The following is a 288358-nucleotide window of genomic DNA, read 5'->3' as shown; positions in this document are numbered from 1 at the left end:
AGTAGATGTTCAATAATCATTTCACGTTGGTCATTCAATCTTCTTTATGAGTAGTTTCCTCAGGGGGTGTTCCCATTCTATAGTTGAAGCTGTGTGCTTCAGAGGCTCTTCAGTCTGTACTTTGGGAAGAAATTCTTCAGACAGCATAGAATGTAACGGTAGGTAGGGGTTGTCATTACTACGTCCGTCCTGCACGTAGGGTAGTGAAGTCTTCGAAGAAAGGGGGCGTTAATCACTCCAGGGAGTGATGTTTAAGTTGGTATATAAAACAGCCCTGTAGATGGTGAATGCGTTACCCATAACCTTATTCATCGCGTTACCCATTATTCGACTGCCAGGAATCTGTTTATGTACGTCGGGACAGAAGACCAAATTGGTGATGCATATAGTACAAAAGGTAAGGTGTATTTAGTGTCACAGCACCAGGGGTTTTCCCCATCTCCACGTAGTTCATTGTAGGTGTACCAGTTCGCTGGAAATGCCAGAGATTTAAAGTGCGTGGATTTTGTATGTCTCGTGTACAGTTGTTCATCTGGACATTTAGCCACTGAACCCCTGCTGTGGCCCAACGTTGCCCCACCTTCGACCGTGGAAGCAGACCAGGAACCTTGTAGTTTTAGTTTCACACTGGCAGGTCCTGCCATCTAATTTCCTGAAATGTCAATGGCTAGGACCTGGAAAAAATATTTTTGGGAAATCGCTGGATAAAATGGAAGCCAAAAGGTTAATATCAACGCAGTTAGATTTGTATGAATTGAATTTTGATAGCTGTGTGGGGTGTATGCTGTTTAGGTGGAGTAGAGGAGGGAGACTGAACGCTGGGGGAAAGACAGAAATATGGGGTCATTAGGAAAGGTGACCCCAGAGTTGGCAGTGGGCAGGAATCTCCCCACCAGGGAGTGTGGAAGGAAAGGCACCATGCGCTGGAGTGGTACAGGTCGTCATATGGTGCCTTTGCAGCATACTGCATTTGTCTAGTCCAGTGTAGTGTTTCTTGATGGCTTCATTCCTGGAGTAGAGCTCAGTCCAGTGGGTGTGACAAGTTTTGTTACGTGACGGCAGTGTCTCTGCTGACTTGTTGGGTTCAGCTTACCACAACATGCACAGCTCAGGTCCCCTCCAAGTGTGGTTTGTCTTTTCCTTCGTAATATGGCTTTATGATGTCAGTCTGGTGTCCCTTTCTTGTGTGGAGATGGGGATCCTCTGGTGCTGTCAGACAACTAACACACTTGTCCCTTTCTTGTGGGAGTTTGTCCCATCTTTGGTCATTGAGTTCGTGTTGTACTTGGCTGGATATGTCTCCACTATCTGTCATTTTAGCCTGGGGTTTTTCAGTTTGGTCCATTTTGTTAGATGGCTATTAGTCTTCCTTCTGGTGAATTCTTGTACATAGCGGCTGAAGGCTGTGAACTCCTCAGAAGTGTATTAGGTGATATTCCTCATTGTTTGGTACATATTGTATCCTTGTGATTAGGAGGCTTCTAAGGTCCTCATACGAACTCGTTCGTGCATAATATGCTGCCATGTTTCCTGTTCTCTGCAGGTACATCATCATATTTCAAGCTATTCCTAACTGGTCACCTGGGCCGAAGCCCATCTACCAATATTTCATAACTGTTTATTTGTTACAATTCTTAGGTCAATTAACCTTAACAAAAACAACAATTACAAAGTCTAACTTGACTTATGATAACAAATTAAAGAGAGCACAACCTTTAGCCTCGCGGGGGAGACGGCGTCTCCGCCCCCCTCACGAGTTTCCGTCCCCACCGCGAGGAGGTAGTTTGCCCTATCTAGCAAACATTGTCTGACACCTCTCAGACTAAATAATAATACAAATTGATCTTACAAAATTATCTCACAATCAATGCAAACACACACCTGCCCGGTTCCTGCAGACCCCAACACTGACGCCACTGTGACTGACGACCCCAGTCACTGCTGGGAGAAGTCTTTTTCAATCACTGGAAGAGGAGAAACCCCCCGCATGACACCACTAATCCTGTTCTGTACGTCTCTTTAGGGTATCAACCGCTTTTAAGTATTCTGGACATATTCGGTTATTAGCATCATGCTCAGAAGGCATCCTCCTCCGCCAACAATTTACACACTTTGGAGCTTCTGCTCTTTGCGTACAAGACTTGAATGTATGTCCACTCCCAGCACAGTGACTGCAGAACTCGCCCGCGTCACAGTACCGGGCCACATGGCCATACGCCATACATTTGTAACATTGTGTTGGAGTCCACAATTCCCGGACACGGTGTGAACTCCAATTTAAAAATACTCTAGAACATTTCAACAAGTATCTTCGTATACGTGGGGAAACCTCCACCACTACATTGTATCCTGAGGAATTCCTTGCTTTATTCTTTGCTAGTATTTTTATTTCAGAGAGCACTTGGTCCTTATTGTCAAATCCATCCACCAAATTCCTTTCCCATAGTTCGTTATTAAAGGACTCACGACCTACATCCGAACTAACGTCAAAAATAACCAATCTGGGAAGTCGGCAAAGGGGCCTTTCTACCTCCATTCCGAACTTTTGCACTTCCGTGCATTCTTCAATTTTCTTAACGTCCAGCTCAGATGCAGTTTCGATCATGACCCTCTTGTTTCGTATGGGACGAACTGATACAACCTTGCCATTAGTTAAAACCGGTGCAACTCGTGCCATTAACTCGGTCTTTACTTGGTCACTGGTGTTATATCTATCCGCATTAGCCTTCACTATAACTGATTTATTCTTGGATCTCATCTCACTCGCACTTGCCACCTCAACATATGATCTTAGTTCAGGAACTTGTTCTGCTTTACCTTTTTCCATTAAAGTATTCAACTTGGTCTCTAAACTCGCACTAACCACCTCTGCATATGATCTTAATTCAGGGACTTGTCCTGCTTTACTTTTTTGTTCCTTTAAAGTATTCAGCTTCGTCTCTAACCGTACATTCCGTATAGTCAAAGACTCCACATACAGTACCATCTTGTCCCAATATCCCATTACTACATTCAAGTCGTGTGCACTCGGCTTATTCAAAGCCGACACAAAAAGCCGTAACTTAGTTCTATAAGACTAATTCCTGCAAGGTAATAGGTTCTAGGTTACACTGTATCTGTTTCGAAATCTTCTTCGTAACTGTACGTGTCTTTTCCTGTGAACGTTTCCCCTCTGGAATCCTTTTCTTTTCAGACGGTCGACTCATGACCTTTTCTGATTCTTCTTCACTCGAAGATTCGGAGCTTCCCTCCAAAGACTCTACCGAAGATTCTTTTCCTGACTCCTCCACCGGAGGAACAGGGATCTTCCTTCTCGTTTTTGGCATATATCACAATAATTTAGATCTCGCGAAATTACAAAAAGAACCAACCAAAATAGGCTCAATCTGCCAGCTGAGGAATCACCTCAGCTGCCCAGCCCAGACCACTAGGAGGAAGAGCCTCTTCAAAATAATTTATTGCACAGGGATCAAACAAACAGCCGCACTATCAATTGACAAATCAAGTCGCAATGATAAAGTTCTGACCAAGTATTCAATAAATCATTTGGCACCTGGGCCTCTCTGCAGGTACAGTCAGCTTTCTGTGATGCCCAATGCATTCAGTTTGGCTTTGAATGGCCCATGGCACATAGGAAGGTTGTCTAATCCCAGGTATAGCCACGCTGGGGCCTTTGGGTATGATTTGGTGAGGTACTGGATGAATTTGCATGTTATCACTCCCTTTGCTGGTTTTACTCCACCTGTTTTGCCATATGCATCAAGGGATCTACTATTCTTTCTTTCTCTTCCGATTGTTGGTAATGTTGATGGTAAAGTCATTTATTGTGGTTGGCGTTCCCTTGGATAGATGATACATAAGTCTGCAGCAGGTCACTTCCAGGTCCAGAGGTAGGACCTCTGCCAGGACCTGCAGTGCACTTGTGCTTGCTGTACAGTCGTCTTTGAAGACTTGGGTCTAGACTTCTCCCAGGTTCGTAGCTCATGGAATACCATATTCCACAAGAGCAGCCCAGGACAGATCCCTGAGGACAGCCCCTGCACTGGCCTGTTTAAGCTTTGCAAGGGTGTCACTACCTGTACCCATCTGTCTGAGGTAAGCTTTAATGCTGTTTAAATTCAATTGGTACTTTCGCTGCCCTGAGCCTGGCCAGGACACTTGGCCACCAAAGCGTGTTGAATGCCCTGGAAAAGTCCACCACTATAAAAAGGAAGTACTTAGTGCATTGAGCTGCTTTTGTGACCAGACTCTGGATAGCTTCAATTGTCGATGATCCTGGTGTGAATCCATACTGCTTGGATGCATTTAGATTTGCTTCGTGGTAATGCTGTTGTAACCTATTGTGCAGTAGTCCCTCATAGTTTGCTTAGTGTTGAGTAGAGCCATTGGCTGATAAGAATTTGGCAATTCCTTGGTTTGGTTGGCTTCTTCAGTATCAGCTTTATATTGGCTGATCTCCATCTAGATGGGAACTGGCCTGTCCTTAGGCAGCAGCTGAATAGCTCTGGTAGAAGTTCTGGGATGGTTTCTGTGGCTTTTTTTTATCATCTCTGATTCTATTAGATCCAGGCTGGCACATTTTGTTCTTGCAGTTCATCTATTGTGCAAGGAGGCTCTATTTGGTGTCATTTATTCCTCATTCTGGCAAATTGCCTGCTGTTTTTCCATTAATAGTTCAAGCAGATCTTGTATTATGGCAATTAGTATGTTGGTAACTGATTCCTCCCAGGCTGTAATTAGGTCTTCCTGTGGCATTTTTGTTGCAGTTATCACTTCTCTCCTGTGTTTATTTTGTATATCCCCAGGGGTCAGTTTCCTGTTATTTGGACAAGTCTTTCCCAGGATGTTCTTATTCTTGTCTCTGTATATAGGTTCCTGATTTGCCTATATTGTCATAGTTCTGCTACTTTGTCAGGAGGGCCATGTTGCTCAGGCCCTCTGGTACTGTTTTTGCTTGTTTTGCTCCAGGGTCCACCAGGGCATAGTCCTGGATGTGGGGGTTTCCTCTTCATGGCTGCTTCGGCAGCACTGGTGATATAGTGGGTTCTTTCTTGCTGTAGCTGGTCCAGATTTTCGCTTCCACTGCCTTTCTTATACAGCCAGTTTCTCCAAATGTTCTCTGGTGAGGTATTCTCAGAATGTCAGTTTTCCTTGCCTATTGTAAACCTGTACTGAATGTCTGATAACTGCTGTTCTGGTTGGAGTTTCTTTCTATACAACAGGTGATAGTCAGGGGTCCAAGTGTTTGCATGGTCCAGTTTGTGACATGGCTTGATGTTTCTGGAGGTTAAGGTTATTGTTGAATTCCATAGTGTATTGCAGTATGTTGGGAGGAAGAAGGGCTGATTCTTGCCCATGAAAACTGAATTTGCAAGAAATTCTAATTGCTGTCGATTCATTGTACCCCAGTGGTCTGGTGTTGCATTAGTAGAGGCATTTGATGCAAGAAAGCAAGCTTATGCAGCATCAGCCAAAAAAATTAAAGTTAAATAAATAAAAAATAACCACTTCCACTTCACTCCTCTGTTCGTTCAAAATACGTGTCCAGCCAAGCCTTAAACTTATTTAGGCTATCAACTTCCACAAGGGATGGAAGTCTGTTCCACCTACCAACCACCTGCTGGCTAAAAGCAAATTTCTGCACATCTATCCTACATCTGCCTTTCCTCAATTTGAATTTATGCCCTCTCAGGTGATTCTTCTGAGCAAGAGGAAGAATCCCATCAGCATTGAGCATGCTCAAACCATTCAAGGCTTTGTACACCTCTATCAGATCACCTCACTGCTGCCTAGTCTCCAGACACTGTAATTCGCAATTTGTTCCATCCACTCCCCCTTTGTTCCATTCACTAATCTTGTTGCCCTTCTCTGTACTTGTTCCAGCAGCTCTACATCCTTCTTGAAATGAGGTCTCCAGGCCTGTATACAGAACTCTAGGTGTGGCCTGACCATTGCCTTATACAAGGGAATAATCACCTCCTTATCCCTACTAGAAAAATTCCTATATATCATTGACAATACACCATGAGCTACTCTTGCAGCCCGTCTGCACTGCTCAGAGAACTTCATATCTGCCTGCACAACCACCCCCAGGTCCCTTTCATTCTCTACCACTGTCAGTGTAGTACAACAGAATTGATACATTGCTCTGGGGTTGCTGTTTCCCATATGTAGTACTTTACACTGTCAATGTTAAACTTCATTTGCCACCTCTCAGCCCATCTGCTCAACCTTTCCAGATCCTGTTGCAGCAGCATAGTGTCAGTAGTGTCCTTGACAACCCTGCCAACCTTTGTATCATCTGCATACTTGGACATTAAGCTTGATATACCATCATCAATATCATTTATAAATACAGAAAACAAAGGACCCAATACTGAACCCTGAGGGACTCCACTAATAACATTAGTCCACAATGAGCAGTGTCCATTGATTACCATTCTGTCTTCTCCCTCAACCACCCCTTTATCCATAGCAGCAATTTGCCTCCAATGCCACACTGCTCCAATTTGTGCAGCAGTCTTCCATGTGCAACAGTATCAAAAGCTTTTCTAAGATCCAAGTATATAGTATCAAAGTTATTCCCTGCATCCAGTTCTTTTGTGACTGCATCATAGTATCCAATCAAAATTGGTCAGGCAAGACTTCCCCTTAACAAAACCATGCTGTGTCTGAGCTATAACTGAAGTCTGTCTAGATGATCCTGCAGCGCTTCTTTAACCAGTGCCTCCATTAATTTTCCAGGAACAGAAGTTAAACTCACAGGTCTATAATTACTTGTGTCAGCCTTTGATCCTCCTTTGTGAATTGGGGTCACATTTGCACATCTCCAGTCCATGGGTACTTCCCCTGCGTCCAAGGAAGCTCTCATAATTATGGCTAAGGGTTTTCTTACTTCCATTTCTGCCTCCTTTAATATAACTGGATAGATTCCATCCATCCCAGGTGCCTTTCTTTTTATCTTCAGCAATTTCTCCTCCACTTTACTCTCAGTTATTACAAGATTCTCTAGCTTACTAATACACCTCTGGCATTCCCCTCACTGAATAACTCATGTGTGAATGTCAATGCAAAATATTCATTTAGTTTGTTAGCTACCTGAGCAGGATCATCAACAGTTGACCCATCGATATCAAGTGGACCAACCTGATTCATCCCCTTCCTTTTAGTTTACATAAGTAAAGAACTCTTTGCTGTTTTTCTTTGCATCCTTTGCCAAGGATTTCTCATCTGCCTTCACCTGCCTAACCTCCTTTGTAACTTGGTTACAGATCAACTTGTAGGCTTCTGTGTCACATGTTAATTTGTATGTATCCCATGCATTTTTCTTCTCTGCCATATGCCTCATTAGTTTATCTGACATCCATTTAGGCCTAAACCTTCAACAATATTTCTTAGTTGGTATGTAAAGCCTAGTAGCTTCCAAGATAAGTTCTTTGAATGCTTCCCATTTTGAATTTGCTGTTGGTAACATCAGTTGATCCCAATGTAGAGAATTTAAATACTGTCTCGGTCCACCATAGTCACCTTTACGAAAGCAATACCCCTTCCCTTTACCCCTAATGGTAGTTACCTCTTTGAGTAAATCCCACTTCAGAACACTGATCACTGCCGCCTAGTGGTTCATTTATCTGCAGATTCTTAATGCATGAAGAATCACTACTGATAATCAAATCAAGAGTAGTACTCCCTCTAGTTGCCTCCTGAACATGCTGATGTAGAAAACAATCATCCAATAAATCCACAAAAGCCTTGCTAGTGTGTGAGTGAACAGCCCCCAAATTCCAGTCACTAAAATCCCCCATAATAAGTTCTGATTTACTGGCCCACTCTATTTCTCTGTACAGTTTCTTATTATACTCATCAGTCATTAGGCCTATAGCACACTCCTACTCAATTTTGATCTCCCAATGCTTATGTCACACCAAACTGACTCAACACTGCACTGTCCAGTGATGTCGACTGGCTTCACTTCCTTAGATTTGTGTATTTTTAACTAATAGCATAACCCCTCCTTCCTTCCTATCCTTTCTGTAGACATTGTACTCCCCAAATTCCAGTTCTGCATTCCTTATCTGTGTGACACCACATCTCTGAAATCCCAACAATATCTGCCTTTGATGTTTTGAGCAATACCTCAAATTCATCAAATTTATTTACTAGACTCCTAGCATTGGTGTACACGCAAGTATACATGCACCTGCTCTTCTGCTTAGCCACCCTAACACAATCCATGTGTTTACTTGTACCCCAATGATTCCCAGCAGTCTGAAATATCCTGCATCTTATTTTCCAGGCTGCTGCTCATTCCAATAGAAGCAGTACAAGAATCACTTTCTCCTCTGCCAGTGGCTACTGTTAATCTATTAGTCCTTGTATCCCCCAATCTGGCAATTTTCCAACCCTCCTAACACTGCCTCAATAGCATCAGCAAATATTCTTGCACCCTTTCTATTTAAGTGTATCCCATCCCTGTAAAAGCAGTCTCTCCTGTTAACAAGTACAGACCAGGCTGAAAAAAATTCTACCCCTTGAGCCTTGCACAAACTTTCCAGGGCCAAATTGATCGACAGGGCTCTCATCATATACTCCCTACTATCGTGTCTGGGCAGAATTGCACACACTTTCAAATTCAACCCTAATTCACGGCTTTTTCATCAGTGACCTGTACTTGTTAAGTAATTCCACCAGTCTCCTACTCTTAATATCATTAGTGCCAACATGTACAACTATATCACCTTTTGTGCCCTTAAAAGATGATATCCGCTCTATGTCATCAGCCTTTGCCCCTGGCAGACATACCCTGGTCCTGTTTCACCTATCCTTTTTACAAAGCATGTTTCCTGTTTCCCTGACAATAGTCACCAACAACTACTGGTTCCTTTGGGACCAGTGCATTCTGCCTTGGGGGCTGCCACTGTGTTGCACGATGACCAAGTGCAAGCTCTGGCATTGGTGTGGGCAGCTGAGAGCTTGATGGGCCCCTCACTTGTAATCCTTCAAGGGCATCCACGCTGTCCTTCAAGCTCTCATATAGGCCCATATTTGCAACTATGTTGCACTATGCCAAAGTTGATTGGCAGATGACATCTGCCCCTATAAGGATTGATTGTATGGTCTGTAAGTAGGCTGTGGCAAAGTCAATTTCAGTTCCTGGTCTGCAGTAGAGCAATTGCATAAAAGCTTCCCTATAGAACTCATGGGTGCAATCACCCATTAATTAATTCACTGGTAGGGCATTATTTTTTTTCCATTTTAAAGAGATGTATTACAGCTGTATTCCCACACTTGTAGTACAATAGGTTGTAGGCACTGCTGAATGTATCCTCACTACATCAACGTTGAGTAACCCCATCAGCTCTTGTTGAATTGCCCACACGAGAAAGTCTCCCTTTTCATGGTCAAAAATGGTTCTGAAAACTGAGGCCCTCAGGCTGAAGTTTGTGAGACTTCACTTTCCTTATCTGCAATCCCTTGTGATAGGATGTCATTTTTTTGTAAAGGTAATTTGAGCTGATTTAGATATGTTTGGCTCAAGACCCATTTGCAGTAGATGGGCAACAAAGATGTTGATCACTTCAAGTTCACTTGCAGGCCTGGTTGACAGGGTATGATGAACTCCAACAGTGGAGTTTTTTGGATTTATTAATTAAATAAATGCAGAGTGCAGATTGATAGTACAAGAAAAAACTATTAGGTCACCTGAATATTTAAATTCATCTGCCATGCATGTGTATTGTCTGTAAATTGCATGTTCTATGGTCAATTTGCCTGTTTTGCTGGATGAAAAACCAGAGTTGCTGGGGGAAAACCCTGCTATCTTCACCTGAGACTGACTAACTCAGCCACAGAGTGGAAAAATCCCATTAAAGTTTCTCCTGTCAGTTACAGAATTTGATCCTGGGCCTTTTCCACCCAGTGTGGTGGGCAGGAGGGTGATGATACCACTGTGCACAGACTAGATGGATTGTACAACTGGGTTGTATCCATTTCTGATCTTCAGACAAAACTAATTGCATTACTAGAAATGGCTTGTGTAATTTACTGGTTGTGCTAATGCTGCATTTTATGCACTCAGTCTATATTGCATTGTAATTAAACTTTTGCAGGAGATCCACCACAGGAAAGAGCTAGTCTAAAAGATCCCTGAAGTGCACTTTCCCTTTCAAGATTTGAAAGGTCTCTGAAAATTTGATCTCTATATCCCACCTGAAGGAATTAAGATAATCAGATGCATTACCACCTAACCTATTCTCACTTGTAGAAATAAATTTAAGATTCTTAGTTGCTATGAGTACCCATAAACTGCCTAAAAGAGAAGCAGAAACCAAGTGATTACTCATTTCAGCACTTTGGCTGAGACATGCTAGTAAAACTACAGTGGCTTGGCATATGTTTTATTTATTGAGTTTTTTTATTTCTGAATAAACATGTGTTTAATTAAATTTTTTTTATTCACAGATATCCAAAATATGAAGATGACAAGTTGGTTTATGGCTCTCCTAATGATAATCTTAACTGAGATATATTCTGATGTCTGAAGTACAAAACCATCTAGGAACAAATCATGAAACTTTACTATTAAATTTTCAGCCCAATAAAAGGAAGTGTAAATAAAAAATGGGGAACAAGTCTCCAATTGTTAAGAGACTTGAATAAAAGACTTATGTATGGTTATTAACCATTAAAGTGTTTTTATTCACTTTAGTTAAGTTTTCAATAAGACTTAACATGAAACATTTTTATATACTGTATTGAGATGTGACATTCATAATTAACCTGAAGCAGAGGGAAGCAACTAATATGGTAACTTAACTGATTACACAACATTATGCAATCATAAAAAGATGTGTTCCATGCTGTGGTGTGAGCAGTTGTTCAAGAAGTCAGATACTAGTCACTCAGCAGGAAGGAGTTATGTTTTATTGGACTCTAGATTCAAGTATTATGTTAAATGTACTTTCAATATATTTAAGTGAGTCTTTGCAAAGCTTGCAATCATTTCAAATTCAAGGCAGGTTTAACAAACACTTAATATAATTTTTCTGGTGTTTTTTAGATCTGAAGATATGGATTGATAAAGTGACAGCCATTTCCAGCAAGAGTGTGATGGAATTCCTCTTCAAATCAGGTGATCAGTCAACCATATCTATCCATCAGACTTAGAATAGTCTATGGGGATGACAATTGATTGAAGTAATATCTGGAGGTGGCTCTGTTTCAAGGTGACTTTGGCACAAGGACAAACAAAAAGCTGGAATCTGTCACAAACAGTGAAAACAAAGAACTTATTGACCAGCTCATTTAAAATGACAGGTGCATAACCACCACCCAAGTGATAGATGCTGCAAAAATGTCAAAGGGCAAAGTGTTTTGACCAACAGACTGGGGTACAAGAAACCCTGTTCTTGGTGGGTGCCTAGGCTGCTTGCACAAGACAATGGCTGAAGACCTGGATAGGTTTAGTGATGAAACATGACTCTTCCATTATGACCAAACAATCCATGTAATGGGCACTCATCACCTGTAAACAAAACACCAAAAGTTTCCAAGTTTTGGCCTTTTGTCTTTTCATCAAACTCTGAAAACCAAAGACTTGAACTGAGTTGGCAGTACAAGTTTTATCAGGATAACACAAGGCAGCAAAGAGAACACTTAAGTATCACCCAGCTGGGGTGGGGCATAATGCCTCACCCACCATATAGACCTGATCTAACCCCACCAGATTCTTTGTTTGTTTGTCAGCCTCCTGATTTTTATCAAAGTACATTCACTGCCTGGAAAGAATGCTGAGTGTAGTAGTTCTTACACTGAGTGATATTTTCACAAACTTGAAAGATTGTACTTTATGCATGTAAGGTATGATTACAATATCTCAGATATTACAGCTTGGTTGTTGTTTAATAGCACAAGGGCTGCTAAGGTCATTATGCCTTACAGCTTAGTATGTACTTGATCTGCCCTTTAAATTTTTTTTTTAAATTAAAAAAAACATGCATTCTATACTATTAGTTACTTCCATTTTCAGATTTATTTTAAAACTCATTTCTATTGACACTGTTGCTACCACAGAATAACCAAATACACATATCACATTCTGTGATATATGCATATTCAACATGTATTCCTGTGAATATCATATTCTGCATTTTTGGCTGTGAAAACAATAACAAATCTTTCAAAAACAATATAAGATTGCAAATATTCACAGAATTGGTAAGACAGGAAAAGCAAGTGAATCATAACTATAAACAAACAACTCAAAACTTTACAGCAGTATCAGCACATGTCACATCCCAAGCTACTATTCAAGCAAAATCACAAAAGCAGTGGTGGGGCATGACAGACCTTGAGTGCAATTACTCTGAGAAAACTAAATTGCTTCAGCAACTACTGCAGTAAAATATCATAACCCATGTTCCTGTCTTTATTAAATAAATCTTTCAAAAATAAAGTGACTGTAGATATTCAAATAAAAATTTAAAGCATTGTGTACTTCAATCTGTTCTCCTCACTAATGCCTAGGTTTTGGATTCTGAAATTTACAAAACCCAAATCTTACACTAATACAGTCATTCTTATACAAATCTGTCACCCCCCTCCCCAAAAAAAAAACCAAGTTGGTTGGTTTTGTTTTAGGATTTTATGGTGCATTAGCATCTAAGGCTATAATGTGCCAAGTCAACCCTTCCAAGTAATTGGATTTTTGTCTAGCTGTGGCTGCATAATTCTAAAGAAACATTCCTCTCTCAATCATGTTATGTTTGGCTAATGCTTGGTGAAGGTTGGCAGGGTTGTCAAGGACACTACTGATGCTATGCTGCTGCAACAAGATCTGGAAAGGTTGAGCAGATGGGCTGAGAGGTGGCAAATGAAGTTTAACATTGACAAACAAAGTACTGCATATGGGAAATGGTAACCCCCAGATCAATGTATAAACTCTGTGGTACTACACTGACAGTGGTAGAGAATGAAAAGGATCTGGGGGTAATTGTGCAGGCAGATATGAAGTTCTCTGAGCAGTGCAGACAAGCTGCAAGAGTAGCTCATGGTGTCTTGTCAATGATATACAGGAATTTTTCTAGCAGGGATAGGGATGTGATTATTCCCTTGTATAAGGCATTGGTCAGGCCACACCTTGAGTACTGTACAGGTCTGGAGGTCTAATTTCAAGAAGGACATAGAGCTGCTGGAACGAGTACAGAGAAGGCAACAAGATTAGTGAATGGAACAAAGGGTTGCTCTTAGGAAGAAAGGCTTAAATTTTGCAAATTAGTCTGGAGACTAGGCATTGGCAAGGTGATCTGATAGAAGTGTATAAGGCTTTGAATGGCTTGAGCATGCTCAATGCCAATGGGATTCTTGCTCAGAATAATCACCTGAGAGGGCATAAATTCAAATTGAGGAAGGACGGATGTGCAGAAATTTGCCTTTAGCCAGCAGACGGTTGGTTTGTGGAATAGACTTCCATCACTTTTTGTTGAAGTTGATAGCCTAAACAAATTTAAGGCTCAGCTGGACAGGTATTTTGAATGAACAGAGGGGTGAAATGGGAGTAGTGGTTTTTTTTTTTTTTTTGGCTGATGCTGAATAAGCTTGCTTTCTTGAATCACATGCCTCTACTAATGCTAACTATTTGTTTCCTCGTTTTTCTTAAGATTACCAGTCTGCCTTAACATACCTCAGGAAATTCTCCAGTCTGGTTCTAAATTGTTTTTTTTTTTTTTTTTTAGGATTAGTCAAAGTGCATGATGCAAGAAAGCTTAACACATTTCACTCATTCATTCCAAATGTTTGTCTAGTTCTGACTTGAATTTATTTAAGCTATCAACTTCCACAACAGATGGAAGTTTGTTCCAACAATCAATTACCCACTGGCTAAAGGCAAACTTCCACATATCTATTCTACAACTGTCTTTCCTCAATTTGAATCTGTTCCTTCAGGTTTGTAATCTGAGCAAACAGGAAGAATCCCATCAGCAATGAGCCTACTCAATCCATTCAAGGCCTTATACACCTCACAGGTGCCTAGCCTCCAGAAGCTGCAATTTGCATACCATACATTTAATGCTAACTTAGTATAAATTTAGATATAATTACCATATGTCATTGCTGAAAAGAGCTGAAGTCATATTTTGGGTGGGAAATTATTTTTTTTTAGGATGATGCACTACATCTCAACTAATCTTGAAGGATACAATGAAAAACACTAAGATTAGTAGCTTTTCATTAAAGCTAATCAAATGCTATTATATTTAATTAAAGTTGATCAATGCTATAAGGGATGATCAAAGCTCAAGAAAAATCATATCATTGACCTACTTCAATACATTTGTTCCATTGCTACCCCATTTTCTAATTACTTTAGAGCATGGGTGGAAAGCTGTATAGGAGAAAATGTAAGATACCCAGTGATGTTCATTTAGCTTGGTGTCCAATATAATTGTTGGTGCATCTGTGGCTATAATGCACTGATTTCTGACTAGTATATCTTTCTTGTTTGTTTTGATTCTGGTAAAAGTTCAGATAAGGTGATATTCATCAATTGATTTTAGGGAAAAAAAAACTTCATCCATATTCTGATGATCTCCTAGAACATTCTGTAGTGTTAACTGACTAATTTTTGAAATATGAGAAAGCAGTTTTCCATTCTTAGATATAGTGGTCATTCTATGATGATATGCTTTACGGCAAGTGCATGAACAATACTACATTGTGGGGCATCTTCCTTTCTTAACAGGTAACTGAGTGAGGTATGTATGACCAATGTGCAGTCACGCTAGTACAGTTTCTTCTTTTCTATTTCCTTTCATACTGGATTGCCATTGTTTGGGTTCCTCTATTTCAAGAAGTTTTTTTTTCCCCATATATGTTTCCACTGTTCTTTAGAGGTCTGCTGTATAATGGATTTATAGTCAACATAAGCTGTCCTAAAATTGGGTGAGATTGGATTTGAAGCACTTTTGACAGCTAAATCTGCCTGTTAATTTCCTGGGATTCCAGCAATCCAACAAAAAATTATGCAGTGATGACCACGCATATGAATTTCCATTAACCGAGCCAGATTTTATACATCAGAGGATGATTGCTGGAGCATTTACATTGTATACAATTCACAGCTCTTAATGAATCAGTATGTATATATTATGGATTCAGTGTATGAGGCTTCTTTTATGTTTTCCAGGGCGAATAGGATACCATACAGCTCTGCAGTATAAGTACTACATTCTGAGGGAAGCTGATTGGCAATGACAGCATCTGGCAGGACTACAGGTGTACTAACTTTATTGGCAGTCTTGGATCCATCTGTATATAGCTGTACATAACTTCTGAACTGAGTGGAGTGGGCCAGATGTAATTGTCTGATGATAATATCTGGAAGATTACTCTTCCCCATTTCTGAAAATATCTGTCAATATGTATCATGGGTATTTGCCACGGCTGAGTTTCCATGTTAGTATCCTGAAGTATGTTATTCATATTGAGTCCCCAGCTAGTGTTTAGAGCTTGAAGCCTAATGCCAGATGGTTTGCTGAGACATGGTTTAGTTCGATAACGGCCTCCATAGCTGAGTGGGCAGGAGCGGGAGTGCAGTAGCACACGCTCTTTGAGTAGACCGGGGTTCAAGCCCTGACTGCTGAATACGGTCGAACTGCCAACCCGCACTGGACCAGCATGGTAGATTATGGTCCATTTCCCTCAGCATGAATTGTTGAGGCTTCCATCCTGCAGTGGGTTGATAATGGCTGCACTTTACTTTTTTTTTTTTTTTTTAGTTCGATAGAGGTTTTCTCATTTTGGTCTGAAGAGATATTGCCATATGGGATAATGTGGAAGGCTGATGATTTTAGCAGCATAATTTAGGAGAAGAATTTGTCGTCACAGGTCTAGCAGCGGTTCATGGGTATATAGCTTCGGTATATAGACTTAAAATTTGAGATGTACAAAAGACCACCAGTGCAACTCTTAGTGCATTATGATTATGGGATAGAGCCATTTCAGTACACTTGGCCTGGCTGATGTGTATGCAGGAGACATAGTCTAAGTGGGATCTAATTAATGAGCAGTATGTAACGATCTGCACCCCATGACATAGAGGAGATTACTCTGACAATATTTGAATATTTAGTTTAATACAGCTGGTACAAATATATTTTATACAATCAAGGAAGTTTAGTTTATCAAGTATTATACCAAGAAATCGAGTACTGGGCTGAAATGTAATACAATGAGAGTCTAGCCGAAAGTCTGGATCAGGATGTAATGTACGTTTACGACAGAAGTGTACTGCAGATGTTTTCGATTTAGAAATTCTGTAACCATTGTTTTTGGCCCAAGACACTATTCTATTAATGATGCCTTGTAGTTGTCTTTCAAATAAATTGCATATTTTGAGAATGACATGAAATGGCAAGATCGTCAGCATGCATCAACTGTGTCAGATATACACCTGGTTATAGAATCAATCCTGATGGCAAAAACTGTGGCATTCAGCACTGAGCCCTGGGGAACTCTCTCTTCTTGTATATATGTTCTAGAAAGTGACGAAAGGAATCTGACTTGAAAGGACCTGTTAACTAAAAAGTTCTGAATAAATTTCGGTAGATGACCTTGAAGGCCAGATTTATGTGTCACAAAGAATCCCATGTCGCCAAGTTGTATCAAATGCTTTTTCAATGTCAATGCATATCATAACAAAGTGCTCATTTTTTAGAAAAGCATTCTGAATATTTGCTTCCACTTTGATAATGAGATCAGTTTAATCTACTTCTCTGAAAACCATACTGACTTGGATGCAGCATGTGTTGATTCTCCAAAAACCATGTTAGTTGGGTGTTAACTATTTTCCCAAAGCAACTGGTTAGGGAGATAAGCCGATAGTTTGTTGGATCCGTGTGGTCTTTTCCTGGTTTCGGGAAGGCTAGCACGTAAGAATGGCACCAGCTTAGTGGGATAATATTCTTCTAAGAAAATTCTATTATAGAGTCGTAAGAGAGCACTTGACAATCTTTCACTTAAATGGGAAATCTTTGTGTAATAAATTCCGTCAGGACCCAGAGCATTGTTCTTCACCCGTGTGAACGCATTGAGCAATTCAGTCATGGTCAATGGCAGATTGTATGAATGTTGCGAGAGCAGTATTGAAATTCAGTTTATACTTTTCTATTCTGGATTTTAGAGACTGAAAGGCTGGTTCATAGGTGGAAATAGCTGAGTGTGTTTCAAAAGATGAGCCAAATGCATTAGCAATTTCTATATGATCAGAAATTTCCCTCCCATTCAGAAAAAGAATCGGAGAAGTTGCGAGTATTTGCCATTAATTCTTTTGATTTTTTTTCCTCACTGTAGCAGTATTTTTGGATCTGTTTATGGTGGCAGCGTACTGTGCCCATGCTTCTTTTTTACTCATTCATCTTACATGACGAGCCTCAGCCCTTGCTCTCTTAAACTGTAGGAGGTTGGCTGTGGTTGTGTTTTTTGAAACTGATTCTGGTATTTATTTATATCTCTTTTAGCAATGCTACATGCTTTATTCCACCACATTTTTGGATGGTGCCAGATTTTAAATGATGATTTTGGAATAGCAGATTCAGTTACTACCATTATTTGTTGTGTAATATAGATCACTGCAGAATCAATCTTGTCAGTTACAATGATCGAGGAATTTAAATGAGCTATTTCTTGATATTTAGTCCAGTTGGCCTTGTCAAATTTCCAAACTGTTCTAATGTTACTCTACGGAGAACTTGTATAGAAACTACAGATAATTGGAAAGTGGTTACTACCATGCAGGTTGTCGGTAACTGTCCAGTCTATGAGAGGAAATATTGTTGGAGAGCATACTGACAGATCAATAGCAGAGCCTGAGCCAGATGGTAAATGCACATGTGTGATTGCCAGTATTTAAAATAGTTAGGTTGTGTTTATCTAATTTTTCAATTATTTTTCCTCTGCAGTCAACACATTGAGCCCCCATAGGGAGTGATGGCCATTCCAATCACCCAGAATACAGAAAGGAGTGGGTATTTGTTTTACTAAGTCATCTAAATCAGCAAGGTATAATTGTGGTTTGGTGACAGATACAATGAGACTAATGTTATCGTTATGCCAATGATGTAGGTGCAACTGCCTCCAATGGTGTTTGTAGGAGAACAAGTCTAGAGGAAATTAGAGTTTACTAACAGCGCTACTCCTCCATGGGCTGCATTAGAGCAGTTTCTATCTCTTCTATATGTGGTGAAGTGTTTTATTTTTATAGAAATTGCATTCATCAGGTTTGATTCTTATATGCATGCTGCAGCACGCTTATATGTGATGAACTTGTCCACGCAATTCGTGGACAAGTTCATCCTCTGATATGTTTAACAGATCCCATTTTGACATTATCCCTTTAGAGGAGTTTAAGATGGCATATGGGGTAACCTTTGTGGGAATTCCACCAAAGGCAGATTACTTTTAATAGTCTTTCAGCATGTCTATGTTCGGTCACTTTTGGAGGGCCAGCCACATTTTCAAGACATTTTTGTATCAAAAATGGGGAAATATTAAAAAGAGAGGTGCGGTATTATCCGTTCCTTCTTTTTTTTTGTCTCTTAGCATGGCATGTGTCATCATGATCTGGATCATGTTTATCTAGTCTGGATCAAAAGATCCATAAGTGTACTGTTTAGTTCTGTCCATCTTTGCTCCTTTTAGCACTGGGAGGGTGGCTTTCTTCTCCCAAGTTTCCAGCCCTGCCACGTGAAGGTAGGAGCGGTGCCACCAGTGACCAAGCGATAAAGGAAGATTAGTAGTTAGTGTGTTAGTAAGTTAGTTCTATGTTCAAGAAGAAAGGTGTCTTTCATTTCTGTTAGGTATGCTAACTTCTCTTTAGAAGAGCAAAATTAAATAATTCTGGGAAAATGAAGAATATCACTACAATTATCAGCTGCTCTTTAAGAAAATCGCTTGGAAATCACTGGGAAATCATTATAGTCACTCGCTTGGCACTTGGGGCCATCCAATATAGAAAAAAAGCAACCACCAGTGAGGTTTGTAAATAGAAAAGTCATAAGGGGAAAGGAAAGATCTGAACTATAGGGAATGCAGAGAAGTGTTCTGATGTAGTATTTTTTTCATCAGTAGCATATCAAACTATTGTGTCTGCAAAATTCAGTTTTTGGGCCTCTGTCATTCATTTTATTGGTTCAGTATAAGAATGTAAGGGCTGGGAGACCAGACCCAGTGAATTGCACTGGTTTTCTCCATATACGCTATGCCACTTTTTCATGATGCAGTAGTCACCTGGATATTTTCAAATCAGCTATTTTCTGGCCAACTTTCTAATTCAATTTTTTTTAGAACTTCATTTGTATTGTCCAGACATAGTACAAATTTTTTTTTTTTTACACAGCATGAGTGTAAATAATGGCTTTCACATAAAAAGAGATGATCATGCATTTACCAGCAAACTTCATGGACGGTGGTTTCTTTAGAGGTGTGATGTCATATGCTGCTTCTCCTGTGAGCTTTGTTGTTTTGATTCAGGTTTATAGTGGTAGATCCACAACTCAGCTTTAGCAATTATGCTTCTCAAAAAAATTATTTTTCTGGTGTTGATAAGTATTTTTTTAGACAGACAGATGCCAATTCTGACCTAGTCTAACTCTTGTCTTTGCTCAGGAATAAGGAGTCAAGGAACTCAATTCAAACAAACATATGATTCTTTCAAAATGATTTTTACAGCCTCATAACTAATACCTAAGGTCACTTGAAATTTTCTGCCTATGATTTGTTTTCAAGGACAATAGGATGTAATTTTCACATCAGTTATTGATATTGACAGACATCCTGGGACAGGTTCATGTTCGGTGCCAGTTCTTCCATCTCTGAATTTCTCATGCCATCTAAATACAGTGGATCAGGGGTGTAGCAGATTCCTTATAGGCTTTCTGCAAAACTTCTAATGATGCTATTACTGTTTCATTCTGTAAGAGACAGAATTTCATAGACTTGCTGTTTATTCATTATTTTCCTTGTGATTATGTTCCTGGTTTTATGAGTTTCCAGAAATTATTGCAGATGTGTAGAGACAAAAAAAAAAAAAAAAAAAAAGTGAGTATATTTGATATGGTGTTTGGATTTTTTTTTTTTCAATCAGCCCTTGTAAATTCTCAAACTGATTTAAAATTTTGATCAAACCATTCAAATTAATAGCCACGTTAACTACAGAAATCACGGGCAACACAAACCTGTGAATCAAGTGCAAACAGCATGCAAAATGAAGGATGCTTATATCTTTAAAATGACATATCTATTTCACAGAAAATATATGCTTATTGTATTTTTTTTTTGTCAGAAAAAAAAATTGTAATATATGAAAAATATAACTTTCTCACTGAATGCAAACATTTTTATGTTTAAATTTTATACATGAGAACAAAACATGTAATTTTACTGCCCAAAATTTTTCTAAAAAATATACTTCTCTACAAAAAAGTTCTAAATTGTAATTTTCTATCATTTGTATTGATGTCATGCAGGTTCTTGAGTAAAGCCACCTCTATTTAGCATATCCTTCATCCTCTTCATCATGGAAGGTATTAAATTAACATTTGTGTCAGCACATTTAACAACACAAGTTTCAAACTGTCCCTTATATGTCTGAACTTCAGTTTCTGTAGTTTCTGGATGTATTTTATCTCGAACTGTGTCTTGGCATTCCATAACACACCTCTGGATTCTATCCTAAAAATATCAATATGGATATAAGACTGTAATATAAGACTGAATACAGAGGTACAGTAAAGTTTCACTAATTCACTCTCCTTAATTTGGGCTTTCTTTTTTTTATAGCTACCTGTTTTATTTATGCAGAACAGATTTTCTCCAAACAAGAATTAATGATACAATTCCAAGTTTCATATTCAAAAGAAGTAAAACCATTAAGAAAAATAATAAAATGCACATTAAGCCACTATTAGTGTTAGTTACACTTGCACATACTTCTAATACAATTTTATCATGCATCAATGGCAATATCAAGTACAATAATTTTTTCATACCTTCCAGTACTACAGTCCACGTACCACCTATGCATCAGGGGGTAATACTTAGCTATAAATATTAATAGCAAAAGAAACAACTGAGCTAAGTGTTTTGATGATTCTGACAGGAGGAGAAAAGATGATGGCCAATATTAAACATTATAATACAAAATATGCTATTTGCAACTTTGCTACAATTTAAAATGAAGTAATGCAGGGTGAAATATTATATGGCTGGAAAAGAATATTAAATGACAACAATATATTTTTTATTTAAATGGAAGCAATCAAAAGGCTTAATACAATAGTGGTGAAAAGCTATTAATTAAAGTGATGTAAGAACATGGCTATAATAGGATGAAATAGCAAAACAGCAACAGCATTCCAAGAAGAAAAAAGATTGTTCAAGGTTTAGACCTAAATATGTATCAGCTGAGTTGAGGATTAGCGGCAGAAAATAAAACTGCACAGGATGATTATAAACTACCAGGGTACATGGAAATCTACATTAAGTAAAAACTAGTCTGAAATCAAGTCACTAAGGAGGTTAAGACAAGCTACACAGACCGCAAGAGGCCTTTAGCTAAGACTTCTCATATTGCAGCACTCAGAAACCAGGCACTTAAAAGGAGGCCTAACTGAAGTGTTTAACTTTTTCCTGGGCAAGTAAAGGGTTAAACACTTCAATCAGATCTCCTTGCAAGTGTTTAACTCTTTACTGGGAAAGTGAAAAATATATCACTAGCAGGCACATGGTGGACTTTTCAGCATTAAATAGTTCAAAACTGTTCACTTTTATGAGGCATTTTAATTTTGAACCTTTTATGAGCACAACTGTGAAAAATCCATTTTTTATATTGAAAAAATATTTTTAAAAATTTTTTTTAAGGTAAACCATCTCTGATGTGGTTTCACACATGCACTTTTTCATAACATGTTTTTAATGCCCACATTTGAGCATTATCTTCACTGTCAGTAAGTAAAACCTTGAAAGAAAGAAATATTGAAAAACTGCACTCTACATTAATTGGTGTCTTACTGCAGACATAAACAACTTTTGATGCCAGCAAGCATTTCTGTTTGCTTCTTTCTTTAAATTCCAATTAGAATTTAATTAGATTTAATCAGGTGTCTCTAATTTTAAATTCTTGCTTTGGTGATGCTTGATAATTATATGCAAGAACTGACTCCACAAAGCCTAACAGAAAACTTTCCTTTTATTATTTTTATGGCAAAACTTCTATAACACAAGAATTAATGATACAGATCCTAAAGTCAAACCAATAATGAAGGAATATTAATACTGATGTCACTTTAACAGATATTTTTATTTTCAAATTTAAGTTGCTTTGGTGGTCTTTTACTATCAATGTGCATAATAACAGGTTAAGACTTTAAATGGATTGAGTAAACTAAACACTGATGGTATCCTTACTCTTCCTTGGGCAACATGCATAAGAAGAAAGAAACATAAATTGAAAAAGGATGTTTGTAAGACAGATGTTTGAAAATTTGCTTTCAGCTAAAGCAGGGGTCCCCAGCCCGCCAGATGATTTCATCCGGCCCGAAAGACTATTTCATCTGCCTCGTGAAATTTATTCTATAGAAATCTTTTTTGGCTGCTACATATCGTATATAAGGATATTTTTAATCAAAATATAATGTAAATGCATCCAAATATAATTTTGTAACATTGTTGCAACTCTGTGCACTTCCACTTGGCAGCAGTGTTTCTTGCGATGTCGGAAATCCCAACAATGCGAGTGCCCAAGGCTATAAGTTTATAGCCTCGAGTATTTCCGGCGAACACGAGTTGTCAAAAAGTGAAATAGTAAAGTTAAAATAAGCAACTGTTAAAACAATTGCTAAACACTAATCTAAATATTAATCAAGTAAGTATTAGTGAAAGAATTGTATGCAATGCATTCTTTGCAGTTTGCAATGTAAAGACGAGTACACGTATTAATCTTTCTCCTGGTCAGCTATTCTCATTCAGACCGTAGTTGTCGGGCCACTGCACCGATTATCATGCGCAACAATTTATTAGTGCTATTTGTATAAATGCATATTATTTTTAATTTTATTTAACTTTGAATTTTTAATTTTAGCGAATCAAGATGTCAAGGAAAAGAAAAATTGATTCCGAATGTCGTGTCTTCAATGAACTTTGGTCGATTAATTATTTTTTATAAGGGACAATAACTGATGTACCTGCCTTATATGTAAGGAAGCAGTTTCTGTGTTGAAAGAATATAATTTGAAACGGCATTATACAACAAAACATGCCTCAACTTACGATAAACTTCAAGGAGAGTTGCGAAACAAGAAATTACAAGAGGCAACAGATACATGTTTCACCAATCAGAATTTAAATTTAATTAGAGCTAGTTTGCGAGCATCTCAAATCACTGCTGAAGATGGGAGGGCTTTTACTGATGGCGAGTTTGTGAAAAGAGTGTCTATCAATTGCAGAAGAAATATGCCCTGATCAAGTTAAGTACCTCGCTGCTATAAGTTTATCAGTGTCAACTTTAGCAAGAAGAATCGAGGACTTCTCTGCTAATGTTAAAGATCAACTAAAACAAAAAGTTACAGATTTTATAAATTTTTCAATTGCAACTGATGAAAGTGAAGATATTACCAACACAGCACAGTTACTCATTTACATAAGCGGTATAAATCAAAATTTTGAAGTCACAGAAGAACTGTCTGCACTTGAAAGCTTGAAGAATAGAACCTCTGGTGAAAACATATTTTATAGCATATCAAAAGTGTTTGAAGACCTGCAGCTTGACTGGGAATTGTTGACAGCAATTACGACCAATGGTGCAAAGAATATGGTTGGAAAAAATATTGGTTTCATCGGCCATGTTAATAAATATTTTGATTCCAAAAACATCGAAAGACCTATGCAATTTCATTGTTGTTCACCAGCAATCGTTGTGCGGTAAATTTTTGTCTTCTAACTCAATCATGTCAACTATAATTAGCATTGTGAATTTTATACACAAAAATGGCCTGAACCATCGTCAGTTTAAAATTTTCTTGGAGGAAAGTGAAAGCAAATATGGTGATTTGTTGTATCATACAGAGGTACGATGGTTGAGTCGCATTAATGTATTAAAAAGATTTTATCAACTCAGAACCAAAATAGACATATTCATGAACGAAAAATTAAAACCAGTCCAAGAATTAAGACTCTAAATGGTTATGGGAACTTGTGCATTTTTAACAGATATCTGTGAACATTTGAATACATTGAATAAAAAACTTCAAAGTCACAATCTACTTGTAAATGACTTGTTCTACAATATTAAAGCATTTCAGACAAAATTAGAATTATTTAAAAATCAAATTGAACAAAATAATTTTTCCCATTTTGTGTTGTAAAAGTTTATATAACAATATGCCCAATTGTGATTTTTCTACCAACAATTTTGTCAGAAATCTTGAATTATTGACGGAAGCATTTGTTGATTTCGAAAACAAAAGAAAATTATTTACGTTATTTCAGAATCCATTTGATGTAAATGTTTCACAAATAGATAAAGATCTACAATTAGAAATCACAGATCTTCAAAGCAACGATAACCTGAAAACATTATTGAAAAATGAAACATTAATTAACTTTTATAAAACTTTGACAGAAAATGAATTTCCAGAATTAAAAAAATTAGCAAGAAGAATAATTTCTATTTTTGGTAGCACTTGTTTTGTTTTTGTTTGTTGTTTGGTTTTTAGGAGCATTAGCAACTAAGGCCATATTGCTCCGGGATATGCGATGGTCATTCCCTGACCTTTCCGCATCCTCCGTATTTGGTAGTGACGGGCTCGAACCCCAGTCTAATCAAGAAGCGTGTGTTACGCCCTGCTGCTCCTTCCCACCTTTCTGGCTATGGAGGCGCCTGGTAGCACTTACCTATGTGAATAAACATATTCAAAAATGAAATATATAAAATCCAAACATCAATAAAGAATGACGGATGAACATTTGCAAGACTTTTTAAGATTGGAAACTTCTACTATTAAACCTAACATTTTAATTATTGCTAAATCAAAACAACTACAAACATCTCATTAATTTGTTATTTCTGTAATATCAAATGTGATTATAATAATAAAAATTGTGATCTTTAATATGATGACTATGTCTTCATTTATAATAAATATCCCTTGTTCATAATTTTTTATAGTTTTTCTATCTTGTACACCCCGTTTGACCTGGTGAAGTCGCTAAAATTGCATTTTTTGGTTTACAGTGTTTTTAGTCATCAAAATTGCACCGACTCCGGCCTGCCACTTGTTATGAATTTTCTATGTGGCCCTCCGATGAAAAAGGTTGGGGACCCCTGAGCTAGAGAGTAAATGACTGCTGGAACAAACTTCCATTTGATGTTCTGTGGAAATTGCATCATTTGCCACTACTAATATGCAAAGGTAGAAGCTACATTGACACTCATTAAATATTCTAATTCTGACAAGGGATTCAAAAGATTTATATGCTCTAAGAGAAATGAACGATGTTATGAAATGATAGAACATTTATAATTTCTTCAAAAGAAACAATAAGATTGGAGAAGGTCCATGCACATTTTATTAAATGTACAGCTATTTAACGTTTACCATAATTAAAATTTATTTGTAAAATCAAAAAGAACACGGATCTTATCATTTGAATTCAAATTTTTTTTAACATAACCCTTTCATAAAATATTCTTTTTGCCAAATATGTGTCCTAAATGCAATCTAAATTGATATATATTTGTTGGATTGTGAATAAATTTTCTTGTTTTTATGAATTACAATTTTGGCTTTGACAAGTAATCACACCAGACTGATATTAGGATGTCTTTTGTTTTTGCATTATGGCATAAGTCCAAATCTGACCATCATCTGTAATTTGGCCCAGGCTTCCACAGAAGGCCATTCTGAATGTGTGTTGTCAAAATTATCTGGTGTAACTTCTTTAATCATAGAGTGCTAGGTCATCTGGTTTTATCATGCATTATTCTGTGTGTGTGTGTGTGTGTGTTCATGAGCCAATCTGCATATTGTTTAAGATTAAAACCTTGATTAACTCATGAGACAAAAACTATACTGTCTGCTTGAGATTGGCTAACTACATTTCTGACTGAACAGGCCTTTATGACTTCCTCCAATTGCTGGCAGGATCTGAACCAAGACATTTGGATCTCTTGTCACCAAACAAGTGACAACAGATGAATTTGGAACAGTTTGAAAACCGTGGTTGTGATATCTTAGCCTTATGAACAGGAACTGAACCTTCAATTACCTTTTATAATGCCTGAAAAATATACTTTTGGGAGAGTTTTATGCCAGCTTTGTTCACAAAAATGTAGGTCTATAATACCTCTGTAGCACACATCCACTAAACCATCACTGACCAGGGATGATGTACTTTTTTTGCATCTTATGACTAATTCCTTGCAACCTTAGAAACAAATCTTACTATTTTGATAATCAAATTTTCCTTTGATAGTGAAGAGGATAATCTAATTTTTATTGAATATTGCAGCATTAATAGTCTGTATCACAACATTGTGATTTCCTTTAGATCAGTGGTTCCCAACCTGTGCTCTGCGGAGACCTAAGAGCTCTGCGTACACTTCCCAGGGGCTCCGCGGCCACTCCAGCAAAATAAAATAGCTAAAAATTGAATGAAATTAAAGAATTAGAAACATAAATTAGAAAACTAGAAATCACATTTTGAATAAAAGTTTGCCAAGTTGAATTTTGTGCATTCTCTAGCAGACGACGTTCTTAGCTGACATTTTTAGCAAAATGAACGAAGGAATCGCATTGAACCTTGGTAAGACAAGTCGCAATCACCGCAAGAAATGTTGTATACCAGATGTTGTATTAATTTGTGTTGTGAACCCGGAAAGAACCGAGCGATTGTTCAGTATAGTGTGTAATTTCCGTATCGGACTGGCCACAATTTTAAATTCAGTATCTTTAAAGAATCTATTAAGATGTTTGTGCCACTGTTCAACATATGGGACAGAAACAAAGTATTTTTGATAATACCATTGTTGGTTGGTTAGTATTTTGTATCCTATCCTTAGCCTGTACCCTAATTCAGTTTATTGTAGCAAGGGGATAACCCCTGTTTAAGAACCTGCTAGTTAACATTTGTATTTCTGAGCCCAAAGCAAATTCCTTCTTGAATATTTATAGGCATAAATATTCCAAGGTTCAACGCAATTTTCTCTGAATATTTGTGTAAATCGACACGAAGCCTCAGTTTAGTTCGTGCTTCTCGTTCAGCAGCGTCAGAATTAGCCTTTCATGCCATTAACGAAAAACATATTTTTTTATTTAACGAGGCCAAAATACTTAATAGTCACATATAATTACGTTGAACGTAATTATACGCGACTATTAATCACAGAAACCGTAGAAATTAAATTACACAAGAATTCTGTTAATGTTCGGCAGCCATATTTGATCTCTGATGCGTGGACCTTTATGCACATGCGCAAAGACAAATAATCACTATTTAAGTTTCAGGTTCAATCCTATTCGGTAATTTTCATTCCTGTGATCACAACACTGTCGAAAAGCGTTGTCAGCTTCAGGAAAGAAAATTGTTTTGAATATTTTCATTAGATTCTTTTTAATTTTTAATGCATTAAACTGATTTTTAATTGTGTTAAATTGATTTGAATTGTGTTAAATTGGTTTTTAATTATTTATTTTTTACTCTAATGTAAGTTTTCGATTTTTTTGTTTTAATTTCTGGAGAGTATCATACGGAAGTGTTCTACGTACTATATTGAGGTAAACTCCTCTTATTATTTTACAAATATTAATATCAACTTAGAAAGTATTGAGTATTACAGCTCTGATTCATACTATCTAATTCATTTTTTAAACTCTTATTGACTATTTCATTCACTTCCTGGCTCTCCAGGTGTAACCAATCGATACACACAATTATGGGGGATTTTTTGAATGGCTTGGTGCAAAATTACATTAAATCAACACTAAGATACTCAGCCCAAAGCTACCATATTTCTTTTCTAAAATATTGCCTTCAAAACAACATCGTTCCGAAGTTTGTCAGGGTTACTTTAAATCAAAAAAATTCAGACATAAAACAACTAACACTGGCCACATCGTGTAATATTGTTAAGCTTGCCTTAAAATCTCGATATTCGAATAAACAAAAATACCTTTCCCAGGTTAAGAAGCTTTGCGATAAATTAAAAAAATTATCTACATCTGAACGATTGGTCTGTATTGAAGACCTCCATAGATTTGCGACGGGAAGCACAGGCCTCAGAAATAAAAAAAACAGACATATTAATAAATTGCAAACATTATCGGATAGGTCAAGACATGCTCATGCGAATTCTAACACACTGTCGCAGGCTTGCGACGAAGTACATACAAGTTGGGTGACAACCCCCCACACACAACGTACTACCACAGAATACGTCAGCTAGTTCACGAACACCCCCCCCCTCACCCAGTATTCAACGGATCGACACATCAACAGGTTACAAATCTTTCCTCGTGTACACTATCGCAGGACCAGATTTCACTTTTATCCAAAGGACTAAATTATAATTTACCACCTAAGAAACAATGCATAATTGATATTGAAGTTGGACTTCGTAATGTTCCACAAAAAGATTTATTTATTCAACAAATTAACCAAGTAGTGAATAACATAAAAGAAATGTGACTTCCTAAATTAAATACACATGACAGCTCAGCTTTTCGAGAACTTCGGGGAAATAAGGACATTTTTATACGGAGGGCAGATAAAGGAGATACAGTGGTAATACTAGATAAACCTGATTATATTAATAAGAAAGATTCAGTTGTTTCAGATACCTCCACTTATCTTGAAGTAGACCTGGCACTGTTTACCAACTTGGTCAATCAATACAATAAAACGTTAACCACGTATCGAAAAAACGACTACATTACTATGGCCCAGTTGAAAGCCAGAACATACAATATTCCTGCACTTTTCGGTCAGGTAAAATTACACAAGACTGGATTTCCTATTTGACCTATTGTTTCCTACAGGAACTCGGCATTTTCATCCTAAGCCACACGTGTATATAGCATTATAAAACCCTTTAGACAGGTAATACAATTTGGGATTAAGAACTACGATACATTATTTAATAATCTTAAAGACTGTAGACTTGGCGACAGTGAAAATTTATTCTCACTAGATGTTACCTCATTATATACGAATGTAAACATTGAATACACATTAGATATTATTTGGGATATGTTAAATAAAAACTCAATACCGATTAATTATACGAAGCTACCTATTAAGGAAAATTTTCACTTAATTAAACTGTTCGTTGAGGCCAACTATATCACCTTTTGAGACAAGGTGTACAAACAAATTTTTGGATTGCCAATGGGTTTGAGCCTGAGCAGCTTAATGTCAGAGATCTATCTCTCAACAATTGAGCATATACACTTGACACCTTTTCGACCCCGTATCACATACTATGGGAGGTATTTAGACGATGTTTTAGTTATTACTGATAGTAGTACTATCCAAGACATTTTACATTTGTTTAATAATATTCATTCTAGACTCAAATTTACATTGGAAAGGGAGGATACGAATACAAAGTCATTAAACTTTCTAAATTTCACGCATACTCGGGACTCGAATAAAATCCAATTTAGCATCTATTGAAAACCTACAAACACCGGTATGCTTCTACTTTATAATAGCTATCACCCGTTCACCTACAAAGGAGCGATTATCTTTAATCAATTTCTAAATGCCTATAAATATTCAACGACGGAATCTGCTTTGGGCTCAGAAATACAAATATTAACTAGAAGGTTCTTAAACAGGGGTTATCCCCTTGCCACAATAAACCGAATTAGGGTACAGGCTAAGGATAGGATACAAAATACTACACCAACCAACAATAGTAATATCAAAAATACTTTATTTCTGTCCCATATGTTGAACAGTGGCACAAACAGCTTAATAGATTCTTTAAAGATACCGAATTTAAAATCGTGGCCAGACCAATACGGAAATTACACACTATACTGAACAATCGCTCGGTTCTTTCCACGTTCGCAACACAAATTAATGATCTGGTATACAACATTTCTTGCGGTGATTGCGACTCGTCTTACCAAGGTTCGACGCGATTTTCTATGAATATTTGTGTAAATCAACATGAAGCCTCAGTTCGTGCTTCTCGTTCAGCAGCGTCAGAATTAGCCTTTCATGCCATTAACGAAAAACATACTTTTTTATTTAACGAGGCCAAAATACTTAGTCACGTATAATTACGTTCAACGTTATACGTGACTATTAATTGCAGAAACCGTACAAATTAAATTACACAAGAATTCTGTTAATGTTCGGTGGCCATATTTGATCTCTGATGCGTGGACCTTTACGCGCATGCGCGAAGACAAATAACCACTATTTAAGTTTCGGGTTCAACCCTATTCGGTAATTTTCATTCCTGTGATCACGACATATGGTCGAAAAGCGTTGTCAGCTTCTGGAAGGAAAATCGTTTTGAATATTTTTGTTAGATTCTTTTTAATTGCGTTACATAGATTTGAATTGTATTAAATTGGTTTTTAATTATTTATTTTTTACTCTAATGTAAGTTTTTGATTTTTTCGTTTTAATTTCGGAGAGTATCATACGGAAGTGTTCTATGTACTATGTAAACTCCTCTTATTATTTTACAAATAATCAATTTTGAATGCCCTTGTGATATTTCTCTAAGGCACATTTCTGGAGGTCGCAACCATAAAACATTTTGCAGTTTCCGGTTTATTTGGCTTTTCTGTTAGTGCAGTCTATTATAAATGGGTAGTAAACTCGATCTTATCGTATATGCAATAATATTAATAGCTGGAATTCTGTGGATTTTTACATTATTATAGTAAAATGTGTTTCCCCTTCACTGAAATCTTCAATCATATAAAAACATAAATAAAATTTCAGAATTTTGTCTTCAATTCACTTTTTTAAGCTTCGTAAACTTGCTACTCAGTATCTCACCTGATAATATCATGTTAATTATAGGTTGTGCTCACCGTATTCTTTGTTCCTGATTGCTGCTTATCATCTTTGTTTTAAATTTTAGAACAACAAAAAAAAAAAAGAAAAAAAAAAAAGAAAAAAAAGTCAGTGAACAGAAATATCAATTAGTATGTACATATTACAGTATTAATTAAGCTATGTACATAAGTGTAAATTTATTTTTATTTTGCTAACCTGTAGAAAATATTCCTCCAATTTTCACATATCATTTAATATATCTTTATTTTTATAGCCTATGGATAACATTCCTCATATTTTTGCTTATGAGAATCACAGTTTAATAGAATTAAAATTCAATCCAGAAATGTGATCACAACGATCAGCGCTTACTACATATATAGTGAACGGTATTTTATTATGGAGAGTTCATTGTAACATGATTTGATCATACAGTGGACCAACTGTAAAGCGAGAGTCCACTGTATTTTTAAATTTTTACGTGTAAACTTGCATAACTGATGCAGCCGCTTAATTGGACTGAAGTGCACTAGTCCCAAACAACCGAAATCCACTGTACATTTCAACTGCAGTAGTTGATAAGGCTAAAAATATTCTTTTTATTATTGTATATTTATGTATTTTTTCTGTATTTTGTAAATAAATATGATTTTCAACTGAAATAAAAAAATAAAATAACTCACACAATCAGATGAAAAATAAAATAACTGAAACAATCAGATGAAAAATAAAATAAAAACACATCTACCTGAGAGACAGAAGTAGTTTTTACCTTATTTTTTATTTTATTGTTTTCATTACTTTGTTCAAAGCTCTTGAATACCAGCAGCTCTGGCATCCAAGAGCTTTTTGTGCTTCATCCTTTCATTTCTCAGGACATCAAACTGTCCAAGAAACGAAATGCCAACAGATGCCAACGTAGCATCCGTCAGATGCCACACAAACATCTGTTTGTGTGGCATCTGACGGATGATCTTGTAAATTTTAAAGAATATTATGAAATTCATTCTTTATTATTAAAAAAATAATAATTTATTGTAATTCATATTCATACCAAGCAAGTATTTTTGTTAAACTAAGGGTGATGAAAGATTAACTAAATTTATTGTAATTAATATTCATACCAAGCAAGTATTTTTGCTAAACTAAGAGTGAGGAAAGATTAACTAAATTTACTATTCAATAATTAACAGTAAATTTGACTACCTATCTGAATGAACGAAATCTTTTGTGGTTTGTATATCTTCATTATCTGAGCTATTGGATATCTGCTTATGCAGCTGCATCATTGATTATTTTCTTTCCTCTTTAAACCAGTCAAAAGCTCTTCTACACAAAGACATCCCAATAAAATTGGTTTAACATTTACAAATTTCACTTCACAGATTTCCCCTTCAAGCAAAATTTAATATCAACCTTGTTCTAAAAGATCACATTATGGGGCAAAAATATACACGAACTACTGGCAAAAGAGTAATTCAATTCTTGAAAAAATACTGATAGTGCACAATAACTATATCAGAACATTAAACAGAGAGGCCTATGAAAGTCAGGCAAAGCAACTATAACAAATCATTAGCTTTGACTTATGTAGTTTAATTAAAAATAAAATGTATGGGCAAAAATACACATAAGATACAGATTAAGACTGGTTGTTAAGAACTAATAAAAATGTATAAATAATACAGTGCTAAAACTAGGAAGCCTTCAAATAAGTTTCCTTTCCTAATCTAAAATTTTTAAAATTAGGGCTACAAATGCTAATAAAATTCAGAATAGAACAGTAAAAGAACCAACAGATAAGCACATGCAAATAATGCAGGTAGAAACAATAAAAAGGGGAGAAGGGAATAAAAGTAACAGAAAGAAGTGGACAGAAACAGTTATGAATATTAAATGAAAATAAAACCAATACAGCTGTCTCCTGCTATAGTGCAATTCATTCAGCAATTGTTCACTATAGAGCACTGTATTTTTGATACCCTTCTCCAGAGTTGTGCTCCGTTCCTTCCTCCTTCACCCCAGAATAGTGCTATCCCCTCAAAATGTCCTAGGAGTTACTCATTGGCAGTGTTTGGATGACTGGCAGGCCGTTTAAAAAAAATTATTCAATGCTTTTCAATTTGATTTTCCAATCAACTAGAATTCATAATGCTTGGCTTCAAAGGGATATTCTTTGATTTAAATTGAATTATAAGTGATACAACAATATAAATTACCCCTTAAAGACAAAATAAAAATAACTGCAGAGACAATAACAAGCAAAATTGCCAAATAATGTTAATTTATAACAACTGCATTTCTAAAGAGTTAGGTTTAGTATCTTTCCCAGCATGGCCTGCAAATTAGATGTTTATTTAGTTAAATAGCTCAAGTGTAGGCCAGCTGCTTGGTAGCTAAATTTCAGTTATTGAATTTATTAACAAAGAAATCACTGGAAGATACTGTCAGTTATAATGGGGGGGGACTATCTGGGCAATGAGCAGTAAGCAGGTGAGAATTTTTCATTCAATGCAAGAACTGAATGAAAAACTCTCACTCATTTATGGGTTTAAATTTTAATTAATTTAAATTTCCTATTTATGAAAATCTCAAACCTGACAATTAGATAATTCATCCTGTACATATTTTTGTGCTTTGGTCATATTTGAACTGCAAGATTCAATGCAGTTGTGGACTTCTTCCATGGTTGCAGTTGTTTTATCACAACACTTAGCAGCACATCGATGCATATCACCCTGTAGAAATGGAAACATGTGATATATAATTAAAATATTACTGAATATAAATAAAACATTAAAATCAATTATTTTTCAAAAAAAAGTTTATAATAACATTAAATAGTAATCACAGTGAGAAAGGTAAGGTGACACAAAGTTTAAAAATAAAATAAATTTTCTGTATATATACCTCAGGACAGCCACATGCAGAGAAGTTTAAAAGATTAAGATTACAAGAATATTACTGTATTTTTTGGTATCACACAGATCTGAATAAACAATATATGTAACTATGTACTTTAACTTGACCATTCGGCTATATTTATGCTTTTCTAGTAAAACAATTGCTTTATTAGTTTACATAAACTAGTAAAGTATACTTACAAAGTTATATATACTTATTTCATAAAAAGTTATAAGAAAACCTATTTAAATAAACTGCAACATCTTATTAATTTAAAGGATAATGTAATCAATGCCTGCACAGAGGGCAGAATTAGAATGTGAGAGTACACTTTTGTTGAGTATATGGCCTTGTGAGTGGTTACATGTGTCAGCTGGAAAGAGGAAGACACCAAGTACAAAACTATCAAGTTATAAGTGTAATCACCTTTTTAAAGATGATATATTTTCTCACTAAAGCTAGCAATAGTCTACGATGAATTGATGGATTAAACAGTCTTTAATAATCATGTAAATTACACAAAAAATGCTAATGCTAAAACTGAACAACTCTACAACCTCTTATCGGGCCTTTGTATATTTTTAATAAAAAAAGAATCTGACTCAGGAAACTATCAAAAACAAAAATTTAAGAAAGGATTAAATAACTGGATAATTATTACTCTATCTTGCCAGCAACAAAGTTGTATGTATATTCCCCCACCACATTCAGATTTTTTCATTCCATAAATACCAACTTTAGAAACATGGACTATTTGCAGGCATGGTCTAATGGCTCCATCATGAGTTGATTTCTTAACATCTTATTAATTACAACATTAATAAGATGTAACAAACAGAAGTAATAAACTTCATATAGAAAGCTGAATTTAATAATTATAAGTAATAGCTATGAATCACTATTTAATTCCTGAATATGACTCTCTAACCCAAACAGAGTACATAAAAATTAAAAATAGAAGAAATTCCAGAAAACAATTCCTAAATTTAAAATTAACAAAGTGCTAAAAATTTTGTTTTCACATATAGATTATTAAACTACTTCTTTGGTAAAAGAGGTAGCAAACAACAAAAATAAAATTTAACCTGTCAGGAAGTGTGCTGATATTCATAATGAGAGTGGATACATGGGTATATTCTTAAATTAGGAATAATACTATTCCTAATTTAAGAATAAAATATTTCATTCAAGTCACAGATATATATTTTTTAACCAGGTAGTGGTATTGCAGAGCCTGACAGGATCTAAAGAAAAACATTTAATACTTGTAAGTCACTGATTTGGAATTAGGGTACACCCGATTAGGGAATTACGGTGGTTGTTATTCTTAATAACAACCACCCTCACCAGCATTCCAATTACCGGCTAGTTGCGTCATTGTCACCCTTCTGTTGCCACATACCATCCAGGAGAGCTTTTGCTCACCTCAAGCATCGATGAGCCGTGGTCATCCAACACCTCGCCAACAGTTTGTGAGTTTTCCCTCCTCAAACCACTTTCGGTAGGTACTAATCATGGCTGACGGTGAGCATAACACCGGCTGTGCATTTCGGATATGTTCGGACCCAGTCACCTGGCCATTACAATTTGGCCTTTGTAAAATTCGCTTAAATCGGTTGCCTTTCCCATCTGAAGAACAAGAGTAACACTGACTAATGGAGCTCGGTATCAGGTGTTTTTTATACTGTGTCCCGACCCTACCGTAGTTCACCTGCAGTTGCTTCGATCTGCATAACGACTCACTAGTCATGATGTTTTAGTTCATCATTGTATGCGCATGCTTGATTTTAAAAATTTGTAAAATTTTTAAATTGAACTATGCAAAAATCCTCTAGAGTTAAAATAAAATAATATGACCTAATTGAGTATAATATTAGTATTAGTATTAGTAACGGCCGCATGGTGCAAGAAAGCCTATGGCCTATGCTGCACCAGCCAAAAAAAAAAAAAATCCGAACAAAACAATGATAAAAACAAAAAATAAATAGATAAATAAAATAAATAACTAATTAATAATAATTAATAAATAAAAAAAATAAAATAAAAAATAAATAAAAAGGAAATTAAACCTATCATCCTATGCGCTTCCCTTCCCCGAAAGTACTATCCAGATGACCTTTGAATTTCCCCAAACTGTCGGCCTCTACCACCCATGAAGGCAACTTATTCCAGTAATTTATAACTCGCTGGCTAAAATAAAACTTCCTGCAGTCCAATCTAAACATTTCCCCCCTGTAACTTGAATTTATGTCCCCTAGTTCTATCATCATTCATAATCTTGAAAATTTTGTCCTCATTCATTTTACTGATGCCTCTCAGAGCCTTAAACACCTCAATCAAATCTCCTCTAAGGTGTCTAGTTTCCAAACTCTGCAACCCACATATTCGATGTCTTTCATCATAAGGACGCCCTTTTGCCGATCTCACCAGGCGAGTTACCCTTCTTTGCACCCTTTCAAGAAGCTCAATGTCTTTCTTTAGGTGCAGTCTCCATACTTGAACACAGTATTCCAAGTGTGGTCTAACATAAGCCTTATATAATGGGATTATCACGTCCCTATCTCTACTTGCAAAAGTTCGATAGATCATCGATAGGACACCATGGGCCTTCCTTGCAACCTGTTTACAATGATCAGAGAATTTCATGTCTGACCGTATCTTAACACCCAAGTCCCTTTCCTCCAGTACTGGGTTTAGTTGAACTCCACCAAGTGCATAAGTTATTTTGGGATTACTGTTTCCCAGGTGTAATACCTTACACTTTGTTGGATTAAAGCACAGCTGCCATTTTTCTGACCATTCCTGAAGTCTATTTAGGTCTCTCTGAAGAAGCTCAGCTTGACAGTGATCATTAACTACTCTACCAATTTTAACATCATCTGCAAATTTAGACATCATGCCCTCTATCCCTTCATCAATGTCGTTATGAAAATTAAAAACAACAGTGGTCCTAATACTGATCCTTGGGGAACCCCACTTCTTACATCAACCCAATCTGAGGAATAGCCATTTATCACAACCCTCTGCCTCCTGCCCTGAAGCCATCCTTCTATCCATCTAAGGATTTTCCCAGTGATTCCAACCTGTTCCACCTTATAAAGCAACCGCTCATGTGGGACTGAGTCAAAAGCTTTGCTGAAATCTAAATAAACAATGTCGAAATTATTCCCTAAATCCAGCTCGTGAGTGACCCTTTCGAAATAGCAAACCAGATTTGTTAAACATGATTTTCCCTTTACAAAACCATGCTGAGTATCCTTGAGAATTTCAATTCGATCCAAATGATCCTGAATTCCACCCTTGATCATTGCCTCCATGATTTTCCCTACTACTGAAGTCAGACTGACAGGTCGATAATTTCCAACTTCACTTTTAGAGCCACCCTTATGTATGGGAGATACATTTGCACTTTTCCAATCCAAGGGAATCTCCCCAGAGTCTAGTGATGCTCGCATAATTAGCCTCAATGGTTCAATGCACTCGCTTGCCGCCTCTCTTAAGATTATAGGGTATATTCCATCAACTCCAGGAGCCTTACTGGTCTGTAGGCTCAAAAATTTTTCATTAAATAATCTTGCGAAATTTCAATATCATTAATTACATATTTTTTAACTTCGCTCCCACAATTTCCCATTGCCACAAAAGGCTTTTCATTTGTAAATATCGATGCAAAATAACTGTTGAGTTCATCTGCAACGGCAGCTGGTGTATTTATTACTATCCCATTTCCCTTACGTAAAGGTCCGATCTGGTTTGTCCTGCTCTTCTTGGCATTTATATATGTGAAGAATTCTTTATCCCCCCTCTTTGATCTGTTTGCTAGTGATTTCTCATAAACTGCCTTTGCCTGTCGAACCTTTTCTGTGGCTCTATTACACATCACCTTGCTGTTATAGGCTTCAGTACTTTTTATTGCTCTGTAACCTTTCCATGCCACCTTTCTCTGCTCAAGTAATGCGGCAACTTCACTATTCATCCAACTTGGAACCCTTCTCGTGGAGTATTTTTTTAATGGTATATACGCATTCAAGGCATCTGTGATTAATGTTTTAAAAGCGTACCACAATTCAATTGTATTCATTCTCTGCGCGATATCTACCCAGTTAATAGAGGCCATGTAGTACCTTAAGGCATCGTAATTTCCTTTTCTGAAATTAAAACCCATTCCTTTGCCTTTAACTACTGCTACTTCTCTCGTCATCATCCACCGTAGAACTCCATGATCACTTCCTTCTACTGGTTCCTCTACTGTCAGCCCTGTTATGTCATCTGATTCATGTGTGATGATGAGGGCTAGGATATTCTTTTCTCTAGTACTTTCCCAGACATGTTGATACAAATAACAGTCATCTAGTTGATTTAAAAATTTTGTTCCCCATGTCGAGTTTCCTTTCCATTTACTCCAATCAATTAGAGGCAAATTGAAATCACCTATAATAAGACATTGACACTTACTTGCCCATTCCATTTGCATGTAGAGGCTTTTGTCATAATCTTCACAATCACCTGGTCTGTAGATTACTCCTATTCGCATTATACCTTTGTTTCCAACTATCTCACACCATACAGACTCTATACTAGCATGTGAAATGTCTGAATCCGGGAAAGCTATCGTCACACTCAGGCTGCTTCTGATAAGAAGCATTAGCATTAGTAGAGGCATATGATGCAAGAAAGCAAGCTTATTCAGCATCAGCCAAAAAAAAAAAAAAAAAAAAAACCACTACTCCCATTTCACCCCTCCGTTCGTTCGAAATACCTGTCCAGCTGAGCCTTAAATTTGTTTAGGCTATCAACTTCAACAACAAGCGATGGGAGTCTATTCCACAAACCAACTGCCCGCTGGCTAAAGGCAAATTTCCGCACATCTATCCGACATCCGTCCTTCCTCAATTTGAATTTATGCCCTCTCAGGTGATTATTCTGAGCAAGAGGAAGAATCCCATCGGCATTCAGCATGCTCAAGCCATTCAAAGCCTTATACACCTCTATCAGATCACCTCGCCGATGCCTAGTCTCCAGGCTCTGTAGTTTGCAAAACTTAAGCCTTTCTTCATAAGAGCAACCCTTTGTTCCATTCACTAATCTTGTTGCCCTTCTCTGTACTCGTTCCAGCAGCTCTACATCCTTCTTGAAATGAGGCCTCCAGACCTGTATACAGTACTCAAGGTGTGGCCTGACCAATGCCTTATACAAGGGAATAATGACATACCTGTCCCTGCTAGAAAAATTCCTGTATATCATTGACAAGACACCATGAGCTACTCTTGCAGCTCATCTGCACTGCTCAGAGAACTTCATATCTGCCTGCACAATTACCCCCAGGTCCTTTTCATTCTCTACCACTGTCAGCGTAGTACCACAGAGTTGATATGTTGATCTGGGGTTACTGTTTCCCATATGTAGTACTTTACATTTGTCAATGTTAAACTTCATTTGCCACCTCCCAGCCCATCTGCTCAACCTTTCCAGATCCTGTTGCAGCAGCATAGTATCAGTAGTGTCCTTAACAACCCTGCCAACCTTTGTATCGTCTGCAAACTTGGACATTAAGCCTGATACACCATCATCAATATCATTTATAAATACAGAAAACAACAATGGACCCAACACTGAACCCTGAGGAACTCCACTAATACCCCCACCATTACCCCCAGCATTACCCCACCACCCCTTCTATCTATCCTATCCTTCCTAAATATGGACAAGAACTAGTTCATACTGATGTACGTATTACTACAATGTCCTCACATGTTGATGATGTTCTATATCTATTGTGTCGGATCAAGAGATGTCAAAATTTTAAGACGTTCTGGTTTTTCACCTTTACAAAGATATCTGGCGTTAAGTATATGAGTCAATAAGCCTTTTTAATCTCAGCATATATACACACAATGTTTATTACTTCATTCCATTTCGGGTTGTTGTTATTTGGTTTTTAGGAGCATTAGCAACTAAGGCCATATTGCTCCGGGGTTATGCGGTGGTCATTCCCTGATCTTTCCGCATCCTCCGGATTTGGTCGTCACGGGCTAGAACCCCGGTCTAATCAAGAAGCGTGTGCTACGCACTGCCGCTCCTGCCCACCTAGCATTCCCTCTTTGGGACGAATAGGGTTTGTTTGAAATCATTCCCTTCATTTTAGCACTTTGACCAGACCAGGCGGGAACAATACATGGTTTTAAATTTACAAACGAGTCGAATTTCTCCAACAAACGGGCTCTCGGCGATATCAATAACACACGTGTTGGAGTATCTGAAACTGCAACACTCTCAAGCAAACAGAAAATAAACAATCCAAGTTGTAATTTTGAGAAATGACTAGTGGAATTAAGAGAGTAGAAATAACTCATAATAAAGTTTTACCTGCATCTTCCGTAAACACGTTTTATCTAATTCTTGAATCATATTATTCACAGCTTCTTGAACACGTGCTTGGGCTACCTGCGCCATCTTTCGCAATAAGCGCCACCTACGAACAGATGTGGAATTTCCAAAGATTACCATGGTAGCACAAAAAATAAATAAATAAATAAAAATTTCAGCACCCGCCAAGGATATAAGCGTACCTCAGCCCTTCCAGTTAATGGTTTCGCCCTCACCGCTTAAAATCAAGGTAAATTCTGGTAAATTAAAATCAAGGTAAATTCTGGTTGAGTGGCAGAAGACAGAGAGTGGTAATCAATGGACACTGCTCAACGTGGACTAATGTTATTAGTGGAGTTCCTCAAGGTTCAGTGTTGGGTCCGTTGTTGTTTTCGGTGTTTATGAATGATATTGATGATGGGACATCAACTTTAATGTCCAAGTTTGCAGATGATACAAAGGTTGGCAGGGTCGTTAAGGACAATACTGACGCTATGCTGCTGCAACAGGATCTGGAAAGGTTGAACAGATGGGTTGAGAGGTGGCAAATGAGGTTTAACATCGACAAATGTAAAGTGCTGCATATGGGAAACAGTAACCCCAGAGCAACGTATCAACTCTGCGGTACTACACTGACAGTGGTGGAGAATGAAAAGGACCTGGGGGTAATTGTGCAGGCAGATATGAAGTTCTCTGAGCAGTGCAGACGAGCTGCAAGAGTAGCTCATGGTGTCTTGTCAATGATATACAGGAATTTTTCTAGCAGGGATAAGGAGGTGATTATTCCCTTGTATAAGGCAATGGTAAGGCCACATCTTGAGTACTGTATACAGGTCTGGAGGCCTCATTTCAAGAAGGATGTAGAGCTGCTGGAACGGGTACAGAGAAGGGCAACAAGATTAGTAAATGGAACAAAGGGTTGCTCTTACGAAGAAAGGCTTAAGTTTTGCAAATTACAGAGTCTGGAGACTAGGCACCGGCGAGGTGATCTGATAGAGGTGTATAAGGCTTTGAATGTTTTGAGCATGCTCAATGCCAATGGGATTCTTCATCTTTCTCAGAATAATCACCTCAGAGGGCATAAATTCAAATTGAGGAAGGACGGATGTCGGATAGATGTGCGGAAATTTGCCTTTGGCCAGCGGGTGGTTGGTTGGTGGAACCGACTTCCATCACTTGTTGTTGAAGTTGATAGCCTAAACAAATTTAAAGCTCAACTGGACAGGTATTTCGAACGAACGGAGGGGTGAAATGGGAGTGGGTTTTTTTTTTTTTTGGCTGATGCTGAATAAGCCTGCTTTCTTGCATCATATGCCTCTGCTAATGCTAAATAAAAATGTTAATTGCTAAATTGCTACTTATTAGTTGAAATCTAAATTACTTTTTAAAAATACTACTGAAAATACAGGAAGTGATTATCCCTCTGTATAAGGCAATGGTCAGGCCACGCCTTGAGTACTGCGTACAGGTCTGGAGACCTCATTTTAGGAAGGAAGTAGATTTATACTGTAGTTTTTAGTGTTTTGCACCAACCTTGCGTAGAAATAAAAATAAAAACACCAAGGAAACTGAACTTTTGATAACTGTGTTTATAATAAATTACAATAACCTGTATTTACAATAAATTTAACTTTACAATAAACTATACATATGAATTATTAAAATCTGCTACATTACAATCAATAAAATGCATTAAAATATACTAGATTAAAAGCGATAAAAATCGTAGCTTTCAAAGGCTCCAGCCTTCTTCTTCAGCGGTGTTTTCTTGTTCTGCAGTACATCTTTAAATATCAGTAGGTTAATGGTACTCCTCACGTGTTTTCATTCACATGTGTTCCGTTCTCTTGCGTTGTGGAACCGGAAGTGGCTCGAGCGGAAGTCATACGGAACCGTTCATCCCTTCTGAGGATAGTGGTCTCAAAGATGGGATGAATCCGCGTACCTCTATCTCTATTAATGTTAATTGTAGAACAAATCCGCAAACTCTCGAGCCACTTACGGTCCCAGAACTTATGCGCCCGATCGGTGATGATAGCATCGTCCGGGGAGATCTGGTGTTCCTTCTCCCAAAAATGCTCGGCCACGGCGGACTTGCCATATTCCGCATTTCTTATTGCCTTAGTGTGTTCCCCCAGACGATCTTTAAGACGGCGTTTTGTTTCCCCACAATCCGGGCATCTAATGCTATATACGACCCCACTTGTGTTCTCTTTTTGAATGGGGTCTTTAACCTGAGACACGATTGTGTGCAGCCTCCGCCCTGGAAGCTGCACACAACGTGTCTGGTACTTTCTTAGTATTCTAGCTATATGATCAGTCAAACCCGGATATTAGGGAATGTATGCAGTGGCTATTGGTGTAAAAGGCTCGCCTCTCCTCTGATTTCCTTTAACACATTTCTCTATAATCCTCTGGGGGTAACCACATTTTGCAAGATCCGTCGTGACCCGTTCATACTCTAACTTTCTATCATCGGAGGTACTGCAATGTGATTTTGCTCTATCAACTAAAGTTCTTATCCCACTGTTCCTATGATGGTTGGTCTGAGCTGAGCTGTAATGCGAATACTGCCCTTTACACATGGACTTCCTATATACCCTAGTCTTTAGCTGTCGATCTTCCCTACAGACCAACACATCTAGGAACGGCAAAACCCCTCCTTCTTCCACCTCCGATGTAAATTGTATGAATGGGGAGAAGTCATTTAAGATGTTCAACACCTGATCTTCACTCCCCTTCCGAATAATTGAAAACGTATCATCCACATACCTTTTCCAGGGGCGCATAGGGAGAATACTAGCATTAAATATTCTGGCCTCGAGCTCCTCCATAGCTAAATTAGCTATAATTGCGCTAATGGGGGAGCCCATGGCTGTACCATTAACCTGCTTATACATAGTATTGTCAAACACCATAGTGGTGCTTGAGAGGCATAACTCTATTCCTTTCTCAATATCCTCCAGCTTTAGCTGCGTTCTAGTATTTAGGGTGGTGTCCCTCTGTAACGTCATGTGTGCACACCACACCCCATGCTCAATCGGAATACATGTAAATAGCGATTTCACGTCGAAAGAGATCATGATTTCATTCTCTTCTATGGGTTGGCTTCTAATAAACTGCACAAATTCTTTACTATCTTTAATACTGTATTCTGAAAGTCCCACTAGTGGGGATAATAATTTGGCTAAGAAACCAGAAAGTGCATAGGTTGGACTGCCTATAAATGAGACTATGGGTCTAAGTGGCACATCTACTTTGTGAATTTTAGGCAAGCCATAAAATCTCGGCATTTGGCTACCTGTAGCGTGCAACATCCAATATTGTTCCTTAGAAATTTTGTTAGACTTAAGCCAACCCTGCACCATTCTGTTCACTTGCCGTTCCAAACTAAGAAGTGGACTTTTCTGAATAACTTTATAAGTCATCTGATCTTCCAATAAACCCAACGCTTTAATTCTATATGCTTCCTTATCAAGAACCACAGTTGCTCTGCCCTTGTCCGCGGGTAGGACTACGATGCTATCATCTTGTTTAAGGCTTCTTAGCGCTAATTTTTGCTTCACATTAAGATTGGAGGGGGCATCTTTAGCTTGACTTAGGATCGCTGCTACTTTTACTCGAACTTCATTAGCTGTAGTTTCGGGAAGTTTGTTTATAGCCCTTTCCACGCCCATTGCTACTTCTGCAACGGGTAATCTGGGCGGTACCATGGCAAATTTCGGTCCTAAATTTAGAACCTCCAATTGCTCTTTAGTTAATTGTTTATTGCTCATATTCGTTAAATTTATTGTAAATGCAGGTTATTGTAATTTATTATAAACACAGTTATCAAAAGTTCAGTTTCCTTGGTGTTTTTATTTTTATTTCTACGCAAGGTTGGTGCAAAACACTAAAAACTACAGTATGAATATACCCAACCTCAGAGGCCTGTTTGAAGAAGTAGATTTACTTGAGCGTGTACAGAGAAGGGCAACAAGATTGGTGAGGGGAATGAAGGGATCCTCTTATCAAGAGAAACTTAAGTTCTGCAAATTGCAGTGGCTGGAGACTAGGCACCTGCGCGGTGATCTGATTGAGGTGTATAAGGCCTTGAATGGGTTCAGCACGCTGAATTCTGATGGGATCCTTCCACTTGTTCAGATTACGAACCTAAGGGGGCATAAATTCAAATTAAGAAAAGACAGATGTAGATTGGATGTGCGGAAATTTGCCTTTAGCCAGCGGGTGGTTAATAGTAGTAGTAGTAGTAGTAGTAGTAGTAGTGGCACATGATGCAAGAAAGCAAGTGTAGGAGCTTATGCAGCATCAGCCAAAAAAAAAAAAAAAAAAATCACACCATTCCCTCCAAATGCCTGTCCAGTTCCTCCTTAAATTTATTTAACCTATCAACTTCCACAACGAGAGATGGAAGTTTGTTCCAGCAATTAACCACCCGCTGGCTAAAGGCAAATTTCCGCACATCTATTCTACATCTGTCCTTTCTTAATTTGAACTTATGTCCCCGTAGGTTCGTAATCTGAACAAGTGGAAGGATCCCATCAGAATTCAGCGTGCTCAACCCATTCAAGGCCTTATACACCTCAATCAGATCACCGCGAAGGTGCCTAGTCTCCAGCCACTGCAATTTGCAGAACTTAGGCCTCTCTTGGTAAGAGTGTCCCTTCATTCCCCTCACCAATCGTGTTGCTCTTCTCTGTACACGCTCAAGCAAATCTACATCCTTCCTAAAATGAGGCCTCCAGACCTGTACGCAGTACTCAAGGCGTGGCCTGACCATAGCCTTATACAGAGGGACAATCACCTCCTTTTCCCTGCTAGCAAAATTCCTATATATCATTGACAAAACCCCATGATTTGCCCTAGCTGCCTGTCTGCATTGCTCAGAAAACTTCATATCTGACTGCACAATTACTCCCAGGTCTTTTTCATTTTCTACCATCTTAAGTGTCGTACCACACAGTTGGTACGTTTCTCTGGGGTTACTTCTACCCATATGCAGTACTTTGCATTTGTCAAGGTTGAACTTCAGTTGCCACTTCTTAGCCCATCTGCCCAATTTATCTAGATCCTGTTGCAGTAGCACACTGCCATTACTGTCATTAACAACCCTGCCAACCTTTGTGTCATCTGCAAACTTCGACATTAAGCCTGATATACCTTCATCAATATCATTGATAAATACACAAAACAACAGTGGACCCAACACCGAACCCTGTGGGACTCCACTAATAACATTAGTCCACGAAGAGCAGCACCCATTGATTACCACCTTCTGTCTTCTCCCACTTAACCATCCTTTTATCCATTGTAGTAACTTACCCTTAATACCATTCTGCTCCAATTTGTACAGTAGTCTTCCATGCGCAACAGTGTCAAAAGCTTTCCTGAAATCCAAGTATATGATATCAAAATTATTTTTTGCATCCAGTTCCTTTGTGACCACATCATAATAACCAATCAAATTTGTCAGACAAGACTTTCCCTTAACAAACCCATGCTGTGTTTGAATTATTGCTGCAGTCTTGTCTAGATGATCCTGCAATGCATCTTTAACCAGTGACTCCATTATTTTACCCGGAACAGAAGTTAAACTAACTGGTCTGTAATTACTCGTGTCACCCTTCGATCCACCTTTGTGAATTGGGGACACATTTGCACATCTCCAGTCCGTGGGAACCTCCCCTGAGTCCAAGGATGCTCTCATAATTATGGCTAAGGGTTTGCGTAGTTGCTTTGCCGCCTCCTTTAAAATAACTGGATAGATCCCATCCACCCCAGGTGCCTTTCTTATGTTTAACTTCAACAATTTCTCCTCCAATTTGCTCTCAGTTATTACAAAATCATTAAGCACACTGCTACAATTTGATAACCTTCTTCCATTTTCAAATTGTAATAATTCCTCACGTGTGAATGTAGATGCAAAATACTCATTCAGTTTGTTTGCTATCTGAGCAGGATCATCAACAGTCGAACCATCGATGTCAAGTGGACCAATCATATTCATCCCCTTCCTTTTAGAGTTTATATAAGTAAAGAAATCCTTGCTGTTTTTCTTAGCATCTTTTGCCAAAGATTTCTCGTAAACCGCCTTCGCCTGCCGAACCTCCTTTGTGGCCTGATCACAGACTAGCTTATATCTGCCACAGGCTTCTGCGTCACCTGATAATTTATATGCATCCCATGCATTTTTCTTCTCTGTCACGAGTCTCATTAGTTCATTTGATAACCATTTAGTCCTAAACCTTGAATGATATTTCTTAATCGGTATATAAAGTCTAGTAGCTTCCACGATTAATTCCTTGAATGCTTCCCACTTAGAATTTACTGTTGGTAACATCGTCAGTTGATCCCACTGTACAGAATTTAAAAACTGTCTGAGACCACTGTACTCCCCTTTACGGAAGCAAAAACCCTTTCCTTTACCCCTGACGGTAGTTACCTCTTTGAGTAAATCCCACTTCAGCACACTGTGATCACTGCCACCTAGTGGTTCCTTTATCTGCAAATTCTTAATACACGAATGATCACTGCTGATAACCAGATCAAGAGTGTTACTTTCTCTGGTTGCCTCTCGAACATGCTGCTGCAGAAAACAATCATCCAATAAATCCACAAAAGTCTGACTAGTGTGTGAGTGACCAACATTGGTATACATGCAAGCATACATGCTCCTATGCCTATGCCTATGCCTTGCTCCTTGCTCCTATACATGCTCCTATGCCTATTCCTTGTTACCCTAACACATCCCATATACCCAACTATTCCATGATGACTGCCATCCGTCCCTGAAACCCCCAACACCCCTCGCTCCAGGTCGCTTCTTATTCTAATAGAAGTTGTGCAAGAATCACCTTCACCTCTGCCTGCGGTTACTGTTAAACTATTAGTCTTTGTATCCCCCCAAACTAGCAGTTTTCCGACCCACCTAACACTGCCTCGATAGCATCAGCAAATATTCTTGCACCCTTTCTATTTAAGTGTATCCCATCCCTGTAGAAGCAATCTCTCCTGTTAACAAGTACAGTCCAGGCTGAAAAAAATTCTACCCCTTGAGCCTTGCACAATCTTTCCAGGGCCGAATTGATCGACAAGGCTCACATCATGTACTCCCTCCTATCGTGTCTGGGCAGAATTGCAGACACTTTCAAATTCAACCCTATTTCACGGGTTTTTTTCAACAGTGACCTGTACTTGTTGAGTAATTCCGCCGGTCTCCTACTCTTAATATCATTAGTGCCAACGTGTACAACTATTGCTAAAATGCTAATGCTAATATCACCTTTTGTGCCCTTGAAAGATGATATCCGCTCTACAACGTCATCAATCTTTGCCCCTGGCAGACATACCCTGGTCCTGTTCCACCTATCCTTTTTACAAAGCATGTTCCCCGTTTCCCTGACAATAGAGTCACCAACAACAACTAGTTCCTGTGGGACCAGCGCATTCTGCCTTAGGGGTTGCCGCTGTGTTGCGTGATGACCAAGTGCAAGCTCTGACGTTGATGTGGGCAGCTGAGAGCCTGATGGGCCCCTCAATTTAGATCTTTCGAGGGCATCCACCCTGTCCTTCAAACTCTCATATAGGCCCATAACAACGCTGAGTTGTCGCCTGATTTCCTTACACTCCTTACATCGCGCACACACAAAGACATCCCCCATGGCAATATCATGTTCCGTTCCAGATAGTTCGGCAAACATTTCACAAGTTGCACATTTTTTTAGGCTGTGATGCGTTGGAGAACTGCCCCCCTCAGTTCTCCCCCGAGTCACAGCACTCCTGCCACTTTATGCCCGTTGCTTTGCTGCTCTAGTTTGGGGCATGGTAGTTTAAATTAATAAAATCAATAAATTAAATGTCAATAGTATTTGAATAGAAACTATTAAATAGAAACAGTGAAGCGTATTACTATATAATTATGCGTTAGAGCTACCTAGCTACCTCAATTAAAAAATTCCCTACCACTATATCCAAAAACAATGGCTACAAAAATGGAACGAAATAACGGTTTTACCTATCGTAAGTTATCTCTTTATCTATCTCTTTATCTAAATTAAAAATAAAAATAACCAGCGTAACTATAACTATATGACTACGTATTAAGTACAATATAAAATAACAATCATGTAAATAAAAGGCAAACACTTATCGTTTTTGCGGAGCCTGTAACTGACAGCTGTAACTTTTAAAGAGATTCAGCGCCCTCTCCAATTGCTGGAACAAACGTCCATCTGTCGTTGTGGAAGTTGATAGGTTGAATAAATTAAAGGAGGAACTGGACAGGCATTTGGAGGGAATGGTGTCATTTTTTTTTTTTTTTGGCTGATGCTCCATAAGTTCATACATTTTCTTTCTTGCATCACATGCCACTACTACTACTACTATAGCTAAAATATCTGTTTTAGTGTTTAACTCAAAAATATCTGTTCCCTGAGGCATTTTATATAGCCTGCTTCAAGATAACAGATTAATTGCTAAATCCAATATAAAAACAAACAAACAAACTGAATTACGTTATTATTGTGTTTACACCGTTAATAATAATTTCTTAGTTAATAAGTTTGTTGTTGTTGTTGTTGATTTGAAAGTTTTAACACAATGGCTACAGGGGATATATTGTGCTTTCAAGTTATATAATAATTTCAAGTTTGTAAGTCTAGGTTTGCTTCATTCCCAAGATGTGCTATAGGCTCCTGTAAATTTCAGTGAGATGGGAATGTTTCTGGCCTTTCCTACTAATAAATCTCCTGAGTTGAAGACCAGCGAAATTACTTAACAAGTACAGGTCAATGTGAAAAAAAGCCGTGAGTTAGGGTTGAATTTGAAAGTGTCTACAATTCTACCCAGACAAGATAGGAGGGAGTATATGATGAGAGCCGTGTGGATCGATTCGGCCCTGGAGAGTTTGTGCAAGGCTCAAGAGGTAGAATTTTTCCTCAGCCTGCTCTGTGTTTGTTAACAGGAGAGACTGCTTCTACAGGGATGGGACACACTTAAATAGAAAGGGTGCAAGAATATTTGCTGATGCTATCGAGGAAGTGTTAGGTGTTAGGTGCGGAAAACTCCTAGCTTGGGGGGATACACGAACTAACAGACTAACAGTAGCCACTGGCTTAGGTAAAAGCGATTCTCGCACTGCTTCTATTGGAATGAGCGACAGGCCTGGAAAACAAGGTGCAGAGGATTTTATAGAGTGCTGGGAGTCATTGCGGAAAAAAAATACATGGGCTGTGTTCAAGTAGCTAGGAATAGGAACAGGTGCATGTATACTTATGTACACCAATGCTAGGAGTTTGGTAAATAAATTTGATGAATTTGAGGTGTTGGTCAAAATATCAAAGGCAGATATTGTTGGGATATCAGAGATGTGTTGTCACACAGATATCAAGAATGCAGAAATGAAATTTGTGGAGTGCAATGTGTACAGGAAGGATAGACAGGATAGAAAGGGAGCAGAGGTTATGCTATTGGTTAAGAAATCCATAAAATCCAAGGAAGTACATCCAGTCGACATGGCTGGACCGAGTAGTGTCGAGTCAGTTTGGTGTGACATAAGCACTGGGAAATCAAAATTGAGAGTAGGAGTGTATTAGAGGCCTAATGACTTTGATGAGTATAATAAACAACTGTACAGAGAAGAGAAACAGAGTGGGCCAGTAAATCAGAGTGTCATATAATGGGGGATTTTAATTTCGCAGATATTGACTGAAGCTGTTTCATAGACTGAAGAGCCATAGTCAAGACGCGATCTGATTAAAGCTCGATAGAGATTGAGAAGGCTAGCACGATCACCTCAGTTATGGCAGACATTGCTCTATGAATAGTTATTTTTTTCTCAGCAGTTGGTTCGATTTTGCTTTCTATTTGGGAAGAAGTTAAGTTTTTTCACTAGTATTGATTCAATGAAGTGCATGGTATTTGTGAACGGGATGAGATGATGTGGTCCTGTAAATACAACTGAGATTCTGGAGGTGGATTTTGTATTTTACAGAAATGTATGGCTAGTCTTGATTTGATAGATGACATCCATTGAAGTAATTTCACTGATTGTGATTTGCAGTTATCTTCCTATATATAACGTATCTTGAGAGTGACATGGTATCGATAGGTTGTCTGCAAAAAAGAGTGGGGCGTAGTATCAATCCCTGTGGTACTTCTTTTTATGTATACTGTAATTCTTGGAAAGAATATTTTGATATCGTACTTGCAGGTACCGATGTTGTAGAAAGTTTCGAAAAATCAAGGGGAAGGTTACCTCGAAGTCCTAGTTCATAAAGATCGTGCAGGTTTCCATGACGCCAAATGGTATCAAATGTTTTTCATTACCAGACTCACCATAGCCATATGTTCTTTATTAATTAATGCAGTGTGGATATTATATTGTATTTTGATTATAAGGTCAAGGTAGAATTTGTGCTTGCGAAAGCCAAATTCATTAGTATTTAACAAATTTTGGGATTCTAATAGCCAAGTTAAGAGGTTACGAATCATTCTTTCAAGCGTTTTCGCAAAACAGCTGGAAAGCGATAGTTCCGAGGATTTGAATGGTCTTTCACTGGTTTTCAAAAAGGTTATAATTATTGAATGGCTCCTAGACCTCAGATACTAAACGATTTTGTAATAACTGAGAGCAAAGTGGAGGAGAAATGATTGAAGATGCCATCTACCACTTGTGGTAGATGGCATCTATCCAGTTATATTAAAGGAGGCAGCACAGGAAGTAACCACATCCTTAGCCATAATTACGAGAGTATCCTTGGATTCTGAGGGATTTCCCACGGACTGGAGATGTGCAAATATATCCCCAATTCACAAAGGGGGATCGAAGAGTGACACGACTAATTACAGACCAGTTAGTTTAACTTCTGTTCCGTAAGTGCCTAATACTGGAGTCTAGAATAGAGTCACTCTTTAAGATGCATTGCAGGATCATCTAGACAAGACTGCAGCAATAATTCACAAACAGCATCGGTTTGTTAAGTGAAAGTCTTGTCTGACAATTTGAGTGGTTACTATGATGTGGTTAAAAAGGAACTGGATGCAAAAAATAATTTTGATATCATATACTTGGATTTCAGGAAAGCTTTTGAAAGTGTTACACATGGAAGACTACTGTACAAATGGAAGCAGAATGGTATTAAGGGTAAGTTGCTACAATGGATAAAAGGTGATTGAGTGGGAGAAGACAGAGGGTGGTAATCAATGGGTGCTGCTCTTCCTGGAATAATGTTATTAGTGAAGTCCCACAGGATCTGGCGTCGGGTCCGCTGTTTTGTATATTTACCAATGATATTGATGAATGTATATCAGGCCTAGTGTCGAAATTTGCAGTTGATACAAAGGTTGGCAGGGTTGTTAATGACAGTGTGCTACTGCAACAGAATCTAAGAATTTGGGCAGATGGGGTGAGAAGTTGCAGCTCAAGTTTAACACTCACGAATGCAAAAGTACTACATATGTGTAGAAGTAACCCCAGAGGAACGTAAAACTGTGTGATGCTATACTTAAGGTGGTAGAAAATGAAAAAGACCTGGGAATAATTGTGCAGTCAGATATGAAGTTTTCTGAGCAATGCAGACAGGCTGCCAGGGCAGGTCATGGGGTTTTGTCAATGATATATAGGAATTTTGTTAGCAGGGAGAAGGAGATGATTGTCCGGCTGTATAAGGCAATGGTCAGGCCGCGCCTTAAGTACTGCGTACAGGTCTAGAAGCCTCATATTAGGAAGGATGTAGATTTGCTTGAGCGTGTACAGAGAAGGGCAACAAGATTGATGAGGGGAATGAAGGGATCCTCTTACCAAGAGAGGCTTAAGTTCTGAAAATTCCAGCGGCTGGAGAGTAGGCACCTGCGAGGTGGTCTGATTGAGGTGTATAAGGCCTTGAATGGGTTCACCAAGCTGAATTCTGATGGGATTCTTCCACTTGCTCAGATTACGAACCTAAGAGGCATAAATTCAAATTGAGAAAAGACAGTTGTAGAATAGATGAGCAGAAATTTTCCTTTACCCAGCGGGTGGTTAATTGCTGGAACAAACTTCCACCTGTCGTTGTGGGAAGTGATTGTTTAAATAAATTCAAGGAGGAACTTAACAATCATTTAGCGGGAATGGTTGTGTGAATTTTTTATTTTTTTTTGACTGATGTTACATAAGCTCATACGCTTGCTTTCTTGTATTACATTCCTCTATTACTATAAACATTTTTTAGAAAAATATGGTTGCAGTAATTTAGTAGGTCTTCCAAATCTACTTCATTCAAGTTTCGTAGCATTGAAAATTCCACGAGGACTAGCTGAATAATCGTGAGTTTGGCTATGGACTGTTTCAGTATAGCTAACCGAAACGGCTTGTTTATAGGGGAAAGAGATACTTGTATGGAAATTAATTTTGCATTGCTAAGCTTGAGATTTTATTTTCTTAAAGGTTGGCTGCATGTTACTACTGCTGATACATGCAATTGTTGTTGTTGTAGGGTTTAGGAGCATCAGCGACTAATGGCACATTGCCCGTATATACTGTCTGTAAATTGCGACAGAACTTTGCTGTTCTGTGGTCGACTGTCTTTTCCACTCAGTGTGACTAGAACGACGATTCTACCAACTGTGGTACCCATGAGGGCGATACATGAGCAAATATTTCTCCTAGGATGTTCTCCAATATCTTGTGGAGAAGATAATTCATTTCCATTCCCTGGATGATTGGAGAGTGAGCTGCTGGAAACTTGTTATTGAGCAGTCTGATTTTTTTCCAAATTTGTCTGTTGGCCTCTTTGTTAACTGATGATGCGAATATGATCCAGAAATCTTCTTTGCTTTTCGAATAACTTGTCGAGCTTTTGCTCTAAGTTGTTGATACGTTGAGGATGTCATCTTTACGAAGACTTGCGATGCAGACTCATCGCGGACATCCACTTCTTGCCACAAGCACTAGCACTATCTTCTTAATGAGGAGGCAACTCATGGCTTTCACCTGCTTTGCCCAAGATCTTTTCGTAAGACGCCGGATATACCCCGAACCTCAACCGCTTCCTGACCATAACTGACTGCCAAACGTCTACATGGCATTCACCTGCTCTGCCCCGGATCATTTCGCGGGACGCCAGTCGTGTTCCGAACCTCAACCGCTTCAAGACCAACACTCAGTGCCAAACTCCACCACCAAGGAAAGAAAATGCAGCCAACTCATGCATGGAGGGGTAACTGCAACACTCTGACTCCACAATCAATGGACCACACCAGACGTACTTGGATCTGACTCTGTGCTAGGATGGGATTCCAGCCCTACAAGAAAAAACCTTGGTGGGGTCTGATCCCAAGAACAATGACTCCTAAAGTGGACATACTACTGACTACGACTAGTCACCTAAGACTTCGATCAAATAACCTGCTCCAAACAGACAAAACTTACTAGAGTCAACTCAACTACGTTGGGACGCTGTCCCATGATCAAACAATGCAATTGACTAAATTGAAAAGCCATAATAGATATCGGAATGACCAACCTCGGACGGAACCCTTTCCCATGAACGACCATCAGACCGGACACTTAGAAACCATGGACGGGCCAGTCTCAGGAATGACCTACTGTTACACTACACATACGCCTTTGTCGATCTGGGCCGGCGCTTTTGCTTGGCCCACCTTTCTTTCCTTTCCCTTGGCAGGGGGGCAACAGCCTCCTATCTCTGCCCTCCCCACCATCCCACACTTTTCCTCCTCGTGGGGCATGCCCCAATGACTTTCCCTGGGGTCGACTTCCTTATTGACCACATATTTCTGTCTTTTCCCCCAGTCTTCAGTCTCCCTACTCTCACCATATTTGGCCTTTCCGACTTTAGCGTTCCTCCCCCCCCCATTTTTTTTTTACATAGGCACTATCACTGAAAACTCAGGAAACTAGCTGGCAGGGCCTGCGAGATTAAAAATTTCAAACTACTCGGTACCTGGTCTGAATCCACAGGGCCAAGTGTGGGCAGCGTTGGGCCTCAGCAGGACCCAGTGCTTAATAGCCAGATGAACAACGATGCACAGCACTACACGTAATCAAAATCCATACACTTTTAAATCTCTGGCCTTCCCAGAGAAATGATATACCTACAATGAAAGCAACGCGGAGTTGGGGAACCCCCCCCCCCCCGTTGACGTTCGACACTAAACACACTTTAGACTTTCACTTTATACACTGTACGTTAGGAAGTTAATAGTAGTAGGATATCTTAGGAATTGGTTCCATGCTTAATTTTTCTTCTTCTTAGCTTTTGTACATTCTTTATTCCACCAATGAGTAGTCCGTCTTCGGCTTGATGATTTTTGTCGAATGGAGGCGCTTGGTGCCTCTATTATTTTCTTTGTTATGTAATCAATTACTGCATCGATCGGTCGAGACTGGATAAAATTCTGCCTATTTTCACATGAGAACTAAAGGGTGACCAGTTTATCTTTGTAAACTGTCACTTCCTGCAAGGTTCATCGTATTCGCATTTTGCTATTTGCTTGCAGATTATTAGCATTAGTATTAGCATTAGCATTAGTAGAGGCATTTGATGCAAGAAAGCAAGCTTATTCAGCATTAGCCAAAAAAAAAAAAAAAAAAAACCACTACTCCCATTTCACCCCTCCGTTCGTTCGAAATACCTGTCCAGCTGAGCCTTAAATTTGTTTAGGCTATCAACTTCAACAACAAGCGATGGGAGTCTATTCCACAAACCAACTGCCCGCTGGCTAAAGGCAAATTTCCGCACATCTATCCGACATCCGTCCTTCCTCAATTTGAATTTATGCCCTCTCAGGTGATTATTCTGAGCAAGAGGAAGAATCCCATCGGCATTCAGCATGCTCAAGCCATTCAAAGCCTTATACACCTCTATCAGATCACCTCGCCGATGCCTAGTCTCCAGGCTCTGTAGTTTGCAAAACTTAAGCCTTTCTTCGTAAGAGCAACCCTTTGTTCCATTCACTAATCTTGTTGCCCTTCTCTGTACTCGTTCCAGCAGCTCTACATCCTTCTTGAAATGAGGCCTCCAGACCTGTATACAGTACTCAAGGTGTGGCCTGACCAATGCCTTATACAAGGGAATAATGACATACCTGTCCCTGCTAGAAAAATTCCTGTATATCATTGACAAGACACCATGAGCTACTCTTGCAGCTCGTCTGCACTGCTCAGAGAACTTCATATCTGCCTGCACAATTACCCCCAGGTCCTTTTCATTCTCTACCACTGTCAGCGTAGTACCACAGAGTTGATACGTTGATCTGGGGTTACTGTTTCCCATATGTAGTACTTTACATTTGTCAATGTTAAACTTCATTTGCCACCTCTCAGCCCATCTGCTCAACCTTTCCAGATCCTGTTGCAGCAGCATAGTATCAGTAGTGTCCTTAACAACCCTGCCAACCTTGGTATCGTCTGCAAACTTGGACATTAAGCCTGATACACCATCATCAATATCATTTATAAATACAGATTGGGAATGGAACAGATTATTGGGAATTGAACACTGTTTAGTGGATCCTGATAGGCAAATTGGAGTGGTAAGTGTCTCAGGAAATCACGGAAGTTCTTTTTGGACAAAGAGGTATTCAGCGGAAAGTAAATCGAAACCAAAGTTAGAGTTATTCCAATGACAGCATTAGTGCAATTGCTTCCAACGAGGTATGTTTAAAAATTGTTTAAAGAGGGAAAGTTGGAATTAATATGGAAACGCCGCCGTGTAATTTGTGAATCGTTTGTCTCTTCTATATATCATCATTCTTCTCTTTCTTGGTGATTTCTTTCTACTTCTCTCTCTCTCTCTCAGGGTAATTCAGAAATTTTTTTTTTTTGGCCGGTGCAGCATAAGCCTTAGGCTTCCTTGCACCACATGGCTAATAATAATAATACTCTGATAATATGTATTATTTCTCCCTGATTGGGGAGGAGATGAAATCCCCCAAACTGGTACTCTACGCCATGCTTTTCGGGAGTGACGTGCAGCAACTTAGTCGGTTAGGAATAAAAGGACGTACTCTGCAATTAAATAGACAGCTTTTACTGAGCTTGATAGAGTTGTTGTTAAATGTTAGAATAATGTTTCACGTGGGTACTAGGATGCCATCTTTCTTTATCCGAATTCGTTTAGCTTCCGTTACCTGCCGATCACTTAATTCTTGAAAAAGAAGTTCTGTCATTCATGAGGTTGTATTCCGTAATATCTTCAGGGTGGTGTAACTTGTATGTTTACTCCACCGAAAGATTCAAAAATGCAGCAGTATGTTTCTGATTGTTTCCACCAAGAAATCTCCAGATTTAAGCTTCCTACTATTTTTGGTGAGCAGCAGCATTCTCCAGGTATCGCTAGATAAAAAATGGGAGTGATTTTACTTAGTGGCTCATCGGTGAAGGAAGGTAATAAGTAGGGTAATTTTGATTCGCTGACTGTACTTTGTCTTTTTGAACTTGTAAGTGAAAGGGCATCATTATCATTTGGATAGATCTTTGAATGCTGGACTAAGCTTTTTGTGTGGAAAGCTTTCAGTCCATGTTTCTTCTGTAGCCCTAGTGAATGAGATATTTTTCTCCGGGCTTCGGCAGAGTCTCATAACGAGATAGATAAGCAACTTCAACTTGTTAAGCCGAAGTAAACAAGAAAAGTAAGGAAATATATTCTGTGGATTTTTCGTTTGATAATAACGGATTATACGTTTTTAAATATGATTTACAAACACTATTCCTGATAAAATTGCTTATTATACTGAAATAAAAATTACACCAGAATAAATTCACTAAGAGTTGATCATAGCACTTGCAAAGCCACCCCACCCCCTAATAAGTTTGCAGACTGCTTGAAAACAACATAAAGCTATTTATTTCAGCTTGATTTGTTTCTGATATTATGTTTTATTCATTAAGAAAACAAAGTTCTCAGCAGTTAATAGAAAAATTTCAAATTAATTAAACTTTTTCAATCAATATATAAAAATATTCAAAATCCTCTAAATTACTTTGAAAAAACAATTAACTTCTCAGGATTGAACTGGCAGGTAGTGGCCCAGTTTCTCTCTCAAAAGGAAAGAAAAGGCATTAACAGTAACCGTAAGCAGAACTGAAAATAATTCTTACACTGCTTCTGCTAGGACATATATTTGCCCTGAAAGAGACGTATCACACCCTATGAGGCTGCTGGATTTCGACATGAAAAAAAGCAATTACATGAATTGTTTCACAGTTACTAATAGAAAAACACAGGTGCATGTATGCTTGCTTATACACTAATTCCAGCAATATAGTAAACAAATTTGAAGTACTGGTTAAGTTTCCATTGCAGAAATAACAGAGACATGGTTCTACTCAAACATAGGGAAGGTTGAATCTGAAAATGGTGAGCAGAACGTGTACAGAAAAACTGTAAAATTAGGGTCACTTGAGAGAATTACAACTACCTCTGTGTATTCGTCTGTAAATTGCAAGTGCTGCCTTAGTTGGTCTGCCTGTTTTAGTAGGCGAAAAACCCGAATTTCCGAGAGGAGGCTAACGAGCTATAGGGTGAAAAAAATGACGTCAAAGTTCCTCACGCTATGGAATGGATCCAAACCTGTCTTTTCTACACGGCGTGGAAAGGTGTGACAAATTCGGGTAGGTTTATTATTATCATTAGCCATATGGTGCTAGGAAGCCTGAGGCTTATGCTGCACCAGCAAAAAAAAAAACCCACGATACCCTGAGAGAGAGAGAGAGGGGGGGGGGGATCCCCAAGAAAGAGAAGAATTATATCCAGCTCAGGACCCTAGATTTGCCAAGCCCATACTTATCAGTGTAAGCCCCTGTTTTATTTGGAACCGCATTATATTAAAGCGAGAAACCACTGGAAATGATTATAATAAAAGTAATTGAGAAGTGCTGAGTTAAGATAAATTCCAGTTAAGTTAAATTAATGCTTGAAATGTTTAAAAACATTTCAAGCATTAATTTATCTTAACTGGAACGTGAAAAAATGCACCTGTACATTCCTCTCAGTTCACAGATAAAGACAGCCTATTTTTTTTTTTAATGTAATGCGTTTCCAAATAAAATCTATCGAAATGTGTGTTCCACGTAGGTGCAATACCGTGTACGTGTGATGGTTAACTGCGTTAAGCACATTAACGCATGTTCGCATCTGGACAATGGTTGCGGATGAGTTACTGTAAAATCCATTTCTGTTCGAGGTGGTTTTTAACGAAACATCAAGGGATGATACATAATACCACGTGCGTTAGTGTGGACGACTTTTCCGGTGTTGAGTCAAACACTACTCTTTAAAGAGAAACGAACAGCTGCTGGTTATAAGTGCTCCCATTTCTTCGAATTCTTGCGAGGTTACACACTTTATTCCTGATCCATAATGTAATACAGCATTAGCATTAGTAGAGGCATTTGATGCAAGAAAGCAAGCTTATGCCGCACCAGCCAAAAATAAATAAATAAAATAAATAAAAATAAAAAAAATAAATAAATAAAAAATAATAATAATAAAAAAAGAAACCAGTTCCACTTCACCCCTCTGTTCGTTCAAAATACCTGTCCAGCTGAGCCTTCAACTTTTTTAGGCTATCAACTTCCACGACAAGGGATGGAAGTCTGTTCCACCAACCAACCAACCACCTGCTGGCTAAAGGCAAATTTCCGCACGTCTATCCTACATCTGTCTTTCCTCAATTTGAATTTATGCCCTCTCAGGTGATTATCCTGAGCTAGAGGAAGAATCCCATCAGCATTGAGCATGCTCAAACCATTCAAGGCTTTATACACCTCTATCAGATCACCTCGCTGGTGCCTAGTCTCCAGACACTGTAATTTGCAAAACTTAAGCCTTTCTTCGTAAGAGCACCCCTTTGTTCCATTCACTAATCTTGTTGCCCTTCTCTGTACTTGTTCCAGCAGCTCTACATCCTTCTTGAAATGAGGCCTCCAGACCTGTATACAGTACTCTAGGTGTGGCCTGACCATTGCCTTATACAAGGGAATAATCACCTCCTTATCCCTGCTAGGAAAATTCCTATATATCATTGACAATACACCATGAGCTACTCTTGCAGCCCGTCTGCACTGCTCAGAGAACTTCATGTCTGCCTGAACAACCACCCCCAGGTCCCTTTCATTCTCTACCACTGTCAGTGTAGTACCACAGAGTTGATACGTTGCTCTGGGGTTGCTGTTTCCCATGTGTAGTACTTTAAATTTGTCAATGTTAAACTTCATTTGCCACCTCTCAGCCCATCTGGTTACTCACACACTAGCAGGGCTTTTGTGGATTTATTGGATGATTGTTTTCTACATCAGCATGTTCGGGAGGCAACTAGAGGGAGTAATACTCTTGATTTCATTATCAGCAGCGATTCTTCATGCATTAAGAATCTGCAGATAAATGAACCACTAGGTGGCAGTGATTACATTGTGCTGAAAGTCGGATTTACTCAAAGAGGTGACTACCATTAGGGGTAAAGGGAAGGGTTATTGCTTCCGTAAAAGGCGACTACGATGGACTGAGACAGTATTTAAAATTCTATAACAGTGGGACCAACTGATGATGTTACCAACAGCAATTTTAAAAAATGGGAAGCATTCAAAGAACTTATCTTGGAAGCTACTAGGCTTTACATACCAACTAAGAAATATTGTTCAAGGTTTAGGCCAAAATAGATGTCAGATGAACTATGAGGCATATGGTAGAGAAGGAAAAAATGCATGGGATACTTTACAAATTAACACATGACACAGAAGCCTATGATAGATACAAGTTGACATGCAACCAAGTTACAAAGGAGGTTAGGCAGGCGAAGGCAGATTACGAGAAATCCTTGGCAAGGGATGCAAAGAAAAACAGCAAAGAGTTCTTTACTTATGTAAACTCTAGAAGGAGGGGTTGAATCAGATTGGTGCACTTGACATTGATGGGTCAACTGTTGATGATCCTGCTCAGGTAGCTAACAAACTAAATGAATATTTTGCATCGACATTCACACATGAGGAGTTATTCAGCGAGGGGGAATGCCAGAGGTGTATTCAACTCTAGGAGTAAGCTGCAGATTCTTGAAATAAACTGGGAGTAAAGTGGAAAAAGAAACTGTTGAAGATAAACCACAACAAAGGCACACGGGGGTGGATGGGATCTATCCAGTTATATTCGAGGAAGCAGCAAAGGAAGTAAGCAAACCCTTAGCCATAATTATGAGAGCTTCCTTGGACTCAGGGGAGGTAGCCATAGACTGGATATGTGCAAATGTGACCCCAATTCACAAAGGACAATCAAAGGCTGACACAAGTAATTATAGACCTGTGAGCTTAACTTCTGTTCCAGGAAAATTAATGGAGGCACTGGTTAAAGAAGCACTGCAGGATCATTTAGACAAGACTTCAGTTATAGCTCAGACACAGCATGGTTTTGTTAAGGGGAAGTCTTGCCTGACCAATTTGATTGGATACTATGATGCAGTCACAAAAGAACTGGATGCAGGGAATAACTTTGATATTATATACTTGGATCTTAGAAAGGCTTTTGATACTGTTGCACATGGAAGACTGCTACACAAATTGGAGCAGTGTGACATTGGAGGCAAATTGCTGCTATGGATCAAGGGGTGGTTGAGGGGGAGAAGACAGAGAGTGGTAATCAATGGACACTGCTCATCGTGGACTAATGTTATTAGTGGAGTCCCTCAGGGCTCAGTGTTGGGTCCATTATTGTTTTCTGTATTTATAAATGATATTGATGATGGTATATCAAGCTTAATGTCCAAGTTTGCAGATGATACAAAGGTTGGCAGGGTTGTCAAGGACACTACTGACACTATGCTGCTGCTGCAACAGGATCTGGAAAGGTTGAACAGATGGGCTGAGAGGTGGCAAATGAAGTTTAACATTGACAAATGTAAAGTACTACACATGGGAAACAGCAACCCCAGAGCAACGTATCAACTCTGTGGTACTACACTGACAGTGGTAGAGAATGAAAGGGACTTGTGGGTGGTTGTGCAGGCAGATATGAAGTTCTCTGCGCAGTGCAGACGGGCTGCAAGAGTAGCTCATGGAGTATTGTCAATGATATAGAGGAATTTTTTCAGCAGGGATAAGGAGGTGATTATTCCATTGTATAAGGCAATGGTCAGGCCACACCTAGAGTACTGTATACAGGTCTGGAGGTCTCATTTCAATTAGGATGTAGAGCTGCTGGAACGAGTACAGAGAAGGGCAACAAGATTAGTGAATGGAACAAAGGGGTGCTCTTACGAAGAAAGGCTTAAGTTTTGCAAAGACTAGGCACCAGCGAGGTGATCTGATAGAGGTGTATAAAGTATTGAATGGTTTAAGCATGCTCAATGCTGATGGGATTCTTCCTCTAGCTCAGAAAAATCACCTGAGAGGGCATAAATTCAAATTGAGGAAAGACAGATGTAGGATAGACGTGCGGAAATTTGCCTTTAGCCAGCGGGTGGTTGGTTGGTGGAACAGACTTCCATCCCTTGTAGTGGCGGTTGATAGCCTAAATAAGTTTAAGGCTCAGCTGGACAGGTATTTTGAACGAACAGAGGGGTGAAGTGGAGGTGGGTTTTTTTTTTTTTTTTTGGCTGATGCTGCATAAGCTTGCTTTCTTGCATCAAATGCCTCTACTAATGCTAAAGTGTTACTCATCTGCTCAACCTTTCCAGATCCTGTTGCAGCAGCATAGTGTCAGTAGTGTCCTTGACAACCCTACCTAGCTTTGTATCGTCTGCAAACTTTGACATTAAGTTTGATATACCATCATCAATATCATTTATAAATACAGAAAACAATAATGGGCCCAACACTGCGCCCTGAGGGACTCTACTAATAACATTAGTCCACGATGAGCAGTGTCCATTGATTACCACTATCTGTCTTCTCCCCCTCAGCCACACCTTTATCCACAGCAGCAATTTGCCTCCAATGTCACACTGCTCCAATTTGTGCAACAGTCTTCCAGTGCAACAGTATCAAAAGCCTTTCTAAGATCCAAGTATATAATATCAAAGTTATTCCCTGCATCCAGCTCCTTTGTGACTGCATCATAGTATCCAATCAAATTGGTCAGGCAAGACTTCCCCTTAACAAAACCATGCTGTGTCCGAGCTATAACTGAAGTCTTGTCTAAATGATCCTGCAGTGCTTCTTTAACTTGTGCCTCCATTAATTTTCCTGGAACAGAAGTTAAACTCACAGGTCTATAATTACTTGTGTCAGCCTTTGATCCTCCTTTATGAATTAGAGTCACATTTCCATATCTCCAGTCTGTGGGTACCTCTCCTGAGTCCGAGGAAGCTCTCATAATTATGGCTAAGGGTTTGCTTACTTCCTCTGCTGCCTCCTTTAATATAACTGGATAGATCCCATCCACCCCTACTGCCTTTCTTGTGTTTATCTTCAACAATTTCTCCTCCACTTTACTCTCGGTTATTACAAGATTCTCTAGCTTACTGCTAGAGTTGAATACAAATCTGGCTTTCCCCTCGCTAAATAACTCCTCATGTGTGAATGTCGATGCAAAATATTCATTTAGTTTGTTAGCTACCTGAGCAGGATCAACAGTTGACCCATCGATATCAAGTGGTCCAATCTGATTCATCCCCATCCTTGTAGAGTTTACATAAGTAAAGAACTCTTTGCTGTTTTTCTTTGCATCCCTTGCCAAGGATTTCTCGTAATCTGCCTTCGCCTGCTTAACCTCCTTTGTAACTTGGTTACAGATCAACTTGTATCTATCATAGGATTCTCTGTTATGTGTTAATTTGTATGTATCCCATGCATGTTTCTTCTCTGCCACATGCCTCATCAGTTCATCTGACATCCATTTAGGCCTAAACCTTGAACAATATTTCTTGGTTGGTATGTAAAGCCCAGTAACTTCCAATATAAGTTCTTTGAATGCTTCCCATTTTGCATTTGCTGTTGGTAACATCATCTGTTGGTCCCACTGTATAGAATTTAAATACTGTCTCAGTCCATCGTAGTCGCCTTTACGAAAGCAATAACCCTTCCCTTTACCCCTAATGGTAGTTACCTCTTTGAGTAAATCCCACTTCAGCACACTGTAATCACTGCCACCTAGTGGTTCATTTATCTGCAGATTCTTAATGCATGAAGAATCACTGCTGATAATCAAATCAAGAGTATTCCTCCCTCTAGTTGCCTCCCGAACATGCTGATGCAGAAAACAGTCATCCAATAAATCCACAAAAGCCTTGCTAGTGTGTGAGTGACCAGCCCCCAAATTCCAGTCAATATCTGGGAAATTAAAATCTCCCATTATAAGACTCTCTGATTTACTGGTCCACTCTATTTCCCTGTACAGTTTCTTATTATACTCATATAATAAGAAACTCCTGCTCTCAATTTTGATCTCCCAATGCTTATGTCACACCAAACTGACTCGACACTGCACTGTCCACTGGCTTCACTTCCTTGGATTTTATGTATTTCTTAACTAATAACATAACCCCTCCTCCCTTTCTATCCAGTCTATCCTTTCTGTAGACGGTGTACTCCCCAAATTCCAGTTCTGCATCCCTTTTATCTGTGTGACACCACGTCTCTGATATCCCAACAATATCTGCCTTGGATGTTTTGAGCAATACTTCAAATTCATCCAATTTATTTACTAAACTCTTAGCATTAGTGTACATGCAAGTATACCTGCACCTATTCCTATTCTTAGCTACACTAACACAACCCATGTGTTTACTTGTACCGCAATGGCTCCCAGCAGTCTCTGAAATATCCTGCATCTTGTTTTTCAGGCTTCTGCTCATTCCAATAGAAGCAGTGCAAGAATCTCTTTCACCTCTGCCAGTGGCTACTGTTAATCTATTCGTCTTTGTCTGCCCCCAAGCTAGCAGTTTTCCGACCCACTTAACACTGCGTCGATAGCATATGCAAATATTCTTGCACCCTTTCTATTTAAGTGTATCCCATCCCTGTAGAAGCAATCTCTCCTGTGAACAAGTACAGTCCAGGCTGAAAAAAATTCTACCCCTTGAGCCTTGCACAATCTTTCCAGGGCTGAATTGATCGACAAGGCTCTCATCATATACTCCCTCCTATCGTGTCTGGGCAGAATTGCAGACACTTTCAAATTCAACCCTATTTAACGGCTTTTTTTCAACAGCGACCGGTACTTGTTAAGCAATTCTGCCGGTCTCCTACTCTTGATATCATTAGTGCCAACGTGTACAACTATATCACCTTTTGTGCCCTTAAAAGATATCTGCTCTACAACGTCATCAACCTTTGCTCCTGGCAGACATACCCTGGTCCTGTTCCGCCTATCCTTTTTAAAAAGCATGTTCCCCGTTTCCCTGACAATAGAGTCACCAACAACTACTAGTTCCTTCGGGACCAGCGCATTCTGCCTTGGGGGTTGCCGCTGTGTTGCGCGATGACCAAGTGCAAGCTCTGGCGTTGATGTGGGCAGCTGAGAGCTTGATGGGCCCCTCAATTTAGTTCCTTCGAGGGCATCCACCCTGTCCTTCAAGCTCATATAGGCCCATAAGAACGCTGAGTTGTTGCCTGATTTCGATACACTCCTTTCATCGCGCACACACAAAGACATCCCCTATGGCAATATCATGTCCCGCACCTGAATGTCCAGATACATCATGCAAGCTGTGCATTTTAGAAGGCTGTGATTCAGAAGGCAACTGCCCCCCTCAGTTCTCCTCTGAGCCACAGCACTTCCATTAGCTTGAGCCTTTTGTTTTGCTGCTCTGGTCTGAGTCATGATTTCTTTTAATTTAAATAAAATTTCAATTTCAGTTTATAACCCTAACTTATCTCCCAACACAGTTATAACGGAATATATATATTTTTAGTGTCAAGTATTAATTATTTTATTTATTTTTTTTTTTTTTTGTTTTGGTAGTTGTTGGCGCATCGGCTTCTGTGGCCATATTGCACCTCCCAAGGTTTTTGCAGTACTCTGATCCAAGCCCGAGGCGGGAATCGAACCCGCGACCTTTGGGTTGCCGGGCAGGTACTTTACCCACTCGGCTAGCCCGGTCGGCCAGTATTAATTATCTCCGAGTTCCCTTTATATAACTTCCGTATCAGTTATGCATTAATAAATTATGTTACGTTTGTAATCTAAGTCGGTATATGTATTTAGTTAAAGTACAATTTAAATGACAACGAAGTTCAACAATTTAATAGATTTTACCGATCACTGAAAATATTATAACCTATACTATACTAACGCTATCTAGGTTCGATATATACCGATCGTATGACAAAGACAAGGGCGAGAAATTACGAACTGTATATCTATTGACACTTAAGTATTATTTAACTTTCAAATCTCGCTGTCTCAATTCAGAATAAACTAACGATCCTTACTAGGTCTATAAGCTACTTACAAAAAATAATTTGATGTAAAAAATATTCAATAAGCGGCTAAATATGATTAAAAAAACTTCAGCGGAGTTACGACTTGTAACACGTGGATACCCTTACCGATACTTTTATGCAATTGCAAGGCCGAGTAAAGAATAAATACGCCAAATTAATCAGAAAATCCTAAAATAATGCTATACTACTAAATTTAAATCAAAAGTTTTAGAAAAACAATAATTTCAAATCAATAAATAAGAAAAATCCACTTAGCGGCTTTGAACACGTCTGGCCCCTATTAGCCTAGTCAGCAGAATTATGTTGTGGCAGAATGCTCAAGCCTATAAACAACTTAATAGAAGATCTAGGCTTCTCGATCGTATTCATTTTTTGCTTTAATATGTTCAAAGGTTTTCGGCAAGCCACCAATAAAGTTCCATCACCTAACAGAGAATGGCACTTGATACAGGGAAGCCCAAAGAAATTCTAGACTCCTGCAGACTAGTCTGTCTTAATTCCAATAAAAAAAAAAACCCCAAAAAAAACTCACCAGTATTATTTATATTATCCCTATAGTGCAAGGAAGCCTGAGGCTTATGCTGCACCAGCCAACAGGGAAAAAAAAAAAAAAAAAAAAATTCTGAATTACCCTGAGACAGAGAGAGAAGTACCTGGGGTTATTTGACATATCGTAAAATTAAAAATTTTTTAATTGTTTTGGACACCAAATATGGTATCCGTCAGTCAAAACAAAAGCAGCCACATTATAGGGTCTTTTCAAATATTGTATTGTAGATGGATGTGTGCGTGCATAATGCTTGTATATTTATGTCAAGCAGGAATGGGCCATCCTGAGAGTGCACTGCACCCAGGCACCAATGTTCAAGGGATGCACCAGATTTCAATTAGCACTCGAGCACCACATACCCCAGGAATGCCCTTGATGTCAAGTTAATATACTGTATATGCTGTGGCAGTCCCCAGTAGGGACTAAGGAGTATAGCTCCAGTAATAACTGTATTTACTATTCACAATCTAAACAAAAGCAGCTATACTATACGTCTTTTCAAAATACTGTATATTTGCATGTGCATGCATAATGCTTGTATATACACCAATGAGCCAAAACATTATGTCCATCTGCCTAATATGATGGTCCTCCACATGCAGCCAAAACAGCCTGTACCTGGCAAGGCAAGGACATTACAAGATTTCTAAATGTCTTGTGGTATCTGGTATCAACACACAACCAGCAGATCCATTGTAAGGTCCGTGGTGGTTGGCACAGATTGGAGTTGCTGTTCCAACACAAATCACAGATGCTTGGGATTGATGTCTGGGAAATTTGGAAGCCAGGACAATACCCGGAAGTCTTCCTCATGTTCCACAAACGAGTCTCGAACAATCTGGGCGGTGTTGCATGGTGCAGAGGGGAAGACCATTGCCATGAAAGGGTGTACCTGGTCAGCAATGATGTTTAGGTGGGTGGTAGACGTCAGAGTACCCAGCACATGGATGACTGGACCCAGGTTAACCCAGCAGAACATCGTCCAAAGCATGACACCACTGCCACTGGCTTGTTTTTATTCCATGGTGCATCCCGGTGCCATCACTTCCTCAGGTAAATGGCGCACACATACACAGCCATCCACATGGCGCAACAGGAAATATGATTCATCAGACCAGATGACCTTCTTCCAATCACTCAAGGTCCAGTTTCGATGTTCGCATGCCCATTGTAGGCGCTGTCGCTGGTGAACCATCATTAGCATGGGCACTCAGAGCAGCCTGTGGCTATGCAGCCCTATTTTCAGCAGGGTTCAATGTACTGTGTAGTGACACATTACTCCCATCACCAGCATTCCAATTACTGGCAAGTTGCATCACTCTCACTCTTCTGTTGCCACATACCATCCAGGAGAGCTTTTGCTCACCTTGAGCTGTGCTCATCCAACACCTCGGCGGTGGTTTGTGGGTTTCCCCTCCTCAGACCATTTTCGGTAGGTACTAACCACAGCTGGCTGTGAGCATCCCACCAGCTGTGTTTCGGATATGCTCTGACCCAGTCATCTGACCATTACAAGTTGGCCTTTGTCAAACACGCTTAAGTCCGCTGCCTTTCCCATCTGAAACACATGAGTAACACTGATTAACGGAACTCGGTATCAGGTGTTTTTTTTTACCATGTCCCAAACCGTGCCGTAGTTCACCTGCAATTGCTTCGATTTGCATAACGACTTGCTGGTCATGTTTTGGCTCATTAATGTATAGATGTGTAATATGATATACTGTACTATATAATATACTGTACGTACCCAGCGATCACTGATTTATAACTACCCAATTAGTAATGGACTTATATCGCATGGCTCCCAGTATAAAATGTTGAACAGCTCTGTAAAGTAGCAGTTATGGGGCGTAGTAGAGAATCGCTGAGTTTCAAGAGGGTATATGACTGTGGGAGTTCGTGCGACTAACTTTTTACTTCCTTATTGCAGATCATTTTTACATTATCCATGGCATGCAGCATACGGGGGAGGGTAGGTAGTTATGGCAATAATGTACAGTACAATATTTTGCTGTTGTAGCAGTTTAACATTAGTGTACATGTGATAATTATTATTATAAATATTATTTAAGCGTTTTCATGTCAAACTTTAAAATGTAAGGATTAGAAATATTAAGAAAACAAAAAGTAAAAGTATAAAATTTTTATTTAATCAAAAATACAGATAATTATACGCATAAAAGTGAAGTATTCTTTCATTTTATGAATAATTAAACTTTTACAAACAAAAGTAACTGTGCAACTTTTGGAAGTCCACTGTCTGCTGTCAGAACTATCTTACACCATTTGTCACTAACAGAAAGAGTTAGCTTGGATTCATCGTCCAGATAACAATGCAAATGTAGACTTTATTATACAAGATTCTTCGTATACAGTAATTCATCCAAGTTGATAGACATCTTCAAGTTCAAAACAACAGCTTCTTCAAAGTCAGAATATGTCGGTTTCTTTTTAACAAAAACTGGATTTTAGAGAGGTAGTTGTTATCAGAGAAATCAAATCAATTTTCCAAATATTTGAGAGATTGGTCATAAAAGCAAAGAAAGCCTTTCTAAATAGAAACAGAACTTTTTTCATTAAGTTTTAGCAATATCTTTCATTTCTTTCCCAATAAACATGTCTACTTTTCTTTGGTAATTTTGTTTCTCAATTTTATCATCAGGCGATACAACTCCGGTACAGTAATATTGTTACATTTTCTTTCTTTTATGGTCCATTGGAAAGTTAAAAGTGCGTTTTTTGATGAAGGTTCAGTATGCTGGTATCACACAGTTCCTCTCCGGCTGCCTCACCACTCTCACGCAATCTTCTCCTTCTAATGATAGGAAACACGCTTTAACAGCAGGCCAACATTTAGCAAGTCTATCAATTTCAGGGTATAAAGTTAGCCATCTGGTTCCCACGTGATGCAATATTTTCATAGTCTTCAATCAATGAAACCGAATTGAATGTGTATTTTTCATAATGAATGGTTAGCAAAATAGGTTATACTCCAAAACATGGGTCCAATCCCGTATTTCGGAGGAAGAAGGCATGATAGGCCAGTGAAGGCATCTCTGACTCACTGCTTTCCTCCTCTCCTCGCCCGCAACATTACTGAGGGGGTGTCGTGTGACATCACAATATGTCGGAACTGAAATGAAGAAAAAAAATGCCAATTTTTTTTAAAAATTACTAACAAAAATTAATGCCACATACTGATCTTCTTGCCCATACATTACTAGACTATTTCATGTGCACTAACAATGAGAATTGCTCAAGCCCTTAAACAGAGATTCCTTTTTCTTTTTTTCTTCTGGAAAATTCATTAAGTGTTGATAATATTTCATATTACTCTGGAGACAATGCTAGTGTTAAGTTTAGAAAGCGCGATTCCAGAAATTAGAACTACTAAACCCAAATATTTAACATGCTATTTATTTTTGCTCTTCAACGTGCTTTACAGAAGTAAAGTGATTAAATATCTTTGCAGTACTTTCAATATCAATATTTATTATGTTATTGGCTTGTCTGGCACAGTTGATCAAAATATGTGCAAGATGATTAGCATGTTAAATATTTGGGTTTAGTAGTTCTAATTTCTGGAATCATGCTTTCCAAACTTAACACTAGCATTGTCTCCAGAGTAATATGAAATATTATCAACACTTAATGAATTTTCCAGAAGAAAAAAAGAAAAAAGAATCTGTTTAAGGGCTTGAGCAATTCTCATTGTTAGTGCACATGAAATAGTCTAGTAATGTATGGGCAAGAAGATCAGTATGTGCCATTAATTTTTGTTAGTAATTTAAAAAAAAAAAAAAAAAAAAAAGGCATTTTTTTCTTCATTTCAGCTCCGACATATTGTGATTCACGTGACACCCCCCCCCCCCCAGTAATGTGCGGGCAAGGAGAGGAGGAAAGCAGTGAGTCAGATGCCTTCACTGGCCTATCACGCCTTCTTCCTCCGAAATACGGGGTTGGACCCATGTTTTGGAGTATAACCTATTTTACTAACCATTCATTACGAAAAATACACATTCAATTTGGTTTCATTGAAAGAATCATGTCCTGTAAGCACTACCACAATGGTAAAAACTTAAATGTAAGATGATTACACAACTAACAAACACACTTGCAAAATCTAGCTTAAAACTACATGATAATTTTAGTTTGCTCACTAACAGCAAACACAGAGTAATAAGTAACAACAGCAACCGAATGAGTACATGCAGTGGGGAGAGGGCAGATCTCAGTGTGTAGAAAGTGGCAGCTAAACAGTGTTGCCATTTGGCTTTTATGGAGAAAGAATTTGTTAGGCTGATTGCAGGACATTTCAACCCAATTCGGGAATGCAAGATTCTAAGTGTTTTCAGGACTACCCTATGAAAATTGATATGAGTGGTCACCCTAGTCAGGTGTTTATATGGAAGCATGTCGTTCCCAATATGCTTCCATATCGGAAGTGGCATGTCATTTCAGTTGCTCATGGTCACCGTTAAGTTGAAAAAAAGAGTGGTCTCGAATGAGTCAAACCACCTCCTGCCGATAAAGAATTACTCAAGGTAAATGTTCATGGCAAGCAGAGGGTGCAATGCATTGTACAGGTGCAACAGTTGACATCCCAATACAATATGGGGAATACAAGAACAATATCCCAAATGACAATGTGCCACACACTGCACACTTGGACGTATGGAGTTCCACAGCAAATGACCCAAGGGCCACCCTCTCCTCGCTGCTGATTGGACACTGGAGAATGGAAAACAAGTGTATTGGTCAGACGAGTTGAAATACCTACTGAAACATGCTGATGGAAGCCTTCAAGTGTGGTGACCGATGGATCCATTGCCAATTCTGTTCACTATCCAGGAAGGTGGCAGTGGTTGCTTAATATGGAGCATGTTACATTGATAAGAACTAGGATGCCCAGTGTGTAAAACCCTTTCACCGGTGAGATCTATTGGCAGCTCTAAGACCATGTGCACCCTGCCAGGTTGAATTTTTCCTAGACAAAAATGGGATCTTGTTCGCTGCAAACTGCTAATATTCGAAATACATAGCTTTACTTAGAGGTAAATCCAGTGAAGTTCACTAATGTAGATTTAAAATGCATGAAAGTTTTAGTTTCAGGTATTCAGTGCTAGTTCTGTTCACGGATAAAATAAGCTGTCATTTCACACTCAAGTAAAGATTCATCCAAAATTTGACTGGCACAGTCTAAACAGGATAAAACCACTCACATATGGATCCTTAATGGGCAAACCATCTGAAAATCTGAAAATTTATTTATAAGTTGGCCAATTGTTGTATCAGTAGGTCTCAGATGATTGTATAGGGTAGACATTTCACTTCAGAGCCATAAAAGGCCTTATTGCACTTTTTAGCATTAGCAAGGGTTATTGTTCTCATTGTTATTTGGTTTTTGGAAAAACCAAATAACAATGAGAACATTAGCAACTAAGGCCATATTGCTCCGTGGATATGCAGTGGTCATTCCCTGATCTTTCCGCAACCTCCGTATTTGGTCACGGGCTCGAACCCCGCTCTAATCAAGAAGCGTGTGCTACGCACTGCTGCTCCTGCCCACCTGCCTACGGAGGCACCATTAGCAAGGGCACATGATGCAAGAAAGCAAGCTTATATAGCATCAGCCAAAAAACACACACACACCCTTCTCATTTCATCCATCCACTCACTCCAAATGTCTGTCTAGTTCTGCCTCGAATCTGTTTAAGTTATTAACTTCTACAACAGATGGAAGTTTGTTCCAGCAATCAACCACCCACTGGCGAAAGGAAAACTTCCATACATCTATCCTACAACTGTCTTTCTTCAATTTGAATTTATGCCCTCTCAGGCAATTATTCTGAGCAAGAGGAAGAATCCCATCAGCATTGAGCATGCTCAAACCATTCAAGGCTTTATACACCTCTATCAGATCACCTTGCAGGTGCCTAGTCTCCAGACACTGTAATTTGCAAAACTTAAGCACCTCTTTGTAAGAGCAACCCTTTGTTCCATTCACTAATCTTGTTGCCCTTCCCTGTACTTGTTCCAACAGCTCTACATCCTTCTTAAAATGAGGCCTCCAGATCTATATACAGTATTCAAGGTGTGGCCTGACCATTGCCTTATACACGGGGATAGTATATCATTGACAAGACAATATGAGCTACTCTTGCAGACTGTCTGCACTGCTCAGAAAACTTCATATCTGCCTGCACAATTACCCCAAGTCCTTTTCACTCTCTACCACTGTCAGTGTAGTACCACACAGTTGATACATTACTCTGGGGTTACTGCTTCCCATATGCAGTACTTTACATTTGTCAATGTTAAACTTCAGTTGCCACCTCTCAGCCCATCTGCTCAACTTTTCTAGATCCTGTTGCAGCAGTGTACTGTCATTAACAACCCTGCCGACCTTCGTATGGTCTGCAAACCTGAACATTAAACCTGATATACCATCATCAATATTATTGATGAATACAGAAAACAACAATGGACCCAACACTGAATCCTGGGGGGACTCCACTAATAACATTAGTCCACAAAGAGCAGTGTCCGTTCATTACCACTCTGTTTCTTCTGCCACTCAACCATTCTTTTATCCATAGCACCAATTTGCCTCCAATCCCACACTGCTCCAATTTGTGCAGCAGTCTTCTACATGCAACAGTATCAAAAGCCTTTCTAAGATCCAAACATATATCAAAATTATTCTTTGCATCCAGTTCCTTTGTGACTACATCATAGTATCCAACCAAATTGGTCAGACAACACTTCCCCTTAACAGACCCATGCTGTGTCTGAGCTATAACTGAAGTCTTGTCTAGATGATCCTGCAATGGTTCTTTAACCAGTGCCTCCATTAATTTCCCTGGAACAGAAGTTAAACTAAAAAATGTGGCCTCCATAGCCAAGTGGTCAGGAGCAGGAGTGCAGTAGCACACACTCCTTGAGTAGACTGGCGGGTTAGAGCCCCCGACTGCTAAATACGGTCAATCTGCCAACCCACACTGGACCAGCGTGGAAGATTATGGTCCATTTCCCTCAACATGAATTGTTGGAGGGAAATTAACTAACAGTAACAATTAACTAAACTAACAGGTCTGTAATTACCTGTGACTCCCTTTGATCCTCTTTTGTGAATTGGGGTCACATTTGCACATCTCCAGTCTATGGGTACTTCTCCTGAGACTGAGGAAGCTCTCATAATTATGGCTAAGGGTTTGCTTACTTTCTTTGCTCCCTGTTTTAATATAACTGGATAGATTCCATCCACCCCAGGTGCCTTTCTTACGTTTATCTTCAACAATTTCTCCTCCACTTTACTCTCAGTTATTACAAGATTATCTAGCTTACTGCCAGAGTTTAATACATCTCTGGCATTCCCCTTCCTGAATAACTATAAATTCCCCTCCCCGAATAACTCATGTGTGAATGTAGATGGAAAATATTCATTTATTTTGTTAGCTACCTGAGCAGGATCATCACTTGAACAACATCAAGAAATTTTTAAGTCATGGAATTGCCTACAACTATTCACAAACAATACTTGCAATTTATTAGTAATTGGCAATGAATTACTCCGAGGTCCTATGCATCTCTATTAATTTATAAAGTATTAGGCTGTGTAATGAATTAACTCTTAGGGTTATCCTGCTTGTAAATAACATCGATGTAGAAACTTTCATCCATTTTTATTTGCCCATGCGCAGCTTAAAACAAAGAATTTTTAGTTTATATTCTGGTACAACTACATAAGGTCAGGGGAGTTCACAAGTAAAAGTAAAGTGCAGCCATTATCAACCCACTGCAGGATGGAAGCCTCCTCAACAATTCATGCTGAGGGAAATGGACCATAATCTGCCACGCTGGTCCAGTGCGGGTTGGCAGATCGACCGTATTCAGTGGCTTGAACCCCGGTCTACGCAAAGAACGTGTGCTTCTGCACTCCCGCTCCTGCCCACTGGGTCTAGTAGGCTCGTTCACAAGAGAGATACACAAATATTACTGCATTTAATAGCCTCATGGGATTGAATCACTTTCACTCAGAGAATGTGTACTTCTGTAACTTGACCCCTGACTATTCATAAATGGTGATGGTGCAGAGGAATGGGTTTGCAAAAATACAAAATAGGCCATATCTATTATAATTAGCCATATTAGCCTGGTGCAGCATAAGCCACAAGGAAGCCTGATGCTTATGCTGCACCAGGCAAAAATTGTGAGAATTTAAGGGGAAATAATTTTATTTTTTATTGTACTAGATATCATTATACTCTTTGTATTGTATGTTACTTTTCTCTCAATGTAGGATACACTTTAAATGCAGAAATACAGAATTTTTCTCTCGCTTTTCTTATGCTTGTCTATTATATGACCAACAAAAATACAGCAAATTACAAGACCCAGAAAAGGTCAGGTCCCAAGTGTACCATTGGAAGGTTCCACTACTTTCTTCTCCTTGAAGCTGTCTTAAAAATACAGAACTGCTAAAAACACCTGCTATTCAAACATCTTTTGGTTCAAGTAAAACAGTTTAAAGAACATTAACTATATACACTAATGACATGAACTTGAACAATTGATCAATTAACTTTCTGCTACTCATGCCCTCAAATGAATCAAGATACTCATGTGGCATCTGTGAGACACCCCTTTTTCTTTAATTATAAATTTAATTTTTAGCTTTTTTTTTTGACTGAACTGAACTGAAAGCCGACCGGGCTAGCCGAGTGGGTAAAGTACCTGCCCGGCAACCCAAAGGTCGCGGGTTCGTTCCCGCCTCGGGCTTGGATCAAAGTACTGCAAAAAACCTTGGGAGGTGCAATATGGCCACAGAAGCCGATGCGCCAACAACTACCAAATCAAAAAAAAAAAAAAAAAAAACTGAACTGAAATGACCTATTAATTATGCTCTGTTCAACTAAATAAAAACAAACTAGAGAAATGAAGAATAAAAGAATGTTTGGCGAAGGTAAAGAAAGCCTGCACGAGAACGACGAGAAACGTCGGATAACTTACGCGGAAAATTAGTTTGCCGATACGGCACTCTAGCGCAGCTCACTCGGTAAACAGACGGTAGGTGTTAACGGTCTGGAGCAAAGTCGAGAACGATATACTGATTGACAGGTAGGCGTGGCAAACGACGTGCTGATTGGTGCGCGAACGCAACACACGATAACATCGGTTTAGTATCACTGTAGCAGCACTATTGGTAACTTGTCCTAATCGTACATGCCCTAACATTTACTGTAACGGTGAAAAAAGATCAGGTTACCTCGACTTGAATCCCATGGGAGCTTGAACCCCTCCCGAAGTGGAGGGGGTAACCTAACCTTTTTTCTTTAGAATCAGTCATATTTAGAAATACATTCATAAAAAAATAAATTTTTTTATGACCGTATTTTTATTTTCTTGTTCAATAATATGCCCTAATGGTGAAAATAGGTCAGGTTACCTCCATTTGAATCCCATGGGAGCTTGAACCTCTCCCGAAATGGAGGGGGTAACCTAACCTTTTTTCTTTAGAATCATGAGTGGACTAGCACATAAATTGTTTATTAATAAATCATTTCATTGTTTGCCACGCCTACCTGTCAATCAGTATATCGTTCTCGACTTTGCTCCAGTCCGATAACATCTACCGTCTGTTTACCGAGTGAGCAGCGCTAGAGTGCCGTATCGGCAAACTAATTTACCGCGTAAGTTATCCGACGTTTGTCGTCGTTCTCGTGCAGGCTTTCTTTACCCAAGCCGAATGTTTTTATAATCTTTTTTAGAATTTAAGGTCACTCATATCCTGAATTGAAAGACAAACATTTGCATGATATCTGGCAGACACCACAGAACATTGCATTTTTGCCAGCTGCTCACATTGATATGGTGAAACCAAAGCTCTATGGCAAGATTAGACACCTGTCGCTGGAATCTCACCGACACCATGTGGAAATGCCTAAAAGAAAGATGCTTTTGCTTACCTGATGTCAATTAAATGGCAAACAAAAATTTAATGTCTTGTAATCCATAGTATATCGAAAATGTTACATTACCAGTTAAAGAATATTGGTGGGAAAAGGTTCATGGAAGGATTTGATTTCAATTACAAATTAAAAAACAACAACAAATGTTTAAAAAGAACCATTTGTCAGACTGCAATCTGACAACTGCAATAAGTAAATGCACACATACACGGTCTTACTCATGAAAGACAGTCTGCTGGCCACCACACGAAGCTGCATATAAACAGCTATAACTTTTCTCTATGCAAAAACACAGGGTAAAATTTGCAATTAATCTTTATTGATATTCTTTTATTAATTTCTATATTATTTAAATCTTTACTGTTTTCTAAATTGAAGGTGCATATAATCACTGCCCTGGAAATAAAAAACACCTGCTGAATAAAACTTGCATCATAGCTCATGGCAAGTTTTTCTCAGTTGTTAATTATGTCCATACTTGGTCACCCTTGCCTTCCTAATCATGTTCTGCATAGCTGTTTAATATTTTCTAAGTAAAAGACATACATATACTGTATTAAAAGTATTATTGCATTTAGGTATCTATTAGTTTAGTGTAGTATTCTCAAGTTAAAATGAATTTAAATGTAAATCATGCCTCACACTACAGTAACAAAGCAAAGGGTTCAGAGTAGCATGAGTGCTGTGGCTTGGGGAAAGAACTGAAGTGGCAGTTCTCCTACAAATCATGGTCTTACAAAATGTGCTACTTGTGCAATGTTTGTGCATCCTTCAGGAATGGGACATGCATGATACAGCCAAGGGTATGCCCTCATGAATGTTTGGTGCAAAGATTGTGAAGCAATTAGGTGAGAGCTCAGCGTTCTGAAGGGTGTTTATGAAAGCTTGAAGAATAGGTTGGTACCCTCAAAGGAATTAAAAGGGGAACCCCTCAAACTTTCAGCTGCCAAATTCAGTGTTAGAGCTTATACTTGTGCATAAGGAAACTCAGTGGCAAAATGAAAGCAGAATGCACTGTTCCACAGGAGGTAGTTTTCGTAAATGACTCTATTGTTAGGAAACTGGGGAATATATTGTGCAAAAAGATAGATGAAGTAGAACTAGGGTATGTCTGCCAGGACAAACGTTACATGACTTTATAGACCAGATATCATCTTTTAAGGGCACAAAAGGTGATACTGTTGTACGCATTGGGACTAATGATATATAAAGAGTAGGTGATCTGAGGCCTTATCACAGGGCAATGTTGGGAAAAAGTCATGTTGGGACTAAATTTGAAAATATCTGCAATTCTGCTCAGATACAATGGAGAGAGTACACAGAGTTATCAATCAATTTGGCCCTGGAGAGATTAAATCTGATGGGGGTAGAATTTTTCTCAGCATGGTCTGTGCTTGTTAACAGGGGAGACTGTTTTCACAGAGATAGGATACACACTTGAATAGAAGGGGTGCAAGAATATTTGCTAATGCTATCGGGCACTGTTAGTGGGTTGGAAAACTGCTAACTTGGGGTGGAGATACATAGACTAATAAATTAGCTATAGTTTAAAGTAGAGCTGAAAGTGATTCTTATACTGCTTATAGTGGAACATGCAGCAGCCTGGAAAGCAAGGCATTGGAGATTTCAAGCCCTGTTATAGGTCACCATGGAACAAATAAATACACAGGCCATGTAAGAACAGGTGCATGTGTACTTGTATGTACACTAATGCTAGGAGCATAGTAAATAATTTTGATGAATCTGAAGTTTTTTTTTGTAGTTGTTGGTGCATAGGCTTCTGTGGCCATAATGCACCTTCCAAGGTTTTTGCAGTACTTTGATCCAAGCCCAAGGCGGGATTCGAACCCACGACCTTTGGGTTGCCAGGCAGGCACTTTACCCACCCGGCTAGCCCGGTCGGTATGAATCTGAAGTCCCGATTAAGTCATAACATAAACATTGTAGGGATAGGGGAAACAAGATGTAGGGGAGATATAAGGGATGCAGAATTTGAATATGGGGAGGTTTTTTTTTTTTTTTTTTTTTTATGAGAACCCCAAACACAAGAGATATTAGCACCTATAGTACTTAGTACCGTGCTTGGGTTGGAGGTTGAGAAGACGAAAGAATATATTTGTTGACATTGGACTTGAACTTCTGTAGATTGTAATTTTCAGGAAATATGTATAAAGGAAGGTTGTTCCAGAAAACGGCAGCTGAATGAATAAATGAGGAAGATGAAAAGTTGGTTCTGTGGGTTTGAAGTTGGACAGTAAATGGATGTTGGCTGGTGGCGGCAAGTGTTCGGACTGTTTTGAAAGAGAGAGAGCGGGAATTATAGAAGCCAATTCAGAAGAACAGTGCCCATGGAAGTATCTGTAGAAGAGGCATGCAGCAGAAACAGTACGTCTATGAGAAAGCAAGTCGAGAGACTCTGTTAGAGATGAATCATTAATTAACCTAACTGCCCTCTTCTGAATGGAATCAAGAAGCCTGAGAGAAGTTTTGGGGGCACCACCCCAGATGTGGGAACAATATTCCATGGCAGGGCGGATTTGCGATTTATACAGAGTGAGCAGCTGTTTGGAAGAAAAGTAATGCCGACAGCGAAAGAGAAAACCAAGTTTTTTAGATGCAGAGGAAGCAATATTTGTAATGTGCTTGTGCCAAGAGAGATTAGAAGTCAGGGTAATCCCCAAAAGAGATATATCATTTTGCCTAGAAATCGGAGTGTCACTAAAGATAAGCATAGGAGCCGAAGAATCCTTTTTGCGAGATATAAGACAAGACTGAGTTTTAGAAGAATTGAAATCAACTAAGTTGTCTTTGCCCCACTGGAGAATTACCTGGAGATCGGCATTTAAGGAATTGATAGCAGATTTTCGAGAAGTTGAATCTGATTGAACAGGGCAAGATTTCTCAAAGTGGAAAGTGAAATGCAATGTGCTATCATCGGCAAAACTATGGATAGGATTTCCAGTCAATGGAAGAAGGTCATTAATATACAAGAAGAAAAGAGTGGGAGAAAGAACTGAACCTTGCGCGACATCGGCATTAGTGGAGAAGTTAGAAGACAGAGAGCCATCTACCATCACCCTCAGTGAGCGATCAGAGAGAAAACTGGATAACCAATTACTAAAAACAGTTGACAAACCATAAGATGGAAGCTTGTTTAGAAGACCTTTATGCCAAACACGATCAAAAGCCTTTGAGATGTCAAGAGCAACTACTTGTGTTTCACCGAACCTTTCCATTGAATTAATCCATAAATGGGTAACATAAGCCAGAATATCACCAGTGGATTGACACTGACGGAATCCATACTGGCGATCGTTGGTCAGACAGAAGGTTTCTAGGTAGTTTAAGAGTTGGCGGTTAATTGATTTCTCCATTACTTTAGAAAGAGTAGAAGTAATTGCAATGGGACGATAATTGGATGGGAGGGATTTGTCACCCTTTTTAGGAACTGGCTGGATATGAGCAAATTTACAAGCAGAAGGAAAAACACCTTTGGAATAAGAAAGTGAAAAAAGGCGGAAAAAAGTGAAAAATACCATCAGGACCTGGAGCTTTCTTAGCATCAAGATTCATCAAAATCCTTCTGATATCCTTTTGACGGAAGACCACAGGAGGCATTGAATGGAGCGTGTCGGGAATAGCTGGAGGGGTTTTACCAAGATCATTAATACATGAGCTGGAAGAAAAATGGGATGCTAGCAGGTCAGCTTTATCCTTGGCTGAAGTGACAACAGAACCATCTGGTTTGGACAGAGGTGGGAGCAGAGATGGGCAAAAGTTGCGGCCAATAGCTTTGGCAAGAGACCAGAATGCTCGGTTACCATTAGGGCAAGAAGCAAGTTTTCTACTCTTAGCCTGTTCAAACTCTAGTTTGGACTGATTAATAACTGCTTTACAATTGTTGCGAGCTTTGGTGTAGGCAGAAAATGAAACTGAAGAATTAGAAACAAGCCAATTACGATATGCAACATTCTTCTCTTGAACAGCCTTAGCACATTTATTGGAAAACCAAGGTTTAGATAAAGGACGAGATTTTAAAGTGGAGTGTGGGATAAAGGATTCCATTCCTGCAAGAATAATTTCACTGACATGATCTGAGCAAACGTTGACATCAGAAGTTCTGAAACAGTAATCCGACCAAGGAAAAGAAGTAAAGAAGTCTCGCAGGTCATCCCATTTTGCATTCTTGTAATGCCAAACAACACGAGGTTGGGAATAGCCATGGGATAAAGGTTCCATTGGAGAAGAGACAATCACCAAGTTGTGATCTGAAGTGCCTAAAGGACCTCTCACTTCGACCGTGTACTTAGAAAGGGTCGTTTGTGAGAAAAAGATCAAGCGTATTCGCTGTATGATTAGGATTGTCCAGTATTCTTGTAAGTAAATGAACAATCTGTGCTAGGTCATTAGTAATTGCAAAAGCCTCAGCATCTCGACCTGCTGGGCCAGTGTGACTAGAAAACGGAAGCCAGCTGGAGTTGTGAACATTAAAATCACCAACGAAAATTACCTCACTGTTAGGAATGTTGGACTGGAGAAAGTCAAGTTGCAAATAGAGGAAGTCAAAGAGCTCCAAGTGATTAGTGGAGTTGGGAGAACGTAGAGGCAACAGATGAATCTGACGCAATGAGGTAGAGAGATTTTAAGCCAGAGAAGATCAAAGAGAGGAGATTCCAAATTGCCAAGTCTCTGACAGGGAATATCAGAACGGACATATGCACAAGTACCACCTTTGAGGCGAAAGGAATCATACAGCGAATAATTTGGGTATCTGAGATGAGCGGTAGTTGAATCAACCGATAACTGAGATTCTGTCAGAAAAAGTACATGGGGTTTGGCAGACTGTAAGTGGAAATGGACATCGTTGAGATTAGAATTGAGACCACGTATATTTGTGAAATGAATTAGGAAGTGCTTAAGAGGTTTAGATCTTTGCGCAGATAAGCTTGTTCTATTAGTTTGACAATTCATGGTGTATTCAGTAGTAAGAAAAAGTGGGTGGGACATGCTGTATGAAATAATGAGATTTTTGGTTATGGCGTACACGTGGTAAGAATATACCCAGATACTTGACATAACGTGGCCTCGACAATGCTCCTCGCATACACACTACTCGGACTCCCTCCAGTCACTATCTGGCAGAGTAGAGGTAGCAAGATTATACACTAGCTGATCCGGAAGCCTCCTAAAGAGTTACCAATAGGTTCGGTCCGGTGTACTAACTAGCGGCCGGCCTGCGAACACCGTTTTAGAGCTGTACCCTCGAAATGTAAGGAATATTGGATCTCGCCACGATGTTCATCATAACCTCAAAAGTCATCAATCATACTGCATGATGGAAGAGATGGGGAAGGGATGACCGGAACTTAGCTCTAGAGACTAAACATGGGTTCCACCACTTCAAGCCTCCAATAAGCAAAGTGGTGGTATTTCACTGGTTGATGAGAGTCATCTACCACCTAGTACTGCCTGGTAACATAGAGGGGCGGCGATCCTCCATGTGGTGTGGGTGCCACACCTTGACCCCTGCTTACGTTGGTTCACACCTGGGTGGTCACCCAACATGTACTTGTGCATGGAGGTTATACCCAGGATTACTAACAGTCCCACCATCATGAAGGTGCAAGCAGAGGATTTGGCTGTCACAGACCATCCGGACTTCGCCGAAATTGGGTCCACTTGACTTGAGTGTCACCCGAATATCAGTTCCATCAGCGTTTTAGACTCCCAGGTAGCAAGTACAGCTTATCTGGCATATCTGAGAGAATGTCTGTGGCAACCGACAATAGGGGGGAGGGTTATGCTTTTAAATCTAAGGCAGTGCATCCAGCAGATATGGATGGCCAGTGTAATGCTGAGTTACTTTTGTGTGACATAAGCACTGAAAAAACAAAAATGAGAGTAAGAGTTTGCTATAGGCCTAATGACTGTGATGAATATAACAAACAACTATACCAAGAAATGGAGTGGGCCAGTAAATCAGAATGTCTTATAATGGGGGATTTTAACTTTCCAGATATTGACTGGAACTTGTGGACTGGTCACTCACACAGCAGCAAGCTTTTTATAAATATATTGGATAACTGTTTTCTATAGCAGCATGTTAGGGAAGTAACAAGAGGAAGCAATAAGTTTGATTTGTGATTCTTCATGAACTAAGAATCTGCAGAAAAAGAGCCAACTAGGTGACTGTGAACAAAGCTTACTGATGTGGGATTTATTTAAAGACATAATTACTCAATGGTAAAGGGATTAGCTTTTGATTTTGTAAGGATGACTACAGTGGTCTCGGACAGCTTTTAAATTCTGTGCAGTGGGACCAACTGATGATGTTACCAATAGCAAATTTTAAATGGGAAGCACTCAGATAAGTAAACATAACAACTACTAGGCTATTCATACCAATTAAGAAATACTGTTCAAGGTGTAGCCCTAAATGAATGTCAGATGAACTGATGAAACTTGTGGAAAATGAAAAAAATATTTGCATGGGATGCATATAAATTATCAAGTGGGTGATACAGAAGCCTGTGGGAGATATAAACTAGTGGGTAATAAAATAACAAAAGAGCGTGTACAAGCTAAGCCAGAAGAGGAGACGTCTCTGGCAAAGAAATGCAGTAAAGACTACTTCACTTATAATAACAATAAAAGGAAGTGGTTTAATTACATTGGTCCACTTGATGTCGATGGTTCAACTGTCATTAACCTGCTCAAGTTGCAGAAAAACTGAACAGGCATTTTGTATCTACCTTCACACATGAGGAATTCTTTAGGGAAAGGTATGGCAGAAGTTTTTCAAACTCTAAAGGAAGCTAAAATGATTGATATAACTGAGAGGAATATGGAAAAGAAATTGTGAAAGATAAACATAAAAAAGGCACCTGAGTTGGAAGAAATCTATCCAATTATATTAAAGGCAGCAGCAAACCTTTAGCATAATGATTAGAGCATCTTTGGATTCAGGGGAGGCCTCTATTGACTGGAAGGGGCGAATGCATTTCCAATTCACAAGGTGGATCAAAAGGTGACAAGTAATTACAGACCTGTTAGATTAATTTCTGTTCCAGGGAATGTAACAAAGTCACCGGTTAAAGAATAATGTAGGACTGCCTAGACAGGAATGCAGTTATACTGGTCACATCATGGATTTGTTAAGAAGCAACCTTGGCTGACCAATCTGGTTGGATACTGTGATGCAGATACAAAGGAACTAGATGCAAAAAATAAGCAAACAATAAAAAAAAATGGCACAATAAGAAAATCTATCTTAATTTTTTATAGATCAATATCAATGCAATAAATCACTGGATAAACAATTTTCATTTTTTTATTGTATATAATACACAAAAACCTTAAAAAATAAATGAATAAAAAAATGTACTGAAAATATATTCATAGCATAATGTATTAGAAGACAAAATGCATAATGTATTAGAAGACATAACTATATAATATCGGTGTAGATACACCATAGTTACCCATAAATTTGAACTATGTATGTAGTGTACAGGCAACATTTTAATTATATCTCACATTGTGAGTGCCTTCACAACGAGATAGTTGATATTGCACTACTTCGAATAAATAACACTTCTCTAATAGAGAAGACTACTGTTATTTATTTTCAGTGGATACCACCACCCAGACGATCATTTCGAAGCTAGTTGGCTTCATCATCAGTGGATGGGCAGGTACCCTGGTAATGCAACATGCCATATGAGAGATCGAAATGATTGTCTGGGTGGTGGTATCCACTGAAAATAAATAACAGTAGTCTTCTCTACTAGAGAAGACTTATTTATTCAAAGTAGTGCAATACCAGCTATCTTGTTGTGAAGGCACCCACAATATGAGATACAATTAAAATGATGCCTTTACACTACATACGTAGTTCAAATTTTTGGGTAAACTATTACACTGATATCATATAGATAATTCATGGCATAATATATAGGTAATATATTAAATTTTCAAAATTATTACAATAAATTACATTCAATAACTGAAAATGCAACCCCTGCAAACTGCAAAATTACTTGAGACCTGACCTTCAATCCAATTTTCTCGTGGGTAACTCAAGGGTTTTTCTGTGGGTACCCGACCTGATGCTGGAGTGTATATTGGAGTCCCTCAGGGTTCTGTGCTCGGCTCATTATTTTAATATATTTATTAATGATATTGATGAAATATATGGCTTAAAATGTCTAAGTTTTCAGATAACAGTAGTCTTCTCAACTAGAGAAGCGTTATTTATTCAAAGTAGTGCAATACCAGCTATCTCTTGTGAAGGCACCCACAATATGAGATACAATTAAAACAATGCCAATTGGAAGGGTGGTAAATGACGGTATAGAGGCAAGCTACTGCAACAAGATCTAGAAAAATTAGGCAAATAGGGTGAGAAATGGCAGTTGAAGTTTAATACTGACAAATGCAAAGTACTGCATATGGGAACAGTAATCCCAGATTAACATACCAACTGTGTGTTATTACACTTAGGTTAGTGGAAAATGAAAAAGACCTGGGGGGGGGGTTTAACTGTGCAGTCAGATACAAGCAGTGCAGACAGGCAAAGAGGGCAGCTCATTGGGTTTTTAAATGATACACAGGAATTTTTCTAGCAGGGATAAGGAGGTGATTATCACATTGTACAAGGCAATGGTTAGGCCACATCTTGAGTACTGCACATATGTCTTGAGGCCTCACTTTAGGAGGGCTGTAGATCTGCTGGAACGAGTTCAGAAAAGGTAACAAGATTGGTGAATGAAACAAAAAGATGCTCTTACCAAGAAAGGCTTCAGTTCTGCAAATTGCAGCATCTGGAGCCCAGATACTTGTGGACAGATCTGATTGAGGTGGTTAAGGCCTGGAATGAATTGAGTAAGCTAAATATTGATGGCATTCTCCTTGCTGAGACTACACACAAGGTGGTATCAATTCAAGTTGAGGAAGGATGGCTGCACAGATGTGCGGAAGTTTGCCTTCAAGCAGTGGGTGATTAATAGGTAGAACTACTGTTGTGGAAGTGGGTGGTCTGAATAAATTCAAGGGAGAACTAGAAAATTCTTGAAGTACATAGATGGGTGAAGTGCACTGTTTTTTTGTTTTTTCCCCCTCTCTCTTTTGGGTGATGCTTTATAAGCTCTGCTTGCATCATTTGCCACTACTAATACTATTCAAACATAGCTACAGAGGATTTCATTCACAACAACCAATGTTCAAGGTCATAATCTAGCAGGTATGTGTATTGTTCAGAAAACCAAAAATTCTGAAGATTGGCCTATCTCCTATTTCAAGCTTATTGAACAAATTAAGACCTTACATATCAAAAGATTATTAACGAGATTGCATTCTAAATAAAGCATGTCTCTTCTCTGAAGTGTGTGTGTGTGTGTGTGTGTGTGTGTGTTAACATGAATTTGAAGGCAACAGTTGTCTTCCCATGGCTACCACCAAGAGGGAAAAGCACCCTTAGCATTAGTAGAGGCATTTGATGCAAGAAAGCAAGCTTATGCAGCATCAGCCAAAAAAAAAAAAAAAAAACCCACTTCCACTTCACCCCTCTGTTCGTTCAAAATACCTGTCCAGTTGAGCCTTACACTTATTTAGGCTATCAACCTCCACGACAAGGGATGGAAGTCTGTTCCACCAACCAACCAACCACCTGCTGGCTAAAGGCAAATTTCCGCACGTCTATCCTACATCTGTCTTTCCTCAATTTGAATTTATGCCCTCTCAGGTGATTATTCTGAGCAAGAGGAAGAATCCCATCAGCATTGAGCATGCTCAAACCATTCAAGGCTTTATACACCTCTATCAGATCACCTCGCTGGTGCCTAGTCTCCAGACACTATAATTTGCAAAACTTAAGCCTTTCTTCGTAAGAGCACCCCTTTGTTCCATTCACTAATCTTGTTGCCCTTCTCTGTACTTGTTCCAGCAGCTCTACATCCTTCTTGAAATGAGGCCTCCAGACCTGTATACAGTACTCTAGGTGTGGCCTGACCATTGCCTTATACAAGGGAATAATCACCTCCTTATCCCTGCTGGAAAAATTCCTGTATATCATTGACAATACTCCATGAGCTACTCTTGCAGCCCGTCTGCACTGTCAGAGAACTTCATATCTGCCTGCACAACCACCCCAAGTCCCTTTCATTCTCTACCACTGTCAGTGTAGTACCACAGAGTTGATACGCTGCTCTGGGGTTGCTGTTTCCCATGTGTAATACTTTACATTTGTCAATGTTAAACTTCATTTGCCACCTCTCAGCCCATCTGCTCAACCTTTCCAGATCCTGTTGCAGCAGCATAGTGTGTCAGTAGTGTCCTTGATAACCCTGCCAACCTTTGTATCGTCTGCAAACTTGGACATTAAGCTTGATATACCATCATCAATATCATTTATAAATACAGAAAACAATAATGGACCCAATACTGAGCGACTCCACTAATAACATTAGTCCACGATGAGCAGTGTCCATTGATTACCACTCTCTGTCTTCTCCCCCTCAACCACCCCTTTATCCATAGCAGCAATTTGCCTCCAATGTCACACTGCTCCAATTTGTGTAGCAGTCTTCCATGTGCAACAGTATCAAAAGCCTTTCTAAGATCCAAGTATATAATATCAAAGCTATTCCCTACATCCAGTTCTTTTGTGTCTGCATCATAGTATCCAATCAAATTGGTCAGGCAAGACTTCACCTTAACAAAACCATGCTGTGTCCAAGCTATAACTGAGGTCTTGTCTAAATGATCCTGCAGTGCTTCTTTAACCAGTGCCTCCATTAATTTTCCTGGAACAGAAGTTAAGCTCACAGGTCTATAATTACTTGTGTCAGCCTTTGATCCTCCTTTGTGAATTGGGGTCACATTTGCACATTTCCAGTCTATGGGTACCTCCCCTGAGTCCAAGGAAGCTCCCATAATTATGGCTAAGGGTTTGCTTACTTCTTTTGCTGCCTCATTTAATATAACTGGATAGATCCCATCCACCCCGGGTGCCTTTCTTGTGTTTATCTTCAACAGTTTCTCCTCCACTTTACTCCCAGTTATTTCAAGATTCTGTAGCTTACTTTGTTAGCCACCTGAGCAGGATCCTCAACAGCTGACCCATCAATATCAAGTGGACCAATCTGATTCATCCCCTTCCTTCTAGAGTTTACATAAGTAAAGAACTCTTTGCTGTTTTTCTTTGCATCCCTTGCCAAGGATTTCTCGTAATCTGCCTTCGCCTGCCTAACCTCCTTTGTAACTTGGTTGCATATCAACTTGTATCTATCATAGGCTTCTGTGTCATGTATTAATTTGTAAGTATCACATGCATTTTTCTTCTCTGCCATATGCCTCATTAGTTCATCTGACATCCATTTTGGCCTAAACCTTGAACAATATTTCTTAGTTGGTATGTAAAGCCTAGTAGCTTCCAAGATAAGTTCTTTGAATGCTTCCCATTTTGAATTTGCTGTTGGTAACATCATCAGTTGGTCCCACTGTATAGAATTTAAATACTGTCTCAGTCCATCGTAGTCGCCTTTACGGAAGCAATAACCCTTCCCTTTACCCCTAATGGTAGTTACCTCTTTGAGTAAATCCCACTTCAGCACACTGTGATCACTGCCACCTAGTGGTTCATTTATCTGCAGATTCTTAATGCATGAAGAATCACTGCTGATAATCAAATCAAGAGTATTACTCCCTCTAGTTGCCTCCTGAACATGCTGATGTAGAAAACAATCATCCAATAAATCCACAAAAGCCCTGCTAGTGTGTGAGTGACTAGCCCCCAAATTCCAGTCAATATCTGGGAAATTAAAATCTCCCATTATAAGACTCTTTGATTTACTGGCCCACTCTATATCCCTGTACAGTTTCTTATTATACTCATCAGAGTCATTAGGCCTATAGCACACTCCTACTCCTACTCTCAATTTTGATCTCCCAATGCTTATGTCACACCAAACTGACTCGACACGGCGATGTCGACTGGCTTCACTTCCTTGGGTTTTATGTGTTTCTTAACTAATAGCATAACCCCTCCCCCCTTCCTATCCTGTCTATCCTTTCTGTAGACGTTGTACTCCCCAAATTCCAGTTCTGCATCCCTTATATCTGTGTGACACCACGTCTCTGATATCCCAACAATATCTGCCTTTGATGTTTTGAGCAATACCTCAAATTCATCAAATTTATTTACTAAACTCCTAGCATTGGTGTACACGCAAGTATACCTGCACCTGTTTCTATTTTTAGCTACCCTAACACAATCACTTGGGGGGGGGGGGAATCAAAAGCATTTACTTTTGTTCCTAAACATGTATAGAAAATCATTCTGCAAAAAAAAAAAAAAAAAATCCTGTATGTTACTTTGCTTTTTATAATGAAATATTAAAAATGCAATTGTCTTCAAAATTTCTTTGGTAATTTCATGATGCCAAGTATCTTGTTTCCAAATTTTGATCAACTTCCCAAGGGATAAAAGAATAAACAAAAAAAAAAAAAATAATAATAAAATGTAGTTAATAAAAATAAATTAACATGTAGAAAAATTATCAAAAAGTATTTGGCCATGTTGCTGATGTGGTCTCCCTTAATCTATGCTTGAATATTAACATTTTACTTTTGGTTAGATTTATTATCCAAAAAAACAGAAAAGTCTAAAAAATAGCAATCTCCAATTCAAAACAGCAGTCGGAATGTTACCAGAATTCAAATATTGCACTGTACTGCAAAACACGAGCATGGGTTTTCATGAATTTAAATTTCAAATGATTTAGATGAATTATTCCACAATAACATGATGTCAGATTTTTTATTTGTTAAATGATACAAAAGTTAAAAGTTTATTGTCATAAAAATTAATTTCCCTTTTCTCCCCCCTAACCCCTTATAAAAGACATTCTGGGAATTACAATAATGTTATACACATATACTGGAATCAAACATTTTATTAAACAATATGAAATGGTAGATTTTCATGGGGGAATATTTATCCATCATTTTCAGAAATGCTAAATTAAAATTATCATCATACTTTTAAGTTTATAAAACTTTCTTAATTTTCATTAAAAGGAATGGCATAAAAATAATATATCACAAAGTATACCCCTTAAATGTTACTGTTTATCATGATAGATGATTAATGTGGCATCTTGAATTATTTAATTACCTAATCAGAATATTCTACCACTCCTTTTCTAAGAATTATATTCCCATAATGTGCTGTTTCTCTGAAAAACAAACAACTGTTGTCAAAACTAGAACTATCATAGCAGAAAAAATTCCATAAAAACTCTCCTATTTCAATAGATGCATACTGCAATACATACATTAATTTACTACATTATATCTCATTAAAAGCTTCATCCATTAACAACCTAGTAACCCTAAAACATTTCATACACAATACTGAACTAATCATGGAAAGTCCATTATTCATATTGTTACTAAGATTTGAAAAATACGTATTGATCCATTTGGTCAACCAAAGGAATTTAAACAGCAAACTGAAAAAGTATTCTTAGAGTTTTTAGTAATACTAGTTTTATATTTTATGAAATTTTATGATTGTGTATTATCTAAATTGTTACTGTTAACAATTCATTGAAAGGTACATAATTTTTCTCACACATTGTAAGTGCATCATCCTCATAGGCTATACCTGTTTTATGTGAAAATAAATAACAACGCTTATAAATGCCAAAAGCAGTCGTTTGTGGAATGTATCTCTCCCTTCTTCTTCTGGCATACATCACTTATAAGAATTATAAACAACCCATATCATTAACCCAGTGGTGGTGGTGGATCACCTACCTGGTGACTTTCAAAAATAATGTTCCCACATTAGCCATTAATCAATGATTAAAAATCTGATATTTTTTCAACTTTCCCAAATATAGTCAACCTTTTACTGCAACAAGTTTCTGAAGTGATGGTCTTACTGGTTTCATAAAGAAACTGTGTGCAAGAACCTGTAAAGTGACCTGCCACTGTCTTTCCAACTATCTGGTGTTTTGCTTGAAGTGTGGCATGATTTTCACACAAGTAAAGACAGGAACACAAAACTATATTCTCTCAAGATGGCCACTATACTGTGGAAAGCAAGATGTATTTATGTGAGAAGCAAACAGGTCATCTTAGTCTGTGTTAAAAATTTGTAAATTTAATTTACTACATCTGCAAGAATCAAGGTGCTTCCTTCCTTGGCATTCAAACACAGTTGACACTGACATCAAATCACAAAAAAAAAAAAAAAAAAAAAAAAAAAACACACATTTGGGCAGAATTTCCATCTCAATTTGGCAGGTCCACTGGCCAACTGATGATGGAGGTCTTATTGCCATAAGAAGCACCTTCAATGTTTATTACCAAACCTAGAGACCTCATTTCTGTTGCGTAGACACATCAAGAAAGAGCTGCATAATCTTGGTCTTTCTGTAAATGCTATATGTTGCTGTGGGGGTAAAATGAAGACTTTTTCACCATCTATCTTGACCTCCAGCAGTTACATACTACACATGGCTCTTAACTTGACTTGCTATACAGCCTGTTAGTGTACTTATCAATTCCAGACATGCTTTCACAGCTTTATCTACATTTTATACTCTCTCTTCAAGCAAATAAACCACACCTTGGCATCAACTCCTCCATCAACTATCCCATAACCAGCCTAGACTTGGCCACAGTGTCTCAACCTGCTGCTCTATTTCTTACTTTTCACCACTTCTGCAGGTCACCTCTTCAACACTGGATTCTCTCTTTTCCAAACTACAGGCAACCCCCAGTACTTCTACAACAGTTTCACTCTAACATGGTTTGAGAATTGTGGCAATCCTTGCACAGCACAGCACAGCACGGTACTTATATAGTAATAGTAATCATGACATGTGATGCAAGAAAGCAAGTGTATGAGCTTAGGTAGCATCAGCCAAAAAAAAAAAAAAAAAATTCACACAAACATTCCCTCTAAATGTTTGTCCAGTTACTCCTCAAATTTATTTAACCTATCAACTTCCACAACAACAGATGGAAGTTTGTTCCAGCTATTAACTACTCGCTGGCCAAATGCAAATTTCTGCACATCTATTCTACATCTGTCTTTCCTCAATTTGAATTTATGCCCACTTAGGTTCGTAATCTGAACAAATGGAAGAATCCCATCAGAATTCAGCGTGCTCAACCCATTCAAGGCCTTATACACCTCAATTAGATCACCTAACAGATGCCCAGTCTCCAGCCGCTGCAATTTGCGGAACTTAAGCCTCTCTTGGTAAGAGGATCCCTTCATTCCCCACACCAATCTTGTTGCCCTTCTCTGTACACGCTCAAGCAAATCTACAACCTTCCTAAAATGAGGCCTCCAGACCTGTACGAAGTACTCAAGGCGTGGCCTGACCATTGCCTTATACAGAGGGACAATCATATCCTTTTCCCTTGTAGAAAAATTCCATGATCTGTTCTGGAAGCCTGTCTGCATTGCTCAGAAAACTTCATATCTGACTGCACAATTACTCCCAGGGCTTTTTCATTTTCTACCACCCTAACTGTAGTAACACACAGTTGGTACGTTCCTCTGGGGTTACCTCTACCCATATGCAGTACTTTGCATTTGTCAATGTTAAAACTTCAGTTGCCACTTCTCAGCCCATCTGCCCAAATTTTTAGTTCCTGTTGCAGTAGCACACTGCCATTACTGCCATTAACAACCTTGCCAACCTTTGTATCATCTGCAAACTCTGATACTAAGCCTGATATACTTCATAAATATCATTGATAAATATACAAAAAAGTGAACCCAACACAGAACACTGTGGGACTCCACTAATAATATTAGTCCAGGAAGAGCAGCACCCATTGATTACCACCCTCTGTCTTCTCCCACTCAATCATCCTTTTATCCATTGTAGCAACTTACCCTTAATACCATTCTGCTCCAATTTGTACAGTAGTCTTCCATGCACAAGTGTCAAAAGCTTTCCTGAAATCCAAGAATATGATATCAAAATTATTTTTTGCATCCAATTCCTTTGAAACCACATCATAATATTCAATCAAATTTGTCAGACAAGACTTTCCCTTAACAAACCCATGCTGTGTCTTAATTATTGCCGCAGTCTTGTATAGATGATCCTGCAATGCATCTTTAACCAATGACTCCATTATTTTACTTGGAACAGAAGTTAATCTAACTGGTTAAACTAATTACCATACTCGTGTCACCCTTAGATCCACCTTTGTGAATTGGGGACACATTTGCACATCCCCTGAGTCCAAGGATGCTCTCATAATTATGGCTAAGGGTTTGCTTAGTTCATTTGCCACCTCCTTTAATATAACTGGATAGATCCAATTCACCCCAGGTGCCTTTCTTACGTTTAACTTCAATAATTTCTTCTCCACTTAGCTCTCAGTTACTGTATATTAGACGGTTTCGCTCTAACACAGTATTTTTGAGCTTTTGTGCTGGGAAAATCCTGTTATTATGTTAGATATAATTTTCAACGTTTCCATTCCTTTTTGTGAATCCCTGCTGTTGACTTGCTAGTCATTATCGCCTTCATGATATTTTTCTAAAGCACGTTTCTGGAGATCACTGTCATAAAACAATAAAAACAATTTGCAGTTTCCGGTTTATTGGTCTTTTCTGTTAGTGTAATAATTTATAAATGGGTAGTAAACTCGATCTTCTTGCATTTGCTATAGTACAGATAGCGGTGGGTTTCACATTATTATGGTGAAATGTGGTTCCCTTTCCATGAAGTATTCAATCATAAAAAACATAAATAAATTTTCAGAAACTCATTTCTCTGTATCATGTTTGTTGCAACTTGTACATGACAGTGTTCTTTGTTATTAATCACTTATCACTTTTACTGTTTTAAATTTCACAACAAAAAAAAAAAAAAAAAGAGGCAACGAACAGAAATAGCAATTAGTTAGTATGTACACATTACAGTATGTATTAATTACGTTATATAAGTAAGCATAAATTTACTTTTATTTTACTAACTGGAAAATATTCTTCCACTTTTCACGCATCATTTAACTAATTGGTAAGGTAATAAAGTAAAATTTGTGCTTTATATCTTTAAAGCAGGGGTCCACTGTATTTTGTTGGGAGATCCCTGGGTTAAGTTCTGTACTGTTGAACTTGTGCTTGTTTGAGACAATAAAAAATTGTGACTTTGATTGTGACAGAGAGCGGAAGGGTACACGAAATCTAGATGCTGCAGAAGAGATTGTGCTTAGCAGGGATGAAGAGGAAGAAAATTAAATGAACATACATTATCTGACATATAAGTATCAGTTTGTAAGGCAAGATGTTTGTTCAGTTATTATTATAAATAACTTTATAATAATAACTGTTAAGTTACTACTATTATAAAAATAAAGTTAAAATATTAAGTTATTACTACTATAAAAATTATAGTTTCCGATAGTTATTAAAAATAAAAAAGGTGTATTTTTGTTAGCGTTTGGAAGGTAACCCTCCCCCACCTTTTGTACTGGTTCTTAGTCCTGTATAACAAGGTTTTGCATTACACGAGATTTTGTAGGAACCAAACTACCGTGTTATACGAGGGTTACCTGTATATAAATTGTCTGCTTCTGTTAACCTAAATGCTACTTGCCTTCTGGATAGGATTGTGCTGACAATGGCTCCTTCCACAGATTTTTGCCTTTCAGGATGGAACTTTCACCTTTGCTGCTGGAGCATTTCTCCTCCATTGTTCCCTGCAAAAATTTCTTTTTCTTGCTGACCTTGATAGATTTGTATCATCTAAATGTGGACCCTTGCACAATGCAAACTCTGTTTCTATCAAGTAAGATCTGCTAATGGCAAACTATCCATTGTGAGATTTATATGCTAGCAGGGATAAGGAGGTGATTATCCCTTTGTATAAGGCCATGGTTGGCTGCATCTTGAACACCGCATACAGGTCTGGTTTGGTTTGGTTTGGTTTTATTGGCGCATTAGCTACTCAGGCTATAATGGGCCATAGAGGTCAGGAGGCCTCACTTTAGGAAGGATGTAGATCTGCTGGAATGGGTGCAGAGAAGGGCAACCAGATTGGTGAAGGGAACAAAAGGGTGCCTTACCTAGAAAGACTTCAATTCTGCATATTGCAGTATTTTGAGACTAGGCACTTGCAAAGAGATCTGACTGAGGTGTTTAAAGCCTTGAATGGATTGAGTAAGCTGAATGTTAATGGTATGCTTCCACTTGCTGAGACTACACACATGAGGGGGCATAAATTGAAGTTGAGGATGGTTGCAGGACAGATGTGCAGAAATTTGCTTTCAACCAGCAGGTTGTTGATTGTTGGAACAGGCTTCCAGCTGTTGTTGTGGAAGTGGATGGGTTGAATAAATTCAAGGGAGAACCTAGCCAAATTCTTGGAGGGTATGGATGGGTGAACTATTTTTTTTATATATATATATATATATATATATATATATATATATATATATATATATATTTTTTTTTTTTTTTTTTTTTGGCTGATGCTATATAAGCTTGTTTTCTTGCAACATTTGCCATTACTACTACTACTATTACTATTTGTTATCAGCAAGCTTTCATACTGTTGACTCTAGAACCTCCTCTTGAGTAGGATTTTCTTTTTACTGCCTCCTGCTGGACTGGGCTGTCTTCTAACTCAGGTGATATCTTCCTTGCTTATGATGGCTCTACTTCTCTGCTGATGACAGGGTGCTCTTTATTTTTATGGAATCTGAAGGTCTTTGGCCTCCTTATGTTCTTCCTGAACTCTTCAACCTTAACCTAAAAGGAGTCTTATTTGCTGTCTCCTGGGTATCTCAGGAGTCGAAATATTATACAAACACCAAGGACCCCTTCCTTGGTGCAGGATCTTTTCCTCAATAGCTCTTCTGTAGGCCAACCTCTGACCACATGCTTTTGCACTCTATGTCTTTACTATAATCCACTTGTGGATTTCTTAAGCCCTTCTCCAGGGTTCCCCCACTATAGGCTTCTATGCTGCTTTACTTGTGGTTGGGGATGCCTCTCCTTATATGCCCTATATGCTTTCCTCTTTTATCCAACCTATTCTTACTATTAACCTCTGCTTCTTTCTCAAGGGCTAGCCTGCACTCTCATCAAGGCAAGAATGCAGGCAGTCCAGCCAGCAGTTGTTCACAACAGTAGACTGGACAGCCCACTTCCTTAAGAAGGTGACTGCAGGAATGGGGGAATTAGCCAGCAACTCTTCTGGTGACTGCTGTTGGATTGTTGCTAAGAGGCCAGTCATGCAACACAAACACAAACCCTACATAATGCTTGACTCGGTTAACAGTATTTAGGCTTCTTTATAGTGTCCTTTGGTGGGTTTGTGTGGAACCCCTGACACTGCCCAGACAAGTAACACTATGTCCTTCCCATCTTTACTGCATGAAAACAATAATAAATCTTTCAAAACTAGCTAGACTGTAGTGAGAAACCTAATGAGAAAGAAAAAACAAGTAATCTAAAACTATAAACAAACAGCATTGGTGCTTATCAGTACCATACCACACTTAATCAAAAAACCACATAGCTGCAAAGATGATGGGCGGGGCGTCACCTGACAGGTCCTTGTATGCAATTTCTGTATGAAAACAGTAAAAAAAAAATCACTGATTTTTAATGATCAATTAACAATTAACACAGCATTGTTATTTTCTAGGCTCACCTGTCAGATGATCTACCACTACTGCTGGGTTAAGTGTTTGTAATGAACCCTGATTTGGGAAGCAACTGGTGATTTTTTTTTGAAGATAATAAAGCACTCAAAATCTATGTTGATATTATTATGTTTATTTCCAAAATGGAAATATGTACATAATGGGGTCAAACGTTTTGTTGTATTTTCTTACCACTTCTTCAGTGACAGCTGTCTTTGCACTATCATCATCACAAAATATCACTTTGATCACAAGAACATATAGAAAGTTCTTGTGACCAAAGTGATATTTTGCGACATGAATATATCTCATAACTTGTATTTTAATGGATGGTAAGGGAATTTAGTGTTTTCATTGTGGTAAATATGTATCTCAAAAGTTCAAATCTCATAGTTGACAATACTAGATAATTTTATTATCTACTGTAATTAACTTATAACTTTACAAGCGTAATGGTATAGCATTATACATATAGCATAAACTTGATATTATATATACAGGGTGTCCAAAAAAAATGTATACACACTTTATCAGCCCATAACTAAGTAACTTTTTTTATTTTTCAGTTGCAATGGAAAAGACCAGGCTTACATCTGAACAGTGTGTTAGTTGTCTGATGGCACCAGGGGCTCCCCCCATCTTGGAAGCTACTAGGCTTTACATACCAACTAAGAAATATTATTTGAGGTTTAGGCCTAAATGAATGTCAGATGAACTAATGAGACACATGGCAGAGAAAAAAATGCATGGGATACATATAAATTAACACGTGACACAGAAGCCTATGATAGATATAAGCTGGTCTGTAACCAAGTCACAAAGGAGTTAGGCGGGCAAAGGCAGATTATGAGACATTTTTGGCAAAGGATGCAAAGAAAAACAGCAAAGAGTTCTTTACTTATTTAAACTCTAGAAGGAAGGGGATGAATCGGATTGGGCCACTTGATATCGATGGTTCAACTGTTGATGATCCTGCTCAGATAGCTAACAAACTAAATGAATATTTTGCATCGACATTCACACACATGAGGAGTTATTCAGTGAGGGGAATGCCAGAGGTGTATTAAACTCTGGCAGTATGCTAGATAATCTTGTAATAACTGAGAGTAAAGTAGAGGAGAAATTGTTGAAGATAAACACAAGAAAGGCACCTGGGGTGGATGGGATCTATCTAGTTATATTAAGGGAGGCAGCAAAGGAGGTAAGCAAACCCTTAGCTATAATTATGAGAGCTTCCTTGGACTGAGGGGAGGTACCCATGGACTGGAGATGTGCAAATGTGACCCCAATTCACAAAGGAGGATCAAAGGCTGACAAGTAATTATAGACCTGTGAGTTTAATTTCTGTTCCAGGAAAATTAATGGAGGCACTAGTTAAAGAAGTACTGCAGGATCATCTACACAAGACTTCAGTTATAGCTCAGACACAGCATGGTTTTGTTAAGGGGAAGTCTTGCCTGACCAATTTGATTGGATACTATGATGCAGTCACAAAAGAGCTGGATGCAGGGAATAACTTTGATATTATATACTTGGATCTTAGAAAGGCTTTTGATACTGTTGCAAATGGAAGACTGCTGCACAAACTGGAGCAGTGTGGCATTGGAGGCAAATTGCTTCTATGGATAAAGGGATGGTTGAATGGGAGAAGACAGAGAGTGGTAATCAGTGGACACTGCTCATCGTGGACTAATGTTATTAGTGGAGTCCCTCAGGGTTCAGTGTTGGGTCCATTATTGTTTTCTGTATTTATAAATAATATTGATGATGGTATACCAAGCTTAATGTCCAAGTTTGCAGACGATACAAAGGTTGGCAGGGTTGTTAAGGATACTACTGAGGCTATGCTGCTGCGACAGGATCTGGAAAGGTTGAGCAGATGGGCTGAGAGGTGGAAAATGAAGTTTAACATTGACAAATGTAAAATACTACATATGGGAAACAGCAACTCCAGAGCAATGTTTCAACTCTGTGGTACTACACTGACAGTGGTAGAGAATGAAAAGGACCTGGGGCTAATTGTGCAGGCAGATATGAAGTTCTCTGAGCAGTGCAGACGGGCTGCAAGAGTAGCTCACGGTGTCTTGTTAATGATATACAGGAATTTTTCTAGCAGGAATAAGGAGGTGATTATTCCCTTGTATAAGGCAATAGTCAGGACACACCTTGAGTACTGTATGCAGGTCTGGAGGCCTGATTTCAAGAAGGATGTAGAGCTGCTGGAACAAGTACAGAGAATGGCAACAAGATTAGTGAATGGAACAAAGGGTTGCTCTTACGAAGAAGGGCTTAAGTTTTGCAAATTACAGTGTCTGGAGACTAGGCACCGGCGAGGTGATCTGATAGAGGTGTATAAAGCCCTGAATGGTTTGAGCATGCTCAATGCTGATGGGATTCTTCCTCTTGCTCGGAATAATCACCTGAGAGGACATGAATTCCAATTGAGGAAAGACAGATATGCAGAAATTTGCCTTTAGCCAGCGGGTAGTTGGTTGGTGGAACAGACTTCCATCCCTTGTTGTGGAGGTTGATAGCCTAAATAAATTTAAGGCTCGGCTGGACAGGTATTTCGAATGATCGGAGGGGTGAAGTGGAAGTTTTTTTTTTTTTTATTTTTATTTGGCTGATGCTGCATAAGCTTGCTTTCTTGCAGCATATGCCTCTACTAATGCTAATGTCTGCACTTACATTTGAACAGTGTAAATTTGTGTTGAAGCCGTATTTGGAAGTCGGAAAATATCAACGAAGTCCAGAGACAGTTTAGGAGTGAATACCACACTGAACCACCAACAGATCTCACAATTTTGCATATTTGTGATAAGTTTGAAGCGAATGACACTGTGCAAAATGTACACATGCAATGATCAGGAAGACCCTGCACATCTACGAGTCCCACGAGATCACAAGAGCTGCTGGAACTTTTCTGACAAACACCAAGGAAATCAGTCTGACAAGCTTCTCATGAAACAGCAATCCCCAAATCCAGTATGCATAACAGTTTAAAGCATGCAAAATGGAAAAGGTAAAGTTACATTACAAGATTAGTGCAGGCCCTGAACGAAGACAATCCTGATCATAAGGTTGAATTTTCTGAATGGTTTTTAAGAAAATCTGCAGAGGATGCTCTGTTTGCCAATAAGATCGTTCGGAGTGATGAGACAACATTCAAGTTGAATGGTACAATTAATCGTGAAAATTGTTTTTACTGGGCAACCGAGAATCTACACATTACTGAGAAATAACATGCGAATTTACCAGGCATTAAGTGTGGTGCAGATTATCATCCTTGAGTTTGACTGGACCATTTTTTTTTGATGCAAATGTTACTGGTGCTGTTTATCTCAACTTGCTTCAAGAATCAATCATCCCACACATTTGTGAGCTATTTGAGGATGATGATGATGAATTTTATTTTCAACACGATGGGGCACCTCCCCATTTTCATCGCGATGTTAGGGCTTATCTGGACAAAACTTTCCCAAACAGATGGACTGGACGAAGAGGCAGTGTTGAGTTCCCTCCACATTCTCCAGAACGGCACTTGATTTTTATTTATGGAAATACCTCAAAGATTAAGTTTATGCCACAACACCAGCAACAATCACTAAATTAAGACAGTGTTGCAGTATTGAAGTAGAATGTGCAGCAATATCAAGAGATATATTAGATGATGTATGAAATTCAGTTTCTTGACGATGTCAACAATGCACGGATGAGAACGGAGGACAATTTGAACACTTCCGTTAATGCATATTTTTTTCTCACGTTTTTTCCTCTTTATAAAATTATAAAATTGAATTTATGAAAATAAACTAGAAGTTATTAACAATCAAAGTGTGTATACATTTTTTCTGGATACCCTGTACACTTAATAATGCAACCTTCATAGCATAACATATTATGGCTGCATAACCAGTGCATTTAAGTATATTGATTTAGTATTGTATTCTCACTTAAACTGAATTTGAACAGAAATCATACCTCAGACCAGAGCAGCAAAGCAAAGCTCAAAGTAACAGGCATGCCATGGCTTGGGGGGAGAACTGAGGGGATAGCTGTCCTCGGAATCATGGACTTACAAAAGATACTACTTGTTTGACTTTTGCAGATCTATCTGGAATGGAACATTATACAGCCAAGGGGGATGTCTTTGTATGTTCGATGTAAAGAATGTGAGGATATCAGGGTCAACTCAGTGTTCTGATGGGTGTTTATGACAGTTTGAAGAAGTGGATGCCTCAAAGGAATTAAATTGAGGGCCCATCAGGCAAACAGTAGCAGCCCCCAAAGCAGAATGCACTGGTCCCACAGGTAGTAGTTATTATTGTGACTTTATTAACAGGGAAATGGGAAATATATTCTGCAAAAAGGTTAGGTGGAACAGGATCAGGGTATGTCTGCCAGGAGCATAAGTTGTACATGTTGACACTAATGACATTAAGAATAAGAGATCTGAAGACTTACTTAGTTGAGAAAAAGTTGTGTTAGGGTTAAATTTGAAAGTGTCTGCAATTCTGCTCACACACAATAGAATCAATTCAGCCCTGGAGAGTTTAAGTCTAATGGGGTAGAATTTTTCTCACCGAGGTCTGTGTTTGTTAAAAGGAGAGATTTCTACAGGGATGAGATACATTTAAATAGAAAGTGTGCAAGAATATTTGATGATGCTATCAAGGCAGTGCTAGGTGGATCTGTAAACTGCTAATTGGGGCCGGGGGTATTAATAAATTAACAATAGCTAATTCACACTAATAAATTTATAATAGCTGCAGCCAGATGTGAAAGTGATCCTTGCAAGAGCCTGGAAAGCAAGGTACCAGAGATTTCAAGAACTGCTGTGGGTCATCATGAAACAAGGAGAAACATGGGCTGTGTTAGGATAACTATGAGTATGAACAGGTGCATGTATATTTGTATGACCACCAATACTAGGAGCATAGTAAATAAATTTGAAGTATTGGTTAAATATCAAATGCAGACACTGTAGGGATATCAGAGATGCATTGTCACTGAGACATCAGGGATGCAGATTTTGAAAATGGGGAGTACAACGTATACGGAAAGGATAGGATGGGGGGGGTTTGCTCTTAGTTAAGAAGCACATAAAACCTAAGGCTGTCCATCCAGTTGACATGGGTAGCTAGTGCAATGTTGAGTCAGTTTGGTGTGATATAAGCATCTTGAAAGCAAAAATACACTGGTGCTTGAAAAAAATTGCATCACCTCATTTTTTAGATTGTTTATCCTTATACTGGCAGCCAATCTTTTTAGAAATAGCTGAAGGAACAAAAATAATAATAACAATCATTATCATCACCAGCCATTTTCAATCCACTGCAGGATGAACTGGAAAGTTGTTGCTTCTCCAACAACTTTCCAGTTCCTTCTAATTTTGTGCAATGGCCATCCATTTACTGCCTACGAACCTTGAATTTCATCTGTCCATCTCCGTTGTTGTCTTCCAGGTTTTCTTTTAGCTCCTCTTGTGTACCATTCTGTTATTTTCTTAGTCCATCATTCATCATGTCTTCCAGCTCTGTGTGCTGTCCAAGTACATTTCAGTTCTTTAACAATATCCTTTACTTGAGTTTGCTGCCCAATCCATGTGCTTCTCCTTCTTATCCAACAGTCTGATTCCTAATATAATTCGTTCCATTCTTCTATATGTAGTTTTCAGCTTCTCCTCCATTCTTTTGGTAAGTGCCCAAGTTTCACTTCCATAAGTCATGGTGGGGAGTATACATTGGTTTATTATTTTAAGTTTCAGACAAACTGGGATATTGCTACTCAGTATGTGACTGTATTTCCTGAATGCTATCCATCCGAAATTTATTCTTCTCTTGACTTGCAACCATTTATCGTTATTACAGCTAATTACTTGTCCAAGGTAAGTATATAACTTCCTCCTATATGTCACTTCCTTCTAATTTTAACAACTGTGCAACTTCATCTTCGGGTTTTTGATCCTTCATTTTCTTCAATGCATGTCCTACTTCATCAGAAAGGATATCGGATATGTTGTATGTGTTGCTAATTTGTGATCCGTCTTCCCCACTGCTGGCAGCATTCCCTTGCTCCTTATATAATACTTTATTGTAGTCTTCTGCTATTTGAATTATGCCTTCTCTGCTATTCAATAATGTCTTCTCTGCTATTCAATAATGTCTTCTCTGCTACCTAAAGAATAGTGATGGTGCACTTATAATTTTATTATAAGTACACTATTCTTCAGATTTGGTATCATTTGTCTTTCTGTATTACTGCTCATAACTGCTGATTTAAATTCTTTGTTTTCTCTTAATGTTTGCTCTACTTTTCTTGTGCTAAATCTTATTTCCTCTCTGAGTCTCTTTCCAATGGTTTTGCATAACTCGGCATACTCTAATTTGTCCTTGTGTTTATCTTGCTCTTCATTTGTTCTCTTCAGTTTGTCATGACTTCAGTGTTTCTTGACTAATTTTTTCTTCTTTGTATTTATTTTTATCTATAGGTTTTTTTTGGACTTTATCACTTTCAGAAAGTTGTTGTATTCCTCGTCGATATCTTGGTCCTGATAGGTCTAAAAATAATAACAATACAATAACAATGCAGAAGATCAAACTTGTTCCTAAGTTCCAGTACATACTGCTTTTTCTCCTCTTCTGTTATCTCAAAGACCTTGTATTATTTACTTGAGTCAGTTTTTTTCCCCCTTTCTTTTATCTATATCAAGCATGCATCTTACCATTTTGTGATCACTTCCAACATTTACCTTGTTCAGGACGGTAACATCGTTCGCAATATATCTTCTGTTAATGAGGATGAAGTCAATTTCATTAGTTGCACCTGTGGATATTTGGGCTCTTCCATGTCCATTTTCTGTTCCCCCTTTTCTTGAAAAAAAGTGTTCATTATTGACATTCCTTGTGATTCTGCAAATTCCACAAGCCTTTCACCTCTTTCATTTCTTTCACTAATTCCAAAATTTCCTATAGTTTCCATTTCTGTGCTGTTTTGTCTCTTTTCAACATTAGCATTGAAGTCCCCCATAATGATAGTGTAGTGAGTTTTCTGTTCATCTAGAAGTCTCTCAATTTCAGTGTACATTTCTTTAACCTCTTCATCGTCATGGCTTTATGTTGGTGCATATATCATTATAACCTTTAGTTTGTACCTCTTAGAAAAAAACCTAAGTAGTAGTTGTAATCTTGACATCCTTGGTTATATACTTTTGAATTCCAAAATGTTGTTTTTAATATCTTTATGGACCAGAAAGCCAACTCTACCTTCACTCTTTTCACTGTTTCCATTGGTGTACAGCAGATTTACACTTGATAAACTTGTAAATGATTCATTTCTTCCTGTTTCAGCCAAGCCAATCATATTCCAATTCATATTTTCTAATTCCTTTTCCAGCTCTAATATCCTATCTTCAGCAATGAGTGGTGAAGTAGTGAAATAATAACAATACACATATGAAATTATTAATTGCAGAAAAATTTACTTTTATGCCTTATGGGTGATATAAGTACTTTACTTCAACATAACAGCATGTTACTCATGGTTCGTATAATAACAAAAAATTCTATGAAGCAATGATTTTTTCATTACTTTGTTCATACAAGGACAACAGCTATATAACATAAAAAGAACACAAGATTTCCCATGGTACCATATGTAAATTAATTAATGGCTCTAAGTGTTTTTTGTCTCTTTTGTATTTCTGAAACACCCATTTTGTTCCAACAATTTTCAAATGGATTGAAGTCTGGACTGTTCCCAGGCCATGTTGTTGTTCAAATTGATTTATCCTTCAACCATTTTGCACCTGTAGATAGTAAAGATGGCAAATAAATTACATTTATTTGCTGTGCAACATTTCATAAATTTGAAACTTTTGTAATTTTATGAAGTATTGTGTTGAATTTCACAAATTCAACATGACCAACTCCACTATGTGAAATACAGCCCTATACAATTTCGAGATGCAGAATGTTTTGCTTGGAGACAGATGAAATTCAGGATCAAATTCTGCTCCACTTCTTCATCTAATAGTCTGCTAGCCATCCAAACTATGCAAGTTGAATTTTGATTCATCAGAGAAAATAACACATTTCCACTGATCCTCTTTTGCCCACTTTAGATGCTGGGCTTTCATTTTTTTGCAAGTGGCTTTTTTTCTGAGCAACATGCTACTAATCCCGATGAGAAAAGCAGTCTATGTAGTTAGCAGTACTTGCCTTTATTTCTGTATCCTCCTCCCAAGCTGTTTTGAGATTTGTTGATGACAATCTTCTGTTTCAGACACAGATCCAGAAATCTGTCCTTCACTGTAGAAGATATTCCAAGATGTTCTTGGAATCTACCGAATTGCTGGTTTGTCGATTTCAGTGTGTGCTGTTTATTTCCCTCCACCAGTTTCTGAGGTTTCCATCCTTAATCTGACAGCATGACAGCATCCACAATCAATCATCGGCTAAAGCTCATCATCCTTGGAGACTTTAACCTTCCACTGCCAGCCACAAAGAAGCTCCTAGATACCCTGTCATCGAACATGTCAGAAATGGGCATTGGTCTTATTCGTGTTCATTCCTCACACGGTGATGCCACCCTGCAGCACATCTTCTCAAACTGTTTAGTAAAGGAAACCCTGACCATAACTGAGAACTTCCTCCCATCTGATCACGTTCCGACTGCTGCGATGATATCTCTGCAGGCACCTAAGGATGAACGTACACAAATACAAACTACAAACACTGTCAGGAGAGTATACAATCCAAAATACATCAACATTGGAAAAGTTACTACCCTTTTCCAACTTTACCCATGGCTTTACCCAGAGCTTAACATAAATGAGGCTGCCTACTGGCTTTTGAGATGGATGGAATTCATTGCAAGGTCTGCAATGTCCAAAACTTGCATCCTTAGTCCCCACTCAAAGCCATGGTGGAATGACCTCCTGACCAAGGCCTTTAGGGAAAAAACAGGCAGCCCATGCCTCTTACAAGAAGTCGCCTTCACAAGAGTCTTATGCCAAATTTTCCAAAGCAAGGATGGATTTCCAGAAGAATAAACAATTTTCTATTGACAATTTCATGAACAGCTGGCTATCCAGGGGAAAACGTGTGTGGTCCACTAGTCATACTTACACCCCCCCTATCTTTAGATGTCCAGGAATGGTGTGAGCATGTGCTGCGTTTTAAGCGAGATCACCGGGTGTCCGAAGCATATCCTTGGAACGAAGCGTTTAACGTTTCTTCACCTTCTAATAATACAGAAATTTCCGAAGAACAGCTAATAAAAATAATAAATTCACTACCTGACAAGTCCACCATAGGAATTGACGAAATACCTCTTTTTAGTCTAAAAATTGCTTCTTATTTCATCAGCAAAGAGCTCACTCAACTCTACAACAAAGTACTCAAATTTGCACAGGTGCCTTCAAGCTGGTTATCATGCAGAGTTGTGGCAGTTCCGAAAAAGCCTCATGTGAAAACGCCGGCCGACTTCAGGCCAATATCGATTGCCTCTCCCTTACTGAAATGCCTCGAGAAGTGCATCTATAATGATGTAGCACTCGCAATCTTTGCGCATAGGCCAGAACATAGCCATTATGTCATGCCTAATAGATCTACTGTAACCTGCCTACAGTCATTATCACAGAAAATACTTCACGCCTGGAATGACAATGAAGATCTTCACACCATTTTTCTGGGCATGAAATCTGCTTTCGACTCAGTCCAAATAACACCCCTTCTTGCCTTGCTTGAGAGATTCTACGGGATATCTGGAAATATGCTTGAGATCCTCAATAATTTGCTATCTAGGAGACTGCTTCACTTCAAAGGCGATGGCATTACAGTCACTAAAAGCGTCAAAGTAGGGATCCCACAAAGTGGTTCTCTCTCAGCCTTGTTATTTGCAGCAATATTCGTTCCACTAATGGATCAAATTCCAGCTTTCCTATCGTATGCTGATGATATTGTATGCTACTTGCAATGCAAACGCATGGTGACTGATGTTGGTGACTCACAAGAAAGACAAACCTCCTCTGAATCTGTAAACAGCTACCTAAATACATTCTGTAAGTATGCTAAATTTTTTGGCCTGTCAGTCAATCCAGAGAAGTCAAACTATCTCATCTTTACGCCAAGTCGGATGACTTCTACTGATACTGCATCTTCTCTACTTCCGGAATTGGCAGGAAATGTTCTGACTCCCACAGACAGTGTCAAATTCCTAGGAGCAATCCTTGATGCCAACCTCACCTATAAAAAACAAATCCAAGCTCAGTATTCCAAAGCCATGAGTGCGTTCTGTGGAATGAAAATTGATTTGTGCAAAACGCACAATAAGCAAATAATCAAGAAATACAGTAAACCCCCGCTATTCGCGGTATCTGTATTCGCGGTTTCGCGATCGCCGATTTAATATAAAATGAAACCTAAAAAAATGTGAATTTTAAAGCGCCGTGAATATTTTCCGCCATAAAAAACATGGGCGTGGCTAAAATTATCTTTCCCGGTAAAAACAGCGCTCAGTGGGTGGGGGGGAGAGGAGTGACAAAATCGCGAGCATGGATCTTTCTCGCTAATCCTTGTTCAGTATGTGTTATGCGCTTGTCATGGAAGGTTTCGTCGTTTGCTTTTAATTTATATGCTTATAAATTGAATAAATTTATCAATTTATAAATTGATATGCTTACAAAAATGATAAATCTACCGTTTTGCAGTGTAAAACGGACTTTTTCGAGTGTGTTAACGGAAGAAAGTGACTTTATTGTGGACAAGTTCTTTCTAACTCCTACAAAAATATGGCTACAAATAACAAGAGAAATGTGAAAATATCAAAGGAGGTGATGACATTAGCGAATAAAATTGAGTTATTAGATAAAATTTCTAATGGTGAAAGTGTCTCCTCAGTGGCAAAACATTATAAAATTAATGAGTCAACGGTACGATAAATCAAAAAATCGGAAGGAAAAATCCGCCGTAGTGTCTGTGAAAACGCGCTAATTGCTTCAAAAATTTGCTCTGTAACTCGTGATGTTAAATTAGAAAAAATGGAAAAGGCTTTAAACCTGTGGATAGAAGACCGAACTCAAAATAAAATTCCGTTAAGTTCACTCATCATTCGTGAAAAGGCAAAACTCCTTTATCAACACTTTAGCGAAACTGGTGATAGCACTGGCGGGATAAGATTTTTTGCTAGCAAAGGCATATTACATTTAATATTAAATTGTTTCTTATTTTCATTTCGATGCCATATGCTTGCATTTCACTATGTAATGTCTATGTACATAGTCATATTATGAAGGTACATATAATACATACATAGACAAAATTTTAGACTAGTTTTTCTTATATATTTCATACTTTGGAACGGAACCCCTTTATTACTATGGGAGCCATAACTCAGTATTCGCGTTTTCGGTATTCGCGACATTTCTCAGGAACGTAACCCCCGCGAATAGCGAGGGTTTACTGTACCTCGCAACTTACTTCTGTAGTGTACTCTCCTATGCCGTGGAAGTTTGGTCGGCGGCACCACTCACCAGCCTCAGGAAACTATGGGGCCTCTAATTCTGGGTGCTGAAGTGGGCCAACTTGTGGTTGCACCAGATCTACACAACATCTAAATCTACTCTCTGCTGCAACCTGCAATATATACCCATAGTCCACAGAGCACATGTGCTAAAAATAAAGTCATTCCTTCATCTGTGCTCAGCTAAGCAGGATCACATCAACGTCTGGAACACGGTTGGTTGGCGTTTGCCAGGCAGACATCTCCGTAGTACCCCTCCTTGTGCTCAAGGTTCCAGCAGTTACAGAATTTCAAGAGACACTTCCCTAATGTGACTCTGGACATTCTCAACTCGCTCAACATCGACCTGTGGACTATAGACAAGGCATATCGCGATGGCATCTTGTCTTATCTTGCTGTTTGTAAAGGACATTTATGTAAGTGCCGATCTTAGTTAACTGATGTTATTTCATGTTCTGCTCAACTTGTAGTCCTTTTTCGCTGTAATTACTACTTCATTCTTTTTTACATTTTGATTATCATCTTTGCTTTGATCTATTAATTTTTTTTTTTTTTATAAAACCAAATCACTTGTATAAACAACAAATTGTAAGATTCCTCTGGCTTTCTGTGTAAGGAATCACTATTGTATACATTTTATAAAGAATCTTATTATTATTATTATTTATGGGCGTTCACTTCTCTTCTGTCTATTAAAATTGGCAGTTTCTGATAATTTTCATAATAAATGTGCCACTGTTGACTGATTACAGTGAATCCTGTTAGCTATTTCATGCGCAACATTCAACGCAGCAGCAACACTTTTCCTACATGGTGTTAATTGTGAAAACTTAGCTATTGCAATAGCACAGAATACTGGGCTTGTGGCATATGCACTGTTTTCATACTGCCACTAGGGAGATGCAATCATGTATGGCACATGGCATAATCAAAGCTTGTTAGAAATGGATGATGCAATAGGGTAATACTATTACAACACATATATGATATATTGCCAAATTTCATGGTAAGTCAGTGAACTTTGCAATTGATGCAATTTTTTTGAGCACACAGTAGTAGGAGTGTGTTATAGGCCTAATGACTGTGATCAATACATCAAATGACTGTACAGAGAAATAAAGCGGGACAGTAAATCAGAATCTTATGAGGGATTTTAACTTTCCAGATATTGACCGCAACTTTTGGGTTGATCACTCACACATTAGCAGGAGTTTTGTAGATTTATTGGCTGACTGTTGACTGTGTTCTACAGGAGCATGTTAGAGAGGAAACAAGAGACAGCAATACTCTTAACCTGATCATCATCATCATTCTTCATGCATTAAGAATCTGCAGATAAAAGAACCACTAGGTGACAGTGATCGCAGTGTATTGATGTGGGATTTACTTAAAGGTGTAACTACCATCAAGGGTAAAGGGAACAGTTTTTGCTTTTGTAAAGCAGACTACAGTGATCTCAGGCAGTTTTTAAATTCTATAGAGTGGGAGCAGATGTTACCAACAAAAAATTTTAAATGGGAAGCATTCAAGAAAATAATCATAGAAACTACCAAGCTATTTATACCAACTAAGAAATACTGTTCAAGACTTACATCTAAGTGGATGGGATGCACATAAATCATCAGGTGATACAGAAGACTATAGTACATATAAACTAGTTAGTCTGCAAATCAAGTCACAAAGGAAGGTAGGCAAGTTAACATCCTTTGCTAATAAAGAATGTAAAGAAAAACAGCAAAGGCTTCTTTACTTAAGTACACAGTAGTCGGAAGGGAATGAATCATATTGGTCAACTTCATATCAATGGTTTAACTGTTGATCATCCTGCTCAGGTTACTAACACTTAAATAGGTATTTTGCATCTACAACACACATAAGGAATTCTTTAGGGAAGTTATTTGTTATTTGGTTTTTAGGAGCATTAGCAACTAAGGCCATATTGCTATGGGGACATGCGGTGGTCATTCCCTGACCTTTCCGTATCTTCCGTATTTGGTGGTCACGGACTCGAACCCCGGTCTAACCAAGAAGCATGTGCTATGTACTGCTGCTCCTGCCCACCTGGCTACAGAGGCACTCTAGGGAAGTAGATACCAAAAGTTTATCAAACCCTACCAGGGAGTTAAATGATTTTGTAACAGCTGAGAGAAAAGTGAAAGAGAAATTGTTGAAGTTAAACATGGAAAAAGGCACCTGGGGTGGATGGAATCTATCCAATTATATTAAGGGAGGCAGCAAATGAGATAAGCAAACCCTTAGCCATAATTATGAGGGCATCTTTTTTTTATTATTATTATTATTATTAGCCATATGGTGCAAGGAAGCCTGAGGCTTATGCTGCACCGGCCAAAAAAAAAAAAAAAAAAAAATTTTCCCTATTACCCTGAGAGAGAAAGAGAGAGAAGTAGAAAGGAATCACCAAGAAAGAGAAGAATAATGATATCCAGCTCAGGACCCTGGGTGTGGCAAGCCCATACTCACCAGATGTGAGCCCCTTTGATTCAGGGGAGGTTCATAAGACTGGATTGTGCCTATGTATTCCCAGTTCACAAAGGCGGATCAAAGGTTAGTGTGAGTAAATACTAATCTATTAGCTAACTTCTGTTCCAGTAAAAATAATGTTGTTGTTGTTATTTGGTTTTTAGGAGCATTAGCAACTAAGGCCATATTGCTCCGGGGATATGCGGTGGTCATTCCCTGACCTTTCCGCATCCTCCATATTTGGTGGTCATGGGCTCGAACCCCGGTCTAATCGAGAAGCGTGTGCTATGCACTGCTGCTCCTGCCCACCTGGCTACAGAGGCGCCCCAGTGAAAATAATGAAGTCACTGGAGTGCAGCTATACTTCAGTCACAACATGAGTTTGTTATGGGGAAATCTTGTCTAACCAATTTGACTAGATAATATTATGCAGTAGCAAAGGAACTGAATGCAAAATATAATTTTTTGATATCATTCCAGGAAAGCTTTTGATACTGTTGCACATAAAAGACTGCTATACAAATTGAAGCAGTGTGGCATTAAGGGTAAGTTGCTGCTATGGATAAAGGGATAGTTGAGTGGAAGACATAGTGGTTATTAATGGACACTGCTCTTTATGGGCTAATGTTATTAGAGGAGTCTCACAGGATTCAGTGCAGGACCTATTGTTGGTCCCTGTATTTATTAATGATACTGATGAAGATATATCAAGCTTAATATTTAAGTTTGCAGATGGCACAAAGGTTGGCAGGGTGGTTAATGACAGTAATAAAGGTAACTGCTGCAACAAAATCTAGAAAAATTAGGCAGATGAGTTGAGAAATGGTAATTGAAGTTTAACATTGTCAAATGCAAGGTACTACATACTCCTCGTTTTAGGAAGATGTAGAGATGCTGGAATGGGCCCTGAGAATCAATAAGATTAGTGAGGGGAACAAATTGCAGCGTCTGAAAGACTAGGCACCTGCAAGGCGATCTAACTGAAGTTTTTAAGGCACTGAATGGCATGAGCAAACTCATAGCTGATGGGATTCTTCCTCCTACTCAAGCATAAATTCAAACCGAGGAAAGATGCTTGCAGATTAGATGTATAGAAGTTTCCTTTGGTCAATGTGTGGTTGATTGCTGGAACAAGCTTCCATCCATTGTTGTGTAAGTGAATATTTTAAATAAATTTAAGGGAGGACTAGACAAACTACTGGAGGGGATATATAGGTGAAATGAATTTTTTTTTTATTTTTTTTTTTATGAGTAAACATCTTTGGTGGTACCTATTAAATTTCGGACAGTAGTAAAATTAATTTGTCGCAATTTTGTGATGCAGAAATGACATAATTTGACGCCATTTCATTACAAAGAAAAATGGAGTCGGGAGAGGAGATCAAGCAAAGGATCATGGGAGGTGATCTCGGATGTGCTTGGGTCAAAGGATCTTGGATGTGCTTAGAGCTGGCATAAACTAGTTCTGAGCTAACCATTGCCACCCATGGCAGAAACCTTTTGGTAACCAGAGAAATGGATATCTTGCAAAATTTAAAGTAAAGTAAAGCATTTAAAGCAAAGGATCATGGGAGGTGATCTTGGATGTGCTGAGAGCTGCCATAAACCAGCTGGTTGTGGAAAAATGTTTATGATTCAGGGCATACCACTTAAGTGGCTTTGGGCTAACCATTGCCACCTGTGGCAAAAACATTTGGGTAACCACAGAAATGGATATCTTGAGGGCAGTGATCTTCAATGTGTTCAGAGCTAACACATTCAAGATCATTACATTACAAGCTCTGAGCACATTCAAGATCATTACATTACATGCGCTTCAGCCTTACCAGTTAAAGTGCATGTAATGTAAGTGTTACAGTACCCATCTGTATTACTGAAGCAGCAGTATATTTCCATAAAGAGGCGAATCATAAAACGTTTTTCCCGCAACCAACTGGGCCAGTCAAGAATATGTGAATCGGTTTGTAATTGAGAAATAACAGACTCCAAATTACATGTATGAGTAGAATCTTTTACTTGTCATTGGCCATTCTCATTAAGTTGCAGAAGTCCTCGTTGGTCATCAAGTTTTAGCGTTTCTTTGCAATTGTGCTGAGTCAGTTCAGCATGGTGAGTTTTAGATCCTCATTCATCTCGTTGTTTGAATAATTGTAAAAGTTTCGAAAGGGGGTCTTCTTCTCACAGTTGCGTTACAAGGTTATGCAGGTTATTACCACATGCTTCATCAGGGTCAACATCGTTGATGTCTTGACACATCGTCTTACATATTTCAATCATTTTGCAAATATCCAAGACCGATTCACACAATTTATGATCTAGTATGAGCTTTTCATTGTTAGCATTAGTAGAGGCATATGATGCAAGAAAGCAAGCTTATGCAGTATCAGCCAAAAAAAAAAAAAAACTTCCACTTCACCCCTCCATTCGTTCGAAATACGTGTCCAGCTGCGCCTTAAATTTATTTAAGCTATCAACTTCTACAACAAGGGATGGTCTGTTCCACCAACCACTGGCTAAAGGCAAATTTCCGCACATCTATCCTACATCTGTCTTCCCTCAATTTGAATTTATGCCCTCTCAGGTGATTATTCTGAGCAAGAGGAAGAATCCCATCAGCACTGAGCATGCTCAAACCATTCAAGGCTTTATACACCTCTATCAGATCACCTCGCCGGTGCCTTGTCTCCAGACACTGTAATTTGCAAAACTTAAGCCTTTCTTCGTAAGAGCAACCCTTTGTTCCATTCACTAATCTTGTTGCCCTTCTCTGTACTCATTTCAGCAGCTCTACATCCTTCTTGAAATGAGGCCTCCAGACCTGTATACGGTACTAAAGGTGTGGGCTGACTATTGCCTTATACAAGGGAATAATCACCTCCTTATCCTTGCTAGAAAAATTTCTGTATATCATTGACAAGACACCATGAGCTACTCTTGCAGCCCGTCTGTACTGCTGAGAGAACTTCACATCTGCCTGCACAATTACCCCAGGTCCTTTTCATTCTCTACCACTGTCAGTGTAGTACCACAGAGTTGATACGTTGCTCTGGGGTTGCTGTTTCCCAAATGTAGTACTTTACATTTGTCAATGTTAAACTTCATTTACCACCTCTCAGCCCATCTGCTCAACCTTTCCAGATCCTGTTGCAGCAGCATAGCGTCAGTAGTGTCCTTAACAACCCTGCCAACCTTTGTATCGTCTGCAAACTTGGACATTAAGCTTGATATACCATCATCAATATTATTTATAAATACAGAAAACAATAATGGACCCAACACTGAACCCTGAGGGACTCCACTAATAACATTAGTCCATGAAGAGTAGTGTCCATTGATTACCACTCTCTGTCTTCTCCCCCTCAACTGCCCCTTTATCCATAGAAGCAATTTGCCTCCAATGCCACACTGGTCCAATTTGTGCAGCTTGATTGATTTGGTAGTTGTTGGCGCATCGGCTTCTGTGGCCATATTGCACCTCCCAAGGTTTTTGCAGTACTTTGATCCAAGCCCGAGGCGGGAATCGAACCCGCGACCTTTGGGTTGTCGGGCAGGTACTTTACCCACTCGGCCAATTTGTGCAGCAGTCTTCCATGTGCAACAGTATCAAAAGCCTTTCTAAGATCCAAGTATATAATATCAAAGTTATTCCCTGCATTCAGCTCTTTTGTAACTGCATCATAGTATCCAATCAAATTGATCAGGCAAGACTTCCCCTTAACAAAACCATGCTGTAACCATGGTTGTTAGATCTTGACATATTTCATCTCTGACAGTATCTGTTTCCTCATTGTGAAATGGAATGTGTAGCATTACCATCTTACACTTGCACTCATTAAGATCCTGAGCTAAGTCATAATTTTGACAGCGTATTATGCGTGGATACTGTCATTTCTTGAAGATCTCATAGTGCTGCATATGTAATTTGGAACAAAACACGACAGAATAACATGATCCGACATGATAGTATGATTGTAACAATACAAATACTTGTATTGTTGCAATCATACTATTCAACAAATGGCTACAATCAAATAGGTAATTAGGCTATTAGCCTAACCTCTTCCAAATGTTGTTTCAGTAGAATAAGCAGCAGGGTTGTGTATCCTATTTATCAATAACATTGATTTGGTAGAGTAAGTAGCAGGCATGAGCATAAATTACATAGTTCATGATTTTGGTTCTAGCTGTTCGAAATTTAGTAGGTGTAATCAAAGATGTTTACACATAAAACATCTTTCGTGCATACAGAGTACACATGCAATTTTTTTTTTTTTTTTTTTTTTTGGCTGCTATATAAGTTTGCATTCTTGCATTATTTACCACTACTAATACTAATTTCTAAAATTAACAAGGCATTAGCATACAGTAGGAGACTGCAGGTTATTCAATATATAAAGAGTTGAAGTCTAAGCAGATGATCAAGAGAAGGGGGATAAAAATTTATAAATATTAAATAGTGGATGGTAAGGGGAGATAGTGATAAGGAGTTGTAGGTGGAATGAGCAAATGGTGTAGAGATGGTGAATGAGGGTCGGAACTGTGGTGTTGGAGTGAAATGTTCTAAAAAGTTGAATAATGGATGGAGATGAAAATGAGGGAATGAGAAAGGGTAGAGTAACATAAAGAAGAATCACTGACTGTGAGCACTAGGGGAAGCGAATCAGAAACCACATTGCCAGTTCTCATATTACTAATATAATATGTGAATTATTAGTTTCACTGGGATCTGCTAAAACTATTTTTTCCTCTATGTATGTTTATGAGCCAGAAAAAAGATGTTAAACTTTTTTGCAGATGGGTTTGTAAGTTTAAACGAAAATAGAGGTGAAGAAAAGCTTTCCCATCCTACTGCATGCACACACACAGCTTAAATACAGGATATTGAAGAGAATAATCTATAACTTATGGTAGTTGTCATTGTTTTAATGTACAGTCAAAAACAGGCTAAGTAAAGAAGACTAGTTAATTTCATTACAAAGATCCAACATACATATTAAAAAAGGAAGTTTAACTTACCCTGTATGCACCACTGCAAATGATTCTTTAGCTTGTTTATAGAACTCAAACCTCTCTACTTCTTGAAAAGGAACCTGAGAAAAGTTCATTCACAGTCCATTAGTTAAGGTTAATAATATTTGAGAGAGAGAGAGAGAGAGAGAGAGAGAGAGAGAGAGAGAGAGAGAGAGAGAGAGAGAGATATGGTGTGTAATCAAATTACAGGGTTGTGCACCATAAACAATTTTGTAATTTTAAAGTTTAGATATATCTGAAACAAAAAAATAAATAAATAAATAAATAAAAAGTAAAAAAAATAGTTCTAAATTGATTAGAAATATTTTTTTTGAGATAGTATTTTAAAAATTTATTAGTATTGTATTTTGTACACAAAACAACCTCCATGTTAAGCAATAACAATGGTTCTCAACAGCACAACAACAGCTAAGTTGGCTGGCTATGTAATGGTAGCATACAAAAAGGCAGTCCAAAAGAGGAAAGTTGACAGAGTTGGCAGGAGCAGTGTCACAAAAGTTTGCCTCAAGTAACAAAATGTAATTTAGGCTAACTCAAATACATCTGTATACTTTCTGGCAGTGGTTTTGAAACAAATTTTTTTACTGTGGAGTAAAAATTTAGTTGAAGTTATGATTGTAATACGTATGGTACATATTACAACCCATTTTTAAGCTTTGGGAAGGGTCTTAAACCCTAAATTGCTGTACAATAAATCCATTACAGTAATTAAATCCATTATGGCTAATAGGAGAATGAGAGTGTTAATGGCAAATGTACTTAAAAAAAATAATAATCATCATCATGCAAAAATAAAATGGTAGTTTTAAAGTGAAAATATGTAGCCCCCTTAAGAAGAAATAAAAAAATAAAAAAAAGAGAAAGTATTCATCAATGAGTTTCAGCTATTAACCAGCTACAGCCTAGCTCTGTTTATTTGTACTTGGAAACAATAATTAATTATTACTACTGCAACTACTATTACAATCATTACTATTCCAACTTCAAAATACATATACTGTACTTTCAATAATCAAAAATTAAAATTATTACAATCAAATTTTCCTCTATAATCTATCATTGGTAAACAAACATCTTACACTACCTCTCTTCCTTCAATTTCCTCAATAATTTTGGTATAAACATTCCAAATAGGAGTTTCGACTTTCTTCAGTCTATCCATTTGTGTTACCTCCATTACCTTTACCTTAAAGGAAAAATATACCAGTATCAAATAAAAGCATAATATTGTATAATACAGAAAATTTAGAGAAAAATTAATGCAGTAATTATACTATACAAAAACTGTAATTTAGTGAACACACACACAGTCCATATTCTTCGGACAGTGTGTTTATGTTATATTAGAAAGGATACAGTTTGTATTCTGTATAGAGTGCTAAATAAATATAAACAATGTAGTTGTTAGTTTCTGGCATCCCCCCCCACTGAAAATAATGTAGTGTGGTGTAAAAATATTGGAAAACACACAACTGTTGATAGTATAGTATTATAGGTGGTTCATTCTTAAACTTAATCCTGCCTTTTCTCTTGTATGAAGTAATTTATTTTACTGTTGTTTAATTTTAATAACTCTACTAAAAGGTCTTGGAAATTGGCAATTAATTTCATATTAAAATGATTCAAACACTGATATATATTAAATAGATTAATAATCAAAAGTGCTAAAATCTTTTGCATTAAAAATATAAATTTCCTGTACAATAAAATAACATAATAAAAAGACCTAAACTCTCCTCTAATTTTCAAGAACCATCTGGGAGGCATTAATTATGTAGGCATAACAGTTCAGCATAGTAAAGAATTGGGGAATGTGATAATGCTTCCCAGTTCTTTAATATACCAAATTATCTGTAGTCAAGGAGGGTGATTATGGATGATCTGGCACAGCTGATTGCTTCTGGAAAGTGCCAAATATCTTCGCTTGATGCAACATAGGTTCTTATAGTTTTTGCACCATAATTGGCTGGAGAGCTTGTGATTGCAAACTATGAACTGTAATATTAATCAGAATAGAGGTGACTGCATTTACTCAGTCCTTGAATCAGTGGTACTCAAACAAGATGAGCAATTGCAATGTAGAGGTTTGTTACACATTTGTAGTTCATGGACACATGGGCAAATATTAAAAATACTTTTATTGTGCTCTAGTACATTAGAGGCAGATCTTGTGTATCATTTGAGGTTATTCTGTAGTGCTTAAGTGTTCACTGTGCCACACTTAAAGTATGCTGATGATGAAGAAAACGGGGGGGGGGGGGGGTTGAAAGCTATGGCAAATTTTCTTTTAATTATTTTACTGTACAGGACGTTTATTATTAGCAGTAACTTTTATCAGTTTTTATATACAGGTTTGAGTCTGAATAATTACATTATGATACTTTCAATAGTAGCCAGTTTCCAGAAGTAAAATTCGCTACTTGAAATACCCTTAATTACTTTTTAGGCATAAACATATCATACCTATTATAGCATTATGTTTATTCTTGAAAAAACATATTTATTTTCATATAAATGCAAGTGGCTAAGGTAAAGAAAGCCCACACGAGAAGCATGCAAAAGTTCGATGAAATTTACCGGTAAAAGTACTTTGCTGTAATGACATTTGTATCGTTGCTCGCTCGGTAAACAGACAGTAGGTGTTATTGGTCTAGAGTAGAAGTTGAATCCCACGGGAGCTTGAAACCCTCCTGAAGTGGACGGGGGGGGGGGGGGGGTAACCTGACCTTTAGAATCACTAATTGAATTAACTAACTGAATCACGAACAGAGTCATATTGGAAGTTCTGGCGTCGTAAAAAATGTTCGTAATGTAGTTTCACTGGTAAATTTTTTCGAAGTTTGCTGTGTTTCTCGTGTAGACTCCCTTTGCCTTTTTTTTCTTAATAAAGAATTTATTCACTAGACCACCAGTGATTCTAAAGAAAAAGGTCAGGTTACCCCCCCTCCACTCCAGGAGGGTTTCAACCTCCCATGGGATTCAATTTCTACTCCTGAAGGATAACACCCACTGTATGTTTACTAAGCGAGAAACAACACAAATGCTGTTACGACAAAGTACTTTGTACCGGTAAATTTATCACACTTTTGCATGCTTCTCGTGTGGGCCTTCTTTACCTTCACCATACAAATAAAAAGTTGAACAGTACTTCTAATGCATTATAAAAATGAGAATTTGCACCAAAATTTGTTAATCACAATTTAGAAGCTTGGTTTAAGATATTAGTGAGGTAATTATCCAGATAACCTAAGCTGTCAGCCTGAACTGCCCACTGAGGTGACTTATTCCAGTGATTAAAAATTCACTGGCTAAAGGAAAACTTCCTGCAATCCAGTCTAAATTTTCTTTCCTGTAATTTGAACTTACGGCTCCTAGATCTGGATCATTATAACAGTGAAAATTTTCCTTCAATCATTTTATTATCCCCTCTCAGAGCCTATAGACCTCAATCAGATTCCTTTAAAGTGGCGATTGCCATTTTCAGTAGCACACATGTTCAAAAACTTTCCTCATACGGGTACCCTTTTGCAGATCTCACTAAGTGGGTTGCCTGTCATTTGGACCCTTTCAAGAAACTCAGTATCTTTTTTAAGGTGCAGTCTCCATACTTGGTCATAGTATTCCAAGTTAGTCAAGTATTTAACAATCAAACATCCTTTGTTGGGATGGGACAAAATATATTATGTCTCATATTTATCCAATAATGTATCATTTGAAACCTCTGTAGTCTCGAATTTATCTCATTTCTTCAAAAACAAAATACTTTTTTTCTTTTATACATAAGCTAGGCAAAAATTGGAATCTCAAATTTTGTTGATTTAAGGATTAAACAATGAAAAAGGGCTTATGAAAGTGAGTTAGATTTTAAAACCTGAGTGGATCACCCCTTAAAATTCTTAGAGGTATAGTGATGACAATATTCAATTTCCATACATATTGTATTTTGATTAATGCAGATAAAAAATCTGGAACTGAACTGAAACCTTTATTCTGTTTAAAAGCAGCCAGCTGCACCAAAAATTTATTCGTTGAAATTTAAATATAAAATATAAAATACATATAATTATAGAACTATTGTCTTTGCTATTCCGTATTCATGTTACAGCATTATGATCACTCCTATTCCAAAATCAAATAATCTTCAAGGCTTTTAAGATCAATATCCTAACAAAATCAATTTTCAAAGTTGTCTTTCATTTTTTCAGAATTATCCCTCCATCCAGCAGTCTTGCAATAAGAAATATTGCCTTTATGCCATATTTTTAGATCTAACCTGCTTTTGTTTTAATCTTAATTCTATCATTTCTATTTAATTTGAATTTTATTTGATAAGTGATCCAGTATTTGATTTTTTTAAAGTCAGATACTTTTGACTTTTTATATTAACTACAATGGTGAGAGCCTCTACATGCAAATGGAATGGGCAAGTAAACATCAATGTCTTATTATGGATGATTTTAATTTGCCTCAATGATTGGAGCAAATGGGAAGGAAACTCCACATTGTGGACAAAATTTTTAAACCAACTAGATGATTGCTATTTGTATCAACATGTCAGGGTATGTACTAGGGAAAAGAATACTCTAGACCTGATGATCACCTATGAACCAGATGACATAATAGGGCTGACAGTATAGGAACCAGTAGCAGGAAGTGATCTCGGAGTTATGGTGGACGATGAAGAGAGAGAGAGGTAGCAGTAGTTAAAAGCAAAGGAATGGGTTATAATTTCAGGAAAGGAAAAAGGAAATTACGACAGCTTAAGATGCTAAATGGCCTCTATTAACTGGGTAGATATCTCACAGAGAGCGAATACAATTGAATTATGGTATACCTTTAAAACATTAATCACAGAAGCCTTGAATGTTTAAATACCATTAAAAAATACTCCACGAGGAGGATTCCAAGTTGGATGAATAATGAAGTTGCCGGATTACTTGAGCAGAAAAAGATGGCATGGAAAAGTCATAGAGCAATAAAAAGTACTGATGCCTATAACAGCTACAAATTGATCTATAATAGTGCCACAGAAAAGGCTAGGCTGGCCAAGGCAGATTATGAGAAATTGCTGGCAAAGAAGGGGGGGGGGGGATAAGGAGTTCTTCACATATATAAATGCAAAGAAGAGAAGGACAAACCAGATTGGACCCTTATGTAATGGACATGGGATAGCATTACATATTTTATTTTATTTTATTATTATTTTTTTTTTTGGCAGGTGCAGCATAAGCCATAGGTTTCTTTGCTCCATGTGGCCATTACTAATACAAATATTATTTTTTTTTAAATTATTTTTATGCTGTTTAAAAACACATATCATATAAGATGTTTTACGAGATATATAAAAATGCATTTCCATTTCAATGAATAACAACGTTGATATAAAAATGAGAATTAACTGAATAACATTTGTTTTATATTAAAAATAAAATATGTTAATTTATTCCCTGGTTTGCTTCCAAATTTTAAAATAAACAGAATATATGGCTTTTCAGTACACAGTACTGAAAAGTGACAAAATTCAATTACATCAGGCTTCCAATGTGTATTAATGTTATAAGACACTTGAATGGCATACAAAATAAAAATGGGATCAACAGAGATCTAATAAGAAAATTTATTAAATCCAGAAGTGAATACTCAAAATGTAATGATACACCATAGCTGCAAAAAAACATTTCCTACGCAAAAGCAACGTTCAGTTGCACTGTGACCTTCATGGATGTGAAGAATAGAAATAATATAATCAACCTCTTCGCTAAACCTAATGAAAACCAGGAAATGTAGTTTCTGATTTTTTTAATAGCATAAAGGCTGTTCAAATAAAAATAGTAAAACTTAAATAAAAATTATATTTCACAGACAAGGAAACTATTTGAGCAGCAGCAGCACCACCTTTTCATCTGAAAAGAAGTGACAGCCTTTTAGTGCATCTTTTCATGGTTAAAAAAGATAATACTATGTAACAAATTTTCAAAAAAAAAATTTATTACATAGTAACATGTTTCTGTTTATCTGCATTTCAGGTTTTCTTTATGAATTTGGGTATGCTGATTCTGAACACAACTTTGGTTTGCACATAGCATCAATGGTTTGACTAGAAATTAATGAAAAGTAAATCTGCAATAATACATATCAGATTTACTAAATATTGTTAACTTATGTGCAAAATAGAGTATTAATCTTTGCTACAAGTAAACCACAGCTAAAATTACAAATTAAAAAGTGTAAATGCATCCTGGATTAATCAAAAAAAATTTCTTAAAAATGTACTAAGTGCAAAGTGTGTTAGTTGTCTGGTGGCACTAGGGGTTTGCCCATCTCCACATTGTATACGCTGTTTGTGTAGCACAGAACTCTGAAGGCCAGAGATTTAAAAAGTGTGGGAAGCGGAATGATGTGCAGTGTTGTGTACTGTTGTTAATTATGTACATTTGAGTATCTTTATTTTTTTTTACCAGTATGATCACAGCAAACCAAGAACCACAAATAGGTGCCCATTATAGATTCATCCCAAGCCCATTGCTAACATCACTCAGATCTCTTCTAAAATAATCCAGGTGAAAGTGCAAGTAATGTAGCTTGACTGACATGTCATTATTCCATAATTTTCAATCAATGAGTCCTTTGTAATTGTCACCCTTAATGACACCTAGAAACCTATTCACTACAAGGCAAAACAACTGCTAGGAATTTCACTCAGCAAGCATTTTGTCTTCCAGTTCTTTTTAAAACCAATACCTGCTTAACTTGTGGACCAATAGATATGTCACCTTTCATCTTGGATCTGAAATTTTGGAAACACAGACTGCATATGCTTGAAAGTGTCACATCAAGGATCCAATGCTTTTACAAATTCTTTGACCAGTCTCAAGCTTGATATGAAGCAGTGGAAGCAAGACTGTTTCTTGGAGTCTAGGTATTATTTACTACATTGTGTGTATGTGTTTGTGTGCGGGGTTGCAACTCAATTCTGGCAGAGCATTCTCTTATCGTGTGGTGATCTACTGTCCTGCTGTCTCCCAAAAGCAGATAAAGCAAGGGAACTTGTGAATACACCTTGCAAACCCAGACGGAACTCTAGCTGGATCTTGAAGGCAGATCCAACTCCTAATGATTAAACTACATAACAAAATAAGTGTTTTTAATATTTAATTGTTTCTTATATGTAGTCTCTGTGCTGAATCAAATGATATCATTGTTTTACTATGATATATATGAGGCTATAATATTCATATATATATATTTTTTTATTATTTTTTTTTTTGCAGTTTGCAATGGCTAACAAGCAAAGGTGTAAATTATCTCCAGACTTCTTTTTTTTTTTTTGTTTTCCAAAGTCCAAAGCATAACATCATTGATGGAACTAAGTTTTGCAGTGTATATGAAGCCCATTTTGGAATACCAGTTGGTGATCAAGACAAGCTGTGAGTCTCATTTCTTCTGATAGTTTAAGGTCAATATCAGAGAGGGATGATTTGATTAACAATATCAGAGAGGGAAGATTAGCAACTCTTGTAATTTCATTGCAGACTTACAAGCAGTGATGAGCTATAGTGGGCTCGTGAGAGGCCACTGTTATTTTTTTTTTTTAAATTTGCAAGCCCATTGTTGAGACAATCATTTATTTTACAAATGAAATCCTGAATGCAATTATTGAGTATACAGAGCCGAAATTATGGTGGGGCGAGTGGGATCCCATTCCCAGCATTTTAACGGTGCAATCGATCAGTTATGTATTTTGAAAATGTTGCTTCATTTTTGATTAATTGCAGTCGGACCTCTGTTTAATGAACTTCTTTATAGCGAATTTTTTTGATTCCCCTTGGTAATTAAATTTAAATAGTTTCCATTGAACAAAGAAAATTTACATATAACGAATGGATTAGGAGAGACAACTGTGTATGCATTGTTCTCACCTCTAGCCTTTAGGCAATTTAGGTAATTAGAAAGTGTGAATTAAGGGTGAAAGGGATTACCATTTCACAATGTTAGTAGTGTCTGTAAAACCTCTGCAGTCATATACCGAGAAGTCATGCTAGTCAATATGCTTTCCATAGCCAGTTAGAGGATTAAGAAGATTCTCGACACGGATTATAGCCTCTGGTCAACATGTGTTGTGGTTCCCCTTTACTCCGACAAACGGGCATATGTTTTTCGGAGAAGTGAGTAATTCTTGCCTTCCAGTAAATTTCTCCTGTCTATGTTTACATGGTCACACAGTAGCTGAATATCCGTATGATTCCGACATTTTGCACTGTATTCAAAGAACTAGTGAGAGTAGCAACGTAAAGCGGGGGGATCGAGGCAACTAAGATATTATATAGACTTTACGAAGGTGAAATGTTGGCAGATTTTAGCATTAGTAGAGGCATATGATGCAAGAAAGCAAGCTTATGCAGCATCAGCCAAAAAAAAAAAAAAAACGCGCTCCCATTTCAACCCTCCGTTCATTCCAAGTACCTGTCCAGCTCAGCCTTAAATATATTTAGGCTATCAACTTCCACAACAAAGGATGGAAGTCTGTTCCACCAACCAACCATACGCTGGCTAAAGGCAAACTTCTGCACACCTGTCCTACATCTGTCTTTACTCAATTTGAATTTATGCCCTCTAAAATGATTATTCTGAGCAAGAGGAAGAATTTCATGAGCATTGAGCATGCTCAAGGCTTTATACACCTCAATCAGATCACCTCGCAGGTGCCTAGTCTCCACACACTGTAATTTGCAAAATTTAAGCCTTTCTTCATAAGAGCAACCCTTCTCTGTACTCGTTCCAACAGCTCTACATCCTTCTTAAAATGAGGCCTCCAGACCTGTATACAGTACTCAAGGTGTGGCCTGACCATTGCCTTATATAAGGGGATAATAACCACCTTATCCCTAGTAGAAAAATTCCTGTATATCATTGACAAGACACCATGAGCTACTCTTGCAGACCGTCTGCACTGCTCAGAAAACTTCATATCTGTCTGCACAATTACCCCCAGGTCCTTTTTGTTCTCTACCAATGTCAGTGTAGTACCACAGAGTTAATACGTCACTCTGGGGTTGCTGCTTCCCATATGTAGTACTTTACATTTGTCAATGTTAAACTTCATTTGCCACCTCTCAGCCTATCTGCTCAACTTTCCTAGATCCTGTTGCAGCAGCGTACTGTCATTAGTGTAACAACCCTGCCAACCTTCGTATCGTCTGCAAACTTAGACATTAAGCTTGATATACCATCATCAATATAATTTATAAATACAGAAAACAACAATGGACCCAATATTGAACCCTGAGAGACTCCACTAATAACATTAGTCCATGATGAGCAGTGTCCATTGATTACCACTCTCTGTCTTCTCCCACTCAACCATCCCTTTATCCATAGAAGCAATTTGCCTCCAATTTGTGCAGCAGTCTTCCATGTGCAACAGTATTAAAAGCCTTTTTAAGATCCAAATATGATATCAAAGTTATTCCCTGCATCCAGTTCCTTTGTGACCACAACACAGTATCCAATCAAACTGGTCAGGCAAGACTTTCCCTTAACAAAACCATGCTGTGTTCGAGCTATAACCGAAGTCTTGACTAGATGACCCTGCAGTGCTTCTTTAACCATTGCCTCCATTAATTTTCCTCGAACAGAAGTTAAACTAACAGGTCTATAATTAGTTGTGTTGCCCTTTGATCCTCCTTTGTGAATTGGGGTCACATTTGCACATCTCCAGTCCATGGGTGCCTCCCTGAGTCCAAAGAAAATCTCATAATTATGACTTAGGGTTTGCTTACTTCCTTTGCTGCCACCTTTAATATAACTGGATAGATCCCGTCCACCCCGAGTGCCTTTTTTATGTTTATCTTCAACAATTTCTCCTTCACTTTCCTCTCAGTTATTACAAAATCATCCAGTTCACTGCCAGAGTTTAACTCATCTCTGGCATTCCCTTCCCTGAATAACTCCTCATGGGTGAATTTAGATGCAAATACTCATTTAGTTTGTTAGCCACCTGAGCAGGATCATCAACAGTTGAAGTATCAATATCCAGTGGACCAATCTGATTCATCCCTTTCCTTTTAGAGTTTACACAGGTAAAGAACTGTTTTTCTTTGCATCCTTTGCCAAGGATTTCTCATAATCTGCCTTTGCCTGCCTAATTTCCTTTGTGACTTGGTTACAGACCAGCTTATATCTATCATACGCTTCCATGTCACCCATTAATTTATATGTATCCCATTAATTTTTCTTCTCTGCCACATATCTCATTAGTTCATATGACATCCATTTAGGTCTAAACCGTGAACAATATTTCTTAGTTGGTATGTAGAGCCTAGCAGCTTCCAAGATAAATTCTTTGAATGCTTCCCATTTTGAATTTGCTGTTGGTAACATCTTCAGTTGGTCCCACCGTATAGAATTTAAATACTGTCTCAGACCACCCTTGTCACCTTTACGAAAGCAGAAATCCTTCCCTTTACCCCTGATGATAGTTATCTCTTTGAGTAAATCCCACTTCAGCACATGTGATCGCTGCCACCTAGTGGTTCCTTTATCTGCAGATTCTTAATGCATGAAGAATCACTACTGATAATCAGATCAAGAGTATTACTCCCTCTAGTTGCTTCCCGAACATGCTGATGTAGAAAACAATCATCCAATAAATCCACAAAAGCCTTGCTAGTGTGTGAGTGACCAACCCACAAATTCCAGTCAATATCTGGAAAATTAAAATCCCCCATTATAAGACTCTCTGATTTACTCTATTTCCCTGTACAGTTCCTTATTATACTCATCAGTCATTAGATCTATAACACACACCTACTCTCAATTTTTATCTCCTAGTGCTTATGTCACACCAAACTGACTGGACACTGCACTGTCCAGCGATGTCAACTGGCTTCACTTCCTTGGATTTTATGTGTTTCTTAACTAATAGTATAACTCTCCTCCCTTCCTATCTTATCTATCCTTTCTTTACACATTGTACTCCCCAAATTCCAGTTCTGCATTCCTTATATCTGTGTGACACGTCTCTGATATCTCAACAATATCTGCCTTTGATGTTCTGAGCAATACCTCAAATTCATCAAATTTATTTACCAAACTCTTAGCATTAGTGTACATGCAAGTATACCTGCACCTATTCCTATTCTTAGCTACCCTAACACAACCCATGTGTTTACTTGTACCACAATGACTCCCAGCAGTCTCTGAAATACCCTGCATCTTATTTTCCAGGCTGCTGCTCATTCCAATAGAAGCAGTGCAATAATCACTTTCACCTCTGTCAGTGGCTACTATTAATCTATTAGTCCATGTATCCCCCCAAGCTAGCAGTTTTCCGACCCACCTAACACTGCCTCGATAGCATCAGCAAATATTCTTGCACCATTTCTATTTAAGTATATCCCATCCCTGTAAAAGCAGTCTCTCCTGTTAACAAGTACAGACCAGGCTGAAAAAAATTCTACCCCTTGAGCCTTGCACAAACTTTCCAGGGCCAAATTGATCAACAAGGCTCTCATCATATACTCCCTCCTATCGTGTCTGGGCAGATTGCAGACACTTTCAAATTCAACCCTAATTCACGGCTTTTTTAAGAAGTGACCTGTACTTGTTAAGTAATTCTGCCGTTCTCCTACTCTTAATATCATTAGTGCCAACGTGTACAACAATGTCACCCTTTGTGCCCTTAAAAGATGATATCAGCTCTACAACGTCATCAACCATTGCCCCTGGCAGACATACTCTGGTCTTGTTCCACCTATCCTTTTTACATAGCATGTTCCCCGTTTCCCTGACAATAGTCATCAACAACTACTAGTTCCTGTTGGACCAGTGCATTCTGCCTTGGGGGTTGCCGCTGTGTTGCGTGATGGTCAAGTGTAAGCTCTGGCATTGATGTGGGCAGCTGAGAGCTTGATGGGCCCCTCAATTTAGATCCTTTGAGGGCATCCACCCTGTCCTTCAAGCTCTCATTGAAACTTTGAACCTTTCACTGAGTAGAAAATGTTCCAAAATATAATTGCATACAGTCAATAATTAAAAAAAAAAAAAAAAACTTTATCACCAATCTCCAAAAAACTAGTGTGAATTAAGGATGATTGCTAAAGAACTTGATGTGGAGACTATACAGATCGGTCATGTGTTCGGGCCATGATGAGCAGCTTGTAGCTTGCGGATGGCAATTGTGGGTTGGAGGAATTATCCCAACATTTTGAATCAGAAGTTAAATATTCCGGATTATTAAATCGACTTTTAAATTTGGAATTTCTTAACCATTTAGCACTATGACTGACACCCTGCAGGAGCTCTCTTACCTTTCAGAAACTTTACAGAATCACAATGGTAAAAGCATATAAATTAATTATTCGAACTATCAATGCTATTGCTAATTTGTCAAATTCTGAAGGAAATTATAAAGCTAAAATTGAGAGCATGTTGAAGTTGAAAGAATTTGAATGAATCAAAATCAAAAGTAAAAAAATTACCTCATGACAAGTTATTAAATGCATTGTTTTATCCTTTATCCTTTAAGGATACTTAAAGGATAAGTTATTAATGCAACAGGGTGATTTTAAATGAAATAAAGAAAATAATGATACCATTGAAAGAAATTTTAAACATATGCTACCCGAAATCATGGAATGTGAAAGAACTTTCGTCTTAGTTACAAGACAGTGAAAACCAAATAAGAAATTTAAGCTTTCTGATAAAATATGAAATAAAATTAATGATTTTAGAGATTTTGTGGAAGACAGTTTATCTTTAAAAGCGAGTGAAGTTCACTTTCAATTAAGAAAGCCAGAAATATATTTGAAGCCATTGCGATTAGCAGTGCTGAAGCTAGGGAGCTTTCAGCATAATGAATAATATTGTGACAATTAACAGATTATGATGACCATACGTCTAAATGGAAAACCATTGCTTCAATTTGATCCGGATCGTTACGTGGAAAATTCCTCTGTAATCGTCACTCAGCTATTGAGAAAAGCAAAAGATCGACAACACACATACAGATGACAATAAAGAAGTAAATTCTATATGGCAATTTTTAGAATAAATTTTTCTTTAATATTTGTGAAATAATTTTTTTTCATGTAATCTGTGATTTTTTGTGTACTTTTTCTTAGAAAGTTTGTTTTTTGTAATATTTGTTTTTATATTGTGGAATTCTTTGTGATAATTTTTATGTTATTTGTGATATGGGAAATATTTCATGTTATTTTTATTCGCAATATTAAAATTTTATTATGAAAAAAAAAAAAAAATGTATCGATTATATTTCCCTAGTTGTTAAAAAATGACGAATAAAAAAGTTGCACGTGTGATGAGCACGTGCGGTAGATTGTTTATGCGAAACATCCTTCATGTTTCTTTTAGGTATTTTGTTTTGTATATATCAATTACGAAATAAAAGAGCTTTTTTATTGTAAATATTTTATTGATCATTCAAAGAGTGTCATAATTTCTGGAAGACAAGATACAATAGATATATGGTAACTAAAGTAAGAGATGTATACTTGAGAGTGCAACGTATCTAAATATCTCTGTAAAACAGCACCAATTAATGTACCGATCTTGTAGTTGAAGCAACATATGCAGCTGTTAGGAGCACCTAACAATGGAATGTAACTAAAATGCGAGACGAAAAAAGAAATTGTTGACAAATATTTGTATTGTTGCAATCATACTTACTGCAGTAGTAACTTCAGGAAGCATGATTGTGACATCATACTATTCAAAAATTCTAAAAAGTTAGAACTCCAGACACTGTCTTATCCAGTTATCATCGTAAGGCGAAGCATGATGACCAGGTTTTTAAGTTTTTTTTTTTTTTTAGATAGACCTAGGATCATTTTACACATTCACTTATATGCATGGTTAAGTGAAATCATCAGTGCATGACGTCACTTCCATGACCGATCAAATTTACTTGGTAGAAAGTCAGGAAAAACTGCGAGCCCATTGTTAAAATATTCACAGCTCACCACTGCTTACAAGCCTTGCCAGTGCATGATGTAAGTCTACACCAACAAGCTTATGTTATGTATTTGCTCATACTGTAAGCAAGGGCAAAAACTGATACTTTTTAAGTACAATACCTTTATGTAATCATACAATTACTACAGTATTTTACCATTAATACCTGAAAAAGAAAATAAAATTAATGAGAAATATTCCCATTTATACCTGTTATAAGCATCTTATGTTTGTGTATTGTGAATACCCATTGAAATGGATCAGATTATTAAATTAAAAGAAAAATGCATAAACAAACAGCCATGATGATTTATTGGGATTCTGCATGAATACCTGTATTATAAAATGGTGTATGAGTGCTGCCAGATTACCAAACAATTAGTCATTCAGTTTCTTCATTATCATTTTTTTTTTTTGATGTGACACATCAAACAGAAGACTGATAAAGAAAAAAATGGTTGATTAAATATGTTTTTCAAGCCTCAACAAACTTACCGGAGCATAAACATATGTGTCTAGAGGAAAGAACTTCAAAATAGCTTTAAGCAGATCAGGCAGTGAGTGGCCTAGAAGGATATTTAAATGTGTTTAATATACAGTGACAAAATTTTCTTAAATGAACACACTTAAAACTGCATTGTCTTGATCACTTATCATAAATTTTTTGGTCAGCACAGAATTAATAAATTTGCAATAAAACAGACTGTAGCCCTGATCTTAAGTCACCTTTACTTAATAAAGAATTAGCAAAAAAAAAAGTCAGTTCAATCTGCATTAAAGAGAGAGATTGTTATAATAATGTAATTTACTATGTGCTTACATCAATGATTCTGACCTCAAGTTGGAAACCTGATGTGGGTTGTTTAGCAGTGGGGATTTCTGAATATGATCGCAAAAGGTCATTAGAAAGAAATTTCTTTGTATTTTTATTATTTTTTTGCATGTTTTGATTAAATGAACATTCCCTTCCTCTCTCTCAGATTCACATGTGATCTCTAGGATAGTCAATTATTTAATTTTTTTTTTTTGGTAGTTGTTGGCGCATCGGCTTCTGTGGCCATAATGCACCTCCCAAGGTTTTTGCAGTACTTTGATCCAAGCCCGAGGCAGGATTCGAACTCGCGACCTTTGGGTTGCCAGGCAGGCACTTTACCCACCCGGCTAGCCCGGTCGGCAATTATTTAATAATCAAAGATGACCGAGTTGGGATTAGGAGCCAAGTGGCCTTCAGGTCATCTTTGCACAAGTCATTATCTGTTTGGCATCACATTCCATGGCTGCTTATAATGCATTGGTTTGTAATTGGACAAATCCACTCTGGTTTCATTCAAAACTGGCTGTACAATTTTGAAAAGCTCTTGTTTATCATCCTCACTTGAAGTATGTTTATCAGACACAGCCTTCAATGATCACAGGCTTAAGCTTCACAGGTTTCTCCTGACTCGCAGACTGAACAACATTGGCACAAGTCCTCCACCGGGGTGAAGCTGAATTGGAAGAGTGGTGTGACAGTTCTGCCTCAACACTTTATTTTCAGTCTGTACCTTGAGCACTACTGCCTCAAGTCTGTCCCATAAGCATAATAAAACCACCAATTTTGACATTGGCAACCAAAGTTCTTCATCCATGATTATAGATCTAAATTGGTGGCATACATCTTGCAACTCACCAATACCATTAGAATCAGAAACGACATTGTACTATACAATCTGCCTTTAATGTACTAGTGACTTGTGAGCCCACTTTGACATCAGAAACCTTGTCAGAATTTTTCTTGATTTCTTCAAGGGATAATTCAGCACCAATGTTAGAGATTTCCACATCACTCAATACCACAAATTCCCAGTGGGACTCCAGAGTGCAGAGACAGAGCTAGATCTAGTGCATGCTAATATTCTCACACCAAGTCTCTCGATATAGAGCTCTAGAGTATTTTCCTCACATTCATTTTCAGAGATCTTTTCTGACTCATGTCGAGATTTTTGAAACCTTATTCATCTCTTAGTTTTTGTTATAGTCTCTCTTAGCATAGGTTTATGCCTTTCCACATCTTTTTTCTTTTTCATTAATTGTTTAGCTGTCTGGAAAATCTTCTGGACAAACACAACTCTTTCTTCCTCAGAAAAAGCAATGCATCTTTCTAGTACCTTAGGACTGGCATTTAACTCCAACAGTTCTTTTTCCATTGGACTCAAAGGAGGAACTTGCTTTGATCTTGAAGCCATACTATAAATTAATAAACTACAATAACACTAAACTAAACTAGTATTATTAATATAAGATGATATATCAGCTAAGACAATCTCTGAACCAAATTCAAAACAGTCAACAAACACCATGGAATTTAGAAAAAGGACCAAAATAAAGTTCACTCAGTCAGCTGGAGAAGAACCTTCAGCTGTGCAGCCCAGACCACTTGGAGGTGAAACTTTCTTCAGCAGTTTGATAGTGGAGAAAAATCACACACCAGTACTCAAATAGCTGCAAAAAACTAACCACAATATCAAACTCATTGGCACCTGGGCCACATAGAAAGGACAGACAAAAGGTAGGAGAGAGGTTATGCTCTTAGTTAAGAAGCATATTAAATCTAAGGCAGTACATACAGTTAACATGGGTGGCCAGTGCAATGCTGAGTAAGTTTGGTGCAACATAAGCACTGGAAAAATGAAAATGAGAGTAAGAGTGTACTATAGGCCTAATGACTGATGAGTATAACAAACAACTATAAAGAGAAAAAAAGATGGGCCAGTAAATCAGAATGTCCAATAAATCCACAAAAGTGGATTTATTGGATAACTGTTTTCTATAGCAACATGTTGGAGAAGTGACAAGAGGAAGCAATACTGATGATCTTATTATCAGTAGTGATCCTTCATGCATTAAGAATCTGCAGGTAAAAGACCTAGGGGTGGCAGCAATCACTGTGTTGTGATGTGGGATTTACTTAAACATAACTATTGTCAAGGGTAAAGGGAAAGGCTTTTTTTTCATATGGGTAACTAGAGTAAACTCAGATTATTTTTAAATTCTATAAAGTGGGACTATATGATGATGTTACCAACAGCAAAGTCTAAATGAGAAGATTGAGAGAAGAAAACAGAGAAGCTACTAGGTGTTTCATACCAACTAAGAAATACTAATCCAGACTTATACTCAAATAGATGTCAGATGAACTGATGAGAACATGGCAGAGAAGAAAAAGGCATAGTATGCTTATAAATTATCAGGTGATATAGAAGCCTAAGGAAGATATAAACTAGTCTAATCAAGTCACAAACATGGTTAGGCAAGACAAGGTGGATTCATGAGAAGTCTCTGGCAAAGAATGCAAATAAAAGCAGCCAAGACATCTATATTTATATTAACAATAGAAGGCAGGGGTGGAATCATATTGGTTACACCTGATGTCGATGTTTTAACTGCTGATCATCCTGAATAGGTATTTTGCATCTACATTCAACATATGAGGAATTCTTTAGGGAAGCAGATGAGAGAATTTAATCAAACTCTAACAGGCAGCGGAATGATTTTGTAATAACAAAGTGAAAGAGAAATTGTTGAAGTTTAACACAAAAAATGTGGATGGAACCTATCCAATTATATTAAGAGAGGCAGCAAAGGAAGTAAGAAAAGCTCAGTCATAATTATGAGAACATCTTTGGATTCAGGGGAGATATGTATGGGACTGGAGATATGCAAATATGTTCCCAATTCACAAACAGGAATCAAAAGATGGCATGAGTAATTACAGACCTGTCAGCTTAACTTTTGTTCCAGCAAAAATAATCATGGCCATCTAGACAGGAATGCAATAATACTGCAGTCACAGCATGGATCTGGATCTGTTAAGGGGCAACCTTGTCTGAACCATCTGATTGGATACTATGATGCAGTAAAAAGAAACTATATGCATAAAAATAATTTTAATATTATATACTTGGATTTCAGGAAAGCTTTTGATATTTCTGCACATAAAAATCTGGTGTACAAATTGGAGCAGTGTTAATGGTTGAGCAGGAGAAGACAAAGAATATTTATCAATGGGCATTGCTCTTTGTGGTTTAATGTTATTAGCGGAATCCAACAGGGTTCAGTTCTGGTGCCATTGTTGTTTTCTGGGTTTATTAATGATACTGATGAAGGTATATCAGGCTTAATGTATAAGTTTTCAGTGATAAAGGTTGGCAGGGTGGTAAATGGCAGTAATGAAGGTATGTTGCTGCAACAAGGTCTAGAAAAATTAGGCAGATGGACTAAGAAATGGCAATTGAAGTTTAATATTGACAATTAAAAACGTACAAGGCAGTAACTCCCGGGGTAACGTACCTACTATGTGGTACTACACTCAAGGTAGTAGAAAATGAAAAGGACTTGGGAGGGTGGAAGTAAATGTGCAATCAGATATGAAGTTCTTTCCTCATCATCAGGGTTTGTCAATGATATACAGGAACTTTTCTAACAGGGATAAGGAGATGATTATCTTATTGTTAAAGGCTCATTGTTAAATGGTTGGGGCACATGTTATGTTTAGGACTGCATACAGGTCTGGAGGCCTGATTTTAGGAAAGATGTGGATCTGCCAGAATTGTTGCAGAGAAGAGCAACAAGATTAGTGAATGGTACAAAAGGGTGGCCTTATCAAGAAAGGCTTCAGTTCTGCAAACTGCAGTGTCTGGAGACTAGGCACATGTGATGTGATCTGATTGACATGTTTAAGGATTTAAATGCTGAAACTACACATGTGAGGGGGGCATAAATTCAAATTGAGGAAGGATGGTGGCAGGATAGGTGTCTGGAAGTTTATGTTCAGCCAAAGGCTGGTTGATTGTTGGAATAAACTTTCATCTATTGTTGTGGAGGGTGGGTAGTGTGAATAAATTCAAGGAAGAACTAAACAAATTATTGGAGGGGATGGACAGCTGATGTGGGAAGGGGTTTTTTTTTGGCTGATGCTTTATAAGCTTGCTTTCTTGCATCATTTGCCACAACTAATACTAAATTTAATTTATATCCCCTCATATATGTAGTCCGAGCAAGAGGGAGGATTTTTTCAGCATTAGGCTTATTCAATCAATGAATGCCTTAAACACCTCAATCAGATCTCCTCACATATGTCTAATCTCCAGACACTGCAGTTTACAAAGCTACAGGCACCTCCGTAGCCAGGTGGGTAGGAGCAGTAGTGTGTAGCACACGCTTCTTGATTAGACTGGGGTTCGAGCCCGTGACCACCAAATACGGAGGATGCAGAAAGGTTAGGGAATGACCACCGCATATCCCCGGAGCAATATGGCCTTAGTTGCTAATGCTCCTAAAAACCAAATAACAAACAAAACTACAGCCATTTCCAATAAGGGCACCCTTATCAGAAATTGCACTTCTCTGCACCTGTTGCAACAGTCTACATCGTTCCTAAAATGAGGTTTCCAGACCTGTAAGCAGTACTCAAGATGTGCCCTAATCATTGCCTTATACAATGAGATAATCATCTCCTTTTCACTGATGAAAAATTCCTGTATATCACTGACAAAACCCCATGAGCTATCCCCTAGCAACCTGCCTGCACTGCTCAGAGAATTTAATATCTGACTGCAGAATTACACTCTGGTCTTTTTTTCATTCTCCTCTGTTCTGAGTGCAGTACCACACAGCTTTTATGTTAATCTGATATGACTGCTACCCATATGAAGTACCTTGCATTTGTCAACATTGAACTTAAACTGCTACTTTTCAGCCCATCTGTCTAATTGTCTAGATCTTGGTGCAATAGCATACTCCAATTAATGTACTAGTGATTGACTACCCTGTCAATATTCGTATCATCATCAAATTTAGACATTAAGCTTAATATGCCTTAATCAATATCATTAACACATTCCCTGCCAGAATGCACACATGCATCAAAACAAACCAGAAGTTCTGTGCCATAGTGCAATATGCAGCGATTCAAAAGAGGTAAATGAATGAGCGCTATTAAAGGAAAGGTACACGAAATGAACCACTGATCAATATCAGCACAATGATTGGACTATGGGCTATTTGCATTATGGCTTACGTTTTATTTATTGTCAATTGCACTGTCTATAAAAGCTGTATACTTGGTTCACAGTTTCACATGTTTTCTACTTGTGTCATTTTATCTAGTTTAGTATTTCCCACAAGAAAAAAAGGCAAACTTTTTTGAAGATTATGCTTAGTGAAGTTTAATTCTTTAGTCTGTGAAAAACAAAACATCATTCTTAGTGTGTGTCTAATATAATATTTTGGGTAAAAAGTTTACTATAAAATTTTACTCTAAAGAGTTGTTACAATGGATCCACAGCCCTGGGCATCAGGACTGAAAAGTAACTGGGATGGACAGCATGCTGAAGCCGATGACATTGAATCAGCTCTTTATAATGTCATCTGATACTGAAATAGAATTCAATTCAAATAATGAGGATTCTGAACCTAGTTCGAATGCACTCGTTGAAATATCACACTACAAACAATAGATGCCAGTGTACTTTGAGTGATGAAATCACTCCAAATACATTAGCATCATATGAAATCCCTTCCATTTACTAAAAAGCAGTGCTTATTTGTTCCAGAGCCACAGAGAAATATCCAATTAGTATTGTTGAGCTACTTGCAATTGATGAATTTTTTCAGTAGCTTGTGAATGAAACCAATTCTTATGCATTCACTATATGTGAAGCAAGTGTGAAAACTTGCTCACAAATGAAGGAATGTAAAGATATTAGCATGGAAGAGATGAAAATTTTCTTGGGATTAGTTTACACATGGGGACAATTCATGCACCAAGAATCCAAGATTACTGGAAAAAAAGACCCACTATTTATAATGAGGCACTTTTCCCCATTCATGAGCAGAAAAAGATTTTTAATAATAATGAGATTCCTGCACTTTGCCAAAATCTCAAACTGACTACAGATTATCTTTATAAAATCCAGCCATATCAGACAGTCATTAACGGCACAATGCTAAAAATTTATTATCTAAGAAAACAGCTATCACTAGACAAGTCCATGATCCTCTGGAGAGGAAGTCTACATTTTAGACAAAAAATTCGAAATCCAAGACACAAGTATGGCATGAAACTGTATAAGCTGTCTAGGCCAAATTCAAATAGTCTCGTATTGAAGTGTGTAGTATACACAGGAGCACTGGATGAGATGGGAGGAAATAGGCATGCCACAAATGTAGTTCTGAAATTTTGGAATAAAAAACGCACACTGGACATTCTTTGTATATGGATAATTTTTACAATTCCTATACTCCTGCAATACAATTACTTGAGGTCAACACATACTGTACTGGTGCATTACATACTCACTGAAAAGATGTCAAAATGGGTGAAAGTATAAGTAGGTATGCCGAAGGTGTGGCTGTTTCAATATGGAAAGAAAAGAGAGACGTTAGGCCATTCATATATGGCAATGATAAGTGATTGGAGATTATGGAAGACAAAAAAACAACAGCAGCATGATAGTCAGTTTGGAGCCATCTGCATATATCCAAGAATAAATTCATATTTTGCAATTAATGATTTATGAAGCTGTTTTATATTCTGTTCAGAAACTAGTTTTTCCCATTCTTGAAGGGACAGAAAGCCCACTGAGAAAAGGTGGAACTAGTGGTGGGTATTTTAAAAAAAACCTATGTGCCAATGATGAAGTAATGAGAAAAACCATATGCCAGCTAGCCGAATTTTTTAAAAATGGATTACTATAACTACGAGTAAGACAATTCATTATTTAAAGTAGTTATAATATTGACAAAAGCCCCAGGGGGCTCACATCTGGTGAGTATGGGCTTGGCACATTCGGGGTCCTGAGTTTGTTCTTCTCTTTCTTGGCGATTCCCTTTTTATCTCTCTCTCTCTCTCTCTCTCTCTCTCTCTCTCTCTCTCTCTCTCTCTCTCTCTCTCCTTGCACCATATGGCTAATTATAATAATAATACATCAGAAGCTAGCAAGGAATTACTAGTTGATTGAAGAAAGTGTACTATACTACAAGTACAAACTCCCAGGCAGTACTAGAGACCACAACACACAAAAGCTGTACTGGGACCATGCCATAATAACGGATAGGATAATTCCACACAACAGACTGGACATAGCCCTTGTGGACAAAAAGGAAAAGGCTACCTATCTGATTGACATAGCAGTACCCAACACTGGCAACCTGCAGAAAACCCATGGGGAAAAAAATCAGGAAGTATACGAACCTAAGACAGGAGATCAAAGAGATGTGGCATATGCAACAGGTAATGACCATCCCGATCATCATGTCAATCACAGGTATGGTGCCAAAGACCCTACATAACAGCCCAGCAGCAATAGTTCTCCCAGCTAACACCTACAACGAACTCCAGAAACTCGCAATCCTAAACACCTCTGTAGGACAGTCAGAGTTTCTCGGCCAACAGTAACACCAGACATAACAACAACCACCCTGTGTACTTGGTAGCAATACTGGTCACAAGGTGGGACCTCCAATCAGGGAGAAATAATATAAGAGCAATAATAATAATAATAAACTATAAAAAATTCACTCAAACACATTCACATTTTCCACATTCAGAAACATTCACCAGTCCACACTGTTTGCTATGTGTGAAGAGGTGTCCAAATACCTTTGAAAAGACAGTATGTTTTAGTTAAAAAAAAATATTTACCATCTGCACGAATTTCACGAGCTCCATCACTGCAAATTGACGATGAAGGAAAGTGTACGTCAGCCAAAACTGTAAATGAAAAAAAAAAAAAAAAAAAACACATAATGAATAAATAAATTAAATTAAACTATAAAAACAAATACAAGATAACTATTCTCACATAGTGAAGTACAGTTAAACATCATTATCCACACCCTTGTTATGGGTGTGGATAAACCAAAAAGTTAAGTAGTAATTGCAGATAATGATAATGTAAAAGAATGTTAATAATGGAAACACAATACATACTTAAGAATATTATCATGTAAATACTGCACCATAATATATAATTGGAACTTTTTGTCATTCAACTTCAGCTCTTATGCTGATAGCAATTTTCTAGCCTTACCAATCTCCTCTGATAATGTCTAATGTGTTAATGTGTATGACTCAGCAACTTATTGTTGACTTCCTGAGTTATACTGAACCTTTTAATTTGTATGCAAACACCACAAAGGACTCAATACTTACCATTTGCTCATTTGACAACCTATTTTTTGCAACAAATTAAAATTCTGGAGTAATTCCTCTGTAAACTGTAATAAATTCGTAGGTATGCACACTTGTATTCTACATATCTCTTCGCAGTCCACTGCACAACGTGTTGTTCCATCATCCTCACAGTCTTTCGGTTTATAGAATGGCCTTGCTTTCACTGATGATCTGGACATAGTCAAGGTGTATTTGTTTAATTGCACTCTCCAGGGGTTACTCCTATATACCACTGTAGCATCTCAAAACGCCAAGGCCAGTAAGTGTAGGTATGTAGGTGTGTAAGTAGGTGTATTGTTATGTTGAGCATTGAGTACTGGCACCTGGCGACTTAATGATCTGGTCATCATTCAGTTTAATGTTTCATCTCAAAATCTACCCTTCAGCCTATCGGGTCAGCTGAAGATTTTCCCATTAGGGGGTTAAATGCCAAGCTTGGACTTCCTATTGTGTAATATGGACATCAATTTTATGAACAAATCAAAAACCATGCCAGTTAACAGTGACCTCCCAACATACAAACACCAAGAATTCTGCAGAAACAGTTCACAAATCAGGAGTAATTTTCCCCCTGAAACAGTTCACAAATCAGGAGTAATTTTCCCCCTGATATAATGGGAGTATGCATACCAAAAAATTTCTTTCACATCTTTGTTCCATTACAGTTCATATTATAATGGCCTAATGATGCAAGGAAGCTACTCTTAATTCTTTATTTAATGCATATTGCACTTTATTTTCTGTATACAGTACACATTCATATCAGCAAAATCAAAGTGCAGAATACTGATATATTACATACTGATATACAGGCAACCCCTATATAACACGGTACTTCTACAACACAGTTTTGCTCTAACACGATTGATAAATTGAGACAATCTTCGCACACAGCATGGTACTTATATAACACGGTTTCGCTCTAACACAGTTAGAGTATTACGGCAAACCTCGCATAACATGGTATTTTTGGGCTTTGTGCGGGGGGAACTCTGCTTTTATGTTGAATGTAATTTTTCAACGTTTCCGTTCTTTTTTTGTGAATCCTGCTGTTGATTAGCTAGTAATTATGCAAAAAAAAAAAAAAAAAAAAAAAAAAATTGAGAAATCCCCATATTTTATTTTGTTGGGAAATCCCCGTGTTGGTTTTTAGCATTAGCATTAGTAGAGGCATATGATGCAAGAAAGCAAGCTTATTCAGCATCAGCCAAAAAAAAAAAAAAAAAAAAAAAAACCACTCCCATTTCACCCCTCCGTTCGTTCAAAATACCTGTCCAGTTGAGCTTTAAATTTGTTTAGGCTATCAACTTCAACAACAAGTGATGGAAGTCGGTTCCACCAACCAACCACCCGCTGGCCAAAGGCAAATTTCCGCACATCTATCCGACGTCCGTCCTTCCTCAATTTGAATTTATGCCCTCTGAGGTGATTATTCTGAGCAAGATGAAGAATCCCATTGGCATTGAGCATGCTCAAACCATTCAAAGCCTTATACACCTCTATCAGATCACCTCGCCGGTGCCTAGTCTCCAGACTCTGTAATTTGCAAAACTTAAGCCTTTCTTCGTAAGAGCAACCCTTTGTTCCATTCACTAATCTTGTTGCTCTTCTCTGTACCCGTTCCAGCAGCTCTACATCCTTCTTGAAATGAGGCCTCCAGACCTGTATACAGTACTCAAGATGTGGCCTAACCATTGCCTTATACAAGGGAATAATCACCTCCTTATCCCTGCTAGAAAAATTCCTGTATATCATTCCTGTTTTCTGGCTATTGAACTTTTGCTTGTTTGAGACCATAAAATATTGAGACCAAAGCATGCAGTTTGTGATTTTTTAGGTTTTTGTAAAGTTATTTTGGTATTTATTTGATTGTTCATAAATTTTTCTGGGAATGTATTACTAAACTTTGTTCTTAAGAACCATATTGGAATAATTTTTTTGTTGTGAATTACATTCCAGCTCTAAATTATGCCTAAGGAAATTAAAAAAAAAAAAAAAACACTGCACAAAGAAAATCGTTACAATGGATTTAGAAAAAAATTTCTCTAGAATCAAAGATACAAATTTTGGATCATCTTTAAAAGGGTGGATAGGTATCATTCTTTGCAAAAAGTTTAAATTTAAATGAAGCAACAATTTGACCCATAAAGAAAAATGTACAGAAAATTAGAACTGCTGTTCCTGCACGAGCTTTCAATTCTGCAAATATGACAGCTCGTCTCCGAGCACCAATAATGGAGAAAATGGAAAAAGCGTTCCATATTTGGATTGATAGCTTTTAAAAAACAGATCCATTAGACAGCAATGTAATTAAACAAAAGGCAAAAACAATTTTAACCATTTAAAAGAAAACGTAGAATCTTCTGTAAACCCAGAGTTTGTTGCCAATTTAAAAGCCGCTTCTCGTTACATAACATAAGAATTCAAGGGGAAAGTGCATCGGCTGATAAATGAAGCTGCCAAGCTTCAACATTATTGAAGAGCACAGATACATACCACATCAAGTTATCAATGCCGATGAGACAGGTCTTTGGTGGGGAAAAAGTGCCCAACAGAATTTTTTTTTTTGAAATAAACAAAGGAGAAAACTGCACCAGGTCTTAGGGCATCAAAAGATCGTGTAACATTACATATGTGCAGTTACATATGTGAAACTGTATCAGGAGATTACGTGATAAAACCTATGCTAGTTTATAGATCTTCTAATCCTCATGCAATGAAAAGGTGTTACCAGTATATTACCGGAGAGCAAATAAAAAAGCTTGGGTAACTGCAGATTTATTTAAATGTTTTCTAAATTTTTGTGGCAGCCATGGAAAGCATCTAGATTTCAAAGTTTTATTACTATTGGATAGCACACCATGCCATCCAAAAGATTTAAGTCATCCAAAATGTTGAAGTAATGTTCCTACCACCTAATACAACTTAATTGATTCAGCCATTAGATCAAGGCATTATATCTACTTTTAAAACTCACTGTATCAGAAAATCATTACAATGGATTTTGGAAAAAATTGATTCCAAATCTATTGAAGTTCTGGAGGCATGGAAACATTTTTCAATTGTGGGCTGTATTGGAATCATAGCTTTATCGCTGAAAGAAGTAAAACAGTCAACATTAACTAATAATAATAATAAAAAATGCGTGTTGGAAAATTGAATGGCAGAGTCAGTTCATTCAGGAAACATGGATGAACCGGAAGAAAATAGAATCTGTGCGATAGTAAAATTGCTAAGTCCATGGAGGATATGGTTTTGATGATATGACTACTGAAGGCTTTCAAGAATTACTGGTAGAAAAAGAGGGTGGCAAGCGAATTTGGTGGAAATGGCATCGGAGGTAAACCAAATCAATTCAGAAGATGATAGCACAGATGAAAATTCTGAACTTTCAAATTTTACACTAAAAACCATACGGGAAGGAATAAAACTTAGCAGAGCAATTAAAATCTTATTTTTTGAATACAGATCCTTCGACTGAAGGGAGCACAGAGTTCATAGGGTAGCTTCAAAAATGCTTAGCTCCAAACAAAAAATTTACAAAGATCTATCAAAGCAAAAGCAAACAAACCCAGATTACTGATTTTTAAAGAGAGCAGAAGATACACGAAATCTAGATACTGCAGAAGAAAGTTCAAAAGGTGAAGATATTCTGCAACAGAGAAAACATTTTTGTTTGATTGTCCTTAGCAGCAATGAACAGGAAGAAAATTAAATGGACATATTTTTTTTTTTTTTTTTATATGTATCACAGTGTTTAAGAAGTTTGTTAATTTATTATTATTTTTAATAAAAAAAAAGTTTCCAATAGTTAAAAAAAATGGTGTATTTCTGTTGGCTTTTGGAACATGCTCCCCCCCCCCCTTTTTGTACTGGTTCTTAATCCCATATAACATGGTTTCACACAACATGAGATTTTATAGAAACCTAACTAATGGGTTACGCGTATATGGGTTATCGGTACTGTATATTAAGCACCGATATATCAGCCAGGGCAATATAAGTGCACCATGTTATCTATTGTATATAAGCAAATTTTGGGGCCTAACTATTGTCTGATTCTGAATTCATCCCAAAATCTCACAATGGTCAGACTCCAAAATTGTTGGATTTGAGAATCTGTACTGTATTTATTTTAAATTTCCTTCTTTCTGAAAGTTCTTAGATAATAATGGTATACTTTTATTTCAGAAAAAGTATTTTCTCTACCAGATAGAGTCAGCAGAATAACAAACAAACCTTGTACTAAAACAACTATATATACATTGTTATATATACTGGTATAAATCACTGGTAAAGCCCAGAAGCTCAGACGCTTTAAAGGTTTGAAGATTATGTATCGGAGGAATCGAACAGCTTGGATCTCATAAAAATCTATGAATAATGGATCACAAGACGAGCAAGGAGAATAGAAAACTTTTGCTGTTTGTGGATAACTGCAAGGTGAATGGCCTATGTGCAATAACTGTGGAGTCTGTCATCTAAGACGACATTGGGTCTTCAGCCACTTGATCAAAGTATAATCCAGTGATTTAAGAAAACTATTGAAAAATGCTCTCTCTCTCTCTCTCTCTCTCTCTCTCTCTCTCACACACACACACACACACACAGCAAAAACCAATTTTCTGTATTGGTGTTTCAGCATGGGATGAGGTTGAAGAAAAGGTGACTGCAAACTGCTTCACAAACATACTGATTTTTTGTCTTGAATGATGCAGCAAAATGAAACTATGCATGCTTCTCCCTCTATTAATTGCAAAGAACAGTCTGATAATGGGGAAGAACCTTTTGAGGATGTGCATCATTGCCTAACTTAGAGGGAAATGTTTTAAAGACTGTACAAAATGGATGACAATATAGAGTGCTTCCAGATATGCACAATTTGACAAATTATTTTAAATTCTGAACCAATTCCTATTTATAGTTAGGCCTTGATATACTGTATATATATAAGTATATATAGGGAGGTGATCAAAATAACAGAAACACTTGATATGATATTACCAGTTTCTGTAATGGCTGCATGATGCATTTAGGAACATGCACTGATGATTTTCTTTTTTTTGTTTTTTGCTGGTAGTAGTACTGTGAAGGAAAAACAATAAAAGCAGATGTTTATTTAAAGGTGATATAAAAAGGTACACGAAGAAAATATTATCCAACCTCTCTAAATTCCAAAGATGTCAAACTGTTGATGCAAAATTAGCAAGAGCATCAGCGACTCAAACCTGATTTATTTAATGTATCCAGAGCTACTATATTAAAAGTGACATCTACATTCACCAAGTATGTAAAAACAAAATCTGATAGGATGAGTTGTGGCAAAAAATTAAAGTTGACTGAAAGACATCAATTGCCAGACACTGAAAAGGACTGTAGTCTGAAAAAATAACTGCAGAGCTTAATGCGAGTCTGAGCATTCCAGTTTCTAGCAAAATAATTCAGCAAGAACTTCATAAAGTTGAAATTTAAGGACGAGCTGCTATTTCCAAACCACTCATTATGCCAAAGTGGCTGATAGTAATGCTAGACAGAGGATGCATGGTGTAAGGAGCACAAAAACTGGACACTTGATGATTGGAAACAATTTCCGATGAATCACCATTCACTTTTTTTAACATCGTGTTTGGCAAATGACAATGGAAGCACATCATCCTAACTGTCTTATGCCAATTGTCAAACATGGGGGAAGGACCAATGATGGTTTGGGAAACAATACCTTGGTATTCTTTAGCGCCTATCATTGCCTTGAATGGGCAAATTGCTGTCACTGATTACCTTGATATTCTGAGTTACTAGGGCCAACCCTTTCTGCAAACATTGTTCCCCACAAATGCCATGTTTCAAGATGATAATCCTCCAATACTCACAAGGTATAAGGTATGTTCGTGTCAGATGGCACCTGGGATTTCTCCCATCTCCGCGTGTGTTTCGCTGTATCAAGGACAGTACACTGTCAAGCCAGAGACTTGAAAGTATGTGGGCTGTGTCTGTGCAGTGTGATATGTTGTGCCCATTGTTTATCCGGCTTATTGGCCGCCAGGCCCCTAGTGGAGCCCGACGTCGCCCATACCCTGCCACATGGAGGCTATCCGGGTGTATCCAGTATCACAACGAATTGCTCTGGCAGGTTCTGCCACCTAGTTTCCTGGGATTTCAGTGGCTAGGACCTATTAAAAAAAAAAAAAAAAAAAAAAATTGCGTTTGACATTAATGCTTAATGGGATTGCTGTTAGGAAATCGCTGGTTAGGATTGAACGCTAAAGAGATGTGTTAAAGGCCAAATAGGTCAGGCAAAATTTTGATGTTATTAAATTTAGACATGTGAGGCTATACGCTAGATAAAAGCTAATAGTGTTAGTTGTCTTAGAGATTTACACAAAACAGGTAGAATTTAGACGTTGATTATAATTTGGCAGCATTGTTAAGGGTGTACTCGGTCGATTTAGTGAGATGGGGAGACTGAAGACGGGGGGGAAAACAGATAGAAGAATAGGGACGATAGAGTAGGCATCCCCAACGAGGTCAGTGGAGACGAGCTCCACCAGGCGAAGTATGGGGGGAGGCAGGGAGGAGAGGAGACAGAGATCCATCTCCCTCCCTCCCCTGCCTGGGGATGGGGTTTTAAAGGGAACCAGGTTAGAGTACCCAGTTCAGATCGCCAGTGGCATGTTGGCAGCAAAGCCGCAGAATGTCTTCGTCGGTGTCATGTCCAAGCAGTGTCAAATCCGGTATGAAGGTCAAGTTGCCCATCCTGCTACGGGGGTGGGATATGTTAGCTGGCAGTGGGGAACCCAACAGGCAAGGGGTTGGGAGAGACACACATTTACTTCATTCATAATCTGCATTCTCACTCTACTTGCATTCTTTTTTTTTTTTCCTTTTCATTATTATTTTATTTATTTTTTCCACTCAACTCATTCATCTTTTTCTCACACACCAGGAGGGAATGCAACAATGTGTAGTGTAAATTTAAATACTAATTAAAACTAGGGTTAGTGTGTACTTAACTGTAGCATTTATGATTTGTGTTCTTTTTCTCACACGCTTACACTTTTTCATTCTTCTAGCTCTCATCTCATTTATTTGACTCTTACTTTCTGCACTGCACTCTCTGGGCACCGCAACTTACTGTTATTCTTCAGTTGTGGTGCAAGCCTAGCCACAAGGGTTTTTTTTTTTTTTTTTTTTGCAGGCCAGGGGAGAATGCAGTGATAGTGTTTATGTGGTTAGTAAATGTTTGTTGGTACAGTATATATAAAGTAATGTAAGTTATTTTTAACTTTGTATTCTTTCAGCCAATTACATTTGCTCTTACACTCATTCCCATTCACTCTCTCTTTCCCTCATGCTAGGTCACTTTTTCTTTCACCAAAACTGCCATTTATTCCCTTTTACCATAATTCCTAGTTCACTCAGTGCCCAGCCTATTTATTCTATCTTTCATTTTCATTCATTCTATCTTTCATCCTCATTCATTCATTCTTCTTATCCACTTGCTACTAGCTTACTGATATTTTTCAGTTAATCTGCTTCCCTGGCTGGCTGTACATCTCCCTTCCATACATGGTTACTTATTTGGTGCTATTAGCTCTGTTCTGGGGATGTCATATATTATACATTCATATAGAATGTGTGCCCAGTCTTCACTTTCGCCACAGGTGCAGTTTGGGTCATCAGTCAGGCCTAGGAAGGTTAGTTTCGCCTTTAGGGAGCCGTGACCTGTCAATATAAAATGTTGTAAAAAGTCCAGGGGCATACCACTTAGGGGCTTTGGGCTAACCAATGACACCCGTGGCAGAAACCGTTTGGTAACCAGACCTCTGGTTTCCTACTCCCACTTTGTTTGCCATAGCTCGTGGAGCTTTGTGGCTATTCTTTTTCTTTCATCATTGAAGGTGTTGGTTGTATCAAGGGCTATAGCCAGAAATTCTGTGGGTATGCCCTTTTTAAATCTATAATATAAGCCTCTTTTGGCTACTTCCAGGTAAAGGGGGAGAGTTCCAGCCAGCAACTGTAGTGCAGGTGTGCTTACTGTGCGACATGCTCTGGTAATAGTGAGTAGTATTGTCCTTTGTATCGATTCTAATTTATTCCTATTTCTTACGATAGCCGAGCAGATGAACCACACACCGGCTCCATAGGTGATAACAGGTAGGAACATTGCATGGTATATGATTGCCAGGGTTTTTCTTTTGAGTCTCCAGTCTGCTCGACTGATCCTGGCAATCATACCTGCATAATTTCTCACTTTCTTCGCCAAGTAGATCAAATGGGGGTAAAAAGTTAATTTTGAATCAAAGACCACTCCAAGATATGTTAGTTCTGTTACCATTTTTATAGTGGTTGTGTTAATTTTGATTTGTGAACATCTTCTTATGTCCAAATTGCCTTTTAGAAGTATTTGTTTGGTTTTTTCAGGTGATATTTTGAGCATGTGCATTTGTGCCCACTCCTGCAGCTGCAAGAGGGCGGCATTTGATCTTTGCTCTACAACCACTCTTGAGTTAACTTTTACAAGGAAAATCACGTCATCTGCAAAGGCCAGGCTTTCCACGGGGCCCAGATCCAAGGCCAGAAATTCATCCAGAACAATGTTCCAAAAGAAAGAGCCAAGGATTGAACCCTGCGGGCAGCCTTTATTCACAGGGCGTGTCAATTCCTGGAACCTTGTGCGTATTGAGACACTTCTGTCTGTAAGGTAGCTGTTTATTACCAATACACATGTTTATGTTTATGTCCAATGTATTCATGTATTGGACATAAACACATGTTTATGTCCAATACTCACAGCCAGATGTGTCCAATAGTAGTTGCCACCTCTATGCAGCAACTGAGAATCAACTCCAACAGCTACTCCAGATCACCAGAGTTCAGCATTAACATCAAGATACAATGCAGCTTAGACAAATGCAAAACTTGTGGACTGCATCAGAGAAATCCCACTGGCCGAAATTATTAGCTGAAGACTGGTGAAGAGATTGAAGCTATTATAGTGCAGTCTCAACAGTTAGAACACAAAGCGATAGAGGCCTGTCTGACTGAAAAATACCATTAGAAACTGTGGAGCCTGCTAAAAACAAAGCCGAATGAATAGCAGGAACATGGTCAGAGCCATAAACACCTATGCAACCCCAGGATTAGCATACTTCTTTGGGATCACAGATTGGACCAACACCAAGCTGGAGAAGATTGAGATCAACCAGGATAATAATGACCAAGACAGCCTGACCATAGCCCAGAAAGGAGGGAGGGGGTTTGGCTGACCTCACTGGTTTATAAGAGATGGTGATTAAGAACCTATGTGTGCCAATCTACCAAGCCACAAGAAAGACAGACAAATGGCACACAGTGCTCAACCTCAACAAGACTACTCCTACTCACACAGACAGAAGGAACAAAGACAGAAAATTGAGAGAAGAAGGCACTCCATGGCAAACATTAGAATAACCCTCTACCCTCATCAAAAACTCATGGCTCATGAGAGGGAAGGTCTTCCGAGACCGAAGGAGTCATGCTCATTATCCAAGACCAGGCAATCAACAACAGGAACTACATCATCAACAGCCTGCAGTGACAGATAGGACATGTCGACGATGCTTCCTGGCCCAGAAACAATCCAACATCACCACAGGATGCAGGGTGGTCACCCAGATGGAGTACGTGCATAGACATCTGATGCATTATCCAGTCTATGCACGTACTCCAGTATTAACATACTGGATGATATATGCATGTACTCCATCAGAAGCTAGTGCAAAAACACCAGGTGATCAAAGAAAGTGCATCATATTACAAATATGAATTCCAGGCCGTAGTATTGACCACTACTCACAAACTGTACTGAGACCCCTCACAACAGACCAGACATAACCCCTTTCGACAAGATGTAAATTGATACCTACCTGATCAACAAAGAAATGGCAAATGCCAGCAATCTTTAAAAAAACCACTTATTATGAGTGTTTTTTTTAAGATTGTGGCAAATGGAACAAATAATGACTATTCCTGCCCCCTTGCTGACTACCAATGTTGTTCCAAAGAACCTCCATAAGAATCTAGCATTAATATGACTCTCACAGAACACATACATTGTTCTCCAGAAAGCTGCTATCCTGAAAACCTGTAGAACAAAGAGTTCCTCGGCCAACAGTAATAATAATAATACACTGTTCGACAAAATTAACAGAACATGTAGAAAACTTGGTGTAACTTGTGCAGCTTGTAATTAAGTGGGACAAAATTTGGTATGGTGGTGTACCATAGAATAATGGTGAAATGAGGAGACAGCCAAAAAACTTTGGACAGGTATAGGGGATATTTATAGTGGGTTGTGTAAGGATTACCAACAGGGTCGCATTATACAAGCCAATACAAATACTCAAAAATATGGTCACATGACATCAGTACAGCATAAGATCCCTCTAATGACTAAACAGGCCAGACAGTGGTGATGCAAGCTCAATATAAGGGTGTCTATAAGATTCTGTGGCAACAAACCCTATTCTTCCACCAGCAGCAGCAGACCTTAGCTCGGCAAGTGACCGAGGAGTTGGCTACCGGCATGTAATGTGACACCCGAGGGCATCCCACACATGTTCAGTCAGGTTTAAGTCTGGTGATGAAGATATTCCTCCACCACTTGAGCCCTGTATGTAGTCACACTGTCATGCACGAAAATAAAATCTGTGCCAACCACACCCCTATTAAGTTGCACATGGGATTTGTGGACCTATTCTCGGTATATTTCAGATGGAGACGAGGGATGTGTTACCACATCCCTCATCTCCACATGAAATAATGTCTAGAATCTGCTTGTAGGCTAAAACGGGACTCATCAGAGAACAGAACTGTACTCCATTTGTTAGAGCTCCAAGTCACATGTTCACAGGACCAGTTTCAACAAACTGTGCATTGATTTAGAGTTAATGGGATACAAACCACTGGCTTCCTTGCATAGAGTCCACTTGAATTGAGCCTTCTTAATACAGTATGGTTGTAAATGTTTTCACCTGTGGCCACAGCAACCTCAAGAGACAGTTGATGACATTGTAAGGTTCCATCTTGCTATTAGAGCCAGATAGCAGTCTGGTCTGGTTGATCTAGTCCTCAGGTGACCTTAGTCAACTGTTCTTCATGGTGCCTGTCTTCTGAAACTGCTTCAAGATGTCACCATGTGATACATTAAGCCAACGTGCCACCGCTGCTTGTGACTGCCCAGCTTCAATTTGTCCAGCAGCTGGACAAATTTAATTTTATAAAATTTTTATAGTTATAAAAAATCAAATCCAATTTGTACAACCATTCGAAATTTTATTGGTTTGTAATTTTATTATACGAAAAGATATAAGAGCCTAATTAGAATGAACTGTAATATCGCTAACCGGTTGATGCCACAATTCATTCTACTGAACGTGATTTCCACCAGCCACTGATTTTAGTTTATAAGCACTTCAGTTGGACCTTTGTTGGAAGTATAAAAATCACGTTTTCTTTCTTTTTTTTTTTTTAAATTAAATTTGAAAATATCTTTTTAATGTAAGGCTAAAAACGATTTAAATCATTTCTTATGCAAGAAAAATTTCTATATAAAAATAATCAAAAAACCAGCGGAACACTTGAAATATATGTTTTTTCTCCTATCTTTGATAAAAATCCGTTTTTTTTTTTTTAATGAAAACTGAGTCCAATATCACCACTTAAACGCAAAAAAAAATGAGATTTTACTTACTTTAGTCACAATTTGTTTTTTGTTTTGCCTATTGGTTTTTTGCGAATTATTTTGGACCAGCACTCATATTTTTCTACTGAAAAGGTATACGTATAATAAGTTATTGCTTACTTTTAGAAATAAAAATCAATGTTTATATCTAAAAACAAATAATTATTCAAAATATATTTATTAAATTGCTTCATTAAGTACAGTACTTTATATTTAACCAAATTTAATTTTTGTAGATATTTATTTCCCATCCATAATGGAAAACTTTTTGAAGAGAGCTAGAAAGTCATCAAATTCAGGGGATAAACAAAGTAGTCAAAAAAAAAAAAAAAAAAAGGATAAAGCTGGTACTTAATGAGGAATATTTGTATGCTCCAATAATTCTTCTCTTGCTTGACCTATATGTCTTACTTGCCTAGAAGAGTTATCAAATGAAGCAATGGTACCAAGTAAACTACACCAGCATCTTACCACAAAACATCCATCACATGCAGAAAAAGATTTGAATTTTTTTTAAGCGTCTTCAAACACAAAATAGGAAGCAAAGTTCTTTTATGAATTTGATTAAAACAGTATCAAATCAAGCTCAAGAGGCTAGTTATAAGGTCACCCAATTGGTGGCCAAATCCAAAATGCCACATACAATTGCAGAACTGCTTATTTTACGGGCCTGCATTGAAATTGTTAACACACTATGCTTGGGGCAAAGAAAAGAAGCAAAAAAGCAAAAGAAGCAAAGAAAATTGAAAAAAGTGTCACTTTCGAATAACACTATTAGTAGACGCATTGAAGACATATCAAATGACATAGAAACAAAATTAATTCAGAAAATTATCAAATCTAAAAAAATTTCACTGCAAATCGATGAATCTACAGATGTTGGTAACTGTGCTCAATTAATAGCATTAATTAGAATCATTGAAGGGAAATGCTTCAAAGAACATTACTTATTTTGCAAAGAACTGCTACACACTACTGGGGATGAAATATTCAAAGTGGTAAATGAATACTTTGAAACAAATAAGATATCATGAAAAGATTGCTTAAGCTGATGGTGCAGCAATAATGACCAGAAGAGTTGTTGGAATCAAAGAAAAAATTCAACTTTAGAAAAATGAGGTTAAAAATGGATCACTAATGATGTTTAACCAGTGTTATAATTTAAATCCAAAGAATTATTGGGATTAGTAGAGCAACATTTGTGTTTGCTTGAAGAAAAATTTCGCTATTTCGAAATACTTGATGTAAAAAAATTTGAATGGATTTGAAATCCATTTGCATTATCCCTAGAAATTCGAGCATAACATTTATCAATGAAAGAAAAAGAAGAGCAGTTAGATTTAAGAAATTATTGCACCCTTCAAGTATAATTTAAAGAAATAGAGTTATCCTTATTTTGGTTAATGGTGAGAAAGGAGTTTCTTTCAATCAGAGAAAAAACAACTGACACTCTTCTTCCATTTTGCTACAACCTATTTGTGCGAACAAAGTTTCTCGTCGATGGTGATTATCAAGAATTCGAAGAAATCATCATTAAAAAGTCTGAATCGAAGTTATGCATAGCCATTTCAAAAATAAAACCCGATATAAAAATGTTATGTTCACAAAAGCAAATTTAAGCTTGCTTTTGTGAACATAAATTTTTTCTTCAAAAATTCATACAAAACTTCAAAATAAAATCTTTTCAAATTTTGTAAAAATATGAAAAGATTTTATTTTGAAGGTTTTGTATGAATTTGGTATTAAATATTTAATATCTTCCATAGTATTTATATTTTACTTTTCTTATCATAATTACATATATAATAATGTAATAAATTTATTTGTAATAAATATGCAAATGTAATAAATTTTGTCACAAGTCCTTATAGACACCCCAAATCTGCCCCAGTTATTTCTCTGTGCTGTACAAAAATTATAATTTTCCAAGTGTGCCCTAGCATGAAAAAAAGTTGGGAAGCACTTGCTTTAAACGACAATTAAATGTGGCTATCTCACTGGGCAATAAAGTAGCGTGGTCACAACCTGTGTTTTCATAGCATGAATAATTTGCATAATGTGCATAAGGTAGTAGATTGTTTTCTATTGGATACTTGAAATTTGCATGCCAGGATGCCTATTACATCAAATATTTGCCTTTGGCAAGTCCAGGGTGTTTAGTGTCAAAAAATGTTAACTATAAAATTTAATTTTTGTTCTGTGATAACTTCAGTTTTACTTTATACAAATAACAATGCATATCATGTCATAGAACTGTATCTCTCTAATACCTTACGAGTTAGCTTAGGCTGTAAGTACATTTCTGGTAAACCAAGATAATGTCAAATGACTTTTTTTTTTGGTTAATTACAAAAACATCAACTACAAAAATGATCTGCTCTGTTAATTTTGTCAAGCAGTGTAGTAAAAAGACACCATCAACCACCTCCTTTCACTTGGTGCTAGTACCTGTCATGGGTGAAAAAAAATTCCATAAAGAGAAAAATTTAATAATAATAATAAGCAGAATCCGAGGGAATGAACCCCACAAAGATCCACACCATACTGAAGCAGAGACCCAACAGAATCCTTTAGCAATTCGCAGACCACCTCACAATACGTGAATAATACTGGATTATCTCAACAATGATGTATACTAGACACTATCTGCACAGTCAATTACTGTGCTGCTTTAGCAGCTACTAGGATGAATGGAAGGGAAACCAGAGAGCAACATAACAGAAAATGCAAATACCAGGAACCACCAGCCTAGGAAAGAAGGCTACAGCAGAAGATAGAAGAGATAAGTGAAGATAGGTCAACTGATCCAGTACCAACAGGGTAACAGAAGTAAGAAGCTGATCATAAAAGTGAAGGTCATCCTCAAGAAAGTATTTAAGTGTAGTTGTTGTGGACCCCAGGGTTTCCCCCATAACTGGTCATGTGTGTGTATAGTGTTTTGTGTGTAAATTTTGTGCTCTCTTCTGTTATGTTGTGTGATGGACACCTGGCATTTTACCAAAAGTCCTATGAGGATCAGCAAACAAAGGAAGCTCCTCAAGGACATTCCTGTCTTCTTTGAGGAGAGTCCAAATATCATGGACCAAATTTCATCCCACCAAACTCCATTAATAGGGGAAAGGTTCATCATTAACAAATATGTACTATGTACAATCAGTAGCAAGTCCAAGTTGGCTTCAACAGTTCCCCAAACAATACAAGTCCAAAAGGATAATCCATTGGAGTAGCATTCCATCCTCAAGAAAGACAACATCCACAGCAAAAACTAGACATAATCAGAGAATCAAAGAATACCTGATACCCTCAAGCAGAAACTCCTGGCATTCAGCAAGCCACTTCACTGTTACAGGGTGAGTGCCAAGAGGAAAACAGACAACAGGATATTTCGTGAAAATGAGAGAACCTTGTACAGAAAAATCAGACAAGAGGTGAAGGAAGGCAAGAGACCCACCAACCAGAAGATACTCAAGGAGTTCTGGGGAAACCTGTGGAGCAGCAAAGTTACCATAATGGCTATGGCCCCCTGGATAGATCTAGAAAGGAAGGAAGAAAACCAAGAACGTACAAGAGATGACAGATGGAAGATTCAGAAGGAAGAAGTACAACAGTCAATCAGAAAAGCCTCACAACTGGCGAACCCAGGGAATAGATGACATTCACAATGACTGGTACAAGAAATTTGGTTGCACACACAAAAACACGTAGCAGGGCAGTTCACCCAGATAATAAAGCACCCTGACACAATCCCAGAGTCTCTGACTTAAGTAATCACCTACCTGAAGGTTAAAGACAAAGACATCACAAACATGGCAAAGTACAGCCCAATCACTTGTCTCTCAACAATATACAAGATCCTGACAAGCTGCATAATTAAGAAGATATCAGATCACTTGGAGAGCCAGAACAGTGGCTAAGCAGCAGAAGGGATGTAGGAAGATGAGCAGAGAATGCAAGGAACAATGGGCCATTGATGCTGCAGTTATTGAGGAAGCCCACATGAAGCACTGCAACCTATACACGGCCTACATCAACTACTGCAAGGCCTTTGACTCTGTGCCCCACAGCTGGCTGACAGAGACGCTGATGATCTGCAAAATCAACCCAACCTTGACACACTTCCTAGAAGCAACCATGGCAAAATGGAGTACCGCCATCAAGGTCGAGAATATCGCGACCAGACTGATATCCATCAGAAGAGGAATCTTCCAGGGTGAGCCCACTATGGTTCTGTCTAGCACTGAACTCACTGTCCACAATGCTCAATAACAGCAAGTACAGTTATACCCTAAAAGAAGGGTGGAATAACCTGTACACCCTCTCTCACCTGATGTACTGGTTGGTTATAAAATAACCAACCAGTTATTTTCCCAATTCAGAAGACCCTAGTGTCAAAACAGTTAGAGACAGTGCTGTGAAAATCAGTGGGTATGTCATTTAGGGTATGGGGAAGCAATTTGTAGAAAAAGAAAAAAATTGGTTCAAATTTCTGCCACCAGGGGGGAAATTGGCACTGTAAACATGAGATGGAATACTTAACTTAGGATCAGATTTTAATATCAGAACTTAGAAATCTACAGATATCGTTATATGTGCAACACTGTTTTGCATAACATCTACATGCTGTTTAATGCTTGCTTTCAAATCGACAAGTGCCTGTATGCCACTACTGTAAACTCTGTCTTTCAGGTGTCCCCACAGCCAGAAATTACAGGGATTGAAATCTACTGATCGGGCTGGTCAGAACTGTGAAAAGTCTCTAGAAATGATTTCAAATGTTGAACGGAGCAGTTCCTTCACTTCTCGACCAATGTGGGGAGGAGACACCATCTTGCATGAACACTATGGTCTCCAAGCATTGCCTTTCTTGCAGAACAGGAATCTTTTAGAAGAGTGCAGTACCGTGCACTAGTTACCATACACTTACGCGCGGGGGGGGGCATGAGGTGTAAACTCTTCAAAGAAAAATGGTCCAATTATAAACTCTGCTGTGAACCCACACCTTACTGTATGGACTTTGTAGGTCTTTCATGTGGACTTTGTAGGTCTTTCATGCACAGCAGATGGACATTGAGTTCCCCATATTCAGCAGTTTTGTGCATTTACAGCACCATGAAGAGTGAAATGTGCCTCATCAGACCACACGATCAATCGAGCCCATTATCATCAAGTTCCATATGAGCCAGAAATCGTAGAACAAAGTCTATTCGTTGTTGCTGATCACAAGGCTTTAGTTCTTGCACTACGTGAATCTTGTACAGGAACCAGCGTAAAATTATTTGAAGAACTTTACGTACAGTAGATCAAGGAAGGTTCAAGTCCCTTGAACCACCTCTGGCGCTACTAACTGGTAGTGTTCCGCATTCTGACCTGGAGGCCATTGCAACCACCACTTCATCCACTACTTCCATTCCAATATGTGGTCATCCCCTGCCTGGAATTACACCTAACTCCCCGGTACCTTAATTTCTTTATTAGTTTTTGAAGCTCTACTGACGTCAAAGGTCCTTTACGCAAACCTTTAAGTTTCCGATATTCATGCAATGCTGAAACTGTTCTACCAAAATAATAGTAATGCTAATGCGTTACTATTATTTTGGTAGAACAGTTTTACTAAAAGAGCATGTTTTTTTTTTCGTAAGAGCCATAATGATTATTGACGGTGGCGTTGGCCTTTCTGCTTTTATCTAACAGGATGTCATTTGCATAAGCAGTGTGTCTTGAAGTAAATGACAACTTTTACATATGCCGATTTTCACCTGATGGCAAAAATTTGAACTATTTTTTTTTTTTTTCTTTCACAAATCGCTTCCCCATACTCCAAATGATATATCCACCGATTTTCACTGCGCTACCTCTAACCGTTTTGAACTAGGGTCTCCTGAATAGGGAAACTTATTTTATAACAATCTGGTACATGGACGACATCAAACTCTATGTCGAAACTGAGAATCAACTACAACAGCTACCCCAGATCACGGACGGGCCCAGGATTGACATCAGGTTGCGATGTGGCCTAGACAAATGCAAGACCCATGGGCAGCATCAAGGACATCCAGTTGGATAAAACTACCAGCTGACGACCTGTGAAGAGATTGAAACCATGACAGATGATGAAGGTCAACCAGTTAGAACACAAGGAGATCAAGGCCTGCCTGACTGAGAAGCCTGCTTAAAATCAAAGCTGAATGGTGGGAACATGATCACAGCAATAATCACTTACACAGTCCCAGTACTTACTCTGGGATCACAGACTGACCAACGTTGAGCTGGAAGAGATTTTGAAATCGACCAATATAATGATGACCAAGAGCTGCCAAAATACCACCCGAAGTCTGCCATCGAGAGAGTGACCACAGCCCGGAAAGAAGGTAGGAACGGATTGTCTGAGCTCACAGAACAAAAGAAGGTGATTAAGAACCTGCATGATTATTTCCAGGAAAACAGCGCCACTCCAAGCCACAGGAAAGATTGACAAACGGCATACAACACTCAACTTCGACAAGGAGACCATACTGACACAGACAGAAGAAATAGAAATATCGGCGATGAACACCTCCATGGCAGACACTACCATGACCTCCGTCAAGATTACATAAATAAGATGGCTTCCAACACTTGGCTCGAACGGAAAGCTCTTCTCCGAGACCGAAGTAATCAAGCTCCCCATGCAAGACTAGGTAAATCAACCCTAAGAACTACAGGAAATACGTAGCTAAGGACCCCAGAATATCAGATGACACCATCTGTCACCAGAAACAATCATCCAACACGTCACCGCAGGATGATCACCCAGATGGATTACCTTCACAGACACGACTAGGTGCTGATCAAAGAAAGTTTACCGTATTACAAGTACGAGCCTCAGGCCGTACTAGAGACGGACAAGACGATCCCGTCCACACAAAAAACCACACATAATCCTCATCGACAAGAAGGAAATGACTACCTACCTGATCGACATACCAATGCCCAACACCAACAATACCCAGAAAACATACGAGGAAAAGATCAGAAAGTCAAAAGGTAAGTGGATCATTGTGTCAACCGCCGACATGGTGCCAAAGAGCTTCTATAAGAACCTAGCAACAATAGGCCTCCCAAAGAACACTTACATGGAACTCAAGAAAGCCGCAATCCTGAACACCTGCCGGAGAGTACGACCAACGATAACAATAGTAACCGGACACAACCAACCCATGCACTTGGTACTAGTACCCGTCACGTGGCGGGAAAAAAAAAATCCCATAAAAGAGAAATGTTTTTGTAATAATAATAATAACACAGACAGTTAAATCAATAAATGAAAATAATAATACACATGTACATTGGTAAATGAGATCGTAAATATCATTTTGAAATACAGAAGAAAATTAAATAGCAGACCAGGTCTCGTAAATTATGCTTTCCCACCGTTACAAAAGTTTAGATATTAAACCCGGAAGTTGTTATACACCGAACATACAGAACTTTCAAAGTGTTTAAAGAAATAGCCTGGCACGTTACATGTTTTGCGCCCTCGCAGACGTAATTCGTGACCCACTCACTGAAATCAGGTAAAATAAAACATCAATAATGACCACAAAGCGCACCTCTTTACCGGGTGGTATTTCTGAAAAGTACAGACATTTAAGTTATTCTCTACTCCGTAAGCAATATATTGTAAAGTTAAAACTAATCCTATATACACATAATGATACCCCCCCCCCTCTTGTTTAAAAGAATCAGGGGTGTGGAGGAATGGAAACATTTCGCACAAGTGTTTAAGGGAATAAAATCGACGAACGAACGTGAACACAAGTTTTCTAAGAATTTGAGCGTGGGGACGCAATAAAAAATAAAATGTACATTGGAAATGTGACTCAAGTTTATGTGGGAAGAAAATTCTTTATCGCTACGTTTTTCTCAGAATTTTTGTTTTCAAGATCAGAGAAAATTGGCAATCACCATGTACAGTTATTCATATAAGCTTATATTTGCAAATTACTCCAAACATTTCCCATTATAAAGAAAATACATTTCAAATAACAATGATCATCCTACACATATCCCGTTTCTCAATTAACCATTTGGTAATTAATTTGAAAAGTTTGGCAAGTTCAGAACAGTTTCATGACAGTGGGAATACAGAAAAATATTTCAGCAGTGAACACAAATAAATGAAAGAACATCATAACTACTGACTAGTTAGCAGATCATTTCTGATCTAAACGTTCGACGAGTACCATATACACATCAGAAAACTGCTTTCGGCCTTTTGTCACTTTCTGAAGTATACGATAACAGAGATGTTAAAAGATCGACAACAGTGAAATAATTTGTGGTAATAGGAAGTTCCGTTAATCGCACCAATGAAATTTGGATATTTATGATTTTTTTTAATACGGAGATCAAACAAATGAGCCAAGTTTCCAGTAAGTATTGCTTTTTATTCCTTTTCATTAGAGTGAACTTTAATACAATGAGAAAAAAACAGTGTTGCAGAAAAGGAAACTTTCTTAAACTTAAGTTCACAATTACCGGATACTTATTGATCGCAAAGAGACCCACTCAATCAGAACTAAATTTCATTTGCCTCAATATGTTGCATTTGCCTTAATGGAAGAGCATTACTTATTCGCAGTATAAGAGACAGGCAAATTGTCGTGAAGGATTTTACGGTATGAAGCAATTGATTTATTCACATCAACAATTGATGATTTATTCAAAAATTTTAATTTTCTCTAAAGTTCGGCTAGGTATTAATGATTCATTTGCACAACCATGTAATTGTCTGAATTTCTTCACATCTCGACACTTCATAGCCTTTACTTTTATTAGTTTAGTTTATCGATTAATTTCTGCTACTTTCATTGTATTTGTTATTTCTTCTGTGGGGCGGTTTTCAGATTTACAAACTGCTGAAATTAATTTCCAAAAACCGTACTGTTTGGTTTTGAATACAATAGTTCATCAAGTTCGCATAAGGAAATTTTACCTTTGTAAAAATCAATCTTTCCTGCATAACAAGCACGCATCAAGGGAAACCGCCTTGAAGGGGTATGGATTTTTGATTCTTAAACTATAGAGATATACTTTTTTTCGAACTGGAGTAAAGGAGAAAAATGCTTCTAATGGAACCTAACGCTTCTAACATTTTCGCTTTTTTTGCCATACACGACTTAAAATGTTGCGGTAACTGTTCTATTTGAGCACAACAGTTGACAATTGGATGTGCATTTATCGCAGCAATGTATGGGCTCGATCTCACAATATGCGTGTCAGCGACTTAGTATCTCACCCCGGGACCACAGCCAGCCTTTTGTAAATATTGCATGCGATTTCTCTATCTACCTTGAATACGGCATTTTCCAAACTGTTTATGTAGTCCTAAAATTCTTCATAACAGTCACGATGTTGTCTTTACTGCCATGAATACAACTCTTGAAGAATCACACAAAGTGTAGAAACTGGCATCTATCGGTCAACGACCGTAGCCGAGTGATCAATAGGTTAAAATATAGTTTTGCACGCGACACGCGGCATGCAAACATGCGGCTAAGAAAAATTCACTAGATAGATTACAATCTTGTAATAAATGTAATCTCTATCCAGTAAATTTCTCTGATCATACGATCGATGATATGAACATTGATAATAAAATCGTCTTCATAACTGACTATATCAGTAAATATAGTAATTTTTACTATATTTACTAATATAGTAAAAATTCCTACATATCAGTGGTTTTCGGCCTTTTTTTTTTTTTTTTTTTTTTTTAATAACGGCACCCTTAAGTAATTTAATTTTCTGCAGCAGCATGTTCGAGAAGCAACCAGAGAGGGCGATACTCTTGATCTGGTTATCAGCAGTAATCATTCGTGTATTAAGAATTTGCAGATAAAGGAACCACTACGTGGCAATGATCACAGTGTACTGATGTGGGATTTACTTAAAGATATAATTACCATCAGCGGTAAAGGAAAGAGTTTTTGCTTCTGTAAAGGTGACTACAGTGGAACCAACTGATGATGCTACCAACAGCAAATTCTAAGTGGCAAGCATTCATGGAATTAATCGTGGAAGCTACTAGACTTTTCATACCTATTAAAAAATATTGTTCAAGGTTTAGGCCTAAACTGCTGTCGAATGAGACTCGTGGTAGAGAAGAAAAATGCATGTAAATTGTCAGACGACACATAAGCCTATGGCAGACATAAGCTAGTCTGTAATCAGGTCACAAAGGAGATTAGGCAAGCGAAGGCAGATTACGAGAAATCTTTAGCAAAGAATGCTAAGAAAAACAGCAAGGATTTCTTTACTTATATAAACTCTAAAAGGAAGTGGATGAATCAGATTTGTCCCCTTGATATCGATGGTTCGACTGTTGATGATCCTGCTCAGATAACAAACAAACAATGAGTATTTTGCATCTGCATTCACACATGAGGTATTATTAAGGATGGAAAATGCCAGACGTTTATCAAATTGTAACAGAGTGCTTAATGATTTTGTAATAACTGATAGCAAAGTGTAGGAGAAATTGTTGAAATGAAACATAAGAAAGGCACCAGGGGAGGATGGGATCTATCCAGTTATATTAAAGGAGACGGCAAAAGAAGTAAGCAAACCCTTAGCCATAATTACTAGAGCAAGTTCCCACGGACTGGAGATGTGCAAATGTATCACCAGTTCACAAAGGTGGATCAAAGGGTGACACGAGTAATTATAGACCAGTTAGTTTAATTTGTTCCCGTTAAAGTATGGAGTCACTGGTTAAAGATGCATTGCAGGATCATCTAGACAAGACTGCAGCAATAATTCAGACACAGCATAGGTGTGTTAAGGGAAAGTCATGTCTGACAAATTTGACTTGTCATGTTTGACAGTTTTTGACACTGTTGCGCATGGAAGACTACTGTACAAATTGGAGCAGAATGGAATTAAGGGTAAGCTGTTACAATGGATAAAAGGGTGGTTGAGGGGGAGAAGACAGAGGGTGGTAATCAATGGACGCTATCGTCGTGGACTAATGTTATTAGTGGAGTCGCACGGGGTTCGGTGTTGGGCCCACTGTTGTTTTGTATATTTATCAATAATATTGATGAAGTTATATCTGGTGTTTGCAGATGATACAAGGTTGTTAGGGTTGTTAATGACAGTAATCAGTAATGGCAGTGTGCTACTGCAACACAACAGGATTTAGAAAATTTGGGCAGATGGGCTGAGAAGGGGCAACCGAAGCTGAACATTGACAAATGCAAATAACTGCATATGGGTAGAAGCAACCCCAGAGGAACGTACCAACGGTGTGGTACTGCACTTAGGGTGGTAGAAAATGAAAAAGACCTGGGAGTAATTGTGCAGTCAGATATGAAGTTTTCTGAGCAATGTAGACAGGCTGTCAGGGCAGGTCATGTGGTTTTGTCAATGATATACACGAATTTTGCTAGAAGGGAAAAGGAGGTGATTATCCCTTTGTATAAGGCAATGGTCAGGCCACGCTTGAGTACTGCGTACAGGGTCTGGAGGCCTCATTTTAGGAAGGATGTAGATTTGCTTGAGCGTGTACAGAGAAGAGCAACAAGATTGGCGAGGGGAATGAAGGGATCCTCTTAACAAGAGAGGCTTCAGTTCTGCAAATTGCAGCGGCTGAAGACTGGGCACTGCGAGGTGATCTGATTGAGGTGAACAAGGCCTTGAATAGGTTGAGCACTCTGAATTCTGATGGGATTCTTCCACTTGCTCAGATTTCGAACCTAAGTGGGTATAAATTCAAATTGAGGAAAGACAGATGTAGAATAGATGTGCGGAAATTTGCCTTAGCCAGCGAATAGTTAATAGCTGGAACAAACTTCCATCTGTCGTTGTGGAAGTTGATAGCTCAAATAAGTTCAAGGAGGAATTGGACAAACCTTTAGAGGGAATGGTTGTGTGAATTTTTTTTATTTATTTATTATTATTATTATTTTTTTTTTTTGACTGATGCTACATAAGCTCATACGCTTGCTTTCTTGCATCACATACCTCCATTACCATTACCCTTACTATAATATTATTTTGTTGTGCCCCTACTCAATTTTCTGCCTGTCAGATCCGATTCTCTCTCTCTCTCTCTCTCTCTCTATATATATATATATATATAAAATATTAAAAATGTTATATGATAGTTATTATAATAATAACTATATACAAAATTACAATTCGTAATACAAATTATATATACTTATATAATAATTTTATTCTTTTCATAGCGGTACTAAATAAACATTAATTATAGATCACCACAAGATTAAAAAGATACAGTACCGCTATGTAAAGAATAAAATTACGCTTTTAAATTTTTAAAAATACAGTATATAAGTTTAAGTAACTTAAACACAAATTACGTGGCACCCCTGGAATATTGTTGCGGCACCCCAGTTGGAAACCACTGCTATATATAGTAGTAATATAGTGTGGTTCTGATATAGTAAATATTTAAGAAATAAGATAAGGTAAATATGAATTCAACCATTAATTTCATCTAGAAGCTGCTTGAATATCCATCAACCGTTTGGAATTACCCACCGTATGTCAACTGCTATAGACCTGGCTTCCAAATTATGCCTTTACCAGCCAGACAAAAAAAATAAAAATAATAAATTAGCATATAGGACTGGTTAATACAATGAAATACCACATGTCTAAATGTATAGGCGAAAATAACTTGTACTCTACAGACCAATCCGATCAGCAGCAAACGCCGCTATTAATAAAGTACAATAAAAATATTTTGTCAAACTTCTATTTCAAGGTAAGGATCTTGTTATTTAGATGTTGTTAACAAAGTGTGCAATTACCTACCGTGGGAACGTTGCATACTTGGAAAAAAAAAAAAAAAAAAGCAGTGTCAAATGTCTTTACCATTCACTGTGTCAACAAACAGTGAACGCCTGCACAAGCCATTACTCATTGTTATTACTGCATTGAATAAAATTAAACCCACGTTCTCAATAATCGACTATTCCTGGAGCTATGTGTTTGCAATGATGAAGATTTTAAACATTTGCTGCTTCATACTGAAATTCGTTGCTATCAAAAGGCAGCTGTGTGAGATGCTTGTAAGATCTTTTTGACATGTTGTGGAGTTTGTTGAAGACATGAATGCTTTGCTCAGTGATGAACTCCAAGAGATCAAGCATAACATTCTTATTTATCTGAATTACAGTGTGTATTTGCAAAGTTCAATGAAGTGAATTTGCAGTTGCAAGGAAATAAGGCCAATCTTATCTCCAAATTTGTCGTCTCCACTAAGTTTATTTAAAAGTTAACTCTATTCAAGCGCAATATAAGCAGTCGCAAGCTATACCAATTTTCGAGTCTGTCTGAGTTGGAAGAGAAAAGTGGGATACAAGATGATGATCTCAAGTTTTTTGTTACCATTTCGATATGCTGCATAAAGATACGTCTGAGCGACTTAAAGACATTCTTTTGAAGGAAATTCCAGATTGGGTGATAAATCCATTTTCAGTTGTTGTTGTTGTTGTTTTGGTTTTTAGGACCATTAGCAACTAAGGCCATATTGCTCCGGGGATATGCGGTGGTCATTCCCTGACCTTTCCACATCCTCCGTATTTGGTGGTGACGGGCTCGAACCCCGGTCTAATCAAGAAGCGTGTGCTATGCACTGCTGCTCCTGCCCACCTGGCTACGGAGGCGCCTCCATTTTCAGATACTGAGGAATTTGGGGTAGTGGAGGAAGAACTAATTGAGCTACAAAATGACATTAAGTTGAAGACAAAGTTTAAGAAATCGTATCAAGAGTTCTGGTTGCTGAAGAAAATAATCGCTGTCCTGCACTGTACATAGCGTTTGGGGAGGAGACGCCATCAGTGGTTTCCCACAACTGCACCTGCACCATAAGTACTCTTGTGAAGTATACAGTACTCTGTAAAACCCAGACAAAAGTATTGTGTGTGGTATGTGAGAAGTACTATGTTGGGCTCTGTTGTTGTGGTCTGGCTTTTGGCCGAAGGATCCTGCACTATGTAAAGTATATTGATGTCAAACGGCACCAGGGGTTCCCCCCATCTCCGCGTTGCTTTCATTGTGAGTGTAACAGTTCACTGTAAAAGGCCATACATTATACATTCAGAATACCAAGTAAGCCTCCGATCACCTAAGCTGTAGCTTATATGTGGTTCATGACTTATCTTTTTCTAACTTTTGCTGTGCTTAAAACAAACAATTTATTATTTAAAAAGAAGAAAAGGAAAAAAAATGAATTTCAAATTAAACGCAACTCAAATTGGAGAGTGCAATGTCACTTGGCCCTAGCCAAGAGGAAAAAAACTTTGAATTCATTGTTCATCCAGCCTATCCCAATGGGCTAGGTTTCCATCCTTGCGGGCTCTACTATCTAGCTTTAATTGCGCTCTCCTTTTAAATACAGAGTAAACAAAATTAATTAAAGTAGGTGAATTTCTATTTATCCACAAACATGTTCCAAATTTCCTAGTGCTAACCCTAGTCGACTTCTAATGTCAACATAGTTCTCACAATGAAACATAATACGGGCTGATATTTACTCCTCACAACATATACATTTATCATTTTCCTACAGACCTAGCTGAAATAGTCTCTTGGCTAATCCATGACCTCTTATCAGAAAGCCAGAACTAACTCCGAATTGCCGCCAAGGATTCTTCCTTACCTGTAATATATCCACTCTAGGCAAAAACATGAGTTACACGACCTTTTTCTGAGGTTTCCCACCTCCTTTGACATACGGTAGTTGTATTAATTCACTCTGAATCCTTTTCTTCTCTAACATCCTGCATTGTATATAACCTCTCTAAGTCTGAACAGAAACTCACATTCAAGATGTTATTTCTTGTACAATACATTAATGCTATAAGCACTATTTGTAAATCAGTTGGTAATTCGCTAGACACCACATGCAAAGCATCAGTTGATACCGTTCGACATACTCTGGTAACAGACAAGGGAGCGAATCTCTGAGCCTACATTATATATATATATATATTTTTAATCAGAGTTTGTTATCTTATGAAGCCATGCTATAGATGCATGTTATAATAAGAACAAATAGGCAATTGTACAGTAAATTTAGAGCTCGGCCCCTTATGCCCCAATCAACTCTTATTACTCTTCTTAACTTGGCGTAAAGAGTACGCACTTTATTTTTAAATATTTAGCATGTGGGACAAAGTTTATTCCCAAGCATTTAAAAACAGCATCATATCTTATTGATATTCCTGATGCTCTTACAAGTGGATGCCTATTCATGCTCAAATAACCTTTCAGCCGAATTTGCACTGTTTTAGCTTCTGAGATCTGAAGTATATTTACTCCAGCCCATTCCACCAAATCACCTAAAATTTGAGCAGCACGCTCCCCAATTTGTGATAGTGCATTGCCATATGCCAATAAACTGTAAAAGGCCAGAGATTTAAAAGTGTATGAATTTTGTAAGTATAGTGTTATGTATCATTGTTCATCTGGCCATTTAGCCGCTAGACCCCTGCTGGGACCCAATGTTGCCCACACTTGGCCTCGTGGAGGCAGAACAGGTACACAGTAGTTTTAAATTTTTACTCTGGCAGGCCCTGCCACCTAGTTTCCTGGGATTTCTGTGGCTAGGGCCTATGTAAAAAAAAAGGTCAAGAGCACTAGAAGTAGGAAAGTCGAAAGTTGCAGCTAGACCCCTGCTGGGGCCCAACATTGTCCACATTATGCCTCGTGGAGGCAGACCAGGTACCCAGTAATTTTAAATTTTCACTTCTCTGGCAGGTCCTGCCACCTAATTTCCTGAGATTTCAGTGGCTAGGACCTAAAAAAAAAAAAAAATAAATAAATAAATAAATAAAGGGGGTGGCAAAATACACTGGAAAAGTAAGACTGAAAGAAGTTTATATTAATGTGGTTTAATTTTGGACGTTGTTGAATTTTGACATTGTGTGGGATGTACGCTGACAGTTTAGGCAGAGTGAGGAAGGGAGGCTGAAGACTGGGAGGAAAAAGACAGAAGTATGGGGACGATAGAGAAGGCGACCCCAAAAAAGTCAGTGGGGGCAAGCCCAGGCCCCACCAGGAGAAGAAGGGGTAAGCAAGGGAGGGGGAGAGACAGAAACCCGTATCCCCCGGACTAGGAAAGGAGATTTATAGGGAACTAGGCTAGGCACCTAGTTCGAATCGCCAGATGGCACTTGATGGGATTTGAGTGTGTCAGTTTCCTTATCTTCTGCTGTGCGTTAATGGAACTTCTCTCACAATCAAGGCTTCAGTCAGTGATTGAAAGCTGCGTCGTGAGTTGTGGGTGGTACTGTACAGTTTTCAAGTTTGTGTCCGTGGAAGTGCCCTACGTCAGGTGAACAATTCTTGAGCATATTCATAATAATTACACAATACACCAACCGATGTTATAAATAGTGGTATGTTTATTAAAATAATGTTGTAAATAAAATAAAATAAAATAAAATAAAATAAAATAAAATTCCAATAAAAACTGACTGTACAATATAATATGAATTCCAATAAAAACTGACTGTACAATATAATATAAACTGCAACGAATTATTTACAATAAAAATCAGAGGCATCCGCCTCCTTTATCAACAGTGTTGAAAAAGGAGGCGGATGCCTCTGAAAGCTACGGTATTTTAGCGTTTTTATCATCCTGTGTTTCATCTACATTGTTTTATTGCAAATAATTCTATGCAGTTTAAATTCATATTATATTGTACAGTCAGTTTTTATTGGAATTTTATTTTATTTACAACATTATTTTAATAAACATAACACTATAACATCGGTTGGTGTACTGTGTAATTATTATGAATATTCCCAACCACAGAGGCCTATTTGAAAAAAAAAAAAAAATTCTTGAGCAAAGTGAGTGAAGGCAATGTAGTCTTTGGAGTTATCAAGGACGTGCTGTTACTGGTCTTTTGGAGGATAGTGGATTTTGGTGAAGAGAGTACATCTTAAGTCCTCATAGAGTTTGCAGTCATACATTAAGTGGCTCCAGCTTTCCGAGGAACCACAGTGGCATAGGGGTCATCAATAATGCCTAGTGCTTGTAATTTCTCTTTGATGGGCCAATGGCCAGTTAAGAAGAACGTGGCGTGGAGGCCGGGGGAGAACCATTTCGGCATTTCCGGATAAACCCCAGTAGTGTCGGGAATGAACTTTTTCGTAATCTCTCCTTTAGAGGAGTTGGTCCACCTGGATTGCCAGGTTCGTTGTAGGTAGTGGGCTAGGCGTTTTTTCTCTGCTTTAGTTGTGTTAGCTGGGTCTGTTGTGTAATCAATGATTCTTACTGCTTTGCCCTTAGAGAGGTGATATAGCAACCCGCATCTGACGACATCAAGGTCCAGGGGTTGCACACCGGCCAGCACCTGAATGGCATGCGTGAAAGCGCATGCACACCGACCTGGTGATGGTCAGTAGCATTGCTCGTTGTGTTGTTTCAAGTTTTCTGTAATTGACTGCTGTTATGGCCTTCGTGTACCAGATTCCTGCTGCGTATGTGATTATTGGTACGAAGATGGCTCTGTAGTATATGGAAAGAGTTCGTTTCTTCAATCCCCAGTCGCGGCGAGAGACTCTGTTTACTAGTGAGGTGTAATTACGGATCTTTTTACGTAGATACGTCAGATGACGGGTAAAGGATAGGTTCTTGTCCAGGATTATGCCTAGATACTTCATTTCGGTGGCAAGCTTGACAGTTCTGCCCTGTATTTTTAGTTGTGGAGGTCTCCGGATGTCCAGCGTTCCTTTAAAAAGTATGGAGCAGGTTTTGTCCGGTGAGATCTGGAGGTTGTGCTCATTAGCCCAGTTCTGTAGGGTAGCAAGTGCTCTGTTTCCTATATCTTCCAGCTGTGCTCTGTTATCGGCTTCCAGGATAAGGACCAGGTCATCTGCATATGCCTAAGAATTGACGTTTGCTAGGTTGGTAGAAAGGAATTGGTCCAGGATGATGTTCCAGAAGAGGGTCCCCAGCATGGACCCCTGTAGATTGGTCGGGTGATCTGGTTGTATGGTGTTCTGACAGTTATGCTGCAGTTCGAGACATAGCTATAGATGCAAAGATATAGGTTTTGGGGCAGGTTTGTGGCTCGAAGTCTACCCAGGACGCTTGACGACCAGAGTGAGTCAAACGCCCCGGCGAAATCAATTGAGATTGCAAGGAAATGTTTCTTGGTAGAGCTTTTGGCGGGGTGCCTCCGTAGCCAGGTGGGAAGGAGCAGCAGTGCGTAACACACGCGTCTTGATTAGACCGGGGTTCGATCCCGTTACCATCAAATACGGAGGATGCCGAAAGATCAAGGAATGACCACCACATATTCCGGGAGCAATATGACCTTAGTTGCTAATGCTCCTAAAAACCAAATAACAAACAAACAAGCTTTTGGCGGTTGTGACGAGGTTATCCAGGGCGTCCACAGCTGACCGTCCCTTCCTGAAGCTATACTGGTTTTGTGACTGGAGATTGGCGTTGACATAATGAGTTGTTATTCTGCTATGTAGGAAATGTTCAAAAAGTTCAACTGGGCGGTAGGAGTCTGGTCTATCTGGCGGCTTGTTTGGATTTTTCAGGATCGAGCGTACACTTGCTACTTTCCATGCACTTGGGAAATATCCTACTTGGAGACAGTGGTTGAAGAGGTCCAAGATAGGGTGTAGGGTATATTCAATTAGTTTCTTAACAATTTCTGGCTCGAGTTTGTCCACACCAGGTGACTTATGTGTCCTAATTCTTGCTGCTGCTAAGTTAAGTTCTTCCAAAGTAAATAGTGGTTCCGTTGTTTCCGTGCTGCAGTCATAATTTTCTCTGCATAGCAATATCTGCTGTGGGATTGTTACCATTGCCGGCTACTTAAAGATTGCATCAAGAATATTATTTATCGAGCTGGTCCAGGTGTTTGTCATACTTCCCGTTGGTGTTATGGTTGACGGGATAACTTCTCCTCTGGGGAGTTTGTTGGTGGTAATCTTATATACCCTCTCCCCCAGGGGTTTTGTTTTCCAACTGAGGTGACAAGATTCTTGTTTTCGCCGGGGAGGGGAGACTGTCTCCTCCCCCCCCCCGCCAGGGATATGGAATAAAAGTGATTAGGGCTAGGGTGCCCTATTCAGAGCTCCAAATAGCGTTTAGCAGCAGAGCTACGGTTTGGTGGTCTCAGTCCAATCCCAGCAGCAATCTCGCCAGTTGTGGGTTGATTCATGGGATGAAATCCTGTACAGTATTTAGTGTTCCATTTCCTAATCTGGATCGGTCCAGTCTCAATTTGGCCTGCACTATGGACAGTAGTTAAGAAGCTCCCTATTGAATTTCCAACATTATATTTGGTGGAACGTGGTTTTATTGTGGTCATCCAACTTCTCACCAAACAAAGAAATCAACTCCAGATTACTAAATGTGGTGATTTAAGACTTCGGCTAAGTGACTTTAAACCAGATATAGAGAAACTGATATCATTTCGTAAAGCAAATCCATTGCATTAAGAATTTACTGAACAGTCAAGTTGTTACGAAATGTAGTATCTAAGCCTCTTGCTAAATGACTACCAGACTGTGAAAATCTGGTATCACCGGATCAAGTTCATCAATTTTGTTGCATTAATTAAACTTAAAAAGTTTTAATTTGATTTTGAAAAAATGTGCAATTAATTGTTACTGTTTTGAATTTTATTGTGTTATCTTCCTTAGGGAGGTTGCAAACCGCCAGTATGAATAATGCTGGGATGAGTTTATGGAACCAAGGGAACGGTGGCCTCAAAAAATTTGAGAACCATTGATTTAGACCATCACTACAAGCGTGAAGATTAATGGATGTTGTTCTTATTGTAGTAGGGGTTTTAGGAGCATCAGCGACTAAGATCATATTGTTCCGTGTATGTTGCATGTGTTGTGAGATCGATTTTCTGTTTGCTGGAAGAAAAACGATGCTACCGTCGCCTGAGGCCGACTAACCAAGCCACGTTGTGAAAAAGGCCCATAAAAATTCCTCTCGTCATTGACGGAACTCGTAATCAGGTCTTTTCCACCCGGTGTGGGGAGGACGGCGATCCTATCAACTGTGCTACTCGCGAGGACAACATTAATGGCAAGTATCTCGCCAAGTTTGTAGGTCTGCGAGAGCGGAGACACGTGACTGAGATTCTTCCCATCATAACTTTAGGCGAAGGCCGTTTTTCTCGTTTTTGAGATTTACTTCATTTGTGGGTCGAGTAGTATTTGAATTTTCACTCTAACAAATATTTAAAGTTACTACAAGGAAATAAATTTCTCTAAATTTATAACTTTACTAAAATTTACGTTATTTAAATAAAATGTAAAAAGTATAAATTCTGAACAAAAGCTTATTCTACAAGATTTAATGAAATGCTTGTGCTTATTTTGCAAAAATACTCCTTGTTTTTACAGTAGGGCAAAACTTAAATTTCTTGTTTATACTTCGGCGCGACCACCAGGTCAGAGGAGTTTACAATAAATTCTCAATACAAACAATAATCATATTTAGCAGTCAGGAGCTTGAACTACGGTCCGCTCAATGAGCGCGTGCTACTGCACTCTCTCTCTCTCTCTGACCACTCGGCTACTCTTCAATATGCAGATTTTAATAATGTCAACTGTATAGTTAAAAACCAAATATTGAACAAATAATAATAACAATAATTTTATTTATTCCTATTTTCTGTTACAATTGTTGGGAGATAACATCAAAAAGGGCCGACCTGGCTAGCCGGGTGGGTAAAGTGCCTGCCTGCCAACCCAAAAGGTCGCGGGTTCGATTCCCGCCTCGGGCTTGGATCAAAGTACTGCAAAAAACTTGGGAGGTGCATTATGGCCACAGAAGCCTATGCGCCAACAACTACCAAAAAAAAAAAAAGGAGGAAGACACATAAGCCAAAGGCTTTTTAGGGTTGTGAGGAGGTGTTCCCTCAGAAAAAAATAAATATGAATAACAATAAAAATATACAGTTCTGAAGTTGTACAGATATTATTCAACAGATAAATTATAAATAAGTTGGAATTTTTTCGTATATTTCATTATCAACTTTCAAAACCACCACTACTTATAATTTCATTGTGAACATTTTTACGATTAGGATTATGAAAGGAAAAAAAATTATGAAATGTATTACTAGAATATTACAAATTTTTTAAACTGTTCCTTTAACTATTTACATTATTTCCATATTGATGATGCATTTCCTCTAAGTTTTTAGAGTCCAGCGGAAGGTAAATTGAATCAGACATCCCTGGTGATGTGTTTAATTAGTAGTTTCTTGAACCGGTTTAGTGAATTGGCATTTTTAATATTTGCAGGAAGATTATGTTTTAGCGCCTCTGTATTTTATATTTTTCTGTTCTATGGCTTTTCTGAAAAGCAGAAACTTCAGGTTTGCTTAAACTCTTAAACTGTACATATTTCTTCTTCTATTGTTACGAAAAAGGATCTAAAGAGAGAGGAGGAAAGTCTGGTGTCTTCAAAGCATTGTAAAGAAAGAGTCTCAGCTTTCTGTAGCAGTTGATAGATGCTTAGGAGTCTCACTTCCTCGCATCTCAAACATACCGATGCATTCCAGGGAATGCCCTAAGACTGAACGAATGCACCGATTGAGAATGGAGTTGATAAAGCACGAAGATTTAGAAAAAAAATTATTTTGTAAAATACGAGCGGCAGCAAAAAGTGTTTATAATCTCATCTAGAAATATTTGAATTTGGGATTTGATATTATGTATATACACAATCCAGTCAAAATTATGACATATACATATTAATCTCGCCTACTTAATAGTGAGTGTGTCCTCCTCTTGCAGCAAGTATGCCGCCACACAGCAAGTCATGGGCTCTATAAGGCCTCTGAACACTGTTAGAGACGGTAGGTAGTTTTTTAGCATTCAGGGTGCGTTCTGGGGGTATAAGGGCTCCAAAAGACATCAGGAAAACATTCCCCATACTAAAACATTGCCTCCACCTGCCTGTTTCCGTTAAACCAGAACACAAGAGTCATTCTTCTCAAAAGAAAAGAAAAAAAAAAAAAAGAGGCATAACAAGAAACGTTATTCACGGAAAAGACAACTTCCACTCGCCAACGGTCCAATTACGCAGTTTAGATGCAAACTTTGGCAGTCACAACTAAAGATAAACACAGAAGAGAAAAGAGCCAAAATTTCAAGAATTAAAAACAAAACAAAACAGACAACTGTTGGCGTAAAACAAGGAAAACAGGAACTACAAAAAACCCTAATGTAAATAAAATACTTCATTTAACTTATCTTTAATTAAATATCAAAACTATGAGGTACTACATAACAAAGTTCGTTATGTAGTTCCGCAGTTACCCGTGGAGTTCAAGTAGGCTGACAACCTTCCCAATTACGGAGGTCGTCATCCTACGCACCTTCCTAGTGAAATGGGTTAACCATGTTAGTAGTATAATAAGAACACTAGAACGTCAAGGCCAACCTCAAAGTTTACAACAGAAACAAGATTTAATTATTTAGCAGTAAAATGTGTTTGGTTTGTTTTGTTTTCTTTTTTTTTTTCCACGGTGTGAACTTGTACTATACTGTTAATAATTTACGACTTGATTAATATAGAGAAAACGATCTGATAACGTTAATATCCATTTATTTTCATAAATAGTTAGAGATAACTTAGTCTGATGAACTTAAATGGAGTAATTTGATATTCAATTTGATTATCTTTAATGGACGGATTAAATGTTTTATTTATTTATTTTTTAATGAAAACCCCAAACACGAGAGGTAGTAGAACCTATAGTACTTAGTACCGTGCATTGGTTGAAGGTTGAGAGGATATAAAGGTAAACTGCAGCATTATTAATCCAGTGCAGGATAGAAGCCTCCTCAACCGTTCATGTTGAGGGAAATGAACCATAATCCAGCACAGGTTGGCAGATCGACTGTATTTAGTAGTCAGCGGCTCGGCTAGAACCCCAGTCTATCCAAAGAGCGTGTGTTGCTGTACTCCCGCTCTTGACCACTCGGCTACGGGGGACTTGAGTATACTAGATTTGAATTTCTGTAGGTTGCAATTTTCAGGAAATACCTATGAAGGAAGTATATAGTAATAATCGTATGAAGGAAGGTTGTTCCAGAAAACGAAAGCAGAATGAATAAATAAGGAAGATAAAAAGGTGGTTCTGTGAGTTGAAGTCGCACAGCTTGAAGTGGAAGAAAGAGCGGGAATTATAGAAGCCAATTCAGAACAGCGCCCGGGGAATATTTATAGAAGTTATGTTGTTATTTGGTTTTTAGGAGCATTAGCAACTAAGGCCATATTGCTCCTGGGATATGCGGTGGTCATTCCCTGACCTTGCCGCATCCTCCGTATTTGGTGGTCACTCCCTGACCTTTCCGCCTCCTCCGTATTTGGTGGTCACAGGAATATTTATAGAAAAGGCATGCAGCAGAAACAGAACGTCTATGGGACAGAGACTGTTAGAGATGAGTCATTAATTAATTAACCTAACTACCCACTTTTGAATGGAACCTAGAAGCCAGAGATAGGTTTGGGGGGCAGCGCCCGAAGACGTGGGAACAAAGTTCCATCTGCATAGAAAAGTAACGCCGAGTGCGTAAGAGGAAACCCAGTTTTTTCGATGCATAGGAAGCAATATTTGTAACGTGCTTATGAAAACAGGGAAATTGTGCAGCTAGATATAAAATTATTTGAGCAATGCAGAAATGCTTCCAGGACAGCTCATAGGCTTTTGCCAATAATATACAGAAACTTTGCTAGTACGGATAGGGTGGTGATTATCACTTTGTATGAGGCCATGGTTAGGCGGCATCTTGCGTACTGTATATAGGTCTGGAGGCCTCACTTTAGAAGGATGTAATCTGCTGGAATTTCTGCAGAGGACATCCAGATTGGTGAAGGGAACAAAAGGGTGCCCTTACCTGTAAAGGCTTCGGTTCTGCAAATTGCAGCATCTCACCAGAAGAGGCACTGCAGGGAGATCTGACTGAAGTTTTTAAAGCCTTGAATGGATTGAGTAAGCTGAATACTAATGGTATTCTTCCACTTGCTGAGACCACACAAGAGGGAGCATAAATTAAAGTTGAGGACGAATGATTGTATATATGTGCGGAGGTTTGCCTTTAGCCAGTGAGTGGCTGATTGTTGGAACAGACTTCCATCTGTTGTGGAGGTGGATGAGTTGAATAAATTCAAGGAAGAACTGGTCAAATTCCTGGAGGATACAGATGGGTGAACTATTATTATTTATTTTATTTTTGGCTATATAAGCTTGCTTTCTTGCATTATTTGCCATTGCAGTTTAAATATCTAGGAGCTATTGTGCAGATGGATGGTTCATCTGATGATGAGATTACAAGGAGAATTAATGAGGGAAGAGAAAGGTCTTGGGAATGTTGAATCCAATATTATGGAGCAACAACATTCTCCTCAAAACCAAACGATTACTATATAATGTAATTTTTCAGAGTATCTTACTATATGGATATGAGATTTGGACTATAAAGGAAACGCAAAGGAAGAAATTGTTAGCTGTCGGGATGGATTTTTGGAGAAGATCAGCCCGAAGATCTAAACTAGAAAGAGTTAGGATAAAGACATAAGAAAAGCAATGGACGCTCAAATAAACATCATCGACAAAATAGAACAAAAAAAAGATTAGAATGGTATGGACATGTTATGAGAAGAGAGAGAGAGAAAGAGAGATTACCTAACAAAGCAATGGAATGGACACCCCCTAGAAGGAAAAGGAAAGGAAGACCTAGAAGCACATGGATGGAGGGAGTGAGGGCGGCTATGGAAAAGAAGAAATTGAAGAATGGTTATACCTACTAGGTTATACCATGGACCAAAGTCAGCTAGGATTGATATCACATCCCTTAGTTACCACCTACTCGTTCATACTATGTTCATAGTTATTAAGACTGATGTAATGTTTTATCTAGACATTGATGGCATTAATCAGCTCTTCTCACCTTTATTAGGTCTTTGATTTAATTTTTGGTTTTTGCTATAGTTTTCACTGTTTGCATCACCTTCACAATTGAATATTTTACCTTTCAACTGTTAACCATTTGCCATATCTACTATATATATATATATATATAAATATATATATATAAATATATATATATATAAATAAATATATATAAATAAATATATATATATATATATATATATATATAAAAGAGTTAGGTCGAGGATAACTGTTGATACAACGGAGAAATCCAAGTAGAAGATTTGCCATTGCTACTACATCCCTAAAAATTACGATTTCTTGACCGTGGACAGTTAAGTAATTAGAATAGAACTATTTTCTGAATTCCTGTTTGAATTCTGTTAGGCTGAAGGTGAGCATTTTGGTGCTGATGCAGTTAATCTTCCTAAGTAAACAGATGGTATTTAATTGCTGTTTATACACAGTGTGCCAATTAAATAACGAGACTGAAGCTACTACAAAAAAGAAAGAAAATAAATAACACTTACTGCAAAGTAAGGTTATACATATATTTTCGAAGTAATCGCCTCCGATATGTACACACTGTTTACATCTTTTATACAAGTTTTGAAAACACTTCTGAAACTTCTCTTCTGGTACCGCTTTCAGCTGGTCGGTCACTACAGCCTGGATGTCCTCTACTGTCATGTATCGCGTTCCTTTCATGGCTGTTTTCATTTTGGGGAACAAAAAGTAATCTGCGGAGCCAAATTCGGTGAAATGGGGGGTTTCGGTGACTGGAATCGATTTTTTTTTTTTTTGCTAAAAACACTCGGTGCAACACTCGACTCTCTTTTCTCGTTGCTCGAAACTCAACGATTGTGGTACAAAACGGGAACATTTTTTTTTTTCTTACCCAGATCTTTTGGAATTTCTCGTACAGATTTCTTATTGCTACAGATCATCTCAGCAAGCAACCTCGTTGAAATTTATCTGTAATCAGTCACAATTTTTCTAACCTTTGTGCCAATCTCCGGTGTTTGAAAAGAGATCGGTCGGCCAGGTCGAGAATCATCCTTAAACGACTCAAGTCCTTTACAAAAACGAGAAAACCATTCAAACACCCTTGGTCGAGACAAACATTTATCAGCATAAACTGTTTTTCAAATCGTCAAAAGTTTCCGCAGCATTTTTACCCAATTTACAATAAAAAAGTTGATAACTGCTCTTTGCTCTATTTTCAATTTTCTGACGACGACATGCACAGAACTATTATTCTTCCCGTCATAAATCACAAACTACTGACCGGACAAGTTTCAACTTGCACTCGTTGGAAAGAGCACACTCTAATCATGGACCATATTGGCCTCTTAACGTTAATACTAAACACAGAGCACACTCAGTCTCGTTATTTAATTGGCGCACTGTGTATGTCTAGATTTAATATACTGTAATTTCAAATAATAATAATAATAATAAAAGTCACTTAAGTGGATAAAAAAAATGGATCGTTTACAAAATTCGGGAGGTTCTGTTTAGTAATTAAACCGTTCAGGTGAGGGAAGTGTGATTTTTGATTTCTACCATAAAATAAACTAATATTTCCTTTCAAATTATATCAAATACTTAAATTACACCTTTAAAAATGAAATTCTCTTTAAATGCGCTTACTTTTAGCTAACTTATGCTTCAAGTTTCGATTTTGAAAGGCTGGCGGATTACTTTAAAACTACCTGCCTTGCATACCGATGGAGATAGACAAACAGCTGTTTCACAAGCATCGTGCACCGCACCGAGCTAACTGCGAAGCTGTTCATGTTTCCGCAGTCACGTGATTCCAACGTCACTCCGACCTCCAATAAGGTTTTCTGATATAAGATAGGTCATTCCTACCTTAGCATCAATCGATCTTGCTACTTTACCCATCTTGTTAATTATAGGACGTGAAAAAGAAATTGAAAATGTTACTTGGTCTACAGATAAACTACAGATAAGGAATTAAACAAAAGACCACAACTGGAGTTTTTGGATATTTCGATCTGTCGCGTTTCATCTGTATCCTTGGTTTAGGCTTCGGTTGGTTGATTGAAGAAACAGTTCACATAACCAGGTAACGTTTCTAAGAGTATGTTTTTAGAGTAATTTTTGCGAAGTTTGTTTTAAAAGTCTCCTTAAATGTTGGCGTAAATAATTTAACAAAATGAAACTGCTAGAGTTTTATTTTTATATCATTCTCAGTATGAAACTAGGCGGTAAATTCACTCGGCTTTTAATTAAACAAATCATTTATCTACATGATTATCTTTGTAAATCTGAAAGATAATATCGAAAGAAGTTTATATATTACCACGACTGCTTAATAATTTTCACATTTTTCTCTCTCACAAAGTTGATGCGCTGGTCACTTTGTTAAATAGCGTTCCGGACATTGCCTTCTATCGGATTTCTTCCGTTCTTGGCTGTCATCGCACCACATTACATCAAAGATTTTTGTCCCGCTGCAAACAGCCAGTGTCTGGTTTAACGGGGCGAAGTGGCACAGTTGCCACAGAGCCCACAGTCTGGGAAGGGCGGGGATAGAAAAAGAGAAGCAAATTTAAATAAATAAAATAAGAAACAAATTTTCTTTTTATACTCCGGGACGACCACACGGTCAGAGGAGTTCACAAGATAGAGAGAGTACGAGAAACAGCACGTATTTAACAGTCACGGGCTTGATCACAGGTCACTCAAAGCAGGTGTACTTATGCACCTGCTTTGAGTGACGCCTGACTACTGCTCTTTAAGTGTTTTAAAGATCTGAATTCTTTTCTGAAGTTGTAGATCTCAAAAACTACGGTGAATTGGCAGACATTTGGGGTATATTTATATTTTTCACTCTCAAAAAGTATAGAAACGTTATAACAGGGGGGGGGGGAGGCCACACAGTGTATCTTAAATTACAAATCATCTTTACTCTCAATGCATGAAGACAGTCTTTTTCAGAGGTAGATTTATGGTCTGCGGCCCTGTGCGTTATCCCTTTTGTTCAACTAAATAACAGTGATTATATCCGAAACTGGCATAGGGCTAAATGCATAAGAATTAGTTAATAATAATAAATGCACAAAATGTGATAAATAAACACATAAAAATGGGTTAATTAATAACGTGATATATTTTTTACTAAATTGTTAAAATAGTTTTTTTTTTTCCCAGTCGGTTGTTAATGATGATGTATATAGAGTACAGTGGTAGGGTTTCTTGGTTAGGTGTTAATATTCAAAATAAAAGTAACCTGCTGTTCAACTGGAATCAGTTTATAGCAACTGCAACGATATCTCTTGTCGTTGCAGTTGTTATAAACATTTATATAATGTATGTATTACTATAAAAAGTTGTTTTTCTTAAAAATATATATATATATTTCACCACTTTTTTATTTATTGTTATAATTTTTTTTATTTTTTACACCGCGGGATTTTTACTATTATTTTTTTCTTTTCCCTTTTCTGGAGTGGGCCTCCAGAGGAATGTGGCTCACCTTTTGGCAACATCAGGTGGGTCAGAGTTTCGAATTGAGATTGTACGAGCTCTACTGGGACCGACTCACCTTTCTGGGTGTGGCCGAGTACCTGGAATCATCTTTCCAGGTGACTGATGCTTCTGGGTAGCCAAGAGGCCAGAACAGAACACAAACCTACACCAACACATTTCTGGCAATTTATAGATTCTGTTCTTCACACAGTTACGAGGCAGAGTTGAACTAAAGCTCTAGGAGCGCCCATACAAAAAAAACATATCCTAAGAGTTGCCGGCAGATCTCACCATAGTGTGCATAGTGTTAGGGGAAAGGCGCCTTCGGTAGTTTCCCACATCTGCACCATATAAACTCTGGGGAGACAAACAGTATCACTGTGAAAGCCAGAAAGTGTTATGTGTTTTAAATGAAGTATTATAGTTATAGTAGTAGTGGCATGTGATGCAAGAAAGCAAGTGTATGCAGCATCAGCCAAAAAATAAACTCACCATTCCCTCCAAATGTATGTCCAGTTCCTCCTTAAATTTATTTGTTATTTGTTATTTGGTTTTTTTTTAGGAGCATTAGCAACTAAGGCCATATTGCTCCGGGATATGCGGTGGTCATTCCCTGACCTTTCCGCATCCTCCGTATTTGGTGGTGACGGGCTCGAACCCCGGTCTAATCAAGAAGCGTGTTCTACGCACTGCCGCTCCTTCCCACCTGGCTACGGAGGCGCCTTAAATTTATTTAACCTATCAACTTCTACAACGACAGATGGAAGTTTGTTCAAGCAATTAACCACCCGCTGGCTAAGGGCAAATTTCCGCACATCTATTCTACATCTGTCTTTTCTTAATTTGAATTTATGCCCCCTTAGGTTCGTAATCTGAACAAATGGAAGGATCTCATCAGAATTAAGCAGGCTCAACCCATTCAAGGGCTTATACATCTCAATCAGATCACCGCGCAGGTGCCTAGTCTCCAGCCACTGCAATTTGCAGAACTTAAGCCTCTCTTGGTAAGAGGATCCCTTCATTCCCCTCATCAATCTTGTTGCCCTTCTCTGTACAAGCTCAAGCAAATCTACATCCTTCCTAAAATGAGGCCTCCAGACTTGTACGCAGTACTCAAGGCACGGCCTGACCACTGCCTTATACAGAGGGACAATCACCTCCTTCTCCTGCTAGCAAAATTCCTATATATCATTGACAAAACCCCATGACCTGCCCTGGCAGCCTGTCTGCATTGCTCAGAAAACTTCATATCTGACTGCACAATTACTCCCAGGTCTTTTTCATTTTCTACCACCTTAAGTGTAGTACCACATAGTTGGTACGTTTGTCTGGGGTTACTTCTACCCATATGCAGTACTTTGCATTTGTCAAGGTTAAACTTCAGTTGCCACTTCTTAGCCCATCTGCCCAAGTTATCTAGATCCAGTTGCAGTATCACACTACCATTACTGCCATTAACAACCCTGCCAACGTTTGTATCATCTGCAAACTTCGACACTAAGCCTGATATACCTTCATCAATATCATTGATAAATACACAAAACAACAGTGGACCCAACACCGAACCCTGTGGGACTCCACTAATAACATTAGTCCACGAAGAGCAGCACCCATTGATTACCACCCTCTGTCTTCTCCCACTCAACCATCCTTTTATCCATTGTAGTAACTTACCCTTAATACCATTCTGCTCCAATTTGTACAATAGTCTTCCATGCGCAACAGTGTCAAAAGCTTTCCTGAAATTCAAATATATGATATCAAAATTATTTATTGCATCCAGTTCTTTTGTAACTACATCATAATGTGATGTGAAGAGAAGACCTGGATTAGGCTGTAAGAGAGTGACTACGCCTCCCCAAGATCGATATTTGAAACTGCTACGCCTTCGTAAACGCCATGCTAGTGCTCCTGATCTAAAACTGGACTTTTAAGATAGCCTCTGGTGTTGAAACAAGTGCACGAACTATCCAAAGACGGCTTTTGGAATGTGGTTTGCATGCCTATCGGCCCAACAAATGAGGAAGAAGCCACTTGCTTGGGCTAAAACGCATGTTTCATAGACAAAAGAGCAACGGGACACCGTCATTTTTTCTGACGAATCGAAATTCAACCTGCATAGCTCGGATGAGCTATGCAGTCTATCGTGTCTGGGCAATCTATCCTATCTATCCTAGATAGATATAGATAGATCTATCCAATCTATCCTATCGTGTCTGGGCAATTCTGCCCAGACACGATAGGAGGGAGTATATGATGAGAGCCGTGTCGATCAATTCGGCCCTGGAAAGATTGTGCAAGGCTCAAGGGGTAGAATTTTTTTCAGCCTGGACTGTACTTGTTAACAGGAGAGATTGCTTCTACAGGGATGGGATACACTTAAATAGAAAGGGTGCAAGAATATTTGCTGATGCTACCGAGGCAGTGTTAGGTGGATCGGAAAACTGCTAGTTTGGGGGGGGGGAGACAAAGACCAATAGATTGACAGTAGCCACTGGCAGAGGTGAAAGAGATTCTTGCACTGCTTCTATTAGAATGAGCAGAAGCCTGAAAAACAAGATGCATGATATTTCAGAGACTGCTGGGAGCCATTGCGGTACAAGTAAACACATGGGTTGTGTTAGGGTAGCTAAGAATAGAAACAGGTGCAGGTATACTTGCGTGTACACCAATGCTAGGAGTTTAGTAAATAAATTTGATGAATTTGAGGTATTGCTCAAAACATCAAAGGCAGATATTGTTGGGATATCAGAGACGTGGTGTCACACAGATATAAGGGATGCAGAACTGGAATTTGGGGAGTACAACGTCTACAGAAAGGATAGACAGGATAGGAAGGGGGGGGGGGAGGGGTTACGCTATTAGTTAAGAAACACATAAAAACCAAGAAAGCGAAGCCAGTCGATATCGCTGGACAGTACAGTGTTGAGTCAGTTTGGTGTGATATAAGCATTGGGAGATCAAAATTGAGAGTAGGAGTGTGCTATAGGCCTAATGACTCTGATGAGTATAATAGGAAACTGTACAGGGAAATAGAGTGGGCCAGTAAATCAGAGAGTCTTATAATGGGAGATTTTAATTTCCCAGATATTGACTGGAATTTGGGGGCTGGTCACTCACACACTAGAAGGGCTTTGGTGGATTTATTGGATGATTGTTTTCTACATCAGCATGTTCGGGAGGCAACTAGAGGGAGTAATACTCTTGATTTGATTATCAGCAGTGATTCTTCATGCATTAAGAATCTGCAGATAAATGAACCACTAGGTGGCAGTGTTCACAGTGTGCCGAAGTGGGATTTACTCAAAGAGGTAACTACCATTAGGGGTAAAGGGAAGGGTTATTGCTTCCGTAAAGGCGACTACGATGGATTGAGACAGTATTTAAATTCTATACAGTGGGACCAACTGATGATGTTACCAACAGCAAATTCAAAATGGGAAGCATTCAAAGAACTTATCTTGGACGCTACTAGGCTTTACATACCAACTAAGAAATATTGTTCAAGGTTTAGGCCAAAATGGATGTCAGATGAACTAATGAGGCATATGGCAGAGAAGAAAAATGCATGGGATACTTACAAATTAACACATGACACAGAAGCCTATGATAGATACAAGTTGATATGCAACCAAGTTACAAAAGGAGGTTAGGCAGGCGAAGGCAGATTACGAGAAATCCTTGGCAAGGGATGCAAAGAAAAACAGAAAAAAAGAGTTCATTACTTATGTAAACTCTAGAAGGAAGGGGATGAATCAGATTGGTCCACTTGATATTGATGGGTCAACTGTTGATGATCCTGCTCAGGTAGCTAACAAACTAAATGAATATTTTGCATCGACATTCACACATGAGGAGCTATTCAGCGAGGGGAATGCCAGAGGTGTATTCAACTCTGGCAGTAAGCTAGAGAATCTTGTAATAACTGAGAGTAAAGTGGAGGAGAAATTGTTGAAGATAAACACAAGAAAGGCATGGGGTGGATGGGATCTATCCAGTTATATTAAAGGAGGTAGCAAAGGAAGTAAGCAAACCCTTAGCCATAATTATGAGAGCTTCCTTGGACTCAGGGGAAGTACCCATGGACTGGAATACCCATGGAGTTGTGCAAATGTGACCCCAATTCACAAAGGAGGATCAAAGGCTGACAAGTAATTATAGGCATGTGAGCTTAACTTCTGTTCCAGGAAAATTAATGGAGGCACTGGTTAAAGAAGCACTGCAGGATCATTTAGACAAGACTTCAGTTATAGCTCGGACACAGCATGGTTTTGTTAAGGGGAAGTCTTGCCTGACCAATTTGATTGGATACTATAATGCAGTAACAAAAGAACTGGATGCAGGGAATAGCTTTGATATTATATACTTGGATCTTAGAAAGGCTTTTGATACTGTTGCACATGGAAGACTGCTACACAAATTGGAGCAGTGTGACATTGGAGGCAAATTGCTGCTATGGATAAAGGGGTGGTTGAGGGGGAGAAGACAGAGAGTGGTAATCAATGGACACTGCTCATCGTGGACTAATTATATTAGTGGAGTCCCTCAGGCTCAGTGTTGGGTCCATTATTGTTTTCTGTATTTATAAATGATATGGATGATGGTATATCAAGCTTAATGTCCAAGTTTGCAGACGATACAAAGGTTGGCAGGGTTGTCAAGGACACTACTGACACTATGCTGCTGCAACAGGATCTGGAAAGTTTGAGCAGATGGGCTGAGAGGTGGCAAATGAAGTTTAACATTGACAAATGTAAAGTACTACACATGGGAAATAGCAACCCCAGAGCAACGTATCAACTCTGTGGTACTACACTGACAGTGGTAGAGAATGAAAGGGACTTGGGGGTTGTTGTGCAGGCAGATATGAAGTTCTCTGAGCAGTGCAGACGGGCTGCAAGAGTAGCTCATGGAGTATTGTCAATGATATACAGGAATTTTTCCAGCAGGGATAAGGAGGTGATTATTCCCTTGTATAAGGCAATGGTCAGGCCACACCTAGAGTACTGTATACAGGTCTGGAGGCCTCATTTCAAGAAGGATGTAGAGCTGCTGGAACGAGTACAAAGAAGGGCAACAAGATTAGTGAATGGAACAAAGGGGTGCTCTTACGAAGAAAGGCTTAAGTTTTGCAAATTACAGTGTCTGGAGACTAGGCACCAGCAAGGTGATCTGATAGAGGTGTATAAAGCCTTGAATGGTTTGAGCATGCTCAATGCTGATGGGATTCTTCCTCTTGCTCAGAATAATCACCTGAGAGGGCATAAATTCAAATTGAGGAAAGACAGATGTAGGATAGACGTGAGGAAATTTGACTTTAGCCGGCGGGTGGTCGGTTGTGGAACAGACTTCCATCCCTTGTTGTGGAAGTTGATAGCCTAAATAAGTTTAAGGCTCAGCCGGACAGGTATTTTGAACGAACAGAGGGGTGAAGTGGAAGTGTTTTTTTTTTTTTTTTGGCTGATGCTGCATAAGCTTGCTTTCTTGCATCAAATGCGTCTACTAATGCTAATGCGAAGCGATATGCCAGAAGACGAAAATCGGAGGCATACCATCCTGACTGCAAAGTTCCCCACCGTCAGATGACCTGGGGATGCACAAAAAAGCAAAGGGGTGGGGGCGAATTAAGTTTATTAACGGAACGTTGAGTGCATGGTGATCTCTATAAAAAAACTACATTTTTTAACAGAACTCAGCACCTTGCCACACAGCAAAATTTATAAGTTTTATGCTATTTAGATTTAATGATGAGTTTGTCTTCCTGTCTCACAAGGCTTAAAACATATTTACACCAATGTTTTCCCTCGTTTTTCTCCCTTATGGTGCAGTCATATCTCGGAAATGCTGGCATTAGTGTTGGATTGGCCCAGCAACAGTGCAGGTTTGAACCCTTTTGAAAATTGCTGGTACATGTCGTCTAAAATTGCTCAGAAGAAGCCAACAAGTAAGATTCAGCTGCAGAAGAGCATTGTAAGGGTGTGGTACCTCAAAATTAGACAACCGCATATCCAGAAGTTGATATGGCAGATCGTTGCAAGGCTGTAATTGCAGCTCGAGGAGGAAGAACAAAATACTGAGGACTTATTTTGATGATTTACAGTACATAATACTATTACATTCATTTGTCATTTCAGTTTGTGCGCGTAAATGCAATAAAATGTATGTTTGGTTGTCACGATTGACATTTGCATGATTTCTCATATTTCCATTAATTACACATTTTATCCTTTGGGAAGATATTTATGGCAATTAGGTATATCAGGTGGAGTCTTTTTATTGGATTTCATTCATAGAGATATATATCCCATCCAACAAAAGGCATTTCCAAAATTTCTGCAACCCACAATGCACAAAGCACATTATTGGCAAAATTCACAAGTGATGCAGTTTTTTTGTCTGCCACTATTTAAAAACCAGTTGTCTCAGGGGAAAAGAAAATCCGATGAGAGAAATTAAATACTTAAATAATTAAATTAAATTGGTGTGCAAAACTTTAAGACCAGTCAGGTTTTTACCTGTAGCGTCTCATAGGAGTGGTCTGGATATGGGGGGGTTTGTGGTTGTTGTAGGGTTTTAGGCGCATCAGCGACTCAGGCCATATTGCACCGCTGGATATGGGAAAAGCATACCAAAGGAACCTCGTGAGGTACAGAAATGATAAAGGCAACAACGCCGAAACAACAACGGAAACAAAATGAGAAGCAAATGTATGGCTGCAGTTGCTTCTCATTTTAATGCCTACACTGTGCCTGTGTGTAGATCTGTGGAATTTTTCGTTTCATATGACTCCGAACTGTATGAAGGCCATATGTAATTCTGCGCAGTCAACAGAATACTATAATTCAGTTGCGGTATGAACTTTTGTTATTCGAATTGAAACTTTTCATCATGTATCGATAAACTGCGGTATATTCTTTTCGTTTCTGAAACTTGACTTGAATCGCATCTGTCTTTCATGTGCTAGATGTTCTAACAATATAATGTTACTTCGAGAAACAAATATTTCCTAGAATTCGGTTTAGGTGGAAAATCCATTGATAACGTGTGGCTTGTCTGTCATTTATTCACCCAGATATTGACAACCGAACGTCCAAAGTTGATAATTTGCTTAGTGAAGCTTTCAGTGACAGATGACTATAAGAAACAAAAGCGCATAAATTCTCGCTATCGTCCGTAAATTTAATTTATACTCTGCTATGAATCATGAAACTTGCCACAACTGACATTAAATGACTATTGTAAACGTGCAACTATTTTCAGGATGAGGAGAATTATTCTTGCGATCCAGTTGCAGTTGTGAAACCCGTGGGGGGGGGGAGTAGTACAGTGGTTGAGATCGCTGCTCTTCCACACTGTATGCAAAAAAAAAAAAAAACCTGAAGTGCATTGTGTCAATAATGAAGTTCTTAGTAGGTGGCGTTATATTGTGGTACTGATTTTCATGGTATGGCTTGGGGCGTTTGATGCTTTGCTGGTAACTACACCGGTGTGCAAAACTTAAGGACCAGTCAAGTTTTCACCTGTAGCTTCTCAGAGGTGTGTTTTTTTTTTTTTTTTTTTATGTAAACCCCAAACACGAGAGGTATTAGAACCTATAGTACTTAGTACCGTGCTTGGGCTGGAGGTTGAGAAGACGAAAGAAGCTATTTGTTGACATTGGACTTGAACTTCTGTAGAATAATTTTCAGGAAATACGTATGAAGGAAGGTTGTTCTAGAAAACGGCAGTTGAATGAATAAACGAGGAAGATGAAAAGTTGGTTCTGTGAGTTTGAAGTTGGGCAGTAAATGGATGTTGGCTGGTGGCGGCACGTGTTCGGACTGTTTTGAAAGAGAGAGCAGAAATTATAGAAGCCAATTCAGAAGAACAGTGCCCATGGAAGTATCTAGAAGAGGCATGCAGCAGAAACAGTACGTCTATGAGACAGCGAGTGGAGAGACTCTGTTAGAGATGAATCATTAAATAACCTAATTGCCCTCTTCTGAATGGAATCAAGAAGCCTGAGAGAGGTTTTGGGGGCACCACCCCAGATGCGGGAACAATATTCCATGGCAGGGCGGATTTGCGATTTATACAGAGTGAGCAGCTGTTTGGAAGAAAAGTAACGCCGACAGCGAAAGAGAAAACCAAGTTTTTTAGATGCAGCAGAAGCAATATTTGTAATGTGCTTGTACCAAGAGAGATTAGAAGTCAGGGTAATCCACAAAAGAGATATCATTTTACTAGAAATCGGAGCGTCACTAAAGATAAGCATAGGAGCAGAAGAATCCTTTTTGCGAGATATAAGACAAGACTGAGTTTTAGAAGGGTGAAATCAACTAAGTTGCCATTGCCCCACTGGAGAACCGGAAGATCGGCATTTAAAGAATTGGTAGCAGATTTTCGAGAAGTTGAGACCTGGATATGGGAAAAACATACCAAAGGAACCTCGTGAGGTTCAGAAATGATAAAGGAAACACCGACACAACAACGGACACAAAACGGTACAGAGGGACTTCATTCAAAAATGGCAACAGAGCACTGCCTGCCATAATACAATTGCATCACTGCCAAAGATGGAACAAAGGGAAGAGGTGATCCTCAGTAGGAGATATGACCACTCCCTAATGTCGATGCAGTCTTTGCACCATCTGCCCATACTTCGAACAATGTTGTTGATAAGTTCTTGCGATAACATCGTCCATTTCATGTCAGCGCCATCTTCAGCTGGTGAACGTTTTCTGGTGGGTGTGGACGTGCTGCTAGGCGTCTCCCCAGAGTGTCCTATATGTGTTCGATCGGATTTAGATCGTTGGAACGGGCAAGCCAATTCATAAGAACAATGTCCTCACTTTCCAAAAGCATATCAACAGCTGCAGTGCAATGAGGTGTGGCGTTATCACCCATAAACACGAACTCGGGGCCAATGGCACCTCAGAATAGACGCACATGGAGGCAGGATCACCTCAGTACAGTAGCTTGCACCGCTTACAGTACCGCCTTCCAGTATCTGGAGTTGTGTATGTCCATCCAAGATAACGCCTCCCCAGCCGAGAACACCCCGACCGCAATATCGATCCATTTCAGTGATGTTTGCGGTGTGATACTGTGTGCCAAACTCTCGCCAGATTAGCTGACATCCAGAATCGCTGCTGAGACTGAATCTACTCTCATCAGTAAAGAATATCTTACCCCATTGCGCTGCTGTCCAGTCCTTGTGTTCGATACACCACTGTAAACAATGTCTCCAATGGGCAGGTGTTAAAAGGAACACTTGTTAACAGGAGATACTGCTTCTACAGGGATGGGATACACTTAAATAGAAAGGGTGCAAGAATGTTTGCTGATGCTATCGAGGCAGTGTTACTTGGGTCGGAAAACTGCTAGATTGGGGGGATACAAGGACTAATAGATTAACAGTAGCTACTGGCCGAGGTGAAAGTGATTCTTGCACTGCTTCTATTGGAATGAGCAGCAGCCTGGAAAATAAGATGCAGGATATTTCAGACTGCTGGGAATCATTGGGGTGCAAGTAAACACATGGGTTGTGTTAGGGTAGCTAAGAAAAAGAACAGGTGCATGTATACTTGCGTGTACACCAATGCCAGGAGTTTAGTAAATAAATTTGATGAACTTGAGGTATTTCTCAAAACATCAAAGGCAGATATTGTTGGGATTTCAGAGACGTGGTGTCACACAGATATAAGGAACGCAGAACTCGAATTTGGGGAGTACAATGTCTACAGAAAGAATAGAAAGGGAGGAGGGGTTATGCTATTAGTGAAGAAATACATAAAATCCAAGGAAGTGAAGCCAGTCGACATCGCTGGACAGTGCAGTGTCGAGTCAGTTTGGTGTGACATAAGCATTGGGAGATCAAAATTGAGAGTAGCAGTGTGCTATAGGCCTAATGACGCTGATGAGTATAATAGGAAACTGTACAGGGAAATAGAGTGGGCCAGTAGATCAGAGAGTCTTATAATGGGGGATTTTAATTTCCCAGATATTGACTGAAATTTGGGGGCTGGTCACTCACACACTAGCAAGGCTTTTGTGGATTTATTGGATGATTGTATTCTACATCAGCATGTTCGAGAGGCAACTAGAGGGAGTAATACTCTTGATTTGATTATCAGTAGTGATTCTTCATGTATTAAGAATCTGCAGATAAATGAACGACTAGGTGGCAGTGATCACAGTGTGCTGAAGTGGGATTTACTCAAAGAGGTAACTACCATTAGGGGTAAAGGGAAGGGTTATTGCTTTCGTAAAGGCGACTACGATGGACTGAGACAGTATTTAATTCTATACAGTGGGACCAACTGATGATGTTACCAACAGCAAATTCAAAATGGGAAGCATTCAAAGAACTTATCTTGGAAGCTACTAGGCTTCACATACCAACTAAGAAATATTATTGAAGGTTTAGGCCTAAGTGGATGTCAGATGAACTAATGAGACATTTGGCAGAGAAGAAAAATGCATGGGATACATACAAATTAACACGTGACACAGAAGCCTATGATAGATACAAGTTGATCTGTAACCAAGTTACAAAGGAGGCTAGCCAGGCGAAGGCAGATTACGAGAAATCTTTGACAAGGGATGCAAAGAAAAACAGCAAAGCGTTCTTTACTTATGTAAACTCTAGAAGGAAGGGGATGAATCAGATTGGTCCACTTGATATCGATGGGTCAACTGTTGATGATCCTACTCAGGTAGCTAACAAACTAAATGAATATTTTGCATCGACATTCACACATGAGGAGCTATTCAGCGAGGGGAATGGCAGAGGTGTATTCAACTCTGGCAGTAAGCTAGAGAATCTTGTAATAACTGAGAGTAAAGTGGAGGAGAAATTGTTGAAGATAAACACAAGAAAGGCATGGGGTGGATGGGATCTATCCAGTTATATTAAAGGAGGTAGCAAAGGAAGTAAGCAAACCCTTAGCCATAATTATGAGAGCTTCCTTGGACTCAGGGGAAGTACCCATGGAGTTGTGCAAATGTGACCCCAATTCACAAAGGAGGATCAAAGGCTGACACAAGTAATTATAGACCTGTGAGTTTAACTTCTGTTCCAGGAAAATTAATGGAGGCACTGGTTAAAGAAGCACTGCAGGATCATCTAGACAAGACTTCAGTTATAGCTCGGACACAGCATGGTTTTGTTAAGGGGAAGTCTTGCCTGACCAATTTGATTGGATACTATAATGGAGTAACAAAAGAACTGGATGCAGGGAATAACTTTGATATTATATACTTGGATCTTAGAAAGGATTTTAATACTGCTGCACAAATTGGAGCAGTGTGGCATTGGAGGCAAATTGCTGCTATGGATAAAGGGGTGGTTAAGGGGAGAAGACAGAGAGTGGTAATCAATGGACACTGCTCATCGTGGACTAATGTTATTAGTGGAGTCCCTCAGGGTTCAGTATTCGGTCCATTATTGTTTTCTGTATTTATAAATGATATTGATGATGGTATATCAAGCTTAATGTCCAAGTTTGCAGACGATACGAAGGTTGGCAGGGTTTTCAAGGATACTACTGACACTATGCTGCTGCAACAGGATCTGTAAAGGTTGAGCAGATGGGCTGAGAGGTGGCAAATGAAATTTAACATTGACAAATGTAAAGTACTACATATGGGAAACAGCAACCCCAGAGCAACGTATCAACTCTGTGGTACTACACTGACATTGGTAGAGAATGAAAGGGACCTGGGGGTGGTTGTGCAGGCAGATATGAAATTCTCTGAGCAGTGCAGACGGGCTGCACTGCTCAGAGAAGAGTAGCTCATGGTGTATTGTCAATGATATATAGGAATTTTTCCAGCAGGGATAAGGAGGTGATTATTCCCTTGTATAAGGCAATGGTCAGGCCACACCTAGAGTACTGTATACAGGTCTGGAGGCCTCATTTCAAGAAGGATGTAGAGCTGCTGGAACGAGTATAAAGAAGGGCAACAAGATTAGTGAATGGAACAAAGGGGTGCTCTTACGAAGAAAGGCTTAAGTTTTGCAAATTACAGTATCTAGAGACTAGGCACCAGCAAGGTGATCTGATAGAGGTGTATCAAGCCTTGAATGGTTTGAGCATGCTCAATGCTGATGGGATTCTTCCTCTTGCTCAGAATAATCACCTGAGAGGGCATAAATTCAAATTGAGGAAAGACAGATGTAGGATAGACGTGAGGAAATTTGACTTTAGCCGGCGGGTGGTCGGTTGTGGAACAGACTTCCATCCCTTGTTGTGGAAGTTGATAGCCTAAATAAGTTTAAGGCTCAGCTGGACAGGTATTTCGAATGAACAGAGGGGTGAAGTGGAAGTGGTTAATTTTTATTTATTTATTTTTTTTTTTTTTTTGGCTGATGCTGCATAAGTTTGCTTTCTTGCATCAAATGCTTCTACTAATGCTAACACAGCATACTGGCAGTCGGGCAAACAGTCCACCTTTGTGAAGTCACCTGGCCACAGCAAACCACGATATGCTGCGTCGTGTGCAGCTGGTTTGCAGTGGATCCCGCTGTCTGGTGTCGGTCCCTCTCGGCCTGTAGGAGTATATAGCGGTCATCATTGGGCGTTGTTTTTCGTGGCCGAATACCACTGGTCCTTTGAACAGCTGTACCTGTCATTCTGAAGGCCTAGCACGCATGGAGACGATACTATGGGCGATACCAAACTCTGCAGCCACACTCCTCACACTTCGACCTTCCCAATTATTCAACACTGGGTAAAGTCATCCAGATGTTGTCTACTGGTCATTTCGTTGGGGGATGCTCTGTTGTCTGCCTACTTGGTTAGTCGCACAAGTTTACTGCTCCTGATTTTTTCTTTTAAAATTACTCTTAACAATAAGTTTCGTTTTAAAACTTATGCCATCGGATTCCTCGTCGTGTGGACTATCCTGGGAGTAAGTTTATTTTTGACTTTTTTGGGTTCTCCGCTGAGATATTTTTGTTATTTATCTGGCGCTATTGTCTATGGGTCGGATCACCACGCTGCCATAGACAATGCATTGGATAGTACGGTCACTATCTTTGGGCGCCACGAATATATCTAGGTGACCTTGACTGGGATGGGGCACAATATGAGAAAGAGCAAATGATGCCTACAACAACTACTTTGTAGTTTATTAAGAGTTATCTATGGTGTATTTAAACACCGATATTATATAGATACCAAACTCTTAAAGTATTATGCCTTGTGCATTTATTTATTTAAAAAAAAAAAAACTAGAGTACTGTATACAGGTCTGGAGGCCTCATTTCAAGAAGGATGTAGAGCTGCTGGAACGAGTACAGAGAAGGGCAACAAGATTAGTGAATGGAACGAAGGGGTGCTCTTACGAAGAAAGGCTTAAGTTTTGCAAATTACAGTGTCTGGAAACTAGGCACCAGCGTCGTGATCTGATAGAGGTGTATAAAGCCTTGAATGGTTTGAGCATGCTCAATGCTGATGGGATTCTTCCTCTCGCTCAGAATAATCACCTGAGAGGGCATAAATTCAAATTGAGGAAAGACAGATGTAGGATAGACGTGCGGAAATTTGCCTTTAGCCAGCGGGTGGTTGGTTGATGGAACAGACTTCCATCCCTTGTCGTGGAAGTTGATAGCCTAAATAAGTTTAAGGCTCGGCTGGACAGGTATTTTGAACGAACAGAGGGGTGAAGTGGAAGTGGGTTTTTTTTTTTTTTTTTTTTTGGCTGATGCTGCATAAGCTTGCTTTCTTGCATCAAATGCCTCTACTAATGCTAATGCTAATGATTAGGTCCCTCCAAAGATGCCTGGTTGCCAAGCTCTGTAACCCAAGTATTTTAAGTCTTTTTCTCATATGGGTGCCCTTTTACTGATCTCACCAAGTAATTTACCCATCTTACCCTTTCAAGAAGCTCACTATCTCTTTTAGATGCTGTCTCCAAACTTGAACACAGTATTCCAAGTAGTCTTACAATTGCCTTATACAGTGGAGTTATGAGTCCCTATCTCTACAAACAAATGTTGCACAAATCATCAATTAAACAGCACGGGCCTTACTTGCTGCCTGTCAACACTACTTGGAAAACTTCACGTCTGACCATATCTTACCTCCCTAATCCCTTTCTTCCTCTACTATTTTTAGGTCAACCATATTAAATATGCAAGTTACTTTGGGGTTGTTATCTTCAAATGTGGCATTAAAACATAGCTGCCACATTTCTGACCATTAGCATCAGCAGAGGCATCTGATGCAAGAAAGCAAGCTTATACAGCATCGGCCAAAAAAAACCCAACCATTTCACCCATCCATTCGCTCCAAAAGTCTGTCCAGTCCTTCCTTAAATTTATTTAAGCTATCAACTTCTGTAATGACAGATGGAAGTATGTTCTAGCAATCAACCATCCGACAAAGGCAAATTTTCGCATACCTATTCTACAACTGCAGTAGTTCTACATCCTTCCTAAAATGAGGCCTCCAGACCTGTATGCAGTACTCAAGGTGTGGCCTGACCATTGCCTTATACTAAGGGATAATGACCTCCTTATCCTGCTACCAAAATTCCTGTATATCATCGATAAGACTCTGGGAGTCTGTCGGCACTGCTCAGGAAACTTCATATCTGACTACACAATTAACCCTAGGTCTTTTTCATTCTCCACTACCCTGAATATAGTACCCATACAGTTGGTGCATTATTCTACTGCTACCCATGTGTAGCACTTTGCATTTGTCAATGTTAAACTTCAACTACCATTTCTCAGCCCACCTACCCAACCTTTCTAGATCCTGTTGCAGTAGTGTACCATCATTACATTATTAACAACCCTGCCAACCTTTGTATTGTCTGCAAACTTGAACATTAAGCTTGATATACCTTCTTCAAAATCATTGATAACTATACAAAACAACAATTGGCCTGACACAGAACCCTGATGGATTCCACTAATAACATTAGTCCATGAAGAGCAATGTCCATTGATTACCACTCTCTGTCTTCTCCTACCCAAACATCCCTTTATCCATAGCAGCAACTCGCTCTTCATGCCACACTTATCAAATCTGTACAGCAGTCTTCCATGTGCAACAGTACTAAAGCTTTCCTGAAATCCAAGTATACCATATGAAAATTATTTTTTGCATCCAGTGCCTTTGTGACCACATTATAGTATCCAATCAAATTGGCCAGACAAGACGTCTCATTAACAAACCCATGCTGTGTCTTAACTATAACCAAAGTCTTGTTGAGATGATCCTATAATGCTTCTTTAACCAGTGCCTTCATTATTTTCCCCGAAATATAAGTTAAACTAATAGGTCTGTAATTACTCGTGTCACCCTTTGATCCACCTTTTGCGAATTGGGGATACATTTGCACTTCACCAGTCTGTGGGGACCACCCCTGAATCCAAGGATGCTTACATTCTTTGCTGCTTCCTTTAATATAGGTGAATAGATCCCATCCACCCTAGATACTTTGCTCTCAGTTATTACAAAATCATTTAGCTCCCTGTTAGAGTTTGACAAGCTTCTGGCCTGCACTTCTCTATAAAATTCCTCATGTGTGAATGAAGATGTAAAATACTCATTCAGTTTGTCAGCTACTTGAGCAGGATCATCAACAGTCGAACAGTTGATATCCAATGGATAATCTGATTCATCCTCTTCCTTCTAGAGTTTACATAAGTAAAGAAGTCTTTGCTGATTTTCTTTGCATCCTTTGCCAAAGATTTCTCGTAATGTGCCTTCACTTGCCTAACCTCCTTTGTGACTTTTGATTGCAGTCTACTTATATCTACCATAGGCTTCTGTGTCGCCTTATAATTTATATGCATCCTGTGCATTTTTCTTCTCTTCCACAAGTCTCAGTTCATCTGACATCCATTTATGCTTAAACTGTTACAGTATTTCTTAGTTGGTATGGAAAGCCTAGTAGCTGCTAAGATTTAGAATTTGCTGTTGGTAACATCATTAGTTGGTCCCATGGTACAGAATTTAAAAACTGTCTTATACCATTGTAGTTACTTTTACGAAAGAAAAACCCTTCCGTTGACGGTAGTTACATCTTTAAGTAAATCCCAAATCAATACACTATGATCACTGCCACCTTGTGGTTCATTATCTGCAGATTCTTAATGCATGTATAATCACTATTGATAATTAGACCAAGAGTATTACTCCCTCTCGTTGCCTCTCGAACATGCTGCTGTAGAAAACAATCATCCAATAAATCCACAAAAGTCTTTTTTAGTGTGTTGGTGGCCAACCCACAAGTTCCGATCAATATCTGGTAAGTTAAAATCCCCGATTAGAAGACATTCTGATTTACTGACCCACTATTTCTTTGTATAGTTGTTCAGTGTGCTTATCAGAGTTGTTAGACCAATAACACTCTCCTATTCTCATGTTTGCTTTCCCAGAGCTTATGTCACACCAAAATGACTCAAAATTGCCCTGTCCACCTATATCAACTGGATGCACTGCCTTAGATTTCATGTATTTCTTAACTAACAGCATAACCCCTCCTCCCTTCTTATCCTGTGTATCCTTTCTGTACACACTGCACTCACAAAATTCCAATTCTGCAATCCTTATATCTATGTGACACCACGTCTGTGATATCCCAACAATATCCACCTTTGATGTCTTGACCAGCACTTAAAATTCACCAAATTTACTTATTATACACCCAGCATTGTTGTACGTGCAAGTATACATGCATCTGTTCTTACTCTTAGTTAGCCTAACAAGGCCCATGTATTTACTTGTTCCATGATGACTCCTAGCAGTTCTTGAAATCTCCAGCACCTTGCTTTCCAGGTTACTGCTTATTCTAATAGAAGCAGTGCAAGAATAATTTTTGCCTGCGGCTACTGTTAATCTATTAGTGTGTGAATCCCCCCTCAAGCTAGCAGTTTTCCGACCAACCTAACACTGCCTCGATAGCATTAGCATCAGCAAATATTCTTTCATCCTTTCTATTTAAGTGTATCCCATCCCTGTAGAAGCAGTGGCTCCTATTAGCAAGCACAGATCACTCTAAGAAAAATTCTACCCTGTGAGCCTTGCACAATCTTTCCAGGGGCGAACTGATTGAGAACGCTCTCATCATATACTCCCTTCTATCGTGTCTGGGCAGAATTGAACCATCCCTGAAGTCCAAGTTCTCCTGAAGCAGCTCTGCTTGGTGCTGATCATTACCTACCCTATCGATCTTGTTATCATCATCTGCAAATTTTGACATGACTTTTTATACTTCCATCAATGTTATTTAAGAAAATCGGAAACAACAGTGGTCCCAGAACTGATCCTTTGGGACCCCAGTTCTAATATTATCTCAATTTGAAGATTAACCATTAATAACTCACTACATCCTACTCTACGATCCATTCTCTGAATTTTACCAGCGATTCCACCATATCTGAAAATTACTGAGAAGCTTTTGTGATGGACTGAATCAAATGTTTCACTAAAATACAAATAAACGATGTCAAAATTATTTCCTACATCCAGTGAATGAGTTGGACTATCAAAATAGGCAATAGTTTCATTAAACATGATTTGCCGTTAAAAACACTGTTGTGTGTGTGTATCCTTCAGAATTCCATTTCTAGTATTATATTGTGCTCTTTGTCATTGCCTCCATGATTTTTTATTACCACTGGAGTCAGACTACAGTTATTGACTTCACTCTTAGAATTGCTTTTATGTTTTAGGGATACACTAGCACTTTTCCAATCCAAAAGAATTTCTCCCAATTCCAAACATAGCATCATGATTCAATGCACTCTCCTGTCACCTCCCTCAAAATTACTGGTTATTACCAGCAAATTTCCAGGAGTGTTACTTGCCTTTAGGCTTGAAAGCTTTTCTAATAAACAATCTTCTGTTATATCAATATCATTAATTTCATACAGCTGAGCCTGAGATGAACAGCCTCTCTCCTCCATGATGGGTCTTTCATGTATAGATCGATGCAAAGTATCAGTTCAGTTCATCAGCAATGTAAAATGGGTTATCTAAGAGACTTTACTACATCCATTATGCAAGGGTCAGATATGATAGGCCTCTTTGTATTCATACACATGAAAAACTCCATTGCCTAATTCTCTGTTCTGTTAGCAAGTGGTTTCTCATACTCAGCCTCTGCCAGCCTAACCTTTTTAAATGTACTACTAGGGGGGTTCTGCCACCCCTGTTCACTTCACTCGCCAACCCCCAGCCAATATAAAATATACAAAAAAAATTTCTTGCTCAGCATCATTACTGAAGCCACTTTGGAAACAGTTTCCCTCACTGACTGACCGATTTGCTTACACCTGCCGCTCGAGCGGCTTATTGAAAGGTCTCGTACATTACTCTGTTCACAGTTCTCACATCTTTGAAACACCTTACACATTTCGCTTCGCATAACAATAATTTCAAATGAAACCTCTCGACATCTTGCGGTGAGACCCTATTCAACCGAGCGACCACTTTACACATTGTTACGTTGACGGCATTTATTTCCCCTTTGTCCTACGTAAAATGTAGAGGTATGATGAAGCAAGTCAAATCGTCTAGACCCCTTCTACATATATCGTATATGGGTAGCAATAATCCCAGATTAACATGCCAACTGTGTGGTACTGCACTCAAGGTTGTGAAAATCGAAAATGATCTGGGGGTAGTTGTACAATCAGATACAAAATTTTTTGAGCAATGAAAACAGGCTGCAGGAAAGCCCATGGAGTATTGTCAATGATATAACAGAATTTTGCAAGTAGGGATAAGGAGGTGATTATCTCACTGTACAAGGCAATGGCTTAGGCTGCATCTCGATTACTGCATACAGATCCAGAGGTGTCATTTTTGGAAGGATGTACTGTATATCTATTGGAATGGGTGCAGAGAAGGGCAATGAGATTTGTGAAGGGAACTAGAGGGTGGTCTTACCAAGAATGGCTTCAGTTCTGCAGACTGCAGCATCTGGAGACTAGGCATCTGCAAGGTGATCTGATTGAGGTGTTTAAGGCTTTGAATGGATTCAGTATTCAAAAGAGGAAGAATGCTGATGGCATTCTTCCTCTTCCTTTGCAGGTTTGCCTTCAGCTAATAGAGTGGTTGATTTTCGGAAAAACTCTTCTATCTGTTGTTGTGTAAGTGGGTAGTTAGAATAAATTAAAAGAACTACACAAATGATTTTAGAGGATGGCCGTACGATGCGGGAGGGTTTTTTTGGAGGATGATTTATAAGCTTGCCTTCTTGCATCTTATACTACTACTAATAATATTATTTGCTCTGTTAGAAAATTACTTGGTGATCAGCATTTAATGAATTGATAGTTCAAGAAGCTACAGCTGTTTGTGCAGAGCAAGGTTTCTCAAACTGGAATGCAATTCGTATCATCATCATCATCAAAACTACGGATAGCATTTCCAGTCTGTGGTAGAAGATCACCAATATACAAGAGATAAAGAGTAGGAGAAAGAACTGAATTTTGGGGAATACCAGCATTAGTGAAAAAGTTAGAAGACAGACAGCCATCTACCATCATTTCAGTGAGTGGCTGGAGAGAAAAACTGAATACCCAATTGCAAAAAATAGTCGGCAATCCATAAAATGAAAACTTGTTTAGAAGACCTTTATGCCAAACATGATGAAAAGCCTTATAAATGTCAAGAGCAACTGATCAAATTTCATCAAACTTTTCCACTCAATTTGTCCATGAATGGGTAACACAAAGCCTGACATAGCCGAGTGGTCAAGAGCAAGAGTGCATAGCACGCATTCCTTGAGTGGACCAGGGTTCAAGCCCGTGATTACTAAATATGATAAATATTTGTATTGACTATTTATTGTAAACTCTACTGACTTGGTTGTCGTGCCGGAGTATAAACAGAAAATTTATATATTTATTTATATATATCACCAGATCAACACTGATGGAATCCATACTTGTGATCATAAACCATATGGAAGCTTGAGACAGTTTAGGAGTTGGCAGATAATTGATTTCTTACCTTTACATACTCTTTCCATTACTTTGGAAAGATTAGGTAGGGGCAAGTGCAAAGGAATAACAACTGGATAGGGGGAGGAATTGTCACCCTTTTTAAGAACTTGATAGATATGAGTAAATGTCCAAGTAGGAGAAAAACACCAGTGGAATAAGAAAGTGTAAAAAGGTGACACAGAACAGGAGGGAGCTCAAGAATACTTTTGAATGGGGTCTAGAAGCCTGAGAGAGGTTTCGGATAAGAGCCCCAGATGCAGGAACAATATTACATGGTAGTGTACCAATATTGCGATTTGTACAGAGTGAGCAGTTGTTTAGAAGAAAAGTAATGCTGAAAGCAAAAGAGAAATCCCAGTTTTTTTAGCTGCAGAGGAAGCAATATTTGTAATGTGCTTATGCCAAGAGAGAATAGAAGCCAGGGTAATTCCCAACAGAGATATATAATTTAGTGTGTGTATATACATATATTCTAGTATACAGTAGTACAGTATTTTGCTATTCTTAGCACATCTTGCCAATACTCTGTAGCTACAAATAAGAACTCTTGGAATGTGTGCAAAATTTCCTAACCTTCAAGACCTCCTCAATGATATTGACAAAGGCCCTTTAACCACTTTTGTTCAAATGTATTACATCTCTACAAAGTAGATTTTTTCCACCTACCAAGGCGGATCATCCTAATAAAAATCCCCTCCCTCCAAAAAGCCTTGAGTTAATCCACAAGGCTTTCAGCATATAATCTCTCCCATCACATTGAAACCTTGATATTAAAGTTTGCTAATAATATAAAGGTTGGCAGGAGGATAGAAAATGACATAACTAAGGTATGACATTTTGATAAGACTGAAGATCAGTTGTTCAGCTGGTCTGACAAATGGCAGTTAAAGTATAATATAGAGTAATGCAAGATTTTATTTGGGGGGGGGGAAGCATCGGAATCTGATTATCTTATTACACTGAGGATGTATTAGCATTTGGAGAAACTGCTAGTTCAGGGGTTAGGGAAGTTAGTACAAGATTAGCTCAAGTCAGTGGCATGGGACAAAATTACATTTGCACCCTCTCCAAGATAGCGTTTGTGTTCCGCCACTAATTACCCTGACCACTGAAAGGGGAAACTGCAATGGAAATAAAATCCATCAACACTCTAGGACCATATGGGAAAACATTTATAACTAAACTATATTAACACTGTCAAAAGAAAAAAAGTTAATTTAAATATAGAGTAAAGAGTACAGTAAACAAATTAAATGAATTTGAGCATTTGAAGCAATGCTGATGTTGTTATGCTTACTGAGACATGGTTCTGTTAAGAAAGATACAAGATAAAGGATTTCGTTTTGGTGGATACTGTACAATAAAGAGTGATAGGGAAGGATGGAAGTAGTAGTAATAGAGGTATGTGATGCAAGAAGGCAAGTGTATTAGCTTATGTAACATCAGCCAAAAAAAAAAAAAAAAAATTTTTTTTTCACACAACCATTCCCTCAAAGTTTGTCCAGTTCCTCCTTGAATTTATTTAAGCTATCAACTTCCACAACAACAGATCGAAGTTTGTTCCAACAATTAACCACCCACAGGCTAAAGGCAAATTTCTGCACATCTATTCTATAACCGTCTTTCTTCAATTTGAATTTATGCACCCTCAGGTTCATAATCTGAGAAAACAGAAGAATACAACCAGAATTCAGCATGCTCAACTCATTCAAGGCCTTATACACCTCAGTCAGATCACCTTGCAGGTGCCTAGTCTCCAGCCGCTGCAATTTGCAGATATCAATCCTTTCTTGGTAAGAGGACCCCTTCGTTCTCCTCACCAATCTTGTTGCACTTTTCTGTACAAGCCTCTGCTCTAAAACTGCCTGAAGATAATGAGAATCTTCACTGAGTCATATCAAGGTAATGCAGACATTGAGTCAGCGTGTTGCGAAATGATTTTAGTAAAGGGAACACAACAGTAGGGGTATATTATAGGCCAAATTATTCTGAGGCATATGATAAAATCTGGTTATAGAATTTAAGTGAGTTAGAAAGTATTGCTGTTACATACTGCTGGCAACTTCAACCTACTTCATAGACTGAAATATGTGGAACAGAAATACACTATGTGGTAACAGGTTTTTGAACAAACTGGATGGCTGTTACTTCTCCCGACATGTCTGACAGTGCGAAAGAGACTAATATCCTAGATCTAGTTCTCACTACGGAGCCTAAATTTTAGTATCAAAAAACTCAACAGCGGAAGGACTAATAGCAGGCAGTGACCACAATACCATAAAATGGATTGTATCTAAAGGAACCTATGTAGTGAAAGATAAAGGTGAGAGATTCAATTTCAAGAGAGGGGGCCTATAATAGAATGACATATTTCTTAGGCTCAATTAACTGGAGCAACTATGGTATGGTGCCAGATAAAAACACACCATAGGAAACATTTAAGGGATTTATCCTGAAGGTGCCAACAAATATATTCATACCAGTGATTAAATGCCATAAATGTAAGAAGCCAAAATGGATGAGGTTAAGTATTTGATTGAGCAGAAGTAAGCATGGGACAATTACAGACAATCATCACGTGATTCCAATTTTTATGAGCAATAAGAGGATATGTAAAGTCACTGCTAGCATAAGATAGGCAAAATCTGATAATGGGAAAGCACTAGCCAAAAGTGCTAAGAATGGGGATAAGGAGTTCTCATATGAGAATACGAATAATGAGAGTAAATCTATTGTCCCTTAACTGGTTGCAGTGGAAGGTTCATAGAATGCTCAGCAGATATGTTGAAAAGATACTTCTTGCTGACATTTGAACCCCAAAACTCTGAAGAATGCTACAGTATTACACTGCTGTAAAATAAGTGATATAATGATCACAGACAAGAAATTGTTAGAAAATGCTAGCAAGACTAAAGGAGGACAATACTTCGGGAGAAGATGGTATATATATTCAGTTGAAATCAAAAAGGACAAATGAGTATATCAAATCATTATAAATGAGAGTGTCATTGGAATCTGGGAAAATTCTGTAGGACTGAAAAGTGCTAATGTCTCTCCAATCCAAAGGGGTGGTGCCAAGGAAGAAATGGGTAACTAAAGGCCAGTGAGTTTTACTTTTGTGGTAGGGTTCATAGAATTTAGGACCATCTCAACAAGAATGGAATCTTGAATAAACTGCAACATTGGTTTGTTAAGTGGAAATCGTGCCTGAGCAATCTAATGAGTTACTATGGTGTAGTCATTAAACAGTTGGATACTGATAACAAATTTGACATTATATATCTAGATTTGAGTAAAGTTTGTCATATGGTTCCTCATGGAAGCTGCTATATAAAGTGGAAGAAGATGGAGTTACTGGTAAGATCAAACATAGGAATACAGGCTGGTCAACTGATAGATTGTTTGTTTGTTTGTTATTTGGATTTTAGGAGCATTAGCAACTAAGGCCATATTGCTCCGGGAAATGCGATGGTCACTCCCTGACCTTTCCGCATCCTCCGTATTTGGTGGTGACAGGCTCGAACCCCGGTCTAATCAAGAAGCGTGTGCTATGCACTGCTGCTCCTTCCCACCTGGCTACAGAGGCGCCCTCAACTGATAGAAGACAGAGAATTATCATAAATGGTCAGTCTGTAGGGTGGACCAGCAAAATGGGTTGGATCCCACAAGGAACAGTATTGGGTCCCCTCCTATTTCTAATAAATGATATTGACAAGGGTATACATACAAGGTAGGCTGTCAAGGTTTGCTGATGTTTTTTTTTTTTTTTTTTTTTAAGAAAACCCCGAACAGAAGAGGTACTAAGTACTATAGGTTAGAACCTATAGTACTTAGTACCACGTGTGGGTTGGAGGTTGAGAAGATGAAAGAAGATATTTGTTGATATTAGACTTGAACTTCTGTAGATTGTAATTTTCAGAAAATATGTATGAAAGAAGGTTGTTCCAGAAAATGGAAGTTGAATGAATAAATGTTGAAGAAGAAAAGTTGGTTCTTTGAGTTTGAAGTTGCAGTCATTAATATAAAGGACATTGACTGGTTGAGGCACATGTTGGGCTGCTTTGAAAGAGAGAGCAGGAATTATAGAAACCAAAATCAAAAGAACAGTGCCAATGGAAATATTTATAGAAAAGGCATATGGCAGAAACAGAATATCTATGAGACAGAGTGGAGAGGCTCTCTTAGAGATGAGTCATTAATTAACCTAACTGCCCTCCTTTGAATGGATCTAGAAGCCCGAGAGAGGTTATGAGTGCAATGACCCAGATGTGGGAACAATATTCCATGGTAGGGTGGATTTGCGATTTGTACAGACTGAACAGCTGTTTGGAAGAAAAGTAATGTTGAGAGAGAAAGAGAAAACCCAGTTTTTTAGATGCAGAGGGAGTAATGTTTCTAAAGTGCTTATGAAAAGAGTAGAAGTCAGGGTAATCCCCAATAGAGATAAGATAAATAATCTTGCACAGAAATCAGAGTGTCATTGGTGATAAGCATAGGAGCAGAAGAATCATTTTTGTGAGATATAGCACAGGACTGAGTTTTAGAAGGATCAAATCAACAAAGTTATCTTTGCCCCGCTGGAGAATCAGCTGGAGAAAAGCATTTAAGGAATTGGTAGGGGATATTCGAATAGGTTGAAGCTGTTTGAGTAGGTGTAGTGTTGTTTGAGTAAGTGTAGTGTTGTGTTTCATTGTTCTTCTGGCCATTTAGCTGCTAGACCCCTGCTGAGGCCCAATGTTGTCCACACTATGCCTTGTGAAGGCAGACCAGGTACCAAGTAATTTGAACTGGAAGGTGGAATGCAATGTGCTATCATCAGCAAAACTATGGATAGGATTTATGGTCAATGGAAGAAAGTCATTAATATACAAAAGGAAAAGAGTGAGAGAAAGAACTGAACCCCGGAGAAGACCAGCATTAGTGGAGAAATTAAAAGACAAAGAGCCATCTACCATAACCCACAGTAAGTGGTCAGAGAAAAAACTGGATACCAAATTATAAAAAACAGTTGGCAAACGATAAGATGGAGGCTTATTTAGATGACCTTTATGCTATACATGATCAAAAGCCTTTGAAATGTCAAGAGAAAAACCTTTCCATTGAATTTGACCATAGATGGGTAAAATAAGTCAGAATATCACCAGTGGATCGATACTGACGAAATCCATACTGGCGATCATTGGTCAGATGGAAGGTTTCTAGATATTTTAAGAGTTGGCCGCTAATTGATTTCTCCATTACTTTAAAAAGAGTAGAAATAATTGCAATGGAACGATAATTGAACGGGAGGTATTTTGTCACCCTTTTTAGAAACCAGCTGGATATGAGCAAATTTCCAAGCAGAAGGAAAAACACTTCGGAACAGGGAAGTAAAAAAAGGCAATACAGAACAGGAGTAAGTTCAGTAGCACAGGTTTTGAGAACAAGTGGAGAAATACCATCAGGACCTGGAACTTTCTTAGCATCAAGATTCATCAAAATAAATTCTGACATCTTTTTGATGGAAGACTTCAGAAGGAATTGAATGGAGTTACTGAGAATGGTGGGAGGTGGTTTACCAAGATCATTAATACACAAATTAGAAGAAAAATAGGATGCTAGCAGGTTGGTTTTATCCTTGGCTGAAGTGGCAATAGAACTATCTGGTTTTGACAGAAATGGGCAAAAGTTGCCTTGGCAAGAGACCAGAATGCTCAGCTACCATTTGGGCAAGAAGCAAGTTTTCTACTCTTAGTCTGTTCAAAATTTAGTTTGGACTGATTAATAACTGCTTTACAATTGTTAAGCTTTGGTGTAAGCAGAAAATGAAACTGAAGATTTGGAAACAAGCATTACGATATGTAACGTTCTTCACTTGAACAGCCTTAGCACATTTATGGGAAAACCAAGGTTTAGATAAAGGACGAGATTTCAAGGAGTGTGCAATAAAGGATGCCATCCCTACAAGAATAATTTCACTGACACAATCTGAGCAAATATTGACATCCGAAGCTTTGAAAGAGTAATCTGACCAAAGAAAAGAAACCTTGCAGATCATCCCAGTTTGCTCTTGTAATGCCAAACAACACGAGGTTGGGAATGGCCATGAGAGAAAGCTCCACTGGAGAAGAGACCATCACCAAGTTATGATCTGTGGAGCCTAGAGGACAACTCACCTCAGCCGTGTACTTGGAAGGGTTCTTTATGAGAAAAAGACCAAGTTTGTTATCTGTGTGGTTAGGATTGTCTGGTAGGTAAATGAACAATCTGTGCAAGGTCATTAGTAATTGCAAAAGCCTCAGCATCTCGACTAGCGGGTTAGTGCGACTAGAAAACGAAAGTCAGCAGGAGGAATGAATATTAAAATTCACCAAGGAAAATTACCCCTCTGTTTGGAAATTTTAAATGGAGAAAGTCAAGTTTCAAAGAGTTCCAAGTGATCAGTGGAGTTGGCAAAACAACAGAGGCATCAAATGAATTTGACAGAATGTGGTAGAGTGATTTTAATCCAAAGAAGATCTAAAGGACGAGATTCCAAATTACTAAGTCTCTGACAGGGAATATCAGAACAGGCACCACATTTCAGGCAGAAGGAATCATATAGCAAATAATTTGGACAACCGAGATGAGCAGTGGTTGAATCAACCTATAACTGGGATTCTGTCAGAAAAAGTACATGGCATTCGGTAGACTAAATGGAAATGGACATTACTGAGATTAGAACTGAGGCCACATATATTTGTGAAATGAAGAAAGTGTTTGGGAGGTTTAGATCTTTTTCAGATATGTTTTCTCTATTAGGTTGACAATTCATTGTGTATTCAGTAGTAAGAAAATGTGGTGGGGCATGCTATATGAAGTAATGAAATTTTTCATATGGCACACACATGGCAAGAATATACCTAGCTCCTCGATATTACCCCCACAAACACACTACTCTGACTACCTCCAGTCACTATCTGTCAAGATAGTGACTGGAGGGAGTCAGAGTAGTGTGTTTGTGGGGGCAATGTAGAGGCAGTGAGATTGTACACTAGCTGATCTGGAAGCTTCCTAGAGTAATCAATAGGTTTACAGTCTTGTGTACTAACTAGTGCCTGGCCTGCGAACACCTGTACCCTTAATTTTAATTCAGGATTTCGCATGGGGGTTATACCCAGGGTTCTTAACAGTCCCACCATCGTGAAGGTACAAGCAGAGTACAGTCTTGTTTTTTTTTTTGTTAGTCATTGGCGCATCGCCTTCTGTGGCCATAATGCACCTCCCAAAGTCTTTGCATTTTACTCTGATCCAGGTCCGAGGCGGGATTTGAACCCACGACTTTTGGGTTGCCAGGTAGGCACTTTACCCACCTGGCTAGCCCGGTCGGCAAGAGTACAGTCATTCCTCGATTTGTGTGATTTCGCTATTGTGTGGTCAGGTATTTACTACCAAAATTTTAGATTTAGATTGTGTGGAGAGTTTTGCTATCTGCGCGATCTTTGTTTACGAAGCTTCAAAAATAGGAATGCAATAAAAAAAAAATACTTATGTTTTTTTACATGATTGAAGATTTTGTTGAAGAAAAATACATTTCACCATAATAACAGAATCCCACAGAATTCCAGCTGCAGGTATTATTGCAAATGCAATAAGATTGAGTTTACTACCCATTTATAATTAGATGTACTAACAGAAAAGCCCAATAAACCGAAAAGTGCAAATTGTTTTATGATTGTGACCTCCAGAAATGTGCTTTAGAAAAATATCACAAAAGCATTCGAAACTGATTCTTATAACCAAACATAGCAATAAATGGTGGTGTGTTTGTCCGGTTATTTTTGAAACAACTTCCTCATTCGGGAATCCCCTTCATCAGTTATCCTACGTTAGCTGTTCGGACAGAATCTTTTTCTGGTTTGCGCAACATAAAGTGTTTTAATCAGTAAGCATTGCTTTTGCTGATTTAATATTTCTTGTCTATATAAAGTGTGTGTTTAATTAGTGCCTAAAATGAAGAAAGCTACAACAAAAAAAAAAACTTTAAGTTTAGAAGAAAATTTAAAAATCATTAAGGAGTTAGAAAATGGCAAAAAGGGTGAGAGGTGGCATTGGCCAAGAAATACAGCATAAATGAATCTAGCATCCGACAAATTAGGGAAAATACTGAGAAAATTAAAAGTTCAGTTATCTCTTCCACATCATTGGCTGCAAAAAGAACAACAAAAGTGAGAAATCTGTTAATAGAGAAAACTGAAAAATTACTTTCTTTCTGGATAGATCTTAATCAAAAGAGAATGCCTCTTAGTTCAGATATTATTTGCGCCAAAGCTCTGCAAATTTTTAATTGCTTACAAGAAGAAGAAGCTGGTCCATCCAATGCAGATGTTTTTCAGGCCCAGTAAGGCTTGGTTTGAAAATTTTAAAAAATGTCAAAGTCTTCACAATCTAAAATTAATGGGTGAAGCAGCCAGTGCAGATAAGGAAGCTGCTTCTTTGTAAACGAAAACTTTCAAAGATGTTATTACGACAGAGGGCTATCTAGCAAGTCAAGTGTTTAATGCTGATGAGATCGGCTTATTTTGGAAGCACATGCCAAGCCGAACATTCATTTCAAAAGAAGAGAAAACTGCTCCAAGTTTCAAAGCTGCAAGAGACAGGTTAACACTTTTGTTATGTGGCAATGCAGAGGGCGACTTTAAAGCATAAAATGCTGCTAATTTATATGTCAGAAAATCCTCATGCTTTTAAAGGAATATCAAAAAGCTCTTTACCAGTTCATTGGAAATCAAGCAAAAAAGCCTGCATGACAGCTAAAATCTTCGAGGATTGGTTTTTAAATTGCTTTTGCATCGAAACAAAAAGATATTGCCTGAAGAAGAACGTAGTATTCAAAATCTTGCTCATTCTTGACAATATGCCCAGTCATCCTTCACATTTGTCTGATCTGCACCCAAATGTGAAAGTTACATTTCTTCCAGCGAATACAAGTTCGTTAATTCAGCCGATGGACCAAGGTGTTATAGCTTCCTTTAAACTTTATTACCTAAGATCTTTTTTACAATTGGTAGAAGCTACTGATGGACTAGGCAGTCTTTCAATTCAAGATTATTGGCAGAATTATAACATTCTTGATGCTGTAAAAAATATTGAATTCGTGTGGGGTGAAGTTAAGAATTCAACAATGAATGCAGTGTGGAAAAAGTTGTGGCCACAATGCTGCACTAAAGAAGCCATGGTCGAAAAGCCGAAGGAAGTTGAGATTGTGAGAATTGGCAAAATGATTAGCGGAGAGCGATTTGAAGAACTGGAACCAGCAGATATTACAGAAGTACTTGAATTGCATAGAGAATAATTATCAGAGGACGATATTTTTTCACTATCTGAAGAAGATGACAAAAACAAAGATGCACACAAAAATTTGACTGTGAAGAGACTAGCTGAGTTTTTAAGACTTGCAAATCAGCTTAGCCAAGAAACTCTGGATATGGATCCTAATTTGGAGAGGAGTTTAAATTTTCGCAGAACTTTATCATTAGCTTTAGTTCCTTATGAAGAAATTTATAGAGGAAAAACAGCGTGCTTCTAAGAAACAATTTTAACAAATTTTTTTCAAAAGGTGCCAGACACTGTTGCAAGTTTATTACAGGAAAACAGCAATGAAGAATTAAAAATTTAGAGGTAAGTATTAGCAAGATTAATTTTATGGACATGTTTCTAATTTTTTTTCTTTTTTTCTTACCAAATGAAGACAATATTTTTCAATAAAATTTTTTTTTGCACATTTTTTTTAATATGACATGATGAGGGTTCCAGGTACGGAACCCTCGTTATATCATATAAACTATGTTTTTCATTGTGCGTTGTTTGTCACAGACCGACCAGACTTCGCCGAAATGATGTCCACTTGACTTGAATGACACCCAAATATCAGTTCCACCAGCGTTTTAGACTCCCACATAGCCAACACAGCTAGACAATATCTGGGAGAATGTCTGCAATGCCCTCAATGACTGATTTGAGGGTGAGCAGGGTTAACCATCTAAGCTAGCCATGTTGTTTCAAAAATATTTGGATCAGTTGCATATATAACCAGAAAAATAGCAACTGTGATCAAAAGAATGGCTTAGAAGGTGTGGACTGCAAAGTTTGATTGCCAAGCATATAAAGAGAGATGTAACTGAGGTTACTAGGGAACTAAAGGGATTGAGTAAAATGAATGAGGAAGGGCTTTTCTCCCTCGAGATAGAAAAGACCTCCCTCCTTTTCTCCCTGGTTCATCTCAGGGAACCAGGGAACACATAAAATCTCAGGGAATAACAGAAGATGATCTAATGAAGTTCACCCATGGATAGCAGGTTGTCAAACACTGGAAGTTGCCTAACAATATGGTGGAGGCAGTGAGTCTGCCTAAGTTTAAAGCAGAATTGGCAGATTTACTTGTAGGAATGGTAATACAAATAATGTTATCATTCATATAATGTTATCACTGTTATGAAGTCTCACCCATATGTATACATAAACATAGAAAAAAACTGTTTACTGTAATCAATGCTTCAATTTTTGTTATTGCTTTTTTGTCTTATCATGGTTTATGCACGTGCGGTGAAAGTAATTATTATTATTATTATTATTATTATTATTAGCCATGTGGTGCAAGGAAGCCTGAGGCTTATGCTGCACCAGCCAAAAAAAATTTCTGAGTTACCCTGTGTGTGTGTGTGAGAGAGAGAGAGAGAGAGAGAGAGAGAGAGAGAGAGAAGTAGAAGGAAATCACCAAGAAAGAGAAGAATGATGATATCCAGCTGAGGACCCTGGGTGGGCCAAACCCATACTCACCAGATGTGAGCCCCTGGGGTTAAATTATGTATGTAACATCCTAATTTGTTCTTGAATTCCAACATTTTGTGTGGATAGTTACTGATATTGCTTCACATGTTTCAAATGGTGGCTGTTGGTGTCACTATTCCATAAAAAAAAATACGGTATCTGCATCCTTCCATCTGACTGTTTTAGAATAGAGCATTAACCTTCTTTTTTTTTTTTTTAATTTTTAATTTTAATATTTTCTTCATTTATCTTTAATGGTTTGTATGGATTTCCAGAAACTTTATGAAATTTTAAGTTTCATTGATAAATTTTTCAAAGAAACAGTGGACAGTAAAATTAATGTATTTTATATTGCTTAATTTTAATGTTTTCTTTCTGTCACTTATACTTTTTTATATACAAATTTCTGCTCTGTATCATTAAACAAACCTGCATTGGTTATTGATAACAATAACCAACTGGTTAACAATTGGTTACTGCTATCAATCAATTAACATTATCAATTAAGCTATGCCCCAAAGTAATTCCAATAATTGCCATTCATTGTAGTATGAATATTGTTTTATTTGAAAGAAAATTGAGCCACGCTGAGAGAATACAGATACAGCAATACCCCACATAGCACTGATAATTGGTACTGAAACTGTTCCATGTTATGTGAAACCGTACTGATTGAGGTATAATTATAATGGGTTTTAAATGAATGCGTGCCAGAGAAACAGTCTATAAACAAATTATAATAAATCTATAAACAATTTACACTTGATAGCCAATTAAAAAGATTTGAAATAAAAAATATTGCAAAAATTTTATTAATGAAAAGGTAACAACATGACAGATGAGAAAAAAGCTTTGTTTATTTAGGTATTTCAATAATAAAGTCTGGTGAAGTAGTCTCTTTTTCTTGGCACTGAATTCCATCTTGTAAAATTTGTTGTATCTTGATGCTGCATTCAACATCGGGATCTCTATTCATAATCACCTCACAGCCCATGTCAATCCCCACCCCCAAAATCTTTCTCCAATTCTGTTGAAAATTCTTTTGGTTCCACTTCAGAATTGTTTTCCTCTTCTGCATATGCAGTTTGCTCATCAATTTCAAGGAGAGTTGCATCCTCTAAGTCATTTGCATGTGAGTCAGTGCAGTCACGTACATTGGCAATGTCCAAAGTTTCGAATCCCAAGTCTCTTCCAATCTTCACAACATCTCCGGTAATTGTCTGAATTTGCGATTCAAAACCAGCAAAATCATTTGCCAAATGGAGCAAAACATGCTGCCAAACAGAATGCATGTTGGTGGCAGTGATTTCTAGCCAAGATGCAAATTTATAGTTTTGATTGTACCCCCTCTAAGGGTAAAAAATAAATTGTGAAATGAAAAGTGTGAAAAGCTATCACATCATCTCGTCAGGATGGAATTAAGAATACTGAACACTGTTGCACTTTGCTGCTGACTGCCCGAAGGGAGCTATTGGCACATGTGCATGTGAGACAATAGAGTTGGCAATGCAGCACATATTTATACGTACCTAGGCTATGACAATGCAGCACATATGTAGAGTAAGTGTCTAAGCTATTGAATGAGTTTTAATATGTACAGTAAATTTTCGACTTAAACTTAATTGAAAACCATGTTATAGTGAAACCCATGCTGTTTGAAGTTGTGCAAAGCGAGGTATTGCTGTACGTGGTTCATTAAACACATAAAAATGATTAAAGTAGTAAAATAAATATATAAACATTGATAGCTTTCGGACATAAGTTGCCCTTCCTCAGTTTGAAGCATTAATACAAACTTAAAGAATGCATAGCCGGTATGATGGTCATGCAAGGTGAACCATGCGACACAGGTGTAGATAACAATTAGCAGCTGGAAGTAGAGGTTTGTGGTTGTAACTGCAAAGCTCAGGTTTGCTGCATGCGCCAACATCGATCATTCAGAAGGATGGCTGCCTCAGTGATGGGATGGACATGACCTCCTCTGTTCCAGTTAAAGGAATCATGACAACATGAGATGTGTAGTGATTCTATCCAACATGCTGATAGTAGTGATGAGATTGATCAATAATTGTAATGCCATGGTTGATGTTGTGCAGGGTAGACCAGAAGTGCTCCGTGATCGCTGAGTGTTCTAAATCAGCAGAGTGAATTGCTCGCTTGCTCAGAAACCCAATCCTTGAGCGTTCTGCCAGATTCGCCAACATAGCAGCCAGTGCAATCCCTGCAGGAAATGTGGTACACCAAACCGTTCCGCAATGGACGAGGGAAATCGGTGTCTTTGCCCTCGAAACGAGGGACTCCAGTTTCCTACCTGGAAGCTGCAAGCACTTTATCCCATAACTCTGTAAGACCTTCGAGAGTTGCTGTGACAAATTCGGGTAGTATGGGATAAAGGCGGTCAAGGTGGGGTCATTGCTACGACCTCGACCACCTTCATCCCATACTATCCAAACTTGTCACAAATAGCCTTTACCCTCAAAACTGCGGTCCCTCGTTTTGAGGGTAAAGAAACAGATTCCTCCCCCCCATTCTGCGGAGCAGTTTGGTGAACCTGGCAGAAGGCTGAAGGACCGGGTCTCTAAGCATGAGAGAGCAATCCACTCCGCTGATTTAGAACACTCAGTGATTACAGTGCACTTCTGGTCAACCCAGCACGACACTGATCCACGGTGCAACGTTACAATTATTGACCAATCTTGTCACTATGTCAGCTTGTTTGGTTAGAATCACTAAACATCTCATGTTGACATGATTCCTTTAAACAGAACAGAGGAGATCGCACCCATCCATCACTGAGGCAGCCATCCTTCTGAATGACGGACATTGGCACCCACAGCAAACTTCAGCTTTGCAGTTACAACCATAAACCTCTACTTCCAGCTGCTACTTTTTGCCTGCACCTGTGTCGCACGGGTCACCTCGCATGATCACCATACCGGCTATCTATTCTTTAATTGTGTATTAACACTTCAAACTGAGGTAGGACAACTTATGTCTGAAAGCTATTCATGTTTATATATATATTTATTTTACTACTTTAACCATTTTTAAGTTAATAAACCACGTATCTGTATTTCTCAGCGTGGCTAAATTTTCTTTCAATATGAATCCTGAGAGCAGAGGCCTCTTTTATTTTGTTTTATTTGAATTTTTATTATTTTATTTATTTATTTTTAGCTAATGTAGAAAAAATTCACTTCCTTAATACTTGGGTAGTAACAAACTGAAGGCATTTGATAATGAAAAATACTTATTCAATATGAATGACCTGAAGGGCAGTGTCAATAAATGAATAAACAATTCCTAAAATAAATACACTACATGCATTAGAAAGATAAATTTAGAAAAATTTTTAATTAAAGTTATATTTAGGTAGGTCAAACAATTTGAAACTCTTTGGTTCCCTTGTCAGTGGGCAATAACAAATAAAAATATAAAATTTCAACAAACACATGTTGATGCTCAGATGAAACTAAGAAAGAAAGAAAAACAAATCACAAGTCTGTACAGTTCCACAACAAAGAAATTATGAGCTCTGATTGAACTGTTATGAGCTCTGATTGAACAATCCCTTAGGCTTTTCAAGAGAGATTTACAAGAGAGCTGAATAAAACTTTTGACAGATAGATGTCTTATATGGCAGGTGAAATGCAGTGTAATCTATATCAAGCATTTAATTATCAATGAAGAATCAATGCATGGGGGGGGGGTAAATGTGGTGAGAGGGCTGATTTGCATTAAGTTTTATTAGTCCACATTATGGCCAAGGAACAGAAACCAGGCTGCCCCATGAGTCACTTTATTTCCCTGGAGGGGAAAAGAACTAGAATTTTATAAATAGTTCTTTCTTTCCAGGTTCTCAGTAAATGAGAACCTGGAAAGTAAATGACTGAAATATTAACAAAATACGAGGGTAATTCAAAAAGTAAATTACACTTGACCATTATAACCCAAGAGACATTTATTGAGGTATGTAACATTATGCAATAGAAAGAACATACCTTGCACTACTTTTCCACATAGTCACCAACTCGGTGACTATGTGGAAAATACTGGTGACTATGTTGGTGACTACCTGATGACAGAAATCCACTCCTTGGTCATTCAGCCACCATCGAACTGCTGTTTGCACCTGCTCATCGTTTGTAAATTGTTGTCCCCCTAGATATTCTTTCGGCTTGCCAAAGATGTGACAGTCACAAGGCAAAAGATCAATCAGGGCCATACGGCAGATGTTGCCATACCTCCCATCCAAAACTTTGTAGCCTTCCTTTTCAATCAGCATCTGTCAAAATTCTGTGTGACCACTTTCAAACTGCTGGCAGCACTTCACAATGGCTGGACGTGACATTGCATTTTCCCCACAAAAATCATACTGTTCTGCGTACCTCGAACTTGGAGTAACATTCTAGATGACGTGCCAGTATGAATGCTTGCTGCTACACAACTATTACCACTACATCAACGAAACTCACCTACCAGGGGGTGCACGATATGAACTCCATTCCGCACAGGTGCCACATTTGTTGCACAATTATAATAAGATGGCGGCAGGTGTAACCTGTTTTTTTAATGCCCCTTGTAGTTTAGTATCTTTTTTTTTTTTTTTGGAATTGTTGGCGCATCGGCTTCTGAGGCCATAATGCACCACCCAAGTTTTTTTTGCAGTACTTTGATCCAAGCCTGAGGCGGGATTCGAACCCGCGACCTTTGGGTTGCCAGGCAGGCACTTTACCCACCCGGCTAGCCCGGTCAGCAGTTTAGTATCTGCCCAGAGCTAATTTGAATGGTGTTTCTCTGGGTGAGGTTTCCTTAAGTGACACCAGTTTCTAAAAGCAACTATAAGGTCTTCATACCTCTTCTGCTCACACTCTAAATGGAACAAATATGCTTGCATGCCATCTGTGAGACATTTTTTTTGTTTTAATTATAGAAAAATAAATAATTTTAACTTATTTTTCAGTAAATTGAAAACTGTGTTCTATTCATTTTGAATTACTAAATTCAATTACAAAATGTCACATGAATTAAAATTAAACAAATTGTCAAATATAAATTGGCATAAACCAATAATAATAAAGAATATTTATATTGTATTCTTTAGAATTTAGTCATTCATCCCATGAATTGAAATACAGCTGCTCATGTGGCATTTGGTATAAGCTGTCTGTATTAATGTCAGCTTTAGCTGCTCACATTTAGTTTCTGCAAAAATGAAACTAAAATGAAACTAATGAAACCAAAGTTCTACAGCAAGATTAGACAGCTCTCACTGACATTTCACACATGCTATTAAATATGAGACTTGAGTACAAGAATGATAGGTGCTTTTGCTTGCCTAGTGCCAGTTAAACATCAAACAAAAAATGGATTTTTCATAATTCATTGTATATGGAAATGAAAACAATATATAATTTAGAGACTACTGAGTTGGGTTGGGAGGTAGACAGGAGGATTTCATTTCATTTACAAATTCTAAAATAAAAAACCAAGAAATTTGAAAAAGTGTTATCTGTCAGATGTCATCTCAGCAACATGGATTAAATAGCATCCAGACAAATTTGCACCCTGGGCATTCATTCATCCTGTACCTATTTGGATCACACACTTCTTTTTATTTCCTGCAGGACCATCTTACATCTATTGTATACCAAGGTCTGACCAAGGGCTATTCAGTCTGAATGTGCTTACTTATAAAAGTGTCAGAATCGTTAAAAATTAATAAATGTTAATGGTCACACTTTCCAAAATAAATCTTACAGCTTATATTTTAACTATGGGATACAAACTAAGGGTCACTTTGTAAAATACAATAATGTACCAATGTGTACTATTTGGGAGGCATTAAGCAATCCCAATAGCAACATTTAATTTTTGCCAATGTCATTATGTAGCCACACCTAATTTTTGATACAAAGAAAGAATAACATGTATGAGACAGCTTTCTAGGCTCTATCAGAAACGTTTAATGTTATACAATCCAAATTCCAAATCCTAGCCAGCGGGTGGTTGATTGATGGAACAAAGTTCCATCTGTCGTTGTAGAAGTTGATAGCTTAAACAGATTCAAGGCAGAACTAGACAAACATTTGGAGCGAGTGGATGGGTGTATGTTTTTTTTTTTTTTTTTTGACTGATGCTATATAAGCTCGCTTTCTTGCATCATATGCCGTTGCTAATGCTATAACGCTGCGTCACAACTAAATATCACCATCTCACCAAGAGTACCGTTACAGACACTACCCTACTCAGATAATCTACCATTTTAGCGAATATATCGAATGCCACATAAAAAACAATATTATCCACAAATAATTGTTTGTAGGCAATGAACACACCGCCAATTTTTTTTAAAATTTTTTCACTGAGGGGGGATGGGGCGTATGTTATGAAGGCGCCTATTGGTCTAGTAAAAGTCACGAGGTAATGAAAAAAGGAATCTAGTCTAAAACACAGGGAGGGAACATCCCTTTCCGATGTCTATTTCTGACGGTGAATTTCTGATTAATCTGCAAATAGCAGGTGAATTATAGTTATCCTATATTACGTAGGATAACTATAATTAACACACTAACAAGCTAAACATGATTACTTAACTAAAAGGCAGTTATAACCAACAACGCACAAAGAATAAAAATACCTATTTCATCGCCATGTCCCATTGAACACAGAACATGAAGCAAATCAGGAGATAAAATCCTTGGTACACCTTTCAGGCCCATTTCCCGAATATAACGAAGATAGCCTCAAGTAAACAAATCACCTGTTTTTAAACACTTTCAACTATCCGCCACATTCAACGCATAATTACATGCGATTTCCGTATATTCTCGTGACGTTAGTATCGCACAATAGTATTCGATTAACTACATTATGAAATGTATAGAGAATACTCTAAATAAATAACTGAATTTTAAAATAGCAATAAAATCGCTTGTAGATTTTTCTCAAATAATTTAAATTATTAAATTAGCGGAGTTTACTTGACGACGTTCAACAGGTATTTCTCAAGGTCACAACTGTGAGAAGGTGTTTTGAGGTAAAGCCCACACCAAATGGCACGAAGAGTCAAAAAATATTGATTTATCAAAATTTCATTGAAGTATCGCAGAAGTTCATTGGAATTTTTTCATCCATTTATACCATGTTTCGAACGTTCTGGAAAAAAAATTTCTTGTAAGTATGATCATATAATATTGCTTTGCATTCTTGTATCGTTCTTCTCTAATATATATATATTTATTTATTTACTTGTGGGGTAAACCTAAAAAAATTAGGGAGCTCGAAAAAAGGGGATAAAAATTGAATTACGTTTACAAGATTGATTTAGAATATGAATACGCAAATAAGTTGAATCAGCACACAACTAAATGTAAATTAATACAAACTTAAATAAATATTTTCTTTTAAAAATATGTAATTAAATAAACTATTAATTAAATCGCGAATAAGTAAAATACTACTAATAAGTAACTAATAACTCGGGATTTTTTTTTTTTTTTTTTCTTTTGGCTGGTGCAGCATAAGTCTCAGGCTTACTTGCACCAATGGCTAATACAGTAATAATAATAATAACTGGCCTTATTTACCCCTTGGAAGCGTAATAAGCGCTATTTTCATAATATTCATCGCCTATTAAAATAGTGTTATAATTAAATTAATATATTTTAATTGTTATTATATTAATATAATATAAAAATTCCCTCAGTGAAATGTTTAATGAAATAGTTAGGGCAGTTTATGAAGGAGTGCCATAAGAAGAGAGCTTACGTACAAGAGATGCTTTTACGTATTATGCATTTATGTCACCGTACTGCTAATTTTTTTTTTTTTTTTTTAACATGAGCTTTTATTAGTTCATAACTACCTTGCAGTAAATTTCCTCATATTCAACTTTATAAAAATATGTGATCTCAGTACCAGTATATTGGATACGCTGCTCTACCACCCTTTTGGGTCATAATTATATTCTCTTCCTGTCGCAGGCTGAGGAAACGCTCTATAAATGTTTTTGATGATCTTGTTTCGCTTTTTTCACTCGAGGCGCTAATTAATAAAACAGCTTAAAATACATAATTTACAAACACAGTGTACTGCTGACATCTCTTAATATTTTTAGTTGCACTTACCAAACGGAGGAGGAGAAGGCCGAAGATGTTGCACTATTGAGGCTTAAGAAGGAATGCTTTTTTGGAGGTGTGTGTGTGTGTGTGTATTGGAGAATATTTGTATGCAATGTACAATTAAGTTCACTGCCCCAGAACAAAAATTTAAATTGATATCTACACCCACGTTTATTACAGGTAATCAGGAAGGCTGGCTTCAGCAGTGGAATAACACGCTCAGGTAGTGTTATCCAGCCAGGCATCTTCCCCTGCCTGAACGCGTTGGTTGGGGTTCATTACAACCGCCAAAAGAAAGATATACAGGACGTCACGTTTACACTTAATTCATTTTAATTGCAATTGTGGAAGACAGTGCAGTGTGTTTAAACCAGATAACATGGACTTGTCTTTTGTAAGGTTCCTGATCGTTAGTTCAATTTCGCGGTGGTACGATGCAATGAACGGAGAACTCTGTAAAATGGCTAGAAATGTGTGTGTGTGTGTGTGTGTGTGTGTGTGTGTGTGTCGCGGGCGCGCGGTTTAGCTGTTTCTGGCCACTTGGCTACCGAGAAGCAATGATCACCAGAAGGCTGCTTCACAGCACCCGTAGATGCCACGAAGAGGCGGTCTACAACCATGCACGCAATGTCCTTCAAATAAGCAGGACTATTAAGATCCTGCGCTCACAGGAAGAAGTTTTTCGATAAAGCTAATCCTGTGAGTACCAGCATCCCCAGGAGTCTAAATCAGTGGTATCAGTAATCCAGCCTCAAAAAGAGACTAGCAAAACTTGGCCCTTACATGGGGGAAAAAAATAAATAATAAAAAAAATTAAAAAATAAAATAAATAAAGAAAAAATGAAAACAACAAAAACAAACAAATGGATAATTAAAATAAAAAATAACAATAAAATAAAATAAGATAAAAAATATAAATAAATATAGTAGCGGGTGATGCCTAAATCTTGTCGGGATTTGTGTGTCATTTTAAGTGCCAAGTTAATTGCCAAACCCAAGTGCTCATTTGGGAGTAGTCTCGTCCAAATAGACACATTCAGCATGTCACAATTTACTTGTTCCTGTAGTGTCACCCAGCCTGTCACATTTCAAATTGAATAGACTAAATAGTCAAGCCTAGTAATCAAAGCCTATGATGAAGATCTATTTATGGTAGATGAAAGTCTTAATATAACAGATGACTTTCTACTTGTAATAGTGCCCTCAAGGGTAGCACAGTGGATATGATCATCCTCCCCTCATCAATTGAAAAAGGCATGAGTTCGAATCGCATCAATGACGCGATTTGAACTCATGCCTTGCATTGACTCATGAATTGACATTCGGACTCATGTCAATGACGCGACGAACTTTTATGGGCTTTCTCAGAACGTAGCTATTTAGTTGATCTCAGGCAGAGGTAACATGGTTTTCTCGTTCAGTAAACAGGCAAATCGACCAAGGAATTATACACGTAATTTACAGAAAGAAAGAATATGTGACACACTTTAAAGTTCAAGGTGAACACTACAAGGTTTGCCGTCTTGTGAAGACCTGATGTGCAAAAGTTTGAAGTGCTTGAAACTTGTCGTGATTATCCAAGAAACGGGCTTTGTTTCCAAAGGAAAAAGGTAAAATGCATAATGATAACATCGAAGGGCAGTCGTTATAAATAGGACAATAGTAGATGATATGCGATCAGTATTCCTTTCCATCGCAGATACACGTTTTCAGTTCCAAATTGAAACAGCATTGTTTTTGAATTTGGACTTGTGTTGTGTGTAATAAAAACCCATCTTCGGTTAGATGGTGTGTAGTAAAAAGAACAGAAGTTAAATCTATATTTTCCCGCATTCTGGTGTGAGTTAGTTTGCGGAAGAACAGTTTAATGATCTCGACTAGAAATATTTGAATTAGGGATTTGAAACTTGGCTGGCAATTTTGCCATTCTCCGTGTAACTAATTCTAGAACTACATATGTCTCCCATCTGTGAATAAGCTCTTTCAGGCCTCTTGAATAGAAGTCTGTACTTTGAGCAGAAAATCAGGCCTCTACTTTATTAGGGAAGAGGAAGAAGTCTTGAAGGTAGGAGGTATGAAGAATAAGATGGGTGCTGCAGAATGCAATGTCCGTTATGAGAGTAGGCTTGTGAGCAGGAGCATTGTCGGCTAGGAGGTAGGAGGTATGAAGAATAAGGTGGGTGCTGCAGAATGCAATGTCCGTTATGAGAGTAGGCTTGTGAGTAGGAGCATTGTCGGCTAGGAGGAAGGCACATTTGGATAACTTACTGCGTCCCTTCAACTTGGTAGCCCTCTTAACTTTCCCAGGAGGTTTCTGTAATACTCCCCTGTGGCTGTTGCCTTTTCGAAGGTAATCTGTAAGAAACCTTTAGAATACTAGAACTAACAACTTGACCTTGTTGGCAGACAATTAAACATTGGATTTGGGGGGGGGGGGGGGGAGTTGGTGAAGATGAATATTTCTAGTGTTTGTTAATCTGTTTTGATCTGGATCTAGCGATGCATCCACCATTCATCCCTCTTCATAATTCGGTGTTAAAAAATAAATCATCAGCATTCTCTTTAAAATCAACAATTATAAGCACCAGCACTCATTCACAGAACCTTTTTTTAGGTATCAACAATCTCAGACTCATCTAGCTGCCACCTTAGACATGTGCAAGAAGTCATGCATTATGGTGCAAACACACACATGGCTAATGATCACTACATATGCTATAAAATTTATAGTCATGCTCCTGTCATCAAGGAGCATGATAAATAAATTTAATTTTTTTTTTTTTTTCAATTTTTAATAGTCTCATATGATGGCCAATCCTCCCAATATACACCAAATTATGATATTAGAGTCACCCGTAAATGATTGCATCTACCCATATATTTTTATTTTGACTGTGTCAATTGCGTTTTCTCTGATCGATTTGTCTGTTTTTCTGGACGAAAAAACCCCAGGTATAAATTATGAAATTTGTACTTGTTTCTGGGGGGGGGGGGGAACCTTGCTATCTACGCCTGAGACCGACTAACAGCCACGGAATGAAAAAAGCCCATTAAAGTTCCTCGCGTCATCGGCAGGATTTGAACCCAGGCCTTTTCCACCCGGTGTGGGGAGGACGGTGATGATATCACTCTGCTACCCGCACAGAGTTCACCATATATACCATTCATCTCAGTCTGAGCAGGTAGCACAGTGGTATCATCACCGTCCTCCCCACATCGGGTGGAAAAGGCCTGGGTTCGAATCCCGTCGATGACACGAGGAACTTTAATGGGCTTTTTTCACTCCGTGGCTGAGTTAGTCGGTCTCAGGCGTAGATAGCAAGGTTTTTCTCCCCAGTAACTGGGGTTTTTTCGTTCAGCAAAACAGACAAATCGACCATAGTTACCCGTAATTAAATACGGGTTAATGTATTTAATTACGAGCAACCCTAAAATAATATATATATATTTTTTAATACCATTCATCTCCACATGAACTTATTTTGCTTCTTTGCCTTGCAAATAAAGAAATTTCATAATTTATATCCCCGACTTCTGAGTCTTCATCACCATCGCAGAACAGTTCTTTCCTAAGCAGAAGGGCGTTGCTAATGCAAAGCCAATTCATTGTATATTCCCTTGAAACTTGGCGGGCAATTTTGCCATTCTCAATAATATGAAATCTCTAATTCAAATGTTTCTAGGTTGAGAGTAAGTAAGTATTAACCGCCTCTCGTATTTTTGGGGGAAGAACCCCATTTACTGTCCAAAAGTTAGGGAGGTCATTCCAACAGCGAACTGTCTGGGTAGCACAATTGGTACAATCGCCACCCTCCCCACACCGGGTGGGTAGACCTGAGTTTCAGTCCCTTTGATAACATGAGGAATTTTTATGGGCCTTTTTCACAACGAGGATGAGTTAGTCGGTCAAGAAAATCGACTCACAGAACACACTCAATTTACAGACAGTATACACGGAGCAATATGGCCTTAGTCGCTGATGCTTCTCAACCTCTACTACCACAACAACAACCAACAGCGTTCTTTTCATGCTTTACGTCGCTGTTTGTGTTGAAGGCAATGCCGAGTGTTGTGCTTAATTCGATAACAGAGTCTCCTTAGTGTACTACACTACACTACACTACACTACTCGAAAAAGTTAACAGAATCCGTGGAAAACGGTGTAACTCCTGCAGCTTCCAATAAAGTGGGACAAAATTTGATATGGTCTTGTACCATAGAATAACAATGAAATCGGGAGACAGTCAGAAACTTCGGACACGTATAAGACACGTTGATAGGGGTTGTATAAGAATTACCAAAAAGGTCATATTACAGAAATCGATACAACATGCTTGAAAATATGGTCGCATGATATCAGTACGGCGTTTGATCCCCAACAACACCTAAACAGTCCTGAGAGTGGGGAACAATGCTCGAAATAAGGGTGTCTATAAGATTCTGTGGCAACAAATTCCATTCTGCCACCAGCGGCAGACCCTAGCACATCAAGTGACCGAGGAGTTGGCTGTCAGTGTGCAAATACAATGCCCAAGGACGTCCACCATATGTTCCATTGGATTTAAGTCTGCTGATCGTGCTGGTCACAGCAGTCATTGGCTATCTTCAGTTTTAAGATATTGCTCGACAGCTTGAGCTCTATGTGTAGTGGCGTTGTCGTGCATGAAAAGAAAATCTGGGCCAATGACACCCCTAAAAATCCGTACATTCGGTTCGAGGATCTATTGTCAGTACCTCTGGGCAGTCACGGTATCTCTATAAAAAACATGAAAGCGGTGCGGCCGTTGATCATTATTGCGCCCGACACGAGAATGCCGCCTCCACCGTTAGTGTCCCTCTCTCTAATATTGGAGGGATGGTACTGCATTCCTTGTTGTCTCCAGATGAAATAAGGTATATGCATAATCAGTTCGTAGGCTAAAACGGGATCATCATTGAACAGAACTACGCCCCATTTGTCAGGGCTCCGAGTCACAGGTTCGCGGCACCAGTTTCGATGAGCTCTGCAGTGGTTTGGGGTTAATGGGACACAAATCACTTGTCCACTTGAATTTGAGCCTTCTTAACACAGTCCTGTTGGAAATGTTTTACCATGTGACCGCAGCAACCTTAAGAGACAGTTGATGACAGGACATTGTAGGGTTTTGACTTGCTGTTAGAGTAAGATAGCGGTCTGTTCTGGTTGATGTAGCCGTCGGATGACCTTGGCCAGATCTTCTTGCAATGGTTCCTGTCTCCTGAAGCTGTTTCCATAGTGCCGAGACGACACTGCTTGACACATTAAACCAACGTGCCATCTCCGCCTGCGACTGCCGGCTTCAATTCGTCCAACGGCATGCCATATCAAATAATTACCTAAACTATGATGATTTGCCCTCTTGAGTACTGAAGATGTGACTATCCCACTGAGCAAGCCAAAAAAACAGTGGTGTGATCGCAATCCTTATTTTTATAGGCGTAAATAATTTGCATAATATGCAGCTCTGTAAAGTGGTAGAGCGATTTTTATTGAATACTCAGCACATGCATGCAGGATGCCTATTATATCAAATATCCCCGAAGGGAAATATTTGATATAATAGATATACAGTATAGATATTTGATATAATATATTGTAGGCATTTTTCATGAAATATAAAATATTCATGAAAAACATTTTGTTCTGTTAATTTTGTCGAACAGTGTAGTTGATATCGTTGTTATTGTAAGGTTTTAGGCGTCGGCAACTAAGGCCATGTTGCGCTGTGTATATTGTCAGTAAGTTGCGTGTGTGCTGAGGTCGATTTTCTGTTTTGCTGGACGAAACTCGAATTTCCGTCTGGAAAAAAACATGCTACATTCGCTTGAGACCAACTAACTAAGCCACGTTATGAAAAAGGCTTATAAAAATTCCTAGAGTCATTGACAGGATTCGAATTAGATTTTTTCCTCCCATTGTTGGAGGACGGTGATTATATCAAATGTGATATAATCACCGTCTGTGATTCGATATAATTCGATATAATCTGTGATTCGATATAATCGCATTTGATATAATCAGGTAGCACGATTATATCAAATGTGATATAATCGTGCTACCTGAGAGAGCCAGTTCTTCTATTTTTAATATCATTAGTTTAGTATCAATGTGTACAATAATCAATTTTTGTGGCCTTAAAAGATGATAGCTGCTCTTAAGCATCATATACCTTTAGCCCCTGGCAGACATACTCTGATTCCTTTGCACCCATCCTTTTTACAGAATATATTTCCCGTTTCGCTGAGAGTAGCGTCACCAACAATAGCCACTTCCTATGGGACGAGCGCTTTCTGCCTTGGAATATGACCAAATTATCGAATTCGGAATAGAAAAAACTCTCATGTGCACATTGAGGAATCACCACACTCATTATAGGTTACAATGTGGTGTGTTTATGGCCGACGCTATTATTGGTTCCTTTTTTTTGACACCATTAACATTCGAGGGCATTTTGAGACAAGTACGCGTAATGACACTACATCCAACTTTGCAGACAAAATTATCCCAGAAATTAATGAGCGATTTACATTGAAACATAATTTTTATACAGGATGGTGCTGTCCTAAATTGACAATATTATCAATCAACTCTTACGAGAAACCTTCATGGAAGAGTGAATTTTTAGCATCCATTTTCAACATCCCTGGCCTGCAAGATCCGCCGATCTAATCGCCAGCACACTTTTGTTTGTTGTGGTACCAAAACCATCATGTTTACAGAGATTTCCTTCAAATTAACTTTATAACCACCATGTAGTGGTTATGAACTTTATAACGATTACTTACATAGTGGTTATAAGTATGCACCTGTAAGTAGTAAACGATGAATAAATTATAATGTTAGGGCCACTCAAGAACGCCCATGCATAACTTGTGGGTTCTCTGGTGGGTTTTCCTGTCTTGCTGGACTATAAGTCCAAGTTTCCGGGGGGGGGGGGAACCTTGCTATTTAAAGCTGAGACTGGCTAACTCAGGAACGGAGTGAAAAAAAAAAGCCCATAAATGTTCTTCGAGTCATTGACGGGATTCGAACCCTGGCCTTTTCCACTCGTGTGAGGAGGACGGTATTTATACCCAGTGTGCGACCGTGCAGACTAGCATGGACAGCACAGAGAAGAAATTTGAAATACCCTCTGAAATGGCCTATGCAGAAACGAAAGATCCAAGAAATTATTCCAAAACATGCCACCAGGGTACGTTTGGCGCCGCCGGCAACCACAGAACTGGCACAGCAAAACTTAATTGATCAATTTATATTTATAGTACAGCATAAGAAGCTACGGGTTGTGAAGATAAAAGCGCCAATATGATAGCCATTTGCATTTCAAATATGCTAGAAACACATTACAGTATGGTTGAATGTTTCCTAGGGCATGTAGCAAAGACCGTTGGTAACATACCTTCTGATGCTTTCTTTCAGGCCATCACGGACTGATTTTTGCCTTTATAAATCCTGCGTTTGAGAAAGTTAACTAACTAGAAGTCACAAGAATTAAGGTCTGGAGAGCATGGTGGGCAATGATTGGCAAAAATCCAGAAAATGACATGTCGTCCTCAAATGTAGCCCAAATCAACTGTTTTAACAGTCGAGTAGTGTGTGTGATGGAGCAGCATCATCCTGTATAAAAGGGCAAGAAACATATGGTGTTGGAGGAGAACACAGTAAAGCTCATCCACAATGGTACAAATTTCAGGACAACGTGTTTGAAACTCCTGAAAGAAGAGTGGTCAGTTATGATACCAAACAGCATATGTATGTATGTATTGTATTTTTGATTGGGCGACACCTAGAACGTCTGTTCATCTCTGCCTCGTTTCTCTGTGAATATATAGTACACTGTGAAATAGCCCAGTCATGTGTGTGTTTCACCAAACAGTAACATGTGAACATTGTAAAGATACTCTGTCGGCAAACACTTGGAGGCGTTGTTCCATATATCCGATAGAATAATGGTTATTCATACCGGGAAATGAGCCTCATCACTCTCCAAAAGTTGTTCTAAGGCCACATGTCATTCGCCTTCCTCCTAGGAAACTGTTTAGCGAAATCGGTGCCTTGTTGGGGAATCATATGAATTCCCAATAACGAAAACCATTGTAGGAGAAATCGTAGCGTTGTGGACTGTATCCATGGAACAGCTACCTGCGCACAAGTCTGCATTTTGTGTTGTTGTTGTTGTTGTTATTGTTGTTGTTATGGGGGTTTGGTGGCACATTGCTATGGCTATAATGCACCTATTCATTTATGATATAAGGAAATGAGAAATTTTTGTAAAATCAGAAATTATTAACAAGTCCAGTTTGCTTGAGGTAGATGAAAAATTCGGAAATATTTGCATTGTCACCAATGAGATTCTCTAAAGTTAATTAAGATTTGCCAGTGATAGTAGGGTTGAAGTTCTATCTTGTCTATAGTAAGGGCAGTCAATGAGAATGCCACTACTATAGACAAGACTGAAGGGGCAATCAATGAGAATGTGTTTAACAGTCAGATTTATATAACAATGTAGACACTGTGATGGATCGTCTCCTGTGAGTAAATAAAGGTGGGTCAGATGAGTATGACCTATTCTTGCCCTTGAAAGGACTACTTCTTCTCGTCTTGATGTACGGACATTGGAGCGCCAAATTTTCGGATCCTGTTTAAACTGCAAGAGTTTATTATTAGTTTGAGAGTGCCAGATTGTTGCCCATTCTGCTATGCATGCAAGCATGAATCATTTGTGCATAGTCTGATCCTGGAACAGGGTGGTTGGATTTTTTTTTGCAGCTTTGTCAGCAAGTTCATTGCCCAAAATACCAGAATATGCTGGAATCCACAGAAGGTGGATGGCGTTTTTAAATCTGTAGTAACAAGTTTCTAATTTCATCAAGAACAGGGTGAACTTTATCTGAAGAATTACATAATGCTAAGCTTGAGCTCAGAGTCAGTGTAAATAACAGATTTTAAAGAACAGTCAGAACAGAGATTTTCTAAAGCTACCGTATTTCCCCATGTATAAGACGCACCTTTTTTCGAAAAATTTGGGGTCTAAAAACTGGGTGCGTCTTATACAGTGGTTGTAGATTTTTTTTTTACTTGCATTTCCCGCTTTTTCGCGCTCATTGCGCTCATTATTTCGCACTTGTTACTGGTATATTAGGTTACGTTTTGCCACGTTCTGCCCAGAAATGGCTCAGAAAAGATTTTCGTACAGTGCTGAATTCAAGTAAAAGTGATCCAGTTTGCAAAAGTGATTAGAAATCGTGCTGCTGAACGTAAGTTTGGTCCTCCTCCAACTCAGAAAACAATCCGAGACTGGCTACGGGAAGAAGAAACCCTACTGAAAACGCCACGGCAGAAGAAGGCCATTAGAGGCAAGTCAGCAAAATGGCCTGATTTAGAGAGGGAATTGAAGATATGGATTGAGGAGCAAAGGGCAATTGTAATTCCTGTGTCCACAAAGATGGTTCAGCATGAGGCAAAAATAATTACTGATGAAAAAGAAGTTACTGATTTCAAAGAAGGACACAATTGGTGCTTCAGGTTCATGAAACGGAATGGACTAAGCATGCATACACGCACCAGACTTGCCCAAAAGATGTTTGAAAGCTATTCAGAAGGTCCTTGAATTTCATCGTTTTGTCATTCAATGTCAGAAGACACACCGGTTTGAGTTGGAACAGATTGCACATATGGACGAAGTCCCCCTTCAATTTGATGTCCCAAGTAACAGAACTGTTGATAAGAAGGGGGTGAAACTGTAACTGTGAAGACAAGTGGACATGAAAAGAGCCATTATACAGTGTTCTAGCTTGTTGTGCCGACGGAACCAAGCTGCCTCCTATGCTGATTTTCAAACGCAAAAGAAGAAGACATTCCTCGAGGAGTGATTGTCCACGTTCATGACAAGGGTTGGATGGATCAGGATGGGATGAAGATCTGGTTTGAGAAAGTTTGGAGCAGGAGACCAGGTGGGCTCTTACGCAAATCTGCCCTATTGGTGTTTGATCAGTTCAGGGCACACATAACAAAAAATACAACGATTGCTGCAGAGCAAAAAACAAAACTTGCCGTCACACCTAGAGGCTTGACATCCCAGCTCCAACCACTTGATGTCAGCATTAATAAACCCTTCAAAGCTGCCATGAGAGACGAATGGAACCAATGGATGAAGTCTTCTGGGGACAATTTGACACCAGCAGGAAGAGTGAAGAAACCAACTATAGGAGAAGTTTGTACCTCGGTGAAAAGATCCTGGGATAATATCAAGATTGAGATCGTTGTCAAGTCATTTAAGAAATGTGGCATTTCAAATGCCATAGATGGAACTGAGGACGAGGCAATATATGAAGACAGTGATTCGTTATCAGACACAGATGAGGACAAGCTAATGGATGGGAGTTTTGACAGTGATGAGGTGTATGAATTTTACGATGAATAAAACTTGAGTTCAATAACTTTATGTAATACATTTTTTTTTTTTTTTTTTTCAAATTTCGGGCCCCAAAATTAAGGTGCGCGTCTTATACATGGGAGGGTCTTATACTTGGGAAAATACGGCAATTTAATCGCATATAACTCGGCTGAGAGGATGCTGAATTCAGAAGAATTCGGAAGGGATGCTGAAATAGTGATATTCGGAAACACTGCGGCTGCTCCAACATTTGAATTAGGTTTAGAGCCATCTGTGTATATTGGAGAAAAATCAATATATTGTATGGTTTCTTTTTTGTTTGATTTAATTTTAATTTTAATTTTTTAATTTTATTTGAAGCCTACTGAAGTCACAATCCCACCCGGCATTACTCAAATCTGACTGCAATTCACAGAAAATTCTAGATTCTAGGGTGTGTAAAGCGGGTGTTAGCAGAACGTTAAAGACACACATTAATTTACAAAAATTTACAACCTTTAATGAACATTATATACATCATTTACATAAAAAAAACAAATAATTACATACAAACATACCAATTTCCAAAAATATTGAACCATACTACAGTAAACTACTCTCTCTCTCTCTCTCTCTCTCTCTCTCTCTCTCTTTCTCTCATCAACTTTTATCAATTTACAAATTATCAACATCAGTTTGTATCAGTTGTATCTTACTTAATATGAATCCTCGATGATTACTCATTCCTTCTCTTACATTACCAATTTTTTATCACTTACATCAGTAAAACTCATTTCGACTCTTTATTGTTAGATCTTTTAGCTTTTAACATGAAATTTATTACAACTGGTATCCTCTTACGTAATATTTATTACAAATCACTCATTCTACCTTAATTACTCTCTAGTTATCATCTTAGTCATCCCTCTTTACTCGTGAGATTTCTCTATTAATAAAATTTCTTCTCTTTACACCTCATCTGATATATTATCTTGTGTTGGCACTTGGCCTGAATTAATGATGTAGGTTAATATATCCTTACAATATTACCGCTATAAATATAATTCGTTTATACTATTACTTTCCCTTTATTTACCCCTGTGCCACAGTTTCGTTATTTCATAAACATTAACATTCATAACAAATTATCTCAATCTTAGTAACTAACTTGCCTAATACAATATGAATGTTCTTCTTTTTTTTTCTTTTTTTTTTTAAAGGGCTATCACTCAGTTCCTTACAGAGCTAGATTATGAGTCCATGAGTTGGGGGTTCAATAAAAAAAACAGGAACAGACTTACGTTCCGAAATGGCCGCTACTTCCAATTTCCTGGTTTCCTTCATAGCTGACAGGCTTTTTTCCATTTCTTGGGCGGTCTGCTTTCCTTAGTGGAGGCACGGCACTGCCTGCCGATGCCGTACCAGGCTTTCTTTCTCTTCTTGGCCCACTTATCTACACAACTGGCCATTATCACTGCTTTCCGATGCCGGACCAGGCTTTCTATATCTTCTTGGCCCACTTATCTGCACAACTGGCCATTATCACTGCTTTCCGATGCCGGACCAGGTTTTCTTTCTCTTCTTGCATGTTTACCGTAGCCTTAAACCTTCGATGCATATGTTTCCCATTCTTCCATACTCCCAAAAAAATATCATCATTTTCAGTTCGCAGTTACTCGCGTCCTCTACGCCTCACTACCTATTTCTCCACTCCCGCCCCCTTTTTTCTTTTTCATCTTGCTACCACGATTTGTGAACTCCGACCACCAAAAAATCTTCCACCACTTCAACCCGCAAATTCATGACTTTCTCCCCTTAGACCACAGAGAAGTCAGATACAGAGTGGATACTTGCTGAAATTACTTCCCCCCCCCGAACATTACTCTTTCCCTTAAGTTTGGAATGCCCCCCAAGGACTCCAACCAATCCCCATACTGTTTAATTTTTTTCATTCCTTCCTATTTGCTAAAACATTCCAGCTGTCATTTTCTCTGCTAAATATGGCCAACTTATCCAAAATTCAGTCACCTTGACATGACGCCGTTTTCTTTTGACGCGAACACTGGACGTCCACTGATTTCTTGTTTACTTTCTAACAGTGGCTTAGATCAAAAGAGACGCTTCGTAATCCCATTTCACGGTCCTATTGTTCTTGCCCTCAGCAACCCTTTCCTCCCCTGTTTGCAAATGGTACCTCCTCCCCCTCCTGGCTACTGTCCCTGTTAGCGCTCTTATGTTGTTTGAAATTACTTGTTTCCATTTAGCAGCTATTTAACATATATATCTATAACTTTCCCATCCCCAAATCCAGTGTTTCTTCAGACTTTAACCTTATTTACGTTAAAACTAAATATCCAATCTTAATACTTATTATCTTTTACTTAATACTCCCTTTTCATTGCCCTTACTGGATTTATTTTAGCAAAACAAATATTTCTATTATATTTGTAAGACCTACATCTTACAATATCTTTGATTGTGAACAGCATAAAGTTGCCTGACATTTGAAGCTTGCAAAATAACCTTTCCCCATTGACAGAGGGAACTGTCACAGGTCGGTATAGGAGGGGGAACCCATGGTGGTTGAGTACAAGTTACTACCTGTTGTACGGAATGGATGGAAGGATTCCAAACCTGCATCAGTTCAAGAAGGCGAAGAAAGCTGGTTTTACTATGATAGGTTTATTTCTGTAGAGGTTTTCTAATGATGGATTCAAATTACCGGCTAGTTGCTCCACGTACCATCTGGGAAACCTTCGCTCACGTCGAGCATCGATAAGCCGTGGTCGTCCAACACCTCGTCGGGGGTTCGTGGGTTTTTCCTCCTCGGGTAACTTTCGGTAGGTACTAACCACGGCTTACCGTGAGCATCCCACCAGCCGTACCGTTTCGGATATGCTCTGACCCAGTCGTCTGGCCATTACAATTTGGCCTTTGTCAAACTCGTTTAAATCCGCTGCCTTTCCCATCTGAAAAACAAGAGTAACACTGATTAACGGAGCTCAGTATCAGGTGTTTTTTATACTGTGTACCCACCCGCGCCGTAGTTCACCTGCAGTTGCTTCGATTTGCATTATGACATTGGTTATAATGTTTTGGCTCATCGGTGTATAACAAAATAAGAAAAGGTGAATTTCCTTTCTCTGTTCTTACTTGAGATCTTCCAAGTGTAGAACTGATTTATAAATGAAACTGCTGAGAGAAACTTTTATCTCTGAGAAAGATCGCTATTAAAGTCGCAATAGGAACGCTTGACCTCGAATACGCTTGGCACCCGGGACCATTTTGTGTTGCACCGTGTCGCACCACATGTCATGTGTTCTACAACTTTCGGAAAGCAAATTCTATTTTCGTTTGATTAATACCAAGCTTTCGTTGATGATAGCATGCCTCTTTGGAAATTAAAGACACTTCTTTGAAGGTGTTTTTTTTGGAAACATACGCATAAGTAACAAGTTCGAAATGAAGGTATATTAAGAAAAAAAAATATGTGGACACTTGTTATGCTCATCTTTTGCAGACAACTAGGGATGAAGGTTACTAGTAAAAATATTTGGATTTATATTGACAAGACCAATGCTGTTGAAGATATATTGCCAACTTGATCACGGGAACAATGGAGTTCACTAAGCTCTCAAAACCGTATTTACTTACATCTGAAGATTTGAAAAGTCAAAAATAACTCGACTGTCACTCAACATTTTACAAATGCGCTTTCGTGCTTTGGCCGAATTTAATTAAGTGTGATAACCTCCGTTGATTACCGAAGCGACTCTTTACACATAGAAAGCAGCAAGAGCTCTTAAAATCCTATCCCTTCGTTGCCAACATGATTTATTTAGTGTGTGCACTTCAGAGTTGGAGAGGAGGTACACAGTTTATTTTCTTCTGATATTATATTGCCCCATTGGTCCATTTCCTGATATTTATGGCAAGAAGATTTTTATAAACGATTTCAAGTGTTCAAGGAGAAACTGCACCAGTGCTGGCATTGACCACTCAGTCCGTTCTGACCGAGTAGCGAAAGTGGATCTCCCAGTGCACTGTACTGCGCAAAATATTTCGAAAAGGTGAAAAACAATGGCAACAGTATGGATTTTCAGGACTTGTCTTAAATGCACGTCACGAACCAGGTCATCTCTTTAGAAAAGTAATGAGACTGGCGAAATCAGTGAAAGTAGTTACTGATATTGTGTTTGAAATTATCTGTGCCTGGGCTTTAATGGCCTTGATGTAGGTGAAAATGTTAAAGTGTTTTCAGCTAACCAGGAATTAGGGTAAATAAATAATATTTCCAAAGACATTCTGGAAAGTTTAAAAAAAATTTCTTCTTGTTTGTAATAAATAATACTTATTTGCTCTTGCTCATTAAGAATGCTATAACTGTATACTCTGGCTGAAAGGCCACATTTGAAACACTAAAAAACCGGCTAGAAGGTCGACTTCTAGCGCCGGGTATAAAATTCTAAGCATCAATTAAAGTCAAGTGTTCAGGGTTAGAAAATCATGAATTAATATTAATATATTTACAATTTATTACTTGTATAGTTTACACAAATGTACATTGTGCTCTCAAGCCTTCGAATATTATCTTGTGGTGCTTTATCGTTGCTTAGCTTCCAGCCTCTGGTGTATAATAAGCAGTGGCGGATTAAGGATAGTTGGGGCCCCCTAGGCAAATTATATTTCGGGGCCCCCCAAAAAAGAATAAAAAATAAATAAAAGTTAGGTGGGAAATAAATGAAATTTAGTACTTTTGAATTTTTTGCTTAAATTTTCGCTTAAATTAATCAAGATTTTCGCTTAAATTTATCAAGATTTTTATGATGTTTACTGAAACCATTAATCTATTTTAGAACACTATAGGAAAATGTCTTGGCTTGGGAGCCCCCAAAGCCTGGGGCCCCCAGGCACGTGCCTCATTGCCTTAATGGGTAATCCGCCACTGATAATAAGATTTTCATGCATTTCCGTTACGTGATCACATGTAATGAATTAACACAAATATAAAGCCACAAGTACCTTTTCCATAGTTTTGAAGCCTATGTTGAATATCTTTTTTTTTTAAATTTACCTGCTGTTTACGACTTTTTAGTGCCTAAACATTAAGCTTTAACTCATCACTAATTTGAACGTTTGATCTCCCTTATTCTAAATCTAATGTAGCAGAACAAAATGCACATTTCTATTAATATGATTATTTAAAAGAGATCTATTAATTACTTGAATTTCTTTTAACTCTTAGATTTTCACTTATACCTGATTTTGGGCTTAGTCAGTGTACTGTTCTCCATCTCAACTTCTTCTCCTACCACTACAATTACCAACAGCCTCTACTGGTCAGATCCCCATGTGATAGTGTCTGGATCGGTTAAGATGCCTGTGTCTCCAGAAGTAACAAAGCAGTTGCTGAAGAGAGTAATAGACAGCATAATTCCTGCAGTAAGACATGCAACAGCATTCCGAAATAATATGGTACCGTAATTTAATTTGTTATACAACATAAATTTACTATTGGTATATATTTATATAAATAAAAGTGTACATATGTAGTGTGCAAACACTTATTTCCAAAAAAAAAAGAAGAAAAAAAAAGTAACTAAACACTTGCAGGTTTCAAAGAACCTTTTGATAGAATAACTATAGAATACTCATGGAACATTTAAAAGTTGTCAGCTCATCCTTTGTCTTTTACCCACTCTCTGCTTATTAGAAGACTCCGAACCAAGTTTCTTTAAGAGGAAGCTGGTATTTTGGTCCATTCCTCCTTCAACACGGCGGTCAGTTCAGTTATGGATCGCAGCCATGCTGACCTGGCCGAAAGTTGACATCTGAGATCATTACAAAGGCATTAGCATTAGCAGAGGCATATGATGCAAGAAAGCAAGCTTATACAGCATCGGCCAAAAAAACAAACAAAAAAAAAAAAAACACTTTCCATTTCACCCATCCATTCGCTTCAAAAGTTTGTTGGGTTCTTCCTTGAATTTATTTAAGCTATCAACTTCCACAACGACAAATGGAACTTTGTTCCAGCAATCAACTACCCGCTGGCTAAAGGCAATTTCCGCACATCTACAACTGTCTTTGCTCAATTTGAGTTTATGCTCACTCAGGCTTGTAATCTGAGCAGGAGGAAGAATCCGATCAGCATTAAGCTAGCTCAAACCATTCAAGGCCTTATACACCTCAATCAGATCACCTCAGGTGCCTAGTCTCCAGAAGCTGTAATTTGCAGAACTTAAGCCTTTCTTGGTAAGAGCACCCGTTTGTTCCATTCACTAATCCTGTTGCCCTTCTCTGTACTTGTCCCAATAGCTCTACATCCTTCTTAAAATGAGGCCTCCAGACCTGTATGCAGTACTCAAGGTGTGGCCTGACAATTGCCTTATACAAAGGGATAATCACCTCCTTTTCCCTACTAGCAAAATTCCTGTACATCATTGACAATATCCCGTGACCTGCTCTGGCAGCCTGTCTGCATTGCTCAGAAAGCTTCATATCTGACTGACTGCACAATTACTCCCAGATCTTTTTCATTTTCTAACACCCTAAGGGTAGTACCACACGTTTGGTATATTTCACTGGGGGTTACTTCTACCCATATGCAATACTTTGCATTTGTTAAACTTCAGTTGTCTCTTATCAGCCCATCTGCCTAACTTTTCTAGATCCTGTTGTAGTTGCATACTGTCGTTACTGTCATTAACAACCCTGCCAACCTTCGAATCGTCTGCAAACTTAGACATTAACTCTGATATACCTTCATCAATATCATTTATAAATACAGAAAACAACAATCGACCCAACACTGAACCCTGAGGGACTCCACTAATAACATTAGTCCACAAAGAGCAGAGCCCACTGATTACTACTCTATGTCTCTATGTCTTCTCCCACTCAACCATCCTTTTATCCATAGCAGCAACTTGCCCTTAATGGCACACTGCTCCAATTTGTACAGTAGTCTTCCATGTGCAACAGTATCAAAAGCTTTCTAAAATTCAAGCATACGATATCAAAATTATTTTTTGCATCCGCTAGTGTTCCATCTCTAATGTTCCTGTGGGTTTTTGGCTAAGGCTGGGGCTCTGGGAAAGTCACTGAGACTTTTTCATGCCTATGTCTTTAAACTAAGTCACTACATGCTGTGTAGAATGACCATATCATGCTTCACAACCTGTACATTATCATGCTGAACCACAAAAGGATCCTACCCATATTGCTGCTACAGTGTAAGGAAACAGAAATTTGCGCAAAGTACCACATCGTATTCATTGTTCCAGACGACTAGTGGTGCAACCCATGAGAAACAACTGCATATATAGACAGTGACAGTACCTTCATGATGGTGGGACTGTTAGTAACCCTGGACATGAGCCCCATGTGCAAGTCCTGAAATACGACACCTAGCATACTGGAGGTGACCACTCAGGTGTGAACGAATGTAAGCAGGGGTCGTGTAGCGCGCACAACACACATAGGCATATCACCCCTCTGTGTTACCAAACAATGCTAGGTGGTATATGAGTCTCATCAACCGGTGAGATACCACCACTTTGCTTATTGGAGGCTTGAAGTGGAGAAACTATGTTTAGTCTACAGAGCAAAGCTCCGGCAATCCCCCACTCCAATCTGTTCCGTCATGCAGTATATGGTTGATGTCTATTGAGGTTATGATGGACATCGTGGGGAGAACTAATCTTCCTTATATTTCGAGGGAACAGCTCTAACACGGTATTCGCAGGTCGGCCGCTAGATAGTCCACCAGACTAAACCTATTGGTAATTTTCTAGGAGGCTTCCGGATCAGCTAGTATATAATCTAGCTGCCTCTGCTCTGCCAGATAGTGACCGGAGGGAGTTTGAGTAGTGTGTATGTAGGATAGGGGTGATCATTGTCACGGCCACGTCATGTCAATGAATGAGTATATTCTTGCCGTGTGTACGCCATATATCCAAAAATTTCATTATTACATACAGCATGGTATGTCTTCCCCACCTTTTCTTACTACTGAATACAAGTTGAATTGTCAGACTAAAGAACCAACTTATCTGCGAAAAGATCTAAACCTCTCAAACACTTCCGTATTCATTTCACAAATATACGTGGTCTCAGTTCTAATCTCACTGATGTCCATTTCCACTTAGTGTCTACCAAACCGCATGTACTTTTACTGACAGAATCCCACTGACAGTTATAGATTGAGTTATAGATTTTACTGACAGTTATAGATTGAGTTAGCCACTGCTCATCTCAGTTGTCTGAATTATTCGCTGTGTGAATCCTTTCGCTTCAAAGGTGGTACTTGTGCATATGTCCGTTCTGATATTCGCTGTCAGAGACTTAGTAATTTGGAAAATCCTCTTTTCTATCTTCTCTGGCTTAAAATCTCTCTACCTCATTGTGTTGCTTCAGTTCAACTTTCCTAACAATGACAATTTTCCTTAGTGATTTTAATGTTCACAACTTCAGCTGGCCTTCGTTTTCTATTCACACGGACCCAGCTGGTCTTGATGCAGAGGCTTTTGTAATTACTAATGACCTCGCACAGATTGTTCATTTACCTACCAGAATACCAGACAATCCCAACGACGCAGCTAACACGCTTGATTTTTTTTCACAAACAACCCTTCTAAGCACACGGTTCACAGTGCACAGGGCAATGGTTCTTTAGGCAACTCAGATCACAATTTGGAGATGAACTTTCGTTCAATGAAACCTCTCTCTTGTCGCTATTCTCAACCTCGTGTTTGGCATTACAAAATGCAAAATGGGATGATCTGCGATATTTAATTTTTCTTTTACTTGGTCGGATTACTGTTTCAAATCTTTTGATGTTAACGTTTGCTCAGATTGTATCTCTAAAATTATTCTTGTAGGGATGAAATCCTTTATTCCACAGTCCATCTTAAAATCTCGTCCTTTATCTAAATCTTGGTTTTCCAATAATTGTGCTACGGCTGTTCAAGAGAAGGATGTTGCATATCATAATTGGCTTGTTTCCAACTCATTTTCAATTCGGTTTCATTTTCTGCATACACCAAAGCTCGCAACAATTGTAAAGCAGTTATTAATCAGTCCAAACTAGATTTCGAACAGGCTTAGAGTAGAAAATTTCCTTCCTGTCGATATGGTAGTCGAGCATTCTGGTCTTTTTCCAAAGCTATTGGCTTCAACTTTTGCTCATCTCTATTTCCACAGCACCTCTGTCAAGACCAGATGATTCTACTGTCATTTCAGCCAAAGATAAAGCTGACTTGCTAGCATCCTACTTTTCTTACAATTCGTGTATTGATTATCTTGGTAATCCACTACCTACCAATCCCAGTACACTGCATTCAATGCCTGATGTGCTCTTCCGTCAAAAGGATGTCAGAAGGATTTTTTTTTTTTTTTTACTATCTTGATGCTAAGATAGTAAAGCGGAGAACTAAGATGCCAAGCGGAGAAATACCTGATGGTATTTCTCCGCTTGTTCTCAAAACCTGTGCTCATAGACTTACTCGTGCTCTGTGTCGCCTGTTTTCGCTTACTTCTTCCATAGCTATTTTCTCTATTGCTTGGAAAATTTTCTCATATCTTGCCAGTTCCTAAAACGGGTGGCAAATCCCTTCCATCCAGTTATCGTCCCGTTGCACTTAATTCTACGTTTTCTAAAGTAATCGAAAATCATTTACTAACTGCGAACTATTAAACCCCTTGGTTAAACCTTAGTTTAGCCAAGGATCGCCAGTATGGATTCAGTCAGTGTCGATCCACGTGATATTCTTGCTTATATTACCCATCTTTGGACAAATTCAATGGAAAAGTTTGGTGAAACTCAAACAGTTGCTCTTGACATTTCAAAGGCTTTTTTTCAGTGTTTGGCATAAAGGTCTTCTAAATAAGCTTCCATCTTATGATTTGCCAACTGTTTTTTTGTAATTTGGTATCCAGTTTTCTCTCTGATCGCTCTCAGGTGGTAGATTTCTCTCTATTTTCCAACTTCTCCGCTAATGCTGATGTTCCCCCAAGGTTCAGTTCTTTATACCACTCTTTTCCTCTTGTATATTAATGACTTTCTTCCATTGACTGGAAATCCTATCCCTAGTTTTTCAGATGATAGCACATTGCATTCCACCTTCCAGTTTGAGAAACCTTGCCCTGCAGAAATAGCTCCAACTTCTCAAATATTCACTACTATTTGTTTCTGGTCTCCATCTAATTCTCCCGTGGGGCAAAGGTAACTTAGTTGATTTCAATTCTATTAAAACTCAGTCATGTCTTATATCTCGCAAAAATGATTCTTATGCTCCTATGCTTATCTTCGATGACACTGATTTCTAGGCAAGCTCACATACACTTCCCTACCATTAATATCCGGCCACCCCTCCATGGATGGGGAAACAGGTCCTATGCATGCAATACGTCACAGAACCTGCTATAAATATGCACACTGGGCTTCGAACAGACAATTGCAAAAGTGGGCATGCAAGATGACACGTTCAACAGAATTGATCACCTCAACAGCTCAACAGAATTGATCACCTCAACAAATGCTAGACGCCGATAAACATGGTGTAAGGAGCGGGAATCCTGGACTGTAGAGCAGTGGAAAACAGTTGTAGACAGACGAGTCGAGGTTAGCACTCTACCAGTTTGATGGCCGTTCCTGGGTGTGGCTAATGCCAGGGGAACAGTTCCTTCCTGATTGTATCCTCCCAACAATGAAGTTTGGTGGAAGCAGTATGTCATGGTATGGTGGCTCCTTTCATGGTTTGGCTTGGGCCCATTAGTTGTTATCGACAAAACCATGAATGCTGTGCAATACCAGGACAACCTGGACAATTATGCACTTCTAACATTATGGCAATACTTCGGAGAAGGCTTGTATCAGCAAGAAAACGCGTCATGCCATACTGCTCGGGTTTGAGGACATGGGTGTGGAAAAAGTTGGATTGGCCAGCCCAGAATACTGATCTTAACCCTATCGAGCATATTTGGGATGTATATATTTTAATATATACAAACTCAAGTCTTTTCAACCCAAGTGCGGGGAAGACAGCGATTCTACGAAGTGTGCTACTCACGAGGGCTATAGACGTGCGTTTCAATAGTTATTGGCTTCCCAACGGTGAGAGGTAACATACCCAATTATTGTTATTTTACTGAATGAAAATTTGGCCTCGTATAACTTGTAACTCAAATTGGCATCTCATAACTTGTGAATTTAACCGTCACTTAATCGTCAAGTGCTTGCTCTGATGAGATGCGAGTTCTTCCATCTTCCATTAATAAAACGATATGACCGTCGAAAATGGCATGACCATTTGAGAAATCATGCAATCATGCTTCACTAATGAGAAATGCTGCTTATCTGTAGTACTGAGGAACTTATCGGCTGCTGAAAACGACAACGAGATCAGTTCCACCGTAAAAAGTACGTTATTTCCTAAGTGTATGGTTTAAAAATAGAATCCTCCGTTCTTAACAATTCGCTTCTTATAATAATAAATCAAGAAATATTGCTTAAGCTGTCGATTTAAAATCTGAAATATTTTCACTTAATAATTTTTAGGTTAACCAGTCCAAAGAGTTTCAAAATTTAAGAAAAACAAGATTGAAATGGATTCCCAAAATTCCACGTGCCACACGTTCACATTTTAAAACCGTCGATGTAAGTATAGTGTTCTCGAAGCTTATTTCTTAGTTGTGTATTATACTCTATAGTATTTTAAAATTTAAGGCAATTTTTAAAAATTCTTTTCACGCGCCCCTAGCGGAGAGTGTACTTATGTCACTATTTCCAATGTATACTGAGTGAAATAGTGAAAATAATTAAATAGTAAAATAGGAAAGTTAACTGAGTTTGAATGTAAAACAGCTTTTCAGAAGTCGTATTACTTTGTTTTCAGGTGTCACAAAAAAATAAACCAAACTATTATATTAGGGTCACCCGGCAATTTCTTACATATACCCATGTGTAATGGGTCTGTAAATTGCGTGTGTTCTTTGGTCGATTTGCCTGTTTTGATGGACGAAAAAACTTCAGTTTTTGGGGGAAAACCTTGCTATCTATGCCTGAAATTGACTAACTCAGCCACGGAGTGAAAAAATCCCATTAAAGTTCCTTGCGTCATTAACCGGATTTGAACCAGGCCTTTTCCACCCAGTGTCGGGAGGATGTTGATGATACCACTGTGCTACCGTGCGGACTTCAGCTGTCACATCAGACTTAATCAATTCGATATCCACAGTCTCTCCACACATAGATAAGAAGAACTGTCTATTGTATAACTACAGCACGTCGCCGTACACATTGATAAATGCCTTCACGGATACAAGCCATTAGTTTACATGAACAGATGATCACATAACACAATGAATAACGATTATAAAAATAAAGTAATAAAATATTGGAATACAGTATTATTAAAAATTATACAACCCATGTTATTAAAGATTAGAGCACAAAAATTAACGAATTTACATAGGTTCATTTACATAGTAAGTTGATTAAATCTATACAAAACATGATTCGGTTAGGAAGTAAATGCAATTATTCTATTGGGTAAAGCCCTTTTGTTGTGCAGGACAACAGTGTGAAGACTCATGGTGAGGCGAGGATCTAATACCATAATCTGTCAACCTTTAATAATTTATTTTTACAGAGTCTTCTGAGCACAGATATGCACAGTTCATCTCTGGTAAAGGAAAAGTAGTCACGAATTGTGATACCAGTTTGCCAATCATCTCAGCAAGCGCAGAAAAGTTGGACGACTGGAGTGATGTAACCGTGGAGTTGATGGAGAAGTGCTCTGGATAAAGGGATGGTTGAGCAGGAGAAGACAATGTGGTTATTAATGGACACTGCTCTTCATGGGCTATTGTTATTAGCGGAGTCCCCCACGGTTCAATGCTAAGCTATACCTTCATCAATAACATCTATTGATGTTATTGATGAAGGTATATCAGGTTTAATGTCTAAGTTTGCAGATGATACAAAGGGCAGCAGGATGGTTAATGACAGTAATCAAGGTAAGCTACTGCAACAAGATCTGAAAAAAAAAAAAAAAAAAAAAAAGGCGGATGGATGGAGAAATAGCAGTTAAAGTTTAACATTGATAAATGCAAAGTGCTGCATATGGGTAGCCGTTAATGCAAGAATAACGCAAAAACTGTGTAGGTATTACAGTTGAGGTAGTGGAAAATGAAAGATCTTGGGGGGGGGGGGTTATTGTGCAGTCAGATATGAAGTTCTCTGAGCAGTGCAGACAGGTTGCCAAGACAGCTCCTAGGATTTTGTCAATAATATACAGGAACATTGCTAGCAGAGATAAGGAGGTGATTATCCCTGTGTATAAAGCCAGGGTTAGGCCGCATCAGGAGTACTGTATACAAGTCTGGAGAACTCACTTTAGAAAGGCTGTAGTTATGCCGGAATGGGTGCAGAGAAATGCAGTCAGACTGGTGAAGGAATAAAAGGGTGCTCTTATCTAGAAAGGCTTTAGTTCTGCAAACTGCAGCGTCTGGAGATGGCACCTGGGTCATGATCTGATTGATGTGTTTAAGGTTTTGAATGGATTAAGCAAAACTCACTGCTAATGGCATTCTTCCTATTACTTAGACTAATCACACGAGAAGAGGCATAAATTCAAATTGAGGAAGGATGGTTGAAGGATAGATGTGCGGAAGTTTTCTTTCAGACCGCGGATGATTAATTGTTTGTACAAACTTCCATCTGTTGTTGTGGAAGTGAGTTGTTTGAGTAAATTCAAGGGAGAACTAGGAAAATTATTGGAGGGAATGGAAATGTGATGTGGGAATTTTTTTTTTTTTTTTTTTTTTGGCTGATGTTTTATAAGCTAGCGTTCTTGCATAATATGCCACTACTACTACTAATGCATTTTGACATGAGTCCGGGAAGAAAGTCCATGAAATACGGTCTGCGTATATTTTTTTATTCACTGCGAACTTATAGAAATTGGTATCCAGGAAGTATGCAGTCTGCAGTGTGCCCAGAAGTCGGGTTCAGAAAATATGAAGACCATCATTTTGGCAGCAAAGACGAGCCTTTTCTCGTAAATGATGATGGTTAGAAGACCTCTAATGTTAACAGTTGCCGCCATTCGGCTTGCACCTTAATGCAGGCGGAAGCCAAAATTTCTAAAGGGCTTACTTCAACAGCAAGAATTGCCCCGCGAAAATCCGTCTAAGATGCATCGGAGCATTTCATGTCAAACTTCGGCGCCATAAAAAATGACACATAATTCAGGTCTGAATATATCTGCATTCAACAGCTTAGCAGTGGACGTGTGAAAGTTATTGCTTTGAAGCCGCAGAAGTCGGTAGAACTTGATTTGTAGGTGATCTATGTGTGAAAGAAAGGAGAGCTTCTGGTGAAAAATAACACCTAAATCGGGTTGTTCTTGGACAGCTGAAATCGCGGATCGTCTTAAAATGGTTTGCGCCGCTGTTGGATTGCGTTGAATGAGAAAGTCAACTGTTTAGTAATTTTTATATTAATTTTATTATTATTTTATATATTTATTTGTTTTAATTTTTGGCTGGCCCAACAAAAACCTGTGGCTTCTTTGCACTAATACTAAATGTCCCTACCTCCTGACCAATATGAAATTATTGGTCAGGAGGTAGGGATATTTTTCTAGGGACTTTTGCTGCTTCTGCTCTGCTGTCTCATCTCGATGTCGCATCTACTGCGGATTTGAATAATGAGCAAATCTGCATGTGCAAAAATGATGTTTTTCATGGAACATATCAGTTAGATATTCTCGATTCAAAATTGTACTTTCAAACGATCATCTCCCCAAAAGTGCTCTAATCAAGAATTCTTCACTTATTATTGTAATCATAAGTTCTACCGCATGCAAATGTACATGTGACTTTTCCATAAATACGCACTTAATTCGATTTTATACTGAATTTATTTATATTATATTTTAGAGTATTTAATGAGTCTTAACAAATTGAATACATTTTTTAGTGTGCTTGGAATATTAAAACTAAACAATTTTCGTTATATTTCGCAGAAGAGGAGGCTATTTAAAGGATTTTGGTAAAGATTTATTTTTGCTTTTTTTTTTTTTCAGGGTTATTTCACTGAATTACAAGTAGGATAATAAGGCTACAGTATAGTTGGAGAAGGATGTTACATGATAGTTTTCAGTGGAATGTAGATTTCTATAATAACCGCTCTTATACCACGTGAATATTAAGATAGTTTATTTCACTATACACTAAGGTAACGTTTCGGGAACCCTGCGAGAACACATCCTCAGAATATACATTGGCTGTTGCTAGCCTCCTGCTTGCCAAATGTCTCAATTCCAGAAAGTGCAGTCCGAATTGAGACATTCGGCAAGCAGGAGGCTGGCAACAGCCTATGCATGGTCTGATGATGGGTCCTGGCAAAGGTCCTGAAGCGTTACCTTAATGTATAGTGATTTCGTTAATAGCTAAATAAACTATCTTAATATTCCCGTGGTACAAGAATGGTCATTATAGAAATTTAGATTCCAGTAACGCTATAATTATAGTCTTTAATTTTGGAAACAGAATGCGCCAGGCAATACTGAATGAACATATAACAGAAATTGTTTATAAAGTTTTTTGCATATGTTTAGTGAATAATTTATGGAAAAAAATATTCCTTACTACCGATTTATTTTTTTTTCCCTTAGATAAACAGATCATATATTTCCTCGTTTGAATATATAGAGTATTTTGCCAAGGGCACAGAAGTAGCTTTGACACAAGAGAAAGAGAATGAAGGTATGTATGTTGATGATTTCGAGCAAATGAAAAATAAACAGCAGCAAATAATCGGTTGTCTTAATGACGGAATGGAAGTGCTTAGCCTAGAGAAACCCAATTTCGAAAGTAGACTGAATGAAGTAAACATTGGAAAAGTAGAAGGAGCAGCAAGAAATATACGGGACTTCATTTTGGTTCGAGACTATCTTAAAACAATTAAATATATAGAGAAGTTGTTTGACTATCATTTAGAACAGTTACCATAGCATCGGTGATAAAATTTATTCCTTCTTCTTCAGAGTCTAATGAATTTTGTTATTTTGCACAAAGTAGGACAATCATTTTTAATTGCTGTGAAACTCACTGCCCAATCATATACCTCATACTGCGTGCCTAATGAACTAGTAGCCTTTTCAACCAATGAAAAAAGACAAACAGCTTGAAATGTAATTTCGGCAGGAAGAATACTCAGAGATCTTGACCAATAATTTATTTTTAAAGAAAATGTATACTTGTATAAGCGTTCCATTAATGGAATTCCGAATTCTGGTTTGTCTGCTGATTAACTGTATAATCTTGTATCGATATTATAATTAAATATAAGATGAAGTTATTTTTTTTATATCTGATTAATTTAATGTTGTGTCTCTGCTTCTGCGACACATTTTATATAATTGGAATAAAAAATGATTTTTTTTAATTTATTTTATCCGTAACATCAAGAGATAACATCATGTACTCAACATCCAATAACAATTTCCTCTTCCCCTCAACAACAAACCTTTTCCTCTGTAATTTGAATTTATGGCCCCTAGTTCTGGAATTCTTTAAACTGTCTCGGACACCTTATAAACTTCAATCAGATCCCCCTCTAAGGTGCCGGGTTGCCAAGCTCTGAAACCCACATAATCGAAGTTTTTTCTTGTACGGTCGCCCTTTTGCCGATCTCACCATGAATGTATGATACAGAGTTCAGGATAAATCAATAAAATAATAGATATATACATATATTTAAAAAAATAAAATAAAATAATAACCCATGTACGATAGCATCACTTAAAAACACAACAGATTCCGAGAAACAAAGTTCTTCAGACAGCAGTCCTAAGTTTTCTCAAATCCTGAAGGAATACAACTCCTTGAGCATGGCTACGTTTCAGTGATATTTGCAAGATTGGACAGCTTGTTAATGATGATATTCTTTCCCAGACTGATGTGGAAAGCATGACTCGTGAAGATCGCTCTCTTTTACAAGCCGTTGCACGTAAGCAGTTGAGCTGCATCTCATCTCTTTTATAGTTCAGTGATGTGTAGTTTCCTGTCAGTATTAGGAAAAACAGTTTTATGTCAGCCTTGTTTCTAGAAGTGAGCAATTAGAGGTTGAGGATCAATGTAATCCAGAAGTGAATTGTAATTATCTTACTCTTATAAAACAATGGATCTATATTGGACGGATACTGTACAAAATGTTTTTACACACGCCCAATCTGCTTAATTATTAGTTTCCGACGGATTACAAATGGGAGTTGCATATATATACTCAAATAATTGGCAGAACTGTGATCTCGAAAAGCGCGGTGGTAAATTTTGGATCAAAATACATAAATGTGTTTCTTTTTATCATTCTAATTTGCTACCGGCTTCTCCAATGAATGTGTTGATATGCTGACCGAATGTAGTCTAACACCTGAGAGTAACATTAAGAACAAACTACATATTGAGTAAAAAACTATGATTATTGAGTTTATCATATATTTATTTTGGTAGTACAGTCGAACCTTCCAAATCTGGAAACTGGTAACCTCGAGCCCTGGTTCTTGCTAGATACTTGAATTTTCTGGATTTAATTAGTCATATTATAGACAAAAAAAAAAAAAAAAAAAAAAAAAAAACGAATAACTATATTTCTACATTACAACTTATTTTACATAGTACTATACAAGCGTAGCATTTTTTTTTTTTTTTTTTTTTTTTGAGGGAAAGATATACAGTATGTACATGGAAAGTTACAATAAATATTCAACAGATATTGCACAGGCAAGTAAAAATAAAATTAAAAATATTTCCTCTTACAAAATATTACATACTCTGTTATATTTCAGAAGTGGAAATAATTAATTGGCTCTAAGGCGAAATCTCCATCATGCACATCAACTCTAACGAGATACTTTGGTAAATGGACAATCAGAGAACTGTCCTCTGTCACAGTATAGTTTTCGCCACATTGTCGCTTGTTTGGAGAGGTCTGTGTTCGAATCCCATATCAGGTGGAGCGAGTAGAGTTCCGCCTCGAGTTATTCCAGATTTTTTACTCCTCAAACATACAAATCAGCCCCCGAACACACACTGGTACAGACATACAGTGTCGCAATATACGCTAGCGCAATGCTGATGTGCCTTGAAACAAAAATAGCAGCAACCATGAAGTAAAATGAAGTGGGTGGTGCCGAATTTGGGAGGTTCGATTATATTACATTTACTGTTAGTTCATATATCCCGATGGATATTGAGACGATTGGTTCTGCTGCTTAGGTTGCAAATTCATCAACGAATAGTTGGTAATCAGTCCTCTTGTGTTGCCAAATGAGAGTTAGCCTTTGGTGAAATGGGAATTAAGGTAACACTTAACTCCACTCCACATAATTCAATAATGAAAAAAAAAAAAAAATTAAAAAAAGAACACTTTACTGATAAATAAACTGAATAAATGTCTTAAATTATTTACAAAAAGCATCAGTTTCCCAATAACTCAATAACCTAGCATAACATCTGATATCTTTTCAAACTCGGTTTAGGATCAATTTTCAAATCTAAAATACACTGGTGTGCAAAGTTTAAGGATCAGTCAGGTTTTCACCTGTAGCTTCTCATAGGAGTGGCCTGGATATGGGAAAAGCATACCAAAGGAACCTCGTGAGGTACAGAAATGATGAAGGAAACAACACCGACTCAACAATGGAAACAAAACGGTACAGAGGGACTTTATTCAAAAATGGCAACATAGCACTGGCTGCCATGATACAGATGCATCACTGCCAAAGGTGGAACACAGGGAAGAGGTAGTCCTCAGTAGAGATATGGCCACCCCTAATGTCGATGCAGGCTTTGCACCGCCTGTCCATACTTAGAACAATGTTGTTGATAAGTTCTTGCGGTAACATCGTCCATTTCTCTGTTAGCGCCATCTTTAGCTGGTGAGCATTTTATGGTGGGTGTGGACGTGCCGCTAGGTGTCTTCCCATAGCGTCCCATATGTGTACGATAGGATTTAGATCGGTAGAACGGGCAGGCCAATCCATACGAACAATGTTCTCACTTTCCAAAAGCATATCAACAGCTGCAGTGAGATGGGGTGTGGCTTATAATCCATAAACACAAACTCGGGGCCAATAGTACCTCGGAACAGACGCACATGGGGTAGGATTACCTCAGTACAGTAGCGTGCCCCGGTTACGGTACCGCTTTCCAGTATCTGGAGTTGTGTACGTCCATCCAAGATAACGCCTCCCCAGACAAGAACACCTCGACCGCCATATCGATTCCTTTCAGTGATGTTTGCGGGGTGATACCGTGTGCCAACCTCTTGCCAGATTAGCTGACGTCCAGAATTGCTGGTGAGTCTGAATCTACTCTTATCAGTAAAGAAAACCTTAAGTAAGGATTTTATGGTTGTAACCTTTAGAAATAGTGTTGGTCCTTAAGTTTTGTACACCAGTGTAGTAAGGGCTAAGGGAGAAAATATGATGAAATTAAAGAATTAAGTGGCTTAACTTCCATTCAGTTGTTTTTAATTATATTTGCAATATACTCCTAACGTTGTAAAGTTATATTAAAATTTAAAAACTTACTACGTAACGGTATCTAAAATCCTGCCTGGTATCTTGTCCGATCCAACGGTTTGTAGCCCTGCAAGGCCCTGCAAGACCTAAGTGAATAGTTGAGACATGTAGCCATGATTGGTGTCTAAACAAGTTTACTGAGAGAACCCAGTAACTGTTTCATCCGGATATAAAATACCTTTAGACCTACGCAGAGGGCATATATAGGAAATGGGTTCAATCGATAGCCAGTATAGACACGAATCCTATAAAAGAGAGCTCTTTTCCTGCAACTCAAGAGCAGACCACATCAACAGTATATCTTATCCCAAATTAAGAAGAATCGGAGAATTTTCTCGAATCACAACGATCACTTCATCGTGGAAGAAAAGTTATTTTAGAAGTGGATCCACACGCCCTTCGATCATCATGACGCAACCACCTATAACTCTGCCTGTGCAGATTTATAGGTGGCTGTTATGGAAGATGTAACAATTTCTAAACAACAGCTCACAGACCTCATAAATAACCTGCCCAACAAGGCTACAAATGGACTTGACGTCTTCCCACTGTTTATGGTATGTTCAGCGTAATTATTTTGAAAGATGTCAAGGAGGGGATCCACATAGTGGATCCCCTCCTTGACATCTTCCAAAAGATCATAAAGATAGGTCCATACCTGAACTCTGGAAATCTTATTACGTCAAACCAGTCTCCAAAATTAAAAATCGTAAGATTCCTAAAAACTTCTCTATTTTATTTTATACGGAAGGATGCTCCTTATTGAAAATTTTTGAAAAACTTATTCATCCAGAAAATATTCAACACCGTTTTGCTCACCGATTACTCTACCTTCACACTGTTCTGCACCACAGATCTACGACTTCAAATCTCAATATCCTATTTAGAGCACCAAAAGCCTTAAATGACAAAGCTAAACTGCACATTATCTGTTCAGATATTAAATCTGCTTATGATAATGTCTCCATTCCTACATCCTCCGTGATGAGGGTGGAGCACACCCTTATTTGCACATCTTCAGGTAATGTCGACCATCCTCTTTGTAGTTTTGTAGAATCATTCCTTGCAATAAACCCAAACTTCAACTCCTATGTTGATGAACTAAATTTCATTTTTTCAAAAGACCCTAAACAGATTCATGCAATTCATAATAAGACCAGCATATAGATTCAACAGCTAATTGACTACCTACAGGTTAGCTGGACTCCAACTAAACAATGCGAAGTCATTCCACATGCAATCACAAACAAGAATCTCGACAAAGTTAACGGTGAACAACTTCGAAAAGTTTAATCTTGTACAGATCTAAGGCTAGCATGGGATACCTAAATTTTAAAGAATACTTCCTAAAGACCAGCATGTCTTCTTCAAGAAGAAGACATGCTGCATTCTGAGTTATCCGCCAAGAACTCTTAGGCTACAACAATATAACAATATTCAGCTGATCGGTTAATACATTGAAAGATTCTCACACATATATCATTATATGCCTCCAAAATCTGGTCCTCTGCACCTGTCTTGTCACTGTAACAAATTTCTAATGATGGAATATTTGGATTCTAGGGTGGCTGAACCGTTCAGGAGGTCACCTGTTCACCATTTCGAAATTTATTCTTCTAGTAATTTTAGGCATGATCTCTCTGGAAGCTCCCTGTGCTCAGGGAAAAAAACCATCCACGCTTACTAAACTGCTAATTCGCCAGATTGATGTCACTTCCGTGGATGATATCATTTTACTCCCCAAAATAGAAATAGAAAATAACAAGAAACAGAAACCGCCAGAACCAGCACCTCCCACTGAGGATGACGACCACCAACCCGGACTCACTAAGAAGAATGTTTCCAAGCAACACTTTATATCAGTAAATTATAGCATGTAAATGATATAATGTAAAAGTAAACAAAGTACACTTCCCATGATATAGTCCACTGACTATACAGGGGGGTAATCTATGGATGATAAGCATGATGAATGAAAGTATATTACTGAAATTCAGTGGACTATATGTTTTTTTTTTTGTTTTTTTGTTTTTAACTTACAGATCGAAGTCAGTGTTAGTATGAGCCATATAATACAAGGAAGCCGGTCTTTTGCTGCACGGGCCACAGAAAAAAATAAAATAATAAAATAAATAATAATAATAATAAAAACAAAAGAAAAAAGTAGATAAGAATATGCAAATTGTGCGCTTCCCTCCTCACTAGGTAACTATCCAGTCGGCGCTTGAATTTCATCAAACTATCAACCTCAACTACCTGCGGAGGCAACTTTTGATCAAATCAATCAATGAAACCAGTAATCAATCGCTGGCTGAAGGAAAACTTCCCATGATCTAGTCTAAACCTCTTCCCCTTTGAATTTATTGTCCCTAGTTCTGGAATTCTTTATAATAGTGAAAACTCCGCCTTCATCCATTTTTATTAAGCCCTGTCAGAGGTCTTATAAACCTCAGTCAGGTCGCCTATAAAGTGCCTGGTTGCCAAGCTCTGTAGCCCACTTAATCGAAATCTTTCCTCGTACCTTTTTCCGATCTCACTATGCCAGTTGCCTGTTTTTGGACCATTTCAAGAAGCTCAATATCGTTTTCTAATTTTATTATTATTGTATTAAATTATTTATAGGCGAAAACTGGAACCGCATCCAACCTGCAAAATTATTGAAGATCGCAACCCTATCCACACTGCAGGTAACCCTCATGTTTCGCGAGTACCACACCCGATGCAGGACTCTTAACCCGAGCACTTGTCAGCTGCTGCTGCTGTCCGTGAATCTGCGGTGATTATGAAGCAGCAAGGACCCATCCGACTACTCGAACTCTGCTTTTCACTTGGACATACTTTTAGGATAACAGACCAAAGACGAAACTACGATATCGTCAGGTTCACCACCTCGGGCGAGCCTGTGGATGTCATTTAAGATCATGTGGGAGGAACTAAAATTTAGTTTCGCCCTGTATTAAACACCAAATATGCTATGCTTGAAGATCTGATATGACTGGACATTCGTAGTGTAGGAAAGGAACGAAAAGTTTCCTCTAGATCGGTAAATTCCAGCTCTGGAGAAAAAGAATAAGAACTTCTAACGAATCTATATTAACTGTGGAGCACAGCATCTTGCAGCTCATCACACTGGGAATTAAGCATTCTACCTCATTCGCCAGCAATATATTTTAAAGTCAATTCATAAAAAAAAATAGTTTAAGTTATAAACTTGTTATATAAACGTACATACATTATAAGCTCTTCCACTTATGTTTTGGGGAGGTAGAAGATGTAAAATATAACTTCTAATTAACTTCTAATTTGCTATTGCTCCGAACTAAAAATTCTTTAAAGCTTTTAGATTACAAATTACAAATGCTTAATTTTTTCACATTTCTACACCAGATAGCGCCACTATACCAATATGAGATATCATCTTCGTGTCAACAATGAATTTGTTTTTTTTTATTGAAGAGGAAGGGTATCGTACTTAACAACTGAAAAAATAAGGATGGAGTTGATAGTCTGGTTAGCGCATTCGTTGATCACCCCTTTGTTTTTTAAGTTCGATTTCCTGTAGAGATTATGCAATACTCCAACAGAGTTTTTCAAAATCTACCGGCTATGAAACCCTTTTGCAAATCAAACCCTCCACAAACCTTTTGCATATCTAAACCTCCGCGAACCCTTTAGCAAATCGAAATGGTCTGCAAAATCCTAATATTTTTAAATACGGTAATTATTAACAATAAATTCAAAATAGTATTATATGTGTACAAATTAAATAAAAGCATCAATGATAAAAAAAAAAATTAGAGTATATTTTAAAAAATTCTGGCATCCCTTTCGGAAGCCCAGGGTTCCAAGGAACAGCCAATGAATAGTACTGTACCTGCAAAATTCGGCAGAAGTACATTTATCAGCGAAATGTATCTGCGCTTGGATATTATGTTCAATACTTTGATGTACGTACATTTTGTTTATGGGCTTTCCGCCGCATTGCAGATTTGCAAACCGCTACACATATGAAATTTGAAGCTCTTATCGAGCCCTTTCTAAAGATGAATTAGCCGTTCTCAAATGGAGGTCCACGGTTTCCCTGGGAATTATTCATCAAGCAAACACCAAACCGTCTAGATCATTGAACAATTTATGCAAGCGATAGGTATGGGTAAGTAGTCTGTATTACTACCAATATAACACAGACTGCGTCAATGTTAAATGCGAACGATCGTCCGGTGCTCCAATGTATCAGGATAACGCAGATATTGATCATTTAGGGGAACTTCAGGACATTGGCGTCAATAAAAGAAAGAATGTCACCTGGGGTGACATGAAGGCTAGCGCAGTCCTCAAACTCAGACTTAAGGTTCAGTTTCGTATCTGTGATCAGAAGCCAACTTATCTGTTTACCTGGAAGGAAAAAAAAAAAAAAAACGGGGTTTTCTCCAGTTTCGAAGTTTTGCCTGATAACGATACAACGTACAATGAAAAATCATACACTGTGTTCAAATTTTCACTGTTCATACCAGCTAATCAGCGAAAAATTGGCTGCTTCTCTGGATAACGTACAAACTGAACTTACTTCCCCAACTCCCATCCCAACATAGACTCACGGAGATGGTAAACTGATATTGGCTTTCTGCACTGCAGCCGAAAGGCGATTTGTCCTGGCAACAAAAATGCTAAGGAAATGATTTATCACCAATTGTGTTACATTTCAGGCGCGTTAGCAAATACAGTAGTAATAATTCATGATTTATAACAAAATAAAAATAAAAAAGAGCAAAATCAACGGCTTTTATGCGCTAACCGAGAACATTTCGTTTCTGAGCATCCGCGATATTGCCCATTCATTCCTCCTATCAGCGCATGGCAGTAAACATATCCAGTGCTTCAGCTACAATACAAGGTATATAGTTATCCTATGTGATATGTGTGACAAAAATAAATAATAATTAAGTATTGGATATGTTGAGATCTAACGGCTCCTGGGATTTCTCCCATCTCCGCGTACGTTCTCTGTATCGAGTGACAGAGCCCTGTCAATGCCAGAGGTTTGACAGTGTGTGGGTCATGTAGAATGTAGTATGTTGCGCCCATTGTTCATCCGGCTGCCAGCCGCCGGGCCCCTAGTGGGCCCGACGTTACCATACCTAGCGACGGGGACGCCGGCCGGGTGTACCAATAAGACTAATTGTACTCTGGCAGGTCCTGCCACTTACTTCCTGAGATTTCAGTGGCTAGGACCTAAAAAAAAAAATTATTCGCCGTTTGTTTAAACATAGAGTGGGGTTTTCGCTCAATGAGTTTCTCTAGAGGTCTAATAGTTCGGGCAGTAATTTTGGTGTATTAGATTTGGACCTGTGGGGTAATACGCTGTATAGGAAAAGTTTTGGGAGGGAAGGCAGAAGACTGGGGGATAGAAATAGAAGAAAGGGATTGACAGAGAAGGCATCCCTCGTTTTTCAGTGGGCCGCACCAGAAGGAAAAGTGGGGTGGCAGGAGGGGGAGTAGACAGCGAAAGCGTCGGCCCCCTTCGATTGGGAAAGGGGAAAAAGCAGGCTGGAACAGATGTCCAGCCCCGTTTGTCAGATGGCCTTCTTCGGCTTTCAAGGCAACCGCCCAAGGTTCAGAGGATGTCCGTTCCAGTCCTTGTATTTAGGTAGTCCTTTCAGGGTCACCACACCACCGGAGCACTCAGTGGTGCACGGGGAAAGAGACTGTTTCTCGTTTCCATTTAATCATTGCGGTTTTCTCGTTTTGCCTAGTCCAGTTTTCTGGTTGTTGTCTTGTCTGGTTTCACCTTTGGAGGGTTGGTGAGAACGTGGGAATTTTGTTGCGTTGTTCTGTATCCCCATTTTTATGTCACTCTGTGTAAGGCGATGAGTGTTCTTCGCTTGGTGAAATAAATAATAATTGTGGAATTTCTATTGGTCCAATTTTAATGGAATTTAGGAAGACAAATCGTTCTAAAAGAGCCAAATAAAAATTTTTCATGAAACGCCATTCATTTGAATTCGAGTTATTACATGCGAACGGACGGATATCACGAAGATAATTATGCGCTTTACGCATATATACTAACGCGACTAATCATATAACCGAATTGTCGGCAACCGTTTTTTACGGCGGGTCACATCTTGCTTTTCAAATTTTTTTGATGGATCGATCGGTAATGAAAATTAATAATATTATTAGCTACATGGTGCAAGGAAGCCTGAAGCTTATACTGCACCAGCCAAAAAGAAAAAAAAAAATTCCGAGTTACACTGAGAGAGAGAGAGAGAGAGAGAGTCACAACTGGTAGAAGGAAATCACCAAGAAATAGATGAATCATGATATCCAGCTCAGGATATCATCATTCTTGGCACACACCCTGTGTGTGCCAAGCCCATAACCAGATATGAGCCCCTGGGGATATCGTAAATTATGTAGAATTAAAATAAATAAATAATAAAAAAACTCATTCACGAATTTTTAATTTTTAAATTCAATTCTAAGTACATTTATTTATATTCACGTAGTATTAATAATATTTAATGATAAATTTTAAATATAATTTTTAGTAATGAAGTGTAAGAATTTTTAATGGCTTCCTTGATGCTGAATTTCTTTAGAAAGGTTTACTGAATCTGGTTGGTATTTTATTACTTTTAACCCTCACACACGATTCTGAATTGTCTCTTGTTAGCCTGCTTCGAAATGGATTTAACACATATTTCACACGAGAAAATATTTGTTTCCATATATAGGAAAAACCAAATGAAGATAGAATAGCGAATGCAGATAGAACAGTCGCATATCACAACCATGCTTGCAAAGTGCTCGAAATGAAATTGCGTTGCGGATTTTTAATTTTTTTTAAAAATCAATTAAAATGCACGGCTACGGGTCAACCAAATTATGCTGGAGGGTCGCCTTCTGATCCCGCAGGTCATAGGTTATCAACCACTGGTTTAACCTATGGTCAATACCAGCCGTGTCTGCGCATCTCGCATGGCTTTCCATCTCTGATTCCTCTCCACACTGATGCTCCCGTCATTCGAAGCCTTAAACACCGATCTACACGCCCCTAGTATTCAGGGATCTGACATGTCCTTCAAGTGTTTAGAAACGTGAATACTCAAGTAAACTGTCGTACTTGTAAACGGCAATATAAAAAAAAAAAAAATGTTACTCAATTCATTTTAGCGTGTCTTATTTATTTTTTAATTTTTGTTTTATTTGTATAATTATTTATTTATTTTAAAATAAACTATTGACAATTACGCAAAACTCAACCCATCTGTTTGTCGCTGTTTAACCCCCCCTTAAAAATAAAATTTTGCCATTTAATATTAATGTAAGTATACCCCCCCCCAACAGACTGAGTCTACCATCTGCTTTTTCCCACAAAGTGTTAGGAATTTGTAGCTTATTCCCCTCCAATCCTGCTTGAAAATGATCCGAGGTTCGATTTCCATTACAAAGTAAAGTTCTGTAGTTTTTTTTTTCAATTCCTCACTCGGAGCTGGAGGGTTTGATTTTATGTACAACATGCCATGCAAGCCAGAGTAATGACGCATCGTGGTCTTAGTTGCTCAGTACGACGTTTATTAATTTAAAAAAAAAAATATATATATATAGCGAATGGGCCATTAAAAATCAAATCATTTTAACATAATAGCATATTCCATGAATGGCAAATCTTCAGATATCTAAATTTAAATTATATTTTATTTTCAGTTGTTCATATCCTTTTTTTTTTTTTTTTTCCTTTTTTTTAAACTTTTACTTGACCCATTGAAAACGTTTTGCTATCCCTTCGTATTCGGCACGCGTAAATTAGATGAACATACTCAGTTTAATATGGGATCGCTAAATTCAGACAACCGAACAAGTTTAAGTTTAAGTAGACACAGAAAGAGGCTATGCTGGACACGTACAATAAAATGACTTTATTCAAGTTTAATTTCTCTTCATGCTTACTTACTGAGTAAACAGCGAACAGACGATAATAATCCTTAACTGAAAGTTATCTCAATCTATCTTTCAGAATATCAACTTCTGATACGGAATCACTTCCTAATTAAGACAAAAAATGGAAGGAAAGGATGCAGAGTACCATTAACTTCTGAAAGAAAATGGGCACTAAGCGGATTGTTCCTGTTGGATATTTGCTTATATTTGAGTAAACAGTTTAAATCATCGTAATACAGCATGCTAAAACAAACTCCTTCTCTCTAAACTGGGTGGACAGCATGACGTGCTACCTAACTAGTCATTTTTAGGGTAGTTCAACTCACTTAGTTTTTCGAAGGGAATGAGGAGGGTCTTCCCAGGAGTCACAAACGGATGGGAGGGAACGACGGTAAGAGAAAGCCAAATATTCCCCCCCCCTCCTCTGTCTTGTTTCTGTTCTTTGATGACCTAGTATCCTGTTGCTTGCGAGAGTTGGGACTGACCTTTGTTTTGACCTGGCGTTCCAAATAAGACTGGATGCTTCCGTTCAACCTACTTAGATGCGCAGCTGTGTCTGACAGGAGTGATTACGAAAAGGTAAGCTCCCTCCGCCCTCCCATGTTGGCAGGGAGAGGGTTTAAAGTAGTGGTCTCCCTCCTAGCTGATGATATTTGCCGCTCTTTCATTCACTGTCCCGCGGCAGCTAATGTAAACGCTCACTTTAACTGTCGTGATGAACGAGATCTCATTGCCGCTTCCGGCCAGTCAAATACAAGACAAGAGAGCTGACTGGGACGAACAAGGACTCGTTTCGGGGATTCGGATACAAAGCTGTTACCAAATTACAACGTTCCCATGACAGGGAAGGTAGTGAAAATCGTTAGAGAGCCGCTATAAACTCCAAACGTGCACGCAAGCTTTAGAAGAAGAAAGAAAGAAAGAAAGAAAAAAAAAAACTCACTTGTCCAGCATGAATAAGCTACGTGACGGCGTTCACCTGCAAGGAGATGCGTTTTCAAACATTATTACAGGGTTAAGCCGCTAACTTAACGTCCGACTCTTCTGGACATCGCTAATCACCAGAACACATCATTGGAGGTCGCTGGTGAACTGAAAACAATGGCCCGTATTTACAACATGGGAGAACCACTCATATACATATTTTACATGAAAAATGCAGAGGTTACTGCGATATTCGCTGTTCAATTATTCTGCCATCACTACTGTCATGATTGAACGTAGTGATGCAGAAAATGATAAAGCAATGAAGCAAATGATCAGCATATCATTAGAATATTGTTGTGATCAAGAAGAGAAACTACGTTTCAGTTAGTGATATGGTTGTTTTTATCCTTTGTTCTTACTCGTATTTTACTTACATGCGAGGTATTAAAAGTTCAGTGTTGAGGAAGGTGAAAGCGAAATGCATTTACCGATATTTTCAAAGGGTCTCAAAACAACAGCACAAGGATAACTTTTAATATAACTAAGAAAAAAAAGTTCCCTTATTTTCAGAAATTTCAAGCTTGCAACCGCTTAATGCACAAGACTAACCACAGCAAACGGGACGATAGTATTTGGAAAACGTCTGAACAATATTATGTAATTTCTTACATATTTTGTAATTGGATTATATTAATTAGAATTTTTACAGAGGCAACTAAAGCCATGAGAAGTCAATGTAATTGTTGGTTTGTGTGTTTTGCGAGATGTCAAAAGGAAAAAGAGAAAGAAGGAAAAAAGATTTCTAGGAGAAACAATCGTGTATTCCTCACCCGAAACAGAATAACTGGCCAAGGTGTGAAAAGCCAATAGTTTTCTCCAGTCCCGACAGGAACAATTATTTAATTTCTGTCGACGATAGAAATCGAACTCCTGCCTTTTGCATGCTGGGTGGGAAAGACGATATCTACTGTGCTACCCATGAAGAGGTAGACAAGATTTTAAAAATATATACTGTATATATAGAATATATCTCGGAGAGACCCAACAACTCCTCTTGAGACCGTCTAACTACAAATCTCCGTCCGAAAAAGCTTCTGTAAGGATATCATTACCCCTCTGAATAAAACGATGGTAAGACCAGGTTTGAAATATAATATTTTGGTCTGAAAGCCGCATCTGAAAAAGGATATAGAGCTTCCAGAGGATTCAAAGAAGGATGACCAGACTGATGGGCAGCGCTAATCGATTTTAAAAAGCGGCTTAGAAAGTGCAAAGGCAACTACAGTCTTGAGGATGGGGGAAATTGATTGAGGTAGATAAGGGAAAAAAAGTAGTTCCGGACACTAAGGCAAATACTAATATTATTCCTTTAAAATATTTTTATTAAAGAAGTACACAGAAGTCATGGAGCCTTACAGTGAACAAAAAACTTGAACAAAAATAGAACGTAATAAATTGATGTTGAGTGATAAAATACTAACGATAACATAATTGTTGATTAATAAAACATAGGGGTAGCCTCGGACACTCTAAATTTATTATTTTAAACCTTCGGCAATTAAGTAAAAACAACGGTGCAGCACTGGACAAGATTTTCTGCAAATATTTCTCCACAAATGATGCAGTCTCATTTGCTGTAACCGTTCGGAATTCAGAGCAAGGGACTTACTTCTGCTTCTTTATATTTCACGAAACAGATTTCTTCTGTCTTACTAGATGTAGATCAGCTTTCAAGATGCACAGATTTTTTTTTTTATTTTAAGTTCAGTACGATTTCCTTTCAGCCAGAATCAGATCTACAGTGTTGTTATTTCTTTGCAAGCACTGGAGGTCACGATTTTACTGTTTTGAGCTTTCCATTTTCAAGCTATGCTTCTTCTATTGAGAGCATCAGGATGCAGTGATAAATTCTTTAATATTTCTTAAGTATATTTAGTCTTAAGAGTATCATCATTTCCTCAAACTTTGCAAATCTTTTCAAACAAGAAAAGAAAAAAAAAAAAAAAACTTACACGAATACTACAGGCTCTTACTTATCACAGCATTGGGAGCAATTAAGTAAATGTATAAATGCCGCAAAAAACATAAAACCTTCAACTACCACCAACACTGATACCAGAGAAAAACTTATGGAACCACCGCATTTAGCAAAAAAATACATGTAAGAAACTGTTAAAAATAAACAAACTTTCTTTGTCACACAGTTTAATCAATCTTAGCATGTTTTACTGCCTGCGAAAATTGCGCATACCAGGTCTGATCAAAAACTTCTAAAGCTTAAGTTGTTAAAAAAGGAAGCGATGGAAGTAGAGGGCCAAGATGAGTCGTCGTAGGAGAAAGATCCTTAAAATATGGGTTCGAGTCGCTTTCCGCACCATTAAATTAGTAATGAGCAACGCATGTTGAATTTCAGATGAAGTCTCTGTCACAACTCTAATCGTACATACGAAAAAAGTGAAAAAGCAACATTTTTGCAGGTCTTGTGTGCAAAATGGGAAAAACGGATGGGAAATGATCCACATATTAAGAACCGCATTTTATGATGCTTGTTTATATAAGGCTGCCGTTAATCAATTAATCAAACGTTTTTAAAACGACCAAGAATCTCTCGACGATGATCAAGGTTCGAATCGACGTTCTGCGTCAAGAAGTACGGTGATCGCTGCCAAATTGTGTGAACAAAATTCGTTCTGATCGGCGATTAACCATCCGAAAGGTTGCTGGCTATTGAATGTAATGTAACGACTTGTCCAAGGTAAGTATATGAATATACCTTTTCAATTTCTGCTCCTTCAATGATTATATCCCTTCTTGTGGCATTCTTGTTCACCATTACTTTTGTTTTAACCATATTCATCTTTAGTCTAAAATCCTTAATAACTCTGCATAACTGATTAAGATTTTCCTCTAATTCTTCGGGATCGTGGTTTACGAACACAATGTCATCTGCAAATCTTAAATGGTTTAGATACTCTCCATTCATATTGATTCCTTTCTGTGACCAGTCCAATCTTCTGAAAGCTTCTTCAAGGGTAGCAGTAAACAACTTTGAAGATATTGTGTTTCCTTGTCGAACTCCTTTCTCAATTTTACATTTGCTACTGTATTTGTCTAGTCTAATAAAGGAGGTAGCGTTCTCATATTTGTGCTTCAAATCATAATGTGTGGGATGTCTATGCCTTGCCTTTCCAGTGCCGTATGCTGTATGGAGTCAAATGCTTTTTCATAATCCACAAATGCCAGGCATAATGGTGTTTTATATTCATAAAACACCATTATGCCTGGCATTAGCTGAGATGTTACGTGAAGGAGATTCATAGTTGAGAATCCTGTCCTAAAGCTAGCTTGCTCTTTTGATTGATTCTCGCCAAGTGTTCTTTCTAATCTGTTAGTAATGACCTTGTGAACAACTTGTAGATGTGGGACAACAAACTAATTGGTCTGTAATTTCCAATTTCTGATTTATCTCCTTTCTTATGCAGCAAAATTATGATTGCATTATTCCACTCCACTCCTTAGGCATCACGCCTTTCCTAATGATTTTGTGAACAGTCTTGCCAGTTTCTGTGTCATGTCTCTTCCTCCCAAGTTTAACGACTCTACAGTAATTTCATCTTCACCATGGGCTTTCTGATTCTTAATTTTCTTCAATGCATGTTCTACCTCATCAGGAAGGATATTGGGTATGTTGTATGTATCGCTACTTTGTGATCCGTCTTCCCCACTGCTGGCATCATTTCCTCGCTCCTTATATAATTCTTTATAGTAGTCTTCTGCTATTTGAATTATGCCTTCTCTGCTATTTATTCTCAGGATATTTATAAGTACACAATCACTATTCTTCAGTTTCAGTATAATTTTTCTTTCTATATTATTGCTCATGACCGCTGATTTATGACCTTTGTTTTCCCTTAATGCTTTTTCTACTTTTCTTGTGTTCGGTCTTCTTATGTCTTCTCTGAGTCTGTTTCTTTGCAAAACTCAGTATACTTAATTTTGTCCTTGTCAGTGTTTATCTTGCTCTTCATTTGCTCTTCGATTCATCATGACAAGTGTTTCTTGACTAATTTTTTCTTCTTTGGAATTCTTTTTCCCTATAGGTTTCTCGGACTTTATCACTTTCAGAAAATTGTTGCATTCCTCGTCGATATCTTGGTCCTGAAAGGTCTTCAGAAGCTCAAACTTGTTCTTAAGTTCCAGTACATACTGCTTTTTTTCCTCTTCTGTTATCTCAAAAACCTTTGTATTATTTATTTGAGTCAGTTTTTTTCCTTTATTTTCTTACATCTATATCAAGCGTGCATCTTACCATTCTGTGATCACTTCCAACATTTACCTTGTTCAGGACGGTAACATCGTTCACAATACATCTTCTGTTAGTGAAGATGAAGTCGATTTCATTAGTAGTTAATCCATTTGGGCTCTCCATGTCCACTTTCTGTTCACTCTTTTCTTGAAAAAAAAAGTTCATTACTGACATCCCTCGAAATTCTGCAAATTCCACAAGTCTTTCACCGCTTTCATTTCTTTCACCAATTCCTAAATTTGCTATTTTCCCTTTCTGCGCTGTTTTGTCTCTTTCCAACCTTAGCATTGAAATTCCCCATAACAATGGTGTAGTGAGTTTTCTGTTCATCTAAGGAAAGTGGTGTTCCGCCTTCCAAAAAATCTGCAAATGATGGGGATTAGGGGAAGATTTACTTCTAATTGACCTGCAGGGAATCTTCCATCTAATGAGGATGGAAGATTCCCTGCTCAGGGTATTCTGTGTCCGAATTATAGAGTTTGGCAAGACGGGCTAAACTTTTCCTTATAATGGACATACTAAATTTTGTATAACCAAGGCATTGAATTTAAATGTTTTTGGATCTTAGTGGTTTAAAGGAAGTCTAATTTGTAGCAGAGTAGTAAGGAGCGAGGGTGCATTAGCAACGCGCTGTGAGTGATCGTGGTTAGTTCACATGGCTGTTAAACACGGTGCTGTTTCTTGTATTCTCTTTATCTTGTGAACTCCTCTGACCGGGTGGTCGTTCAGGTGTATAGATAGAAAATTTAATTTTTTAATGTTCAAGGTAATAAATATTTTTTGAATTTGGATTGCGCAATACCAGATCAGATTGGGAAGGCATATAAAACGTTGGGTTCAAGCATTTTACTGAAATATTTAATAATTATATGTAATAATTATCTAATTTTAATAATTAGATTAGAATGCCCACGTTGCACCCTTTTATCAGAGACCAGATTGCTTTTGGGAATTTATTAGCCAAATAGTTGCAATGATAAAAATAAATTTAGAGCCAAAACACTCTTAAATCTTTATGATATGGAATTAGAGGAATCATTTGCGAACCTAAAGACTGGAATTAAAAAGAACAGGTTTTTAGGTGATTTGGAGATGATTAGATTTAGAAGGGTTAATTGAGAAATTAAACAATTTAAAATAGGAACTCTTCAAGAGTGTCACAAAGTAAAATTTGGAATTGTTCAACCGCAAGAGGAGAATCAGAAGTAGTGATAATCTTAACAGCAACATAGGAAAGGACATTCGTTGAAGAAAAGACTGTAATACGCATTTGCCACTACTAATACTAAATATCATCTAAAAATAGGTACAGACATAAAAAAACAGTCATTACATCCCAGCGCTATTTATTTACGTATGATCCGGAAAGGAAATTCCAGTCGTCCCAGTGAAAGTCATCAAACTCACCCCATACAAAAAAGCATGGTTTTGTACCTTGCTCCTACTCACACCGCACTCTCCATTAAAGAGTTTTTGGTTCCCAAAAACATTCTCGTATTACACAATCCTGTTCCATGTGATATTTTTTCTCTTCCAAAAACTAGAAATGCAGCTGAAAGGAAGATCTGATTAAGTTCCAACCATCTAACAGCGGAACTCAAATGGAAGGACCGTTAGGACACTTGCATATCATCCAGGGGGAAACTGCTTTGAAGAGGGCGACTTATACAAATTATGTGTATATAAAGAAAGGGTAACTTTGATAAGACCTCGTGGTCTTATCAAAGTTACTATCTATGCACTTATTTGCTATCTATGGTCTTACGCCCATAGATAGCAAATAATTCCTTTTCCAAAGCTCGTATCGAACTGTGTGTGTGTGTGTGTGTGTGTGTGTGTGTGTGTGTGTGTGTGTGTGTGTGTGTGTGTGTGTTGTTTAACAATTTAATCCACGGCACTCCAAATACTAAGGATGAACATATGAGCATAAAAGTCAAAGATAATAGCCGCTAAAACCATATTCAAAAAATATAGCTACCGAATCCTCTCTTATATTACTTACACCACATTACTTTAAAAATTTATTCATTTAAAAATTAATTTCATTTAAAAACTATAGCAATTTAGATTCTAAAAAGCTTAATTGTTTTTGATAAGTGGTTAGCATACTGATAAAAACACAGAGCGGTTTGTTTATTTTTTTGCTTACAACGTCTTCAAATTCCTTGCCGTTGTATAATCATACGAAAACGAACTACCTTACCTTAATCTAACTCACAAAAGCTTAAGATATCCGTCTTATATTACGGAACAGCCACTTAAATATCATTTAGGACTTCATTATAACTGTTTTTATTGCAGCAGATATAATATCACCAGCTTAACAGACTAACTTTTTGTGTTTAGGGGTGGGGGTTTGAGCAGAATGCGTATTCTGTTGCATATATGCATACTCGCGACTCACCAGGCGCTTTTGTAGGGTCGTAGCCAATCCTCAAATTAAACACTGGAAGTTCAGGATCGTTATTATCGTTGATTCAAGAAAACGTTTTGCAAAAGGCTTATTCAACAGTTTTTCTGCTTTCAAAAAAATTCAAATTATAAAATATCTTGGCGTCCTTTTCTCCTCCAAGTGTTCATTTTTTCAGCCGTAAATACAGTTTCAGCTCTCATCTATTGCCTGCTAAGAAAGCTAATGCACACATCAACTCCTCTGGAAACGCCCAGCTCTTATTAAAATTTTATGCAGCTCATGTTAGTACCATGAAATAAGCTTCTCTTATTTGGATGACGCACCTCTTAACCTCTTCAGCATCAATTAGTGTGGTTCTGCTGGGTATGAAAGTCAAATTAATTGCAAAAAATAAGGGAAAAATCAATATGATTTTCATTGCACATTAAATTACCTGTCAAAAGGTACATTTTATTTTGCGAACGGTTACAGAGATGAAAATACGTCTTAGATATACAATACGATTTAAGTACCGCATCCACTGTAAACGTGAAACAGATATAACCGTATTTATATTGCCTTTTTGTTTCTGTTTAATAAAGTTGTTAAAAAACCATGTCTAGCGAGATTGCTAATACCAAGAAGAGTGTGCGACAACAAACGAGTATAGCAATTGTCTACACCGCAACTATATTTTTATTTATTAATAAAATAGCAGACATAAGGGCTTTTGCTATACAGTAAATCAATGCATTTCTACAACCATACACTTAGATTTTATATCAAGACTTCTGCCAAAATAGTACTGATGCGACAACAGTATGGAAAATGAAGGATTTGATTATGTGATGCAACACCGAAGCAACTCGTCGAGTGTTGTCCATGAGGGAGTGTTATTATGAAAAAAAAAAAAAAAAAAAAGAGTTGTTTTCCATTAATGATAAAAGCTATCGTTTCAAGCTCAGTAAATGTTAGGTCAAGGTATAAATATAGTTATACTTTTTCTGGACTTAATTTAGCCATTTCAGTTTTTAAATCTAATGCGTGGAATATGGAGAAGATAAATGGTTAACTCTCAGAAAGACAACTGCTATTTTATCAAGAAAACAGAAAATTATAAATACTGTTATTACCAGCCGGTAATACATACTTTTAACGAATGCCAGTGTGAAGAGCAAAAAAAATAGCGACACCCACATCGGCTTTATTGTGACCAGTTTCCTGTTAATTTGTCCACATTTTGTTATGAGACAGTGCGAAAAAATTCCACTACTACAGGTTTCGTATCCTTTTAGGATATTTCCGAGTTTCCGTCTTGAAAATCTGCGGTATAATGTCAGCTGTTAACAAAAGGGTAAGGAATGACTTGGCGGAACCTCCCAAGAAGCAACCTTCGGGTGTGCTGTACGGTGGGCGAGGCGTTCTCGCCTTCATCCTCACCCACGTAATGTCAACAACGAAAAGAGATTTGATCGTACGAATCGATAATAATTTTCTCTGAAAAATTAACTAAATGAATACTACGTTGATAAGAAGTAAAAATGTAAGAAAAAAGTTTCTATTAATAATTTCATATATTTGATTTTAATCATAAAATACACGAAGCAAATAGGTGAGAAGTATGTCAAGGCTTTTTTTTTTTTTTTTTTAACTCTTTCTTAAATCAGCATTGTGAACCCGCACAAGTTGCCTATTTTTAGACTCTACCACTATACTGAACGCACACACACGATTAAAGCTTTATGGCTTCACTAGCCTTACACATGTGAAGCAGCTCAATAAACAGTGACAACTTCAATCTTAATGCATTCCATTGTATTAAAGCAATTGAGGAAGAAATGTTCATTTTAAAAGAAGCAAATATTATCCGTTAATATTTAAAAATGTCTCCAGTCTTAACGGAATTCGAATCCAGACTTTTTCCCACACTGTCTGGGACGCAGCAATTGTGACCATTAACCAACAGGCTCTCCGCCAGTGAGTTCGTTGTATATTTGCCCCTCTATAATGTTTAATAGAGTCCCCACGCGACGTGTTGAAAGTTATATGAGGTGAGGGAAGGGGGGGATTAGTGACAAGTAACTCTTCAGTAGGTTTTCTTCCTCCCGTTTTGAACTTGTGGCATCCATTAAACTATATCCTGACCTGAGACATTTGACTGAGTTTGGAGATTCTGTTATTCCTTCTATCCCGTTCCGAACGAAGAATGTGGGAATTCTTCCCATTATTTTATGATGTACAGTGGAGCAGCTTGCTTCTTCATTTTTCGTTATTTTGTTGCATTTTTGTTGTGGTTTATGTGTTCTATATTGTTTATATTATACCCATGTTTGGTCCCTTTGAGGGTTGTCTCTATATCCCAGGTTTCCCCCCCCCCCCCGGCGCAGAAAGGCAAGAGCATTGCCAGAGTCATCAAGCGGCATGAAAGTTAATGGGTTAATTAAAAAAAAAAAAGGTAGCTTTCCCTTTTTTTGGATCTTGTTTACAGGTTAACTTTATTTTGTGTTAATGTAAACAGATGTGGTTAACTAAAGAGACTAAGGCGTCTTCACAGGATTTTCCCTTCTTGAAGCCAAATTGGGATGGAAACATTAAGTTTTGACCTTCAATTAAATCTGCTACTCTGGGTGCTAACAATCTTTTAAATATTTTGCCAAGGTTTGCCAAAAGAGAGATGGGTTTGTATGCTTTAGGATCGGATTTATTTTTTGTTCGGCTTGTGAATAATTTTGATCAAAGCTACCTTCCAGAGATTAGGAAATATCTCCTCAGTAAGACATTTGTTGTACATAGAAGTATTTCTGGAAAGATTTCGGCAAATTTGATAATTACGGCATTTTCCACAAGATCTAAACCTGAACATTTATGGGTATTTATTTTGCTTAGGGCCAGCTTTAGCTCGGGAAGAGTAAAGATATCCGTTTCATATGAGGAGTGGTAGATTGAGTTGCTATTCTTAATAGATATTTGTTCTGGAGTTTCTGTGGTGAGATCGTCCAGGGGAAGCAAGCGATACAGGATGGCGTTAACTGAGTCATTTTAGTTAGTGGTTTCTGTGTCACTGTTCAGTACAGTGTTATACACTTCATGAGAGTGAAACTTGTTTTTGATAATTTTATGTAATAGACCCCAGGGATCAGAATTTCCTGTGGAGTGAACTAAGTGTTGCCAGGAGGCAAGTTTTTGTTTAGCAATTGTATTAACGTATTCTTTCCGCTGGCCTGTATAGATATTTTTTTAGTCTGGTGACTTCCGGTTCAGACCAGGACCTTCTCCGTTGAAAGTCTCTGCGTGCTTTGTGTACTTTTTTGCCCAGAGTGGAAAGTTCAGCTGTCCACCACGAACTATAGTATTCTTGCTAATTTTCTTCTTAGCGGAGCGTTCTGTAGCACGAAGTAAGGCTGTACATAGAATGCATATTTTGAGGCATTGAACTGGTTCAAAGACCGGCGAGTGTCAACGTTAAAATCCTGGTGAATTGAAGACATAAATAAAGGCCGTTTGATGGTTTTAATAGAAAATCTTCTAAGATCTTTTGGAGGAGGAGAAGGGTGGCACCTGTAGTATTTGGAAGGAGAGATACCTTAAAAGTGATTGCTCGGTGGTCACTGTTTGTGTAGTCAGTGTGTATGGTCCAATCAGAGATCCTCGAGGACATGGCGGACGTTTGAGAAGGTGTGCGGTTGGTTGGTAAGTTGTGTAGATTTAAATTGTAGGTGAATACAAATTCCTCGAAAATCCTACCTCTGTTGTTCAAGACACTGCTGAACCATAAGAAAGATTGAATCAGTTGTAATTATTAAATATGTGGGATTTAAAATAGCAAACACCTGTTCTAGATATCTTTGTGATAAATTAATATCTGCTGATGGTGGACAATATAGTGACAGTAAGTAGAACGAGAAAGTTGATGTAGAGACTAAAATACAGGTGGAATTTTGATTACACAAGCCAAAGATAACAGTGATATCCAGCTTGTTGTTGAATATGATGATGGCAGATTTAGGATCTGTTTCAGAGAACTGAATGATTCTTGAAGTCATGGGATATCCCATAACTTTGGAAGATTTCCCATAAAAGTGCTTAGAGACATAAGGTTCCTGAATGCATATAATATCAAATAAATTTTCCGTTGCAATGAGCCTGATCTCATCAGCAATGCATGTAGAATTGTGCATTGATCTGCATGATTGTAAATTGGAAGGGACAGTCTGGTTCGCTGCCTACTTACGCAGAGAGAGGCACACTGCCCATCTCTGGTCTCAAGATAGCTTTTACCGCTGGGTGTTCACTATGATTGTCAAACGATGGCATTACCAAAAGACCTGCGGGCCAATCCGGAAAGAGGAATAGAATGGATGCCCGGTGTGGACCTTTATGGTGGTACCGGGTATGTTGAGCTGCTTCAAAAGGGTTTCAATTTGTTCTACTGTTGTTTCCGAGCATAGTCGACTTATAAAAATGCTGGGGGGCCTTTCACTCCTTCCTCTACGCTGCACCGTTTTAATACCCAGTGTGTTAGGGTTAGAAACAATATAACTGCATCACGATTCTGAGCTTCTTGGGTGAAGAAGGTCTCTTTGCCTTGCTTGGAAGTAGCTTTACTGCTGATAGGTGCTGATTTCATCCTCCATGCTCTTGGTTCAACTGTCTTCTTGGAGCTACTTTCAAACTGCATGTTGTGACCATCAGATGTATTTGTTGCATTACTGTTCGTTGTTTTAGAAGATGGAGAGAACCACTCCCGATGGGTAAACAAAATTCCATGATAAGAACAGATCGAATATCAGATTTTGGCATACTAAATTAGAAATCGCTGTTTCCCAGATCATCAATAGTAATAATGGAGAAGACAGAAAAACAGGCAGAACATCCAAACATCAGAAAAAATAAATGAAAAAACATTCATATTTTAAAGTAGTTTGAGAGGCTTCTTCTGCTGTCACACAATATTATCTCTTCTCAGCATGCTTAAATAAACTCACAGAAAGCACTGAATTTATTTGACGTCTTAAAAATTAACATTAAATAAATTAAAAAAAAATTTAAATGCATTAAAAATTTGCACTTCAGGCGCAAATTTTGTAGGAGGGCCGTAATGCGTGCCAGCTTGGTTGGTTGGTTGTTTTAGGATTTTATGGCGCATTAGCGTCTAAGGCGCCAAGTCAAAAACGTGTAAAATATAAAAGTATAATATTATAATTGTTTATATATTATTGTAAAGGAGTATACGATATAAAAAGTTTATAAAGCATAAAACGATAAAAAACATTCTAGATAAAGTTATTTAGATTAATAAGTTGTAAAAACTTAAATATAGCTGACATGTCGTCCGATAAAATCTGTCTGAGTGTATGAGGCTCAGACAGATGACTAAAACATAAACGGCGATCATTATAAAAAGACGGACGGACATTCAATTAAAATATGACGGACTGTTAAAATGGTGTCACAATTTCTGCACATAGGACGATCGTCTGCCCTCAGCAGATAGCAATGTGTCAAGTGACAATGTCCTATGAGCAGCCGAAATAGAACAACTTCCTCTTTTAGGTTCCTGCGCAGACTAGACTGCTAATGTTCAATTACAGGCTTAATCTCATATAATTTGTTTGCAGCCTGTCCATGCCATGAGTGTTGTCATTGGGATACCTACCAGTTTCTTTCGAATTACTTGCCTGTAGTCTGTATAGGGGACTAACAGGCAAGAGTTAAAAGAGGTTCGCTGATTTGGCTGCAGTGTCTGTCAAATCATTTCCTGAGATCCCAATGTGGCCTCGGATCCAGCAGAAACGAAAATCAAATTCAGATTGTGAAAGGAAGTGCAACTTCTGCTGTATCCGGGTCAGGACAGGATGAGGGTTGAACCTCATCGATGATAAAGCCTGCAATGAACTCAGAGAATCGGTATATATATTTTTTGTGATGGGTGGTTTTTATACGATCCAAGGCTAGCTCAACTGCGTGCAGCTCTGCAGTGAACACACTGCATTCGTGGGAGATCTGCTCAGATACCATGGTGTCTGGGAAAACAGCTGCAGATCCAACAGACACTTCTGACCTCGAGCCATCTGTTTACACGGGCAAGAAGTCAGAATGTTCAGAGCGCTCTGTGCTAAAAAGACCTGCAGGTAGACAGCGGTTAGTGTGCTGTCCTTTCTCCAATTGTTAAGGGAGAAGTTGCAGTTTGGGACACGAGCATGCCAAGGTGGAGTGTGTTGCCGTGGTGACGGAGCAACATTGTCTAATGTGATGTCCAAATCGCTCAGCAGCCTTTGAATACCGAATGGTTGATTGGCAGTCTGGCGAGTGTTGTACAGATTTCCCAACGTGGCTCAAAAACCGGTGTCTACGTCGGATGGTCTGGCAGGGATTTCAGTTTCAAAGCATACTGTAAAGACAACTGTTTCCTACTAAGCGATAACGAGGGCTCATTCGCTTCGACATATAGGCTCTGGACAGCATATGTTCGGAATGCTCCAGTGGCAATACGGATCGTCTGATGGTGGATGGGATATAGCCATCGGAGTACACTGAGTCTAGAAGATGCATATACCTGGCACCTGTAATCTAACTTTGATGTCACACGTGCACGATATAGGCGCAAAAGGGTGCACCGGGCAGCGCCCCAAGAATGTGAAGAGATTGCACGTAGGATATTTAAGCCTCTCGTGCACTTCGTACATAGTTGACGAATGTGTTGTAGAAATGCCAACTTTCTATCAAATACGAGCCCCAAAAATCTAGTCTCAGGTACTACTGGAATAGCATTAAGTCCAAGCCTCAATTCAGATTCGGGGTGAAGATTGCGCTTTCTGCAAAAATGCATGCAAACAGTCTTCTGTGGAGAGAACTAGAATCCGTTATTCATTGCCCATGGGTTCAGATGGTCAACAGCATGTTTCAGTTGTCTCTCAATTACCCTCATGTTGCAGGAATGACAGAATATGCTAAAATCGTCAACATAGAGGGCACAATTTACAGTTGGAGGAAGTTGTTCTGTGATGGTATTCATTTTGATGGCAAAGGGCGTAACACTTAAAACGGATCCTTGAGGTACTCCCTCCTCTTGGCTAAAAGAGCGAGAGAGAGTAGATCCTACACGGACTTGGTAAGAACGATGAGATAAAAATTTTTTTTATAAAATTTGGGAGGTGACCTCTAAGGCCGATGCTGTAGAGGTCTTTTAAAATTCCAAATCTCCAAGTTGTGTCATACGCTTCTTCCATATTCATTATCGAAGAACACAGACACCAGGTGTTCTCATTTTAAAAAGGCATCTCGAATGGAAGTTTCAAGCTTGATTAAATGGTCCAAAGTTGACCTATTCCTACGGAAGCCGCACTGCAATCTGGAGATGAGCCCATTTGCCTCCAAATACCATATAAGGCTTTTGCACAGACAGCTGGTCAGAGCAATTTGGGATTTTAGGATCTTTTCCTGGCTTAGGAAAGGCAAATACGAATGCCTTATGCCAGGAATCTGGAAACTGCTCTTCTTGAATGTTATATAGAAAGAGCAGTTGGTCCATGGATTTTGCAGACAGATGCTTGATCATATCATAATGGATAAGATCTGGTCCAGCAGCACTTGCCTTGGTAAGAGTTAGAGCTGTTTTTAGGCCGGTATAGTTAGAGCTATAACGGCCCATTATAGGGTTATGACTTTTTTGATTTAAAGTTCATTGGCTGCTTTTCGAGTTTGTCTTTCCAGACCAGAAATTCTGGGGAGTAAGATGTTGACGAGATGGCAGAAAAGATCTCCCCAAGTGCGTTGGCTATTGCAGTTGGGTCCGCAATAACACATCCGTTACATTCCAGGACCGATGAAGGGTGCGATGTATATTTACCCTTCATTTTTCGGATTTTGTCCCAGATAGCTTTAATGCTGGTAGACTGGGTAATAGTAGATGTAAAGCGGATCCAGGATTCCTTTTGGCTCTGACGACGAGTATATCGTGCTTTCGCGCGTGCACGCTTGAAGGCTAAAAGATTGGCTGTGGTAGGATATCGTCGGAATATACCTCAAGCTTTATTTTGTGCCTTTTTTGCTACTGTGCATTCAGCATTCCACCAAGGTTTTGGAAATGGCGGGAACCGGCTAGATGTTTTTTGGAATTGTAGCTGCAGCTGCATGGACAATGCTTTCTGTGATGTACTCCACTACATCATTGATAGACTCCTGACTGACTGCACTGATGTTAAAGTCTACCAGGTGTTGAAAAGTATTCGAGTCAGCCTGATTAATCTTCCATCGCGCGGTAACCTAAAAGGTGGGCCTCCCTTTAGGTAAGTTGGTTATTACGGGGAAGTGGTCACTTCCATAAAGGTTCTCCTCTACCTCCCAGGTGAGTGAAGAAAGGAGATAGGGGGAGCATATAGAGAGGTTAATAGCAGAGAACGTACGGGTAGGCATTTGGAAAAAGGTGTTAGTTCCCATATTTAGAAGGGAAACGAATTGTCAGTGAGCATATGCTCTATGACACGTCCCCTTCCATGAACGTCGGCACTACCCCACAGGAAGTTATGGCCACAGGGTGTTATGGACAGGAGTAGGCAGCTGCACAATGAGATCATCAAGGTCTTTCTGAGAGATATCAGCCCCAGGCGGCAAATAAACCGAAGAGACGGTTAATAAAATCCCTACCGTAAGGTGAACCGCTGCGGCTTCTATGTTGGTGGAGAACGGAATAGTTTGAAATGGGGTATGGTTGCCGAGAAGTATAGTAACACTCCCATGAGCAGGTCCATCCCCGGTTCTGTCCTTTCGGACGATAGCAGTGTTACGAAGAGAAGGGTTTTCTGCCTTCAGGTATGTTTCTTGTAAGCAAAAGCAAACTGGCTCATGCTTTTGCAAGAGGGCCTTGATGTCATCATTGTTTCGCCGGAATCCACGACAGTTCCATTGTAGGAATTTAACGATTATTTTGGTTTGGTGGGTCCATCAGGTGACTTCCGAGGTGCTGAGGGCTTACTTTTGTCACTCTTGGCTTTATCTTTCCTGGGGAAGTACGAACGCTGTCCAGTGTCCATTTCCTCCTCAGCAAAGAGCTCCAAGACTGAATCTTCTTGTACCTCCTTCTCCTCGACATCCATGTTTTCTTGGATACTAGGGGATACTTCAACTTTCTTTGTCTTTTCTTTAGAAATTGCTTTTGTTACTTGTGGAGCATTAGGAGGTAGCAATATAGGAGTGACAGCTGATTGGTCTTTCTGTGCAGGTTTTTGTGGGCTTAAGAGGTAACGTGCGATGGGAGTGAATGACTCTTTTGGAGGAATTGCCATGTCTGTCTGAGTTCCGATGGAACATCTCCCTGCTACATTCTGGGCGTGGGTGGGTTTGTTGATATTTAGAGGTTTTGTCGCTGAACATATCATACCTCCTGGTATGATATGTTCAGCTCTGCCTTCAGCCATTTTCTTCTTTCCACCTCTGGCATGCTCATGACTAGGCTGGATCCTTTGCACCGAACGCATGCAAGGACTCCATGGCAGGCCATTTCAGAATGTCCATATTTCTGGCATTTAAAACACCGTAAAGGGTTTGGAACATATGGACTACTGGACAGTTGATGTAGCCAGCTTTAATCTCATCAGGCGACTTAGGTGAGTTAAAAGTCAGGATTATGTTTCTAGTTTTAACAAGTTTCCCATCTCTACACGCATTAGTTCTCTTCACCGCAATAACTCCCTGTGGTTTCAGTTCTGAGCAGATTTCCTCCTCGGTAACGTCGAGAAGGTCCCACTCTGAAATGGCACCTCTCGATGAATTGAGTGTTCTATGTAGTGTCACTGTTATGGGTATTCCTTCGATTAATGTTGCTCGGAGCAGCTGCTCAGACTGCCTGTCAGTTTTTGTTTCAATTAAGAAGTCACCAGAACGGAGCCTCTTAACTGATTTGGGTGAACCTGCTAACCCATTTAACAATTTCTGTATAAAGAAGGGTGACATTTTTCCAATTGGTTTTTCGTTGGTAGAGTGTATAATTAAAAACCTTGGAACAGGCCCTGATGACATTTCAGTTCGCTGCCTCTTTGTAGCAATAGTGCTATCTGTGTGGTCGTCTATATTTGTAGATAGGGACCGGGTTGGGAACCCTGAAGAAGTAAGTTTATCAGGATTCATGAAATTTTTGAAATGGTTCAGTGCCCAGGCTCCCCACCCATTACGAAGCCCAAAGGGACACCCACTACCCAGCATGCAATAAATGCGCTCGGGAGTGAAACGTCAGGGCTACCCAGACACCATAACTGCACCGCCGCCAGCCTGAATTCTGTTCCTCGAACCATGAGAATAGGGGCATGGCATTGACACGGTTGACCCTCGCAGGCGAGCCTACTAGCCGATTGATCCTAGCCAGGCCTTCCAGGACCATCCGTCTTGTCGAAGCAGGGGCCAAAGTGGTGTGTGAAAACTGGGCCCCTCAACCACCAGGATCCCCCTTTCCGAATTTCCACGGGTCGCAGCGCATGGAAAACACGCCGGATTCCATTGATGTTAGCCTGGAACCTAGGCTGTGAGCGTTGGATCCCAGTGATGCTAGTCTGGAAAAGTCCAGCAGCGTCACTAGGAGGTCCCCTCACCACATACATGTGCCCACGTCGAGGAGTGCGTGCCAGCCTGAAGTATTTTCACATTCTGGAAAATAACAGATTTCGGCGTTCTACATCTCCTCCCCCCTCAAATTATATACAGATAAAAACAAATAACCGTAGGGTGTCCCTAAGACTTCGCCACCTGGATTATCATTTATTTTTAATATCGCATGTTGATACTGGCGTCTAGGAGTAAATCAGGCAAGATGAATTAAGAATTTGTACCGAGTCAAAAGGAAAAAAGAAACACCACTGAGAAAGATATAGCTCTACCCTTCTGAAGCAGCTCAACATACCCGGCACCCCCATAAAGGTCCATACCAGGCATTCATCCTATTTCTCTTTCTGGATTAAGATCAAAAGTCCCAATATAGAAAGATATCTAAACAGAGATATCTGGCCCGCAGGTCTCTTGGTAATGCCATCGTTTGGCAATCACAATGAACAACGAGGGGTACAAGCGATCTCGAGACCAAAAACGGGCAGTGTGCCTCTCTCTGCATAGCTAGGCAGCGAACCAGACTCTCCCTTTCAACTTACAATCATGCAGATCAATGCACAACACTCTAGATGCGTTGCTGATGAGATCAGGCTCATTGCAACAGAAAATTTATTTGATATTATATGCATTCAGAAACCTTACGTCTCTAAGCACATTCATGGGCAATCTTCCAAAGGTATGGGATATCCCATGACTACAAGAATCATCCAGTCCTCTGCAACAGATCCTAAATCTGCCATCGTCATATTCAACAACAAGCTGTATATCACTGTTATCTCTGGCTTGTGTAATCAAAATTCCACCTGTATTTTAGTCTCGACATCAACTTTCTCGTTCTACTTACTGTCACTATATTGTCCACCATCAGCAGATATTAATTTATCACAAAGATATCTAGAACAGGTGTTTGCTATTTTAAATCCCACATATTTAATAATTACAACTGATTCAAACGCAAAATCTTTCTTATGGTTCAGCACTGTCTTGGACAACAGAGGTAGGATTTTCGAGGAATTTCTATTCACCTACAATTTAAATCTGCACAACTTACCCAATCAACCGCACACCTTCTCAAACGTCCACGGAGAATCAAACATTGATTTAACCATTTCAACGTCCGCCATGTCCTCGAGGATCTCTGATTGGACCATACATACTGACTATACAAACAGTGACCACCGAGCAATCACTTTTAAGGTATCTCTCCTTTCAAATACTACAGGTCCCCCTCCTTCTCCTCCTCCAAAAGATCTTAGAAGGTTTTCTATCAAAACCATCAAACGACCTTTATTTATGTCTTCAATTCATCAGGATTTTAACGTTGACACTCGCCAGTCTTTGAACCAGTTCAATGCCTCAGAATATGCATTCTATGTACAGGCTGCCCTACTTCGTGCTACAGAACGCTCCGCTAAGAAGAAAATTAGCAAGCATACTACAGTTCCGTGGTGGACAGCTGAACTTTCCACTCTGCGCAAAAAAGTACACAAAACACGCAGAGACTATCAACGGAGAAGGTACTGGCCTGAACGAGAAGTCACCAGACTAAAAATATCTAAAAAGGCCAGCAGAACGAATACATAAATACAATTGCAAAACAAAAACTTGCCTCCTGGCAACACTTAGTTCACTCCACAGGAAATTCTGATCCCTGAGGTCTATTATATAAAATTAGCTATATAGTATCGGTGTAAATACACAATAGTTAACCCATATATTTAAACTACGTATGTAGCGTAGAGGGCATCGTTTTAATTGTATCTCATAATGTGGTTGCCTTCACAACGAGATAGCTACTATTGCATCACTTCAAATAAATAACGCTTCTCTAGTAGAGAAGACTACTGTTATTTATTTTCAGCGGTACCACCACCCAGACGATCGTTTCGAAGCTGTGCGGCTTCATCATCAGTGGGCGGGCAGGTACCCAGGTAATACAACAAGCCATCACAGTTGCGAAGTTATATCCACATTATTGTATTATTTGGGTACCTGCCCGCCCACTGACGATGAAGCCGCACAGCTTCGAAACGATCGTCTGGGTGGTAGTACCGCTGAAAATAAATAACAGTAGTCTTCTCTACTAGAGAAGCGTCATTTATTTGAAGTGATGCAATAGTAGATATCTCGTTGTGAAGGCAACTACATTATGAGATACAATTAAAACGATGCCCTCTACGCTACATACGTAGTTTAAATATATGGGTTAACTATGGTGTATTTACACCGATACTATATAGTTAATTATCAAAACCCATAAGGATTATGCCCAGTGCATTTAATTTTCCAAATAAAATTAGCAAAAACAAGTATCACTCTCATGAACTGTACAACACTGTAGTGAACAAAAACACAGAAACCACTAACTGGAATGACCCGGTTAACGCCATCCTGGATCGCTTGCTTCCCCTGGACGATCACACCACAGAAACTCCAGAACAAATATCTATCAGGAACAGCAACTGACCCTACCAATCCTCATATGAAACGAATCTTTTCACTCTTCCCGAGCTAAAGCTGGCCCTAAGCAAAATAAATATCCATAAATGTCCGGGTTTAGATCTTGTGGAAAATGCTGTAATTATCAAATTTGCCGAAATCTTTCCAGAAATACTTCTATGTACAACAAATGTCTTACTGAGGGGATATTTCCTAATCTCTGGAAGGTAGCTCTGCTCAAAATTATTCACAAGCCGGACAAAAATAGATCAGATCCCAAAGCATACAGACCCATCTCTCTTTTGGCAAACCTTGGCAAACTATTTGAAAGATTGTTAGCACCCAGAGTAGCAGATTTAATTGAAGGTCAAAACTTAATGTCTCCATCCCAATTTGGCTTCAAGAAGGGAAAATCCTGCGAAGACGCCTTGGTCTCTTCGCAGTTAACCACATATCAGCTTCGAGGGCTAAATATGAAATGGCCATATTCGTTGACTTCGAGGGAGCTTTCGATTCCCTCTGACGGGAGAGCGCTCTCAATCGTCTTACCAAACCAAGTGCTCTCAGGAACTGTTCCAAGTTATTAGAAACTACTTTCCCAATAGACTCATCCAAGTAATCTCGAAACAGCAGTCTCTCTCACTGGCCATCTCAAGAGGATGCCCCCAGGGATCAGTTCTGGGACCCCTCTTCTGGAACATAGTTTTGAACAGCTGGCTCACGCAAAAACCTGACAATATCTCTGCCTTCACCTACGCCAATGATCTGGTTCTTCTAATTCCAGGTCGATCGCGTCTTAAACTAGAACAATCAGCCAATATAACTCTTTCTGAGCTAATCAAGTGGTCAAGTATAAATAAACTGCGAATATCTGCCACAAAAACAAAACTGATGGTTTTTAAGGGCAAGTTAGATTACAGAAGACCTCCAAATATAAAGAGAGACGGAAAACAAATCCCTTTTGTTCCTGAATTAAAACATCTTGACGTAACTTTAGATGTCAGGTTAACCTTTTCCTCTTATATTAATCACCTAGCCTCGAAGATTAAGCAGTTCCCTGCAGCAGTTATCCGAATTTCTAAATCGGACTGGGGACTAAATAGGAAGACTCTCTTACTATATTACACAGCAGTATTCGTACCAATAACAACATATGCTTCGGGAGTCTGGTTTAATAGAGCCGTCAATGTTAAACTCCGTTCCCAGCTCATCTCCATTCAACGGATTATGCTGCTTGACATGCTCCGGGCCTGCAGGACAGTGTCCTCTGCTGCTTTGCAGGTCCTTGCTGGAGTCTTACCACTAGACCTGCATGTAATCTTCAAAGGACTATGCTATCGTCTAAAGCAGGGAGTTCCCGGCGAGATTCTCGGCATCTCATGCAACTTAACTGCTAACATCAAAGATGAAGAAGCGGAGAATCTGGAATGAACTTATCAGTGTGTGGCAATCACGATGGGATTCCAGTACTACTGGTCAAGTCACCAGCTCTTTTGTTCCTGCAGTTACCTTCCCTCTCAACAAGAACGTCCGCCAATGTTTTTCTCCCAGCCTAACAACATCGTATATACTTACTGGGCACGGCTCCATCAACTCCAAACTATTTCAATTTGGCTTGCCTGACACCAATCTCTGCTTGTGTGGTGCTGAGGAAACCTGGAGGCACATTCTGTATCGCTGCAGCCTGTACCACGATGACAGATCGACACTACAAGCTGCTGTCAGCAACTTCTCGGAAGGAAATGAAGTGGCGCTGACTGAAAATTCTCAATCGCTCCCAGCTCTACAACAGTTCTGCTCTGCTGTCTTCACCAAAAGAAAGCAACTCTTCTCAAGTTTATGAACATATCAACAAGAAGGAACCAACCCAACACCTGCAATGTCTATCGATATCTCTTAAAACTGATATCATCCGCCATCTGCTTTTTTTTTTTTTTTTTTTTTTTTTAAGTTGGTACCCCAGTTTGGGCAGCTGTGGATACGGGATTAGCTTTTGCCCACTGGTATAGCACTACCTCCAGTGGGTGCGGTTTTCGTTCTTCCTAGGACAGAAAACGACTGCTGTCTTGTGGTTCTTTGTGCCACACTCTGATTAGTTGCGTGATATGATTTGCTGTGTGGACATGTTACATGTTCATTTCACTTATGACATTGTAATTAACACGATTATATGTATATATTATTATATATTGTATCATTATTTGTATGTATCATATTTATATCGTTGTATATATATCTATGTATGTACATAGCAGATTTGCCAGTTTCTGGCTAGGGGCCGATTGTTGTTTTCTTAATAAAGAAATTCTACAAACTATGTACTAAATAGATTCAATGCATTTCCACAGGACCTGTAAGAGCGTCCATCCATTAAAGTTTCTGAGGAGAGTCAAAAGCTTTTCTTGGTCACAATAAGCGATAAAACTACAAAGGCGAATTCCAAAATAACATCTGAGATATGTATTGCAGTGAACATTCACAATTTCTATTTGTAATTTCTAATTGGTCTTGAATTAGAACTCGAATTAAAATTTAAAAAAAATCACTACTGCAGCGACTTTTTTTTCCTTTTTTTTTTTGATGTGGTACTATGTCGTCTTTTGCCCGCCGAAATGATTAGGGGGCCGAAAAGGTTAGAGAAACACTACCTACCTGATTTAGTCCTTCCATCAATTTTCCCGAATGGCACCTGTTCTGGGATCTGTGACACCTTAGGACAAGATCTAACTATGACCTTGCAGCTTCGCTGCCAACGCCATCTGGTGGTCTAAATCGGGTGCTCTTACCCGATTCACTTTAACTCCCTATCCCTCGGCGGTGGGGAGACGGTTCGTTGTCTCCTCTCCCACCACCCCCTTCTTTTCCCTCTTGTGGGGCATGGGCATGTCCCATTGACTCCTGGGGTTATCTTCTCTACTGGGCCCATACTTCTGTATTTCCCTCCAGCGCCTTCAGTTTCCCCTGCTTCTCTAGCTTCACAACAAGCGTCCAATCCATGTCAAAATTTACTGATCCCAACACCCAAAATTTTAATCTTAAATCACATAACTTACGTATCGATATTCCTTTTGGCCAAATCCAATCCTAGTGTTTCCCTTTTTTTTTAGGTCCTAGCCACTGAAATCTCAGGAAACTAGGTGGCAGGACCTACCAGAGTACTATAAAAAATTACTGGGTACCTGACCTGCCTCCCCGGAGAACAGTGCGACAAACGGTAGGCCCCAACAGGGACCCAACGGCTAAAAGGTCAGATGAACAACGGAACACAACACTATACTTTACGATGTCCATACACTTTTAAATCTCTGGCCTCTACAGTGTTCGGGCGCCTCCGTAGCCAGGTGGGAAGGAGCAGCAGTGCGTAGCACACGCTTCTTGATTAGACCGGGGTTCGAGCCCGTCACCACCAAATACGGAGGATGCGGAAAGGTCAGGGAATAACCACCGCATATTTCCCGGAGCAATATGGCCTTTGTTGCTAATGCTCCTAAAAACCAAATAACAAACAAACAATCTACAGTGTTCTGTATCACATGACAATGTATACTACGCGGAGATGGGGGAAACCCCTGGTGCCATTAGACCGTAAACACACTTTATACTATAGGTTGCATGAAGTTGAGGAACAGACAGATAAATTAGTATTCTTATGTCTAATACGAATACTTGGCGCCTCTGTAGCCAGGTGGGAAGGAGCAGTAGTGCGTAACACACGCTTCTTGATTAGACCGGGGTTTGAGCCCGTGACCACCAAATACGGAGGATGTGAAAGGTCAGGGAATGACCACCGCATATCCCCAGTCCGGATAAAGGGTGAGGATTGGCGCCAGGAAGGGCATCCAGCCGTAAAAATTGCATGCCAAAACAATAAAAACGCTGACCCCATATATAATGGGAAAAAGTGAGAACAAAAAAAAAAAATGTCTAATATGAATACTTCTTTAGACTACTTCTAAATATCATTGTTTATAAAGGTTTACAGGACTTCCACGAATTATAACGAAGTAATACAGATTATAAAATGATATAATAAGATGAAATTTTTTTCAGTTTTAAGAATAATATCTATAGAGATTTATTCCAAATTTTAAAATTTACGCCAGTTTTATTTCCCCGAAGTTGACAATAAATAAAACAAAAATACAAGGCATTACGTTAACTGACTACAAAAAACAGGAAGCCCACTCGTCACCAAGGCCACTCTCGAGGTCATCATCAAAAACTTGCTTGGTAATTTATTTTTCCTTCCGTTTACAACTCACCATTACCTGGAGCAATTCAAAGTAATCATTCAATTTGCCACACATTCAGTTGTCTTTCATTCTATACGGAAATGAAAAATTACATCCGTATACAAGCAGAACAAATGAAAACAGTAGGCACCATGTCTGGTAGCTCACTGATACTCATTACTCTGCCCACACGGCTTTCCCGGAGTGAAAATGGAATAGAAAAGTAATAAAATTTGACCTTCATGATCTTTAGCTCGTTAGTTATTACTAGTTTTTAATTGAAATATCAATTAATAGATGTGAGTAATATTTAGAAATTAGTGAAAAATGTATTAATGATGCATTTATGGGATCATTAAGAAAAAAAAAAATAATAATAAATTTTCTGTTTATACTCCGGGACGACCAAACGGTCAGAGGAGTTCACAAGATAGACATAATACAAGGAACAGCACCGTATTCAGCAGTCACGGGCTTGAACCCCGGTCACTCAAGGCACCTGTACTTATAGAAGACGCGCGCCTGACCACTAGGCTATGGCAGCCCTAATAAACCTGTCACAAGACTGAATTACTGGATGATGATTAGATGCCAGAAATACGTTTTTACCTTTCATTTTTTTATTAAATCATCATTTAATAATTACTAAATACATTTAAATATATTTTAATTAGTAATAATTTAATCGTAATGAAATATTAATTACATTATCATTAAATTAAATCGTACATAAAATATTTATCATTAAATTAGCATCAGAAGTGCAAGGAAGCCACAGGCTTTTGCTGCACTAGCTAAAAAATAAAATAAATAAATAAAACAAGTCAAAAATAAAAATAACTGTGTTCCCTCTCTCACGTAGGTAACCGACCACTGAATTTCGCTAAGCTGTCAACCTCAACTACCCATGGAGGTAACTTATTCCAGTAATATGCTGGCTAAAAGAAAACTTCTCACAATTAAATCTAAATCTCTTTGCCGGTAATTTGAATTTATGGCCCTTTTACATCTGGAATCACTTATAACTGGTGATAATTACTTTGGCCTTCATTAATTTTATTATCTCCTCTCAAGCTATAACCTCAATCAGGTCTCTTCTAAGGTGCCTTATTGTCAAGCCCATATATTCGAAGTCTTTAATCATATGAATGCCCAATTGCAGATCTTTTTGTTTACAATGTCATGAAACTTTTTTGCTTATTCTCCATCTCTTCTTGAACAAATTCCTTTCACTGTACCTAGACTGAATTCTCACCATAAAAAACTTATTTCTGCTCACTGCCTGCCCCTCTTACTCAAAGTTTACTTTCTAGTCCTCTGTTACGTTTCCTTCACTTAATCGAAACATACAGTATGTACTTAAAACACACGTAATATATCACAATTCACCAAAAACGTTTGGAGCGCATTTCAGCAGGATTTTATCATTTAATTATGCATTGAAGTGATCATTTATAAATGTACTGAAATCAAGAAAACAGCATCATCATTTATTATTGGTTAGGTGTTTGTGTCAAGGAACCCTCAACGATGATCAGTTCTAATTGGAAATCCTGTTTAATTCAGATTTCTGGTTTTTATGTCTCATCCACTAACGCATTTTAGTCCTCTCAGTAATGAGTGTTATTTACTAAGTTCTTGTCTTTCTCAAAGTGTATAACGAAGACCATTCATTGTACAATTTCTCGGAGTATTATACCATTAAATTTCAAGAGCGCAATATTTAAGTACGAATACCTGTAATACATGAAACCAGTTTAAATGCTAGTACGCAAAAATGTCCCCAATCATTGAGAATGTCTCAGCAATGGTTTTTTGATTTGCAATAACTGAAGGCTAGCGTCTGGATGCAGCCGCTTCTGGGATCCGTTAGCATGAAATCACAAGAAAGTTTAAAAAAGGAGAGCAAGAAAAATACTTTTTTTTGTCAAGTTAAAAACTCATATAAATAAAACTTCTGCTATTGATATCTATAATGATATGGTAATCGCATGGCAATAACAATGTCTTTCTACATCATTTGTAGCACGCGATAGTGCAAGTGCAAGTCTTAGAAAAGCAAACATTGATAAGATGTTTTTCACACTGCTTACAGTGACAAATATCATTGTTGCCCTGAGCAAGCAATTCTCTTTCACATCTGCATTCCTTTTTATCGGATTTGCAAGATTACCCGAGTACAAAATACTGCATTTAGAAAGCTATCTAATATAAGTGGGAGCAGTAGGATAGGGTTAGTCACAGATTAAAGTCTGAAATTAGCACTGGAAGGAAGATATAAAGATAACTATGAAACTTCAGAAGGGGCGTATTCCGAGTACAAGCAACAAGTGGAAAATTTGTTTGTCTTAACCGAATTAAACAAAAAAAAAGTTTATGTTTAAATAAGAAATGTTCGGATACGTTACTTTGTAGAAAACAAAATGCAACTTCTGAAGTAATACTTAAATTCTTCTAAGGTAGAACAAATCTCTTTGAATGTAACAAATGAAAACATCAGATATCCTCCATTCAGAAACCACAGTTGTAAGAAATGTATTGGTATTAACGGCTTCCACGTTTGCGTTCATAACCCTAGTTATATTATGTCAATAAAAGCGTGTGTTTATGGGCCGATTTTTATGTTTTGCGGCTGAAAATCATACGCCTTCTTCTTGAGATCGGCTAATTACAGCCTCGAATGAAGAGGACTTTCAGAAATTCTGCATTCGTCGACGGGAATCGAACTCACACCTCTCTAAACGAGTGGCAAGTAGCGAAACCACTACATTGTCTCAGAGGACAGGATGATGTGCGCCAGGTTCATTATGATATGGAGCACAAGTGCCAATATCACTGCGGTCACTGACTGCTGCCAACGGTGATTTGTGAAACGCATTTAGAGAGCTTCAACTGATATTAAACTGGAACACCTCTCTCTCTCTCTCTCTCTCTCTCTCTCTCTTTCCCCCCCCCCTTTGTATCTTTGCGGAAACTTTAATAGCAGGGCCTTGTTGCGCTGCTTAAATGAAATAGTCTTACGGCGCCATTCGGGAAAGTATTTGGTGCCAGCGCTAGTGTCGTAGGTTATCGACCCCTTGCGCTACGAGAATGGATAGTAGCTCATCACAAGCTGACTTGCAGAAAAGCACAGACGGAGTCCTCTGACGTCAAAGAATCTCAGAAATATGTCGGCCAAATTTGAAGATAGACGAAGAGGACGAGGAATTAAAAACGCATTGATCCCAAAGTGTAAATTTAAATAACCGTCAAGCCGAATTAAAAGGCCAATGCCAAGGGCAGTGGTAGTAGTGCTCACTATGGTGCCACACCAGTTTTTTTAACAACGTTCGAGCGCTATCCGTTTGTCCCGAAACATATGCCATATACTGTATCTTCTCTCTTTATTTTAGACTAAAGTAGCCTAACCTTGCAATAATCAGAATTATTGGTTTGTGGTAATTGCTTTACTTTACTTGTGTGATACCGCTCTGAATCACACAGATGAATCTTGAGCTATTCATCAAGCTAAAAAGTAACGAAAGTTAAGCATTTAAAAGTACTAAAAGACTTAAACTGACAAATATTTACTACATCACATTTTGTTACAACTTTGGACAATATTTTATTAACGTAGATCATCCTTATAATCAGTATTGCTTGTTTTGCCATCTGAAGTTAGGATGAAAAGTTTTTTTCCCATTATAAATTTGAGTAACAGGCCTAGATTAGGCCACGAGAAAGAATGGGCTCTGCAGGTTGAAGCAAACAATTTTGAATGTTTGTTGACGAAATTGCAGATTAGAGGTGATGAGTCCGATACTGCACACCCACTCATGGTGGTGACAACAACAATACACTGAGTGATCACTGAATTATGACCACTCCTATGAAAACTGAATGCGACCCGTTGACCACGTGAGGTACGAGAGCGCGTAGTTAGCCGACCTACGTAGCATAGATAGGGTGTCGGTGGTTCAGTAGGTAGTAAAATTCCGAGCGTGACGGGTAAAAGAAAGGATTTATCGGACTTTGATAAAGGACAGATTGTGGGAGCTTGACGAACTGGTGCCTCGATTTCCCAAACGGCTGAACTGGTGGGCTGTTCAAGAGCCGCCGTTGTTAAAGTGTATCAGGACTGGCGTCAAAATAGTCAAACAACGACCCGAAGGCAAAACTGCAAAGGTCCGCGAAAGGTTGATGTTACAGGTGAGCGCCGGGTCCGACGACTCGTATAGGCGAACAGGCGCAGCACTGTTAAAGAGTTGACTATCCAATACAACATGGACCAACCCAGAACAATATCTGGCATGGCCATGCGTCGCACGCATGGTCGTCTGCTATACCAGCAGACGACCGCTACGGCATCCTCTCGTAACCAAGGGTCATCGACGTTAAAAGACTCGCCTGGTGCAAAGAGCATGCAAGTTGGACGTTAGAAGGCTGGAAGAAGGTGTGCTGGTCGGATGAGTCACGTTATTTACTCCACACCGTGGATGGTCGTGTACGGATTTGGCGTCAACAACATGAGGCGCTTCATCCATCATACATGGTATCAAAAGTGCAAGCCGGTGGAGGCAGTTGTATGGTGTGGGGCATGTTTCACTGGCAGGAACCTGGACCCCTGGTGCATGTGGAACAACGAATCACTGATCTTCGCTATCGTCAGCTGCTTGCTGACTGTGTACACCCAGCTATGCTACACTTTTACCAGAATGGCGATGGTGTCTTCCAAGATGACAATGCGCCGAGTCACCGGGCACTTGTTGTGCAGGAATGGTTTGAGAAACACAGTCCTGACTGCCAGCATATCGATTGGCCTCCGAACTCTCCCGATATCAATCCCATAGCCCACTTGTGGGACACTATTGAAAGGCATATCAGGCGTCTGGATACACCAATCGTCTCCATACCTGCATTGCTAGCCGCATTACACACAGTTTGGTTGCCCATATCTCCCGAACGCTTCTGACATCTTGTTGAATCAATGCCACGTCGGATAGCTGCTGTACTGAAGGTAAAAGGAGGACCTACGAAGTATTAGGTAGGCGGTCATAATTCAGTGATCATTCAGTGTTTGTGCGATGAGCTTCTTTACAGCCAAATGCTTTCTATTTCGGAGTTTTTGAGGGGTCTAAATATTTGTAAAACACGATGATACTCGCGCCTTCCCATTGAAATCTCCAGAGTTGAGAAATTTTGTTAGTATTCGAATAATCAATGTTTGATTATAGTAATGCCCAATCTTTGCTTGTGATATTGACTACTTAATTTTTTTGTGTAACGATGGCTTTATGGCAAAGCTACTTGTGGTCAATGAAGTGATAAGCGTCCTGAATAGCAGCACGGCAGGATGCATGCATTTGGAAATATTGCTTCTTTCAGTTCGTAAAATGTCTTCCCAAAGGTGCGTACCTTCTGCATCAAGCAGAAGTTTTCGCAGTTATGGCAGTGATCTCTCCCCACTTTCCTGACTAGCTTAATCGCTGATTTTAAAGCCGACGGAGCATTTACAGACGAAGACGAAAGGACCTTGTGTATGAACTCTCTGCCTTTCAATATCCAGGTAATGAGAGGACACTTTGCAGCTGAAGCTTACATACACTGGATGGATATCACCATAATCGCGTGTAGTTCATGCTGTTTCCAGAATAGGAATTATGATACCGATAGCGCATCACTGTTGTTCTGGAGACCTTGCATAAATGTTTTATTCCTAAAAAAAAATCACGCTTTCTTCTTATGATTTGCAAATTTCTCTGGAGTCTAAGAAAAAACAGTGTACAACACTACATTATCATTAAATCTATTTACGACAGCATGCCTAAATATAACAAAACTACAGTTAAAACTAAATATATAGTCATGTTCAAAATTAAAAAACACAATAAAACTCAAATAATAGGGATGTTTATATGTCATAAACACTCAAACATTCATGTGTAGGTTGCACTTGAATTAGCAACAGATCTGAGAACAGTCAAAAATGGGATATGGTAAAATACTATTACATCCATTTTTTTCGCTCATTTCCAAAAAGCCAACTACAAACCTAGCCCGTAAGAAATGTAGTGTTGTTTTGATATGCAGGTCTCATATTGAATCAAAACCATGATGAAAAGCGAAACATATAAGAAAACATGCAGGCTAGTACATTAGCTGTACAGCAGCAGTCCACGAATATGTCCTAAATGTCTACGGACCCCCCCCCCCCCCCGAAGGCATCCGCAGACCACAATTTGCATTCACTGAGGTGTCAAGCGTTGAGGAGTGGCGTTGTCATACATTAAAACAAGTGTTCCCGACTGCAGTTTGAAATAATCGAATAGAGGGATCGAGGCTTTTACTTCGGTTTCTCGTTGTATTGACAGAACTCCTTTTATCCCACTTCTGTTTATCTCTCCCCTATTTCCTTTCCAATAAAATTTTCTTTATTTAATTCATTTTCTATTATTATTTTTTTTCTGGGCTGCCCCTGGAAGCCTAGGCTACCCTAGAGTTCGCGCCGCCAGAGCTATTCTCTCCTACGGTACTGGCCCGCCTCCCCGGGCAGTGACGAAAACTGTGGGGTTGGTAGCTCTCTACAGGCCCCCAGGCTAAGTGGCCAGAAGAACAACACAACCCACACTAATACGTCACAAAACAAACACACACCCTGGCCTTATACAGAATATTGTATTCTACACAGAGTAACAACGCACGGTTGGAGGAACCTCCGGGCTGCCAGATAAAAACACTATGTCACTATGTATTGACAGAACGTCCATGAGAAACATCCAGGCCAATAGATTTAACTAACGTGAAAGATGTTTTCTACCTTTAATTTGAGCGGTCCTTTCATTCAAGCTACTTGCCAGGTGCAGTATCGCGTGTGTTTTACAGATCAGAATATGCACATTATCAGCATATACGTGTACACAGAGAGAGAGAGAGAGAGAGAGAGAGCGTGCTACCTCTACTCATCTGTAACTGTACAGTATTCTTCTGGTCCGAGGTCCAAATACAATGTTCACGAGCCCACTGCATTCGCTGCCTTCTTTGGAATGGCATCAAGCCGGGCACACACACACATTGAATTTTACAGCATACAGAACGTGCTCATGCCGTCGTCCAAAGTAGTAATGGGAAAAATGCGCCTTCCCATAACTGTGGCGAGCTGCCAGAAAGTACTCTTAACTTTGTGTATTATCACGTGTCACGCATATTGCTAAATATTTGAAATCGCAAGCGATTTTGACCATTGGATTAATAAATTCTTGTCTTCTAGTTATGGTGGCATCTATGCTGAACTGACTTCATAGCTGGGATAAAATGGTGGGGTTCAGGATAGCCAGCCCTATCCAAGACAGGCGCTCGAGACTCCTGCTCCTAATCGGCCAACAGACAGCTACAGTAAGTTGCCTTAAGACATTCTTTTAGCTACACGGTTGTCGTTTCGCACTATTACACTGATTCAACAAGAACATTTAAAGTTTTAAAGCCTTTGTAGAGCAGAGCTGTGTACGTCACTTTACGTATACTGAGAAGCGCATGGCTGCTACTACTAGAAACATACTGCTATGAAGATTCGAGTATTTTTGATCGTTTGCGGTTCCTGAGTTTTTGATTAAATTTTCAATATGCGTATCTGTAATCATTTTCCACAGAATAATCCTTTGTGTGTGTGTACAGGTCACACACACACACAGTATTAGAAACCAGTTCCAAGACAAACAGCATTTCGAGGCTGTTTGTAAACGCCTGTTCGAGTTCTCATAATGATAAAAATCAGACAAGAAATCCAGAGGAAATCCATAAACGGAATATCTCATCGCATTGACCCTAAAAATAACAAGAACTGCTTTCACAACTTCAGGCAACTGTTACCTTGTAAGCAAGGGAAGTAAATGAAATAAAAGTTGCTATCACAGTTATAAATAGAAAAAAAAAATCTGTATTTTCCCCCCTTTTTTTGCGCAAGTTCTATCCGGATATGTCGAAAGTAAAGGTTATTACGGTCGGGTAGATGGCAATTCATTCTTGCTCAATGTGCGTGTGAAATGCTTTAATTAGTGCTAAATTTGTAACAAAAAAGATTCCGATAACCAATCATGACACAATCGTAAGTGTTTATACCTCAGGCAGCCACCACACATCCCCATAAGTACAAGGAAATGGTATACAATATTGGCAAGCAAAGATGAAGCCCGAAGGAAATATCGTATTACGGTAAAAAGGACAACTTCGAGCCTGAACTTTTAGTAGCGTACGTAGTCACATAGGCACCTCCGTAGCCAGGTGGGAAGGAGCAGCAGTGTGTAGCACACGCTTCTTGATTAGACCGGGGTTCGAGCCCGTCACCACCAAATACGGACGATGCGGAAAGGTCAG

The 288358-nt window shown here is 38.5% G+C and overlaps 3 protein-coding genes across 3 annotated transcripts; 1 reads left to right on the top strand and 2 right to left on the bottom strand.

Annotated features, from left to right (window-relative positions):
• Positions 1 to 20445: 20445 nt before the first annotated feature.
• Positions 20446 to 40429, bottom strand: LOC150078337 (TIM double twin CX3C motif protein-like). The gene is made up of 3 exons (XM_090384943.1): positions 40342 to 40429; positions 33669 to 33809; positions 20446 to 20727 (listed from the first exon to the last, which is right to left on the bottom strand). Exons 1-3 carry the CDS (start codon positions 40426 to 40428, stop codon positions 20515 to 20517), a joined length of 441 nt encoding a protein of 146 aa, XP_090241069.1. The 5' UTR covers position 40429; the 3' UTR covers positions 20446 to 20514.
• A 48982-nt stretch (positions 40430 to 89411) lies between these two features.
• Positions 89412 to 215843, bottom strand: LOC150078336 (fucose mutarotase-like). The gene is made up of 6 exons (XM_090384535.1): positions 215702 to 215843; positions 137616 to 137684; positions 129428 to 129498; positions 116046 to 116147; positions 114947 to 115020; positions 89412 to 89472 (listed from the first exon to the last, which is right to left on the bottom strand). Exons 1-6 carry the CDS (start codon positions 215781 to 215783, stop codon positions 89412 to 89414), a joined length of 459 nt encoding a protein of 152 aa, XP_090240661.1. The 5' UTR covers positions 215784 to 215843.
• Positions 176755 to 243600, top strand: LOC150078335 (uncharacterized). Its single transcript, XM_090384713.1, has 3 exons — positions 176755 to 176913; positions 232824 to 233053; positions 243262 to 243600. Exons 2-3 carry the CDS (start codon positions 232955 to 232957, stop codon positions 243598 to 243600), a joined length of 438 nt encoding a protein of 145 aa, XP_090240839.1. The 5' UTR covers positions 176755 to 176913; positions 232824 to 232954.
• Positions 243601 to 288358: the final 44758 nt, after the last annotated feature.

This window comes from Mastigoproctus giganteus, chromosome 11, assembly GCF_048544385.1.
Source record: "Mastigoproctus giganteus isolate SK-2022 chromosome 11, ASM4854438v1, whole genome shotgun sequence".
In the NCBI taxonomy this organism is placed as follows: domain Eukaryota; kingdom Metazoa; phylum Arthropoda; class Arachnida; order Uropygi; family Thelyphonidae; genus Mastigoproctus; species Mastigoproctus giganteus.
This window is presented reverse-complemented; position numbering and strand designations above follow the sequence as displayed.

Coding starts and splice junctions, on each gene's coding strand:
- LOC150078337 (XM_090384943.1), bottom strand. CDS start 40,428: ATGGCGCAGGTAGCCCAAGCACGTGTTCAAGAAGCTGTGAATAATATG. Junction 33,810..40,341: donor CGTGTTTACGGAAGATGCAG/GTAAAACTTTAT, acceptor CCATTTCTACAG/GGTGATATGCATCGATGTGC. Junction 20,728..33,668: donor ATGAATTATCTAATTGTCAG/GTTTGAGATTTT, acceptor TGATATTTTTAG/GATAGAATCCAGAGGTGTGT.
- LOC150078335 (XM_090384713.1), top strand. CDS start 232,955: ATGCCTGTGTCTCCAGAAGTAACAAAGCAGTTGCTGAAGAGAGTAATA. Junction 233,054..243,261: donor CAGCATTCCGAAATAATATG/GTACCGTAATTT, acceptor TTTTTCCCTTAG/ATAAACAGATCATATATTTC.
- LOC150078336 (XM_090384535.1), bottom strand. CDS start 215,783: ATGGGCCTGAAAGGTGTACCAAGGATTTTATCTCCTGATTTGCTTCAT. Junction 115,021..116,045: donor AGGAAATTGAAGGAAGAGAG/GTAGTGTAAGAT, acceptor AACTTTTCTCAG/GTTCCTTTTCAAGAAGTAGA. Junction 89,473..114,946: donor TTTGCAGTGGTGCATACAGG/GTAAGTTAAACT, acceptor TTTGTTTTTCAG/AGAAACAGCACATTATGGGA.